Below are 202,976 nucleotides of genomic sequence, written 5' to 3'. Positions count from 1 at the left end.
GTCAATGGGCCTCCTCTCTACCAATGATTTTCACAGCCCGTGGTTCTCCTCATGGGCCCCGTGAACCACTACACGTATTTAGTTCTTTATACATAGCATTTTAAATAATTCATACCATATTAGCGCCAGGTCAGGCTGCAAAATGAACAGTTTTAAGAGATTTATCTAGTGCAAATATCAATAAAAACTCCAGTCTGTTGGAGTTTGAATTCATCAAATAGACCTTCAGGGCTTAAAAAATGAGCGCCCGGTGGGCAGCTTACACTATAATTGAAATCTAGAAGCAGCAGCAGCCATAGGAAAGACTTCATTTTAAGAGTATGTAGTCATGAATGTAGCTTGTCCCAGCCTTTCATTGGAGAGACTCTAAGATGAGAGCTGCTAGCTAGAAAAGCAGGCAGTGACCAAACCATAGCTGCCTGCTAAATCAGGCTGCAGTCACTTGAGATTGAGCTGGAAACTTCCAGATAGGCCATCATCATAAAGTTATGCAAAGCCAGTGAAGTACATCCTGCTATGAAGGATCTTCATTGAGCAGCTGTTGTGGTTTAACCCTGGCAGTCATCCAAGCACCACGCAGCCACTTGCTTACTTCCCTGTAATGGGGTGGGGAAGAGAATTGGAAAGGTAAAAGTTTGAGAACTAACAAGTTGACATAAAATGTCCAAAAGACATTTTGACAGGTAAAGCAAAAAGTGTGTACAGAAGCAAAGTAAGATTACTTCATTTACTATTTCCTATTGGCAGGCACATGCTCAGATGTTTCCAGGAAAGCAAGGCTTCATCACACAAAAGAGTTACTTTGTGAAGAAAATACCATAACTCCACTACCACAACCCCACCACCTTCTTCTTCTTTTACCCATTTTTTACTGCTATGATGTCATATGGTATGGAATATCCCTTTGGTCAGTTGGTTCAGCTGTCTGGCTGTGTCTCCTCCTAGTCTCTTCTTGTCCACTTCCAGCCTGCTCATTGATGGGGCAGTATAAGAAACAGAGAAGTCCTTGATGTTGTCTAAGCATTGTTCAGCAACAGCTGAAACTTCAGTGTGTTATCAACACTGTTTTGTTCACAAATCCAAAACGTAGCACTATAGAAGCTATGAGGAAGAAAATTCACTCTATCCCAGACAAAACCAGTACAAGAGAAAGCCAAAAAACAAACAAACAAACAAAAAACAGGTGGATTTAAAATGATGAGCTTCTCATATACTGAGGGAGTGTCATGCAGGACAAGTACAGATTCTGGCTGAGTTTACTTCACCTCTCAGTGCATAGGTAGAAAAGATTATTTTTCTGAGTTAAAAAGTAGAGCAGCATCCAGTGAATTGCTATGGGTATTTCACTACAATGAACATGATGCTTCAGGAATGAAGTGATTTTCCAGAAGTAGGGACATCTTTTTCCAGGTGTGATATTCATGTTGACATGGTTCAACAGCCATAATGATTGTGGGGATGTATCCTGTCTATGTGGCCTTGCTTTGTTAATCTGTACACAGGTAGAAGTAAGGGAAGATTACCACCTTAGCTGTTGCAGAATGCAATTTTTTCCTTGAAAAGATGCTGTCAATTAGTTTATGTCTAAAATATATACCTTTTCTAGGTATACAGACCTTTTCTAGGTTAACCATGTACAAGTGCAGCCCAGCATAATGACATCAAAATCAGAGTCAAACAGCTGAAACACAGTGAGACAGAGCCAGGAAATGAGATAACATCAAGAACAGAGAGGCTGCCAGCACCAGCACAGTTTCTCAAGTATGACACGAACAGCTGAATGGGGCTGCTGCCTGTTTTAATGACTAAACTTTGCTTCTCAACCTGTTTCCCTTACAGTGTGTGTACTAGAGGTTTTCTGTGCTAAGTGTGCATATCATGTCTGCACTGAACTCCATTGTGGTGGTTTTACCTTGCTAGGCACCTGAACTCTACCACAACCACTCTCTCACTCCTCCTCCTCAGAAGAGGAGGGAAAGAAGAAAAGGAAAGAAACAACTCACAGGTTGAGATAAGAATAATTTAATTAAAGGAAAAATAATTATGAAGGGAAAAATATTAATAATTAAGTAATTTAACTAAAGGGAAAAGGAAAGAGGAAAAGGAAAAGCAAAACAACATAGCCGTTGTTCTGGAGGACAGACATTTCATGAGAGCCCACCCCTCCCCTCTTCTTCCTTTTCCACCTTTTATTGCTGGTATTCCATACCATACTTCATATGGTATGGAATATCCCTTTGGTTGGTTTAGGTCAGCTGCCCTGGTGATGTACTTCCACACCTCTTGCCAGCCCCAGCCTGCTGGCTCTGGGGGCTTAGAGGAAGTCCTGAGCTTGTGCCAGTATTGCTCAGCAGTAGACACAACACTGGTAAAATTACCAGTGTTGTTCTAGTACAAGTGCAGAGCACCAGCACTGTATGGGGCCCCTGCCGGGGGAAGTTAACTCCATCCCAGACAGACCCAATACATCCATCAACCTAAGATTTCAATACAACGGTTAGTTTCCATATATAGGGGGAACGAGGCCTTTCCTACAGTGTGGTGCACTAACTGTTCATGGCAGTACCCTAGAAAAAGGATACGGTAATTACTAGCAACCTTGTTCAATGACCTGTCCAGCTCAACTCTTAGTGTTCTGGTAGGAAGAGCATCTGGCAGCTTCTCTGTCTCTGCTCACAATGCTGAGCAAAGATTTTTCTAGGAGAAAAATCTTTTGTGTTTCAATTAGACTGGCAGCAGAAGCAACTGTCAATAGTTTCTTCCCAGCCGGGAATTGAAGTAAATGAGACGAGATGACCAGAGAAATTATACACTACAAACTGTGGGAGTGGGAGCCTGTGTTCTGGGAAGTCGGGAAAGGAGCTCCATAGGAAGAAGTAAAATTACATCCCATGTCTACGTATGTCCTCATGGAATCTCTTTCCTCCAGCACTCAAGTGACATAGAAGGGTGTACTGGGCCTGGCTGAGATGGAGTTAGTTTCTTTGTAGCAGCTTGATAAGGTGCTGTGTTTTGTGGTTTTGTTTGTTTGTTTGTTTGTTGTTTTGTGTTTTGTTGTGTTTTTTTGACTAAAATAGTGTTGATAACACACCAGCATTTTGGCTGTTGTCTCAGCAGTCCTTGGACAGTGGTCGAAGCTTTCTCTTTTTCCTGCTCACCCCCTGCAATAATAGGTTGAAGAAGTTGAGAGGGAACGCAAGCAGAACACCTGACTTGAACATTACCATATGAATATTATATGCCATATAAAGTCATCCTCAGCAACAAAACTAAGGGGAAGGGGACTTTGGGGAAGGTAGCTCAGACTGTCTGGTAGTTGGTCTGTTTGTGGGAAGTGGTGAGTGATGCATTTACCTTATTTATTTGTTGCTTTCTTTTCCCCTTTCTCTTTCCTTTGCTTATTCAACCATCTTTATCACACCACGAGTTTTCTTCACTTTGCTTTCCTGTGGTTTTGTTTTTTTGTTTTTTTTTTTCTTTCACCTTTGCTTTCCTGGGTGGGGGTAAAGCTTTACCCTGGGGCCAGGGTCAGGGACGTTGCCAGGAAGCCTTCCTAACCTGGTACGCCCCTCTGACTACTACCCCCTTTTGATAGTCCAGGCGGCAGTGATTAACATTCGAAGAGAGAAGCTTCAAGGCTATCAAAAGGGACTTTAGGGGAATGGGTCGGTTAGTGGATGGAGCGGGAGTGCAGGTGGTGTTTTCGTCCATCCCTATGGTGGCAGGAGGGGTTCAGAGAGGACACGGAAAGCCCACCCTTAAACACGTGGCTCCGGGGCTGGTGCCAACGCAGAAATCTTGGGTTTTTGATCCATGGGGCACTTTACTCAGCACCTGGCTGATGGCCGCAGACGGGTCCCTATCTTTTAGGGGAAAAAGGGATCCTGGGCCAGGACTGGCAGGGCTCATTGAGAGGCTTTAAACTAGGTAGGAAGGGGATGGGGCTGAGGCTAGGATTGTTGGGGCTGTGCCAGGGGGAACAATGGCAAGGCCGGAGGATAAGGCAATGGCCCAGCTGAAGTGCTCTACACCAATGCACGCAGCATGGGTAACAAACAGGAGGAGCTGGAAGCCATCGTGCGGCAGGCAGGCTACGACTTGGTTGCCATCACGGAGACGTGGTGGGACCAGTCTCATGAATGGAGTGCTGCACATGCCTGGCTATAAGCTCTATAGAAGGGACAGGCAGCATAGAAGGGGTGGTGGTGTGGCTCTCTATATTAGAGAGTCTTTCGAGGTTGTAGAACTCGAGGTTGGGAATGACAAGGTCAGATTCCCTTTGGGTTAGGATCGGCAGGGACAAACAGGCTAGTGTCCTGGTCGGGTCTGCTATAGACCACCAAACCAGGATGAGGAGACGGATGAGGAATTCTACAGGCAGCTGACAGAGGTTGCAAAATCATCAGCTCTTGTACTCGTGGGGGACTTCAACTTCCCTGAAATATCCTGAAGCACAACACAGCCCTGAGAAAGCAGTCTAGGAGGTTTCTGGAGAGCGTGGAAATAGCTTCCTGACACAGCTGGTTAGTGAGCCTACCAGGGGAGGTGCCCCGCTAGACCTTCTCTTCACAAACCAGAGAAGGACTGGTGGAGGACGTGATCGTCGGAGCTGTCTTGGGCAGGAGTGACCACGCAATGGTGGAGTTCACTATTCTTGGCGAGGCCAGGAAGGGGACCAGTAAAACCGCGGTATTGGACTTTCGGAGGGTCTGACTTTGAACTGCTCAGGACACTGGTGGTGGAGTCCCTTGGAGGCGGTTCTTGAAGGGCAGAGGGGTCCCAGGAAGGCTGGGCGATCTTCAAGAGGGAAGTCTTTCATGGGCAGGGAACGGTCTGTACCCACGTGCCCAAAGACGAGCTGGCGGGGTAAGAAGACCGGCCTGGCTCAACAGAGAATTGTGGCTTGATCTTAGGAGGAAAAAGAGGGTTTATAAGCTTTGGAAAAGTGGGCAGGCCACTAAGGAGGACTTTAAAGAAGTACGAGGCTGTGCAGGGACAAAATTAGGTAAGGCCAAAGCTCATCTGGAGCTCAATCTGGCTACTGCCGTTAAAGATAACAAAAAATGTTTCTATAAATACATCAACACAAAAAAGGAGGACTAAGGAGAATCTCCATCCTTTACTGGATGCGGGGGGAAACTTAGTTACAAGAGATGAGGAAAAGGCGGAGGTGCTCAATGCCTTCTTTGCCTCAGTCTTTCGCGCAATACCGGATGTTCTCTGGATACCCAGTACCCTGAGCTGGTGAAGGGGATGGCGAACAGGATGTGGCCCTCATTATCCATGAAGAACTGGTTGGGTGACCTGCTACGGCACTTAGATGTGCACAAAGTCGATGGGCCGGATGGGATCCACCCAAGGGTACTGAGGGAACTGGCAGAGGAGCTGGCCAAGCCACTGTCCATCATTTATCAACAGTCCTGGCTATCGGGGGAGGTCCCAATCGACTGGCGGCTAGCAAACGTGACGCCCATCTACAAGAAGGGCCGGAGGGCAGACCCGGGGAAACTACAGGCCTGTCAGTTTGACCTCAGTGCCAGGAAAGCTCATGGAGCAGATCCTCCTGAGAGTCATCATGCAGCACTTGAAGGGGAAGCAGGCGATCAGGCCCAGTCAGCATGGCTTTATGAAAGGCAGGTCATGCCTGACGAACCTGATCTCCTTCTATGACAGAGTGACGCGCTGGGTGGCTGAGGGAAAGGCTGTGGATGTTGGTCTACCTTGACTTCAGCAAGGCTTTTGACACTGTTTCCCACAGCATTCTTCTCTCAAGAAACTGGCTGCTCTTCGCCTTGGACTGGCGCACGCTTCGTTGGGTAGAAACTGGCTGGATAGCCGGGCCCAAAGAGTCGTGGTGAATGGAGCCAAGTCCAGTTGGAGGCCAGTCACTAGTGGCGTCCCCCAGGGCTCGGTGCTTGGGGCCGGTCCTCTTTAATATCTTCATCGATGATCTGGACGAGGGCATCGATGTGCACCCTCAGTAAGTTCGCAGATGACACCAAGTTAGGTGCGTGTGTCGATCTGCTTGAGGGTAGGAAAGCTCTGCAGGAGGATCTGGATAGGCCTGCACCGATGGGCTGAGGTCAACTGCATGAGTTTAACAAGGCCAAGTGCCGGGTCCTGCACCTGGGGCGCAATAACCCCAAGCAGAGCTACAGACTGGGAGAGGAATGGTTGGAAAGCTGCCAGGCAGAGAAGGACCTGGGAGTGATGGTGATAGTCGGCTGAATATGAGCCAGCAGTGGTGCTCAGGTGGCCAAGAAGGCCAACGGCATCCTGGCTTGTATTAGGAAACAGTGTGACCAGCAGGGCTAGGGAGGTGGATCGTCCCCCTGTACTCAGCTCTGTTGAGGCCGCACCTCGAGTACTGTGTTCAGTTTGGGGCACCCTCGCTACAAGAAGGACATCGAGGTGCTTGAGCGGGTGCAGAGAAGGGCGACGAAGCTGGTGAGGGGCCTGGAGAACAAGTCCTACGAGGAGCGGCTGAGGGAGCTGGGCTTGTTCAGCCTGGAGAAGAGGAGGCTCAGGGGTGACCTATCGCTCTTTTAGGTACCTCAAGGGAGGCTGTAGCAAGGTGGGGTTGGCCTGTTCTCCCACGTGCTGGTGACAGGACGAGGGGGAATGGGTTTCAGTTGAGCCAGGGGAGTTTTAGGTTAGATGTTAGGAAGAACTTCTTCACTGAAAGGGTTGTGAGGCACTGGAACAGGCTGCCCAGGGAAGTGGTGGAGTCACCATCCGTGGAAGTCTTCAAAAGACGTTTAGATTGTAGAGCTTAGGGATATGGTTTAGTGAGGGGCTGTTAGCATTAGGTTGGAGGTTGGACTCGATGACCTTGAGGTCTCTTCCAACCTAGGAAATTCTGTGATTCTGGGTAAGTAAGTGACTGTGGTGCTTAGATTCCAGCTGGGGTCAACCCACCACAAAGTGAGAAAGAAAAAATCTCCAAAGTCCCTCTGCTGTTTCACAGAGTCAGGCTTTCAACAGCTCTTACACGTTCCAGTACTGCAAGTGTTTGTATGTACAGATTGCATAGACTCCTGTCAGCTATGGAGGATTCATGTCTTTGAAACTGCAGTGTGACTATCATTCCTTACTGTTCCCTGCCAATCTACCACTGTCATATTTCACACTCTTTACCTACCTTGCTCCATCCCCAACATGATTTGTCCATTACTCTGTCAAATATCTGCCTGTATTATGTGCTGCTGATGCCACAGGTAGCTTCCCTCCCTGGAAGGCTCTTTTATCACAGTACCCCCACTCCTCATGGTAGTTCCAGCCTTCTTAAACTAACAGACAGAAACATCAGAATGGGAGAATACATAACTCTCAACTAACCTTTCCCCCGAGAGTGACTTCTTATTTTCCATGTATTGGTACAAGTTACCTGGGGTGAAGGAAACCAATGCAGCATCCAGAGGTTTATTAACTAGAAGTAGTAAGGCAACATAACAAGAAGCCACGTGACTCAGCTACATGTTTTCAGTACACTGTGGCAAGGTACACTGTGAGTCAGGTAGATAAAGTGATGATCATAACCTCCCATGCAAACAGGACCCTACGTCCACAGCACAATCTTGATAGGGGAAAGTCTTTCTCTGGAAGCTCAAGGGCAGCCTTGGCTGCAGTGACTATGAAATGATGGAGGTCAAGATCCTTAAGACAGCAAGCTCACTATTCTAGGTTTCACAGGAGCAGGCTTTGGCCTCTTCGGGGATCTGCTTGGTAGAGTGCTGTGGGACAAAGCCCTGGAAGGAAGACGGGCCCGAGGAAAGCTGGTTAATATTCACGGATAGCATCCTCCAAGTGCAGGCACAAGTGCATCCCAACAAGGATGAAGCCAAGAAAAAACACCAGGTGGTCTGTCTGGATGAACAGGAGCTTCTGGACAAACTCCAAAACACAAGAAAGGAAGCACACAGAGAAAGGAAGCAAGGACAGGTTGCCTGGGAAGAATACAGAGAAATTGCCAAACAGCCAGGGATGAGGTTAGGGAAGTGGCATTCCTTAGGGATCAACACTGGGACTGGTGATGTTTGACATCTTTGTCAGGACATGGACAGTGAGATTGTGGGTATCCTCAGCAAGCTTGCAGTTGACAGCAAGCTGTGTGGGGCAAGCTGACATGCTGGAGGAAAGGGATGCCATCCACAGAGACACTGACAGGGTTGAGAGGTGGTTCCATGCAAACTTTTGGCAGTTCAGTGGGTGTACATGTATTACAATGGCAAGACTTTGGTAGCAAGGGGGCTGCAGGGGTGGCCTCTGTGAGAAGAGTTTGGAAGCATCCCACATTAGATAAGAGCCAGATTCTTCTGTCTCCAGAAGGGACCTGCTGCTGGCCAGAGCTGAGCCAGTAAGTGATGTTGGTTGTGCATCTGTGACAGCATATCTAAGTAAGGGAAAAAAAAATGTTGCACAGTAGCAGCTGGAAGAGAGGAGTGAGAAACTGCCCTGCAGTCATCATGGTGAGTGAAGGAGACTGAAGAGGTGCTCCACGTGCTACAGCAGAAGTTCCCCTGCAGCCTGTGGAGAGAGAATCATGGTGGAGCAGGCTGTCCCCCTGCAGCCCATGGTGTACCATGGCAGAGCAGACCTCCATGCTGAAGCCCGTGGAGGAGCCACAGTAGAGCAGGTGGATGTGGCCTGGAGGAGGCCACAGCCTAGGAGAGTCCTCTCTGGAGTAGACTCCAGGATGGACCTGTAGCCTGTGGAGAGGTTGCCCATGAAGGAGCGGATGATCTGGGGAAGCTGCCACCCATTGGGGGCCATATTGGAGCAGTTTGATCCTGACAGATGGACCCTATGGTATGGACTCACACTGGAGCAGTTCTTGAAGAACTGCAGTTTGTTGGGAAGTCCAGGTAAGATCAGTTTGGGAAGGACTATATCCCATGGGAAGGACCTGACATTGGAATAGAGGCAGAGAGTGACCATGGAAGAATGGAAAAGACAAAGTGACAGTAACCCTTATTCCCTGTTCCCCTACACCACTTCGGGGTGAGGAGGTAGAAGGAGTGGATGGGACAGGAAGATGTTTTTAGTTTGCTTTTATTTCTCATTGCTCTAGTCTGCTATTTATAGATAATAAATTGCATTCATCTCCTTTATGCTGAATCTGTTTTGCCTGCCCATAGCAATTGGTGAGTGATCTCCCTGTCCTTATCTCAACCCTTGAGTCCTTTCCATCATATTTTCTCCTCTTTTTCCTTTGAGGAGGGAAGTGAGAGAGTGGTTGTGGTGGAGTTTAGTTGCCCAGCAGGGTAAAACTACCACAGTGAGGCGAAGTGCAACATCTGCACTTGAGTCAGGACAATCCCAAGCACAAATAGAGCCTGGGTTGGAGAATGGAATGAGAGCAGCTCTGAGGAGAAGGACCTGGGGGTGGTGCTTGATGAGAAGTTCAATATGAGCTGACAATGTGCATTTGTAGTCCAGAAAGCCAACTGTATTCTGGGCTGTATCAAAAGAAGAGTAGTCAGAAAGTCGAGGGAGGTGATTCTTGCCTCTACTCTGCTGTTGTGAGATCCCACCTAGAGTACTGTGTTCAGCTCTGGAGACCCAACATAAGAAGGGTGTGGACCTGTTGAAGTGAGTCGAGACGAGGGCCATGAAGATTATCAGAAGGCTAGAGCACTTCTCCGATGAAGACAGGCTGAGAGAGTTGGGGTTGTTCAGCCTAGAGAAGAGAAGGCTCTGGGGAGAATTACAGCAGCTGTCCAATACCTAAAGGGGTCCTACAAGAAAGCTGGAGAGGGTTTTTTTGCAAGGGTTTTTGGTGATAGGACAAGGGGTAATGCCTTTAAACTAAAAGAGGGTAGATTTAGATCAGATATAAGGAAGAAATTCTTTTTGATGAGTTTGGTGAGGCACTGGAACAAGTTGCCCATAGAAGTTGTGGGTGCCCTATCCCTGCAAGTGTTTAAGGCCAGGCTGGATGGAGCTTTGAGCCACCTGATCTAGTAGAAGGTGTCCCTTCCCCAGAAAGGGCTTGGAAGTAGGATCTTTAAGGTCCTTTTCACCCCAAACCATTCTATAATTGTCTTGTCTTTTCCTTCTTTCCACTCCAGGAAATTATTAATTTAATTGCCTGCTCTTGCTTCTTTTCTTTGTCTTCCTAGTTTGTAAATCTTCCATCTCTTTCTCCCATCTTCATGTTTTCACACACTCTATTCTTTCCTTCTCTCTTCTGTCTTCTCCCCTCCATAGACTTCCTCACTTCTTATTAGGACTTCTTATATGACTTCGTTATTAGGACTTCCTTAGACTTCTGTTATCCACTCCCTTATTCCAACTTTTTAAATACCTTTCTTCTATGCCCTCTCACACCCATTTCCTGCCTGTTACCTATCTTTTTCTCTCATCTTTTTCTGTCCCTAAACACCTCTAGCCTATTACAGTAATCAGGTTTCTCTGGAGAAATTGAACAGGATTTAGGATGGTTTACACAGACCCTTCCCTCAACTTACAGGTTTTATTTCCACCCACTCTGCAGCTGATCCTTTTTGAAACAGCAAAGAGACATAGCATAGTTCTTCCCCCAAATAAGGTTCCATTCTCAGACTTTCTTTACTGCCTGCACTAAGAACAAGATAAAGGCAACAGTGTGGCTCCTTCCTGGGCTGAACACAGAGATTCAGTTCTAGGCCTTAACCTGAAGCAGAAGTGTCTCTAACCTATGTTTCTTAGAGCTATACATCTCATCAGTGAATTCTGGCATACAAGGACTCCTCTTTCTGTGCTGACCACGCAACTGGCTCTGATCAAGATATTCTCAATGAAGAAAATAAATCAAGCTCACACTGATTTCAGAATCTTTGGTGTTTTCAGCATTTTCTGTATTATTTATTATTTTTTATTGATTATTATGCATTTCTTATTATATGCATTTTTATTTATTGCAGTTCAAATTACTGCAATATCACCTGTAAGCTGTGAAGAGTTCGCAGGCCCTGGGAAAAGACTGTTCTCCAAGGGGTGAGCCCATGCTTTAACCCCAGTGTTCCTCAAAACAGGAGGAGCACATGTCAAAGTCTCTCTGGGAATACCTTGGAAGAAGTACCTTTCCTACTGCCAGATACAAAGGGTCTCTCTGAAAGCCTTTGCCAGTGAATATTTGAACAAACTGTGCCTATATTGCACGGGACCTGCTAGGATGCAACCTCAAATACTGAGGGAAGCATCTATGTCATTGCAACGTTACTCTCAGGTGTTTTGGAAAGTCATAGAAATCACAGGTTCCTGAGGGCTGAAGAAAGCATATCTCACACCTATTGTCAAGAAGGGCAAGAAAGAGGATCCAAGGAACAGCTGACCAATCTGCCTTACATTGATCTTGGGAAAGGTGATGGAACAAACCCTCCCATGAACCATAGATACTTCTAAGATATTAAGGTGATTGGTAGTTGTCCACATGGATTTGCAAGGGTGCAGCATACTTGACCAGCCTTCTGCAGTGAGATAATTTGCTTGATAAATGAAGGAGGAGCAGTAGATATTATCTTGACTTTAGTAGGCTTCCGACACTGTCTCCCATAACATCCTCAAGCTAATGAAATGCTAGCTAGATAGCAGTGAGGTGGACTGAAAACTGACTGAACTGCTGAGCTCAAGGTTTGTGACCGGTGGCACAAGGGTCATGCATCTGATTAAGGGATTAGAGCATCTGACATGTAAAGAGAAGGGATAAGAGCATCTGACATGTAAAGAGAGGCTGAGAAAGCTGGGATTGTTTAGCTGTAAGAACAGAAAGTTTGCAAGGGTAAAAGACACCAATTTGTATAAATACCTGATGGTGGGGACAGATTAAAGAAGACAGAAGTAGACTCTTAGTAGCATCTATTGAAAGTACAAGAGATGATGGGCACAAACGAAAATACAGGAAATTCCAATTAAACATAAGAAAAACTTAACATTACCCTTGCCTTACATATGATCAAGAACTGGAACAGATTGCCCAGGGAGATGTGCAGTCTTCATCCTTGGAACTATTCAAAATCTTACTGGACAAGGCTTCTGCTTTGAGAAATGAAGTTGGACAAGACGATTTCCAGAGATCTCTTCTAACCTCAGTAATTCTGTGAAAACTGCTCAGTGCATCCTTGAAACTACCCCCGAATTCTTCCCTTTCTTTTGCTGTCCCTGTCCTTTACATGAGTACTAAGGAGTCGGTGTTCCAGAGTTGGTATTATCACATCCTGCAGCCCAACTTTCTCTTTGGTATTTCCACATAATAAGGACTGCAGCCTCTCCACTGTTTGCCAGCTTCCCTTGTTGTAGCAGGCTTTAGTGCCTTTGCTCTTGGTTCCATTTGTGCAGTGGGATGTGCTCAAGGTACCTTAGAGTGTCACCTAGTGATTCCTCTTCCAAGGGTCTTGTCAGAACCTCTGGCACAAATCAGTGCACATAAAGCACTTATTTACACACCCCTTCACTGTCCCTACTCAACGGACTCATTTAGAAACACCTTTCTCCTGACGAGACCACTCTAAGCTACACCACAAGTCCACCTCCCCCAAGATCCTGTTTTGTAGCTCTGAGTCTTGCAGGGAGAAACAGAAGCCATTTTATTTTATGTCCACTTGAGGAAACCAGAGAAAACTGGAGCAGCTGGTGGAGCTGGCTTCAACTGATACACCTAGTTGTCAGATGTGAGGGTTTAATCCACCATGGCTTGGAATATTATTGCTCAGCACTGTTTGGCCACACCAGTGAATATCTGGGCATACTCACTGTTGTCAGTTTCTTCACTTTCCTCATAAGAAATGGTTCAACCTGAGGTTAGCCATAATCATGGACAGTGTCCTGGGCATATGGTTATTGTTAATCCATGTTATTTCTTCCCCTCCTATCCTGGGGGTTCTGCAAGCCCTCAGGTTCAGTGTGAATGTCAGCACCATTGAATCCAGACTAGTGGTAACCGTGTGTGACACACCAGTAGAGGGGTGTCCAGGAATTCTTTTTTATTCTGGGACTAATCAAGCAATTGTTCACAGGAAATGCCAATCAAGGAAAAACAGGGAGGAGAAAAAAAAAAAAAAAAAGTTAAAAAGAAAAGAGAAAAAATGTTCTTTACTGCAGCTAGATAGTAGTTACAATCTGTTGACTCAATAAGGCCTTTCTCCAAATAATACAGATGCATGAACTACTGCTCTCACCTATGTCCTATGAGCCACCCCTCCATTATCAGTTTTCCCAAAAATGCCCTCAGTGCTCTTGAGCTGCATGGGGTTGAATCATACCTTCCCTGGCAGTTAGCATCAGGGGCATTCCTGATGATTCATAGATTGTTGTTATTCAATACTTGCATTCTTTTTTCCCTTTATCTCTGTCTCTGTGAGCCTGTGTGTCACTGGAGAACCATGGGAAAGGGGAAGACCACCATGGTCATGGTCAAACTTTGGTCAACCTGCACAATGCAGTTATTCAAGCTGTGACATACCCTTTGAGGGCACCCCAGCTCACTCTTGCTGGGCTATGCCATCATGAATCCTGCCCTTGCCTATTCAGCACCTGTCTTCAAATACAATCTCCTCAAAGAACAAGCAGGATCCATTGTGGTATGTAGGAAGCCTACTAGGCCTGGCAGAAGCAGAGAACTGTCTGAGATTGATAGCACAAAGGAAGTGCACAGAAGGCAGAACTGGGCTACTCTGGAGGAATAGAACCATTGTCTGAGTATGGTGGGGTGGAATCAGGAAAGACCAAAGTCCAGCTGGAGTGAAGTTAGTGAGGAATGTAGAAAGCAATATTATCCTGGTTTTTGTTGGAATAGAGTTAATTTTCTTCATAGTAGTTGACATGGTGGTGTGTTTTTTGATTTAGGAGAAAAATAATGTTGATAACACACCAATGTTCTAGCTGTTGCTGAGCAGTGTTTACAGAGAGTCAAGGACTCTTCTGCTTCTCATGCTGCCCTGTCTGCAAGGAGGCCAGGGGTGCACAACAAACTGGGAGGGGATTGAACCAGGATAGCTGACCCAAACTAACCAAAGGGTATTCCATACCATATGATATCATGCTTAACAATAAAACTGAAGGGAGCTGGCTGGGGGAGTGCCATTGCTTTCCTTATCTCTGTCTGTGTGAGTCTGTGTGTCAGACTTTCTGGGCATCAGTTGGCTGGTGGTAAGTAATTAAATTGTGCATCACTTCATTATTGTTGTTGTTGCTGTTGTTATCTTTATTTATTTTCTTTCTTACTAAGCCATCCTTATCTCAAACTGTGAGTTCTTGCACTTTTACTTTTTATTATTATTATTATTATTATCTCCCCTGTCCCACTGTGGGGAGGAGAAAGGGATGTGCAAGTGAGTAAACAGCTTTATGATGCTTAGCTACATGCTGGGTTAAACTACAACGTTAAGGCTTTCTGTGAATACATAGCGGTACAAGGGAGACTAAGAAAAAGTGGACCTCTCCTAAATGGGGTAGGGGCCTAGTGACAAAGGACACGGAGGACTTTCTGTAATAGGCAGTGCCTTCCTTGCCTTGGTATTTACTTCTGTAAGGTCTGTCCTTAAGCCTTAGAAGCTGTCCTTAAGCTTGTCCCTGAATTTAGTCACAAAATCTGGCAATGTGGAGGATTACCCACAGTAGAGCAAGACTACACTGGAGACCAAAAGGCAAGCTAGATATGCACAAGTTCATGGGCTCACCTAGGTTATGTCCAAAGGTGCTGAGGGAGCTGATCAAAGTTATTGTGAAACTTCGGTCATCCTTGAGTAGTCATACTGCTCAGGGGAGGTTCCTTATGATTTGAAGAGCCATATAGTACATCCTCCAGCTCCCCAGAAACTAAGAAAGAATATCCAGATAACTATCAGCCTAATCTCACCCCCTTGGAATAATATAGAGCAAATGCTCGTGGAAGCTACTTCCAGCTATATGAAAGACAAAAAAAAAAAAAAAAAAACACATGTAACCAGTACGATAGCTTGATAGCTTTCTACAGCGAGCTGTTTCACTGGATGAGTGGAGAGCAGCGAGTGTCCTGGACTTGAGCATTTTTACCACAGTGTCCCATAGTAACCTTGTAGACAAACAGTTGAGCTAAAGTTTGGCTAAGCGAAGGATGAGGTGGGTGAAGAACCAGCTAGACTTGATATGGGGACAATACTATTTAACTCCTTTTTATTTATTTATTGACAGCAATTCAAGAGACAGGCACTTTATTTGGTACTGCACCTGGACTAATGTGTTTGGTTTTGGGCTCCTCAGTGGAAGAAAGACATGGGCATCCCAAATTAAGTTCAGGAGAGATCCACTAGGATCATTTGGGGAAGTGGAATGTGTGATAGGCAAGGAGAATTTGAGAGAACTGGACTAATTATTCAGAGAAAGAGAGTTTAAGAGGGTGTGTGACCTGGTCTCATTGCTGTCATCAGGTACTTCATGGGTGGCTGATTGTTAGTGGCCCCCTTTGGACGTAGGTACTGGTGCCACCACTGTTTATTGTTATTAACACCCTGGACAGTGGGATGGAGTGCCCCACAGGAAGTTCATGGATGATATCAGATGGGTGGGGAAGGTGATCCATACACTGGAGTGAAGGGCTGCCATGTAGAGAGGCCTCAACAGACTGGAGAAATGGGCTGACGGGAATTTTCTGAGGTTCAGTAAGGACAAATGAAAGAAATACTGTAGGTAGGATGGAGTAAGCCCATTCAACAGTACAGACTGGGAGCCAATTTGAAAGAAACCATCTCTGCAGAAAAGAATGTGAGAAATCTCATAAACAAGTTGAACATGACTCAACAGTAAACCCTTGCGATGAAGAAGCCAGAGCGTGTATCAGGTGGTATTAACAAAACTGTAGCGAGTGAGTCAAGGAAGATAAACTATTCTACTCTATTAGGTGTTTGTGAGACTGCATCTGGAAGTGGACTACTGTTCCCAGTTTTGGGCTTCCCAGAAGAAGAAAGAAAATGACATACATACCAGTGCAAGTCCAATGGCATGCCCTCAAGATAATTTGGGGGCTGCAACATTTGTGAGAGCTGAATTTGGTCTTAGGAAGAAAAGGGGGAAATCTCACTTGGAGTCTTCAGTTAACTAAGAAGATAGTATAGATAAGTCAAAACTAGGCTTCTATCACATGTGTACAGTGAAAGGATGAGAGGCATTGGACTAAGTCAGAGCATGGAAATTTCCAGTTAGCTATAAGGAAATAAATGTTTAGTAATTAATGTTTTCAAAGGCTAGAACAGGTTGCCCAAAGAGGTTGTAGACTCTCTGTGATATTAGTCTTAGCTTGACTGGCTAAGGCCCTGAGCAGCCTGATATAAGTTGGAAAGTTTTACTAAGGTGATTTCCAGAGGTCCCTTCCACCTCAAAATTATTGTTATTATTACTATTGTCATATGCAATTGTGCACCAGTGCCTTCCTGACTTCATTGAGTTGTAGACTTGGTCTCTGATAACCATCTCTATCCTTCTTGAGGGGTCTAGGAAGTACCTTAATCTATGGTATATATCAAGAGTGAAGACACATAAATTGATGTACTTGAACAAGTATCGGAAGACAAAGACCTGAAGGCACATTTATTTTTGATCCTCTAAAGATAAGAAGAGCATATTGTCTTGTAAGAAAAAACATTGCTCCAATGCCTATAAACATAAGGAGCCAGAACACTTCTGTTTCCCAGACTGGCAGAGATGTATCACACTGCCCTTGCAGCACTGCAGAGACATAATCCCTGAGCCATCTGCTTGAGGCTATCTGCTTGTTTCTTCACTGCCCTAAGTGTACTCTGCATTCAGCAGCATACTTCTACTCTGTCTCCTATACTCTTTGTCCTCCAATGATACTGTATGTTCTCCCAGGGTTCTTTTAACACCTATGCTTTTTTTCTTGGTCTCTTCTTTGAGTCTACTCTCTGCTCTGCATTCTTTCTGTTTTTTTTTTTTTTGGGGGGTTGTTTTTTTTTTTGTTTGTTTGTTTGTTTTTTTTGTTTTTTTTTGTTTTGTTTTGTTCTGTTTTGTTTTTGTTTTGCTTTTGTTTTGTTTTGTTTTGTTTTTGTTTGTTTGTTTGTTTTTTCATCTCTCCAAGGACACTGTATGCTGTGTCTCTTCCTTGGCTACTTTTATCCACCTTTCTGAATCTACTCTCTGTTGTCCTTCACATTTACAGACTTTATGCCATTTTCTTACCTTTTCTGAGACTTCACTGAAGTTCTTTCAGGCTCTCTTTTAGACTCTCAGCCTCTGCAAGGCTATTCTGTGTTCTCTGGGACTCTTTCAACCTTTCCATTTCTTCCCTGGCTTTTCAAACTTGCTATGGCTCCTTTTCAGGCTTTTGGTCTGTTCCTTCCTCTCTGTAAAATGACTGGAGCACTTTCAGTCTTCCTGCAGTTTTTTTTTTTTTTTTTTTTTTTTTTTTCACTTTCCTGAGGTTAATCTGGGTTTTCTGGGGCTGTTTCAGGCTGTCTTCAAGGTTCTTGGAATCTCTGCAACTACCCTTCTTTCTCCAGGAAGAAAGCCAGCTTCTTTCTTCTCTACTCCAAGGCTATTATTCTCTGTCATTCTTTTAGCCTCTGTTCTTTCTTAGCAGCTGCAGGGGTACTATGTGTTCCCCTAGTGCACTTTCATAATCTCTGCTGCTTTCTTGTTATATCTGAGGTCTGTGGTATATTCCCCATAGTTCTTTCAAGCGTTCAACTATTTTTTTCTGCTTCTTTGAGGCTACTCTGTACTCCCTGAGACTTTTACAGAACTTGACTCATTTTATTCTTCTTTGATGCTACTCTTTTGGGTCACTGTCAAACTTTCTGCCTTTTTACTTTTTGTGTGTGTGTGTCTTCTGTGAGGTCACCTTTGGCACTGCAGGGTGCTTTGAGGATCCTTTAATCTCACTGAAACTATACTATCTCTGAGGCTCGTCTTTATTCTCAGGGATGGGAGGTGAGGGGAGGTGTCCTTTGGCTTGTTGATTTCTTTCTTGCCCTCTCTGACACTGCAACAATTTATTCCTTCTGGCACTGGCAGCCTTTCTTCCCTTCCTTTAGGCTACTTCATTTTCTCTGAATTTCTTTCACACTCTTTGTTCCTTTGTTGTCTTCTGCTTGGTTCCACTGTTTTGTCCGGGGATCTTCAACACCATCTTCTACTTTGTAGTAGACATTTGGAGGACTATCCTGTACTCTTCATCTGTCCTAGTATTTCATCAGTTTTCATGGTTCCTTTGAGACTTCTCAGTGTCTTTCAAATGCCTTTAAATCTTTCTACTACTTTGTCCTCTTGTAGGCTACTCTGTATCCTCTGGGACACTTACACATTCTTTTCTATATTGCAAGGCTCTCAGAAACAATTCTCTGATATTTGTGGATCTTTCAGACCTATTTTTCTTTTATTAGAACATTCTACTGAAGGAAGATGAGAGAGGACAAGAGAGAGAGACATTATATTCTCAGAGGTGTAACAGCTTGAAGAACTCTGGACCTCAGTAGAGATGTAGGCAGAGTCTGTCCCTAATAGAATGGTAACTGCAACCTCTGTAGAAGACAAAGAATGGAAGCAGGTGACCTCTGGTACCAAGAGGAAGGCTCCTGCTCCACCTAAAGGCTTACTACTATAAAATAGGTTCACTGGCCTCAAAATTGAGGAGGAGCTGGTTGTGCTTTCAAGTAAAGCATCTGGGCCAGCTCACTCTGAACCACTAGGAAGAAGTGGCAAGTAGTAGCAGTGGCAATTCCTTTCTGCAAGGGACAGATACCCACCTGCTGACCTGGCCTTTCATCTAGAGAAGTTTACTGATTGCTTGGAGCCTGGATCTGGGACACTATTGCGAGAATTTGTCCAACTCTGTGGCTATTACACCCTGCTATTCTTCCATGTGGGCACCAACGATATTGTCAGGGGCAATGTGAACTGTACTAAAAGTGACTACAGAGTGCTGGGGGCACTAGTCAATGGCATGAGGGGCCCAGGCATTGTTCTCCTCAAACCTGCTCTTGATGGGAAAAAGAATGTAAGGAAGAAGGCACTGATACTGTATGTCAACAGTTGTTTGGGGAGCTGGTGTCAGCAGCAAGATTTTGATTTCTGTGACCACTGGACTCTGTTGGGGAATCAGTGAGTGCTTAGGAGAGATGGGATCCACCTCACTAAGGGGAACAAAGGTGTCTTTGCCAGTAGGATGACTGACCTGGTAAGAAAAGCTTTAAACTAGGAATGATGATGGAGGGAGAGAGTCTCCAGCAGCCAGCCCTATGAGGGAATGGTGGACAGGGCTGATGAGCAAAGGGCACGGGGTGATGTGAATATAAGGGAATACAAAATCAACAAATCGAGGCTTAAGCAGGGTCACCTCAAGTATCTGCATGTAAGCAAGGAAGTGGTTAGAGGGCAACATTATGGGAAAACAAATATGCAAACAAAACGAACAAACAAAAAACCACAGACTTGTTCTGGCAAGTCAACACACCAATGTACCTTTCTGAAGTGCCTGCACACTAAAGCATGCCGTATAGAAAATAAAAATGAGGCATTAGAAGTGTGTGTGCAGTTGTAAGTCTACAATTAACACAGGGTTCACAGAGAGCTGGTGGGATAGCTCATATGACTGGACCATTGCAATGAAAGGATACAGGCTCTTTAGGAAGGACAGGACAGGACAGGAAGACCAGGAGTTGCCTGGGTGAGACAGCAGCTGGAGTGCATGGAGCTCTGCCCAAATGATAGAGGAACCAATGAGGAGATGGGCTCTACTGAGCTTCATATTCACCAACAAGGAAGGGGATTTTAAGATCAAAGTCTGTAATGATCATGAGATGGAGGGCTCCAGGATCCTGAGATCCTGCAAGGCAAAAACCAAAATCATAACCCTGGACTTCAGGAGAGTAAATTTTTACCTGTTCAGGGATATCTTTGGAGGAATCTCATGGGATATTGACCTGAAGAGTTGTCCAGTAAAGGTGGTCAATATTCAGATATCACCTTCTCCAGGCTCAAGGGTGGTACATTCCAATGAGCAGGAAATGAAACCTCTTGACTCCAACTAGTGGACTGACTTCCTGACTTGACCTTATCCCTGTCTTACCACTATGAACAAACTTGGCAATCGCTGGACTTCATACTAACCCTGACCTATTGATTGACTGAGGCCTAGTTTAGCCTCAGTCTTGCATCATTATCATGAACTTTTATCATGGAACATCTAGTTCCAACCCCTTTGCCATGGGCAGGGACACCTCCCACTAAATCAGATTGCTCAAAGACCCATCCAACCTGGTCCTCGACCTGTGGGTCAGCATGGGGTTTGGGCTATGATTGAGTTATCTACATGTACAGCATTGAAATTGCAGTAACCTGCCAAAGGAAAGTCAGGGGTGCAAAGGAAATCCTTTCTGATGATTATGGAATCCATGGAGTTAGGTTAGAATTGAAAGTCAGACAAAGAAGACTGCAATAGTGACTCAAACAGGACTGCCAAAAGAAAAGCAATAGCTACAAATAAAAATACTCTGAGGGAAACCAAGTTTCTGGCACAATTGAGATCTTACTAGAGCTTACAGGTTAGTGTTGACAGAAAGAGGAAAGCACAAAGCTATAGTTAGGGCGGGACTGAAAAAGGTCTGCTAATGAAGAAAGACAGGATCTGCAGAGAGGGGTTCCTGGCCCCTAGGACACCTAAGGTTTAAGAGAATATGGAGTGCTACATGTGCAGTGAGGCTAGCAAGGGACTGTACAAGATGATACAGACTATAATTAGAACTCATCTATGAACAGCTCTTGAGTCTATTCAAGGTATGGGGTCTTTGGACTGTGGGCCAGTTTGGATTCTGGTTAGGGCTGACAGAAAGAGAAAGCAAAGGACAGATGGAGTGGCATTGGGAAGGGGCTGCTAAAACCAAGAGAAAGCTACAAAGAGAGTCTTTCTCTGAAGATTGTTGTCTCTAAAGGGATAGAGCTGCCCTCAACACAGATATGCTCTTGCTTTATTAGTCTTCTTCCTCTTACCTTACACTATTTTGTACCTTTTGTCTCTCTTTCTCTCTAAGCATATACCCTCCAATGCCAGTCTTGTCTCTATCCTAGGCAAACGCCCCCTTTCTCCTGGTCTCACCCTCTCCACATACAGAGCCTTTTATTCTTGAAAGTCTATTTCTCCTCCTCTCAGCACACATGGATTCCATACCAATTCCTCTTTCTCTCTCCATCCAGTTTTAATCTTCTCATTCTGACTGCATATACTTTCCAGCTCCAGGGTTCTCAACTCTCCCTTTCACCTCACATATTTTCCCCAGATCTAGCCAACTACAAAGTCTAGTATGTAAGTTGAGTGGAAGAAGGCTAGAGCTGGAAGCTTTGACTCCCTTCCAATCCTTGAATTGCAAGACACAATCATTTTTTCTCTCAAAGCTTCCATTCTACTAGCTTCTACTCTACTATCTTCCATTCACTTAACACACAGATGCTCTAAACCATTCACTCTCTCTTTGTTCCTATGTGGCTTCAAAATCTAGCCCTCTCCTGACCCCCTACATCTCCACCTCAGTGCACAGCTCCAGCCCTTTATCTCAGCCACTATCCATCCAGTCACCCAAACTTCTACCTGTCCTTTCTTTCTTCCTTCTAAGCCCCTGCCTGATTGTCTCACTGTTAACCCACCCATTCAAGCACCTACTATAGAATCACAGAAAAATTTATGTTGGGATGGATCTTTGTGAGTCATCTTTTGGATTTTTTTTTTTTTGGTACCCTTTTAATTTTAGTGGTTGTTGGGAGTGGGAGAGAAATGAGCTTCAAGAGGCACCTTTTAAAATATCCTTTATTTCGATATCATCCTAGTAAAAATCTTTCATATAAAGGCAAAAGTAGGTATTGCATAGAAGAAATACAGGTGCAAACATTACCTGAGGGGAATGGCATGTTGTTTCTTAGTGTCTGCTATCTACTGCACAACAGATGGCTAGCCTTTAGGCAAATATCTCCAGGTTTCCCACATGAGATACAGGATGAAGCTGCTTAACTCTATGGAAGGAAGTTACATCAGAATTATGTGTGTCCTATTCTATGCCGCTCCCAAGAACCATCTGCTGGGAAAACACACTCCTTTCTTGCTTTTTCTATGCCTGACCAACACATTGCCCAAGAAAGACCATGAAGATCAGCTCTGTTTTCCTCTGCTTGCACCCTTCCTGTGTGTGAGTTTGTAGTTCATATATTAATGGAAGTGTGGGGGAAGGACACAGGGGGACACAGGATAAGAGAGCTGGCCTAACTTGACCACAGTCCAAGAACTCAATGAATCACATACACAAGTCATCTCCTGTAATCTCTGAGATATTTATACCATTGTTTTTATCATCTCACATGTTACTTCACTATGGGCAGGGAGTGAGATTTTTTGAATGTCTTCCACCTGGGCTTCCCATAACTAAAAGCCTTGGTACCATCAAGAGGGAACAGAATTCACTTCCACAGCTTTCAAGTAGAGGTTCTTTAAGCAGTTCTCCCAATATGTCTCCGCTTAAGTGCAGCTTCCAATCATGAAGAACAGTGAGACAGCAGGTACACTAAAATCTGAAGAAACACTCAGAGAATCAGTACTTTCACACATGAACTGTGCTTTCATGAATTATAGATACAGAGAGGTATGCACTTATACAAATCAATATTTGTGTATACTAAAGATATTTTTGCCCAGTATCAGTTTTTATTTAAAAACATGCGAAAAACTTGTAGCTAAATAACCAGAATGATGTTTGGGGAAAACACATAGCCACCCACCAGCACAAGCATAAAAAAGTGCATACATACATGAGACAAAGCTCCCTTTGACCAGTTACAGGAAAGTCAGTGCCTTCTCTGATGAACTAACGGATACAGCCTCACACTTTCCAAGGCTGTTTTTGTTGCCTGGAAAGGGGCATTACTTTTCTTCTCCTTTCAGGATATCTGTCATCTCCTCCCACATCAGTGAGTCAGCTAGAGACACAAATCAGCCCTGCTCTTGACTACCTTCCTGTAGGGTGGCTTCATGGAAATGAATACATGAAGCTTGTGTAACTACCTCAATTAATACTGTGCCTAGAATGCCAAAAGTAGTCATTAAAAAAAAAAGATTTCAGGATCTATGCCACTATCAGATCATGAAATGGAATGAAGCATTCTACAAAAATAAGTTTGGATGAAAGGCAAAATAGCTGAGTTTGCAACTACACATTTCTTCTCAAGAGTTACTCATAAACATTTTTTTACTTTCCTACTAATTTAACTAATATATTTTACTTTTTTTTTTTTTTTTTTTTTTTTTTTTTTTTTTTGGTACAAAAACTGAATGCAGATTGAAATTTAAGTTGTGGTAGGTACCACTGTGTGACCAAAAAGGACAGATGTGATGTACACTGCTCTTTCTGAACCCCAGATAAAACTAGAGAAAGAAAAGCACCTTTTTTGCTAGAGAAAGCAAAGTACCTCTGCTCAAAAGGAGAGTGCAGTAGAGCCATCAGATGGAAATTGTCCTGTCTTTTCTTGAAAAAATGGGAACACATTTTATCAACTTTGCATACAGTCTTATATGTAGCAGCAATACACTGGGAATCAGAGCCCCTTCTTCCATGTGAAACATCCATCTCCAGCGGGGCTCAGATGCTCCTGGTCCCAATTTTCATTAGAAATGGAAATAAAACTGGATTCTGTTTCTGTGCTTTTCCTCTGCTCCTTCCAGGACTTTTGAAGGCAATCCAAGTTAAATAGCTGAGCCCATGTGGTATTGTCTGCTTTAGGGGGAAACAAGAGCCCTGAGAAACTTTGGGCGTAATGCTCATGTGGGCAAGAACCAGGCTCTAAGAACAGTAACCTCCTTCATCACTGCAACACCCAAATTTGTCTCCATATCCCACACATTCACACTCCTTCCTGTCATACCAATCTCATATGAAGTCTAAAAAGTGTCACATAGTCCACAAAAAATGCTATTGCTGCTATACTTGTACTTACAGATGTAAGCAGGACCTACTGGGAAGATAAACAGGGGACTAATACCTCCCAGACAGGAAGTGGCCCAACAGTTATTTCAGCCCACCATGAGAAGACTGGCTGATTAATACAATGACACTAATATATTTTAAGAGTTTAAAGTATAAATATTCAGACTGGACATCAGGAGAAATGTATTTACCAGAGTTTGATAAAGCATGGCTCTGAAAGGGGTACCAGAAGGGCACAAAAACTCCATCCTCAACAGCTTCTGAGACTCAGTCCAATAAAGTCATAGTCATACACACCTCACATAGGTCACAGTCCCCTTTTGAGAGTGACATTGGATAAAGTAACCTATTAAGGTCCCTTCTAACTGCTGCTAATATAAGAATCAATATTCCTTTCAGACCTGAGTTGAGCCCTGACTGGAGTTAAATAACAGCATCTTCCAATAGCTGATCCTTTCCTTCTTCCTTCACAAAACTGCAAAACTGAGGAAAGACATCTGCAGAAAACTGGAACAAAGTGTAAATGGGATTGGCCTGCAATGAAGCAGAGCTCAAACTAGAAAAATATGTTTGATTTTTCTAGCCAGAAAATGTTGGTAAAAATATGCATTCCAGTGAACTCCAAACCACACCCTGTTGGATGGAATTGGTAATGTTCCAGCATGAACCAGTTCTGGGCTGAAGGTGTGACAATGTGACAATGCATACTGTCTCTGGGTGCTGCTTTGGAAACCACCCCTTTCCTGTATCATTTGATGATCTTTAACAAAACTCATGTTCCTTGCTGTCCTGAGACACCCTTTCCAGCTCAGGGAGACAGCTGTACCCAAGGGAACTCCTTCAATGAAGGACATGACATGACAATATTGCAATCAAATTGCCATCCCCCTTTCTAATATCCAGTAAAACGCTATGCCTTGGGCAAACTTTTTGAAACAGACAGTTTCAATACGCAATACAGTTTGTGAAGGCTGCCGACAACTGGCCAGCTGGTCAGACTGCAATCTTTCTCCTTCATGCCAGGGAGCATTCACTTGCTTAGTCAGTATTTTTAGCTTTCAAAGTAGCGTGACTTCAAAGCAAGCTAATGAGGGCCATCAGTTACAGAGCCAAAGATTGCTTTGGGTGGATAAAGACATTGAAATTTGGGCTCACAGGACTAGCGAGCTCCCCACAGACTTGAGAAAAGTTATGTCTTTATTTGCCTCCACCAACTGCCAACTTTGAAAAACGTGTCCTCTGGAGATTGCACAGTGGTTCCTAAACTAATGTACAATAAATGTGTAAAAACAAAAACAGTAAGAAGCTATAAATCAGGCAACTAAATTCTAAGCTATATTCATCGTAATAGTCATCATCATCATTATCATAATAAAAAACTATACACCATCTGGTACAAGAAGCTGCAAAGCAAAGCAGCTCCAATTCTTAGGACTCTCTGTTAGAGTGGCTTTTCCGAGTCTTACAGTGAATTGGACATGAGGGTTAAAAACTTAATGGAAGACTTTGAAGATTTCTCCCTTAGAGTTGAACACACATCATTTTTGCACATATAGCACGGATTAGTAGAGTGAAACATTTTCTTAAATTAAGGAAACATTCTTAGAACAGATCTATGATTTTGTGTAGAAAATCCATTTGTTTGGGGATCTTTCCCCTCTCTTTGGCAAATAAATGGCAAATGTGAAACAGACAGAAACATGAGTCAAATAACAAGCTGTGATAATAACTGTACAAGTAACAACAAAGTAGATCGGTCAGTGGGACGGATTCTCTTAGTGGGGCTCGGCTGATACTCTTTGTGGTCATTCCTTTTGTTCCTTTTTATGATCAGACAGAAGGGTTGATGTGATAATGTCTCAGAGGCTTTAGGCATCATATTTTTTGCCAGTCCTGTGAATCTGCTGGAAGAGTGTCATGGAGAAGGCCATGCCAAGAATCTGAAGGAAAGCAAACAATGAAGTCTTCAGTACAGGAAGGTTACCAAAACTGAACTACCTGTGTTCATGGTCCAAATGTAGTTTTTAAAGACATTCTACACTAGTCAGCTTTCTCAAGCTTCAACACTGATCAGTAAACCAGGATGTATATTGTTCAGGCACACAGCTATGTCTGAAGACATGTCAAAGCACAGATGAAGGCAAAAAGTTCTCAGGGCTCCTTGTCACATACAAAAATGTTTCTGAAACAACGAATGCAGGTCACTCTTCCTTTTTGCCCAAAAGTTTGTTCTTGATTAGCCAGATACCTGTGACTTATACATCAGATTCTGACATTCTGTCCCAAAAGTATAGCTGTTATGCAGGAGCCCCAAAACTATAGCAGATTATTATGATACTTCTGCATTTCTTTTTTTAAGCACATGTTAACTTACTCACTTCAGCAGCCATGATTTAACTTGTTTTGGCAATTTCCAGACAGAACTTCCTCATAAAATTTAAAACATAACAGTACCTTAAGAAACAAGGTAATAAACATCTAAACCTGGTAACTCCAAAGCAGTGGTCTGAAGTGAAAATGCAGATAAGTGAAACTTCACTGTAGCATGTCTTCTTTGAGGAACTGACTACTGACCTGCTTTCTTTCCAAGGAGATGGCCTCAAATGAGCTCATTAAACAAATCTGATATTTTTGAAAATATAGCCAAACCCAAACTCAAAGAACTGCTTTTCACATAGCAGAAACAAGAATGCTGACAGCAAATCAAAGCTATGTTGACATACATCATACTGGCATTACCTGCATTATAAGGATGCACATCCCAATCGAACCAAGGACATGCTTATTCTCATCAAACCAAGTCATAACTCTCTCGTAACATCCCTGAAAGATGAAAATTGAATTCCCAAGGTTACATTTCTTTCACGTGCATTTCCTCTATTTTCTACCTTCCACCCCTCCCTACGACTTGACCCGAGCAAAGTAAGCCTTACCGTTTTCCACACTAATTCAGTAGAATTCCGTCCACAGTCTTGGGAGTTTTCTGTACAACATCTGTCTGGGACAGTGTTTTCCCCCAGCACTGGGTACCAATCCGTAAAGTCATTTACACCACAGCATTTCATCTATGGGAAAAGTAAAGGATTAATAAATGAACTTTACTACGCAATTTGTGAATTGTACAAACTTTACTTAGAATCACAGAACCATAGAATGGTTTGGGTTGGAAAGAATCCTTAAAGATCACCTAATTCCAACTTCCCTGCCTTAGGTAGGGACATCTTTCACTAGATCATGTTGCTCAAAGCCCCATCTAACCTGACTTTGAACACTTCCAATGACTGGTCATCCACTACTTCTCTGGTCAACATCTTCCAGTTTCTCACTACCCTGGTAGTAAAGAATTTCTTCCTTATATCCAGCCTAAATCTACCTTGTTTTGGTTTAAAACTACTACCTTTTGTCCTGCCACTACACACCCTAGTTAAAAGTCTTTTTCAGTCATTCCAATAAGCTGGCTTTATTTATTAGAAGGCCACAATAAGGTCTCCTCAATGTTTCTCTTCTCCAGGCCAACCCCCCTCCTCCCAACTCTCTCAAGCTTTCTTCATAGGAGAGGTGCTCTAGCCCACTGATCATTTTCATGGCCTTCCTTGGGACCTGCTCTAACAGGTCAATGTCTTTCCTGTACTGGGGACCCCAGAACTGGGTGCAGTAGTCCTGGTAGGATCTCATGAAAGCAGAGAAAGAACCACATCACTCAACCTTCTGGCCACACCTCTTTTGATGCAGCACAGCATACTATTGACTTTCTGGGCTGCAAGGGCATATTGATGGCTCATGTCCAATTTTTCCACCCCAGTACCCCAAGTCCTTCTCTGTTGGGCTGCTCTCTAATCACCCAGTCTGTGATTAATTAACCACTCAGTCTGTGATGATATTGGGGATTGTACTTGGCCCCATTGAACTTCAAAGGCTTCCCATGGGACCACTCCTCAAGCCTGCCAAGATCCTTCTGGATAACATCCCTTCCCTCTACTGTATTAACTGCACTAGTCAGCTTGGTGTTATCCATGAACTTGCTGAGGGTGCACTCAATCCAAATCCCTATGTCACTGAGGAAGACATTTAATAGTATCGCTTCCAGCACAGACCCTTGAGGGACATCGTTCATTACTAGTTTCCACTTGGACACTGAGTCATTGACTATAACTCTCTGGATGCAGCATTCCAGCTAATTCTTCATCCATCTAACTGCCCATTCCTCAAACCCATAGCCCTCCAATTCAGTGGCAAGAATAGTGGGGGACTGTATCAAAGGCCTTAGAGAAGTCCAGATAGATGATATTAGTAGTTCTTCCCTTGTCCGCTGATGCAGTCACTCCACAAGAGAAATCCACTAGATGGCACGATTTGCCCTTGGTGAAGCCACATTGGCTGTCTCTAGTCACATCCCTGTCTTCCATGTGTTTTGACATAGCTTCCAGGAGGATCTGTTTCATGATCTTACTCACTGAGGTGAGGCTTCTTTACTTCTTTACTTCCACTAAACTACTGTATGCTTTCAAAAAGGATGCTACAGAAATTCTGTGTTTTTAAAGTTCTCTGTGCCCAGTGATCTCTAAAAGCAAATGCTTAATGACGTTCAAAAAAAAGGGGGGGGGAGAAAAAGCAGTCCTATATTCATATTCAAGGTGTCTTAGTTTTTTAAGTCCTGAATTGTGAAATGCTAGCTGTCAGAGCTGCAGTTCAATCTATGGAGTTTTTGCTGCTTTTCCATGTTTCAGATTGTATTTCTAAGTGACAGGAATAGAGAATCTCAGACAGCGAGCATCTTTCACCTTACAAAGTACACTTTGATTTTGCATTTCACAATACTCCCTTGATATTCAAGAGTGCAAAACCAGAAAACAGCCTGCATTAGCCACCTTTTAGACTGGGCATGGATGCTACATTTAACAGACTGTGGCAGCCTTTGTGGTCCAACTGCGATTATTTTTTTCTAATGAGAAAAAGTGTTACCTCTGCTTGAATGATATTCCACGCATTTTTCAGTCCAACATTATTTTCTGAATTGTACAGCTTCATACCTTCCTTTAAATCCTTCTTTGCGCTCTCACTGACCTACATCATATAAATACAAAAAGTCAATGCACTGCTATTTATAGGACAGAACCAAATGGTACAGACTTGAATACAGAACACATCTCTCTTACATTTTCTCACCACAAACTTAACATGGATAAAAAAGATCTCTCTTAGCTTCAAGACTCTCACAAGGTCTCTTTCAGCAAAGACTTTCAGCACCTCCAAGGCCTAGTCTATCCCTCAGATTGCAAAATCTTGGGTTAATTTTCATGAGAATGAAGACCAAACAGCTTTCCCTCTAGTTAGAATCCATCATATAATTACCTGAACCAAAATAACTGAAGAGTGATCAGCAGAAATATGCTGAGCTTATGTTAATTCTTAACATACAGATGTTGGCAATATTCCACAGCAGCCTCTCCTGCCTCTAACCTGTGGTCTACTTTAATTTGCTAATATCATAAAACAAGAGTCCCAGTCTCCCAAACTTAACTTAGTTGTCCTTTGCACAGGTTCAGGCAGTCTGTAATCAATGGCCAATATAGAATCAATTGCAAAAGGGCATTATCATCGTTCTGCTTGTGGGCACAGGCTTGCAGGATTTAAATTTTTCAAAAGTGTTCTTCTTGCTTCAGAGGAGGAAGTTGGAATCACCGAATCATAGAACCATAAAATGGTTTGGGTTGGAAGGGACCTTTGACTAGTGCCAACCTCCCTACCACAGGCAGGGTCACCTTCCACTAGAGCGAGTTGCTCAAAGCCCCATCCAGCTTGGCCTTAAATAGTTCCAGAGATGGGGCATCCACAACTTCTCTGGGCAATCTGTTCCAGTACCTCACTACCCTCAGGAAGTTCACCCCAACTCTCTGGAAGTGGCAGATATCATAATGACAACATGGGAAGAGATAAATCTGATAAGAGCTCAGTTTTAAAATGAGTCTGGATAAGCTCATAGCATAAGGCTCCGTCCTGTGTTCAGTAGAGCCCTCTGACTCCCCAAGGTTTTTCCATTCTTATCTATCTGCCAAGCCAGTGAGCTGTACCTGCTCCTCTTAATCTTCACTAGATAGCAGGCTAACTTCTTACAAATGGGCTTTATGAAAAGCTGTCTATTGATCCTCTCCCTAACCTTGTCAAACTCTCTGAGGCAGCCCAGTCAAGTCATTCAGCTGGTGGGATCTGGAATCCCCTGAGAATACCCCAGGCCTTGCTCCCTGCTCCGCTGTTGCTGTTGAAGGGTTGGCCCTAAGAGGGTAACAACATCCAAACCAAGACCTCCGACAACCCGGCTCCACAAGATTATCAGCTTTTTGCAGAGACATAAACAAGCTATATTGATAGGTATCTTAGCTTCCAGAGAGGACTAAAAAGCAGGCTCTGGACAATGGTTTTATTTCAGGGAGGGAACTGCATTCTCAGTATATTCTTCTCTCCTGTTTGCCCTTCTCATTACTTCCTTCCTCCCCCAGAAGCAGCTTATAGAAAATAGCCAAAGTCTCAAGGTTAAACCTTCACCAAAGTGAAGAGCAAGGAAAACCCACATACATTCACCTAACAAAAGCAAACTCAACCTGGTTTACCTGTTAGTACAGATGATTAATCTGTGGCATATTTGCTTACCTTGTCCATATAAACAAAGAACAAAATCAGTAATATCAGCTCTGCCAGGAGAATTATCAGCAAAACGATGAAAAACTAGAATAAAGAAAAAGAGACTGTGTATACACACTTGCCAAATAGAGACCTGAAAACTGAAGATTGTTGGCCTTGTCCTCCAAACCTTCCCTCTTTTGCAAAAAATATGCGTTTGATTTCAAACAGGTCAGACATCTTAATACTATATTGTCACTAAAGCTTCTGTCAATATCAATGATGAAGCTCACTGTGTAGTGGTCTCTAATTCTTTTTCCCCCTACTATCAGTTTTCTTGTTTCAGCAATGCACTTAGCCCAGCCTCTTTCCTTCATACTATCTACAAAACAGATGCTAAGCTCACTGTCATAGAGATCAATGTGATATGGCATGGCAGTGGCTCCCTATTAGGTGGGAACAGATCTGACTACCTATTTGTATACACATTACTCAGCACTTCTATTTCCAACTGTCCGTAGTTCAGATCTCTCTCTGCAGGGGGCAGAGAGAGATGCACTTCAGAAGTTTCTAATTAATTTTCATGCCCAGTAGCATTCTTCTAGGTACTAGTGGTATAACATAACCACAGCATTCCCATTTAGGCACTGGGGAAGATGGAGTATGAGATGCAGCAAGCTCTCCAATCAGTAACTCATGGTAATCTGTACCAAAAGACTTCTGCAGAGCCTTGTAAGAATATAAACACACTCTTAAAGAGAAGAACAAAAAGTTTCTGTTGGTGTTGTAGCTCATGTGCATGAACAACATAGATACCGTTATTATTATTCTCTATTTCCTTTCCTAACTGTATGATAAAAACAAGCAGCAGATAGGGAACAAGTGCACATTTCTTCTCCAGTTTAATTTTCTGAAGTGGTCTAGGGAACACTGCTCAGCTATTCCCCAATACCATATAAAGAAGATATTTACACAAGAAAAACTCACATGCTCCTTAATGTCACAGCACCTCTGATTGAAAACTGCAACTGAGTTGGAACCTGTCTGCTTTGGAAGCACTCCCCTCACCTTTTCCTCAGGGTGGAAAGGATCATGATGAAACCCCCTGGACTTATGCAAGAGAAGTGACCCACAGTGTATTTTCTGAGAGGGGTTCCCAAATCTGTGCTGGACAATGGCTGGGCTGCTAAGGATTTATTTGTCTGTCTGTTTATTTATTTATTTATTTATTTATTTATTTATTTATTTATTTATTTATACTGCTGATACCAAGCAGAGATGCTGACTTCAGGTCATATGCTTTCCACCAGCCTCTGACACAGGCCTTATCTAAAGTAAGGCAAAGTAGAAAATAGCCATGAGCAACTGTGAGTGGCATCCAAAAACAGCTGTGCTTAAGATTTTCCAGTCAATCCTTCTAAAAGACACTTCCAGAAAGGCTATCCAGTTGAACCCACAGTTCACGTTTAACCATTCAGAGGTAACTGATAGTAATTTGCTTTGTTATCTAATACCTTAGTTTACACAGTAACAAGGCTACATTTGCTAATGCACCAGTATCTCTGTAACCAAACCTGTGGAATGTCATATTGTAATCATACAGAAGACTGAAGGTTAAGGAATACGTTACAGTGATCCACAGGACTATTTTGCACTGGTGAAAATGTTTTTAAATAAAATAATCGCAAAGCAACAGTAACTGGTCTTAGTGAAAAGAAATATTGATGTCTTACACTCAGAAGTAGGCACTTGTTTTCCTTGATAGCACCCAGGCAGCCCAGAAAGCCGGTCACCATGATGACTGTGCCAAAGGCAATGACTAGGTTGGCAGCTGAAAGAGATGGAAAGCTAGGAGAAAATGTGGCGAAGTTTCCTTGTGACACTGACAGCCAGATGCCCACGCCCAGGAGCCCACAGCCACATAACTGCAAAGAGATAAACAAAAGAAAGATTTCACCATTAAAATAAATGGCACTGCCTCCTTCACCCACTCTACAAAAGGAAGGAATTTCTCAAGTAATTTCCCAGGTAACTGCTCTGCAGTAATGCTCTCACTGGCTTGGTACTGAAACAACATGAAACTAAAAGTTTTTACCTAGACTTGGTCATGTAACTTATACTGATAAATCTGTTCTAAAGCCACTGGATGGCAGAACCCTATTTTTAAAGACTCAGCACATGAAACCAGGGTTAACAATTTATCTTCCAGCAACACTGCCCAATACAATTTTTCTGTAGGAAGGAAAAAACATTACTTGAAAGAATGCCTCATCACACATATTTGTACAGTCATCCACAATCTCTCAGAGTGCCAGCCCCATAGTTCCTCACCCTAGGGCAAGCAAGGGTTATGTTATGATCAACATAATTTCAATAAATATTTGTCATAACTTTCCATTGGCCAGTCCCAGTAGCCTGGTTGTGGTTTAGGATTAGTTCTTAGAGCTTTCCTGTTGTTTGACACTGTTCTTCCTCCTGCAATTCTAAAGTTCTGCTGAAGACAACCATGGAATAACTCCTTTCAAATTGCTGTAGTTATTGGGTCAACATGCCAATCTACATAATGTGATTACAGTTCCCTTTTGAGATGTTTCGCTATGAATGGTAGTGCATTGTTCAGTTGTACCCGTGTCTGCACTGACTACATTCTCACTATGGCTGATTTCACAAGACCACTGGGCAAGTTCTCCATTTCACAGACTTTAATCTTCCCTAAATAAGATTTGTCCATACCAAAATTACATTGAAAGTTCAGATTACATAATAAAATCAGTTGATGGTGGTAATATTAAACACCAAGGCTCATCTATGCAAACAGGATGATCTACAATGACAGAAGAGAGTAAGTAGTCAGGAAGATTTGCGAGTTGATGAAAGATCCTAAAAACTTCCACAAGGAGGCATCCCTTTCCAAACAGTGCTAACATACTCCTAGCGTACATCACATTTTATTTTCCTTCTCTCCAGAGGAACTCCTCAGTTTTTGTGCTTTCTTCTGTTTGTACCTCCTTTATCAACCTACTGAGTAGCTGTACTCTTGATGCTAAAATTTATCCTTTGACCTTAGGTCCCAGACCAAATTATCATTCATGCTCTTTAAAAATATCCCAAATAATTCCACTGTCTTGGGACTGAATTGCATACAGCCATACCATCCCAAGCTTGCAAAAATTCTAGCAGTAAAATAGCTTTCTCTGACCCTTTATTCTCTACCAATCTCATTTCTGATATAAGGTGATCACTGTGAAAATGGTCTCACAGCTATTTATTCTCACTGGATCCACCTCTTTCCCTGGTACAAATGAATCCTGGAAAATTAAAAAAGCAAAAATATTTTAAGTCATTTTATTAAGTCCTTTTCACTTTTTCTATCTCACCAGACACAGCAGTCCCTAATCTTGTTTCAGTGCACACTAACTGAAGTGTTGTAAGATATTAACTTGATTGTCCAGAAAGATTATCAAGACACATAAAGGGATTTTTCAAAATATTACAATGCATTAACTGCTCTGTTGAGACCACAACATACTCTATTAAGCAAATGAGTTAAAGGAGGAAGGGGAAGATTCAGAGCTCAGCAATTCCATTCATTTACTCAGAGGGGCTCAGATTTTGCCTTTGCAGTTTTCTTATATAAGTTACAGAAAGAAAAAGAAAATAAAGGAAGGACAAAAGTGAAAAAGAGATAAAAAAGTAAAGAAAAAATAGAAAAAAGAAATATACCTAATATTTTGTAATATACAGAGAATAGTTGGACTAACACCTTGTGTTGCTATTGGTACGGGCTTGGGAATGTGATGCTCCTATGTCTGAAGAATAACCTGTCGCTCCTGGAGCTGTTGATCCAGTCTTTCCTATAGAAAAGTAATATCTGCACAGCTTCTGATGGCCTGATAACGGCCATTTCTGAAATTGCTCTGAATGCCTTAAGGGGAACATTCCATTAACACCTCACCACATACACATACTGAAAAAGGGCCCTATGTTGATTAAAAGCCTGAGTAGCAAAAATACGTCCTTCAAAAGAAAGAAGTGTCTGGTGAAGCAAACAAGTAGGTTTATTAGTTTTCCAAGTTTTGTTCTTCTACTTATCACAGGGTTTTTGGTAAAGCAGTGATGGCATATATGTGGAGAAAATGTATCTGGTGCCTGCAGATAAGCTTGAAGGGTGCTACCATCGTCCCAGGAAAACAAGAGGGCTGAAGAGGGCTGACACCATCCTTCACCCTGTGAAGTTTACTGTTAAAAAGAAAATATCCATAAAATCTTAAACCTTTGCTGTCTATGGTGTCCATTTAAAGAAATATGTTGGAATGGGGTGGGGTTAAAGAACACACATATCCTTGTGGTTGGGTTGTAAGTTTTATTTAAAGCATGTATTTATGAAAAAAGTTTCAAAAGATGTAGGTCTGGGTGTTCTGAAACATATTTTCTGTTGTATGGAAAGCTTTATATTCGTATTTTACAAAAAAAAATACTATCTGGTCATTTTGTAGTATATCACTAGCATACAGTTTAAAAAGCTGTTCAAAGGTTATGTACAAAAAGACACAATGGTATCCATAAGCTGTGGAGAGGGCATGCTGCAGTTGCTCCATCTGGAAGGCAATGCCTGAAGTGTTGTGCTTTAACAACATGATATTTTCAGGAAAGAGAGTGCTGTTTGGAGAGTAGCCATACAGGTAAAAAGAAAAACTGCATGGTTCTGATCGGCCATGAAAATTGGCAGTCAGTGCTCTCCAAGCAGCTTCCATGCACCTAGTGGAAGGGCCCTGAGGGTCTGATGTACTTGTAGATAAACCTGTAAGGGAGGCTGGCCCTGCCCACCTATCAGAATAGACCTCGTGACTGGAAGAGGGGAGTGGCTGCCATGGTAAATGGCTGCTGAGGAAGCTGGGAGAGGGCACAGGGACTTTGCCAGAAGCTGGGGCAGCTGCCACTGGCTAACTTGTGAATCAGCGGTACCTATACTACTCAGTCTCTGAAGAGATGGAAGTCTTCAGTCCTGTTTGTGGTCCTGCTTTTTGCCCTGCTCCCTCATCACGGGATCCTGAACTCCACAAGGCTATCCCCAACCAGTTCTTCCTTGTTTATAAGCAAAATGTCCAAAAGAGTACCTTTGCTTGTTGACTGCTCAATCACCCATGTCTCTTTTCAGAAATCTCTTAGATTGCTTGTGCCCTGCTGTGTTGTCCTTCTCCTTTGAGAGACACCCACAGAAGTATGCTGATTCCTCATAAAGAGCAAAAGAGCTTTCCCCATAAGGCTACTAAAGCTAATAGATTTGTTGTGCTCATTATAAATGGTATGGTTGATGGATTTTTCACAAATTGATTTTTCACAAGATGTTGCTTAAAAGTTGTTGAAGTCATACTGAAGTGGTATATCCTGCGTTATCAGTGGTAGCTGTACTACTGATCTGCTTGTAAGACTCCAATGGGATACAGCCCTGAAGGGAAGAGAGTTCCAAGAGAACTGCCGATATACAAGGATCACCTTCTTCATGCTTAAGAATGCTCCAGCACAACAAGCAGGGAATTGAGCAAAGGCTACAGAAAGCCCCCACAAATGATCAATAAACTCCGGACTAAATCATAAAAGGTAAGTGTACAAGAGGTCGAAAGAGGGACAGGTGAGACAGAAGGTATAAAGAGACACTGTCCAGTCATGCAGGAAAGAGACTAGAAAAGCCAAAGCCTATCTAGAGTTGCATCTGGCAAGGGATGTCAAGGACAACAAGAAGGGATTCTCCAATAACATGAAGAACAAAAAGGAGGCTTAAGGAAAATGTGGGTCCACCTGTAAATGTGACAGGGGTACTGATGCCAAAGGACACTAAAAATGCCAGGGTGCTTGATGGTTTCTTTGCCTCAGTCTTCACTGTTAAAAGCAGGCTCCTGAGGACAGAGTGAAAGTCTGGAGAAGGATCAGGCGAGGGAGCAGTTTTAACAAATTGGACATATGTAACTCCACAGGGCCTGACAGGAAGCACCCGGAAGTGCTAAGTGACATAGCTGATGTCATTGCAAGGCCACTCTTGATTACTTTTAATATGTCACAGCAGTTGGGAGAGGTTACTGAAAAGACTATGAAAAAAACAAACCTCTCTCCTATCCAAATGGAAGAACCAGGGAACACACTGACCAGTCACATCTCAACCCTGGGAAGGTGATGGAGCAACTAAGCCTGGAACCCCTTTCAAAACACATGAAGAAGGTGCTTGTAATTAGTCCACATGCATTTACTAAGGGGAAATCATGCCCAAGTAGAACATGTCATTATTAAACGTGTCCTTGATAACAGATATGACAACAATAGTTCTTTAAGGACACAATAACAAAGTCTTTATATATTCCTTGTATTAAACCTTTTTTTTTTTTTTTTTTTTTTTTTTTTTTCTCAATAGTAAGCAAAGGGTTAGTAGCAGAACAAGACTCTAAGCAGTTCATCATAGTGAATGAAAATCCATCAGCCTAACAATGTAGTCCTCAGCATTAAGCCCTATTTCCTAAAACCATGCAACTGTAAAGATACCTTTCTGTAATGCAGAGTTTGGGGATTAGGCTCAGTCTCTCTAAATCATGCAAATGAGCCTATCTATGCAGACTTGAAATTGAAACAAGGAAGCAAATTGCAATGTTCTCTTTTACTGCAGAACTTTTTGAAGATACTTGTTAAAAGATGCAAGTTTAGAGTTTTTCCCTATATAATAACATTACTTCAAAAATGGAAATTGAACATCATTTTAAGATGTTTTTATTGTCCCAATTATTTCCATAAAATTAATTTTGCCTGAAATGAGAATCCAATATGAAAACCAGCTGGACAGGAAGATCTGCTGAATTCACCTGCTCCACAGAAACATTCAGAGCCAAGTTTTATAGCAAGAGCAAATAGGCAATGCTGCTTAATTAAGCCCTTAGAGCTGTAGAATAGAAAAATAACTGAATTTTGTCTCTCCTGGTCTTTGAATGATTAGCAGAATATTCTACTGCAATCCTTAATCACTATCCCAGCATAAAAAAATACAAGGTTTGTAGATGGATTTGGCTAATAAAGATATTTTGATTAATCTCTTCAATAAAGCCTCTTTCCAAGAACATTTAATATACGGATTGAAAAACAGAACTCAAGTGTTTGGACATGTTAAGTAGATTTCTCAACTCCTTATTTAGATATCATCAGAAAGAGATATTTTTACTAATGTGGTTTCCAGAATAAAAATGTATCTATGAGGGCAAACAGCACATGTAAATAACACTCCAAATTCCAATATATGAAAGCCCAAAGAGAAATGTATCAAACAAGACAAAAAATCCTTCTTTATTCCAATGGCAGAAAAGCAAAGGGAGCCATGATCTATTGAGTTCCCCCAGTGTTGTAGCTTTTGAGCAGCTGCATTAAAGCCTTCTGAAAACTTAACTGTATGGTTGTTTAAAACTATAGGCCAAATTCATATACTGTATATTTGCACAAATGCAAGGGAATGTGTCTGTGGTACTTTCTTCTGAGTTGGATGTCCCCACCTATTTATTCATGGGCACTTTCTGTGCCACAACCTTGTGGTGAGTTCACTGTCAATCATACATGTATATGTTCAGCATTCACTGGCATGACTTCAAGAAATCTGGTTAGCTGTATTCATTATTGGTTATTAATGTGCCTATTTCTTCCCAAGCCAATCTTCCTGAAGCCTGTTTATCCTCTCGTGTGCTTTAATACCAAAACAAAAGTAGTAGTTACAAAAGAGAAACAAAACAAAGCAAACCACCCAAAACCCAAACCAAGCAAACAAAGAGATGTTTCAAGGACTTGTTGGAACAACAGTCAGTAACTCTCATCCAAATTTGTCTAGAAAATACTGAGAAACTTTTGAGCCCCAAAGAAGTTAACATGATTTAAGATGCTCTCTTGAAGACGTACCACAGGGCACAAGAGAGTGTTCAAGCACTGAGAGATCTCCATCAGCATAAAAGATGCCAAAAGGTGCTTAAACTACATTTTGCAAAGCCACTTTGCTTTCAGCAGTTGGAGGTACTTCTGAGACGAGATGTAAAGAATCAGTGTGAAGAAATGCCTAAAGGAGTGGTTTGTGAAGCAGTCACAGTATCTGTGTAAGTCATGTACTAAGTTGGACCACTATGAGCATTTTTCTCTTGGTCAGTTAGCATGCTAAAAGAACACAAAACTACAGGAAATTCACTCTCCCTTCTGATTCATGACATTTTCTGGCACCACTGATAACTGACTAAGGAGTAAAAAATAAGTAAAACTGGAAGTCAGCATGTCTTCTGGTCCCCAATGAACTTGTATTTTTTAAGCTTTTAGTAAAATCAGCAGGTCAATACTAAAATATAAGAGGCAATGGGAATGAAGGTGGGGAAAAAAAAAAAAAGAAAAAAAAGAGTTGTTTACCCTGACCATTATCTGTTTTTCTTGGTATTAAACTACAATTCTATGTTAAAAAAGTGATGATAATAAAAGGTGAATAGCTTTGCTCAACATTCATTGGGAACAAGATAAGCAGGAACTATATTAGATATACAAAAGAAGAAATTGTATTACAACTGGCTAGTTCAGTGCAGATTTAATTTTTCTTTATCAGTATTCAAAGCTTACCCTCTCTCTCTTCAGTAGTATGTTCTATTTTGAATCTTCTGCCTGGCAAACAACATCACCCAAATGAACTGGGAACACCTCTGAAATATTCTTAAGTACTTTGGCAAGAGATCTTCAATTAAAAAGATGTTACATGTTATCCATCCATTGCTTGGATCATCTCTATCTTATTATTTTCACAGACTTAAAAAAGCACAGGCAAATTAAACCTTCCACCTCTAGCCTGCTGGCAATATTACAAGGCTGAACCAAATTTCCCTTCAGAGAGCCTGCTAACAAGAACTGACATTAGAAAGGGGGCAAATAAATAAGAGGGGGGTAGGAGGGCAGCCATATGCTACAGTGAGAAAAGTTATATCCATCAAAGTAGACAGATGACTTGTCAGTGAACTGAATCTCACTCTTCTGTCCACAGATCTGTGTCAGGAAAATGAAAGACAGGCAATCACACCAGCTCAGGAAGAAACATGAAAATTCAGTACAAAGAATCAGCCAATTCCAGGTAGATAAATACCTTTGCTATCTCAAAACAAATAAATGACAGTGGCATTAGACCGCTCAAATACAGATTCATGCTACAAATTGTCTTCCAGTCCTTCATTCCTTCCAAGAAAAAACAGCAGAAAAACCTTTCACTGTCTTGTCTGAAAGGAGGCTGAAGATGACTTGTTATGGAATTAAGAAGAAAAGGAAATGTTTCAATTTTATGTAGAAAGCTCTAAAAATATGTGCTTGCAAAACCCACTACAACAACAAGGAACCAGCAGAGAAACAGATGCCAGTATGGTTTAGTTAAGGCACTACTGAGGCCAGGTCTGATCTGCTCAGTATTGAGCAACTTCCATGATCCAGCTACCATCAGAGCAAGTCAAAAAGCACATTCCTATTGCATCTGGTTCTACATGATATGTATTCCTGGAACTTTCATTCATAGAGCCTTTGTAAGAAACAAAGAATCAGCAAACATCAACATTAAAACATTTCGCAAATAGCTCATACAAGAACTGTATTATTGGACTTTTTCAAATACCAAGGTCCCCTCACATTGACATAGACAGAACTGAAGTAAAGAAGAGTATAACAAAAAGGATGAGAAAGACATTGGGCTGCTTCATCACCATTACACAACTTTTTTTCATATACCATGACAAAATAATCTTTGTATCAGAAAAGCTATCACTGTTCCCAGATAAGAGATGCAATGTTATTTTGGAATCTGAAACGCTGGAAGAAGAAACTGGGACAAGAGAATGCCTAGCCACCTAACTCTAAATCTCAGCAAAGATTAACAGGTCTTGCAATTACTTTACACTAACATGCAAGTATTCATGACGTGTATATATTTAGTATTCAGACATGCACTGCCAATAAATCAGAGACAGCAGAGTTTGTGATGAGGTAATTTCAGAAGAACAGAAAGAGGTGAACCTAAAAGGGGCAGCCCCAGAAAAGGTGAAAGAAAGCTAATAGAACAGGAAGACAAACAAGGACATATGGCAAGTGGAAGCTCATGTATCTCTCTTTTCCACATGCCAGACTAAAGAGGAATTGAGATAGCAAAGAAAAATCCAGGACCTTAAGGATTCATAACTGAAAAATAACTTTGAATACTATCACAAGTGGAGAGGGACTGTTTATCAGGGAGTGCAGTGACAGAACAAGGGGTAATGGATTCAAACAAAAAGAAGTTAGATTTAGATTAAATATAAGGAAGAAATTTACTATAAGGAACAGGTTGCCTACAGAACCTGTGGGTGCCCCATCCCTGGAAGCATTCAAAGCCTGACCAGATGGAGCTTTGGGCAACCTGGTGAGGTCTAGTGGAAGGTGTCCCTGCCTGCTGCAACAGTGTTGGAATTAGATGATCTTTAAGGTCCCTTCCAACCCAAACTATTTTATGGTTCTATAGAAAATGTTATACGATTCTATAAAGAATATTTTATGATTCTATAAACACAATTTTATGATTCTATTCAACTGCCTCCTAGGCTGCATCAAAAAAGGTGTGACCAGCAGGTCGAGGGAGGTGATTGTCCCCCTCTGCTCTGCCCTCATGAGATCCCACCTGGAGAACTGCGTCCAGGCTTGGGGTCCCCAGCACAAGAAAGATGTGGACCTGTTACAGTGAGTCCAGAGGAGGTCTACAAAGATAATCAGAGGGCTGAAACACCTCTCCTATGAAGAAAGAGAGATGGGGATGTTCAGCCTGGAGAAGAGAAGGCTCCAGGGAGACATCATTGCAACCTTTCAATACTTAAAAAGGTTCTTATAAAAAAGATGGAGAGGGACTCTTTACTTGGGTAGATAATGACAGGACAAGGGTGAATGGTCTGAAACTAAAACAGGATAGATTTACACTAGACATTAGGAGGAAATTCTTCACTGTAAGGGTAGTGAGACACTGGAAGAGCTTGCCAAGAGAAGTTGTGGATGCCCCATCCCTGGAGGTGTTCAGGGCCAGGCTGGATGAGGCCTTGGCCAACCTGATCTAGTGGGTGGCATCCCTGCCCATGGCAGGGGGGGTTGGAAGGCAGGGGTTTGGAACTAGATAATCTTTAAGGTCCCTTCCAACCCAAGACATTCTATAATTCTACGATTCTAAAGGGACTTTGCAAGCAGAACATAACACCTGATGTCCCTGACACCTAGGGAAAAGTGACAGGAATGGCTGGCTGATCAGTGGTTTAGACACTGTCTTTTTTCTAGTACGTTTCAGTCTCTTAACATGACCAATGGATAAAATACTTCAGGTGGTAGGCATGCTGGGTTTTCTGTACCTTTAATAATCTGACCAAATCTAGTGTGAAGGAGATAAAAGTGCTTCCCAATGGAGTTCAATGACACTTTTGTTTTTCCAAAGAGAAATGCAACAGATATGTATGCATAAGGAAATACTAGACTCCAACAGGAATTTACATTCTCAGAAAACCTTAAATGAAAATACCTTGCCAGGCAATCTGCAGGTAAAGGTGCTGGTCTTGATTCTCACTGTAACACAAAGAATCGTTGGCTTCCTGCAAGTTCTCTGTGGATTTCCCATGTATTTCCAATTTTGCAGCTTTGGCTGCAATGTCTGGCAAATGCAAAATATTTGCCAAAATGTTCCTGTATTGACAACATTACATTTGGACGTAGTGGCAAATATATCAAAACTGCAATAGTTACAGCTGGGAAGTACTGTGACTACAGAAGACAGTTCCATCCCAATGTAAATTCCCTGACAGAATTCTTTGTATCCACTTCTGCAGAGATTACAACAGTTACAGAGCTTTTACACCAGTCATACTGATCTTTTATTTTTTAAGTGTCTTTTGTTGTGGAATTCAAATAAAATTCAGCCATCAACTGGGAACGCGGTTGCTGAATGAGTGGCAGTAACATAAAACAATTTGCTATAACTCTTCTACTGACAAGATTTTAAAAGCCTTCTGAGTGTTTTCTTGTTACCAGAAAGGGCAACAAATAAACTAAATAGTGGCAACTATGTTGAGTGAAATATACCCTCAACAACTCATACTCTCTTGACCTTGACCTTGCTTTTGTACTCAAATTGATTATGCATTACTTTGCGCTTTTACCTAAAAACAGTTTCATAATACAACGGCAATTAAGATGTCCTTCAATTAGTCAGTGAAGATAACAAGGGCACACTTCATTATAACATATTCTGGACATCTGGGTTGGGGCAATCCTAAACACAAATATAGGTTGGGCAGAGAATGGATTGACAGCAGCACTGAGAAGGACTTGTGGATGTTGGTTGATGAGAAGCTCAACATGAGGCAGCAATGTATGCTTGTAGTCCTGAAAGCCAATAGTATCTTGGGCTGCATCAAAAGAAATGTGACCAGAAGGTCAAGGAAGGTGATTCTCCCCCTCTTCTCCATTCTTGTGAGACCCTACCTGGAGTACTGCATTCAGCTCTGGGGCCACCAACATCAGGACATGGACCTGTTAAAGAGAGGGTAGAGGAAGGCCACAAGGATGATCAGAGGGCAGGAGTAGCTCTCCTCTGAAAAGAGATGGTGTTTTTAAGCCTGGAAAAGAGGAAGCTCTCAGGAGACCTTATAGAAGAAAAAGTTCCTCCTTAAAGAGGAACTCCAGGGAAGATGTGAGAGACTCTTTATTAAGGGAGTGTAGTGATAGGACAAAGGATAATGGCTTTAAACTAAAAGAGGGTGTAGATTTAGATCAGATATTAGAAAGAAATTCTTTTCTGTGAGGGTGGTAAGACACTGGAACAGGTTTCCTGGAGACACTGTAGGTGCGTCATCCCTGGAAGTTTCCAGGCCAGGTAAATGGGACCTTGGGCAACCTGATCTAGTGGAAGGTATGAGGGGTTGGAACTAAATGATTACTAAGGTCCTTTCCAACCCAAGCCATTCTGTGATTCCATGATGCTGTGATTTCCTGATCTCTTATTTCTGCTCTGACACTGTCCATGTGAAAGCCAAAATCTACCAAATACCTGAAACCAAAGGTAAAATACAAAGCCCTACAAGAACTCCAACCTCAGTTATGCTTGTTATCTTTATAGCTGTTAACTTTTTCCTCAGCCTGATCTGACAAAAAGCAAGTACATTCTGCAGCAGTAACTAACATTTTCACCTCTCAGATTAGCAGCTCATATTCTTGCATAGTAACTACCCTGCATTTAAAAGGAAGTACAACCTTCTGCAAGAAGCACAGCTCTCCTTTGCCCACCTGCTTTAGAAACATGGTGTATGGGGAATGGAGTGATTAACAATTTGAGTGAGTTTATAAATTAAAGATCAAATAAAAAGAAGAGCAGTGAACAAAATATGTTAAAAAGACTCACAGATCTGCAATCTGAACACAATATCTAGTTTTGCTTACTCTGAATATGAAACTATGAACAGTACACAGATTGCAATGGTGAAGGTTGGACAGAGATCTCACCACTGTCCCCAGGTGTGGTAAAGAAGCACCCTGCTGTTTTTATTGGGATCCCTTTGAAGCCACCTTGGTTCTCAAAAACAGCTTTTCTAATGGGGCAAGGTCGATGCAAACTGATTTAAGTCACAGCTATTTAAACCACCAACTTCATGATTTTCACCAACCATCAACTTCATAATTTAAATCAAAAGCAAGAAACTGAATAAATCATGGATTTAAACTGTAATTTTTGTATTCTTCAGTCAGCATTCTTCAGTAGTTATTTAATGAATCTTTTTGTCAACAAGAGAATCTTTGTATTCTTAGTCAAATTCTTTTTATTGTTACTATGTTACAAAGCAGTGAATGATATGTATTTTATTTCACCATATACATATATTTTTCCTTCATGGTAACTGAATAAACTAATATGTCATTGTCTTCACATGTTCAAAGAGAAAGAGTTTGTCTGCTTTTTCAGCTTCCAGTTTTTCAGAACTGAATGAACTTGACATTGAAAAGAACTAAACGAAGAATCTGAAATAAAAGCTATTGATGTCAAAAACTGGTTTTGGCTTTCAATCAGCTTTGCTTCCAGCTGTTAAGACTTCTACCTCTTTTTGGTTGGTTGGTTTGCTTGCCTTCTTTGCAGAAATTGACAGCAAGTATGCACTTCTTGAAAATTTTTATTTAAATTTAATTTTCAGATATTATAGTTATAAAATGGGCTGTCAAGATTTCAAAAAGGCTGAATTTTTCAAAAGAAAATTTGAGTTAAATTAAAAGGTACAATGTAAATCTCTTTTTTTCTTCCTCCAGCTTAAAAACACGGACTGTTACCAATTAGCAAAAATTGGAAGGACTCTCCTGCCAAAGCATGAACGAATTCTAATAATCAACAAGTTCTTCCTTTTTTTTTTTTTTTTTCCTGTTGCTATTCACAGCTCAGAAATACATGTAGTATCACAATGGCTCAAAACTAGCATACTTTAACCTTAAACTCAGAGCTTAGTGAGTTGTTTGTTTGTCTTCTCAAGTAGCATACTTAGCATCACAAAGAAATTTGCTAAATCAAACTTTCCTGGCCTTTGAGCTATTACTGTACTTTTTCCTTATTTCAGTTGCAGGCTAATTCCAGCCATTTCATTCTTGTCTTTCTCCTCACATTTCTGCAGAAGATTCTGTCTTAGTGATTCTCTCCTTTCTGACAAACAGCAGCTCTTTCTCTCTCTCCTTTTCCTCTTCAGTTTTACTGATTAAACATCATCCTAGATCATTCTTCTTTCCTACATAATGTTGTCTCGTACTTTTCTGTAGTATATATACGTGTATATATATATATATATATAAGCTGACTGTATATATATATTAGATGACTATGTATGTATAGTCTTCTGTACTGCATTATTTATATATAAAAATGTATATATATAAGGCTTGTTGTATCTCTGGCTGCATTAGGCAAAGTATTGCCTGCAGGTCGAGGGGGGTGATCCTTCCTCTCTGCTCAGTACTGGTGAGGCCACAGCTGGAGCACTGTGTCCAGTTTTGGACTCCAGTAGAAGATAGACATGAATTTACCAGAGAGAGTCCAACGAAGAGCCAGAAAGATATTATGAGACTGTGGCACCTCACCCATGAGGGAAGACTGAGAGACCGAGGTCTTAGCCTAGAAAGAGATGGCTCTGAAGGGGAGATCTCTTCAATGTATATAAACACCTGAAAGGAGGCTGCAAAGAAGAGCCTGGCTTTTTCAGTGGAGCCCAGTGACAGCACAAGAGGCAATGGGCACACACTGAAACACATGAGGTTTTGTCTGAACTTCAGGAAACACTTTACTGTGCAGGTAACTGAGCAATGGAACAGATTGCCCAGAGAGGCTGTGAAGTCTCCCTCCTTGGAAATACTAGAGAGCCATCTCAACATGGTCCTGGGCCACTGGCTCTATCAATTTGGCCCTGCTTGAGCAGGGAAGTTAGACCTTGGACCAGACCTCCAGTGGTCCCTTCCAACCTCAACCATTTTGTGATTCTGAGATATCCCTTGCCATCTCTTTTTTCTGTTACCCACTCTTATTCGATTGCTTTAATTTGCATAGCACCTTGCCTTGAGAAGCCACAAAGAAGGCATGAAGGGTGTTAGTCACTGGAGACTCCTCTCTGAGAGGCACTGAGCCTCCCATTTTCCATCCAGACAACATCTCCAGAGAGGTTTGCTGCCTGCTAGGGCCTGTATTCCTGATATTACAAAGAGGCTACCAAGTCTGGTGGGTCCCCAAAACTAGCACCCCTTCCTACTTTTTCAAGTAGGATCAATTGACAGGTAAACTCTGAAATATCAGAAAGGATTTTATGTTCCTTGGAAAGATGTTGAAGGGATAGGGAGCACAAGTAATGTTCTCCTCTGTCCTCCCAGTTGTGACTAGGACCCAGGAAGAAGGATAAGAATGGGCTGAGTGAATGATTGGATGCAAGGCTGATTTCATGCCAAAGGTTTTGGGTTCTATGACCTTGGATGCAGTTTTGAGGGACCAGGCATGCTGATGCCAGATGGGGCACATCTGACCAGGTGGGGCAAGAGTGTTCTGGACAGTAAGCTGGCAGGGCTTGTCAGGAGGGCTTTAAACTGGATGCAGTAGGGGAAGGGGATGAACCTCCGCGTGAAGAAAGCATACCTGAGAACTCTATCACTCTAAGTACCAGCAGGGAAATACTTGTGAACTGTCCCAATGCAGTCAGGAAGGGTTCTGGAAATGTGATACAACCGATTGCCCAGCTGGAGTGCCTCCACACCAACACCCGCAGCATGGGAAACAAGCAAGAGGAATTGGAAACCATGGTGCAATTAGACAAATATGACCTGATTGCTATCACGGAAATGTGGGATGGATCACATAACTGGAGCATTGGATTAGAGTGCTACAAACTCTTCAGAAGGGATAGACAGGGAAGAAAGGGGGGGGGGGGGGGTTGTTGCCCTCTACATTAGGGAAGGGATTACTTGTGAAGAGTTGCCTCTGAGAAACAGCCATGGACAGGTTGAGAGCTTGTGGGAGAGAGTTAAAGACAATACCAATAAAGGACACGTTGTAGTTAGGGCCTACTATAGGCCGCCCGATCAAGGGGAGCCAGTTGATGAGGCATTCAGGTTTCAACTACAAGAAGCGTGGTGTTCACACGCATTCATCCTGACGGCGGACTTCAACCTGCCAGATGTCTTCTGGAAAACTAGACAGCAGGCTGTAAGCAATCCAGAGGATTCCTAAAGTATGCTGAGGACAACTTCCTGGTCCAGGTGTTAGACAAACCAACAAGAGGAGAAGCATTACTTGGCCCATTGCTCACCAGTGCGGAAGAGTACATTAAAAAGGTCAAGATTGGAGGCAGTCTGGGCTGCAGTGAACATGCCCCGGTTGAGTTTGTGATCTCGAGGAATTAGGGCCTGGCAAAGAGCAAAGTCAGGACCAGGAACTTCTGAAGAGCAAACTTCAAAGTATTTAAAGACCTAGTAGATGAGATCCCCTGGAACACTGTCCTTAGGGACAAAGGAGCTGAGCAGATCTGGCAACTCTTTAAGGATGTTTTCCTTAGAGAGCAAGAATTCTCCAAACCCTTGCATAAAAAAGTGGGCGGGGGGGAAGACAATGGGAATGGCTGAGCAAGGACCTGCTGGTCAAACTGAGGCACAAGAAGGAAATGCAAAGGCAGTGGAAGCAGGGACACATGGCCTGGGAAGAGAACAGGGATGCAGTCCGGATGTGCAGGGATGTTCCAGCGTGACCTCATTGCAACTTTTCAGTACTTAAAGGGGACTTATAAAAAGATGGAGAGTGACTCTACTCCATCAGATAATGGCAGGAAAAGGTGGAATGGTTTTAAGCTAAAAGAGTGGAGATTTTGATTACAGGTTAGGAGGAAATTCTTCACTCAGAGGGTGGTGAGGCACTGGAATAAGTTGCTCAGAGAGGTTGTGGATGCCCCATCCCTGGAGGTGTTCGAGACCATGTTAGATGAGGCTCTGAGCAACCTGATCTAGTGGTGGCATCTCTGCCTATGGCAGGGACATTGGAACTAGATGATCTCTGAGGTCCCTTCCAACCCAAGCCATTCTACAATGATTCTATGTTTTTCCTCCATTAGAATGCTACTTGTATTTTTTAGTCTACTTCCCTCACTCTAGCCTTTGCATATTTATGTTTAAAATCACTGAATCAACCATGAAGTTTGCAGTTTTTGTGTAAGCCTTCCTCTCCCCAACATCCTCCAGTCCTTAATTCACCTTCTCCATATGCTCAGTTTTCTCCCTTATAGCAGTTTCACTTTCCTATACAAAAGACTTCCAGATTCTGTCTCTGTCTTTGTTTGGAAACACTTTTCTAATGTTGCATTTCTTGTGTTGTCTATATTCTTTCAAGGTCTTCTCCTTTTCAAAGAATAAGAATTGTTTCTTTTTCTTTTAAAACCTATCTCCAGTAATAGTTGTACTAGAAAAGCAGGAAGGTAACAGATCAGATGTTACAAGGATTCATAGAATTGTAGAATATCCCGAGTTGGAAGGGATCCACAAGGATTATCAAGTCCAACTCCTGACTCCACACAGGTCTACCCTAAAATTCAGACGATATGACTAAGAGCACAGTCCAAATGATCTTAAACTCCGACAGGCTTGGTGCAGTGTCTATGACCCTGGGAAGCCTGTTCCAGTGTGCAACCACCCTCTCAATGTAGAACCTTTTCCCAATATCCAACTTGAGCTTCCCCTGTCACAGCTTGACTCCATTTCCTCAGGTCCTATCGCTGATCCCCAGAGAGGAGAGATCAATGCCTAGCCCTCTGCTTCCCCTTGTGAGGAAGCTGTAGACCTTGTATGAGATTTTATAAGGTACAATACAAAGCTTGTACTTCATAATGAGGACAAAAATAATGGGATGAATATTTTTTTGCCCTTGTAGAATTCTTATATTTGGGCACAAGTTACCATTATTATTCATATCATTTTATTAGCTATGGTATATCAGTAGCTTCATCTACATGTCTGGCCATAGGAAGCAGTAAAAAAGCTGTGATTACTGGTATGGTTGGGAACAATATGGGAAGAAACTGCAAAACTCCTATTGATTCTATTATGCTACTACTAACCAAGAGAATACTGCAGATTGCACCGGCTCAGCATGTGTGAGAAGGAAAAAGAGGGACACATAGATGATAGACCTTGTTTTGTTGTTCTTGTTTGTTTCAAAAGTTTCTGTGGAATATTTCCTGATGGTGCACATGATTTTATCCTGATATGCACCACTCCTTTCCCCACAGTAAAGACCATCAAAATCACTCTGGCATATGTCTGTTACAATTCAGACACTAAATTAAACCTCTGTGATGACCTCTAATACTTTTTTTCCCCTTGCCTATTTCTCTAAAAGTAGGTAAGGTGAGGCTTGCACCATCCTCAGCACTGAGAGAATGAGAGCAATTTCCCTTTTCACAGTTTAAAATAGAAATAGAAACCTTGCCAGAATGATTTGAAAGTATTGGCAGATGGATGAAATATTTCTGGATCTGCATCGTGTAACATTTGGCAGCTAGCATGACTACCGAACAGCTGACTTTTACTGCAGTGACATTATTAATTACATCTTCCCTGCCAAACAAGCACCATAACTGAGCCTTTGCAATATTCCTTTCATTAAGGAGTTCACCTCTGTCTGCTAAACTGATCATACAGCCAGTAATGTAACTGTTCTGTTCCATGCCTACAAAAAAGACCAATTTGATCCAGCCAAGCGACAATCTGACTGCAAACAGCTACTATATATGGGCCAAAGACTGTGCAGTTATCGGAGGGTGACACCCATCTCATCAGACATGGGACAGCAGCCATTCTCAACAACATTAAGATGACTGGCTTGAACCTGATGTTTTCCCTTCACTTCCATGCTCATTCCATCCTCAGTCATCAAAAAGCAGGTGGGAGGCAGCAGCACAGACTCAATTTCCCTTCAGGAAGCAGAAGCTCCTAGCCAGCCATTGACTTTGAGATTCTTTGAGCAACACATAACCAGGGTGGGATTTTTGCTGTCCTCCAGTGGACCTCCTGATTTGACATGATCCAGCATATTCAATTACATGTCAAATTCTGTGAGCACCTCCACAACTCCATAAACTTGTCTACTTCTAACAGCAGCTTACTGAAACAGGCAAGTTAATAGAAATGGATTGATACAATCTTCACAGGGCAATGATGTCAGCAAAAAGGCCCTGTACCGATTCTATTGGCTTTTGATTAGGCCATGAACAAGCTTACTTACATGAATGATAATGTCCTGCTATGAGGAAGGCCACAAAGCATAATAATTGCCATCCTTTTTGTACATGAACATTGATAATATGCAGAACTGTTCTCACTTTCCAAAGCTACAGATGGAACCTGCTTTGAAAACCAGCAAAAAATGGACTGCTACTATGGGATCACTCATCTTACTCTTACTCTGAAAAATTATCCAGCTCTATCAATAGATTTTTTTCTTTAACTTAGAATTATATTTAATTATACGACAGTGTATTTGAGTTCACATGCTCTCTATTCCATGTGGGACTCTTCAGACGGGAGAAGAGAAGGCTCTAGGGGGATCTCTTAAGTGTGTATCACACCCAAAGGGAGTTTGTAAAGAAGAGGGAGCCAGGTTCTTCTCGGTGGTGCCCAGTGACAGCACAAGAGGCAACAGGCACACAGTGAAGCACAGGAAGTTTTGTCTGAACTTCAGGAAACACTTCTTTACTCATCAAGAAATGGAACAGGTTGCCCAGAGAGGTTGTAGAGCCTCCCTCCTTGGAAATACTAGAAAGCCATCTCAACACGGTCCTGGACCACTGGCTCATTAAAAATTAAAGCTGCATTGAGAATCAAAATTAAGAAGAAAACTATCATGCACAACAGGAGGGCACAGCAGACAGATTTCTGCCACTGATAAACCAGTTATTATTGCCCTCGTACTTTCACAAACTACTTATACATCACAAAGAAGTGTCTATCTTCCATTTCCAGAGGAGAAGGGATTACAGTAAGATTCAACTATATAACTACAGATTCAACTATAGGATGAGAGCTCTTTGCCAAAACATTGATATTGACCAAAATGCCTAGACTATGCTGTGATCAAAACTCCAGAGGCACTCCACACAGATAAGGTCTGTGTGCCTCTCTGGTTAAAACAAACATCCATATTCCACATGCAAAAGCATCAGAAAAAGTGTGGAAAGAATATACACTGACTTCCATTGAAGTCATTACTACTTACTTTTTTTTTTTTATGAAAAAGGTGGGAAGTTTTTTGAGCTGAAAACTTTGTGATACACCAAAGTGAAAATTCATGAGAAGGCAATGAGCAGAATGATAATGGAGCATGTACTTTATGGAGTCTGTCTGATAGCCTCTCCATTTTGAAACTGAAATTTCCCTACAGATATGTCAAAGACAAGAACAGATCACATAGAAGCCAGTAAACTTCATTTCCAGGACGCCTCTGTGAAATCAGTAACACTTTCAGAGGCTGAACTGAGAGCACTAACGCTGAATTAAGACACATAGTTCAGCATGGTCTTGACTTCCCAGGTTCAAAGGAATACCAATTTCCACAGTAAAGTCAGAGTGTTGTAGCCATTGAAAGTGTGTCCTTTATTATCATGATGAGAAAGTTTATCATTTCCAGGGCTGGAACATCCATAGCTTCTCTGGGCAACCTGTTCCTGTGCCTTACCACCCTCACAGTTAAGAATTTCCTCCTAGTTTCTGATCTAAATCTACCCCCTTTTAGTTTAAAGACATTATCCCTTGTCCTATCACTACATGCCCTTATAAAAAGTCCCTTTCCAGCTTTCTTGTAGGCCCCCTTCAGTCACTGTAAGGCTGCTGTATGGTCTCCCTATAGCCTTCTCTTCACTAGGCCAAAAAAATACATGTCTTTCAGGCTGTCTTCAGAGGAGAGGTGATCCAACTCTCTGATCATCTTTGTGGTCAGAATAATACCAGAATGATTTCAGCTTTGAAAATACCATGTTGCTGTTAACTCTCTTTCCCAGCAAAAATATTGCAAAGAAGCCACCACTTAGCCTTCACTCAATCTTTTTTTTTTTTTTTTTATTTCCCTCTGGGATTATTTTAGAAACCAAACCTAGAAGAATGCTGATTCCAGCTGCCTGAAGAAAAAGCATTTTTGTACAACGTGAAATAGTCCTAAAATAGGAAGTTTGTACCTGAGTTCCCTCAGAACCCTGGGATACATGTCACTGGGCCCCATGGACTTGTACCTGTTCAGTTTCATTACGTAGCCTCAAACTTGGTCTTTACTTACAGTGATAGCAGTTGCTCCCCCAGTCCCAGCCTAGAGGTTCAGGGACTCGAGAGACATGGGAATACTGACTGTCAGTGAAGACTGAGGCAAAGAATTTGTTGAGTACCTCAGCCTATTCCAAGGAACCTTTCTTTCACCAGGAACTTCCTTCCTACTCCCTGTGCCTTCCTTTCTCTTCAGGCTTTGGTCAACATGCTCTGATGAACCTAGGCTGAAGCCCTCCTAGCTACACTGTAAAGCCTCTTCGCAAAGATGCTCCTCCCCAGTGCCTGCATGATATCGTAAGCCTTCTCAGCAATCCTCATTCCTCAAAGACGGAGGCCATGGTCATAAAAGCCAAAGCTCTGCCTGTAACACTGGCTGTGCAAGGCAGTTGGTTGGATGCCCTCCAACCCAAGCCTTTTGTTTCCATTGGCTGGACCAAGGAGAACAGCACCTGGGCTCCCGATCCCTGTAGTCACTCTCGGTTTTCTATAGTCCCACTTAACAGTATCATCAATGTACACATGGATGAGCAGCCAGGGGTAACATGCCTTAGAGTCTGGAGTTACTGCCACAGATCATGAGGTAACAATTAAGGTCAATAAATGTACAAGGCCTCTGTACCCTGTAGAAGGAAGTCTCCATCCCGTGTTGCACTACACTTGCTCTCGGTGCTGTTTCAGATGTAGTTCAGATTCAACTGGCTATGATACATCTCTTGAAGTTGTATTCAGCAACTGGTCATTCAAATGGAGGCTCTGAGCTGTCCCTCCTTTCTTGCATTGCAGGTCTCAGGCTCTGTCCTCTGCAGGATCTCAGAAAAGATCCCATCAGTCTCCTACTTGTCTTCCCATATGTCAGTCTATGCATCATCCCTCACAGCCCCTTTTCTGGTGACTCAGCTGTGACTCTATTGCCAGCATGCAACATCACTGTTACATCCAGCCTCATAGACAGGTGCCAGGTACATTCTGTTGTCCAAAGCCTGGATTTTATCCTCTTTCAGAGGCTTTGTCTGGTCTAAAGACTGCAATATGCCAGGGTAGTTTTTCCAGGCAACATCACTGAATATGTCCTACAGCACAAGGTACATTTCTGCACAATTCTAGGGAGTCTCGAGATGTCTTGACCACAGTTGTTAGCCCTCTTTGCATCATCATCTGTGCAAACTGCCACTTGAACTACTGAGGCCTCTGTTAGTCATGCTGTCATTCTTGCTCTGACTACTTTTAAGCAACACAAAAAAGACAACATAATTGCTGCAAAGAAATTCAACCCAAATGTCATGGTAGAGGCTATATAGCAACTATGTCAGGCACATGGCATTCTTAGGCTCAACTCATAATCTGTCTCCTGACATATCATGTGACCTCAGACTAGTCAGTTCACAATTTGAGCTAGATGTATTGCCTTCTTTGACCTGTAATGCTAGAAGATCTTTCAACTGGGAAGGCATCTTTGTTATCACTCTATAAGCATATTTACTTCCTCAAACACTTAATCTATTGCTCAAAGGTTGTAAAAAAAAAAAAAAAAAAAAAAAGCACAGATGTGGATACACACATATCTGTAGATGTTGTTTACTTGGACTTTAGCAAGGCATTTGATGCTGTTTCCCACAGCCTTCTCCTAGAGAAACTGACTGTTCATGGCTTGGACAGATTGTTCAATACATAAAAAATTGACTGGATGGCCAGGCCCAAAGTGTTGTGAATGGACCTAAATCCAGTTGACAGCTGGTCACAAATGCTGTTCTCAAGGGTCAGTACTGGAGCCAGTTTTAATATATTTATCAATTATATTGATGAGGGGATTGAGTGCACCCTCAGTAAGTTTGCAGACAACACCAAGTTGGGTGGGAGTATTGATCTGCTTCAGGGTAGGAAGGCTTTGCAGAAGGATCTGAATAGGTTAGCTCGATGTGACACATCCAATTGTATGGAAATTCAACAAGGCTAAATGCCAGGTGCTGCACTTGGATCATAACAACACCATGCAATAGTATAGGCTCTGGGAAGGGTGTTTGGAAAGTTGCCTGGAAGAAAAAAACCTAGAGGTGCTGGTTGACAGCTGGTTGAGCATGAGCCAGCAGTGTGCTCAGGTGGCCAAGAAGAACAATGACATCCTGGTCTGCATTAGAAACAGGTGGCCAGCAGGGCTAGGGAAGTGATTGTCCCTCTCTACTTAGCACTGGTGACACCACACCTTGAATACCTTCAGGTCCCTCACTACATGAAGGATATGCAGTTGTTCAAGTACGTGCAGAGAAGAGCAACGAAGGGACTAGAAAACAAGACATATGAAGAATAACTGAGGGAATTGGGGTTCTTCAGTCTGGAGAAAAGGAGGCTGATGGGAGACCTTATTGCTCCCTATAACTATCTGAAAGGAGGCTGCAGTAAGGAGGGTGTTGGTCTCCCTTCTCAGGTGACAGGTGATAGGATGTGAGGCAATGGCATCAAGTTGCACCAGGAGAAGTTTAGACTGGCTATCATGAAGAATGTCTTCACAGAAAGGATGGTTGGGCATTGGAATGGGATGCTCTTAAAGGTGGTTTCCAACCTAAATAATTCTGTGATTCTATGATTCCATGTGTGGCAGACCATCCAGTCAAGTACAACCGACTTCAGTTTATTCCTTATTCCTCTCTCCTTAGTCCTGTTCAAGAAGAAAATTCAAGATACTTTTTAGTATACTGGTTGTACAATGATAGCACAGTCTAGGCAAGCCAACTTTGGAACTGGGCATGTGGGTCACCTATCTATGTCCTAGATTCAAAAGAGGTAGTGGAAAAGCTAGAATGACTCCAGACAAGAGCCAGGAGGACTGTCCTATGTTACAAGTAGGCTTAATGGCTCAGGCCAACACCAGTTCAGAAATGTTTTGATTCTGTTTTATTAACCAGAATAGTAAACCTGCTGCTGGAAAATCCTTAAGAAGGATAACTTGATGAACAGAGAATATATATATATATATATATTTGGTGCAGTAATTTTATGCCTTACTCTTCTCAACCAAACATTTTCTATGCTATTTCTGAAATCCATTTTATATTTCTTCATTCATTTTCAGCACAGTATTGTGCATATAATAAATCACTTGCCAGAAGATCACAACCAAGCTTAAACTGAACCACCAGCATCTCTCACTTTTTCTGTAACCTCTGCAAAAAGGCAGAAACTAAAACTGACCACTGAATTCAAAATGAACAGCTTATACTATAATGAGAAATCAAGTTGAGTTTTTGAAGTAGAAAATTCCACTAACCTTGCATATTCAAAAGTGATTGTGCAAGCATAACAGTAGCATAACAGTGGGGAGTATGTTAAACAGATAGGGGAAAGATCCCACTATCCCAAAATAAGAAGGATAGCTAAGGAAAACAAGACAAGCAGTGCAAAATTAGTAAAAGCAAAAACTCATGGGTCCTCTAGTCATGAGAAAAAGAAGGGAAAAATAAAGGAGAGATTAAAGGTTGGTTAAATAAAATTATACATACCTCATATAGTAATAAGCATCAAGTAGTTTGTGAACCTGTATTACTCAGCCAATGAGGAAACAAGAGGAACCAAATGTCGGGTAATAGGAAATACAAGGTTATGATACACTTTTGCTTTTTTTACATTCTGCTTGCAGGATGCCTGCCACTGCAATTGTGAATAAAAACACTACTTCACTGAGATCCTCGCCTGAGCCTGTGTTATTGGCTACAGACTTTCTCACTAGCTGGGGGCTTGTCTGGGATCCGGTCACCTTTTGGGGAGCCCTGTTACCACTGCAGCAGGAAGGCATGCCCTGCTGATTTCAGCAGTCCTGTCCCTTGGTGACGATGGTTCTACAGAGAGCTGACAAAGGAACAGAGACTGGTTAAGGCAGGATTGGTGAAGAATTAGGGAAGAAAGGAAGGTAGGCACTCTGGTTTCAAGAATTGACCCAGTAACTCTGTGCACAGACCAAGGTAAGAAATATTAAGTATTGCCTTGGGGGTCAGGTAAGATTCTTTTGTGAAGTGTGATTGAGACATACTTTTCTAAGAAGTGAGTGTGGAGTCCCATCTGCAGTCCCGTAGCTCCACAAGGGGTGCAGCCAGAGACAGACGAAGCGAGAGTTACAAGGAAAAAAGGAAGAATCTTGGGGAAATCTGGTGTATGATATCCACTTGCACAGTAAAGTACATGGCAGTATGCCAGGGAATCTGGTAAACCCATAAGTGTACGGTACCCCATGCACAGTAAGGTGCTCAGCAGTACACCCTAATTTTCTAGAACTGGAATGTTAGTGTGTGGTAACCTACAGGAGGAAAAATTTCTGATGGCGAGTGTTCCAGAGAACAGGGAAATATCCCTGAGGATATTTATGTTGGCCTACCAACAGTCCTTGAGGAAGAATGATAAGAAATTGGAAAAATAATCCCAAAATTAGAGGAAATGATAAAAAGGAAATGATTAAATACTGTATCTTTCTGGCCAAAATACAGGTCTGATGAAAATTCAGGCTTTAAATTTATATGTAAATAGTAAGACTCCTTTTATGGAAGAGGAGTCAAGTTATGATAGGTGCAGGGGGTAAGTCAGTTTTTATTGAAAAAGGGTCAGGACCAGGAGAAAGAGAAGTCAGAGAGAAGGACAGGAAATATTGGATTATTCACCCCCTCCCTATAATCCTAATATTGCACCAGTAGCAGCAGCAGCTGCTCCAGGAAGGAAGCCAAGGATTGCAATTAACCCTGTCCCTAGAGAAGGAGTGCACTCTAGGCTCTGTCAAGACTTAGAACAATGTAGAAGAGATATTGAGAATTTCCCCTTCCCTGATATTAACCGTACTAACATTCCTATGTATCTTCTTAGGGAGGTCTCAGTGAGGCAAGGACAAATAGGTTATGTGAACCCCTCCCCCCCCCCCCCGCTCCTTACCAGCAGAGAGGTTAGGAGTTTTAAAAAGAAAATGAAGTCTTTAACTGAGGACCCCATAGGACTAGCAGAACAGTTGGATCAGTTTCTAAGGCCTAATTTATATTCTGGGGGGGTAGGAGAAGTGGGGGGGAATGTCAATCTTGAGTATGGTATTCACTGGAGAAGAATGTTTAGGAGAGGAATGATTAGGCAGGCAGCTATGAAAGAATGAAAAAGAACCAAGCTCTCCCTCTCCCTCTTCCCCCTTCCCCTCCCCCCCCAGGATTGGGAGTAATTCCAATAGAGCAGAAATATCTGCTTATCCAACTGGGATAATAACAACCCACAACACGGAAATCATATGAGAGACTTAGGTACAGAATGAGAAAGTACTCGGGGATGAATCCTGAGAGCCCAGTAGCGCAAGGGTTCTTGAAAGTTCATTTTGTGACTAAAGCCTGGCCAGGTATACAGAAAAAGCTCCAAAAGGTAGAAGGATGGAGCAAACAGTCACTGGAGGCCCTCCTGCAGGAGGCCCAGAAGGTGTTCGTCAGGAGAGAAGATGAGAAGGAAAAGCAGAGAGCGAAGCTAATGGTCTTTACAGTGGACCAGGTAGTCCTCACCTGAGCCTGTGTTGTTACGGATTTTTTCTCACACTACATAAAACATTGAAGAAACATGGAGGTCAGAAATGAAGCAGTTTGCATAAGTGAAATGTGTTGGGATCATTTATTTATACATCAGTTGCTTTGTGTCTGACAAGAATTGGTTCTGTCCAAGTACATTTCTCAAGATTAATTTCTGCTAAATGAATTCTTTCTTAGTGACAAGAAAGCTGTATATGATGATTCCTCTGCTGCAGCAAAAATTTTCAAAGGCTATTTCCTCCATAAATTCTAGAGAAGTCTCTAGGGCGTGATGGCTTCTTACTTCATTTCCTAACAGTATTTGTAAGAAGACAAAATATTTGAAGAACCTTAAATACTCCCTTGACAAAGGTGTTAGTGGCTCCCACTTATTGGCAATACAGTCATTTCATTGATTTTGAGAAAGGCTAAAATCCTTGAGGAATATTATTCTTAAGACTACTGTCCTTAATGAATACAGACGGTAAATCACTTTACAAACAGTTAGGTTAAGTTTTCAGATTAAATTAAGCTTTGACTCACCTAATCCACAGATCAGATGGGTTTTGTGCAGAGAAAGCTGGCAGTTCATTTTAAGAAGGTATTCCATTATAATCTATTACTCAAAACTTATTTCAGAACCAGTATTTTTGATCTCATTGTCATATATGCATGTACGTGAAAACAATAGCTGTCATATGCATCTGAAATATCTAGCCCTGGAGAATAAGATATACAGAAGACAAAGACTTCAAAATATTACGTTCATATTCATCTTTATTTCCTCATAAAGAACAAGATAGTGACAGGGTCCTACACCTGGGGAGGTACAACCCCAGGCACCAGTACAGGTTGGGGGCTGACCTGCTGGAGAGCAGCTCTGCAGAGAGGGACCTGGGGGTCGTGGTGGACAACAAGTTAACCGTGAGCCAGCAGTATGCCCTTGTGGCCAAGAAGGCCTATGAGATCCTAGCCTGCATCAAGAGGACTGTGGACAGCATGCTGAGAGAGGTGATCCTCTCCCTCTACTCAACACTGGTGAGGCCACACCCAGAATGCTGTGTCCAGTTCTGGGCTCCCCAGTACAAGAGGGATGTAGAACACCTAGAGAGGGTCCAGCATAGAGCCACAAAGATGATTAAGGGACTGGAGCATCTGTCCTATGAGGAAAGACTAAGCGAGCTGGGATTAGCCTAGAGAAGAGGAGATTAGGAGGGGATCTTATCAACCTCTACAAGTACCTGAGGGAACAATGTAAAGTCGATGGGGCCAAACTTTTCTCAGTGGTGGCCAGTGATATGACAAGGGGTAATGGGTATAAATTGAACCACAGGAGGTTTCATCTCCATGTGAGGAAGAACTTCTTTACAGCTTGGGTGACAAAGCACTGGAACAGACTGCCCAGAGAGGTTGTGGAGTCTCCTTCTTTGGAGATATTCAAAACTCGCCTGGATGTGATATGGTGCGATGTGCTCTAGGCGACCCTGCTTGACGGGGGGTTGGACTAGATGATCTCTGGAGGTCCCTTCCAACCTCAACCATTCTGGAATTCTGTGATTTAGATCTAAGTTTCTCTGGTTATCTTACCTATTCCCAACCAAATGAAAGTGGATAATGAAAAAGTTCATTTAGTAACTTGAAGATACTGCCTCTGTGAGTCATTCTAATGTAAACAATCTTAGCTCCATTCAAAGACTGAATACTGTGACAATGGCAACAATTTTTTCAAACTTGGATCATTCTGTACATCTCAGGTGTTGAAATATAGCTTGATGAATGACTAAAAACATATGTGAAATTCCAGTTCTCACCACATTAGCTGAACTGCTGTTTTTCAAAAAACTAGATTAATAGCTGCGCAGCTTCTCACCCTTTGGGGAAAACACTTTTGGGGAACCTTAAAGACACAGGAAATCACTCTTATGCACCCATGCTTCAAAAATACAGCTAACTATATTCTTTCATATTTTATGCATGGTGAGCTGAATGACCTTGTCTTTTGGATGTTTTGCTGTTGTTGTTGTTTGTTTGTTTGTTTTTGATAAGTAAGACTAAGTTGTAAATAGAATAATGGGTCCTAAGTTCCTGGTCTTCTCTTTTCCTTAGGGTTTTCACTATCTTTTCAGTCCAACAATCAAAAGCTCCCCAAAACTAAAATCATCTAACAGAAGGCATTTTGAAAACATAGCCCAAAGAAAAGACCTGTTGATCGACATACCTCTGGCTTGCAGTGATACAGGTGCTTGATAACACTCAGAGAATTTCAATACTTTTGAAGTGTCAAGCATTGCCAAATACTAGCCCAGGTGTGTTAAATATATAAATAGGAAAGAATACCGACATATTCCTACAGCACATAGCAGTGCAACAAGAATGTAACAAGAATGAACTTTATGCTACACTGCTGACAGTTAGAGGAGGGTACCAGCTGTTCCACTTAGCTGAAAGCTGAAAGCACAGAAATGCCTATTTGATCTCAGTTTGTTCCTTTTAGAACTTGCAGTAGCATTAAAGGCTACTGTAAGCAATGCAGAAACCTATTCTGTTATACGCAAGGACGTTGAAAAAGTGCTCGGCCCTTACTAATGACATTGGGATTCCCAGTGACAGAATTTTGTTGGTAGAGATGTAAGTTAGCTGGTTTTGCAGGTGCAGAGTTGTTTTACCATGCTTAGTGCAGGCAAAGAAAATAATGGAGAAAATAATTCTAGTGGGAATGAACCTTAGTTTCCCAAAAGTCAATCTAAATAAGATGTTTGCTTTCTGGCTAAGAAAGAAAATATTTAAATGTGTTATTGCCCAGAACTGTATGAGAACACTTAAGACCCTGGAAGTCACTGACGTGCAGATTAAGAAAAAGAACAAGAAAACAATCAAACTCAGGTAGATCAGTAATATACCTTCCTGAGAAGTTATTTATTATCTCATTATTGTAGGTAGCAACTGTACTGGGTCTGGCTGGAATGTTAACTTTCCCGGCAGCAGCCCATTCAGTGCCGTACTCTGTACTTGTAGCTGGAACAGCAGTGTTATCACACCAGTGTTGTGTCTACTGCTGAGCAGCAGTGGCACAGCATTGGGCCTTTCTCTAACCCTCCTAGGGGGTGGGCAAAAAAGTGAGGAGAGAAACATCACTACGGCAGCTGACCTAAACCAATCAAAGGGATATTCCATACCATGTGGTGTCACACTCAGCAATAAAAGGTGGAAACAGGAAGAAGAGGGGAGGGGTGGGCTCTCGTTGAGAAGACGTCGGTCCTCCTCTCGAACACCGGCTGCGTGCGTTGAGGCCTTGCTTCAAGGACGTGGTCAATCATCGCTCATTTGTGGGAAGTAGAGAGTAATTTCTTTCCTCTGCACTTCCATATAGCTTTCATTTATTTTGTTTGTTTGTTTTCCTCCCTTTTTCCCCTTTCCCTTTTATTTTCCCCTTAGTTAAGTTGTTTAGTTCATGGTAGTCTTTATTTAATTATTATAATTATTTCCCTTTAATTAAATTATCCTTATCTCAACCCGTGAGTTGTTCTTTGCTTTACTTCTCCCCCTCCTTATCTAAAGGAGGGGGAGTGAGAGAGCGGTTGTGGGGTTTAGCTGCCCAGCACGGTAAAACCACCACAGCAACAAACTGGGGAACCATGCACACCACAACTTTTGCATCTCAGCATGCTAACAACCCATGAAAAATATTAAAGAAATAGCCGATTAAAATGACGGGAAGCTGGGAATTCTCATGTACTGATTTATGAAGGAGAGCTGTCTGACCTAAACCTGAGTTAGTGGAATCTTACCTGCACCAGACATTCATCAACAGACTGGTGTTTCTAGGCGTCAAGGCATTAATGGCTTTCAATGAGCCTTTTAAGAAGGAGGAAAAGAGACTGTTTCCCTATTACAGGAACAAAGACATCCCCAAGAATCAAATGTTTTTACAGTTTTTATTTATATTCCCCATTGTTGTCGTGTGTTTGTTTTGTTTTGTTTTGTTTGTTTTTTCAAAAAGAGATAACACACAGTGTTCTATCCTCAAGTACTCTGGTGTACTTTTCATAAACTCCACTGGGGTCAAAAGTATTCAGAATATCAGAATTCTGTCAGAAAAAATAACTGTCCTGAGTTACACAACTGTTTAAGACTAACCAAGGAACAAAGAGCAAAAAGGAGTTTCAGTCTGTTCTCAACTGCTGCGTGTATGTCTTACTTAATTTCATCATGCTCAAAAGAAAAAAAGGCATTTTTGCTTGCATGACTTCTTCCTCACAGGGCAGCTAATACCTCCCATTCCTAGTGTGGTTGTTTGGAATATGCAGGATATCAAATTAAAATAGGTACGCACATTTATAATTTGGATTTCCTATCCCCAAATGCTAGCCCCTGCCTAGAGGTGCTAAGATTGGTACAAGATTTGAGAGGACCTTATTTGCCATTTCCTAAGTTTAGATCTTCCCAGCGAACTGTACAAGCATCCAAGAACTGAGAGAGAAGCAGACTTTCTTTGGCCATGCCCTATGTGGGCTGAATTTCTAAGTGACTCAAACCAGTGACTCTTTCACATGGACAAAATTGTGCAAAGCAGACCCTGAAAAAACAGAAAAGCAATTTTTTATTTTATTTTTTTTTCCTGCCAGCTAGCTATGGAAATTAATACATTCTCCACAGCTATTAAGAAAAACTTCCAATGTTATTTCCATGTCCAAATGAATTTTTAATTGCAACCTAATATCTACATGAAGAATCCATCAATGATGAGAACCCAGAATGAACAGCCTCTTGTTCATGTAGCAAGCATTACAGATTCAGGCAAATTACATCAACTTTCTTCTCGCTTAAAAGTTGAAGAATGACTTACTTATACAAGAAGAAAAATGAGGGAGTATACCATCTGAGATTTCCATGTTATCAACACCTATAAACCACAACTTAAAAAAAATGCTACTACCATATCTTATAATATTCAATTTTCCAGTATGGAATCTTCACTTCTTACTTTCCTATTCCTAACAATAGGAGTTACAGTATTTGCATGCAAATTCCTTTCATCACTACTGTGAACACTTTTAACATTTTAAAGAAAAAAACCACAATAGCTTCATAAGGGCAATACAGCCTTCCATGTCAAACTACAGATTGCTGCAGGCATTTTTGCTAAGCTGGGCTTCATTTTTTGAGATATCGAGCATTCAGAATTTGGGTTGAAGTCATAAGAAACTGAAAGTAAATCACCACAGTAAATCAGGCCTGAAATGTTAGCCATGCTATTCTCTTGGTCATACATTTTACAATGAAATACATTCTGAAATGTATGACCAAGAGAATAGCATGACTCTCAAGACCTAGTTTCTCTCCTCAACATGACTCTGGCCTCCTGGAGAGTCTTCAAGGAGTGAAGTGAAATATAAGGAGTGAACGAAATATAAGGAGGGCAAGTGTAGAGTCCTGCATCTAGGCAAGAACAACCCCAGACATCAGTCTAAGTTGGGGACTTCTCTGCTGGAAAGCAGTGAAGAGGAGAGGGAACTGGGGGTCCTGGTGGACAGCCAGATGACTATGAGTCAGCACTGTGCCTTTGTGGCCAAGAAGACCAATGGCATCCTGGTGTATCAGAAGGGGTATAAGAGAGGTTCTCCTCCGCCTCTACTCTGCTCTAATGAGACCACATCTAGAATATTGCGTCCAGTTCTGGGCCCCTCAGTTCAAGAAGGACGGGAAACTGCTTGAGAGACCAGCACAGAGCCATGAGGATGATTGAGCAAGTGGAGCATCTCCCTTACAAGAAAAGGCTGAGGGAGCTGGGGCTCTTTAGCTTGGAGAAGAGGAGACTGGGGGGTGACCTTATTAATGTTTATAAATATGTAAAAGGCGAGTGTCAGGAGGACAGAGCCAGGCTCTTCTCGGTGACACCCAATGACAGGACAAGGGGCAATGGGTGCAAGCTGAAACATAGGAGGTTTCGCTTAAATATGAGACAAAACTTTTTTTACAGTAAGGGTGACAGAACACTGGAACAGGCTGCCCAGGGGGGTTGTGGAGTCTCGGTGCTGGGGCCGGTCCTCTTTAATATCTTCATCGATGATCTGGACGAGGGCATCGAGTGCACCCTCAGTAAGTTTGCAGATGACACCAAGTTAGGTGCGTGTGTCGATCTGCTTGAGGGTAGGAAAGCTCTGCAGGAGGATCTGGATAGGCTGCACCGATGGGCTGAGGTCAACTGCATGAAGTTCAACAAGGCCAAGTGCCGGGTCCTGCACCTGGGGCGCAATAACCCCAAGCAGAGCTACAGGCTGGGAGAGGAATGGTTGGAGAGCTGCCAGGCAGAGAAGGACCTGGGAGTGATGGTGGATAGTCGGCTGAATATGAGCCAGCAGTGTGCTCAGGTGGCCAAGAAGGCCAATGGCATCCTGGCTTGTATAAGGAACGGTGTGACCAGCAGGGCTAGGGAGGTGATCGTCCCCCTGTACTCAGCTCTGGTGAGGCCGCACCTCGAGTACTGTGTTCAGTTTTGGGCCCCTCGCTACAAGAAGGACATCGAGGTGCTTGAGCGGGTGCAGAGAAGGGCGACGAAGCTGGTGAGGGGCCTGGAGAACAAGTCCTATGAGGAGCGGCTGAGGGAGCTGGGCTTGTTCAGCCTGGAGAAGAGGAGGTTCAGGGGCGACCTTATCACTCTTTATAGGTACCTCAAGGGAGGCTGTAGCGAGGTGGGGGTTGGCCTGTTCTCCCACGTGCCTGGTGACAGGACGAGGGGGAATGGGCTTAAGTTGAGCCAGGGGAGTTTTAGGTTAGATGTTAGGAAGAACTTCTTTACTGAAAGGGTTGTGAGGCACTGGAACAGGCTGCCCAGGGAAGTGGTGGAGTCACCATCCCTGGAGGTCTTTAAAAGACGTTTAGATGTAGAGCTTAGGGAAATGGTTTAGTGGGGACTGTTAGCGTTAGGTCAGAGGTTGGACTCGATGACCTTGAGGTCTCTTCCAACCTAGAAAATTCTGTGATTCTGTGATTCCTTCTCTGGAGACTTTCAAAACCCACCTGGACACATTTCTGTCTGACATGATCTATGTGTTCCTGCTCTGGCAGGGGGATTGGACTAGATGATCTTTCAAGGTCCCTTCCAATCCCTAATATTCTGTGATTCTGTGAGTGATTTCATTGACTATGATTTGGTTTCTCCATTAATAAAATGGGCCTAAGGGGTATTCAGCTGTTTTTAAAAACATTTTTCTATGTACTGTTGGAAACCATTACAAAAGTCAATCGTGCACACTTCCTGATTCTGTGTTTGTATAATAAGGATCTAACTAGGACTCAAAGGTTCTATAGCAATGAAAAATGAGTATGATGACAGTATCACCAGGAAGAGATTTCATCAGTACAGTCATTGTTAATTGATCATCAAAAACATGACATAAAAGAAAACCACAAAAATCAGAAATCTAGTAGTCCATAAAAGTGAAAAATCTCTTTACAGAATTGATACGTCTTCTCCTTATAGTAGCAACGATCTTTTAGGTGGTCTGTCATCCTGTCCAACCAAACCTGCTTAGCTGCTCCATATTGTTCAAAAATCCTGTTTTTCAATGGCCATTGGGCTGACTCCTTATCAGTTCTTTAGAATCACAAGACTTGTGTTCCAGACATAAGGCAGATAAAAATTTGATAGCAACAAGTCTGTTGCTAAATAACCTGGGCTGGATTTGAAACTGTGACCTGCTGTACAATATTTTATATCTCAGTCAGATTATCAATTCACCTAATCCTGTGTCTCAGATGTAAAAGTGGTATTCCTTGTAGCAGTTTCCTTCATCTTTGTATTTTTTTTTCTTGAATCTGATCTCATTATATACCCACTGCCACCATATCCTCTGCAAGATGGACGTCTCTAGAAAAGTGCTGTGGAGATGGCATCTAGCCAAGACACATATCAATAATGGATTATTTGTATGTGTATAATCACGAGAAGATGAAAGGGAAACACCTACAACTAAGCAGTATGTGGTTAACTTTAAGTCTCTAAGTACTAGCAGAGGACTAACAAGTTGCCATACCTCCTTATTACTGGTCTGCGTTTTGCTTTACTGGATAAAAAGCCCTTAAAGCACACTGTTGCAGATGCTGCATCCCCTTAATCAAGTATATTTACTGTACTCTGTATAACAGCAGTTATCTTAAGAATCTCTGCAGATCCACAAATTAGTTTTTGTTGTAGTAGAAGACCCCTGAAAATTCATGCATGCTATACAACCAATATACAAGGAAATTATAAATTAAACCCTACCCCTTAGGAGACTACAAACCAAAAATTAATACAGTCAAAGTCCATACCCACAACACACCAGAGCACAGATCCCTTCAGGACAATATGGGATATCGCCTAGAAAATGCAAGAAGGTTCTGGAGAATCTTTGGGAATTATAAATGAAAATTCAGGGCCAAATCTCTCAATTTCCAATTAAGCTTAGTGTTAATATAGACCTGAAAAATGTTGTATACAGACAGACCAAGGAAGATTTTTCAGTATAGACTTGGACTAAATAACATGAACCAGATTCAATAATGTAATTTACTAACTATAGTGATTTCTCAATTCTAAACCAGGCCAAGTACAGCATGTCACAGAAGCTGATAATCAGTCGTAATTTTAAGCTTCCTTATTTCATTCACAAGATATTCCTGTACAATAATTAGCATAGTATTTTTTCAGTCTTTTTGCAGTGGCAGGTGATTGAAGTGTACACCCTCAATCTTCTCCGTAAGATTTAGGAAAGTGCAGAAATGTCTGTGAGAACAGAAATGTTATTGCAACAGGATAGCACAAACTGGGTCAGGAAAAAATAACCAGCTGGTGTCTTTTTTATCCTCTGTTTTCACCCCTCTGTCCACACAGGCACATGTATATGTAAAGAGTGAGCCATATGCTTTTCCCCAAATAAATAAATAAGTAAATAAAACAAACAAAAAAATCTCTTTGCATCTGTTTTGCATGTGCAAGAGCAGTGTGTGTGAATGTAAATAAAAAGTGAAGTTTACATTTTCTATTTCAGTAGATTCATAGGGATGACAGGAGACTGCTATTACAAAGGTCAACAAAATTCTTAGCTGCAGAGAAGGAATAAGAACATTTCAAAGACTAAGCATTAGTATGTTGTTAGTTCTGTTTCTCAAATGTTTAAGTTGGGCTAGTCCTGCCACTAAAGCTAAACCAACGTTACCCTCAAAGGATGTATTACAATTTTTATACTGTCTTGACCCCACCCATGGATATAGCTGTCCGTGCCCATGGCCAGCTTTGACATTGTACAGTTGTGTGGCCTTGAATGAAACTGCTGTGAAAAGACCTGTTTCAGAAAAGCCTGTCAGAAGCTGTTCCGCCTTCCCTCAATAACTGCATTTGAGTTAAGACTCTTCACCATTGTCCTTGCCTGGACTACACTGAAACTTGTCTGGCCATATATCCTGCTGATCTGAACCCTGACCATGACTTGTTTTCCTGGCTTGACCTTGGACCTACTTCATCATTACAGATGTGTCAGGTGATCACTTGACTGCTGTCTGAACTTGAATACTGCCACCAGACCCTTTTCACTATCCCTGTTCAGCACTGCCATACTGCATCCCCTGCCAATGACATCACTGTCCCTGCCTATTTTGCTGTCATCCTCAGCTTCTAGATCACCTCCCTGTGTGGAACAAATCATTCTTATTGTTCCCTGTAATGTGTAAATCCCACAAGAGTGTCCTATGAAAGAGATGAAGGCTCCAAATCATTTGCAGTGAGAATGGGGGGCCCAAATTCTGTTAACTATCCACTCCTGCAATGTTGAAAGATATTTTTGATATTATTTGCAATATCTTTGGGTCCCTGTGTAGCTAGGAACATTCAGATCTGAGTGAAGTGACTACATAAGAACCTATGAAATCTAGAGAGGATGAAGGACAAACATATGAGTAAGTCCTTCTTTTTTTATTATTTAATAAAGAAAAGGTGGCAGATAAAAATGTCAAAAGAAATGAAGGGCAAGAAAAAAAAAGATTACTGAGACTGTATTCTCTGCTTTTCAATAGGAAGATCAAGAGGGATCCTCAAAAAAACTATACTTTATTCAGTATTATTTTTCTTTGTACTTTAGTGGTAAAAACCTCTGGGCCATGCTCTCTCACAAAGGTATTCCAATTATATTTATTCCCTCATGTTCTACTAAGGTCCCTCGTAATGAGTGTTATCTTAAAATGTAAACACAGGGCTAATTTGTAACTGCAAGAAGACATCATGAGGCAAGGGCATGGTAACCATGCATTGCTTCATAGCTGGTAGGAGAATTCTGCTCCCAATTTCACCTTCTCCTTTCTTTAAAGAAAAGCAATGTTGTGGCATGAGATTACTTTAATCAATTGGGAAATTATTCCTGTGTTAGATAATTCTATGCCACTGAAGCTGCACTACCACCACTTGTAAGAAGGTTAATGGAAACAGGTTTAGTCTAGATTGCTCCCAACAGCAATTGCTTGTGCCTAAAAAATAAATAACCTTTCCATTATTGATACTATCAGCACAAGAATTGGGCCTGATAAATGACTGAAATATTTTGAAACTATCCGACAGAGAGTGGGCACTTCCAGGTAGGATCAGAAGGTACATCAGGACACGAAGTGATGCCATACACATACTGTGCATGGACACATTGAGGCAAGGGGTAAGGTGTCAATCCTATTTCTTATTCCAAATTCAGTATAATAAGTAGAATATATTCTAGGATTGTACTACAGAAGAACTGTCACACATGATCAAATGTTAACTCCCCACCACTTCAGTAGCTTGCCTTTGACAACCAGCCAAAACCAGATGTACCCAAAGATAGCCCCAAAACCTAAACACCCCCATGAAAGTTAATTAAAGAATGTCAAGTGACTGCCTGGAGACAAAGATCAGATTAAATCACATAGAAAGTGAGACTTTCTTTTCTCTGATATTTGACCAGTGTGTAGTCTTATTACACAGAAGCCCAAATTCTCTTAGAACCTCTTTAGTTTTGATATCACCTCATATCAGTGAAATCCACTGCCAAAGTGTGAACCACGATAATAGCATTTTGAAAACTTTTGGGGTCACAATTGTGTTTGCAGATTGATTTGCCACACACTGTGAAACACGATGAAGAGAAACTACAGATTTGCTTCTCTCTATCATTTCATTATTTGCACTCAGTTAGTCTTATTTGTTCAACTCAATTTAATTGCTTTACTCATTCCTAGAAAAAACAGTATCAGTCTCCTCAGGTTCTTCATACTTGTTCTACCTCTGAAGCACAGAATCGAGCAGACTTTCCCATTCAGTGCCAAAAGTAGAAGCAGGATTCTCCCTTTGTCTGTGAAGTATGATTCTTTTATCCACCATGCTCCCAGCACAGATAAAGCTCAAGCATTAAGACAGCACAGCACAAACATCAACATATCCCCTCGCTGTGACACATTCTCTGTCAACCATGAGCGGTTACAACTGCAACAGCATCAGCCTCTGCAATTTACCACTCCAAAAGAGTCAAAGCTAATACATTTGTTTTGAGCATAAAAAAGTCATCATCATCAAATTTTAAATGTATTTTTAAAAATTTTAAGCAGCTTAAAAAACAAAACTAAAAATCCGACTGTTAGGTTAATCTACACCAAAATGGTATCACAGAGAATTCCCTGCTCTTCTCATGCAGTAAAGCTGTTAGGTTTCATTTGCTGACATACTCTACAGCTGACACTCACTGAAACTACATAGAAGTTCCACAAAAAAAAAAAAAAAAAAAAAAAAAAAAAAAAAAAAAAAGACTGTTTTATATCAAGGTCATGTGACCACTTCCCTGACGAAGCCTATATTTCAAAGCAGGCAGCCGCTAGCCTGAGAGCAGAGTACAGCATCTATTTTCACACAGGACTTAACTGTGTCTCTTGGCAGAATTCTGTTCTATATTAAGTGGGTGACATAAATTAAAGCAATGAAACCCTGCAAGCTGAATCTCTCTCTCCTTTCACTGCCCCCACCTTCTCCTCCCCCTCCCTCCCTTCTCCCTCCCTCCCTTCACCCAGAGGCAAAATGCCAGGAAAATGAAATCTGTCCTTTGTCAGAGAAGCATATGCTGAACAAGCATTCTCTCTGTCTTTCTTGGTCCTTTGCTCCAATAAGAAAAGGCTAAGCTCAAGCTTTATTATTAACTGAAATTAAATGCTCATAAATTTTATTCACAGAAACCATGGAGAGGCTAAACAAATCAAAGAAGAAATAAGCCTCTGCAGCAACACATATTATAAAATATACATATAAAATGACATACTCAAAAATACTACTCTGTGCTAACATACTACTTACTGATCAAGAATTCTACCTGTCTGAGCTATGAACTTTTAGAAAGACTTAAAAAAAAAAAATCCTTCTCAATACTAAACCGGCATGAACAAGAGGAAAAATAAATAAATATGCTGCAGGAAGAATAATACATGTACAAAGCTTTCCAGAGACAGCAGTGTACACTCAAAGCAGGAGTGTTTTTTTTTCAAATAAAAGTGTTTTTGGTCCTTATCATTTATTTATAAAATTAGAATCATCTCATAAAAATACAGTTTTAAAATTGGGATAGTGCAAAGGAGCTTAGACTTAACATTCAATCTAGTAATAAAACTGACAGATTGAAGGAGAGAACAGAAATGTATTAAACTAAAATTCAATAAAGACAAATAGGAAGTGATTCACAGTGATTATTCCTTTCTAATGCACAAGAACAAAACAATGGTTAACTGTTTTGGCAGCTGTTCTACATGGACAGATCTCATTGACAGATTGGTCAGACTGGGCAGTAAATTGAATACTTAATTTGGATGTCAAGATGATAATCTCCCTAAAATGGAAAGTGGCATATGGCACAGCAATCTCAGCTGATGACATTCATTGAAAGTTTGTTTATTTACTTATTTATTTTAACATAACCAAATCCATTAGTGTAAAAAAAGTCTTTAAAGCTTAAGGCAAATGTGTGGCTAATGTTTTTTCATTCCCTCTTAGCCACCAAAAGGTAGGTGGCTTCTGTTTCTGAGGTACTGCTCACTAACATAAGCTGGGGCTGCAGGCTGGCAGTTTGGTTTCCCAAATGCCATGGTCTGGAAACATTAGCCAACATTTTTTACTTCAAAAATTCCTAGATGTGAAAATCAATGTAGCAGTACAACTAAACTTATACATAGTTACTGCACGAGTCTATATTGCTTTCTCCCTGACCTTTATTAGTTATTCATATATTATTTATACTCTAGTCTTGACATTTTTCTTTTCTTAATGAAAGGTGGCAAAACCTCTGGCATTATGAAAATTATAGTTTTTGTGGTTTTGTTTGTTTGTTTGTTTGTTTGTTTTTTCTTTAAGCAAGCTTCTTGTTCTTTAAATTAAACTGTATACTTTGTGTTGAGTAATGCCAATGAATGTGGGGCCACAATAACACAACAAATTTAGACAGGAGATATGACATGCACAGCTGAGAGGTCTAGTCAGAACATGGAAGGCTTACTAAAAAAGGGAAAGGAAAATCTCATTTACCCATTAGTCAATATGAACAAAATCAGAAACCAGTTTGATAAAATGCAAGGAAGTTAGATTTAAGGCATCTTTTGTTTAATGGAAGTGATAAAAATGGAAGTAACTGCACTTTCTATTATAGAAGTGGTAAAAAATGAATGCCAGAAAACTGCAGAGAGAGGTGTGACCTTGGTGACCTGAGGGTGAAGGAATCCCATCGTTCCCATCCATATCTCATAAAATGGAGGGAGATACTGTAGATAATCAGTTAACAATTAAGCCTGGATGCTGGGTATGTTTTGAGTTTTCTGTTTCTTCTTAGAATGACAGCAGTATTTTTTCATAGATAATAGATTTAAAAAAAAAAAAAGGCAAAGAAAAAAAAAAACTAAGATGAGAATCGACGATGGAAAAAAGAAAAACACACAACCCAACATACTGGAAAAGGACTGGGAACACAGGGTCTTTTGATTTTATGTTCCTTGCACCCCCTGTGTCTCATGGCACACAGTTACATCTTAGCCAAAATTCACATCCTCTTTCTGTGCATCTTCCCAAGCAAGCAGACAAATTCTTCATTACTCCCACTGCCTGTTCTGATCATCAGGGTGGAAAGAGAGGAGAAAGACACGGTGGCAGATATTACTGTATCAGACTGTATTTTATCTCCTCGCTCTACTGGTGCCTCACCATCATCTCATCATGGTAGACACTGCTAATTCATAGGGGTGTGGGGGGAGGAAGGAGAGAGAAAGGGGGCAGGGAAAAGCAGCTTTCACCCTTTCTATAAACAGCCTATGCGAGCCATTCCTTTCAACTTTGTCACAGGATTGTCTTTCACTTACCAAAGTCCATGTATGATGGTCTTGAGATTAGTGTTGACGTTTTACTGGGTTTGTGGCTGCACTGTCTCACATGTGAAATGCTACAGGATGAATCTAAAATTTCAGCTCTTTTCTCTCAGCTGTTGGAACAAGGCCACCTGCACGACTGCCCCATTTAACAATTACAGTTGGGGCTTGGCAGGGTAAGCTAGAAAACACTCTACTGAAGCACTTCTTCACCTGAAGTTTCCTATTTGGGTTATAATGCTGCCCAACAACCAGAGACCACACTTCATCTGATTCTTTGTTCATCCGCAAGTGTGTACACACAAGCTAAGAAAACACACAAATCCATTGCAGACAGTGTTTCTTCCATGAAGTATGATGGACACAGTTTAATAAAGAAGGCTTTCCCAGAGAAACTCCTGCTCTTCTCAGATATGTAGGTACATTAGATTACACACGCAGATTGTCACCAAGAAATGGAGAATCACTCCTGTAGAGAAATGGATTTACAGCACTGTCCAGCCAACAAGAAAACGTAGACCAATACAACTGCTGCTCTCCTCTCCTGAAATATTCACATGTTCAGACTTTGCATGAAATATAGAATATAGTTTGTGCATAAAACAGAATTTATAAATACATTTATATTCATAATTCACTTAAAATGATATTAGACATATGAATGCATACTCCCAGTGCACAAAGCCCTTTCTTTTATGCAAGCATTTCTGCTTTCTTTACAAAAAAAAAAAAAAAAAAAAAAAAGGAAGAAAAGAAGGATTATACTTTTGATTTGCTACCTGTTCATTTTTCCATTCATTTTGAATAAGATATAGTACTAACAATTTGATAAGCAATAAACTTATGCACAACTTTGAAAGAGAAGAAAATGTTAAGTGCACTGACTCTCCATCTGTGTGCCTGACTTGGACTATGGCAGAAATGCTGTCTTCCTCTTCATATATATATATATATATATATATATATATATATATATCAACAGCATTGGCATTAACAGTGGTCAGAACTTATATCATGGCTGACTGGACTATCTGTGAAAGGAAACAGGATGTCCACTTTTCAAAATTGAAAAAAGAAGGAGGGAGAGAACAACCAAAGGAAAGACTGGAATGGACAAGGCTCTTCTCTGAAGATGCAATGGTCTTATCACATAAAAAAACAACAAGCAAATGCGGTCGCTTCATGGCAGTAAATGTACTAAGTTGTGAACAAAGTGGTTAAGTACAGACGACAGCATGCAGATAGATGTACAGGGAAACAGGATCAGTGGAAAACACACAGAGCTCAGCAGCTGAAAGGGAGAACCAACTGATAAAATGGTGAAAGAGTCTGGGGTCTTGTAGCAGAGCTATGAGAGACCAGAATTGTGAAGCTAAGCTCAGTCACAACCCAGCAATTGCCCTTCCTCTTCCAAATATTCAAATCAAAAGACAACCAGAGGATGAAATGAAAATAGTCAGTGTATTTAATCCATCAAACCAATGAAACTAGTACTACTTAGGCTATTGATTCAGCACCCAGGTCTTTAGCTAGGCCTACAGTGTATGGCAGGATTTGTTTATTTTCAAACTTTATGACAGGGGAAAAATTGATGTGCTATTTGATGTTTCCAGGTAGAAAATGTAATCTAAGGGCATATCAAATACAAGCTAAAGGCCTGACATCTGAATCATTTCTTGGAGAAGCAACCCCCAGGAAGCAATGGGAAATGGGTATTTGTTGGCTCCTTCCCTTCTTCCATGTTCTCAACCTCTTCCCAATCCTCTTCTTCAAAATATTCTTCTTCCTCTTTTATTTTAAGCCACACAAATCTTCTGTTTCCACTCACAGGCTTTCTACTACCCTATTTCTCTGCTTTTTACTGTTCTGTAGCGATCAACTTTTTCCATTTCCCTTCTACTACATTACACTACAAGTATATTACTTTTGCCTCATTCTTTTGTCCCCTCACATTATATGACTGGTCTGCATAATGGAGAATGAAACTGCCTGTCTTTTAATAAAGTTACTATCTAGCATACAGAAACATGAGTTGTCAACAATTCTCACACAAGGAAGAGGAGATCCCAAGTGTCTGGACGAGGCAAGGGAAGGGAGTTCAAGGAACTTCTGCTAGAACTTTACACTTGACATAAGGGTAGTCTGTGGCAAGATAATCCTTCTACAGTACAAGGAACAGTGAAAGATTCCCCTCATCTCAGGCCTGAAATTCCTTTTGGCAGCTACTGAATACACAAGTCTTCTTGCCAGTTACAGTGAATGCTCATTAACTGCAGTTATGCAGTGGAGTTAGGCAAATGTATCACAACATCTGCACTTGTAGAATAAACAGATCATAAATATTGTCACTATTTAGGCAAGACTGAAATTAAACTATCTTGGACTCTACCAGAGCCATAGAGTTGTACACACACACACACAAACACTGACTCATGAAAACTATTTACTTATGAAGTGTTGCATAGCACAGGAGGGTACTTTTATCTTATATTTTACATTCTCTATAGGACAAAGCAGCAATGACTTTTCTCCAAAATAGTTTCTGTGTTTTGTTTTTGTTTTTGTTTTTCAAAAGCAGCCAAATCGGACTGAAAAAGCCTGTGCTCCCCAGCTGTTCCCACACCCTCCATTGTCTTCCCTCTAAGCAGAATCCTATCCTCATCCTGGAAAGAACTAAATGATTCTTCATGTTTTCTTTCATGGGAACATTTTGAGATACTGAAGTCAAAACATACCGCAATAATGAGGTGTAGAAATAACTACTGTAAGGAAAAGCAGTGTGTTACTTCCTGTAGTTGCTAGAGGCAAAATTAAAATGTTTAATTACACTCCACAAATTCTTAAGTAATATTATTTTAAAGGTATCATTAAGTCGGACTCTAAAACTTAGAACCTTTTTAAAATATATAAGATGAACGTGTTTCTACTGTAAAGAAAAGGATTAACAACCCTAAGGCAGCTATATCTATTTGCATTACCCACTTCAGCTACTATGGATTCACTGGAAATCAACTGGAACTAGCATTAGGAATTCACTAGTCTATGACAAGCTTATTATATAATTGTAATTACACAAATGTGTGAAATGGAAAGTCCTATCTAACTTGCTCAGTTTCATTTCGTTTATCTACTTTTTCCGTATATCTACTTTTGCCAAAATTATTCTCTATTTTCACTATGTAAATACTCAGTAGAAACCACTTCTGTAGAGGCAGAATTTTTAGGTTGTTTTTCTATATTGAAGTTTCATTGGAATAGGTAAATTATCTAGCAAAAAGCCTCAGATCCATAAAAACAGTCTGAAACCTTACCTCTGTGAACAGTCTTTTACACATAGATGATGTTAAAACATGCTTCCATACCAATAGGAGGAAAGGGCTGAAATATCCAAAAAGCTATTGCATATTGTCATGAATCACTTAACATCTGCCACAAACATCAAAACTTAACTAAGTACATTTCTGATGCTATATAAATATATTTGATATGCTTCTCTCTTGTCAGTCTTTTCTATCACCAATCTATTGCACCAAAAGCTGAAAAAAAAAAGCTGTGGAAAACAAAACAAAACCAAACCAAAAAGACCAAAACAAACAAAAACGATCTAGTGAAAGCTATCAAAAAAGAATAAAAGGTTGACATGGAACCTGTAATTTCTATACAGCAAATTCCTTTCTCAGCTTTGGAATTTTGACCTGCAAAGAACACATTTACAATTCATAAACACAATTTAAAAGATTTTTATAAGAGTCATAGATGCCACAGATGGAAATGATTATACCTTTCAGCACAACTGCAACAGCTGGCTGTGTGAACTAAAGGCAACTAGATGGAATTTGCTAGATGGAATTTACTTTCAAGCAAGCATTAAAATCTACAGAGAACTGTACTACCTACTGTTAGTAGAACTGTACTACTACTGCTTTCAAATCTGTGAATCAAAAAGAATGTGGAGAAAAACATGTATCTGAACGTAACAAAACTGAACTAATTCAACAGCTACTATCTAAAGAGCTTTAGTCTACCATCTGAAAAATTTACCATGCAGGAGTATTTATAGAGAGGAGACAAACATGCTTGTGCTGTACATACAGCACTAGTGTATTCAGTTATGTATCTGGGAGGAAGATCAGTCAGAATAAAGTTTATCTTGGTCCATCACACTCAGCAAGAGGAGCAGAGCTTTCCAAGATTTAATCTTACTTTAAAAAGACATATATGTTACAGTTCATTATATTATTTTAATGTATTTGGCTCCTGTCCAAACATCTAAGAATATAGACATTAACATCAGTTTAGTCTGGGCATTAATACTAGAACCACACAACAGAAGCACATTCATCAAGTTATTAGTTTGTCACACATCTCATATGACCACATCCTCTGCAAGTACTGCAATCATAAGGTAAGAAGACAGATGAATGGGTATTTATCATGTACCTTCTTGACACTCAGATTTTCTGTACTGTTTCCTACACACTTCATTTAAATAATAAATAAATCACTTAAAACGCAATGGACCTTGTTTTGTGCACTGAAATGTGTGTGTATACATTCCTCACATGCCTCTACTTCCATTTTATGCAGGATTGATTGTAAATTACCAGAGTATTAGGCCATCCAATTCACAGAATCATAGAATATCCTGAGTTGAAAGGTACTCAAAGGATGATCAAGTCCAACTCCTAGCCCCACACAGGACCACCCTAAAATCAAACCACATGTCTGAGTGCATTTTCCAAATGCTTCTTGAACTTTGACAAACTTGCTACTGCGACCACTTCTTTAGTGAGCCTGTTCCAATGCCTGACTTCCAAAAGTTCTCTCATTGAAGAACTTTTTCCTAATATCCAGCCTGAACTTCCCCTAATGCAGCTTCATGACACTCCCTCAGGACCTATCACTGGTCACCAGAGAGAGATCAGCAACTGGACTTGCCCCTCTGCTCCCCTTCGTGAGGAAGCTGTAGGCTACCATGAGGCATGTCTCCCCTACGTCTCCTCTTCTCCAGGCTGAACAAATGTATTAGCTTCAGCTGTTTCTCATACATCTTGCACTTTAGACCCTTCACCATCTATATAGCCCTCCTTTGGATCTCCTCTAATAGTTCCATGTCTTTCTGATATTGTGGATCCCAAACCCGCAAACTGTAGACATGGTGAGGCTTCACCAACGCAGAATACAGCAGGACAATCATTTCCCTCAGCCAGCTAGCAATGCTGTGCCTGATAAACCACAGAATACAGTTGGCCTTTTGGCTACCAGGGCACACTGCTGACTCACATTCAACTTGCTGTGGACCAAAACTTCCACATCCCTTTCCATGGGACTGCTGTCCAGCCTCTCGTCCAGTCAGTCTGTATAGCCAGTGTTGCCCTGTCCCAGGTGCAGAATCCAACACTTACTCTTTTTGAATTTCATATTGTTGGTGACTTCTCAGCCCTTTAATTTGTCAAGATCTCTCTGCAAGACTTCTCTGACCTTGAGGGAGTCAACAGTTCCTTCAGTTTTAGCGTCATCCACAAACATACTTACTATACCTTCAAGTCCAGCATACAAGTCATTTATGAAAATATTAATGAGGAATAGCTCTAAAATGGAGCCCTGTGGAACCCCGCCAGTGACTGGCCACCAGCCTGATGTAACCCCATTTACTAGAACCCTTTGAGCTCGATCCATCAGCCAGTTTTTCACCCCTTGTGTTTATCTAACTCTATACTGGACATTTTGTCCAGAAGGATACTGTGAGAAACAGTATCAAAAGCTGTGCTCTAATCCAACAAGATTACATTAACTGACTTCCCTTGGTCAACTACCTAGGTGACCTTGTCATAAAAGGAAATTAAGTTTGTTAAACAGGACCTTCCCCTCATGAATGACTGCATTGTCTTTCAGATGTTTTTTGGTAACTCCTAGAATAATCTTCTCCATAATTTTACCAGGCACTGAAATGAGACTGACAGGCCTGTAAGTACCACAGTCTTTCTTCTTGCCCTTCTTGAAAATTGGAAAGAAGTCTTCCAGCTTCCAGTCAACTGGGACCTCTCCAGATTCCCAAGACCATTTAAAAACAATTAAGAGAGGTCTTGTGATGACATCAGCCACCTCTCTGAGTCCCCTGGGATGAATTCTATCAGGCCCCATAGAAGTACGTGATAAGGAAAGTAAGATGTAATTACAATGAGGAAAGCCTTTACTGGGGAAAAACAGCCCCAGCTGAAAGCAGAGTATTTAGAAAACATATATTTAACAAGACAACACTGAACTCCTTTAACTTTGAAGGATGTTCATTAATAAATTTCATAAGATGATTGCTTTTATCAAAGAAAGATAGTGTCTGGTATGTCTGAGCCAAAAGAAGAAATCTCATCCTGTACATCCTTATTCATGGTAAATAAAGCCTTTGATTTCAGTGGTACCACATCTGCAAATAAAGACTCCTTAGGTAAATACTAGAATAATCCTCCATGTCAGAACTCTTCATTTTCTTACATACTCATGAGTGAACTTCACAAGAAAGTAAAAAGCAAAGAAACAAACAACCAAACCAAACAAATAAACAAAACAAAACAAACAAACAAACAAAAACAGAAAAACCCACCTCACTATGTCTGCAGATAGGTGGATTGCCAGAATGCCAGGATCACAACAGCTATCAACTCTGGACAACATTACTGTAGTGCAAACTATTAGGTGGTGCCTACTTCCTGTATTAAAAAGAGGCAATAGTTACTCTATTTGTCTCCCTTGCAACGCAGGCTGCTTTCATAATTGTTAGATCCCAGAATTCTTTGCCTGAAATGGATTTCTATTGTACTTGCCTACCTCTGTATGTTGAACCTCAGCAAGATGGACTGCAATGTGCCTAAACAATGCTTGTCATTTCATACGTAACAGTGAGAAGGCATATTTGCAGATAGAAATAAACAGTAAAATACACATAGTGCAAGCACCTAAGCTCTTTGCATTCTGATGATAGAATAAATGACGATGATACATGATGATATAACCACATACCACTCTTTGAAAACTTCCATAAGCCATTAAAATTTTATTTAGCTTCAGTTTGAAACTTATATGCCTGTTGGAATAATTGTAATTTCTTTTTAACCTGCAGCAGAAATAAATTTATAAAAGACAATTTCATATTCTGTCAATCATCAGCCAGCCAACTGTACAGGTAAGGAACAAAATAAATAAACCCAGTGAAGTAACTGTCATTTGGAAACAAAGGAGTGGTGTATTAAGCGTGAGCCTCCTGCTCAGCAACCACAAACGTGAGGATCATTTTGATCTGTATCTCCTCTACTTTGCCCTTGTAAGGCCCCACTTGCAGTACTGCATACAGGTCTGGGGCCCCCAGCACAAGAAGGATGTGGATCTGTTAAAATAAATTCAGAGGGGGGCTACGAAGATGATCAATTTTTCAACCATCACCCAGCATACCAGAGAAGCTTTTGCTGCTTGACATGCTTGACTGCAGTGCATGTTTGAAATCATGGATAACCTGTGCAATGGTGTCTGTGGTCACGTCCACCCCTCGATTATGAGCCCATCTGTAGGTTGCAACTCTGCCTTGATGGCCTGGGGTGTCATGGGTACAGCAAGCAATAAATGCAACCCTTTTGTTGTCAGTCCAAGTCCACCTGAGACACTTCAATCTTAACAGCCTGATTCACCTGCTGGTTGTTTTGATGTTCTTCAGTAGCCTGACTCGGATATGTGAGCATCTACTTGATGTACCTTTACAGCCAGGTTCTCTCCCCAGACAGCAATACCTTGCCCCAATGCGGCAACCCAGACAGGTTTGCCTCTGTGCTGCCAATTGCTCTGCTACCATTGCTGTAACCACCACCCCCAGAACAATTGCTACCACCCATGAGTTAGTCTAGAGTTAGAGCACTGGCCACTTTTCCCACTCAGCAATATCTAAATCCAGCTGGCTGGCCTTCACTTCTGCAATTTGGCTTGGTTCACCTCCTTCAGTAGTTTCTGCAAATTGTTTTATAGTGCTCCATACAGCAGTTTTCCACTTCCAAAGTTTTCCTACAAGACCCATCAGGGAAGAAGGCATATTTCTTCTTGTTTTTTTGGTAGCTTATTACAGATCAGACCTCCTCAGCACGCACTACCTCCTCCTCTGGTGATATTCTGCATTCTTTGCCTTCTGGAAAGTCCATGATAACTTCCAAGATTCCTGGATGACTGGGATTTCCTATTTGAGCTTGTTGTTTGATCAGTGTAACCCACTTACCCCATGAAGCATCAGTTGCATGATCATAATGATTCTCTGATTCTAGGGTTGGAAAAGATCTCCAAGATCATCTGGTCCAGCCATCCCCCTACCACCAATATCACCCACTAAACCATGTCCACCATGTCCAACCTTTCCTTGAACACCCCCAGGGACAGTAACTCCATCAACTCCCTGGGCAACCCATTTCAATGCCTATCTACTCTTTCTGAGAACAAATATCTTGTAATTTCCAAACTAAACCTCCCCTGGTGCAACTTGAGGCCTTTCCCTCTTGTCCACCACAGGGCCTCAATGTCTTTCTGGTAGAGAAGGGCTCAAAACTGAACACAGTACTCGAGGTGCGGCCTCACCTGAGCAGAGGACACGGGGAGGATCACCTCCCTGGTCCTGCTGGCTACACTATTCTTGATACAGACCAGGATGCCATTGGCCTTCTTGGCCACCTGGACACACTGACAGCTCATGTTCAGATGAGTATCAACCAACTCCCCCAGGTAATTTTCCTCTGCACAGCTTTCCAGCCACTCTGCCCCAAGCCTGTAGTGTTGCATGGGGTTGTTATGACCAAAGTTCAGGATCCGGCACTTGGCCATGTTGAACTTATCTCATTGGCCTCTGACCATTGACCCATCCTGTCCAGGTCCCTCTGCAGGGCCCTCCTATCCTCCGGCAGATCAACACTTCCCCCCAACTTGGTGTCATCTACAAACTTATTGAAGGTGCACTCAACTTCCTCATCCAAATCATCAATAAAGATATGAAAGAGGATGGATCCCAACACCAAACCCTGGGGACCAACACCGGTGACCAGTCACCAGCTGGATTTCACTCCATTCACCACTGGGCCCCGCCATCCAGATAGTTTTTAAACCGAGCATAGAATGTACCTGTCCAAGCCATGGGCTTCCAGCTTCTCCAAGAGAATACTGTAGGAGACTGTGTCAAAGGCCTTGCTGAAGTCTAGGTAGACTACATCAACAGCCTTTCCCTCATCCACCAGGCAGCTCACCCAGTCATAGAAAGAAATGAGGTTGGTCAGGCAGGACTTGCCTTTCATGAATCCATGCTGGCTGAGTCTGATCCCCTGGTTGTCTTGCACATACTCTGTGATTTCATTCAAGATGATCTGTTCCACCACCTTTCCTAGCATTGAGGTGAAGGTGACAGGTCTGTGGTTCCCTGGCTCCTCCTTATAACCCTTCTAATAGATGGGTGTCACATTAGCAAGGCTCCAGTCACATGGGACCTCCCCAGATGACCATGACCACTGATAGATGATGGCAAGCAGCACAGCAATCACATCCACCAGCTCCCTCAGCACCATCTGGCCCCATGGATTTGTGATGGTCCAGGTGGAGTAGCAGGTCTCTAACTGCTTCCACCTGAACTGCTATGGGTTTATTCTCTTTCCCATCCCAGACTTCTAGGTCAGGAGGCTGAGTATCCCAAGGATAAGTGGTCTGACTAGTAAAGAGAGATGTAAAGAAAGTATTAAGAACTTCAGCCTTTTCCTTGTCCTAATTAGTCACGTTCCCCACTGCGTCCAGTAAAGGATGGAGATTCTCCTTGGCCCTCCTCTTGCTGTTAATATATTTGTAAAAATGTTTTTTGTTATCCTTAACCATAGTGGCCATGTTGAGCTCAAGCTGAGCTTTAGCCTTTCTGTTTTTTTCTCTGCATATGCTAGCAACTTCCTTGTACTCTCCTCAAATTGTCTGCCTCTTCTTCCACTGAACACAGACTCGCTCTTTCCCCTGGAGACTCAGGAAAGGTTCCTTGTTCAGCCATGCTGGTCTTCTCCCCCACCTGCTCATTTTATGGCACACAGGGACAGCCTGCTCCTGCACCTTTAAGACTTCCTTCTTGAGAAGCATCCAGCCTTCCTGGACTCCTCTATCCTTCAGGACTGACTCCCAAGGGACCATCCCTGCCAGTGTCCTGAACAGCTCAAAGTATGCCCTCAGTAAACCCATCTGTCCCTTTCCTCTACCTGGCCACAGGCAGGGTCTCTAGTTCTCATCAAAGTATCAATCACTTAAAACTTGTAGATGCAAACCAGAAGTCCCTTTGTTAGGGTTAGAATGCAGATCAGGTCCTCTACTCTGGGAGACTGCCCAATTACTACAGCAGTAATTTTCCTGAAAGAACCCCTTTTGGCTGCTGTTTTTTCTTGCAACTCACAATCTAGGTTTGAGGTACATTTACCATTCCACTTCCTCATGTTCTCCCTGTGGTCACACCGAGAAAACCATACAGTGGCATAGAGAAACACTGACTCCTAATAACTGATCTTGGTTGGTATGGATGGGGAGGAACACATTGTCTCTTTGAACTGACGGAATTCTCTAGACAGGTTCATCACAGGCAAGACACAGGCCCATAGGTAGAAATAGATATTTGCTTTGTATTGCCACAGTTGGTTGGCCAACCCATTCACTGTTGTTGCCTCTGTGTCTTTCCAATTCATTATTGCCTGGGTGCTGGAGTATGACTATGGTGTGGTCCATACAAACTTCTGCTACATGGCCCATGTGCACTGGATTTCATCCAGGTCTTTCAATGCCCGGTTGTTGTCCAGGTTGCTATAGATCACATTCAGCACAGCTAATTCCCTCAGGTACTGGACACCCCCCTCCATGGTGATCCGCTTGCTTCAGTAATTTATAATATCTTTTGTTCATAATCAACAGGAGTTGGCTTACAGAATCATAGAATCATCATAGAATATCCTGAGTTGGAAGGGACCCTTAAGGATCATCAAGTCCAACTCTTGACACCGCACAGGTCTACCCAAAAGTTCAGACCATGTGACTAAGTGCACAGTCCAATCTCTTCTTAAATTCAGACAGACTCGGTGCAGTGACCACTTCCCTGGGGAGCCTGTTCCAGTGTGCAACCACCCTCTCTGTGAAGAACCCCCTCCTGACGTCAAGCCTAAATTTCCCCTGCCTCAGCTTAACCCCGTTCCCACGGGTCCTGTCACTGGTGTTAATGGAGAAAAGGTCTCCTGCCTCTCGACACCCCCTTACGAGGAAGTTGTAGACTGTGATGAGGTCTCCCCTCAGCCTCCTCTTCTCCAGGCTGAACAGGCCCAGTGACCTCAGCCGTTCTTCGTACGTCTTCCCCTCCAGGCCTTTCACCATCTTCGTAGCCCTCCTCTGGACACTTTCCAACTGTTTCATGTCCTTTTTATACTGTGGTGCCCAGAACTGCACACAGTACTCGAGGTGAGGCCGCACCAGCGCAGAGTAGAGCGGGACAATCACCTCCCTTGACCTACTAGCGATGCCGTGCTTGATGCACCCCAGGACACGGTTGGCCCTCCTGGCTGCCAGGGCACACTGCTGGCTCATATTCAACTTGCTGTCTACCACGACCCCCAGATCCCTCTCTTCTAGGCTGCTCTTCAGCGTCTCATTGCCCAGTCTGTACGTGCAGCCAGGGTTTCCCCGTCCCAGGTGCAGGACCCGGCACTTGCTCTTATTGAACTTCATGTGGTTGGTGATTGCCCAGCTCTCCAACCTATCCAGATCCCTCTGCAAGGCCTTTACACCTTCATTTGAGTCCACAACTCCTCCAAGTTTGGTGTCATCAGCAAACTTGCTCAAAATACCTTCTATAAGAAGGTGTGACACTTTTCCTATTGGATATTGGTTTTTTTCTAGGGATAAAGTCAATGGCCCTATCCCTAGAAAGGAATCCCAGCTGCTGGGTTTCCTTGACTTCTAATTCCTAGCCCCAGTACTCCAGTGTTGGAGCAACCAGGTGATAGATCATGGGCTGAACAATGGTAATCTTCTGAACAATGGCTGAAATCTTTTCATGCATCTTGCAGCTCACTCAGGGACAGGAATCAGGTGGTTTCTGACTTGTTTATGATTTCTTTGTCTTCCCCCTACTGTTCTTGTGACTGTACTGCTGCAGAACAGACTGCCTCTTCTGAATGTTCCTCCTGCTCCCTCTTAGGAGCTTCTTCTTCTCTTACTAAAGAAGTTGATTTTCCACTTCCATTGTTTCTTCTTGACTATTAGGGAGACTGATATCTTCAAAATCTGTCTCTCTGATTTAGCCACAGAATCTTTTATTCTGTCATCTCTTCTCCTTGAGAGTGCAGAATAGTGTTAACTATTGCTTAATAGGCATAGACCAGACCTCCAGCACAGTGTGATGAGCTCTGTCTCTTTGGACATACATATTTTCACACCATCCTTACCTTGCTTTCAAGATTTTTTTAATATCCCTGAGCGACTTGACATTTTTAAGCGAGTTTTCTGTTTGTCACTGTTCATTATCAGTTCACATTTTCCACTGAAGCAATGTTTACACTGATAATTTAACAGATCAAGGGGTGACCTCACTGCTGAATACAACTTGCTCATGACAGGGAGTGGAGAGGGATGTGCTGATCTCTTCTCTCTGGTGATAGGTTAGAAGTGTTTAGACAATGCTTATAGACATAATGGATTAACTCCTAGGTTGTCCTGTATGGAGTCATGAGTGATGATTGTCATAGGTCCTTTCTAACTCAGGATGTTCTGTGATCATATAATTCTAACAAGCACATGCAATATATCAAGGGAACGTCATAGTTTATAGCATAAGAGCAATATTGCAACTGCTAATCTGGGATGCAAAATCTGCTTTCTAATAAGTTTTTAAAAAAGAAAAAAAAAACAACATCACAGAATGTTTTGGGTTGGAAGGGACCTTAAAGATGATCCAGTCCCAATGAATTGAAAAAACTACCTGCACACCTGCATTCCTTACGAAGCTCCATACCTAAAAAGATAAAGTACCTTTGGGTTTAGAAGGACAGATTTTTATTTATTTATTTATTTTTTAAATAACCATAGTCTTTCAATTTTACAGGCCTGTTTGGCTGGCAGAATGCCACCAGAGAATGCAATTTAATACAGTCATAGCTGTCACAAGACATGCTAGATTGCTCTATGCATGGACTCTCTTCTATATATAACTGATAAGAGCTTGCATAATTAAGGTTTCATTTAGAAGTCTCAGCTATGTAACTAATGGCTTTTTTGCAGTGAGCTTTCATTCTACATGACACATGAGCTTTCTTCATAACAGTAATTCTTCTCCAAAAATGCATAAGAGAACATCAAGTGTTTTGATGTACTCACATTAATCTCCAATGCTAACAATGTCTGTAATTTTTAGAATCTGGTGAAAATTCTCTGAAATGTTAATATTAATCTGCAGTCTTTTTCTTCTTATAGAGTAGGAGCTGAATTTATTATGAGTGTTAAATAAGAAAAAGTAGGTTTATTAATAATAAACATACACTGGGTTTTGAAACAACTGGAAATTCCTTTTCCTGAAACTCAACAACGAGTTCAGCCTTACTTTGCCCACAGCACAGAAAAGACACTGTTAAAACTAGGAATACCTGGAAAGCTATCTGTAGAAAGTAAATTCCGTGCAGACTTGCAGTACTGTTACTTCCAAAGGAAAACAAATACATCTAAAGGTGACACGAGACTTTTCCTTCCCTGGCATTAAACAAGATGTTACAAGAACAAAATTTGAGATGACAAATATAGGAGGTAGTACATATTTCAAAACAGTACACAGGACTACTTACTATTGCATCTTTTGCTTATAATTCAGAAGGCTTTCTCCAACGACAGAAAATCTAATTTGTGTGCATCAGTTATGCACTTGGATACTAATGCACAGAATACATAGAAATATATTTTGATCAATGGAAGCCAGACAGACTACATTAATGTGTAACAGTAACTTGACTTTTTTTTCTCATTTGGCGCAGGACAATGAAAATGAGTTAATTGTCAAACACAATACTGCTTTCACAATCAGTGGAAGCTTCATACTTTTGCACAGGAAATAGGTTACTTATGTTTATGTCATAATTGTTCCACCAATCTCTACTGCTGCTAGTAGTAGCTGTGTCAGAGTTGAATGACAATATCTACTTTCCTCATGCAGAAATAACTCTGCAGCAGCTCATGGTATGTTTACATCATTCAGGAACAAAACCAACATCAAACTAATATTAAGGATTTTTTCAGAATTCTTGTCCTGAATTACCAATCATCACTAAATTTAACTCCTAGATGGGTGTGTGTCAAACCTAGCTGCTTCCTAATAAAACTGATGGAGATGATTTAGATTTACAGCAGCACATGGATGAGACAGGTTCAAATCTAACAAAAAGCTTGTATGCCTGAAATCATACTTCTTTTTTTGTATCAGTTGGTATGATAAAAACAATAGGAAGCTGACTGATACAACTTGATTATGAAAGCAAAGTAAAGAAGCTCAGAGTTTCCCTGAAGCAGGAATTCTAAGACCCACAGGGATAGCTCACTTACTTTCTGTGATATTGTCTGCTCCCAAGGACCATATGGTCACTTCTGACCAAAGATAATGTCCATACTACTGAACATACATGGGACTCTAGTGCTTTCCCGCAGCTTGTGACAGCTTTTTTATGCCTTTCATCTTTTATACAACAGAAATTTGTTCGCTTCAATCTACCAGAGTGTTCTGTGACTTAGATGTATGGAGGGCAGGGCACTGGATGAGAATTTTCTGCACCAAGCAAATATCAAGTGCTGCCTGTTTGACCAAGCGTGGGTGCTTTTCTGTCCTGAGTTCCTATCCCATCAGCCTGAGAATGTGCCTGAAGTAGGCTTACCCTGTCCATACCACATGTGTCATCAAAGGACTGCAGAAACAGCACCAAGCAAACTGCCTAATATAAATTGGAAGATGAAGAGATCAGAATGTGATTTAAAAATCTGAAAGCTTTTGGCTTCATACAGAAATGCTAGCTGTAAGCAGTACTTCCTCAATGCATCATTTCTCTCAGGGTAGTTTATTAATGATCAGAAGCACATTTAATGAGGTTGAAGCAGCATAAGGGTTAGGAATGATTTAGTTCAGGCTACCCCAAGGAAGACACAACCAATCAGTAGCTAAATGTCTCTCCCTTTTCCCCATCAGACAGACCATCTTGCTAAAAATACTAATGCCTAATGTCAGAAAGCCATCAGGACAGCCATTTCATATCAAACAAAAATCAGCATATGCAGAAGCTACATCATAGCAGAATCAACATGAGAACCTTTCATACCCTTGACAGTAACATAACCAGCCAGTAAGTCAGACAGACAACCCTTCCTAATACATTATAAATCAGCATCACATTTAAATATCTATGGTCGAGAAAACTGGTGACAACTGGGAGAGCTGAGATTAGAACCTGGTATTATTCTTTGAGTCTTCTGTGTGCCAGAGAGGGCTTAAAGGCTATGAACATACACAAATCATACACAAATCCCCTGAGAGAAAGCAACACAGATTAAAAAAAATAATAATAATAAAAAAAAGAAATAAAAATGTGGAGATGACAGTAAAGATTTAGCTTGAAAATATGGCAGCTGTACACAAAACCAACACATTATTCCAGCAAACCTTTCAGCAGAATCTTGTACCTTTTTGAAGTACAGCAAATTTATCCATTTCTGAATGAAAACCCAGAGCACCATCTGCTGATTGCCAGCATCATATCCTGCAGCAGTCTCCCTGTAGGATCACCAAGTCTAGTCCTTGAAACACCCAGCTCCAGCACAGATTGCAAGATCAGCTCAGCCTACCATGGTGTGATATGAGACTGTCAGATTCCACCACCTAGTATGACAAGAAGTTATTTTTCACAGATTTTTTTTTTGAAATTTATGCACTGAAGCAAATGCCCTCAATATTTTCCCCCACAAAATCTCTGGATTGTTAGTCTCCCAAGGGTCCCCAGGTTATTCATTCCAACTGTAGCAACTATTCACCTTTGCCTTCCCTTTTTTTAAGCATCTAGAACTGACACGAGTCATAAAGGATCTCCAATTTTTCTCTCCAATTTTTCTACATAAAGCATTTAATCCACATATCCCTGTAGTCAAGGTCAAAGCATATGTCTGCATGCAATTCTTTAATTCTTCTCTCAGTCTATAAAATGTCTTTACAATCCAAGCTGTACAAGCCTTCCTGCCATATCTTAAATGGCAACAGAGTTAGGATGAAATGAGTTTTCACCAATATTTGCATCCTTTTTCTGCCTATTTTCTCATACATGAACTCACCTAAATGATAAAAGCACTTTCTTTTCCCTATGTGCATCTTTTAACTAAAGAATGTGCATAATCCTTTAATTTCTCATGGAACTCCACACATCTTCTTTGATGCATAGGTGGATCGCTACTACCACTTTACTGACACTCCCCAGCAAACCTTGAAAGGCTGCAAAACAGAAAAATATCATACTTGTGGTGTAGGTAGAGTGCTATAATTCCTTCCTTCACAAAGGTGACTGCCTGCACTCACCGCATACTCACATGAACTTGATATATCCTCCATCTTCCCCTTCTACAGTGACAGACTCATTGTGTTTCCTTATATAAGTACTTGGAATTTACTTTATCAAAAGTATGATAACTTCATCAAAATTATATAAAACTTACAGCAAGTTAGCTTCAATTTGGTATTTATATTCTCAGCTTCTGGATTTAGTTCTTATGTCTACCACTAACTGCCAACACTAGCACCCATCTCTGGTGTTGATATTTGATGGTCATCAACTTGCTGTGTGACCCTGGCCACATCATTTCAATTCTGCACCCTATCTTTCTTATTTCTAAAGAGTTTGTAATCCTCAGACAGAAGCCACTCATTCTAAATCCCAAATATTCTTAAAGTAAGCATGCTGAAATTCTGTGATTAAAGGCTCTACAGAACTGCAAAATTATAGTAAAATATCATTATTAATGTGCATCTGAATTGAAGATATTGTCAACCTGAATTTCTGAGCAGCTTTTCACCCCTGGAGAGAACATCAGAGCCAAGAAACGGTGCTGCAAGAAAAGTGGCAATTACTTGAAGTGTAAAATAGCAATAATGGATCTTTTTTCTCAGATCAAGACAGAATCTTTTTTTTTTTTTTTTTCCCCTCCCTTTCAAGCATTAATACACAACACTAATGACATTTTTACACTTTCTGGCACCAGTAAATTCTAATATAGGAAAAACAAAAGGAAAAAGTAGTAAAATGGTGACATCCTGACCTAGCTCTATCCCTATACATTTCACATTCATATTCTTAACTTTCTATTCATCTACAGAGAATATTCCTTTATCTTTATAGCAAAACAATATACGCTTGTGCACATAACTTCAATCTAATATTAAAGTCATCATACACATATATGCATACACTTCTGTACAGCCAAACTGAGAAATTAATTCATAAAGTAAATTCAGTTTTTAGCATTTCAGCAAAGCAGAGGAGTGTAGTTGGGCAATTTGATTTTGGAATCAGGCCAAACCTAAAATTAAATGCTCTGTGACAGCTGTCACTATTTGTCTGTCATGCATCAGAGAATGTCAGGCCATTATATGACATCAGCTATGAACATGGATCTTTTTGTCTAAGCTGTGGTCTACTTAATGCTTTCATGACTAGTCTCAAACACATCCCTTACACCTTTAATTAATATCTGGTGGGAGATTACAAGTGGAATTCCACTTGCACCACTCCTCTGTTCTTTCCTATCAGAAATATGACAAGAAATACAAATTTTCTTAGGGACGTAGTCAACTTTAAGCCTTGCTAGGTAAATGCAACAATACAATTCAGATGCAATCTCCAACCACTCAGCACCTTCAACTGTCTCTGTGGAATAGTAATTACCATTACTTACTATTCTTCTCTACCTGCAGAAGATCCATAAGTATCTTAAGAAAAAAAGAAAATAGAACATTCTCATTGCTTGTTACTTCACACTTTCTCAAATATGTAAATTATGCAATCAAAAAGCCCTTTAGCGGAAAATACTTGAAGTACATATACCAAATCAATTTACCGATCATTGCTGAGAATCACAAAAAACAAACTGCAATTACTTACTTTGTTTATTACAGGAGGAGCATACACTCTCTGTTAGACTGAGAAACTTGCTATGTTAGTAACCAACATGCCAATTCTCAGGAGACTTTGTGAATATGTTAATGTAGATGTACAAAATACATGTCCGTAATATTATTGTAAAAGTGGCTGATATCAGAAAGACAGGGATAAACAGTAAAGTCACCACAAAATACAAATACAGAATAAAAAAACATAATGTACCAAGAAGTTTTACCATGACAGTTTGATACTTTCAAGAAAATGAAACATGAGATACTTGGGACAGGCATCTGAAAAACTTCATCCAGAGGACAGATAAGCAGCATACCCATTCCAAACAGAATGCTGATGCAACATATTATTGAAGATAGTTGTCTGATTTTTTTCATTCCTTTTTTTTTTTCCCATAGTAAACAGCTTTAAAAGTCTAAGGACCTATACTGTAAAAATATGCTTTAATTAGCTTGAAAAAGACATAGAATTTAGCTGTAATTGCTTCTTTGTACCAAGTACTACTACTATACATTTCTCTTGATAATATCTTTAAACTATGAGCATACTGGAACTACTCTGCATTGATTTTAAAAGCAGACTTAGCCTAACAACATCTCCAATTTGCAAGCAACACAGCAGCATTATAAAACTAACAGTTAAAGTCACTACTTAAGCCAAACATGAAAATTAATAGAGAATAAGTATGAAGATCTGTCTTCAGATTTCTGTGTGTTATAGGTGCAGACTTTAGTGCCCATTACACTGTGTATCATGCCAGTCACATAGGAAGAAAATAGCTGAGTGATAGTAGCTTTATTGCCTAGTTCCTCACTGTTAATCAATACACACAGAACTGAAGATGACTTTAATGTTCTTCCTTCTGCAACATTAAGAAGTACAAACACAGGAAAGACATTTGCTTGACATTACAAGGTTTTCACATATGGCTTTACAGTGGAAACGGTATTAAAACTTCCCAACACTGTGCCATGAAAATGACATAAGAGCAGAATGTTGAAGGAGCAAGTGATAAATACATGAAAGCAGATTTGATAAGATGAATCTCTATAAAATGTAATGAAACATTTTAACAGCACAGATTAAGTCTCTGGTGCACTGTCAAACTAATGAAATGAGAGAAATGCATTATATTTGATAGTTTCTTGCTCAGAAGACTGGAGAGATTTTATGGCTAAATGTGTGATGCTTACATACAAGTGAGAAATATGCAACAAAGTCAAAAAAGACAGGTTAAAATCACACTCTGTCGCATTTTATCTATACCAGAGCAAACATGTCCAGCACACAAATGAAAGGCTTATTTTTAGACCTGCCAACTTCCACAATCATAGAATGTTAAGGGTTGGAAGGGACATCGAAGACCATCTAGTTCCAAACCCCCTGCCATAGGCAGGGATGCCACCACTAGATCAGGTTTCTCAGGGCCTCATCTAAGCAGGTCTTGAACACCTCCAAGGATGGGGCATCCACAACCTCTCTGGGCAACCTGTTCTAGTACCTCACCACCCTCTGAGTGAAGAATTTCCTCCTAACCTCTAATTGAAATCTCCACTCTTTTAGTTTAAAATCATTCTCCCTCATCCTGACATTATCTGATTGGTAAAAAAGTTGCTCTCTTTTTTCTTTATAAGCCCCCTTTAAGTACTGAAAGCTGCAAAGGTCACCCCAGAGCGTTCTCTTCTTTAGACTGAGTTTCTTCCTAGTATCTAATCTAAACCTAACCTCTTTCAGTTTAAAACCATACTCTTTCTCCTATCACTACATTCCCTGATAAAGAGTCTCTCCCCATCTTTTGTGTAGGCTCCCTTTAAGTACCGGAAGGCTGCTGTAAAGTTTCCCAAGATGCCCTCTCTTCTCTAGACTAAACAACCCTAAGCTGTCTCATCTGTTCTTCAGAGGAGAGGTGCTCCAGTCCTCTAATCATCCTTGTGGGCCTCCTCTGGACTTGCTCCAACAGGTCCATGTCTTTCTTGTGCTAGTGGTCCCAGAGCTGAATGCAGTACTCTAGTTGGGCTCTCACAAGAGCAGAGTAGAGGGGAAAGTCACCTCCCTGATGATAGCTCTAAGAGACTGTATTGGGTTTATGTGTCAAGGTTTAGGAAGCAGGGAGCTGCAGGGGTGGTCTTTTTGAGAAGAATCCAGAAGCTGCCCCATGTTAGATGAGGGCCAGTTTCAGCCGACTCCGGAAGGGACCCACCCCTGGCCAGAGCCAAGGCAATGAGCAATGTTGGTTGTGCCTCTGAGAGAGCAGATTTAAGAAAGAAGAAATAAATCTGCTACGCAACAGCAGCTGTGAGAGCAAAAAGTGAGAACCAGCCCTGCAGACACCAAGGTCAGTGCAGAAGGAGGACAGGAGGTGCTCCAGGCAGGCAGCAGCAGTTCTTCTGCAGCCTGTGGAGAGGCCCCTGGTGGAGCAGGCTGTCCCCCTGCAGCCCATGGGTCCCACATGGAGAAGATCTCCACGCTGCAGCCCCCCCATGGGTGGAGGAGCCCCCGGTGGAGCAGGTGGATGTGGCCTGGAGGAGGCTGCGGCCCATGGAGAGCCCCTGCAGGAGCAGGCCCTGGGCTGGAGCTGCAGCCCGTGGAGAGGAGCCCACGCAGGAGCAGGGGGTATGGGGGAATATATACCAGAATAAGGAGTTGCTGCTTCTGCACTCTAACCACACAATGACTGCAAGATACTTAATTTTCCCATTAATTAAAACTTAATTCTCAGTGTAGAAGTAACTGGTGTGTCAACATGGGCAAATAAAACAACTCTAAATACAAAAGCAAGAGAGTTACTTCTGCCCCTCACTATCAGATGATGGTTACAATTTTTTGTAAAGAATTGCTTCTGGAAGAAGCAATACCACCGCAGCTCAGCAGCCATTAGGTGACACATTTCTTAAAAAAGGTGCCTCCCGTCTTTCCACACTCACCTGCAACGCATCCCTATCAAATACAACATCGCACTGCTTCAGCTATAAAAACTCCTTTGCCAAGTTTTAAATATGTATGGTTCACCTAAGAATTCATTGACAGCTTTATCTCCCAAACATAGTTTTCTTCTTTGCCAGCCAAACTACCATGGGATCAACTTAACACTTAAAATGTAAAGATAGATGCTCAGTCCTCTTTTGAAAGCTCTCACAAAAGTGGCAGCCAACTTCATCGAGGTAGATTGACTGTCACCAACCAAGACTTGGAGCACTGAGAACCTAACACATATCAGTGAACTTGCTACTCAATACTACTTATCCTTAATTTTACTTTTTAGCTGGGTATCAATGATTGCACTAAAAAAATTCTTCACTACAGTCTTCACGGGGCAAGGGCTGTCTTTATTGCTAGTGACTAATACAATGGGAAACTTTCTGGGATCTGTTGAGCTTTACTTAAGTAATAAACCTGTAAGAGAGTGTTAAGTTTTCCAGGTAGCACCTGCCTTATGTAACTTCAGAGCCCTTCTTCCCTGTCTTCTTTCTTCCAAAAATATCACTCACATACAAATGTGTGTACATGCACACACACACAGAGTTAGCAAGCACTATCAAAAATTGTTGTAAGCATTTTTGTAGGTCATTTTTGCCCTAATTTTTTCATCTATCTATTCCTAGCTCTCAGTAGGAAACTTTGACTGGTCTTTTAATATGTTGTCTGGAAAGTTGCAAACTCACTAGCAACTGAGGCATTGCAAATGAAACTACTCACAAACTCTTCACTTGAGCAATACAGCTATCAAAAGACAGTCAATAGACTGTATAATGCATGTGTCTGTAAAACCAAGGCACTATCCATTCTTTCAGGATTTAAACTATCAATCCAAACACGTAGGACCAGAAAGAACCAGATGGATCCAGGGATCACAGGCTGGTCAAGAGATAATTCCATCTTTTACTTTATCTAGGTCAACAATCTGAAACAGACTGAAAAAATTACTAGCAGAAAGGAAAGGATCTACATGCCCATCCTACTTTTCATGTTATTTACAGCAACCGACAGCTTTTTCAACATCTCCTGGCAGTGTTGATTATATGAACAGACACAGAGGCCAACTCAACCAGTCCTCACTGTCAGAGTGTAGAGTTGGATAGATAAGTGCAGGAGGCTTGCTTTAAAGAACCCTAACTCCTCTGTTCTGCAGCCACAATCTGCCAACCCTAAGGCTAGCAGACAGTTAACTTTTCATTGATGCTGAAGGCTTAAATACAGAAGAACAGAAGGGAATTGGCATTTCTTTCCCCAGCAACATCTTGTTACTCAAGTTTTCCAAACTGTAGTGCACAAGCACGTGAGATAGATGAATAGACTGACTCAAGTCAGTTCTTATTTTGACTGAAAGATAAGAAACTGACATTGTCTAAAAGCCTTTCCTTCTCTGAAGTTGTCTAAACACCAGGAAACATTACTTTTAGCCATGCGAAATGTTAGCTGAGGGACCAATCAAACATCTGAATTCCAACACATACATGGGTTTGACTCTTCTCTGTGCATACATCACATGCAGCAGGGGGGGTTACACAATAGTTGTTATAAAACCATATGATTAAAAAAGCTTTCTCTGGTCTTATATCATAGCTCTCATAAATGAGCATAAACAAAAGCAAATTCTACTTGTATAGGAATAAATTCCTAAAACACTTAGGGAAAAGTTCATTCCTTCCCTAGTTCACTATTAGCTTTGAATCAACATCCCTTGCTGCAGAAAAGCCACTGACCAAGTCTTGCAGCCCTACTACCAGCAAAATAAAATTACATCTTCTGACCTTATTGGAACACAGAAGACTTACAAAAGTCTTCTGGGGGAGGGGGGAGATGAGGGCATGAAACAGAGACTGAGACCCATCACACAGGTAGAAGAGCACTAAACAAAATAACAGCAGCTGTCCGGAGCCCACTGCTCTAATGCACAATACGTGTGGCTTTGTGTGTAGCAGTATCCTGTAACTTCCAGATGTTAGATTCAGCAGTCCCCCAAATGTGTTGGCTTGCTCCCTTCTGCAGCTGGTGGCTGGATTACCCAGCAGCCTCCTTCTAGCCACATGATTAAACCCCCAAGTACTGGATAACCTTCAAGTATTCAGAACGACAAAATAGCTATCCTAAAGTATAAGACTTAGATACTGGGCAATTGGCCTCTTTCCTTATGACAGAGTTTTCCAGAGAGAGCAGTAACAGGTACATCTTATTTAGGAAAGTATACAATGAGCAGCTGTGGCTTGCAACAAATTTTATCTCCCTGTCAATTCAGCTGTATTCAAAGGTGAATACAGAGACAGCTATTCAAAAAGCTTATGATACAGCTGAACATAAATCCCCACAAAAATATTCAGGAAGTATTTAAAATTCAATCTGGAGACTTAAAGAAGCTAACATGTACATAACAGATAAGCACTACTTCTCCAATAGCATGGGAGGTGCCAACTATGCATTTGCTCTTTTTGTGAAACAAATCTCAAAAGTAAAACAGCAAAGTAGATGTTTTGTTTTAAAATCAAAACTAGTCTATGCTGCTTTTCTCCAAGACATTTTGTTGTATAGGGCAGAGGAGAAAATCAATTCTACTTTAATGGCATTACTGTTTATTCACGACCAGTAGTACATGTGATAAGCAAAATGCTGTTCTAATGCATAAGAAGGCAAAATTTTTCCTTCCAAAAGCTCCAAATGAAACCAGCACTGGAATTTCAACTCACAGAACTAATAAGAATTATAATCATAGAATCAAACCTAATCTCTTTAGGTTGGAAATGACCTCTGAGAGAGCAGGTTTAAGAAAGGGAAAATAAATCTGCTGCGCAACAGGAGCTGGGAGAGCAAAAAGTGAGAACCATCCCTGCAGACACCAAGGTCAGTGAAGAAGGAGGAGAAGGAGATGCTCCAGGCATCAGAGCTAAAGTTCCCCTGGAGACTGTGGAGAGGCCCCTGGTGGAGCAGGCTGTCCCCCGGCAGCCCATGGTGCATCACTGTGGAGCAGATCTCCATGCCGCAGCCCGTGGAGGAGCAGTTAGATGTGGCCTGGAGGAGGTTGCAGCTTGTGGGGAGGAGACCACGCAGGAGCAGGTGACCTGGCAAGAGCTGACACCCGTGGGGGACCCACGTTGGAGCAGTTTGCTCCTGATGGATGGACCCCATGGTATAGACCCATATTGGAGCAGTTCTTGAAGAGCTGCTGCCTGTGGACAGCCCCCGCAGGCTAAGTTCTTTCTCTTCTCTTTCTCATGCTTTCTCTTCACATACCTAACCTGGGCCCCAGGGAGGCAACAGGCCTCCCTATGAAGTGGGTCTGGTCTACATATTGGGCTTTTTGTCCCCTTCAGTAGGGAGTCTCTTAGGAAGTTTTTCAGGAGACTGCTATAGTACCTTGACAAAATTTGCTTTAGAAAATATTGCTTTGCTAACTACTCCACATCTAAAACTCACTCCTCACCATTACAGCCAGGAACAACTGTTCTCTAGAGTTCTTAACTTGCGTTATTGAATTAACTCCCTCATTCTGAACATCCCTTTCAGCTCCCTCAATAAACGGGTCCATTCGAGCATAAGACAGCAAGGTGCTGAGTCATCACTCAACTCCCACTGAAAATACAAAGAGCTGAGCATAAGAGAAATTCCTTTCATTGACTGGTTATCTCTTTTTTCACTTCCAACTAACTTCATTCCAATTCCTTCTATTACAACTGCTTGACTACTTGCTTTCCAGATGCACCCTTGCCCTTTCTTTTCCTCATTTCCTTTGTTGACGGAACAATTAACAAGTCTGGTTCCTCAAAACCCATGTTTAAGAGCTTTTTTTTTTTTTTTCCAATTAAAAAGACAGGTATTTTTTTGTCAGTAATATATTCTAGATTATTTTTCTTTCTTTTTCCGCTTATGCCTTCTGACTCATGTTTTAGAGCTTTTCTCACAAACTGTCAGAGCTTATGCTTTGCCTAGTTTTCTGCATTTTTTTCTTTTCAGCTAGTATTTTGAATAATCACACAGCTCTGTGATCAAGAGTTTAAGATAATTCTTGAATTATTGGAGATACAAAAATCATGATATTTGACAATACTGAAATCTTTCCAATACTAATTGCTACATTGTTATCATCATTTGCTGTTAAAGTCTTCCCATTCACCTATACTGGTTTCAAATGAAACTTTAATTCAGTCAAGGAAGGTATCACCGTTAGGTGTCCTGTATCTATCTATCCATTCAGTGCTTGCACACTCACTTCATAATTAAAGAAATAAAAATAAAAATAAAAAGGTACTATAGAAAGAGAAGGAATTTAGTTTGGATCAAGAAGGCATCATAGCAAAACCAAATCTGGCCAATGTTGATGAAACAAGCATCTCAAAAGGATTACGCAACACTGCAAGGGTTTAATAGAGCTGGATAATTCTTTCATAAGTTTAAGAGACTCTTCATTGCTTAATTTAGTCAAAACATAGTGAAAAGGAACAAAAAAAACAACAACAACCACATCCCAAAACCCACATTTGTAAGAACCCATCTCTCTTTTCCATTCTCTGCATTCCTGCTCACTACGCCAAGACACACCACAAGCATTACACCCCTGGGTGGTCATGTTCAGCTGCTAAGAAGCAGTGATAACTCCTCAAGGAGAATATAGATGAAAAAAAAAATAATAATAATAAAAACTTACTTCCACTAAGCAGGCAAAAAATACCTGTGCATTCTGTCAGGGGATTGGTTTTCAACAACAAAAAGAACACTAAGAAGAATGTTTTGAGCTCTCCCAGTCTAGCACAAGTAGTGCAATGTAAAGAATTATTCTGTTCCTCAGGCTGGGCTATTTCTAAAATCACTTGTGCTCAGAAGTGCCATTCAAAAGAATGCAGCAGAGGTGAGGGGGTGCAGGGGGAAGTGTCAGGGCCATGACAAGCCAGTAGGGAAGAGATCTTACACTTACCTCACTGCTGGGACACTTGCAGCTTGGTTGCTGTGGTTTACACAAACTGACTTGCCAAACCACTTTTTATATTTGGTTCCTTAAAGGCAAACGAAGAGCAAGTTCTTCAGGGAATGACTGAATGAAAACTCCGCTTTTCCAGGGCTAATTTTTACGTAAACTAGGATAATAAAAAGTAACTATACTCTTGGGCACTAACATAAAGAGCAGATGTGTTTATGGTGTTCCTCAAATCATATGCAAATAGCAAGATTTTGACAGTAGCTCTAAGAGAGCCATTTTGCAAGTAGGTGATTTGAAGAACAGTCCAGACCTCCTCAAGATTTTTCTGATCAGAGAATACTCTTCTTAAAGCAGCAACATTAATCTGACACTAAGTGTCCTTTTCTCCTTGCTATCAAAGACAGAGGACAAAGCTGGACCACCTAAGCTGCTTAAAAAGCAGGCAACATTTTCATTAGTGGCAAAGTATAGAATGGCTTGGGTTGGAAGGGGCTAAAGATCATCTAGTTTCAACCCTCCTGCCATGGACAGGGACACCTTCCACTACAGCAAGTTCCCAAATCCCCATCCAACCTGACCTTGAGTACTAACGGGAATGGGGCATCAACAGCTTTCCTGGACAACCTGTTTCAGTGCCTCACCTCCCTCACAGTAAAGTATTTCTTCCTACTGTCTAATCTAAAACTACCCTATTTCAGTTTAAAACTATTAACCCTTGTTCTATCACTACACACCCTTTTAAAAAGTCTCTTTCTATCTTACTTATAAGCCCCCTAGTAGCTGCACTAACCGCGGTAATCACCAGTTATGTGAGATTCTTTTTCCTAGCACAAACCTCCCTAAGAGTACATGAAACATTCAGTGGAAAATGAACGAAAAGTATGAGCCGGGACCACCTGTATTCCTCACAGCATCTTAAATGTAGGCTCTGGAACAAAGTACTACTCCCTTTTTGTTCATTATCATTTGCACAACAGAAAAAGGATAACAGAGAGAAATCAATTTTTTCAAGAGTCATTTAACTCCTGCAGAGTCTACAAACATTCTGTACATTCAGGATTCAGCATCGCTTCAAAACTGTCCACAGAATTACTGAATTCAAAAATCTCTAACACCCTGCAAAGACCATCAACATCTAGAGGTCCTAAGAGAAGTAAGAACAATATTGCAGTTGAGAACTTTAATCATACCTCAGGAGACATGGGTTCAATTCTCAGCTGTTCTACAAATCATTCATTAACTGTATTATATATTTATATATTCCAACTCACCATCTGTAAAATATATGGAGAAGTATTTCCTGTGTTTGCCTAACCCATTTCAGGTCCATCCCTCAACTGTTGGGAGCATCTCTTACTGTCTCTTCATTCAGAATCTCATCACACACAACCTCTCTTGCTGAAAATTATCCTGATACAGCACTTTAGGCAAGTATCAACATAAGCATATGTCCACACTGTGCTCCACTCCAGGTTACCTGCAGGGTCCCAGAAGGAATGGTAGACTTGCATATGCAGATAAGATAATCAAAGTTAAAGCCTCCTCCCAGGACTAAATTCTGTGCTAGCAGGTACATACCATGTACCAGGGCATGTCATTTTTAGGCCTCTCTTTGGAGCTCACCTATCAACTCTTTACTTCCTTCAATCTTCCCATAAGCCTAGCAAAACCTGACTGCAACAGCCTGTCAGATCATTCTGAAATTATATGTGATCAATAAGCAAATCAGTAAAAAACAACTCTTTTCTACTTCCAGCTCCGACTCTTTGAGACAAAGATTATACTTATTAGGACAATATTATTTTATGTGACAATGATGACACACAATCCCTCTCGCAAGGAGCTGTTTTTTCCATTCTAGAAAAAAAATATATTTTCTGCCCTGAGCAACAAAAATTTAAACCTTACTACCCTGTGTTTGGTATCAGGCATGACTATCTCACTGTAACCGGTGTTATATATTTTTTTTTCTCCATCAGTCATGTTTGTTTTCATACCGACTTTTTTTTCTACTGACTCTGAAATTGGAAATATCCACCTTCCCATTTAGAGACAAATTGAGCTATTTTCTCCTGCCACATTTTGACTCATAGCTAAGCTTCTGCAAGGCAAGTTCTGCTGTTTGAGCAGTTGTTACGACGCTCTTGTACACAAGGTATCACAGATTCAATGAAGCAACTATTTCTGTCAATCATGTAGATACACTCCTGGGCTTGGTAGTGCTAAAAGGAGGAGGAGTGGAAAGAGCTCCAGGTTATCTCAGACACAAAAATCAACAGCCAATCACAACTGGCCAATTGGTGGTTGCAACTACAGAAATAAATAAATAAATAAATAAAAGGGGGGAAAAAAAGAAAGAAAGATTGTCTCTAGAAAGACCCCTAGCAGACAGGAGACATGACTAAATGTGAAGTATACTTCCCTACATACGTTTTATACTGAATGACTCTGGTCAGGACAGGTATTTACTTTGTATCTCAGATGTCCACCTTGTAACCCAACAGAAAGTGAAGCGAAGTCCTTCGTGAAGTACTTTGAAATTTGAAGAAAGGTGTATTAACTTTCCTTGTCCCTTCAAGATCTTCATGTTAATTTTTTGTTAGTTTTCATTTCAGTGGGATTAGCACAAGAAAAGTATAAGGCTCCTCCCGAGCCCTAAGTTTCTTTATTGATTTATTTTATTTATGCTCATTAAAGGTGGCAGTAAAAAACAATGTGCGTACAACTCCAAAGCAAACCTGGATTCTCCCAAGTCCCTGTGCTCTTCTGATTTTTCACCTCTAGTTTTTGCTTAGCAGATGGAAAAAATAGAAGATCTGTCATATACAACACGAGTAACCTCAATATAAAACACCCTTATATCTCCCTCTGCCAATGTCTCCTAAATCAATTTGGAAACACCACAAGGCATCTTTTTGTGATCAAATGTATTAAAAGAAACGTCTGTAAAGAAATTGTACAGAGGTTGCAGCTCAGTAGCAGCTATGGCAGTGCCATCAGCTTGTACTCCCTATGCTGTGGGAAGTCCCCATGAAGTCATAAATGGAGCTCTTTATGCTCTTGCCATAGGCTCACATGGGTACACATTAGTCCAGAACGAGCAGGATTCTCTTTTATGAAACCACATTATTCTAAATTAGAAGAATGGGTTCATTTAAGCAGGTCTTCCCAATTCACTACCTTTGAATAAAAAATGTTAAATAAAAGCTCATGTCATTTGTCAGCTGAAATGTATTTTTTATCTCTATTGCTATATTTGTATGACTAGGCTCTGAAAACAATTTTAAAAGGTCCCTTCCTAAATAGTACCTTACACAGCAACTAAATCACAATGAGTTTTTGCTTCATGCCAAAAACAGGGAGAGAGGAAGAGGACCAACAACAGCAAAACCATTAAAAAAAAAAAAAAATAGAACCACAGTACAAGACTTGATTTTCCAACTATTTGCACAACTGCTGTGTTACAACTTCACTGAAAGCCATACAGTCTATTTAAAAGGTATATTAAAATGGGCTCAACTATTGCCAAGTACTCAAAAAATATGTTAGGAATATTCATGATCTAGTGTATCCAGTCTTTCTCCAGTGTCCACTGTTTCACCTGGGAGAACCAAATATGTTTGTACCCTTTTCTTTCTCCTCCTTTTTCCTAGGCAAAAGGCTGCCCCTGCTGAGTCTCAAAGAGCTGAGCCACGCCATACCATCAGAACAATTTCAAACTCCATTATGTATAATGTCATGCCCTCCAGCTCAGTTTCTTAAACCACTTTTAAATTAAACTAAGGAACTTAGCTTACTTAGTTAAACTTAACCAAAATAAGCACCACAAATACTACTTAATCTTTCAGAGGAAAAATAACTCAGGGTCCATCCAGAACAGTGATGACATGTCATGTCTTTGTGGAAAGCTCTATGGTCCCAAGGTTTTTCCTTTCAGGCATGGCTTCCTGATTCTGTACACTGCCTTTTGTTTCCTCACTGCTGTGCTCATTACAGCACTAAGACAGGTCTTAAATCTATATAATCCTAAGCAGCTGTAATTCAGTAATCCTTTTTTTCCCCTTCATGCTATTGGGTTTGAAAATTTCCTTTGCTAGGCCTGCCCAGAACACTGCCTATAACACAGATAACCTTAAGCTGACTAGTCAGAAAATACATTGCATCAACGACAAGCCATACATCTGCACTCATACTGAGGCAAAAAGAGCCACTGCTGAAACGAATGTCACATCTGATTGCAGCCTCATAAGAAGAGAGGTAGGAGACACCACAGGGCAGCAGCAATGAAGGAAGAAGCCTTCCTCTCCCCTAAGCTGCAATGAAGCAAGAAATTATTCTGGAGGTCATTATTGAGATGGTACTGTAATTACCATTTCTAGAAACCTTTAGCAATAAGTTGAAATCAGAAACAAGGCTCTTTATAAAGTGCTGAGCTCTTCTTTAAAACCTAAGAGAAAAAAAAATCTACCTATTATCCACTCAATAGTTTGAAGTCATGTCAGACAAACTGCATACGTGCTAGCATGCTGCTATCTGATTTATAAAAGCAATGTCTCACACAAGTGCAAATGAACCCTCTCTCAGCTTTCTCTGATGGGGGTTGGGAAAGAAAGCAAATAAGTAAGCAGCTGTTATTCCTCAGAAACCTGATCATAACCTGATCAGGATTTTTGCTTCCCCTACTCAGTTACCAAGTTTTGAATGATAGCAGGGCAGGTACGATATTAATATGAACAAATCTAAGAGTGGACTAGAGATAGGTAGGTGTATAGCTAGGCTTGGGACACCAGCAAACTGCATGACATGGATCCTGACAAAAGGAAAGAAGAAGAGACTAGGGGCCAACAGAGAGGAAAAAATGGAGGAAGCTTTTATCCTCTCCATTATCTTTCATATTTCTTTATGATGCAGATAGCACAGCTCTAAAAGCTGAGTATGGATTCCCACATATAAAAATAAATAGTGTTGTTTTCCTCCTTTCATATTCATTTTTATGCACATCCTCCTTGAATGAGGTTGTTGAAGAACTCTTTATAGATCCAGAATCAGGATCTCATAACTGGGATTGTAAAACTTGTTGAATAATAGGCAAACACAATTTCTGTTTGTATCTGGATGGCTTATTTCTCCTTTCTGTTGTTTTGGCACAGTACTACCCTCCTGATATAGATTATTTCGCTCTCCTGGGAATTTCCCAAGACACAGGTATTGAGATAGGCAACACCTATGGACGAGTTATAAACACAACCACAAAACAACATGGGACATCACCAGAAAATATCAACATCAGGGACACAGGAGATAAAAACAACCTTGAGGAATAACAAATCTTTTCCCACTTTTTGCGAGTCACCTTTTGAGATAAGAAATAGGAAATGCTGCAGAGAAATACGTTTCAGGAGAAACACATTCCAGGGTAAGAAGCACAGTGAGAAATAAAAGCAGTGGACAGCAAAATTAGGATTAAGTGACAACTGTAATACCAATGAAGTTTCTGATGTCTGTTTCTAGGACAAAGAAGGAAATTCATGCTTGTGTTTCTAATTTGAATTTATGGGAGAAGTGTATAATTCAGTGGATTTTCAGCATGTAAAATACAGCAAGTATTTAAGCTTTCCAAAAGCATGCCTTGCTCCAATCAGGATAAGCCATTTAGAATAAGCTGGGGAGGGGTTCATTAAATCACTTGTTTGTTATTCAGACCACAGGAATGTGAATTATATTGGAAAAATGAATCAATCATACAGCAAAAGCTCCAGATATTCTCTGGAGTCTACATTAATCAGCCTGACAAGATGTCACTAAGGATTGGGTCAGGCTCATAACACCGCATCCAAGCAGTTGGGAAAAAAATCCCCGAGACTGCTGAAATAGGCAACAGTTCAGTCATTTAAAGTTGTCCCCAAAGGCTTGTGTCAACCATTTATTACTGCTCACACACAGTTGTAGAAGCTTTTAAGCAAGAAACCTGCATTCCTGGACCTTCTAGAAATATGTGTGTTGTGGAAACAAGCCTGATTCCAGCAATTTTCTGTGAGGACAAGCAAGATGAAGTATCCTGTAAAAAGTATGTTTGGGGTCCAACACAGTCCTCTGAAGAAAACATATTTAAGAACATGAAAAAGTGGCTAAAACTAGGATACACCAAAACAGATACACCTCTGGGAAACACACAGAGTTGTCAGAGTCACTTCAATAAAACACTTTAAAAAACAAAACAAAACAAAAACAACCAACAACTATATTTCTACAGATGATTTTTCACACACTTTTTTTTTTTTTTTTTAAGACGTTTCCTGTCTTAGCCCAAGGTAAGTTTAAAATATAAAGCAACGTTTAAAAACACTTGAGCAAACACACTAAAAATTAAGTTTTTATTCAAAAAAAAAAAAAAGCACTCACACTCCCCTAGCCCCAGTAAAAAACATGAAATCATGAACTCCTGAAATCTCTTGATTCTGATATAAAAGAATCTCACTTCGTTAATGAGACTAAATGTAACAGACAAAACAAGCACTTTGTGGACAGCAGGAGCTCAGCTCAGGCTAGAAATACAACTGCTGTAGAAGCAAAAAAAATTAGTAAGCAGTTCAGATAAATACTGTGAAGCAGTATAACACATACAGCAATGCATAAAATCAATATACTATACCAAAGAACACAGTCACACATTGATGCTGCTTGGATGCAGGAGGGAAAAGATCAGTATCTTTGTTCTTGTCAGCACTTGTGCCATCTGTACATTCAAGCTGGATGGAGTTTAAATGTGACTTAGTGACACAGTTGCAGGATAGACTACAAAAAGTGCTGAATGGCTCAAAGAAGCAGAAGTATTTATCTGAAGTGTTCTTCAGGAGAGACTGCAAGGGAAAGCAGTCAGATCCATTCTTTCAGGGAATAAATAATAAAAGAAGGAAAGTGTTAAATTGCAGCAATATAGTAGGAATGTAAATGCTCAAAAGTGAGGATGAAAAGTTTTCTGTCATTGGAGTAAAACTTCATCTAACTGAACTCACATGGAGTGCTGTGCATGCCAATGTTTTAAATTGTATGTTAAAAGCTACACCACAGTGCACCACAACAGCATAAATATTAGTGTAAGCATCTAAATCATGTCCCAGGCTGCACTGGCAAGATTATATTCAGCACATCAAGGGATACAATTATTATTACAAGTATATTTTACTCTTCTCAGTACTTGATACACCACACTTGGAATGCTGTGTCCAGGTTTGGTCTTCCCAGAAGACATTCAAAACTTGGAGACCATCCAGCAGAGTGCCACTAAGACAAGCAATAGGCACAAGTTGCTGAGGGAATTTTTGTGTGCACATGAGAAAAACTGAAAACAATTGGAATGAATTGATAAATAGTGAAATAAATTACCAAAAGAAATGATGGAATCTCTCTTTCAGTAAACACTCAAGGCTGAGCTGACAAGACCCGGGGTATTATAACCTAAGGCCTTGCTTTCCATAGAAGGTTGGACAAGATGGTCTACAGAGATCCCTATCAAACTAAACTTTTTTCTATGACCCTATAATCTAAACATACACTATGATCTAAACATCTGCTATATACTGTAACCTCATTTTTATATTAGAATTTCTCTGACTTCCTTCACATTCCACTAATGAAATAAAATAAATAAAAACAATAATGACAAGCAGAAAGGACAGTTCACTGTTTTTCAGAAAGACTGTCAGCATCTCTTGAAATTATCAAGCAGTAAGCTTAAAAGCAAGTTCTCTTTCACACAATGCATAATTAGGCTACTGAACTTACTGCCACACCATTTCAGAAGGCCAAAAGGATAAATTACTTGAAAGGCATTACATGATTTTGTTCAATTCCTTTAGTGCCTTTTAAGCAGGAAGGATAGGCCTGTCACCTCCAGTTTAAGAAATCCCTAGCATCCTCTGGAAGCTGGGAAAGTAAGTCAAGGAAATATTATTTACACCATTTTATAACTGTTTATAGAGTTGCAATCTTCTTCATCTACACTCAGAATATGTGAACTTCTGGTTTGATCCAATATATCCATTTTTTTGTTCAAGCCTCATTACAAGAAGATAAATCAAACCAATATAAATCAAACACAGTAGTCTCAGCGTGTAACCATACTACTATGGTTTATTTGGATCATCAGTTTAGATGCTCAAAGAAGAATGATAGAAGCCTTAGCACTACGATTTAATAAATCATGAAACACAATAACACTTTATTCTAACCGAGATATAAAAGGGAGAACAGGCTGAGGAAAAAAAAAAAAAAAAAAAAAAAAAAAAAAAACCAGGGCTAAATCCAATAATAGTGACTGTTTCCATATTTACCAAAAGGCAGACAGTGAAAATTCCCAAGAAAATAGCTTCAAACCTGCCAGAATAACAGATAGCTCTTTCACACCAAGGTCATATATCACAGTTACCTCCACAGGTCTATGAACAAAGTAGATAACACCTAAAAACCAAACAAACACAACAACAAAGTACACCCCATAAGACACAAAACCAATGTAGCACTGAAAGACATAAACACATCATCCTGGCTGTGGAATAAAAAGATCCTACCAGAGAGTTCTTTCTACATTTTACCCACTGAAAAGGCCATTATAGCAAAAGTTTGACAATTGAAGACACACTTACGGATGGCTTCAAAGGCTCGGAAAAGCAGAAAAAATCATTATTGCCAGATATGCAACAGGAAGCTTTTTCATCTTAATTCCTCTACCTTTTTTTAAGTGTTTATTTTGGTTTATTTATTTACCATTCATGAAATTATTGTATTAGCTAGTTTGGAGTCATAAAATAACTTATTTTAATGGACACAGCAAAGAGAGATATCCCCTAGCAAAGTCTTCACCTTGACTCAAGTCCATTGGTTGACAGTCTCAAGAAGACAGCTTTAATTTTCTTAGGGACACTTTACAGGTAGTGGGCAGTTTTAGGATTTTTGTTACATGACATGAGAAAACTTCCACTCTTCTAGGTAATTCTGGAAGCCAGTGACATGCTAGAGTTCTGGAGAGTACAGCCTGGATGGTCTTAAGGTCCTGAACATGAAAGGAGTCTTATGCCTGGGGACCATGCTATATAAGCACGCAGAGTTCAGAGGTGTCTTGCCTGCACCAAGTCTCCCACAAGGCACTGGGCATAACAGATGGCCTGTTGCTTAAGACACTTATGAAAGACTTGAGAGGTCCAGATACAATTTAACTTTGTACAAAACATTTAGTAGGACACATCTACACCATGGATATAGACAGATTTAAGCTCTCTGCCCAAACTAATCTGGAAATGAAAGTGCAGGGAAGACTGCAGCAAAAGACACCCAAGCTTATGGTATGTGACAAGCAGGATTTCTAAGCTCATGTACAATGCCATGCACACACAGCCAAACAGAATTCCATACAAGCATATCTGTACTACATGTGGACTTGCTAGTTCTGGTCTTCAATAGCTTTCAGCCCTCTAGCCTGTGCTCCACTGTAGGTATTCTCTTTGTTTTGGTAGCTTTCCATCTGTATTATGAGGATAAAAGCACTGCCCATACTTACAAGGTGTCAAGAGGATAAATACATCGAATGGTCTTAAGGGACTAAGTCTTATAGCAACAGATGTAATGTCAGTTCCTTAAAACAGCAGAAGTGGAGATGACAGGGCAATCAGAACTCTGAGGAAAGAGCAGTTAAGATCAGAAAATTGTCTTTTCTTTTTTCACCCCCTGAACTGGCTTTGTCTGCAACCAAAGGACACTGCAGAAAAAGCACTCTTTGGGAACATGGTGATAGCTAGAATAACTGGAATGGATGGTGAACAAGCATATAGGACAGCAAGATTCTTAACCAGTAATTTAGTTTAAAACTGCTTTGAAATGATGTGAAATGAGTTTACATTTCTGAACTACAATCTATTGACAGGCAGCTCTTCTACCTGCTTAAGAACATAATTGGTTGGAAGTTCTCCAAGACAACACAGAAGAAAAAATAAGAATTGTGAAGAATGCAAGCTACCCAGCAATGACACAGATACTAACAAAATGTAACATCCAGCAACATTATTTAAAGATGTGCTTAATAAATCAATCAAGAACCCTAAAAGAAGAACAAACCTCTGATTCAGAAGTAGCCTTCGTGGTAACTCAAAGTTACTTAAAGTTACCAGCAGAATAACTTTCAGTTACTATGTATCTATATAAGTCAAACCATTTAAAAGGAAAAATCAGAGGACCTGCTACATGCTCAGGTGCAAAAATCTAATGAATCAGAAGCGATCAGTTGCAAAACTGTTCATTTTAGATTTGCAAATCTTATGTGGATTTTAGTTCTCTGAGCTACCAAATGAAGTGAATCTTATTGTGCAGTGCCAATTTTTACCCCTCTTTCATTTTTGCACCATTTCAGAATGTACACCGTTACAGTGATCGTACATTACGGCATACAGAGATTATTACATATGACAGAATTAGTCTGAGTTAACTGCTTCCATTGTTAACTATTACACACAGTATTTGCAGAGTAAGCTGTTTGGTTTAACTTAACATGCTTTTCATTGCATGTACAGCATAGCAGAAACGTACGCACAAGCAACTAATACATCTCTGCTAACTACTAGTAATTTGTTAAGCTGATGAAACCCTACAGCTTACAGTTGTCTGTTCATAACCATATTTTCATTGAAAGCTTATCATATTCTTGCTTCAGTCCTCTTAACCATACAGAAATTAAAAAAAAAAAAAAAATGCTTAATTTAGTTTAAAAAACTGTAAACCACAGCTCCTTACAATTTGGAAATTAATAGTTCTGTAAGTAGCAAGAGATTAGCACACCAATTTCTATTGATTTTAAATCCTTGCAATGACTCTCAATGCATGATATATACTTCCCAATCACACAGGGATGTTTCAAGATGTTGCTTTTAAGAATCAACAGTCATGCAGTGACTTCCTACAGTTTGTACCTACAGCCCTTGAAATTGTACCTGAATGCACTTGAGAAAGAAATATGAAGAAGTACACAAAAGAAATCAAAAAGATACAAATTCAGTCTCTGACATTCCACGACAAGTATTATATGAAAGAAAGACATATAGACACTTAGTAGTTCAATGTATTTTCAAATGTATGCCTCTCAGGTGCACAAGGGTTTACATTTAGGAGAGTCAGAAGATGGGCAAAAAGACAGGAGTAGCAAATTCAGCTTGCAGTGAGGACCAAGCAGACTCAACAAGAATCCATGGGTGCACAATTCCTTCCCGAGTAAAACAAAAGCAACAATTTTCTTTTAAATTATTAGTTCTTTTGACTCTGAAAAACTAATTCTCATATACTTCATTTAACAACGAACATAAACAACTCAAGGAAACAGAATCAAAGATATTGCTAGCTAGACATGCTGTGCTTCAGCTTCCATTCCCTTCCAAGGGATGCAAGGACAACCAACAGCTAGAGCATATAGAGGCACTGGGTGAGAAACTAGATGAAAGCCTACGTGGCAACTGTGACACTAAACATTTAGTTGGGTTCAGACTGGTTACTAATGCTCTAGGGACTTGACTGTGACTTGTTAAAGGACAACCACAAACATGAGCTAGACGAATAGTAATGCTGTGGCATACCTAGCACCACCTGCACTACCTCAGCAGTGATAAACCTATTTGCCATGGTGCCAAGTTTTGACAGACACTAATAAAGATAAATGACAGATGACTTTTGAACTTCAAACCAGCAGCAAGCTCCAAAAATATTCAATATCCCTGCTAAGCTAGATGGAGTGGTTCAATGAAAGAGGCTTGGACAGCAACGTGAACTTTTGCCTGGTTCAGGAAATGATGGATGAAAGAACAATCACTCCAAATTTCCAAACACTTGGAAGTTTGGCTATGTCTGCTGAATACATGCAGCAATTTAAGTTACTTCTAAGCAGCAAGGGACTGAGCTGAATAGATCTGAATAGAATTAGGTCTAATTTGTTCCAGAAAGTTCTGAAATTGCTTTGGGTTCACTGTCTGCAGCCTTTTCTCTAAATTGATATTAAAATGATTAAATTTTTTGTTATCACCCCAAAAAGCTCAGCAAATATTCACTGCTCAACATACCTCCAGCCATATCAGGTCCCTTTACTTTTCTTGGAAGGTGTAATTTATTTATACATTCAAGGTATTTAAAACAGAGTCCAAAATATTCATCAGAATTCCTCCATTAATTCCAAGTTCCAGTGAGATGCTGAAAGGTTGGGTAACCTTACCAGTGATGTAGTATGAACACAGAGGAACTACTAAGTATACTATAGCAAATTATCTGCAACAACTTGGCTGCCCCCTTGGAATGTCTTAACTTTATGTACAGCAAAACCCCAATTAAGTGAACATTACTTTCCAAAAACTGAACTACATTCCCTCATCTTTTCTACTCAGGTTCTGTTCTTCATCAGCACATTTAAATAAGCAAATCAGATGCCCTCTCAGACAGCCAGACAATGGAGTTACAAGCTTATCCTATTCTACATGCGTGAGGAAGATTATACCCCTTTGGATCAGCTTTTTGCAGACATACTTACCAGGAAGGCAGCACAAAGAGACATAGAGGGAGCATGCTAACAAAGGCCAAATCAAGCAGCTTACTGATACGTTCTACAGGAGCCTGTGAGTCCAGAGGTAAGTAAGATACATTGCAGTTATTAAGCTAAAATAACAAAGCTAACAATAATTCTACACCATGATTACAACCATAGCCTTATAAAAGTTGGTATTTTGATTATTTTTAAAAACTGGGGACTTGAGACATAGAGCTGAAGAGATTTGCTTACGGTCACACAGCCAGAGGATATAAGGAATAGAACTTGAATATTCTTCAAGAGGTTTAACCCTCAGGAAGGCTGGGGGTTGTCCCATGCTTTCTAGTTTCAAATTCTTATTCTGCTTCTCACTTTCAATGACTGTCTGCATATACAAATGAGGAAACTATATACAGCAGGCTACATTATAACTGATGTATAAAACATCTGCTTTTTGAGTTATGAATCAACTTATCATTTATCCAAAATAACAGATACAAATGGCCCTCACACCTAACTATATCTGGAGTAAACACCTCTGCACTGAAGGAAAACAAAATTAATTATTAAAAAAAAAAAAAAAAAAAAAAAAACACCAACTGATTAAATATGGTGTTAGTAAAGAGCAGTAAGTGAGAGGAACACCATGAAAAGTGCCATATCGGATGTCTCCCTTGTCAAGTTTCAACTGCTTAGACTCACTCCCCTAAAAACAGTTATGGGGCCCCCACCACCTGGATTAACCAGTCTAAATCAGCTCTGAAGCAATCCTTGCTATTTTAAAATAAAAATAGTCTCAGGCCTCAAATCAAGTTTAATTATTAAGCTATAATGTCACATTACAGTTTTTTTTAACGGAGTTTATTTACACCATATTCATTAGGACACCACAGCATTTGAACTACATACTGCATTTTCTTCTCTCAGCCAAAATGCTGACATGCAAAAACATTTGTCTAATTGTACTCCAACACTGATGTGCATGTTTACATAGGCAAACTAAAGAGTGGTATACCATCTGGAGGGGAAACAAACTAAAGGCTGGACTCTTTTCACAGCTTCTCAAATCCCTATTAAAAACTGAGTTCTTCCTGCTAATGTGACTGAACATATTAGCCTTTAGAAAATTAAGACCATTGCTTATCCAGATTTCACTGTATTGCCCTCAATAACTTTTTAAATTATTATTTTTATTTTTAGTAGCCTTACTCTCATGGAATTGTACAATTTTCACCTCACTGCTGTTCTGTGTCATCACAGTAGAAATATGGCAGAAGTAAATATTGTTATTATGTCAAGAGAAAAAGCATCTTGGGGTCACTCACTGTCTCTCCTTGTCATTATTCCCTGTGTCAAAAAATGGGTGCTATCAGATAATGCATTCAGGGCAGGACAACAAATGAGAGAATTTCAAAATGCTTTGCATTCTAAGCAGTCTGTAATGTACAATTTTGTTCTCATTTCAGGAACAAACCCTCTGCCGTGCCTCTCTTAAACCTCAGAGATTAACTTTCGGTTATGCATAGGAACAAAGTCTGCTCACAAGATTTATCTGTTTGACCAGCAGGCTCAGATGAGCATTAAAGCTTTGTACTTCAGACTAGTATGCTATAGTAGTTATTCCAGATAGGGACAGATACACATTTAAGAATGGATTACCCCATATAAGCCATTCTAAAATTTTTAGCTGCTCAACAGTATCAATACTTCTGATACCAGCCTCACCCAGAGAAGGGACACGCTCCATTTGTTTTAATTTGGTCTGATACTTAATAAAAAGTGACTTTCATGGCTGCTGTGCTACTTTATGCTCACTGATAATCATACAACATTATTTTTCATCTATAAGAAAATATATGAATCACTCCTGCTATAAGATTAAATAAGGCAAATTATCAATGCAGTATAATTTTCATAACACCATCAATGAAAAATTTGCTATATTTGACTTTTCACTGATATTTCTGGACCAGCAACTTTCCAAAGCACATTTTTCTCTTCTAGCCATGTTTTAGCAAAAAGAAAATGTTCACAAACAACTAAAAAATTTATTTCAAAACTGTATGATAAATATCTGGATTTGGAAATTTGACTCCATTTAACTTAGATAAATGTTAACTTCTGCTCATAATTACACTATTAATTAACAGGTACTATTCCTATGAGAATTTATAGTAGTTTAGGTATAAACAACTTATAGAAGAAGCCACATTAAGAATCTTCCTTCCTGACTATACTTAGCCTTCCTACCCATTGAAATACAGAAGATGAGAAATTTAATCATCTTGCTAGATGTTACCCCTAATAAAATGCGTTTTATATTAAAATGAAAGCAATGCTGAAATCTAACAAGATGTGTATTATGAATGTTTCACTGTATGTGGAGTCATAACCTTAATTTAATAGAACAAATTATACTTTGGAAGACTGTCTACTTGTAAAGTTCTCTACTGAAGTTTTAGTAATTTATTCCTGTCACTGTAAACTTTACCTTTTAATTCTCATTTCATGAATAAAATTTCTTTTCAAAATTTTTGGATTATAAAATTTACATTTTACGGCAATAAGATTTTCTGGTATAGTCTGTGAAAAAAAAAAATCTTGTAAATCTTTTTTCTAATTAAAAAAAATAATAATGAAGCGAAATGTACCCATTAAATACTTGTACCCTAATCTTTACATTTGGTGATTACCTTTCTTGAAAACTAAGCTGCAATCTGTAGAAGCAAAAATCAATATTTGATTTCTTCTGCAGTGCTATATTGGCTGCTTTGCAATCTCCATGTGTTTGCACATAAATATTCTGAAGGCAAATTAAATCAACCAACATTTCTAGTTGCCCCGTCCATCATATGCAAAACATATTATGCACTTAGGATAAATTCGGTGTAAATCATCATCCTAGCCACACATTTAAATACTATAAGCTTCCTTAACCCTCAGCTCAGACTTCCCTAATCTCTAAAAGAAAGCAATGCCAGATGGCCATGAACAACTGCTAAGAATCAGAGGGCCACAGAGAAACACCTGAAGACCTCAGTGATACGGTGGAGAAACACCTTCTGTTTCGACTTACTGCTGGGCCACACTTAGATCAAATTGCCTTGTGGAACTCACATGCAGTCCTTCCACATTAACTCATACATCTGCTAGGAGTTTTCAAAACCTGTATTTTATTGTCATGAATCTAATTTACCAACACTTAATTCCTGTCTGGCAGAAACAATGCACCACCTCTTTGTCATACTTATCACAGTGGCAGTATGTTTGTTATATGAAGATAAAGACAATCCACTAACCACTGTGCTTCTCCATCACCTTCAGGCATATACATACATATACATATATAGGTACATTAAAAAAAAATAACATATACAAAATAGTATATATATAAAACAATGTGCATACTGTATATGTATATATACACATATATAATTGGTCTTCAAATATGCATGAGCTGGTTGCCAGACTGAAGGTGTAGCACAGCTCAGTGCTGCACGAGGGACAGGTTATGTCCTTTTCTCTGTGCCAAGAAGCAAATAATGAACAAAGATTCCTCTTCTTCAACAGAAGAGCATCCTTCTTTGAGCCAACACTGAGAATTGTTCAAGCTAATAGTGACCAGCATTCTGGGACCCTACAAGTATTGAAGTATATAAGTATTGAAGAACCACCTTTTTACTGGAGAAAAACATCACTTCCCACAGCCCAGCCTTCTGCTACTACAGATTCAGAACAACATAGCTTTGTGACAAGCAGACTGGATGGCCCATTAACTGCTTCATTCACCACACAGCTGCTAGACTGTGTCTATAAAAATTCCTTGAAACACAGTTTTTCCACCTATGTTTCCAGTTGCCTAAATCAGTTCCTGTATGAAAAATACAATTCTTGACTTTGTCAGAAGATAAACGTGTGGAAATGGTCTCTTCACCTCTAAGAACAGGAGTCTCACTTGGTTTTAAATATGAAGTTCAGACAGATTTCATGCTCAAACAGGACTCTTCTTTTATATATACATATAATATATAAAAAAAACACCTTGCATCAGAAAAGATGAAAGCCACTGCTCAAGAGCAGACACAAATTCATGGTTTTGGACTTGAATTTCTTAACAGAAATTCAGAAGGAAGCAAGGTTCAAACTGCAGCAGGGTGCTACAGTCTCAAACACGGCCCTGACAGTGATGCTTGGAGACACATTCTGTACTTAATAGCCCAGTGTGCTGAAAGCCAGGACAGACGAGAACAAGCAAACCTGTCAATAGGGGAAAAAAAAGTTGAGAGGAAAGACAGGACTAAAATAACATGGAGTGTTCCAGTACAGGGAGTTGGGGGCAGTGGCAGAGCTGTGAGGGAAGGACAGGGCTGGTCTAGCAGGAGGCACTGACAATTTCAGTGTCAGCAAGGAGTGCATGTAGAGCCAAACAACCAAGACAGCCATAGTAGGACAAGCATAGGTTCCAGGTGCAAAGCCAGGGATGTCAAACTACAAGAACATCTGCCAATAGCATGATTCATTCTAGCTCACATTGCCATGAATAAAAAGAGAAGAATTTTATTTATTCAAATGGCTCAAGACACAGGACAATAGCATAGCCTGGTTATAGAGAACAAGAATCTAGCAAGACTGTAGTCCTCTGGAAGAATGCACAGAATTGTCAAGACTGGCTAGCAAAACTGAATTTAAGTCAGATAGAGTCAAGAACGGGGGACTTCTGAATCGGGACAATGGATCACATTTCTGTTGTAAACTACCTGACATCTTGCATTTTAGCATTTTTCTGTATTTGTCATTAAAGCACCATATTCATTCTGTTTAGCCTGCCTCATAAATATATATATATATTAGATCAGACAGAGATGTGACTAAGTTTAATAACTGAAATAAAAGCAGTATAAGCCTAATTAGAAAAGACATATAAGGGAAGGGGCAAAGGGGATTCAGAGGTAAGAGTTAAGCAAGTACAGGGTTCTAGACTATTTCAGATAGTAGGTTAGACTTAGTCAAGAAGCAATGTATTTGTACAAAGTCCAGCAGAAGCTAAATAGTCATAGATGAGCACACAGAAGAGGTCTAAAATATTGTTTGCAAGGTCAAGAAATTGAAAAATGTGCACAGAGGGTCTTATACCCAGCCAATGTTGCTGCTTGGGAAGAAGATAAAAGAAAAAAAAAAAAAAGGTGACGGTTAAGAGGACATGAACAATGGTATCAGAAGAGCTATAAAAAATAATGGCAACATACAGTACATGAAAATAAGTATATACATATATATATACACATACTTCTAAGGTGTCAAAGTAATAAAACCTTTGAGTCAAATAGAAATGATTTATTCCAGGAATAGTTAAGGCAACATTCTGGTAGGGTTTGTATACATAAAATAAAAAATAAAAACAATTACTAGTGAATTTTGATCAAATGTTCTTCATCTACCACTCCTATCTTTCTGTTTAAGTAAGATTCCCACAACTTCAGTGACTGAAACATCTTAATCTATTACTCCTAAAAGATCACTGTTGTTTGGGTGGTTCAACACTATACCAAATCTCCCATTAATACTTTCTCTCAATGTTATTTCAGTAACTGGGTCAAGAGAAACAGAGAAACTCCTAGTAAGACATCCATTTGTACACTGATGAGCCCTACATCAGAGATAGGTATCTGGACTGTTAGTGGTCATTCTTCCAAAATAAATCCAGAAAGAGGTGTATTCGTTTATGTATGAGGCATATTGTATATTTCTGGATCACAGCCATGAATGATTTTGTTCATTTGTCCAGAAGTTGCAACCATCAGGAAAGCAGTGTGCTTTGATTTTAAACAAAGCAAACTACTTCATATTGAGCTCTGTTCATGCATACACAGTATTTCAATTAGCCTGTGATTTCCTCAAAAGTACTGTTCACTTAAGGATGCCTAGCTGGCAGTTGACTTGAACTTTTCCTCCCTCCCTTGTACGTGACACTGTTTTGCTCAAAGTAGGCACTATGCTTTTAATTTGCTTGCTGAGGCATTGTTACAACTCTTCATGAGTCTTGGCCAAGGGAAGAATTTAGACCCCTGAGAAGCAAATGCAAGTCTCCAACTTCACACATCAACATGGACAAATGTATCTGAAACTGAATCCAGACTAATTCATCATTCCAGTAATTTCGCATTTATGCTGATACCATAATAGGTTAGAACATATGTAATTTACTGTTTTTAATTGGACAAATGGAACAGAACTTCATTCAAATGAAAAAGCCATTTGTCAAATGAAGTTTACATAAAATAAATGAGATTTATGGCAGCAATGAGAATGCGCTTCTAAATTAAACTAACCTACAGCTTAATAAAATATGAGGTATTACAAAAGAATGCAAAAATCCTTCTAACCACAGGACTTTAATGCTACAATAATTCTGCTCTTCCTAAAGGACAACAATTTTGCCCTTTCTTAAATAATACAGTTCAAAACATATATTAGAACACTGAGTTTCAAGAATTAGTAGTTAAACCACAGTAATCAGGTGATAGTAAAGATATAGAAAGCTTGTGCATTTTCCCATTAGGCACAGGTTTAACATGGAAAATATTCTATGCAGGTGGAGGGGGAGGGGAGGGAAACATGGGGGGGTGACTTACTGTAGTACTTCACAGATGCACTATACACATAATGCAGCAGTACAGGATACACTAATAAATGAAGGCAACTGAAAAGGCAGTACTCACCCAAAATATCAAATTGAAAAGGAACATCATATATTTCAAACAACACAGGCAGCCTCTTGCCATGTTGCACTTCTTAAATTCTAAAAGGAAAACAAAGGACAGATCCAGATAAAAGACCACATATTTGCTGCCTTTGGGTGCACTGTATTTGTCACTTTTTATGCCAGTCCCAGTTCCAACACCGGTCCCGGTTCCAACCCCGGCGTGGTTCTGTGTGCGTGATCCAGCTGTACCATAGAAAGCTCCAGCAGTAAAACCTCGACCAAATTGCCTCCCTGAGGCGGAAGGCTTAGCAAAATCTGAATCTTTGCTATCCAAAGATGGACTCCGGTGAATTGAAGAATCCTCGCTACTTGACTTCTCCATGATCTCTCTTTCCACAGTTGTCAGATTTAATGTATAGCATCTCTCACCATTAAACGCAGTGCCTTGCAAACGCACAGTACAATAAGGGCTGTCTGTATTTTGCTTCTTTTTTTCTTCATACGTAAATCAGATAATCACTGCAGAATTTATTCACTGCATTGTTGTTGTTTTTATCTATTTTTTATAGCAATGCAGACTGTACTCTATCTGTACCATGGATTTATATATTAACATCCCATGCAGGAGCATACTCATGATTTATCTTGATGAATCAGTTATGCAGAACTTCAATTTTTATTCAGAAAAGCCATAAGCTCCTTCTCTCTGCCCTTAGTCTACAGCCCTCTAATCTATAGGCAGCAGATGGTCCTTGCATCCATTTCCAAAAAGCTTCTGCAGTACACCTGGGCGACTTTCCTGTAGCCTGATCACTTTTCTTGCTCTCAGCTTCCTTCTCTGTGTCTCTCTGACCGTTTCACACACGCTGTCTTTTTTTTTTTTTTTTTTTTTTTGCCACCCGTTTGCAGTATCTCATTCAGTAATCAGCTGTAACAGCACGCTCTGTGTTTCACTGCTGTTGATGTGAAATCATCAGCAGCTGCAACCACTGGGCATTTCCCACAGAAATCCCTGACCTAACTATCAAGTAATAAATCCACCCTCTTGCTTGCCCCTCCTCTCTGCTTCCCATCTGACCAGTTAGAAGAAGCCTTCTCCCCTAGGGCACACCTCCATGACACAGTACCTTTAAGAGGATTTAGAATTACTCTTGACTATACAAGTGCACAACAGAAAATCTCTTTAAATGTCAAGTACTGTTTAGCTGTTTATGAGCTTGAACTGTGAGGTAATGATACTCATTTTATGCAATAAAATTCTGCTAAAAGTATGGATTAGATAGACGAGACCTAGCCTCTCCCTGCTCGCAAAATTAACAGTGACTGCACGTACTTACATTTTTTTCTGGCTTAAATGTCACGGGACAAGGAACTGGTACAGACTAGCAGCTGACATACACTGAATAGGCACATATCTATACATGCACATAGCACAACGCCATCACCTATGATATAATTAACCATAATAAGAAAAGCAGAGCTGCTGTCTCTTAAAGGATGATCAATCAATTCTTAAGACTTGAAATGCAAGGATATCTGAACCTGCAGCTATTTACAGTCTGTTTAACTAGTAAGTCAGAGATTATTCTTGTGTATGCTAATAAATCATCCTACATTGCACGTAGACTGTGAACTAGAAACTCTGACCCAAATGCCACATTACTTTTCTGGATAGTAACACAGATAGTATCTGGTAGAACTCTGAAACAAAGTGGGCAGGAGTGTGCAAATGTGGTGGTGCCTATGTGTGCAAGTGCTTGGAGTGGAGGGAGAGAAAAACTTCAGGTCACAGCTGGAACTTACAAATTTGTCATTTTGTCACAACCATAAAAAGAGCACATCGATGGTGCAAAGTGGGAAAACATTTAAATTGCTTGTTATTTTTTATTTTTTATTTTTTTTAAGAAAGAAATCATCTCAGGAGGCCACTACAAAAGAAATACAGCTACCAGTAAAAACAAAAGTTATTCCCAATTTTAACTGACCCTCTCACATTTCTTCAGTCTTTTATGCCCAACAGCACCTTAAAATTCTATTATTTTTATATTGCAACATTAGAATCAACATTCTAAAGCAATGCAGTACCTCTCCTGATAAGCCTTTTCTGTGAAGAGATCTTTCTACCATGAAGTACTTCATACCATGAAATACATAGTATTTGTAAATGTAATAACCTTCTCTCACTTCTTCTGCTTCTTGTTAGAACAGGATTTTAACAGGCAGGCCCAAGCCTGTGTCAAACAAATTTATTCACTTTGCTTTTTAAAAGCAATTTCAGAACTACTTGCATAAAACTTCTCCATCAGAAATATGACTACAAGATAATGACTAAGTAGTCCACATCATACAGTGCAGCAGAGAAGGTTACACACAAAACACCCTAGGAAAAAAAAAAAAAAAAAAAAAAAGATAAATTACAGTGATCAAAGCGGGGCATTTCTGCATTTCTGTACATGTCTATGATGTGAATAACAACTGCTCCCTTGGAAGTTTGTAAGGACCACCAGTCTCAGAAAAAAACATGGGAGAAACTTGCAGGCCATGACCAGGTATCTACCCGAGACACTGGAACTTGCAGTATAAGTATCAGTCAAAGCACAAGGCAAATGCCTGAGCATGGTTTTAGAAGTCTGAAAAGGCTCTTCAGTTTGAAAAATCATTTACTGGTTGTGAAGTACTTTTAGAATTTACAAAACTGAGCTCTCAGTCAAAAATAATATGAGAATGCACAAGTAGTCTAAAACATTTTTTTAATATTTACTCTTTGGTTTGTTATAAATTTTACACTTACATAAAATAGAAAGAAAGGAATTAGATCTTCAGGAAAAAAAAAAAAAGTGCATTTGTGAAAACTAATGCATAAAAAAAAGCACCACAATTCTTCCTCATGCTTTTTTTCAATTTTTTATTAGTAGACCACCTTTAAGTTTTCAATTTTTCTATTTTTGCCTTCAAATACTACAAAAGATTTGCTTTTTCTAAAATTACTTGTAAAGCACCTTTCATTCAGAGCTAACCATGACCGGTCTACATCACCATTTATACTTTAGAATGCACAGCCAAAGAAATAAGTGTAGCCAATACCCACTTTCAAAATCCAAGTTTGAGTAACTAGCACTGGAGCAAAATGAACCAGCGTAGCTTCCCCTTCATTGGTGTACAAAGCAAACGCATGACTCTCCTACGGCTATGCTGCTAGGGAGACTCTACAAGCTTCAGTAACCTTCTGACACTTGAATCTAAGGCCCCAGAGCAGCTTTACAGATTAGATGCCACTTCCTCCTGCTAGAAACACTAACTCAGTGCTTATGTAGCTCAGTTAATAAATCACACAGAACTACTTATTTGCTGAAAAAATAACCAATGAAAAATCTGTACCCAGTTCCTCCAACTGTGTTTTGACTAGCCATAACACGTAACTTTCTCTGATCGAGACTTTATTGGCAGGTGTTGCTGCAAGGCCATTCAACGTTACAGTTGTCCCACTTGACATGGGACCTCAGCACAGGAAAGAGCATATTTGGCTTCACTGCAGCTCTCATCTCTGATGAGTAATTAGGGCATGAAAAACATTCAAAAGCTCGCTCTGCACTTCATTATTCTTCAATTACTGAATCAGAGAATTTTGATGCCAAAAAAAGCCTCCACATCAAAAATATAATCTCAGTCTCCAACACAAATGCCTGGGACAAAGAAAAAATATCAGCCTCTGACATCTGAATAGCTCAGTCCAGTTTCAGTGGTAAGAATTTAGGCCACTTTCAGATATAATGTGAATGTCACAACTGGTGTAGCAGAAAGAATGGAAAGGAAGGTTATTAGTAACAACGCCCAGACAACATAGGCTGGGTCTCCTATTGATACCAACTTGCCTAGGTCTCTTCTGGGAACAGCACACCATTGTCCTGAGAACAAAGATCCCAACAACTTCATTTTTTATTTGTACTTTCCCTAAGCCTTTAGTTTTATCTCACCAGAACTTTGGTGCCAATTACACACAGCTACAGTGCTCCTGAACACTTTTGTTTGTTTCTACCCTCTTCAGCTGTTTCTACACAACTGCCTTGTGGAACCATGATGCAAAGCAGAACAAAAGCTGACCAAGTTTAGACACATATTTATAACCATGTATTTATAAAGACATAATACAGATACAAGTGTATTTAAGCAGCATATGAAGAAAAAAAATCTTACTTTTTCCTTTGTAAAAGATCCCAATTTATTTTACAAAACAGCCCCCTAGATGACCTTGCTCACACAGTGAAGGGGACAGGGACTATAGCAGGCAAGAACAGGAATAAATGTCAAAGGCTGAGTAAAAATTTCTTAAGCTTCTCTTATGATCTCCCATGATTCCAGACTTGAAAATATGAAACATTAGTTGTTTTTGAAGAGGGGAAATAAAAACTCCAGTCACCATGATATGCAATCCATCATGTAGGCTAATGTAGTGGTACTGTAGCCATTTTAAACATGGGGAATTTGATGATCAAGTAGTTTGCTGAGGATAAATAGGAAATCACTGGCAAAGGACCAGACTGAATCTAGGCCTCACACAGTCCCAGGTTAGTACACTAACCGTTGCACCATTCTGGAATTAAATATTTTTAGAAATCATGAGCTTTAGTAATCTTGTTGCATGACTTCAGAAAAATGTGGAGCCTTGTAGAGAGATGCACAAACATATACGCTATCAAATGTTCCAGGAAAACAGTTGTTAAATTCACACTTTTATTTTGAATGATATTGACCAAAGCCTCAGTTATACACTCCTTCCTCAGGCAGGAAGATTAGGTACCACTACCTAGATTACAGTAGGTAGACAAAAGAGCTAGATTGCTCCGCATAAGCTGAAGGACTATAGCTTCCCAATCAGCAGTTCAAGTCACTGCTCCAAATCCTAGAAGACCATGAGAGGGAGACATGTAACAAGATTTGGAAAGAGTAGTTTGTGACTCTGGCATAAGAAGTCATATACAGATGAAAGCTCAGCTTAGAAAAAATACACAGTTCATTTTGGAATAATCTTAAAGAGAAGAGAGTGTTCAAATAATCATAGCTGAAATAAATATCATCTGAAAAACAAAAACATGGAGTTCTCTGGACTCCCATGCCCCTGGCTTCACAACAAAGAGCTTATAAACTCCAGCAAGTCAAAATACCAGCCTTATCAGCAACACAGTAACTCTCCTTGCCTACCCAAGTCAAAGAGGTAAACTCTCTTTGAGTTGTCTAAACTAATACTTATCTTGTTTATATACCTATAAGAACAGTTTATCCTTCTAACATGGTGTCCCCACTGGATGGACAATCAATAAAATAAGACCTTGTTATAAGACTTCCCACTGCATCAAATATTCTGTGGCACAGTCCATGATGTTTCCATTAAAAACCATGACCGTATGACATTGTCTCAAAACTGTACAAAGGAATTAGTTGTAGACCATGTCAGGGACCTTAACCCACTACGATCAGCTGCAGATGATAACATGACATGCTGATGCAGAGGAGACATGGGAGATGAGGGTCAAAGTGCAATGTGGGGTCCCAAAGCTAAGAAATTGTGATTATGTCACACCTTCATACCAGCAGTCCCTCAGACTGAGCAGAAAGAATGCCTGAGTTTTCAAAGTTACAGGAAAAACATAACTTTATTAAAAACAGAAATACAGCTACCTACATTTAAGCTTCTAAATCAAAATGTGAGCACAAGGGTCTTCTAGAGTTTTGTCTTCACTTTATAAACATCATGAACTATGCTAAACTAAAGATTTAGTCCTCTAAAGACTATGTTAGTATGCAATTCACCATTGCTATTTTCACCTTTAAGAACTGAAACCTGGAAAGGCTATTTACTGCTTGTTTCTGAGAAGCCCTAGTAGTTTGAACTTTCTGGGGCTTTGCAGTGCATGTACCAAGATCAAGTCAACCCATACAACATAGAACCTACAATCCAGACAGAAAGCAAGACATTAATAGCTGACTTTGAATATAGCAACTATATTGGACATTTAAAGAAAGAGTCTCGAAACTACCTTACCAATACTTCCACTAGCAGGTGGGAGAACACAGAAGATTTGCGAGGCAAAAAAATAGCACACACCCAAGCAGATGAGCCTATTCTGCCAGGCAGCAGAGAGTACCAGATCTTTGAAACATTCTGATTATGCCCTTTAACCCCTTAATATAAGAATCTGTATCCCTTCTAATTATGGGGGTTTTAGCTCATCTTCTACTGGGGCAAATACATCGTTCCATCTCCATTAACAGCTAATCCTTCTTGAATTCTACTGAGACTTTAACCTCAATATCTTCCAGCATCGAGTTCCATAGGTAGGCATTATGTTAAAAAAAATCTTCCTATCATTTGCTGTCAGCCTTCCAGCTTAATTATTTGTCCCATTCTGGCATTTGCCCTTATCACACAATTCATTATTTTGTAATCCTCTGTTACACCCCATGTCATTTGTCCTACATTAATCAAAGCACATATAATCTTTTCAGTGCCTCCTGTTATTGAAAGCTCTCTGACTCCCTAATAACTTCAGGCAGCCATCTTATGCTTTCTTGCTATTTGAGTTGTGTTTATACCATAATCTTGTCAGATCAGTTGATGACAAGATCTTTTTATTTTTAAAGGACAAAAGTTGACATTTAAATGCAAAGTTTAATTGATCAATTCTGTCTCTATCAACAACTTACCTTCATGAAAGGTGAAGTCATTTAGGTTCAAAACACTTTTATTTTTCACTACTATTTTGCTTTTTTATTTCAGATTATAAATTTGGTCTCTGAGAAGTCCAACACCTCAGAGACAAACAAGAAAACCCTTATAATTTAAATTCTGTATTTTACCTGTAGGAAGAAAGGAGGTTCTCACTATAACAGCGATAGTTTAATACTTGATACTTATAAAATCATCAGAATGTCCATCTGCAAGTCAGGGACTCCTTGCAAAGAATCTAACATAAACTGAACCAAGCTTTGGCCAGCAATGATGAAAATAAATGTGTGACATCAACTGATGCCTCCTCCCAGAACACCAAAAAGCATATGGAGATAAGTGTTTTTTATCATGCACACACAGAAAACAAAGATCAAGGTAGTAGAAAATTGTCAGCCACATGCTGGAAAGCAACAACATTATTTCCCTGACATCCCCATGGTATGAAACACCAGAAGTCAGATCTCCAAAATCATGCTTTAAAAAATATGCTCCATCACCATCTCCACAGAAGGGAAATGAAAGGGGAGGGAAAGAAGAAGGGTTCTTCTTATGTGTTATCTATTTTGTGCAGAAAGCACAAAATCCAAGCACTTCTCTTCCACTCACAATTTCAATGACAGTTTAGTTTTGTCATGATCCCAATTGCACTACAGATTAAAGAAAGCTATCAAATAGCAGAAGACTTTTGCCTATCATAAGAGATGATATCTCTTCTTACCCTTGGTCAGTGTAGGAGCACTTTGTTAATACAGGAACTTCTCTAACCCTGTCCAATGTGTAGATATTCCTTGAACAAAATCAGATTGTTATTCTTTATCCTCTATTCTAAAGAGACTGTCTTTCACCAGCAGCCTGCTGTTCTGAATTGGTAGACAGCTGGCATCTGGTATCAACATAACTATTAAACTTAAAGATGAACAAAAACCATAAAAAATAAAGGAAGGAAAATTCAAACAAATGGTTCCACATAAAGAAATGAAAATGACATCATTCACTTTAAAAGGCAACACACATTTCCCAACCCTGCTCAACAGTGCCATGAAAGAACTTTTTTAGACATATTCCTTTCATAATTAAGTGAATTCCTTCATCGTTAAAATATTCATATTTTGGCATTTCATAGAATCATAAACTATCCTGAGTTGGAAGGGACCCACAAGGATCCTTAAGTCCAACTCTTGGCACTACACAGGACCACACAAAAATCAGACCCTATGTCTGAGAGTGTTGTCCCAACACTTCTTGAACTCTGGCAGGCTTGGTGCTGTGACTATTTCCCTGGGGAACCAGTTCCAGTGCCCCTCTCAGTGAAGAACGTTTTCCTAATATCCATCTGCATCACACTTGTGATTCCATGAATGAGGATATTTAAAACCACTGCATCAGGGCTGGCAGAGCCCCAGATGTCTACAATTGTCAAAAACTTACATCATTATTTTAGGTTCCTTCTCCCATTAACTCATCAGCAGCCCCAGCCTCCACTTTAAGACATCCCTGAAAGTGACTGACTGACTGCCTAACTGGAGAGCAGTCACCTCAGAGATGTGTGAGTCATCAAAAGAGTGTTTACCAGCAGCACTTCCAAGCAAAACCTGATCCCAGGTTCAATGTTCAGGTCAAAGAGGCACAGGCCTACAGCTTTCATAAGGGAGTCAAAATGCCAGATGAATTACCTATCTGCTAAGGGCCCAGAGCCAGTAGTAACCTCAGAGCTAAAAGTTGTCAGCGGAATAGGCTGAGTTCAAGCCACAGTACAAAGTTCCCCTCTGCTGGGCCCTCAATGTGACCCAGAGCAGAAATGCCTGGAAACAAGAGTGCAATCTAGCCTCTACAGACATTAAATCCTTAGCCTGCTCCTTGCCCTCCCTAAGGTTTACCACCTGTAGTAACAAGCTACATTGCCTAACAATTCCTCTCACACTTCCTTTTGTCATTCAAGAGAAACATTATTGAAATCATGTGAAATGGTTTGGTTTTTTGAATAATTCAATATAATTTGCAAATATCTGAAGTGGCGTTAACAGCACCTTCCGAGTTATGGTCAAACTACTGGATAACAGTTTTATTTCATCCTGCAAGTTTGGGTTGGACTCTCCTATGGCTTCCAGAAAGCTTCTGCAAAAATATAGTCAGAGCGAAGTCCACAGACTCCTTCCTGACTCGAAGCCTTTTAGATTTATAGAAGTCATCTTATTTGAGCAACTGCATTTACCCTCACAATAAAGCTTCTTGCATGTTTTGTGGTAACACTATGGAAAATTGTCAACTTTGACATAAAAAATAGGATGCGCCTGTAATGTAACAGTCATGCAATTAATGTTTTTGCTTTGCCAGCAACAGTAAAGTCAGATTTAAATGCCAAGAGGAGAGAGATACTTTATCCGCTTTACTCATGTCACAAAAATGAGGCTACATGGTTCTCATCTATTCTGCATGAGATACAAGAAAGGGTGTAAAAATGAAACCAAGGTAAATCTCTTGCTGTAATCCAGCAGGTTTAGGTACAGCTGTTCATGAGCTTTACGATCAATGTCAACTCTTATTACAAGGATGTGAGGGTTTTAGGAAAGGGGAAAGGAGAAAGAGAAAAGGGGAAAGGGAAAAAAAAAAGGGGAATAGGGACGAGGAAAAAGGGGAAATAACAGGGTACAATTTGACATGACCCTATCTGTCAAGACACAATCATGCAGCAGTTCAATTACCTGATTTACAGTATGAGTTATTTAACTTCTTACAGTAAATTAATGATCCATTTTAAAGGCAGAACTATTACTGCTGAATATGATCTATAGTTTTATTTACAGTTGGTGAGAATGCCTTGTGCTAGCTGCAATACCAAGTATGCAAAGCCTAATATGAGGTGTAAAGAATGGATGCAAAGATGTTTGACTCCTTCCCAAAAGCCAAGCCCACATTCCCTTAAGTTTTGAGAATTTTATTTATACCATCAGTTTACCAAAGATGAGAAAACCAAAACACCCCTTATCAGCAGCCAGCAACTAACAACATTGCAAAAGTTCATCACAGTGACATCGAAAAGACAAAAAAAAAAAAAAAAAAAAAAAAAAAAGTATACTGGTAAGTATACTGGTAAGTATACTGGTATACTGTGGAAGGGAAAACTACTTGTGCAATTCATCCTACTCTGATCTACCTAAGTGAGCATACTATGTTAATTCAGCACAGGCAGGTTTATTTATTTATTTACAAATAAATTGGGATATAGGCATGACACTTAATAGAATCATAGAATCATTAAGGTTGGAAAAGACCTCCAAGATCACCCGGTCCAACCATCCCCCTACCACCAATATCACCCACTAAACCATGTCCCTAAGCACCACCTCCAACCTTTCCTTAAACACCCCCAGGGATGGTGACTCCACCACCTCCCTAGGCAACCCATTTCAATGCCTGACTGATCTTTCTGAGAACAACTGTCGCCTAATTTCCAATCTAAACCTCCCCTGGTGCAACTTGAGGCCATTCTCTCTTTTCCTATTACTAGTTACCTGTGAGAAGAGGCTGACCCCCAGCTCCCCACACCTTCCTTTCAGGTAGCTGTAGAGAGCAATGTGGTCTCCCTTGAGCCTCCTCTTCTCCAGGCTGAGCAAGCCCAGCTCCCTCGGCCATTCCTCACAGGACTTGTATTCCAGGCCCTTCACCAGCTTCATAGCCCTTCTCTGGACACGCTCCAGGGCCTCGATGTTCTTCTTGTAGTGAGGGGCCCAAACCTGAACACAGTACTTGAGCTGCGGCCTCACCAGAGCAGAGTACAGGTGGACGATCACTTCCCTGGTCCTGCTGGCTATACTATTCCTGATACAGGCCAGGATGCCATTGGCCTTCTTGGCCTCCTGGGCACACTGCTGGCTTATGTTAAGGTGAGCATCTACCAGCACCCCCAGATCCCTTTCCTTTGCACAGCTTTCCAGCCACTCTGCCCCAAGCCTGTAGCATTGCATGGGGTTGTTATGACCAAAATGCAGGACCTGGCACTTAGCCATGTTAAACATTATCCCACTGGCCTCTGCCCATCGATCCAACCTGTCCAGGTCCCTCTGCATATGCTCTGCACATTGGTTCACAGGAATCTATCAAATAAATGGCTGCAAATGCTTATGTGTGTAAGTAGTGTGTATCAGCACAGATCTTTAAAGAACATGAATTATAATAAAAGCTTCCAAACTGTAATACCAGATAAGGGTAGACAGTGCTAAGTTTGGTACAAGTATGCCTTTCAGGACCCAAATTTCATGCTCATAATGTCAATATGTATATAACCTTTCTCTCTTCTCTCCTCAGTGTCCAAGTCTAGCTAGTTTTCTATGTTACTTTCAAGCCTAACCTGATTTACTGGAAAGACTTTCCAGACCTCTTCCCTTCAGAGGAACAAGTTAATAGTAATCTGTAATAGTAAATCTGCAATGATGTAATCCACATGATAATGTTATGCTTGCTTTTGTTGTTTTAACCCTCTAATCTCAATGTCTATAAAACAGATCTATGTAGGTTTGGACATGAATGTTAACATAAGAGATGCTTTGCTCCCTGAATTTAATCCAGACTGTGGGATCCTTCTGTGTTATTTTTCTCATATTCTCAGGTCCTTTTCCTGCCAAGCATCTGGCCAGAAGAAACATAAAATTATTGTTGACCACCCAGACATTTTTCATACGAGTTTTAAGAACTCATCATTCTATCTCATTTCTGAAATCCACCTATTATAAATTGCCCATATCTTGATCTTCTCCTCTCCCACCTCCTTCTGTGCCATTGATTTATTATAGGACACTTTTATAGTACTTAGTGTTTCTATTCCAATAGCATGGAAACTACCATATTAGATATTTATCAGTAAGGAGTCTACTCCCTCCTACTGAAATCTCAGCAAGATAATTTGGCAGATACAATTAGGGAAAGATTCTCTATATCTATCTCTTTTTTGAAGAAATATTATACTCAAATACATAGCTTTAAACATGATTCTAACCAAAACCTGATTGTATAAATTGCACTCTGAGAACTCAAGTGTCTTGTATTCCAAGAACAGCTAAATCAAGTCAGATCAGTTCCCTATATATAAATATTTTTTCTTTTAAATCAACTTGAATGCTTTCTACCCTGTACACAGAAAAGAAAGATTCAGAAATTGTAACTATAATTGTAATCTGGCCTAAATCTAAAATAAAAACCTTCTCACTCACTGACAGATGTACCACTGAAGCTCTGAAGTTTAAAAGAAAACAAAAAACAGTATAAGTTTAATCAATAGATTGGTATCTATGGATCTATGGACATACGAAGAGAACAGAAATGATGCATTGGAAGGTGTAATTTCTTTTTCTGCACAGAATACTTTTCCAAACAGAATGATGCTTTGCACCTGTCATCTAATTCAATGCCAGTTTTTTGTATTATGCTGTAAAAAAGACTAAGAAAGTATCTCGATCATTTCAAAATATATATATATATTTATTCCAGTTCAGTGCCTCCCAAAGAGTATCTATTGCAATTTTGCAATAGAGCTTTTAGCTTCATTTTTACTGATTTCTCAGTTTTGTCCCTACCTAATACATCTGCTGTACAGTACAGATGTAATACTTCTCTACATAGAGAGTCTATATGGCTCTCTCAAATATCAATGATCTCTGAGTCTGGAAGATTATGTCAAAGCTGTGGGTGGATGGGTGTGTAGGAGGAAGGGTTTAATGAATTCTTCACTATGAATCGCTCTTTAATTAATTGTTCATAGGCACCAAAGCCTTCTAAATGTCTATCACAGAACTATCTTCATACATTTTCAACTATCTTCATATTTAACATCCAGTTATTTTTTCTTTTAATATAAAGAAGAAATACTTAAAATTCAAAGAAGCCAAAACAGATTGCTCCATAGTCTCCTGTATTCTCAAGCATTGGAAAAAAAAACAAAAAAAAAACAAAAAAAAAAAAAAAAAACCCCAACCAAAAAAAAAAAAAAAAAAAAAAAAAAACAAAGAAGAAAAAAAACAGGGCATGGTGCACTACTACACTATTACTGCAAAGTTCTGTCAACCAGACATTCTCCCACAGACTAGTCACTGGCGGATATTACATACATTCTGTAAACCACATTTTGAAAGTAACCAAGGACCATTCAAAAAGAAAAGCCAGATATACGTTATCGACACACACATCTCAATACTGAGAAATGTTAAACTCTTGACCTCTATTCTAGAAGAGGATAGATGCATGCTTAGGGGAGAATGCCAAAGGAAGATGCCCTCAAGAGGTGATATACATTATTTTGAAACAAAACTTTCAGATCACAGAACGTTAATATTAGGGCTTTAGGTAGGCACTAAGGTCATGATCAGATGTTCTGCATAATACCTAAAATATTTTCACTTTCCAAAAGGATAATCAGTGTCTTCCAATAAGCAGTTACAGAAAATGACATTACTTTGTTCACAAGGATGCAAGGTGACAAGACAAGCAAGAGAAACAAGTTGCTTCAGGGGAAAATTTGTTCTGGATATAAGGAAAAAATAATCTTCAATGTTAGAACAATTAACCATTGGAACAGATTGTGTGGACAAATGGTGGAATCTCCCTTACTGGAAATATTCAAGACTGCTTGTCAGGGCCCTTGGATAACCTAAACTAAGGCTCTGCTTTCAACAGAAGGTTGGACTACACAGTCTCCAGTTTGTCCCTTCAACCCAAATTTTCTATGACTTTAACATTTTGCCCTAATATTAAAAACTTGAGTTAGTCCCTGTGTGATTCCCTACCACAGGTAATCTCCCCAGGACGTAAAATACTGAGACTGAATTTCATGGTTCAGAGCTTTTTAAGGACAGAGTAGTATTCACTGACTTACAATGTAAATAAAATCAGATGCACTGAAAAACTGGCAAACTGAAATTACTATCATTCTGATGAGGAGAAACATCTTATAAGTATCTAGATTTGACAAAATAGTAACATCCTTATCCTATCAACTGGGTATTTGCAGAGCATAATTCCTCTCCAATTTGTGTGAATTAATTTGGTAATTATCCTTTCTAATCTGGTAACTATCATGTTGTTGAAATCTACATTTAACAGAAGATATGACACAACAGATCCCAGTCCTTCCTATCACCACATTCTGCATGTTTTCCACCCCACTAGAGTGTGAAGCCCATACAAGAGTTTATTTGATAGAATCCAGAAACTTCCCCAAAGAGAGTAATGTAACATCTGCAAAAACAGAGATTAGTAATTATTTAAAGCTTCAGTCATGGAAATATAACTGCCCTTAGAGATGTACCAGCTGCACAGATGAAGTGCTGTTTTATTGTCCTCAATTATAATTTTCTGAAAAACTCCAAATAAAAGCTATTTTTACAGAAGAAACCTTGATGTTTGAGCACAGAGATGCTGAAATTTCTTTCAGTGTTGCCACTATGTCATGACAGTGGAAAGCTATTTAAAGACTTTGATTTGAGAAGCCGATACAGTTTTAGGTTCACCCAAATCCTTAAATGGGTATTACCAACATAAACAAATGCCAGTTTTTGCAAACAGCCTTGAAAGTTTCTTCAGATATGCCTTCTATTCCAAATCCCCCCTGTAGCTGTAGCTTTCCTATCATACTGTTCTCTTCTTGCAAGCATTTTTCTTTCTTGGAAAAATTCTTTCTTTTCTTTCTGCCTTGGAAGGCATTGGGGTCCATCAGTGCTAGTCCATCAGCTGGGACTGCACCTCCAATTCTAGTTTATTCTGGTGACCTCAGAATAAAAATAAATAAATAAATAAATACATAGATAGAAATAAAAACATAAATTAAAAAAAAAAAAAGAAAAAGCAAGCAAACACAAAACCTATGCCTTTCTTACAAAGTATGCAGCAGGGCATTAGCGACAGATTCTAACCACTGTGTCTTGCTCAAACCACATGACTTATTTTCACTCTGGCTAGGGAAATAAGATTTATGCAACAGGACTATCTATCATGAACTTTCAGGAATTTTTAAATGTTTTAACATCTTTAATCAAATCTGAAAGAAGGGAGAAAGCAGAATGTAATAGAATTCCTGGAAACCCAACACAACACACAGCACCATGTGTCTGGCATATCATCAGCAGCAAGGCAGAATAGCCTGCAAGGCTCATCCAGAGTCTGCACAACAAAGGAGCATGCACGTGACTCCAGACTAGTACCCTGTACACTGTGGCATTAGCCTGAAGAGCTGAATTAGAAGTAAATAGGGGATGTCAAGATGGCTGGAGAGCTTAAGTCTGGGTGGCTGGAAGGTGAGGAAGAAAGGGATAAGACTGTAATGATGTCAACCATAAGTCTAAAATCAGGACTTGTTCATTCTGCTTCATCAGAATTTTGAAAGGTACAAGACAAAATTGCAGTTGTGCAGTCACACTCTGAACTGACAGTGTGTGTAGTATTCTTATGTAGAGAATAACAGAATACCATTAGCCCTCTTAGCAGCAAGGGCACATTGCTGAATGGAATCATAACACGGAGCAGGAGCTAAAAGAAATGGGAGGCCTTATATGAGAGTCAGACCTCTGAAGCTGAAGCAGCGTGTGTCACTAGTGACAGTAGAGGGAGTTTGATTGAAGTTATCAGCTGAGCAGCTGTCAACATGAATGCAATAATCAAATCAGTGTAGCTAGAAGATTAGGCAGAAGATCACTTTAAAGGCTGTCCTCACGTAATCATTGAAAAAAGATTCCAAAATACTCAAACATTTCAGACGTTTCATGAAGGGCTCTTGCAGTTCTCAGGCAATGCTCAAATAGACCAGTACCAACAACATTCCAACATTCACAGTCCTTCTTTTTTTTAATGGTGGTTTGTTGCCATAGTTTTTAAGCACAACAGTCATCATCTACAATAGGCATAAAACAAGTAAGAAATCTAAACAACATAGACCACCCTAATGTCACTGAAGGCCTGAGAAAAATGTTTTGAAGTCATCCAGAACACGAGATAAATGCTAAGATGAAACTGAAGACGAAAATACTAGTAACAGTTTGAGCTATTAAGTTTATGAAGAAAAACAATCGTATTAATATCCACCCACATAAACTTACTTCTCTATTTCAACTAGACGATAAGCCTTCAAGAACATACCACAGATTTGCAACTAGAATCCAGTACTCATGCAATACATTCATACAAGCATCTCTCCATAGACTTATGTTCTGATTGAAACTTACCTCCCTGAAAACCCTGTGATTGCTAATTTAACCAGAACATTAGCCCCAAAATTTCTCCTCCAAGTGTAAAAATCACTCTTACCTAAATTATAACTTACTCCCTGACCACCTCCCCTCCCTGCCCCCCCCCCCCCCCCCAAAAAAAAAAAAGGCTATGTATTGTTCTGATCCTTAACTATCTCTAAATAAATAAGACATTTTGAGTTAAATGAGTTTTTCAGATTAGGAACGTAAGGTTTGCTTACTATCACATATCTCCCCCCCCCCCCCCCCCCCCCATTCAGATAGTGCAGTGAGATCAAATGTACAGGTTACATCCTTTCGTGGAAACAAGAATAATTCACAGAGTTCATTATCAGCTCTCAGCTTGCATCTAGCATGGTAGAACTGAATCACGCTTCATCCTAGAGGGCTAAGGAAAGTTGTGAATAGTGATAAAGAATTTGAGGGGTACCATAACAGTTATACTAAACTTTGAGCCAGGGATCCTCATCTGCTTTGGTTTACAGCTCTTAAGTTTAACCCATCAAAGTAGTTTCTAAGCCAAGGCTGAAATACCAAAAACAATCAATTAAACTGGTATTGTCCAAACATATTCATAGCAGGTGCACACGATTCATACTGAAAAAAAAAAAACGAGCCTTGCATCTGGTACTTCTACATTACTCTTACACCATTGCTCATAAAAGTGAAGTTGAAGTAACAACGGCAAAAAAAAAAAAAAAAGTTATCTAGTCCCTTGTTAGTTATGTGGATTCAGAGGACTGCAGAGATCAAATAGAGCTTTCTGAAAAAAGCACAATGCATCATACAAAATACACATGCCAAGAACACTACTTTAGAAGTGGAGTTCAGAAGACCTATCACCAAAACAGTCAGTTGTGTATCCTTTTTCTAGCATACCTTCCATAATAAAGTATGATATTAAGCCCCATAGTCTCCGAACTATGTAGAAAAGTTCTTCTAGTCTATGATCTGAACAGTTCTGGGTGCAACCATTTTCCATCAGTCATTCTCAAGTCCATCTCATTCTAAGCAACACAGGCACTTCCAAACAACAAATTTTACCAACAGTTCATCTTTGTACCTCCAAAATGCTTGTAGAGGGTATACTAACTCATGCAGATTGGATTAATTTTATTCTAATCTATTTCTAAGAACAGTATACTCTATTGTCCTAGCCCAATGGCATAGGAAACTATTTTAAAATGGCCCTGCCCAGTGGCATTAGCAAGACCAAGTCCGCTGCTCAGAAAGGGTTCTAGGAGACTAGCCACCATTTTCAGCACCACGAATTTGTATGCCTCTTCTGAACACCCCTCTCCTCGCTTCTCTTTAGCATATGTGCTCCTTATTTAACAGTTCTACAAATTAAATTTAATTTTATTTTCTCCTCATGTATCTAACTTCATTCCCTCCCTTTGTGTTATTTTCTGCTCTGAGGCTCATAATTCCCACTTCATCTTCAAAGCTTGTTAAGAGTACTTTCCTCTAATTCTGCTACATCATTAATGATGTTACATAACACCCAACACATATAACTGATGCACTGCTGTTGATATAACAAAATCACAACCCATATAACTAATGCATTGCTGTTGATAATGAATTTTTAATATCTTTCACCAAATTTTCAGTCCACCTGATAATCTTCCTACCTAAACCAATTTCAATTAATCTTTGTGTTAGAAAACTAACATATATACCTACTTCTCTCTTCACTCCTTAAAACAATTAATTTTATAATCCTGTCAAAAAAACAATCATATTGCCTGGTCAGATTTATTTTATGTTATTTTTATGTTACTGCTTACAATTCTTTCACCCTGCAGACTTATTTTGCATCCCTTTTAATATCAGGTCCATTATTTTACTAGCAATTATACTTTTAGAACAGTAATTCATAAGAAAACCTTGCCTTCCTTTCAGAGGTGAACACTACACTTGCTACTTTTCATTCACACTGACACTTCATTTTAGCTACCATCTCATAAAAGCAATAGTCATGCAATAGCAGCACTAAAAAGGCTTGCTAAAACTAAACTGAAAAGTTTGTGGTGGAGTTGAGAAAAAAAAAAATCTTGTTTCTCATATCTGCCTTAATCACTAATATTAAAAGAAATTTTAAGTCAAGCTTTTTCTACAAGAAAACGGTTAGTAATACTACTTAGACTCACAGAATACCTCAGGTTGGAGGGGACCTTGAGAGATCACCTTTTCCAACCCTATGCTCAAAGCAGGACTAACTTCAAAGCTGTATCATGTTACTTAAGACCTTGTCCAACTGCATTTGGAATATTTCCAAGGCTGGTGATTCTACTGCTTCTTACTATAATCTCTTCCCACAGCAGCATTCTCAGGCAAGAATTTTTCCTTTGTCTCCATTTGGGACTTTGCAACACACTGTGACCACTGCCTCTTGTCTTTTCTGTGCATCTCTGAGAAGAACCTGTGTGTCTTCTCTACGGTGTCCTCTAGGCAGATAAAGATTATGTAAATTAGCCTTTTTTTCAGGAATGGAATCCAGCTACCTAGGACTTCTAACTATCATGTTCTCCTTAAAAATTTCCTTGTGACCCTTAACTGGATTTGCTTGTCAGCATCTCTCTAGCTCTCTTGTACTGGGAGATGTAACACTGGATGTAACATTCCAGATGTGCCCTCAAGAACTGAGCAGCAGGAAACAGAAATAATCACTTGCCTTGAATTTCTGGCTACATATTTGTCATTAAAGTGTAGTATGAATTTATCCTTAATTGCTGCAAAGACATTTATTTACCCTGGTCATCAAGAGCACACTGGCATACTTTATACCCTTTTCACTCCTTTTCCATGTCCTCTCACCAGGGAACAAGGATGGGCACCTCAAAGTTCAACAAGGGGAAGTGCAAAGTCCTGTACCTGGGGAGGAACAATTCCAGGCACGAATACATGCTAGAGGCCACCCAGCTGGACAGCACTTTTGCAGGAAAGGAACAAGGAGTACTAGTGGACACCAAGTTGAACATAAGTCAGCAATGTGCCCTTGCAGTAAACAAGGCTAACAGCATCCTGGGTTGCATTAGGCAAAGTATTGCCAGCAGGTCAAGGGAAGTGATTCTTCTCCTCTACTCAGAATTGGTGAGGCTACACCTGGAGTATTTTGACCAGTTCTGGGCCCCCCAGTACAAGAGAGACCTAGACATACCGGAAGGAGTCCAAATGAGGGCCACCAAGAGGGGACTGGAGCAGCTCTCCTGTGAGGAGAGGTAGAGGGAGCTGGGACTGTTCATCCTGGAGAAGAGAAGCCTAAGAGCGGATCTCATCAATGTGTGTAAATACCTGATGGAAGGGTGCAATGAAGATGGAGCCATGCTCTTTCCAGTGGTACCCAGTGCCAAGTCAAGAGAGAATGAGCACAAACTGGAACACAGGAGGTTCCATCTAAACATCAGGGAACACTTCCTTACTGTGCAGGTGACAGAGCACTAGCACAGGCTGCCCAGAGAGGTTGTGGAGTCTCCCTCCTCCAAGATCTTTAAAAGCCACCTGGACATGCTGCTGGGCACTGTGCTCTATGTGTTCCTGCTTGAGCAGTGGGGTTGGACCAGATGGCTTCCAGAGGTCCTTCTCAACCTCAACGACTCTGTGACTTCTAATCACTCTGAAAATTCAGATTTTTAACTGATACATTCAGCAAAAGCTGATGTTAACACACCAGATCATGATATTTGCACTAGATCTGTTTAAACCTCTTTTAACCATGCTTTTAACCAGTTTCCCTTGGTCAATAAGCAGCAACAAAACAGAGGGAAAAGAAGAAAAAGTGAGAGAGTAGGGTACAAACACTGTTGCTATGCCTGAGGGAAAGCAGCAGAGAAAAGAAGAAAGGGCAATAGCAGGCAAGATCAAGGAGTTGTAACACTTCAGTCAGTTCAAAAGATTTAGATTTTAGTAAGTCAGAAAGGGGTATGTAAATACACGCAAAAATGAAGACCTTCTCATATGTATGCATAAAGCCTAGTAAGATAAAACCCTACCTTGCCTGAGCTTTTAAACACTGTGTTACTATTTATATTTCATTGGGAGAGAGATTTCTCAGTAATGGCCATACTGCAAGCAAAATGGAGAGTGGAGAAGACGGTCTGTTTTTCCACATGCACACACTATCACAAACCAAGAAAAAGCGAGGCTAAATTATGTCAAGGATTTTAAGGAGCATGTATTAGTTAACTACAGGTTTGCATGCACTGAAAGATAGAACAGAAAATTTACTCAGTGAAAGCATGAAGAACAAGAGAGAAGAAAGGTAGGACCAAGGCAGATAACAGGAGGTCAGACAAAGTGCCAAAAATAGTTAAGAACAAACAGCACAGTACATGTCACATCAAATCTATAAAAATTAACAATTGAACTGGTAGCAGTAATGATTTAAGCAGTGGAACTACAGACAGAAAAGGTTTAAAGCACAAACTTGGCAGCAGCTAATAAAACAGATGAACAGCAGACCTCACGGAGCACAAGAAAAGCAGTTTGGGGGACATTTCAAAAATCATGCTTTTTTGGTACACAGCACAAGCCAATGACTCCCGTAGCAACAGAAAATAATAAATAAAAGAGCAGTGTTGGCCTCCAGGCCATAAAGAGAGGAAGGAAGCATGCATTGAACAATAGCTTTTGTTCTGAATTTCAGTTCACAGATTGGTGTTAGGATGCATACATCAGTCCCTACTTTCCTATCTGCATTAGTACCAATGGCCTGACAGACCCAGAATAGTCCTCTTTTTGTTTAGGAGTAACAAAGACTAATTTTACTCTCGGGACATTTATAGCAGTCGTGTATTGGCCTAATTTATCAGGGATGTTGAAAAAGGAAAACAAACAGTAAGGAAACAGAATGACTTCAAAAAAAAAAAAGTTTATTTGCAAATATCTGAGGGCTGTTACGAGGCAAAGGCCTGTCTGCTACACAAGCCATGAGTATAACGAAGTTTCCTCTCACAGGAGGCCATCTGTTTAGGAAAGTTGTTTGGGGAACCAGGCAGAATACAAAGTTTTAGCTCCAGAAGAAACAGAAATACATGGTCTGACTACTGAGAGGGGAGCTCTTTGAGATCAAAAAGTAAATAGAGTGGTATCAAGCCTTGTAACTACCTCTCAAAAAATTACAGCATAATGAAAGTCTCTCTTCTTCCCTTCAGGCCTGCATCTTGGGTATAGAGAAACTTTCTCAAGAGGTCCACCAACTTAAAGAGAAGGTATCTTCTTCCTCACCTGTACAAACCAGTATCTAAGTGATCAGGAACAAGCATCCCTCTGCTCAAGAAAGGGGATATAGTGGATACACACTACATGCCACCTTGTGGTTTGACCTGCCTGACCATGGAAAGGACATGCAAAAATGGGATGGAAAATCTACCTTGACCCTAGAAGCACTGGTACATGAGTTGCAAGGAAAAGCAATCACAAAACGGGGTGCTTAGAAAGTTGCTGCTCCAGTTTCCAGCAGGCAGAGCCCCAGGCAGAGTAAGGAGCACTGACCAGAACTAGAAGGACCCTGCCTCTAGCCAGTGGGAGGAAAGGGACAACTCTGTTAATTGGACTGTATAGATCCAATGGCTAGGAACATCACACAGAAGCATAAAGTTCTAGTGAACACTGGTGCAGATTGTATTGCAATGCCATCAAGCTACAAAGGGGCAAAACCCATTTATATTTCTGGATCCCAACAGTTAACTGTATTGGAGGTTGAGGTGAGTCTAACTGGGAATGAGTGTCAAAAGCACCCCATTGTGACTGACCCTGAAGCTCTCTGCATCTTTGGCATAGACTACCTCAGGAGAGGGTACTTCAAAGATACTTTGGTACTTCAAAGTACCAAAAAGGAAGGTACTGGTGGGCTTTGAACAAAGCCTTTGAACAAATTCAGTGGGAGATAGTTCATGCACTACCCCTTGGGCCATCTGAGCAGCACAAGATGTAAAAAAACATGCTTTACACCACATCTGGGGAGAATGGCCCCACCTGGAGCCTCTGGCAGAAAGAGCTAGGGGAGACTCAAGGTCAGCCCCTGGAGTTTTACAGTTGGGAATGCAGAGGATCCAAAGCCCGCTACACTCCAGCTGAAAAGGAGATGTTGCAGTGTGTGAAGGGGTTTGAGCTGCTTCAGAAGTGTTTGATACTGAAACACAGCTCCTCCTGGCATCCTGACTAATGGTGCTGGGCTGGATGTTCAAAGGGAGGGTCCCCTCTACACATCATGCAACTGATGTTACATGGAGTAAGTGGGTTGCACAGCAGGCTCAAATAGGAAACCCCAGCCACCCAGGAATCTTGGAAGTGATTATGGACTGTCCAGAAGGCAAAGATTTTTTAATATTACCAGAGGAGGAGGAGGTGACACGTGCTGAAGAAGCACCAATGCATTATAATATACCAGAAAATGAGAATATGCCTTCTTCACCAATGGGTCCTGTTGTATCAAGAGAAAGGACTAGGAGTGGAAAACTGCTGTATGGAGCACTATAAAACAATTTGCAGAAACTGATGAAGGGGAAGGTGAACCAAGCCAATTTGCAGAAGTGAAGGCCATCCGGTTGGCTTTAGATACTGCTGAATGGGAAAAGTGGCCAGTGCTCTAACTCTAGACTAACTCATGGGTGGTAGCAAATGCCCTGGGGGTGGTGGTTACAGCAATGGAAGCAGAGCGACTGGCAGCACAGAGGCAAACCCATCTGGGGTGCCACACTGGGGCAAGATATTGCTGTCTGGGGAGAGAACCTGGCTGTAAAATTACATTATGTAGATGCTCACACACCCAAGAGTCGGGCCACTGAAGAACATCAAAACAACCAGCAGGTGAATCAGGCTGCTAAGATTGAAGTGGCTCAGGTGGATCTGGACTGGCAACATAAAAGTTATTTTTTTATAGCTCAATGGGACCTTGAGACCTAAGGCCATCAAGGCAAAGATGCTCACAATCAGGGGGTGGGCCTGACCATGGACACTACTGCACAGGTTATTCGTGATTGTGAAACATGTGCTGCAATCAAGCAAGCCAAGCAGTTAAAGCCTCTCTGGTACAGAAGACAATTGCTGAAATATAAATATGGGGAAGCCTGGCAGATTGATTATATCACACTCCCTCAAACACGCAGTGGCAAGTGTCATGTACTTACAGTAGTGGAAGCAATCACCGCATGGTTGGAAACACAGCCTGTGCCCCATGACACCACCTGGAACACTATCCTGGGCCTTGAAAAGCAAGTCCTATGGAGACATGGCACCCCAGAAAGAACTAAGTCAGGCAATGGGACTCATTTCCAAAACAACCTCACAGACACTTGGGCCAAAGAGCATGGTATTGAGTGTGTATTTCACATCCCCTATCATGCACCAGCCTCTGGAAAAATCAATCACTACAATGGCCTGTTAAAATACTACACTGAAGGCAGGTAAACAGCTGGGTATGATCCCACTAAAAAGTTACATCACCGTGCATCCACATAAGGCAATTGAACAAAAGTCATGCAGATTACCCTAAACCCATTAGTGACCTAACTTGCACAGAATCGGACTCAAGGAAAAGGGCTCAAGAATTCATGTAGTATGAATTCTGTCCAAAAGCAGTATCAACAGATAGAGACAGCTGCTCAGCAGGAATCTGCATATCAGTTCCAACCCTGACAGATGTTGCATGCCACATTTACAGCTGGGAAACAGGAGAGATGCCGTGTAAATACTCCCCAGCAGACCAGCAGAAGTAATACACTATTTCTCACAGCACTGTGAATAGTATTTTATGTCTGCCAAGCCTCACAAAAATTACAGAAAAATCTACTTACTATCCAGGGCTATACTCTCCATCTGAGTAGCTTGCAAAATACATATTCTAAAAGCCTCCAAGGCTGGAAATTCTGCACCTTCTTCAGTCAATCAGGTAGATGTCTGTCCTTTCCTCAGTGTTAAGAACACTTACCATGAGCCTCCTTTGCTTCTTACTTCTTGTCAGTGCTTAACTTCTGCAACCTCAGTAGTGCTTTTTGTTTCCTCATTAGTATATAAAACCAGCGTAGTGGATTCCTATTACTGGTTTTATTTTTTTATTGGTTCTAATACCATGTTAAGTGAAAACAATATTGTGTTTGTACAGAGTCTGTTTGTAGCCTGTCTCTTCCCTACAGTCTGTCCTGCAACACAAGCAGTTATTTTCTCTGCACCAAGACAAAATGATCATGGCAACATAAATCCAAAGGAATTCATTCCCTTGGGACTTTCCTGCCTCAGCATCTGTGCTGACACTGCAAAGAGGGAGTAAGCAGCAAAACTGCTTTTCTGTACCAGATACACCTACCCACTAAAGACTGGACAGAAGTTCATTTCTCACCGCTTCACAGAAAACTATCTGTTGGCAACCGATTTCACACCTTACCAACCTGGGCTGGGTGTAAACCAGTAATACAGATATACAGAGACTATTACAGATCATTACATACATGTAGTCTGTCTTCCTTGACTTTTTTTCCTTTAAAAAAGTAGAAGGATGGATTTAAGGGAAAAGGCCAAAAGCAGCACAGCTAGCAAGACAGAGCAAGCTGCAACGCTCTACTACTTGAAAGGTTTAAGAGCAATTCAGAGAACTATCTTCAAAATTCCATATATAGAAACTCATCTTGTGCAGAAGTGACCCACAAAGGCTCTTTCATTCATTAAGATTTATGGTTACTCTTAGTCAGCATTATTTCTCCATCTATTTTAGCACAAGTGTTTCTTACTTCATTACATAGACACTACAACCACTTAGGAAATAAATGGATTAAGTTTTAAACAAAATGAATGCATCACAATATATATTAAAATGGAAGGTCTTCTTATACCTTAGGGCCTTACCTAAATGTTCATCAGCCTTCTCACATCAGCAAAGCATATTTTAGAAAGCAGCAAACAGTCCATGATGGAGATACCACCCATCAGGTATTCCCTCTCACAGCTGCTCTTGTGCAGAGATCCCTGAGGTTTATTTCATTATAACATTTCATTATAACATTTCATTTTATTTCATTATAACATTTTTTTAATTTCCATTTTTCCAGAAGACAGATAGGAGCCATATATACTTTTAGCTATAGCTCCTCACAAAATGAGGTAATAAAAATCTCCCTAACCACCATTTTTTAACATATAACAATGAAAATTAAGTTCCACATTTAGCAGCTGTACCACCTGTTGGTGAAAAATTCCGCACTGACTCTGAGGATGGGATCTCATGGCTACTGGAACTGAGACAGATCAAAGCTGCTTGTTTTTTATGGTCTACATTTGAAAGGATTGAATATAACTGGATTAGTGGTAAAACAGTACAGTTCAGAGTAAAAGGACGTTAATTTTCCTTGCTTGGAAAAGGCTCTTTTTCTTGTAATTACAATAAAATGCAAGCCAGCTTTAGGGCTATGAGGGAGCAACCACGAGGAGAAACACAGCAGCAAACCTTCAGTGGGACATGAACTTGGACGAATAATCCTGGTATGTTCAGAATGAACAACACCACTTTCACCTCCTCTGATGAAAGTTCACACAGCTTATAGCTCTACTAAAGCATTTGAAACAGGAGGGAGGGAAGGGAATCACAGCACGATTGAGAAGGAATGTATGTTGCATCTGATGAATGGCCCAATGCCCAGGCAGCTGCTGTAAGAATGCCAAAAGAGGGACCTTCATTGCTTCAGCTGGACCCCTCTTGAAGTTTTGAATTACAGATACTTCACTTCATGGGATTCTGCTGCAACATGGCAATGCAGTGACTGCTTGCTCCATGTGTCTTTTTCATTCTGAAACTGAAACCCTGATGGGAAAGTAGCCTCTCCAAAAGCCTTGCATAGCAGCTAAAAATATAGTTCAGCATTTTCACAACCGATCTTGCAGAAATTAACACTATCCCAAATCTTTGTTCATCTTTCAAATGCAAAAACCTACATCAGTATGATAATAATTGACTTTATATAGCCATTTTTTCAAATTTAAAAATTAAAAAGCTAAGGTGTGCAAAGAAACTGAAAGAAAATGAATTCTTAAAATAGGATGAACAACTTGGAGGGTGATTGCTTCATTTTAAATACAAGCTATGCCATTTTCCACACAGTAAACAAGGTGAGTAAAAATAATAATAATAATATATACCTGCTAGTATAAGACATATTTTTTATATAAAAGTAAATTACTAAAAATTCAAATTACAACAAGTTCTAACATCTAAAAAAATCCAAGCTATTAAAATATCTTGAATTATATAAACATATTTAAGCATTCCAGTTTTGCTGTTAAACAAAATGGGATGTCTAACTGAGGGATGTCATTTTTGACAGCAGCAATATTTTTCAGAGGCTACTGCTTTGGTCGGCATCTTCTCACAGATAACTAGTGACAGGACGGGAGGGAATGGCCTCGAGTTGTGCCAGCAGAGGTTTAGGTTGGAAATTAAGAGACATTCCTTTTCAGAAAGCATAGTTAGTAGGATGCAGTTGAGCAGTCTTGGGTTCAAATGCAAGGTGTAGATGGGTACTGACACTGAAGCACTAACCATCAGGCATACTACTTATGGTACTATGTATATACACAAGATCTAATGCTTTGGTAGTTCTGAGTGCCACTGCACTATGATTTTTTCTTTTTTTTGATGATTTCTTTTCCCCAAATAAAGAATACATTGACATTGAGTACAAATAATTATAGTAATCTCTTCACAGTCTGTCAGTTCAGATTAAACTACTGCCCATAGCCTTAGATAGTCAATATGAAAAGCCAACAGCAACAGAGATCTCACCAAATATCAGCATTTGTATGGACCTCTCCCATCATGTACGAACACGTTAATAAAAGCTGGCTAAAACAATAGAATTTTCCCACATATGGCCACTCCCATTTCCAGTGTTATGATCTGTGACTTGACAGCATTTCAACCACTTGTACGAGGTTTTGTCTTTTATTTTTTAATATAGTAGCACAGTTTCACTTCAAACAATAGACTTAAGTAACATTCAGTCATTCATTTTATTAAACGGTGCTACATCATCCGCAACCTATAATCATTTTAGTGTGCAAATGTGGTAGTCAGAATAAAAGTCTTAAATTTATGCAATATTCCAACACCTTTGGCATAATTCATATGCTCTTAGATATTTTGCATGATAATGCAGCTTGTACAAAACCTGACAGCTCTAGAAAATGTATTGAATTATAAAGTACCCAGCATAAGATTTATTACATTTATAACATTTTTATCACCCAGCACTATCCAATCAAATTCAATATAAATTATCACAATAAAAAAAAAAAATCCAATTAAGTCCAAACTGCCAGCCAATCAGAGCAAAAGGATCTTGCATTAAACAGCTACCACTCATAGCTCTTAATATTGTGTCATATTTCTTGAATATGCCTGCCTATATGTTAGTCTCATTTACAATAAGTTTACAATTACAATACATTCATCTTTACATATAAAGCATCTAACCCTCAAGGTTGATATTGAGACTAGAAAACCTAAAAATCCTGAAATTCCCAGGGTGGTACTTATAAGGACATCATAAACTTCCAGACATAGGACTTCCAATCAGCTACAGATATCCCACCCTTTCAGTGAACAAAAGCATGCACAAATGCTTTCATCCAATTCAGGCACTTAACTGTGTATAAAGACAAGAACCCTAATATCCTTAGAGTACAAATAATGTTACTCTTTCTACACCCAAACTCCAGCTACACTCCTAAGACAATTTAGTATGCAGCTACAACATAGCTAAAAGCTGACACATCAAGAGCACTTTGTCAAACCAAGACATAATCCCATTTTGTTCTTGCCAGAGCCCGGTGCTAGCAGGTCCTTACTGATTCGCTAAGCGACTCAAACAGCAATCCTTACATGCACTGTACTAACTAGGGAAATAGTTACTTGGAAACCTGCAACACGAGAGGTTCTATCTAAATATCAGGGAGAATTTCTTAACTGGGCAAGTGACTCAGCACTAGAACGGGTTGGCCAGAGAGATCTTCAGAAGCCACCCAGACACATTCCTGGGTAACTGCTTGAGCAGGGGGGTTGTACCAGATAACCCTCTGAGGTCCCTTCCAACCTCAACCATTCTGTGACTGTGATCTTGTGAATGAGAGCAATAACCTTCACAGGGCCCAAATTTCACCTTAGCTTTTTGTTGATGGGATTCTTGTAAAATCTACAGGGCTAACCATTAAGAGGAAGCAGGTAACAGTCAATGTAGCAGAGGACAAAACTTCCAGGAACCATTTTGAGGTCATCTACTTACAGAGAAAAGTCTGAACAGTAAATTAGCTGCTTGGTTTCAGAACTCTGAGATCACCAAAAAAGAAAAAGAAAAAAGAAAACAAGACATCAGAGATTCAAAATAATATCTGTGGTGAAAGTGAACTATCTGGCATTTCTGAGGTGTTCTATCAAGTTATCAAAACTGAATAACAAACAGATTATTTGGGTGATTTTTTTGAAAGAAATCAACCAGTAAGAATGTCAAACAGGAACTCTTCAGATAAACACAGAAACCTCACACCCCAAACATAATGAGGATTGGATTAATTCTTACCAGTCCAAGCTATGAATACTAACTTTTGAAATTTGTTTGCTTAAAGTTCTGCAATACAAATTTAAGCTCAATTTGTAAAGCTGACAATTATCCACAATCTTGTTAAAAAAAATCTTTTAATAAAAGAAGATGGAAACATATTCAAGTCTGTATTTTAAAAGCACAAAAGTTTGAAAACGCTGGCCTAAACATAGCTATATTGAAAGTGGCCCTTATCTCATCTGTTTTGCATCAAAATAAACTATGAGAATTAACTTTTGGAATAAATAAAAAAAAAAAAAGTAGACTAAACAGATAAGTATATAGTAGACTAAAGTTTACAACTAGCTTAAATACTTATAAACAGTTTTGCATGTTTTTCCTACTTAAGCTGAACTTTTTTTATCAAAGTACACTAAATGTAACACAATTTTTGACACCAACTTTAACGGATGAAAACACTAGGAATGAGGAAAAAATCTTGTGTGTAAGATTCAAGCACTAAACCTTTATAGAACTAATGACTCCTGCATAAAAAAAAAAAAAAAAAAAAAAAAAAAGGAAGCTAGGGCTAGGGCTGCAATAATGCTGTCTTAAAATTAAAAACTAGAAATAAATATTTCCTGAACACAAAATGAGGTAGGAAAGGCATACATCAACATATGTTCCTTCAACCAAATGGCAATGATCCATCATCATACCCTGAGTTGGTTATTCTTAGAGTTACACTAACATTCAAAATAAAGAAGGCACTAAAGTTCCTGAGGGTGACAGGAAACCCAGCAGAGTAAGAAATTTTAGACAGTTATTTACAGATATTTTCCTGTGAGAAAAGAATGGTAGGAATGCAGCTTGAACATTGACAAATCCACTAGAATATCGGTCTGCCTGTTATAGTCAGCAGATTTGGAAGGGTATACAGTGGGGCTGGAAATTCAAACTTTAGCTTGTAATCAGAAAAATCCTACTTCAGAAATGTGAGCCAGCAGCTAGGAACATGTAATATAATACAGCCCTCTCCTAAAAAGATACCCAGCTAGAGGGATCTTATACTTGTGTGAAGTCTATGACTACATGGCAAGGGAAAAAAAAAAAAAAAAGCCAGCAACACTGAAGCCCTTTATTATTCTGCAGAAACCTATTCATAAGTGAGTGACATGGAAAAGATCTGCATTTCCTTCCTTTTTCTTCTTTGGGAATGGTGCTGCTGATTGTGTGTGCAATTCTACCATTAGGATGTTGACAGAGCAGAAGTTAAAGACACATGCATGGTAAACATATGAGAACAAGTGAATTTTAAAACAAAACTATTCAAAATGTTTATTCAGTTTGTTTATGAAGCAATTATTCAGAATGTTTAGACAAGTCTAAATGTTGAACTTACTACTAGTTACTAATGCCAACTAGGAAGGTACATGCAAAGGGGTTCTACAGAAGATCCATTTCATATCCTGCAAATAACCAAGAGTTTAACTGTTCAATATAAGAATGAAAAGTACAGTAAAGTCCAGAATTAACTTACTCCCTTGGTGCATAGTAAAGACATGCTATTTTATTTTATTCTCTTAAGATACCTATGCACCCTTCAGGAACATCACTATTCAGTGTTGATTTTCCAGAGTACCAGTGATTATTCAAGGAACACTGCCAAATACAGCACACTATACAGAAGCTGCAATGAGCTTCTGCCAGGAAGCAGCTCATGTGTAAGTCAGTCTAGGCTTCCCGGAGGAAAAATAAATAAATATATATTTATAAATAATAAAACCGAAGGAACAGATTTGGAAATTACTGGTCAGCCAGAAAAAGCAGACAGGATTTGATGAGACTTGTAAAAGTCCATAAAAACTGTTAAGAGAACAAATCAGGTAAGCATTCCATATCCCCGGCACAAGTTGGCAATCAGTTTTCAACACTTGTTTTCAGAAGATCAGTACTTGCAGAGTTTAAATGCATTATTGAAAGTGCATTTAAAAAATCACGGCCTCTGTGAAAAGCAACACAAGGTAAAAACACACTTTTGGCATTGCTTTCTGTGAATGTCAACCATACCAGATGCAGCTTTCAACCACTGGCATTCAACACCAAGTAGAAGAAGGCTGAGCATTCTCTCCTGAATGGAGCAAATTAAAATCATGAAGCCAATAAGTCACAGGCAGCTTAAGAAAGCAAATCTCTCCTGCCTAGTAAAAGTTAGAAACAGAAAGATACATCCACGATGGTCACAAAGTCATTGCATTCCCCTTAACTCAAAATGTGCTGAGTATTACTCCTGTACTAGGAGACACCACCTGAAGTCCTCAGGACTTCTTATAGTCTCATGAGGATTTCCATTTAGGATGTCTTTGACTTAGAGAACCAAAGGTAAGCATCACAGTTATTCACTTCTGTCTTCGTATCACCGAACACTCTGTAGTGCAGTGCATCCTTTTTGAAGCACTAATACACAGAACAAACACATACACTCCTTGTCATTGGGGAATTCCAAGCTCCCTGTAGTAGAGGAGCACTTGCTTAAGCTTCATGCAATGGAGCCATACTGCATTCAACAAACAATCATCCTGCTTAAGTCACCCAGCAAGATACTGCTTTTACTCTGAGCTACCAAAGTAATTAAGAATTTCATGAAGCTGTATTTGCCATCATGACTTCCTCTCCTTCAGCATCTCACACTAGATATTACTACTAGACAGGATGAGACATGAATGTGTACCAGCTTTGCTGGCAAAGAACTCACAGTTAGGGGACATGCATTCATGGCAACACCTGCTAACATTATCTACGGACTTCACAACCAATGACCAGCAGCTGTTAACCAACACAGGTAACTAAACCTATAGACTGAGTGACACCACAATACATTCACTTCATTAACATCTTTTTTTCAGAAAGATGTGCAACAGAGGTGATTGTTGTGCTTCTTGCAGACTATCTCTGTGGAACCCCCAAAGGTTCAAATCTCTCCACATATATTGCTCAACTTCTAATTTTTGCCTTCATTAATATATGGGTGTTGGTCTCCTTGCGTCTTCAAAGCAAAAGGCAGGAGTACCTTAGTTATCTATAGTAGGATAGTAGCAAGGAGAAAACTAGCACCTGCAAGCAGAACAGTGGCAAGATACAAAGAAGAAAATTATTTCAGTGATGCTGAGAAGTTTCTGAATAAATGCCTATCCACAACTGAGAATCAACAGTTATCCAGTACTGAAGTTATCACATTAGTGAAGACTGAACAGTCATTCACAGAAAAAATCCTTTTATCCTAATACTAAACAGGATCTCCTCTTTCCAAAGACTTTAGTTACATCATTTCAAACAGTCATTGCCTACCCCTTCTCCAATCTGCCCATCATAATGCGTTAACCCTAGAGACAACCAAATGTTCACATGATTTGATCTACTCAACTGATTAAGTAATACAGGTTTCAATGCTTCACTGCAGTATTCCTCTGACTGTGCTGGATTCTGTACAACTCATAGTACTGCTCTTCTTTGTTTATAACAGCACTGCTGGCATTGTGCTCATTGTCTTTGTTTTCTCAAGGCACCAAAACATGCTAGGCCCTTGCTTTGTCAGAGAATACTATATCAAGGATACACAGCAAGAATAAATACTACTAAGAATATGCCAGTAGGAGTGTGACAATCAACATTAATAAAACATAGCAGCAGCAAAAAGACAACTAGGGAAAATGTGAGCCCACTACTGATTAGTGCTGGGGACCTGGTAACAAGGGACACAGAAAAACCCAAGGTATTCAGGGCTTTCTTCACCTTGGTCTTTACTGGTAAAACTCATTTCATGGAATCTCAGGTCCCTGTGACCACTGAGAAAATACAGAGCAAGTGTGACTTTGGTAAAGGAGGATCCAGAACTATCCAAGAGTTGTGCAAATACTATTTCTACTTTCTGAGAGAGGAAAATAAAAGATAACAAGTCCACTGAGAAGTAGTTTACTTCAAACTATCTTAGATTGCACAAAGTAAGGTCATGTTTGCACAACAGAACTCATAATGTGCATCCATCCCTGAAATGAGCCAGCAAACAATGGCATGTAACACTGAGCATACATTTGCAATGATCAGGCATGTGAAGAGCATAGAAGTTCTGCATCAGGGATCACATATGTTCCATCACTTTATTTTATACATCCAAGGCCACATCATTTTTTTTGGCACATACATACACACCTAATAGGTGCTTGTTCTAGACTTGACACCTGTGCTCCCACAGAGAGACAATGAAAGGCACCTAAGCACCTGCTACAGGATGGGAAATGGGAATACATGCAGAGGAGCTGAACAAGTAATGAGAAAAATGTAGAATGCAAAGTACAGAACCATATAAAAGAACCATATGAAGGCAAGTACATCAGGGACAAGGCAGAAAAGAAGACATCGGGCAGAAGGAACTTCACAAAAGCAGTTGCTTCAACACACACACTTACACTAACCTAAAAATCAGCTGAGGGGAGGGAGAGATGAGTAAGAACATTAAAATGGGCAGGGGTTGAATTCCTGAAAACCATTTTTTTAGGATAAAACATCCAATATCTGATACACCTATGGCAGTTAATGAGTGACATCATGCTAAAACTGCCAAATGGAATACGTATGCTGACATCCAGTGTTAAATCAAATATTGATCAGGCTAACTACAGTGCAAAGGCATTTGATCAGTAGATCACAGCAACAAAAAACTTAGCAACTTTCTGCCAGCTAGTCTGCAAGTCATTCAACATTTCCACGTGTTTTATGTGCCTCTTACCAAGGAATCCAGCTTTCCAACATTCAAAGGTATAAGGATCATTTTGGATACAGATCATCTAACAATAATACATATGCAAGGCACATGACTGTCATTCCCTTTAGTACAGAAGGGGCTGTGACACTAATGTAAAATGTGGTATTTGGAGACAGTGATGAAATTCCAACAGCTGCAGCACACTATAGGGTGGGAAAAAATAAGAGAGAAAAGAGACAGGAGTGGTGATACTGGAGGGCTGGAGCCAAGCTAACAGCTGGATCACAGCAGCTCAAGATGAGAGATATCTTGGGAACTCCCACACCATTTCCATACCTATTATATTTTACCAGCTATAGGAAAGAAAGTAGTAGTGCATAAATGACCTACACTTGTTCTCATCAACCTTGTCAGGTCATCATGCATCACATCACGAATTTCCGTCACATAAACACTTAAACACACTGATGATGAACAGTACAGAAAACTTCTTAATAAAAAAAATAAATGCAAAGATGACCAGAAACAAAGCCAAGCATCGATCACTACTACGTCCTACACAAAGAAGTTCAGCAGCCATCCAATATTTGAAAATTCTTGAATAAGAGAATAAGAGTCATACAAAAATAGAAACGATTAAAAAAAAAAAAAAAAAAAAAAAAAAAGTCATCAATCCTTTAGGGGAATAATTGGTACCAAAGGTTGAGGTCTACTTATTCAGGTTCCTGTAGATGGTGACTGTGACTCTAACACACAGCGCACAGAAAGACAAGGACAGGTGGAGGAACACCAGTAACACATTGAAAAGTTACTCCCAGGGCCATGAAAGATCAATCAGCCCCTCAAAGGCTTTTATCTACATGCATGTACACGCATGCAAATATATGCACAGAGCACAACAGCAGGCAGGGGTACCCCATCAATCATCAGAAAGTAGAGTGTCTCTCTCCCCACCCAAGGCTGTCCCACCAGCACCATTGCCCAGGTGTGACGCCCATCAGATGAGTCAACTGAAGAGGCTCTCAGGGTCACCTTACAGAAGTTACTGCCCAGGAGTATGTGACACATTGTGGGATGCAGAGGAATAGCATACAGAAAGCAGCGAGAAGAAGCTCAAATACATGCACATGCACTGACTGTTATGGGTTCAGAAAACTCCTACAGTTCTGACATGGACATTACAAAATCACAGGCAAGTGGCAAGTTTCTATTTTTCCTGCCTTGTCAAAACAAAAACCACAAAACAGCTCCTGCTTTGACAAGGAGACAATTCAAATGCACACATCAGCTGCAAATTCCGAAGTGTTTCTAGCATGCCAATTTGACAATGTATTTAAGTACAAATAGAGGAAGCCACTATCTATTGGCAGGAAATTAGGAAAGGTTAGAAGATGAAAGAATTAACTGCATGGCTATTACTACAAAGTCAAGCGTGTAACACTAGGTAGTGGCAAGGAATGAATGCAATTCCTTAGATACACCAGTACATATGTCCAGAGTTATTTCCTTTACAATTGTACTGTATGTTTTGGAATTACAGATATTTTGTTAAATTCCAGTGTATACTTGTGAAGCCGGGGATGGGGGGGAGGGGGGAGGAGCGTGTCTGGGAAGACATTTTCTGGTCTATAGGCCTGTGAAAAATAAGCTTGAAAAAGTTTAATGGCAATAACAGAAACACAAAACAGCTTTAAAATAAAATGAGTGTCACAGAGATGGGACAAAGCCTTAATATGCCCCTTTACCCCTTATGTCCCATCTCTAGTTCCCTCACTTCAAACTAACACCAATCTTGCTTCCATCATACTGTTGGTGCATCTGAATTTCTAGTGTACAAGAATGAACCAAAGTAAACAATATATGCAAAAGAAACAAACGTTTAAAAACATTCTTCACATGGTACAAGAGAAATATATAATTTTTTTTTTGTTCTTTTTCTTCATCCCTTATTTGCACATTAGGTTTATGACATGACCTTTACACTGCATCAAGAAAGAGCAAAGAAAGCAAGCTTAAAGAAGGCCATCCTTAAACACATTACATTTATTTATTGAATTGATTCTTCTCATACATGCTTTTAGACTAAGAAAAAAATGCACCTACTGGAGTAGCAGTGTAACCAAACCACACTAGCAGCCACACTTTGTTCTGAAAGGAACATTATCTGAGTAAAGCATGCATGTCTTTTATTGTTTGTTTCTATCACCACTTTTTTTTTTAATTATATTTTCATACTATGCTCTCTTGTCATGTATATTTTTATGCTACATGAACAGACACAACATCCCTTTATGTTGCTATACATCTCAGACACTTGCATGGTCCTGATCAAACAATGAGTTGGAGGAAAAGAGAGCTGAGCTTAACTCACTGGAATGAGTTCAGTGAGACATGAAGATGCACAGTGTGATTTTGTTTTCCCAGTCTAAGAATCTCAAAATAAGGTTTTTAATGAGACATTTGCTCACACAATACAGTTTTGTTCAGTGCTTGTTTGGTTGTGTTTTTTCTGGTGGTGGTGGTGGTTGGTGGTGGTTTTTTTTTGTGGGACAGCTTTTGTTTTCTTTTTAATGCAAACTGTACATCAAAATGCTTTATGTCATTAGATAAAAGAAGACAACAGCAAGAGGCATGAGGGAATGGCTGAGCCTGGATATGAGAGGGGAATTCACTCAAATAGACAGATACAGAGAAGTAATTGAAGATTTCTGCAGTGCAGAAGCTACAGCTGTTGCACAGACAGTTATTAGACTGGGCTGAGGAGCTGAGGAAGGCAAATTACAGAATCATTAAGATTGGAAAAGACCTCCCAGATCATCTGGTCCAACCATACCCCCACCACAAATACTATCCACTAAGCCATGTCCCTAAGCACCAGGTCAAACCTTTCCTTTAACACCCCCAGGGACCGTGATTCCACCACCTCCCTGGGCAACCTGTTCCAATCAATGCCTGCTGGGACCTGGCAGCCCACATGAGGGCAGCTGATGAGGCATGGGCAGAGCCAGAAGCCCCTCCTGTGCCATAAAATGGCAGACCCTGGGGAGCACAAGCGACCACAAGGACAGTGAACAGAACAGGCAAACAGGGTGTGGGACATCAGTAAGGGTGTGGCACGGCAGGTTGCACAGCAGTTTGCGCAGGCAAGGCGAGCAGGGAGAGCACTGAAGGTTGGCCAACTCATCCTGGGAGCGATGGTGACCACAGAGCCAAAATCTGTGGCCTCATGGAGCTTGGCACCCACCACAGTTGATGCAGCCTCCCAGACAAGAGTTCTGGTGAAAACATGCTGCCACCCAGCTGTCAGGTTGTCGGGTGTGCCCTACTCTTAAACCAGTACAAGATGGCAGTAGCAAGCACAGCTGTGGGAGGTGTGTGACGGTTGAAGAAGTGCTTTAGCAAGTAGCAGAGCTTCAGGAGGAGGTGGGCAGGCTGAGGAGCATTAGGGAATCAGAGAAGATTAGCTGGTGGGGTATAGCTCAGCCATCCCTGAGGCAGGCTCCTCAGCCAGCCACAGCCACTACACAAGAAATGAAGGTTCCCCTACCCCCCTGAAACCAAGCAGAGGGAGAGGAACTAAGAGACAGGGGGGAGTAGAAGCAGGTTTCTGTTTGGCACAGCAGGTGAACCCCCTACTGCATACATCACCTTCCCAGGTGCCCCTACACAACAGGTATGAGGCTCTGGAACTGGATGGGCAAGCAAATGACGATGTAGACAAAGGTCCATCCACACTGGGGAAGTTGCCCAGGGTAAGTTGACCTAAGCCTTGCATCACAACAAGCCCCACCAAGAAAAAAAGAAGGGTTATAGTCATAGGGGACTCCCTTCTGAAGCGAACTGAGGGCCTGATTTGTCATCTAGACCCAGCCCCTAGGGAAGTCTTCTGTCTCCCTGGGGCACAGGTAAGAGATGTCGCTCAGAGAAAGTCACTCATCTGGTACTCCCCCCTCTGATTATTACCCTTTATTGGTTTTCCAAGTTGGCAGTGATGAGGTGGCAAAGAGAAGCCCCAGAGCAATCAAAAGGGACTTTAGGGCTTTGGGGTGATTGGCTGAAGGATCAGGTGCACAGGGAGTGCTTTCCTCCATCCTTCTAGTAGTGGGGATTAATATTGAAAGGAACAGGCGAACCCAGCTGATTAATATGTGGCTCCAAGGCTGGTGCCACCAACACAGTTTCAAGTTTCTTGATCGTGGGAAGGTCTACATGACACCAAACCTACTGACTGCTGAGGGGGAGCACCTTTCTATTAGGGTAAAAATGATTTTTGCCCAGGAATTAGCAGGGCTGATCAACAAGGCTTTAAACTAGATTTCAAGGGGGAAAGGGACGAAACCAGGTCCACCAGTGGTAAGCTATGGGACTGCAGGCCAATTATTGAGGAATTGCATGCTGGTGAGGCCCTTCAGTCTGCCCCATGAAGGGCTGAGTTGAATGAAAGGCATCTGAAGTGTTTCTATACATACACACACATCATGAGAAATAAGCCTTTCAGCTCCCTGTAATGCTTGTATATACTAATGCACGTAGTATGGGAAAAAAAAAAAACAGGAAGAACTGGAGATCTGCGTGCAATCACAAAGCTACGATCTCACTGATTCAATGGGGGAAGTAGATACCATCAGGGATACTGACAATAAGGTATAGGATGATACGTCATCCCACTCACACCAGCTGAACACCAGATCCAGCAAAGGATGCCCAGAGCCTAGAGAGGGAGCAGAGCTTAACAGGAGAGCTACCATAGGCCCACATGGATGAGTTATAGTTGCCCCATCCAGAAAAGCAGACACAATGGGAGCCCAACTCCAATACCTCTATGTAAATGCACACAGTATGGGGAATAAACAAGGGGAACTGGAGATGTTTATGCAATTGTAGGGTTATGATCTCATTGCAATTACTGAGACATAGTGGGACAGCTCTTGCAGTCCCAAAGCTGGGAGAAAACGAGGAAAACTTGAAGAAAACAGGGAGGTCTATAACTAGTGTAGTTTTTCTATAGCCTGTGTAGTCTTTTAGCTGAGAAAGTAAGGAAAGAGAGAGACAGGTAGCCTTGAGCTAGCAGAAGCAAGGAAGATAAGGGATAAAAGGTAAAAAAAAATAAGGAGAAAAACAGCTCCAGACTGACCTATAGTAACCTTCTGCTCATTAAGGGTCATTAACATATTAAAAATCACACCCAACAAAATGCTAATGTATGCTAATGTGGTATTTGGTCCCATCGTGTTGTGTCGCTCCCCCCCCCCCCCCCCCCCCGCTGTTCCTCTGTCGTGTAAACTCAGCAGAGATAAATTAGGTGAGCTGTAACAGCCAATCAGAAGTAGACAAACAGATAGTTTTCACAAGTTTGTGTGTATAAATGACGGTGATTCGAGTCAGAGGTGTGCTTGCTTTGCAAAAGCACCTAATTCTGCAGAGTTATATAATTAAATATTTAATTAAAAGACCCTCATGTGGATTCCGACTCTGTGTGCTTATTGGTGCGGCTCATCAGGCATGAACCTACAGACAACACTCTCATGACTGGAATGTGGCCATGGACAGCTCTTTGCTTCTTAGGAAGGACACAACAGGAAGGCGAGGTGTTAGAGTTGTTCCTTACGTGAGTGAGCAACTGGAACATATGCAGCTCTGCCTAGGGTGGGACAAAGTGTGAGTCGAGAGCCTATGGGTGAGGATTAAAGGGCAAGCCAAGAGGGGTGACATTGTGGTGGGTGATTACTACAGGCCACTGGACCAGGAAGTGGATGAGGCCTTCTACAGGCAGCTGCAAGTTGCTTCCCATTCACAGGCCCTGGTTCTTATGGGGGACTATAACCATCCTGATATTTGCTGGGAAGACAACACAGCTCAGAACAAACAGTCCAGGAGCTTACTGCAGAACACTGCAGGTAACTTCGTGATGCAGGTGGTAGGAGAGCCAACAAGGAGAGGGGTCCAGCAGCAGCTGGACCTGGTACTAACAAAGAGATGGTCTAGTGAAGGCTGAGGGCAGTCTCGGCTGCAGTGATCATGAGATGTTGGAGTTCAAGATCCTGCGAGGAGGAAACAGGGCAAAAAGTAGGACTGCAACCCTGGGTTTCAAGAGAGTTAACTTTGACCTCTTCAGGAACCTAATTGGAGGAATCCCCTGGGCCAGGACCCTAGAGAGAAAGGGAACCCTGGAGAGTTGGCTAATATTCAAGCACCACGTCCTCCAAGCTCAGGATCAGTGCATCCCTATGAGAAAGAAGTCAAGCAAGGGGGGCAAGAGACCTGCGTAGATGGGCAAGGAGCTCTTGGGAAACCTTAAACAGAAGAAGAAAGCATACTTATTGGCTGCATGAGAGAGAATGTCAGTTTGTCGAGTTCATTATAAGCAGCATTGCATTGGGCAGATGGAAATACTGAAGCAGAAACTGATAAAACTACTGGACCAGCATCAAGAAGCAGGTCAAAGAATCAGGAATAGAATTTCCCATTCCATTGGTTACATCCTTTTGCACTGGATCACAGATGCTTTATATAGCCAAGACACTCCTCATCAGCCCAGACTGCTACTAAAATGCTCTTTGAAGGCTGCTGACCATTACTCTTCCTGTTTCTTCACTCCCAGTTCCTGGAGTGTTCTGACGTCAGAAGTGCTTTTAAGACACCAAAGTGAGAGTCAGTTGACCACCATTTGGAAGGCAATCAGAAACACGTTCTAGCACATGAGTATGAATCAAAATCAGAACGTGAATCCCACTCCTGTTCTGCAGCGGGATAGGAATGCGCAGCTGTTACTAAATCTCATTTCAAAGAGGCATCAGAAACTTGACCTTCATGACCACCACAAGCACATATTGAAATCCTCACTGGCAATTGGCCAGGTTCTTGGTGGTTAGGGCCACTATGCATAAAATGTATCAGATAGCATACTGCCTTTTGTCATTTCTGGGAATTGGATTAAATAAGAGGACTGCAATACTTTTTCTCGACCCCACTGCCTTCCTACCTGAAATGGAGATGCAGCATTACTCTGTGGTCTTATGGAGCTGTAGCAAACAGATAAAATATCCCAGCATGCACTGCTTTGCTCTGATTCTAGTGACATTGAGTTATGGAATATGTGATGACACTCCACAGCAGACAAATGAATGCAGTACAGCACATTCAATAAAAGGAAATATCCATCAACAATAATTCCTCGTCTTTCAAATATTTAGTACTTATGTGTTAGAAAAATTCTTGGTAGAAGCTGCAATAGCCTAGGCCTTGCACATACTTTATTAATAAAAAAACAAAAAATAAAAAAAAAAAATAAACCAAGCAGTAGGTAGGTGAATAGTGAATAAGCTTTTATGTAAAAGCTATACCTTCAAATGAAGGCACACAGTTTAATGGCTCAAGCAAAAAAGCACAGCATATTGCCTGCTGGAGATTTGCAGGTTCTCCTCTCAGCTGCCACATAGTTGGCTATGCCAGGTCACTTAGTGCTACCAATGCTTCAGGATACCATATGTGGAAGGGGGATAGTAATAAACACCCATCTTTATAACACACTTTGGGACCTTCAGTTCATTAAAGCTTCTATCCTTCAGCTGTCTAGGGCTTACATGGAAGAGTAAGCAAAGAGTTGAAAATGGGGAGGAAAAAAATTGAGGGTTTAAGCTCATTATCCTTCTCAGCTGTTTGACCACCATATTTTCATTGCCTTTATTCTTTTTTCCTTCAAGAACATTTTGGCAATTCTACATTCCAGCTGTAGCTTTAGCTGAAGCTAAAGCAACATCTTTGTTGCTGACAAACAGTTGGAAATTTTGAGCCAATGAAAACAGAGATGTACAAGTTCACTATACGTAGGAGAACCAGTCACATAGTGATTATGAAAATTGGAGCCTTTTGTCCAGAGGACAGGATTTGCAGAAACATGAGAAACAGTGTAGTTTAAAATTAATATGCTTTAACAGCGTCCCCAGTTGATTGCTGGAGAGTATTTATTTTCACTTTCTCCACTTTTATGTATCCTGCAGCTACTCTTTTGTGTTACTTCATCTCCATCGAGCCTGAGTCCCGTTCTGGTTTCAATTCAAAAGAAAACTCATTTATAAAGCCTGTCTTGAACCCCTTGGTATCAACACTTTTTTTTTTTTTTTTTTTTTTTTTTTAATGAGGGAAGTCTCACACTGTGTGCGCAAAGATGTCTCATGCAGCTCTGTGTATTTTAACACAGGCTCGAGATGCTGTGTGAGCTATAGCTGATATGTGCCAAAGGGACTTAACCAAGCCACATCCCATAACAGTCTGAACAGCTACAATCTCTGTTATCACCTCAAGGATCACCACTTAGAGCTGTATTCTGCATAGCAGATCCAGCCTACTGCATGTGAACAGTCTTCAAGCCACACAGCCTTTGCCAACAATACCCGTTAACAATGCTTACCAAAACAAGGAAATTAAAGAAGCTTAAAGTAAGGCTTAGAGCTCTAAGAACCACAATTGACTGAATGGGCAGAGTACAACACTGACCACAAGTACTTTAGCAAGTACTGCCACCAGAAGGCCAGTGAAGGCTTGGAGTCATTTCTCTACACTTCAATTTCACCAGCATAGCTGTGCTATTCACCTCAATCCCATCCTTAAATTTGCTTAGACTGGACATTTATACTGTGTCATTACATCAGCAAAATTTTACTTGCCACTGTATCATCTTTCCATTTAAAGAATTGATTTAAACTGCAACTCCAGCAGGAAGCTTACTGCTGTACATCTATGTTACCATAAAAGCTGGTCAAAGAAACTCTCTTTGTGCCAGATGCACAGGGGATTACTCCACCTAGTGTTCATGCTGAATTGTCCAGGCTACAGGGGTTATATACAATCAAAACACATATATTCATTCTATTTCAAAAAAGAAAAAAGAAAAAAGAAAAAAGAAAAACAACATATCCACATCATTTCCTGGAACTCATTAAAGTATGTGCATTTGTTTCTACTGGTTGCCTTTCCTGTTCTTCCTATGCTTGTCGTGTTCCTCAATAGGTTAATTTCATCAATTATAGTCAAATTTAGTCAAAATAGTCAATTTAGGCATGCATACAAAGCTAAGCTAAGTCATTTACATGTCTAAGGATATATGCATAACATGAGTTCCTCACCTTATCTTTTCAGACACATCCTTCAGGCCTGGGTCATCATTTACACATACAAACTTTCTAAACTTCCTTCTACCTAACTGAACAGTAAAGGTTTGGCCTATCTGTTCATAAAACATTTCAGATTTGGCTCTATTGTTGTATCACAAAATATGCTCTTACAGACTTTGATTTCAACAAATACAACTTTGCTGTTAAAAAGAAAAATAAATCTTTTATTCATGTGGACATTCTGACTATCTCACCTGACCACTTAAGTAACTGAGAGCACAGGCTTTCTCCTAGTAGTTCCTCCCTGACAATCATAGAATAGTTTGAGTGGGAAAGGACCTTTAAAGATCATCTAGTCCAACTTCTCTGCCATGGGCACTGACACATTCTGTAAGACCAGGCTGCTCAAAGCCCCATCCAGGACAACTTTGAACACTTCCAATGATGAGACATCTGCTTCTTCTCTGGGCAACCTCTTCCAGCACCTAACCACCCTTACACTAAATAATTCCTTCCTTATATCTAATCTAAATCTACCCTCTTTCAGTTTAAAAACACTGCCCCATCTCCTGTCACTACACACCCTGATAAAGCATCTCTCACCATCTTTCTTGTAGGCCCACTTCATGTATTAGAAGGCCACAATAAGGTCTCCCCAGAGCCTTCTCTTCTCCAGGCTACAAAAAAAAACACAACTCTCTCAACCTTTCTTCATAGGAGAAGTGCTCTATCCCACTGATCATTTTCATGGCCCTCCTCTGGACCTGCTGTACCAGGCCAATGACTTTCCCGTACTGGGGACCCCAGAACTGGATGTAGTACTCCTAGTGGGGTCTCATGAGAATACTGGGGGAGAATCGCCTCCCTCAGACTGCTGGTTAAACTTCTTTTGAGGTAGTCAAGGATACAATTGACTTTCTGGGCTGCAGGTGCATGTTACTGGCTCATGTCCGATTTTACATTCACCAGTACCCCCAAGTCCTTCTCTGCAGGGCTGCTCTCAATTAACTCATCACCTGGTCTGTGTTGATATTGGGGATTGTCTCAACTCAGGTGCTGGACCTTGTACTTGGCCTTGCTGAACTTCCTAAGGTTCACAGAGGACCACTCCTCAAGCCTGCCAAGGTCATTCTGGATGGCATCCCTTCCCTTTGAAGATTCAACTTCACCATTCAGCTTGGTGTCATCCACAAACTTGCTAAGGGTTCTATCAATCCCACTCCCTGTGTCACTGATGAAGATATTTAATAGCATTGTTCCCAGCACAGACCCTTGAAGGACATCGCTCGCTACTGGTTTCCACTGGACACTAACTGTCCACTTGAGCCATTAACTGTAACTCTTTGGACACAGGTATCCAGCCAATTCTTTAGCCATTTAACAGCCAGATCATCCTTCAAACTCACAGCCCTCCAATTTTGTGGCAAGAATGTTGTGAGGGACTGTATCAAAGGCCTTACAGAAGATCCAGGTAGATTATATCTGTAGCTCTTCCCTTGTCCACTACTGTAATTGCCCCATCATGGAAGGCAACTTGATGAGTCAGGCATGATACAGCTTCCAGGAGGATCTGTTCCATGATCTTACCAGGCACTGAGGTGTGGCTGACTGGTCAGTAGTTCCCTGGGTCCTCCTCCTTTCTCTTTTTAAAAGTTTTTACAATATTCCTTTTTCTCCAGTCAAATATATCATACACTACACATCCCAATAATCACAAAACTGTTTACACATCTGTTGGTTTATACATAAAAACATGATGTCACCTTTCAACATAAAATATAACTTACATATCCTGTTAAAAAAGAGAGGTGCCACTACCAATCCTGTTTTGTTTCCTCTAAAAACATGTAATTAAAGTGCATTATCAAAGTGCAATCACCTACCTCTTGAAATATCTTCAAAAGCTTCTACACTCAAAGCTTCTAAAAACATCTATTTAAAAACCATTGAAAACAACTTTCTGTATTAAAAAAAAAATAAATTATTTTATTCTAATTCAAAATATTAGCTACCGTGACCTTCTGGTTTTATAACATGAAAGTAAAAAATATCCCATACATTTCTAAAAGTCAAATTTATTTCCTAAAAATAAGACATGCAGATAGATTTTAAGCAAACGAGAACATAAAAGTGGCCTTATTCAGAAGGAAGGAGACATAGGATTTTTTTTTTAGGATCAGAACCTCATAGTGCAGAAGTGGTAATCCAGTGTTCTGTGTCACCAAGAAGCAAGTAGTATCTGAGTGGTTTAGATACCAACAATGTTACTATTGATTCCCACACTGTTAGATCAGGAAGTATACTAAGCAACCACAACTGAGTTCATCTGTAAGAAATTCAAGCACTGTATGACTCATCTCAAAAAGAAGTCTTTCTGCAGATTTCTTTTTGTTAGTGTTGTGCTTTTGCTTTTGTTTTTACTGTGTGTTACAATCATTGTATCTGACCCACCATAAAAAAATATTATGACAGGATTGGTTGTGGGAAGCAGTAACTAACTACAATTCAAAGCTGCTTGAAAATAAAATGATTGTAGTTCTACTTCAGTTTTAGAGAATAACTTTAATTTGCAAATGAACCTATTGTGCATTGCTCTCTTCTTACCCAAAAATCTTCTATAAAAATGAAATGTAATATAATGCCACTTCACAATGTATCAGGATTTCCTGTCTGTAAAAGGAAGACTAAAGGCTGTACTAGATGCATCTTTATCAGAAAGCTGTAAGAAACTGGAGCAAGATAGGAGGCTTTTGTTATTTATAATGCTTCCGTGCTCATACTCAGGCATTTAACACTCCTAGGGAGGAAGACACCATTATGCTAGTTTTTCACAGATTTAACCAATGTACAAGACAAATTTAATCTGTTCTGATCACCAGTCAAACCAATGGAGCAGTGCTGTTACAGGTGACGGTTCAATGCATTCTATACAGAAAGAGGAACAGGGGTAAACAAGCAGTACCTTTTTGCTGCTGCAAAACTCTTCCAGCAAGAGCTGTTTCTCAACTGCTGATCTGACAGAGATAGCGGGATTATGGAGGAAAATCTACATATTCCACTTTTATGACTCCCTCATACATAACCATGCCACTCTGCACTATGCAGTAGAAAATGGCTATCGCTCAGCTTTTCCCTACACCACACAGACAAACTGAAGTGGACTGCAGAAGATATCCAGTATCTACCTCATAATGAACAGAGAAGAGATGTGAGGTGGATAAGAACGAACTCATGGCCACCTCAGGACTTTTTCATCAGCTTGACATGTTTCGTTCCTTCTAACTGTTCTGGTCTAGTCTGCTTTCTGCCATGTGACATAAGGGCCTTCTGTGAGCAGAGCTCAAACAAGATCAAAATAAAAGCCCATAGTGTAAGTAATGAATGTTAACACAGTTTTCTATGTCAAAAATATCAAAACTTTATTATTTGAAAAGCACCGTTTCCTTTAAATTCCTGCACACTAGAGGAAGCTGTAATGGAATATCAAAATCTAAAATTTCTGTAAGAACTATTCTCCTGATAGCACAACAGAACTGCTGCCAGGACACTGCATAACCCAGCAGAAAACGAGGCAAGCTACTAAAAGAAGTAAGTTTTCCAGTCACTCATGTTATAAATAGAAAAGATGAGCAAGGGGAAAACAACCAAAGGAACCAAACCTTATTTATCTATCAGGGTCTCTAAATATGAAACTTTAATATTAAAATAGAGTGTGCTTACTACAAAGGGATTTATTTTACAAGAGTCATATTCAAAGAGAGATGGCCTAATAAGCAGTCAAGCTCAAATGCACTCTGTTTGAAAATGTCACAGAACATTTCTCTAGGTATATTCCTCACTTACAGCCAGTTTCAACTATTAAGGATAGATAAAAATAACAATGAAAGTTTATCTCTCCTCTTTATCCCATGGAGACAACGCAGTTCAGAGAGAGAAAGCAGAAGTTTACCATTGACTGTAAGCAAAAAAGCACTTAATAAATTTCTGCTGGTTTCATTTCCTTCCAAATAGGAACAATGAGATCACACAGTGACAATTCAGGCCATAGTCACAACCCAACACTTAAGCATCACTTGAAGAAAATTTGGACCCCAGCAATGTCTCTTGTAATGAGTATAAATAAAGCCTACTACAATCAATCAGCTTGCAAGGATGGCAGTTAGGAACAAAATAGGACAAAAGTCCTATTGCTTTACTCATTTTTAATTGGTTGCCTTTTGTAATCCAGAACTGGTAAGAGAATAAAAAAAAAGTGCTCTAATACTGCTTTTTTTTTTTTTTTTTTTTTTTTTTTCTAAAAGCCAAGCAGCCCTGGATGTCATAGAACCACATATGAAAAAAATTAAGCCAGAATCAGCCACTTTAAAAATCTGTCTATCAATCAGCACGGGCTGGTGAGAATGATTATGTTATGTCCAACTGACTAAATGCCTGACTGACTAAAACCAGGTGGCACAGTAGGCCACTGTTCTACCTACTGATAATGCAGATTCTGCACTGCTAAACTTATCAGCGTGCAGCGTAGTGTCTACACAGCTGCACAACAGAGCCACTAGCTGAAAGATTGTGAATAACACTGGAGAGGGGGAAAAGTTGCGTAAGTCTCTTTCCTGGGTGTCTCCCTGGGCCTAACCAAATGAAAGAACAGTAGATTATCACTTCAGTCAAAATCTTGGCTCCAATGAAAAAAAGTTCAGAACATGTAGCCATTCCTCCTCTTCTCTATGTCACTTAGCCTGTTCAGTTCCCATGGGAGTGGCTTTTTACTTCAACCTTAGTCTGACGTAAATTATCTTCCTGTTCTGCAATAGTAAACATATCACCTTGCTACAAGGGCTTGTTGTCACATCTCTTAGAAGTCTTAACAAATTACACCTGAATGATGCCCAGCAACTACCCAGGTGCATGGTAAACCTTTTTATTAGGATTCACTTACTTGCATTTCAGAAACTTACTATTTTACACCAGCCTCACCATTTGAGTGTGTACTGACAGGTATTCTCTGCAATATAAAAAGGAAATTATAGGAGAAAACAACGAAGGACACAAAACCCACATCAATTTAAAGATATCACAGCAATAAGAAATACAGCCATTCCATCCTCAATGATTACTACAGTCCAAGCCAATCTAAAACCCTGCAAAACTGCAATCTATAGTTTTTCATCAGTCTCAGCATCCCTAGCAAAACCATGCAGTCTGCTATCTGAAACCAGGCTTAGGTTTTTTGATGTTGTTTTTGTTTGTTTTGTTGCTGTTTGTTTTTAATAATACAATTTATTTTTCTTTTGCTGCTTGTGTCTATAGCTTAGGTATTTTCTCGAAACTAAAGAGAAGCTTTTGATAAAAATAGAGAAAGCCAATAATTCCTTATATTATACAATTCCAGAAGCTTAGCTGGAAAGAGAAAATACTATGCCCTGATTGTCACTAAAAATTTGCTAAGGTACAGTACGTCCCTAAAACAGGCATAGATTACTTTTCAGAATACATTATTTGTAGAGATATAAATAAATCATCTGACATCAATACAAGGAAAAAGGAGATCATTCTCTTAAACTAATCATTAGAGACAAAGAGTTCCTTACCTTAAGTCTTACTGATAATATTTTGTTGTTGTTGCAAATACCATTCAAAGTTCAAGTGCAAATAAATATTCAGTCATTCAAATATTGTTCAACATTTCAGTAAGTCTAATGGATTCAAAAGAAGAGACAAGGTAAAAGCCAAACATATACACGAGCAACCAACTCACTTGTAAATTATAACAGGTCTTTACTTGACAGTCAGAACAGATGAGTATCACACCTCTGACAATACACCATTGAAGCAATTTGGAAAGAGTACCATGCTTTTCACCACACATTCGTAATATGAATATGTAATGGTTCCAATATTAAGACAGGAAGAGATCTTGTGACAATTTTCATGCAAACTTTGAAAATAATCAAGTTTAACTTGGATTTTAATAACTCAAGTTTATTTGGAACTTTCTTTTCTAAAGCCTTCATATTGGATTATGTTTTCTGATTGCTGAAAGAATAACATAGTATCTGGAAGTGTGAGTTGCAATTTTGAAGCTCAACTGGGAAAAAATAACCTTGAAGCAATGAACAAAATAAGGAAAGATCAACTCAAGTGTTTTAGTGTTTTCGAATTAAATTTAGAATTACATACAAAAAAAAAAAAAAAAAAAAAGAATCAGAAGTGCTTTTGCCTGCTTGAGGAAAAAAATAGCAGTATAGGCCTTTAATACATTCCAATCTCTGACACCTCTCCTTGTTTCTTAAACAAGAGTGTTCCATCATCCAGGTAATCATACAGGAAATACAAGCTGTATGTTTTCATATCTACTAAAATGAAAAACTATTCTCCCTCCTTAACTGCTAAACAAACTGCATGATAGTGCTATAAAAACATACATAAGTGCTGTTACAAGCTAGATGTTTAAGTTTTTAAAGGAATGAAAGAAAACAAGGAAATTATTTGCTAAAAATAAGCATTATATAGCAGGCAGTTAACAAACCTCCATTCTTCTGGTAATGAAAAATGAAGGCTGCCCTCCTAAAGTGCGCTTTCTGGTAGGACTGAAGTGTTTCAACCGCCATCTAGTGTTAAAATTAATGTAAAGACTAGCCAAGATGAAGACTGAAATGAGACATGAATTAGGAAATTATTTTTTATTGTGTATTATTAACCACTTTAAGGTTAAAAAAAAAATGAAATTCAATTTTTAAACAAGTGTTGGGCCAATTTTGTCTTTAAAATGAAGGTTTTCAACCACATCTCTGTAAGGTATGATTCTGTGCTGCAGCAGCTGACTAAATGAAGTCATGATGGATAGTTTTCTGTGTGTGTTTTTTTTTTTTTTTCTCAACTTCAGCCCTATTTTTCTATGAAAACTGAAAGGGTGCCAAATGAAAAGCTCTGCTTGATGCTGAAGAAGGAAATTATTTAAATTTTAAAAGAGAAAAGAATTAATCATGTATTTCCATAGCACAAGCCGTAAAATAAACAAACATTAAAACTAAAGAACTATTGATATTTTATAGCTTTTAAAATTCACTATATTTAAAATAATCTATTTATATAAAAACATTGCTGAAAAAACCTTATTTTCCTCCTCAAGCCCTACATATGAATTTTAACTTGAGTTTAACTACCATGCTGGCATGCAGAACCAGAAAAGCTCAGAGGGAAACATGCGCTGAAGGGGATAAAGTCCTTTGTCAGCAAATTAAATGAATTCCTGAGCACCAATAACAAAATAAAGAACAAAGCTACTGTACCAAAAAGTGAGACACCTAAGAATATTAGATGCTGACGGAAAAAAGAGAAATATTTTTAACAGGTAAGCAATCAAGATAAGCTATCTAGTGGGCTAAAAAAGGAAAATAAAAGTCAGGTTTTAGTTAGTAGGGAAAAAAATCACCACCACATCTGGATTGCTACATGAAACTCATCTAGCATTATGACTGAGGAGTCAGGGCCCAGTCTGAAGTTGGATATAATGCACTATGTTTCCTGGAAATCATTATTCACAGGTATGTTTGTAGCATGAAATATAGATCTATGAACAAGTACTAACCAGGTTTGCCGTAAAACCAATGGAAATGTAATTGCATCAGGACAGTGCTGTTCCTGAACTGATTAACCCGGCTGACAGATAAGACTGATTAGGTCAGTTGTAACATTACAAACACAGCCACTCTGCTTCCCAGGCTTAGTTAACATCTGCACATGATACCATAGGTATACTTCAGTGAGCAATAGCTGAGGATTTTCTTATTACAAATCAGAAATCATAAATAAGAAAGCACAAGAACAGTCTGTTCTACCACTCAGGAAAAGTTGTATATACAAGAGAATGGCTTGGCTAAACAAGGAACTTAGGACTGAGTTCTAATGCAAAGAGGACATTCACAAGAAATAGAAATGAGGACAGAGTAGAAAGGAGGAAGATTGAAACCCCATCTGGTACGTTGAGTGTTGCTAGTAAAGCCAAAACTCAACTAAATTTGAAACTGGCAAGAGACATCACAGGTGAAAACAAAAGCTACCTCAACAGGAAAAGAATAAACATGGGCCTGCTGGGTAGCAAATGGTGTAATGTCACCAGATACAGATAAAGGTGAGGTTCTTAATGTCTTTACCTCAGTCTTTGTGAGGAAGACCTCAGGCACTATGTACAGAGACAGAGCTCAAGGTGCGTAAGAAACATCAGTAGCACAAGCAGATTGAGTCAGGGATCTCTTAAAAAAACTCAACCTACAGAAGTATCTGAGACCAGAGACGATGCATTCTAGGGTGCTGAAAGAATAGGCTGACATAATAGCAAGACTGCTCACTGTCATGTTTGAAAGCTTGTAGAGATCACATGGTAGGTCTGTTGTGACTGGAGAATGGCAAATGTTTCATATGTCTTCAAAAAGGGAAAAAGGAAAATAAAGGCTAATATAAGCTGGACTACTTCACTTTGGTTCCTGGAAAAAAAATAATGAAATCACAGAATCATAGCGTTTGGAAGCAGCCTCTTGAGATCATCTAGTCCAGTCACCCTAATCATGCAGGGTCAGCTGCAGCAGGTTGCAAAGGACTGTGTCCAGTTGGGTTTTGTACATCTCCCACTTCTGTAAGTAACCTACTCCAGTGTTTGACAACCCTCACGGTAAAAAAAAAGAGGCACACTGCCCTCTTGTTATCAATTTATTATCAATTTTGTTATCAATCTATTATAGTCAATGTGCCAACTATTAGCTGGAGATACCATTATCTACATCGTTGACAAAGATATTAAACAGTACCAGTCCCAAGACGAACCCCTGAGGGACACCACCTGTCACCAGCCTCCACCTGGACACAGAGCCACTGACCACTACTCTCTGGGTGTGGCCTTCAATCCCTTATCGACTGAATGGTCCACCCTTCGAATCCAACTCTCACTGATTTGGAGATCAGGATGTCACGTGGGACCGTGTCAAAGGCCTTACAGAAGTCCAGGTAGATGACATTGGTCGATCTTCCTTTGTCGACTGATGCAGTCACTCCATCATAGGAGGCCACCGGATTGGTCAGGCACAATTTGCCCTCTTGTTATCTATTTATTATCAAATTTGTTATCAATCTGATGTAGTCAGTGTGCCAACTATTAGCTGTAGATTTCGTCTCACCCAATAACCCTAACCACAAGGGAGTCAATACCCTTTCTGATAGTAACATTATGAACATCAGTAGTTATTTATTTTTGGGTGCTATCACCTTGAAGCAACAGCATGCGTAAATGCTGTTAAGACTGTATTTGAAAAGGCATTACAGCTGACACATGCCTATACCAGGGCTTCCTGTTCTGCATTTACAAGGAGTGCTGTCACATGTTTTTAGTACTGAGGCATGTTTGGGCTGCTCAACCACAGCTTTTGCACTTTACTTAGCAGCATTTGTTCCAGGAAAATTTAATTCAGTTTCCCCACTCTCTCCTTATGCTTCTTTCAATGCAAACGCACTGATATGGGTACAAAGATACATAAGGTCATATAGACACAAGCTGTTAATCAGTCTGGGAAGCAAATATTTTGAAAGGTTCCTTGAACCTTTGTATCCCCTCTATAGTACCATTATCCTTCCATATCTGCTCCATAAGAGCCATCATTAGCATGAAGGCTACCAGTTGAATAGTGTCAAGCGTCTGCCAACACCAGTCAATGAAAGGGCCCACCTTTAATGCCATTATCTTGATGAAGACTTCGTGTCAATCATGAATAGAGCTGCTGACACAAACTCTGAGAAAAGCAGTAACCCAGCAGGGCCAACACAAATCACTGCCTGGAACACAGTCTGACGTAATACTTGGCTTTGATTTGAACCCATGACTCTGAGTTACACATACTGAAACAGTCACCCACATTACATAGCCAGTATTGTTCAGAATTTCTGTGAAATCTGTCAAAAAATTCAGTATTATTCACACCATTATCAGCAGTACGCATTGCATCACAGTAAGCAGTCTGGCTCTCTGAAGCAGAGTTAAATATTTAGGAGGAGAAAAGATAAATACGGTTTAGAACAGGTAACAACAAAAGTTACTGCAACAGGAAGAAAATGCCTCCATTTCTGTTGAATAGGAAGCATGCATCCAATCTCATGCAACAACCTTCCCTTCACATGGTGCAGTACACGTGCTGTGTTCTTACAACACCAGAAGTTCACTGGTCCATCAAGAGGAATTGTTCTGGCATCTTGGTCAGACCAGAACTAACACACTGTGATGCACAGCCTGCCTCTTCACATAAAAGGTGGGATTGTGTGCAGTCTTGAAATGGTGAGTGCTGTATTCTCACAGGAACTGACAAGAATTTAATAGAAGTTAGTTGTCTAATAGTGACTCTCCTGCAAGTTGTTCCCACTTGAAAATCTTTAATTACACATAGTTAATAGGGTATAGATTGAAAAGCTAAACCCAAACATTTGAAATCCCTCTCCAAGTAAGATTTCTGGAGTATAATACTTGGTATTCATTATGTAACTATACTTCCAGAACTCTTTTAAATGCATTGATCTCAAAGCCCCACCATAAACCCTGATGATGAATTCTACAATCTATAATGATGATATGCTCTATGAAAAGTAATACATACAGTCTTTTTTTATTGTTTTTCCCACCTTTTCAGGTGAACCTCCTCTTCCTGTACCATGGCAGAAAGAAACCAAAACCTTTCTTTTAAGAATCTTGGAAGACTAGTAAATTGTAAGATAAAAGAACATATATAATCATATAGCCATAGTATATATTTTGAATTTTAAGTACTTACTTCACATTTCTTCTGATTGGGTGTCCATGAAATTATGCAAATAAAAATGCATAAGGTAAATTAACATACATTGTTTTGAAACAAGGGTACAGAAATTTATCTGCAACTTGCTGTAAACTGAAAGCAGAGAACGAAAAATGGACAAAGTCACTGAACAATTTCAGTATCTAAACCTATGAAAATGTTGAAGGTGACTTTTTTGTTTCTCTCTTTACATACCCTACCTTTAAAAGAAAGAATTCCCATGTCCATTCTACTCTTTACTTCCACATTGTGCTATTATCCCCTCATTCACCTAAGCTTCATCAGCCTCATTTGATACATTTCAAATTGGGTAGCTCTGGATGTTTTAACAAACAAGAATTTGTCTGAGCTTGGCTGGATTCTCTCAACTGCACCCTCATCCATTACTTGTAGATGGCTGGTACTAGTCTACTGTAATCCATTGTTCCTGAACAAGTAACAACTGTTTAAAAAATAAAACACAAAACAACACCACACACACACACACACACAAACAACAACAACAAAAACAAACTTAGAGTTCAGTCTATGCGTTATTATATTCTGCTATCAAAGGAAGCACTTGCATGAAAATACAAAGGCAGGAAACACTAAAAATGTACATCCCTTGGCACCAGCTCTTTCCCTGCTGAGAACTCCATTGCATACGGCATTATGCCAATAAATAAAGACACCGTACACAGCCTTAAAGAAATAAAAAAAAAAAAAAAGCAAACTGTAGACTAAAGCAGACAACACTTTTGACTTGTAAGGAATCTTAACAATAAACTTAACACTGCTCCTAAGATTTTTATTTCAGTCATTAGCTTTTAAAACCAAATACACATCAACGCATACCAAAGGTAATAAATAGCATGCTTATATTTGAATACAGCCATGCTCATTAGCTTTCCACAAACTCTTTTTTTTTTTTTTAATTAATTAAGTAACAAGTTTATAGTAATAAAATACAGGGAAGGATACCAACTTTACAAGTCTACTGATGTTCTTATTCAAGACTGCAAAATATCAATATCAGTTCAATCCTGGCATCTTCTTCCCATCTTGCATGTCTCTGGATTGACTCTAACAGCAGCAAGTATCAAAGGTGTGGCTGGACAAAAAGCATGTTTGACAGGTTTTCTGCGAAGCCTCCCTACAAAAATCAGCTCTTAGCACAACTTTTACTTTTTAGTACATGAACAGGAGTTAGAACCATGGGAGGAGGGGAGAAAAAAAAAAAAAACAGGTTTAGCATGGCATATTTTAAGTAACACTGCTCATCGTGCTTTATGTTTGAATTCTGTTGCACCCATTAAAAAATTAACATCAAGAGTGAACGAAATGTACACATCACAACAAGCAGTCTTCATTAAATTCTTCCTTACCAGTTTTTAAACTTTGCAATATATATGAGGCATGTAAGAAAAAAAGCAGAAAATGGTGTCAGAGAAATATGTATCACTGAACTATACTTTAGGTAAACATGACACAAGCTAAAAATAAATCCCTGGAGACAATATAAATTAATTGTTGTATGCTGCCACTTGAAAAGTATGGTTTTTTTGTTTGTTTGTTTGTTTGTTTATAAAAACAAATACATTCTAAAATATAAGCCACTTGAAAAAACTGCATCTGTAACTACCAGTAACTGGTATTAACTTATTTTCATTCAGCAGCACTGTGATTAGTCCATTATAGATTACTTGATCTGGAAACAATTGCAAAATAACTACTGTCAACACTGTGCATTCCCATGACAGAGGCAGAGCCCCTGCAAAGTCTGGTTCTGCTTCAAGTTCACTTTCTGCCACAATTCAAACTAACCTTCCTGTAAGGGTGAGATGTCCTGCTTTTTCAACTGTTTCCCACAAATCTGTGTCATCTGTCCTGCCTACAGTCACAGGTACCGAATTCCATTTCTGTTCTTAGCCTTGCAAAATTCATTCTCCATGCACACAGTGCCTCCCATCATTCTTACCACTGCTAGCAACGTATAGGCAAACCTGACTTTTAATGCTCATTCCTGAAAGAGAAGGAAAAAATAAACACATGTCCACATGGAGACACAGCTATATGACCTAATTTCTCTCCTGTACTGAATGAAAATGTTCAGGAATAATAAGAGCTAATTTTACACAAAATAAAATAAAATAAATAAATAAAATAAAATAAAATAAAATAAAATAAAATAAAATAAAATAAAATAAAATAAAATAAAATAAAATAAAATAAAATAAAATAAAATAAAATAAAATAAAATAAAATAAAATAAAATAAAATAAAATAAAATAAAATAAAAGAATCCACTGACCATGAAAGTTTTGGTACTCTAATAAATTCTTTTTATTAGTTCCTAAAAATAAATAGGTACAGCCATACAGAGTTTCTCTGGAGCTGAGCAGCATGAGAGTGATGTGCAAGTAGACATGAGTAGCTGGGACAGGAACTTTAATACAGCAGCTCAAAATCAGAGTTCAAAGTGTGTTTGAATTGACCATATAGAGAGCTTCCAGCAGAATATGTTTATTATCTGAAAACAGAAAGACTGAAACTACTGCTTTAACAAATCATATTTAGTTCACAGCTGTCCAATAAGCTAGCAGATGAACACCAATACACACCACAGCTAAAAATGAGGCTTTCCCATTTCATCTCACAAATGTGAACAGTATTTAACTTCATTTTTTTCCTCTATCCTATTTTAAATTATAACTTTTTTTAAAGAAAACAATAAGTATATATTCACATATCTAAAACTAAAACATTTGGAATAAGAACATTCTCCTGAACTGATGATGAGCTCACTTGGGTTAAGTAATTAAAACTAGAAGATTTGAGTAGCTTAGTGTAGTTTCTTGAATCCTTTGTGATGTCTGTTTTGAAAACATGAGACATTTACAGAAACTCACATTGAAGTAAAAAGTCCTTCTTGAATACTTAACATTTTTGTAACTCTAAGTGTTTATTTCAGTCTCTCATTATAGACTTAAAATTGTAAGTTCAGGTTCCAATTTTTGTATCCCAGTTCATTTCTGTTATCTCAGTGGTCTTCTGAGTGTTCATGTTCCCTTTCATCTCAGCTTAGTGTTATCTGTGAGTTTACAAATGTGTTATGATCCTTCTGAAAGAGTTAATTAGCAAAATACCTACATAGAAGAGACAAGCTCAAACCAGAGAGAAGCACCCAATTGTTTTCAAAGATAGACGTGCTTTAGAACTGCTGTATGGAAGGCAGCCAAGAACCACAGCTCTCTGCAGGAGCTATGTGACAAGGAACAAGGAAAACAAGCTAAGGAAGACCAGACAATAATGCTACATCAGTAATCACTTTCCTCTGTGCCTTACTCAAAGAGCAAGAGAGTCTCACTTAGTTTTTCATAAGCAGATTTGGTTTTGTATGTCACTAAAGACTTATGTGAAAATGTTTCTCCACATCAAAAAGCTTAAAAAAAATCTACCTGTAGCAGAAAGCCACAAATCTGATATTCTAATGGATCAGAAGTAATAAAAATAAAAAAAAAAATAATAAAAAAAAAGTTTTCTTGGTGAAACAGTTTTCTTTGGTGATACCAGAGAGCACCTCCTAAGTTAATTAATGATGGGAGTAAAAATCCGAGGTTCAAGCAACCTGAGAACCAGTGATTAACAATACCTCTGGGACAAACCATTTTCCTTTCCCCATAACTAATTTATCTTTTGCCAGTGGGGTGCTCTTACATGGAGATTCAAGATTATGGCATACTATAGCTTAACTGTATTGTATTACTTAGCAACTTACATGATGGGATCATTTACAATTCTGCCTCGAGGCTTTAGAATGCATTTTGAAACAGACCCCTGTAAGTGAAATTACCATCACCTTGCAAAAAGCCAATCCCAAGGCTGTAGCCAAATGGAATTTTCTTTTCCTCAAACTACCTTAACAGGACTTTTAATAACGTGCCTGAAGACCTGATATTCCATTATCCATTTAATTGAACAAGCTATTTATATGACAAAGAACACAGACCTATGTCAAAAACTCACTTAAATCAGAGATGAACAAAATGTTAGCTGTAGAACACCCAGGTGCTTTACATGCATTTTAATAAATACACACCTCTTATACAACCAGGTAATCAAGTTATTTCTGTAACAGTCAAATAAGTTAACAAATCTGCTCTCATACTTCTGCCACCTTCCTTGTTTGATCTCATTGGATTAAACTCCACAGCCTGTAATTGTAGAGTATTTCTCAGGCCCTCCTCCCGGTACCTCACTCTGATGCAGAACAAAGAATTTTGGGGCAATAACCCTAGACAAATGAAAAACAGGCCTGCCCTGAAGAGTTACCCAAGATTACCCTAGGAGAACCCACAGTCCACACTGGTCAGGCATAGTGCCACCTTACCTCCTTACAACAGCAACTCAAACAATTAAAACCCATTATTCAATACATCCTACATGTTAAAATGTCCATCTCATTTGAAATAGCTGCTTGCCAAAAACATACCATCACAAAGCATCTCTTATACCCTTTTGGATTTCATTCCACAAGTGAGAACAATCAGGGTGCTCAGTGCTTTACAGGCATTAAAAAAAATCAGAACCCAAGAATTGGGTTCACCCCAGTGAACCTATTGGGTTCACGAGGTCACCCCAGAGCCTACTCTTCTTCAGGCTAAACCTCCACAACTCTCTCAATCTTTCTTCATAGCAGAGGTGCTCCAGCCCCTTGATCATCTGTGTAGCCCTCCTCATTCTAATAGATCAACATCTTCCTTGTGCTGGAGGCCTCAAATCTGGATACAGTACTCCAGGTGGGGCCTCAAAAGGTCAGAACAGAGAGGGACAATCACCTCTCTAGACCTGCTGGCCACCCCTCTGCTGATGCAGACCAGGATGCTGTTGACCTTCTGGACTGCAAGTGAACACTGCCAGTTCATGTCGAGCTTTTCATCCACCAGCACCCCCAAGTCCTTCTCTGCAGGGCTGCTCTCAATGAGTTCTTCTACCAGTCTGTCCTCGTGTCTGGGATTGCTCCAACCCAGGTGCAGCACCTTGCACTTGGACTTGTTGAACCCCTTTAGGTTCATGTAGGCCCACTTCTCAAGCTTGTCTAGGTCCCTTCTGTGGTACTGACTGCACCACTCAGCTTGGTGTCATCTGTGAACTTGCTGAGGGTGTACTCAATCCCACTGTCTGTATCATCAATAAAGATATTAAACAGACACACCAGGACAGACCCTTGAGGGACACCACTTGTCACCAGTCTCCACTAGGACATACATGTAGAGCCATTGACTACCACTCTCTGGGTGTGACCTTCAAGCCAACTCCTTATCCACTGAATGGCCCACCCTTCAAATCCATCTCTCTCCAATTTGGCGATCAGGATGTCATATGGGACTGTGTCAAAGGCCTTGCAGAAATCCAGGTAGATGACATTTGTCAGTCCTTCTTTGTCAACTGATGCAGTCACTTTGTCATAGAAAGCCACCAGATTCATCAGGCACGATTTACCCTTACTGAAAGCCATGCTGGCTATCTTAGATCACCTCTTTGTCTTGAATGTGCCTTGACATTGCTTCCAGGAGGAGCTTTTCCATGATCTTGCCAGGCACAGAGGTGAGACTCACCAGTCTGTAGTTCCCTGGGTCCTCCTTTCTACTCTTTTTCAAAATGGGAGTGATGTTTCCCTTTTTCCAGTCGACAGGGACCTCACCCGACTGCCAGGACTTTTCAGATATGATGGAGAGAGGCTTGGCAACTACGTCAGCCAGTTTCCTCAGGACCCTGGGATGCATGACATCAGGCCCCATAGACTTGTACTTGTTTAGTTTCATCAGGTGGTCTCAAACCTGCTCTTCACTTACAGTCAGAAGAACTTTGCTCCCCCAGCCTCCATCTGTGGGTTCAGGGAAATGAAAGACTGGGGAAGTGTGACTGGCAGCAAAGACTGAGGCAAAGAAGTTGCTGAGTACCTCAGCCTTCTCCACGTCTTCTGGTACCAGTCCACCCTTCTCGTTTATCAGAGGGGCACAACCTCCTTGGCCTTTCTTTTCTGAGCAATGTACCTATAGAATCCTTGCCTTGTTCAACCATCCCTGTTGTCTCCCCTCCCTGCCCACTTTTTTACACAAGGGGATGGAGAGTTCTTGTGCTCTAAGGAAAACATCCTTGAAGTGTTGCCAGATCTGCCCAGCTCCTTTGTCCCTAAGGATGGTGTTCCAGGGGATCTCATCTACTCAGTCTTTAAATACTTTGAAGTTTGCTCTTCAGAAGTTCCTGGTCCTGACTTTGCTCTTTGCCAGGCCATAATTCCTCGAGTTCACAAACTCAACCAGGGCGTGTTCACTGCAGCCCAGACTGCCTCCAATCTTGACCTTTTTAATGAACTCTTCCACATTGGTAAGCACGAGGTCAAGTAACGCTTCTCCTCTGGTTGGTTTGTCTAATATCTGGACCAGGAAGTTGTCCTCAGCATACTCTAGGAACCTTCTGGATTGCTTACAGCCTGCTGTCTAGTTTTCCAGAAGACATCCCGCTGGTTGAAGTCCCCCATCAGGATGAGAGCGTGCGAGCACCACACTTCTTGTAGCTGGAGCCTGAACGCCTCATCCACAGGCTCGCCTTGATCAGGTGGCCTGCAGTAGGCCCCAACTACAACCTGTCCTTTATTGGTATTGTCTTTAGCTCTCTCCCACAAGCTCTCAACCTGTCCATGGCTGTTTCTCAGAGGCAACTCTTCACAAGTAATCCCTTCCCTAATGTAGAGGGCAACAACCCCCCACCCCTTTCTTCCCTGTCTATCCCTTCTACCCCCCCCTTTCTTCCCTGTCTATCCCTTCTGAAGAGTTTGTAGCACTCTAATCCAATGCTCCGGTTATGTGATCCATCCCACATTTCCGTGATAGCAATCAGGTCATATTTGTCTAATTGCACCATGGTTTCCAATTCCTCTTGCTTGTTTCCCATGCTGCGGGTGTTGGTGTGGAGGCACTCCAGCTGGGCAATCGGTTGTATCACATTTCCAGAACCCTTCCTGACTGCATTGGGACAGTTCACAAGTATTTCCCTGCTGGTACTTAGAGTGATAGTGTTCTCAGGTATGCTTCCTTCACGCGGAGGTGCATCCCCTTTCCCCACTGCAAGTAGTTTAAAGCCCTCCTGATAAGCCCAGCCAGCTTACTGCCCAGAATACTCTTGCCCCACCTGGTCAGATGTGCCTCATCTGGCACGAGCATGCCCGGTCCCTCAAAAGTGCATCCAAGGTCATAGAACCCAAAACCTTTGGCATGAAACCAGCCTTGCAGCCAATCATTCACTCAGCACATTCGTCTCTTTCTTCCTGGGTCCCAGTCACCAACTGGGAGGACAGAGGAGAACACTACTTGTGCTCCCCCTCCTTTTTGACATAATATATGGCATAAAATCCTTTGATATTTCGGAGTTTCCTTATTACAGCATCACTTGATCCTACTTGAAAAAGTAGGAAGGGGCGGTAGTCTTTGGAACACACCAGACTTGGTAGCCTCTTTGTAACAAAAAAAACAACCTGAGTCTGACTTCTTTATTGAACAGTTCCCTACCACAGCTTTTGCTATACACTGCATTTAATTTCAAATGAGAAGTATTTCATTCAATGTTAACACCACACACTAGTAAGAAATTCAATTATGTTATCAATAACTTTATTGATCAGTTACTAGAAATTCAACTTTTTAATATGTATAAATATAAGCATCTTTCATAAAAAGTAAAAATCACATTTCCCATTCTGACAAAATCCTATCTTCTTAACAGAAATGGACATCTTTGAAAATAAAATCCTTGAATTACAGTAAGGGAGTATTTGAAATTCTGTAGCTAACACAGCTAACACTGATTATCAAAATAATGAAATTGATGTAATTTAAAGGCCTGCTTTAGACAAGGGATACTAAATATTCAATACGCAGAGAAAATAATTTCAGTAACATAATGGAAAGGGTAGAAAACTACATATTCCTGTGCACGCAAGAAAAATGTTTCAATAACTTTATCTGTCTTCTCTTTCTCTTGATGAGTGTGCATTCTTTTGCACTCCTTGATGATATGACTCACAGATTAGCATCCTGGGAATCAAGTCTATACTGATTTACCAGTGTAATACAATCATTTAGCATAATTAGCGTTTTGACACTGTTACGGACTTGGAACAGATTTGCAATGGAAATATTTGCCACATATAATATATATCCTAGTGCCCGCTGCTACATAATTGTGTAACTTAGGACACTCACTTGGTGTGCTTTCTTTTCTCGGGTCAGAGTTAAGGCGGCCACGGGAATTCTTATTTTCATAATATAAACTAGTTTAAGCAAAATAGTTAATGGTACATTAATTTCCATAGTATCAAAATTTAAAGGGGTGGAAACAGGGCCAAAAAAAAAGATCACAAAACTGCAATCATGTCAAGTGGCACAAGGAGAAACAAAATGAAAACTCGTGAGCCAAGAATCAAGCATTTCAGTCTTCCCCAGCTAGGTTTTCACTGGTGTGCTCCACCACCCAAGAGTAGAGCCCTACAAGGGAATTAACAGAACACCATTCAGAGCATGACACACATACAAAAAGTAAACCAAAGAATCATTACAAGGTGTAAACACACAGTAGTCTTACAGGAAATATATTTTATGCCTAAATCAATGCTTTTTACAAATGGCTTAAATGCTATAGCATAAAGTTTCATAGGTTCTTTATCTGATGTACTGTAATATTCTCTTATCTACTACAAACACAGATGTTACCTATATTAACATCTAACACTGCCCAATCATTGTTTAGCTCTTTGTCTTGCAACAGAAAGATCCTGAAGCTATTCCTGCCCAATACAAGTACATATTTTAAACTACTTGTGCACTTCATTAATACACTAATTATTTTTTCTCAAAAACTTACAGAACCCACAAGTGAGATTTTCCATGCAGTTAAACAGAACTATTGCTTTGATACAGAAAAATCCCACAGATTATCCTTCTTAGTTCTCCCTTATATAAACAGTTTTCCAAGGTCAATGCATCTGTGCAATATCCTCAAAAAACGACACTAGCCATTGTGTGGTATCACCTGTAATGATGATTTACACAAGAGTAAGGAAAGCTTCAGCACTTCTTTTTCTTAGCCTCACCTAACATATTATTTGCATTTTCCAATTGCAGGAAGGAGATGTTTTTCCTTCACAGACCATAATCTCCAATCACTCATCCCAAAAGGTACAACACATGTTCTTTGCCTACAGTTGTCTTCACAAGTTTTATACAAGCGTCTATACTGGGTTTACGTGGCATGGGTTAGGTAGCAGGTGGGCTGTCAGGGTGGCCTCTGTGAAAAGAGTCCAGAAGCTGCCCCTTGTTAAATAAGAGCCAGTTCCATCTGGCTCCAAAGGGACCCACCACTGGCTAGAGCCAAGTCAGTGAGAGACACTGCTTGTGCCTGTGGGACAGCACACTGAATAAAGGCAAAAAAAAAAAAATGCAGACACTAAAGTCAATGAGGAGCAGGAGGACTTGCTCCAGGCACCAGAGCAGAAGCTTCCCTGCAACTCACGGAGAGGGCCATGGTGGAGCAGGCTGTCCCCCTGCAGCCCATGGGTCCCACATGGAGCAGATCTCCACGCTGCAGCCCCCCCATGGGTGGAGGAGCCCCCGGTGGAGCAGGTGGATGTGGCCTGGAGGAGGCTGCAGCTCATGGAGAGCCCCCGCAGGAGCAGGCCCCGGGCCGGAGCTGCAGCCCGTGGAAAGGAGCCCACGCAGGAGCAGGGGGCCTGGGGGGAGCTGCTGTTCCCTGGGTGACCCATGCTGAAGCAGTCCATTCCTTAAGAACGGACCCCTGTGGTACAGACCCATATTGGGCAGCTCACGAAGAACTGCATTTTGTGGGAAGCTGTGGAGCAGCACAAAGGTATGCAACAGTTCATAGCAGGCCAAGTGTATAAGCGAAGTATTATCTTTCTGCTGGTCCCATTGCTAGGTCTGCACTCCTTGGAGCGTTCGGTGGATCCCATGACCATTTGACAAAGAAAGTGTCTGTCTGCCTGCCTTCCTTTCACTGAGCTCACTATGTCAGAAATGCAATGAAAGGCAGGCAGTACTACATTGTCCACTCACTTGTTAGCCAAGGCTAAATCCCTGAAGAAGAAAGTACAAAAACACAAAGCAATAGCTCTGCAGCTCATCCTACAGCTGCCATAGGACAGCTAACATAAGGGTAACAGTAGGTCCTTTAAAGATAAGATTATTTTTCCAAGTCTGTTTATAAATGTACACTTGTACAAAAGGACAAAGCTTATATGGATTAATGAAAGTGGACCATAGACTTTGTATCAGTAGCAATCCAGCATCTTCCCTGCTTCCTTTCCCTCCAAATGGCAGAAACAGGTAAGAAAAGTTATGGAAAAACAATGTTTGCAGATAATTAGTAGAATTACTGACCTCCTCCGCTACACTTGATTTGGTATCTAAAGTAGCACTCGGAGGCAACTGCACCAGCAATCACTTTACTCTGAATTCACTCAGAATTTGTGGCAAGAACAGGTTACAACAAGGTTTCATAAGGGCTTAATGTTGGCCCAACGTATGTCCCTTCAATATTAACTTAAACTTCACTAAAGATTGCTTTGTCTGATTCTGAGTATCCATCACCAGAGATCTTTCTTACTTGAGGCAATTGGATGTATGCCAATGGAAAGGTCCCCAAGCAAACCTGGAGAGATGAAGAAAACCAAAGTGAATCTTGTTGCCTTGTGGACTCACTTCATATCACAAACATAATTTCCTCAAGAGGACAGAAAAGACTTGAGGAAAAAACAGAAAACAAACAAACAAAACAACTTTACATCAAATCCCATCTGCTTCTGAACAAAAGGAGTAAGTCTAAACATTGGTATCTAGATTATAACACACTAATTTCGTCCAGGAATTAATTTAAATATTGGCAATAGAAAAATATTAAGAAAACTCACAGAAACCAAAGGGAAAGCAGAAATTAAGGGAAAAAGCAAACCCTTGTGTGCCAAGTTAAATCAGAACTACTGGTCCCCTTTGTAGTTAGGTCCCTTATCACCACCAAGACACCCGATGACATACATGTTTACAACAGCAAGAACTGATTAAACAAGACTTCTGCTGAGGTTTCCTGTACTAGTCCCACTTTCTGACTGGTCCCACCTCTGCTTGTAGTACGATAGACCACTGCTGTAATGAAAAATTACAAAAAAAACAAACAACACAAAGTACCTCGCTTTCTACAATTCATACTGGTACTATCATGGCTGTAACAGCACCACAACAATGGTAGAAGAGTGCTGCAGAAATAGCAAACTGGCCAGCCTGAGTCCAGGACTTCCATTAGTAACATGAAGAGAAGTTACAGAACAGTACCGTCTCCAATGTTTAAAACCTCATAAAAATTATTGCAACTGCATACAAGAAGTATAGACTGATTATTTATAAATCTCCGTAAAACCTGGTCAACAGAAACTTTTCCATTGTAACATAGCTGCTGTTGTTTTTAAATGAATGTTTTCCCTCAACCTGCATTACTTTATCATGTATGATTCTGAAGTATTATTTCCAAAGACTAGATGTCACAAAAAGTATTCAAGCATATCTATAAGAAAATAGTTGATTTCTAAATGTTTTTAGATTTCTAATATAAGGCATTTTTGAAAGTAAAAAAAAAATCTGATTTTGTGAATAGTGTTTTCAAAACTGACTACTGCCCTTTTCAGAATAGTGAACATGGACATGATTAGTTGCCTTCACCTTCATATATTTGTACATTCAAGTTTAAGAATTAATTTATCTCACATTAACCATTGCACCCAATGTCTTGTTGATTTCACAGTTCACACAGTCTATTTACTATAGCTTCTCTAGCACATGGGCACCTCTTATCATACACATCAGTTATACATACCTTCCATAAAGTAAAGTAATACTATATGAAAATAAAGCTCACCCCAACATTATGATTGTATGTCAAGCACATGCAGTTAATTCTCTAGAGACAAAATAGACTTTAGCAACTGAATTAATCCTGTTGAATTCAAATCTGGCTTAGCAAAAATTAAAATTAATTTTAAAAAGAATGAAATAATCCACAATTCCCACAGTTCCACTACATAGACATTAGCTGATTAGTCAAACTCATGCCACATGCAGTAGTAGACTATCATCTACATCTTAAAGGACAAACTTTATTCACTACTGAATCAAGCCTGCTATGAATGCAGCATGATCTGCAGCAAAGTCAGAGATGGTCTGAAGGGAGTCCTTTGAGCCATGTAATCCAGCGCCAGGTAGCAGTCCTAGCCACATCAGAGGTACACTGCTTGGTTTGATGTAAGCCAGGTCTCTACAGTAAAATTAAGAAAGAAAAATAAAATTTTTCCAATAAAAATATTAGAGGAAAGAGCTCTTGGTGTGGATCAAAGTAAATGTTGGTAACAAACACAAAGAAACATGAATCTTCTGACAAAGCAGAACTGGTGAGAAGACAATTCACAGGCACATGCAACAGAAAAGTTCATTCATGCCCTCCAATAGTTACTACAGGACTCACGTAGGTACAGGTTATTACAACAAATGATGACGAAAGGAATGGATAAACTCTGGGTCCCTCAAAAACTTGCATCTTTCATCTGGTTGCATATACATGTGGGGAACTCTACTCAACAGCCAGGCAACCTGTACAACCCATTGTTCCCAGCAGGAGGCCAAGAGACAGGGCTGCATAACTAACCCTCATGTCCTCAAACATGAGGGTTAGCAAAACACAAAAGAAAACACAGAACTTCCTCTTCTAGAAAGCTCACTGATTGGTAGGTATTTATCTCCTCATAACCATTGGTATATCACAACACTCAGTCCTCTGAAATAAAGCGTATGTGCCTTTCAGTTCCTCAAATCATGTACCACAGGCAAGCAAAGTCTGTTTGCTTTTTTAATGAATGCCTTGGACTATTGCCATTAGGTAAGTACCAACTTTGGCTGTCACTGGCAGTTTCAAGTTCGCTGTAGCAATATTTTGTACCTGAAGCACTGGATGAGTTCCTTTAATTAATTGGAATAAAGGCTACATTACTAACCACTTGAAGATCTTTGAAACAGTAACAGGGCTGTGTAGTAATTCAAGCAGAAAGCCTGACAGCTATCTTCTACTGACTTCAGAGAAACACGGATCAAAGAATTTAACCAGTCAGTGCATCTTAAGAGTCAAGGAGAGGGATATCTTAGCAACTCCAAAGAGGACAAGTGCCTGAAGAAAAATCTATAAAACAGAGGAAAGAAATACTATTTACTAAAGCAGGAAGAAAGGTGAAGATTCCCACATGTAGCAACATTTCCCTTTAGTTGAAGTTCTTAAAAAAAGCAGTTTAGAAAAAACATCCGGATATCTAAATGACTTGAACTAGTTTTGTTTCCCCTGGTATGGTTTAATGTAAAAATAAGAGGGAGGAACAAACAGATTACACACACCAAAACGGAATACATAGTTCTTACACAGAATGAACTTCTTCAGCTCTTCAAAGAGGAATTGATGAATAAAAGAACACGAAGAAGTGGAGACGAAAACTACATAGAGAAAACTAGGAAACTAGCTGGGAGAACCATGTTACAATGAGGCTGTAATAGGACTTTTGCTTACAAAAGAGAAAGCAAGGCATAATAAATATTGCCTGGAGATACCTGGCAACTGGTAGAGTAAGAAAAGGAAAGCCTAAGAGCAAGAAAGTGAAAGAAGCTAGTGAAGGTGATAAGGGAAAACTTACTGCCTTAAAAAACAATGTCCTGAGATATTATTTTTTTTAAAGAAAAAATAAAGACTTAAAAGGGGACAATTTCTATAAGAACTCTCAGGAGATATTCTGTGGTGACCATCCCATCAAGAAAGGGTGGAACAATAAGGAACGTGGAAAACTGAAAGCCACACAGATGAAGTGCCGTTGGTGGGGAAACTTAAGAATCTGTTCTTATTTCCTCCTCCTGGTTCTCCTCAGAAGATCCCTTCTCCTTCAGAGTCCTTTTCACTTTGCCTTCTATATTTGGAATAAGAAAATTCTCCCAAACAACTCCTATTCACAATGAAGTCTCTTCCTCTCTTTCACATCTCTGTGGAACACTGGTCCTAGCAATTATTTTTACCATGTCTTTCTTATCCTAATCTATGACCACAATCACCTAAATTCTGAGAGGGTTGTCACATACTGGAACAGGCTCCCCAAGGACGTAGTCACTTGCCTGTCGGAGTTTAAGATGCGTCTGGACTGCGTACTTAGCCATATGCTCAGAATTTTTGGGTAGACCTGTGTGGAGCCAGGAGTTGGACTTGATGACCCTTATGGATCCCTTGAAACTCAGGATATTCTACGATTCTATGATTCTAAATACTGTCCTTTTCCTTCCCCGTTACCCATCTAAAACAGGAAGAGCTTCACAGTATAAGATCCAGCCTTTCTTTCAACTCAAGTGGTTCTGAGGGGAATAAGTGGCAAATTTTTCCAGAACTGCAATTCTTCCCCTTTGCCTTTCATCTTTTACAATACCAAATAGCTAGGCAATAGGTATCTATGCAATTTATATGCTCCCTCTAGCTGCCTCTGTTGCTATCAAGCATCACAAGTGCTATGAAATGCAGGATTGTCACCTATTCTGTCACATTCTGCACTGCTGGGAAACAGATCAGCAAGAGACTTTTTAGGACTCAGAGACACCATTACCTGCCAAAACTTTGTACAGCAGCTCTGCACAGAATACCAAGTATTCTGCTGTAAGAAAGAGAATCACTTTAAGCTATTTATATTTGGAAAATTTCTTTTACAGGCATTTAAGCCAACCATTTAGTTTTACTTTACAAGAAGACAAGCTCTGGACAGCTTATTAGTACAGGTCTTTTCTATTATCAGTGCCATTATTCCATTTCAGTGACAGTATTTTCCCCATGTGTGTATAAATATATATAAACAATAGTCTGTATACTATCCTCAAATTAATGAGGAAACTATGCTATACATTCTTAGGATGTTGCCTTTGATCCTTCATAATCTCAGATGCACTTTCTTCAAACAAAGCAAGGCAACAACCTTCATTCACATAAGGCTGGATTCTTAACATGCAATCCAAAGCTGATTTGGGGATAAGTACACATCTGAGAAATCATAGTATGATGATTCAAAACAAAGCTGAACACTGTGTGAAGAACCACCTCCCACTGAACTGCAACTGGATAAAAAAATGGATTAAAAAAAACAATAGACATAGAGAAAAGAAAACAAGCTTTCAGAAACATTTGTGCATTATTAAACCTATAGTAATGAGAAAACCCAAACAGAAAGTCTCCTTGCCTATGCTCAACATGCATTCTGAGTACAGCTGCTATCGCCATAGAAAACACTGCTCATCATCATACTGCCATAAGCCCCATTCACTACCAAATTGCAAAAGACTAGGAACTTGGATTAGTAATAGTAGAGTATACAAGGCTGTCCCTCAGTCTTTGTCCCTCTGTAGATATATTCATTTAGAAATTCATGATGATTATGTAGAAGTTATACAGAGCAGTACAATCCCTGAAAACAGATAAAAGCAAAGGGGGCAGGAGACCTGCATGGACGAGCAAGCAGTTCCTGGCAAAACTCAAACAGAAGAAGGAAGTATATGGAATGTGGAAAAAGGGACAGGTCACATGGGAGGAATATAGGAATGTCATCAGAACATGCAGGGATGCAATAAGGAAGGCTACTGCCCAATTTGATTTAAATCTAGGAAGGTATATCAAGGACAACATGAAGGGCTTCTTCAAACTCATCAGTAGCAAAAGGAAGACTAGGGAAAATGTGTGTCCACTGCTGAATGGGGTAGGTGCCCTTGTGACAAAGGATACAGAGAAGGAAGAGTTACCGAATGCCTTCTTTGCTTCAGTCTTCACTGCTAAGACCAGCCCTCACGAATCCCAGACCCTAGAGGAAAGAGAGAAAACCTGGAGAAAGGAAACCTTTCCCTCGGTCAAGGAGGATCAGGTTAGAGATCATTTAGGCAAATTTGAAACCCACAAATCCATGGGCCCAGATGGGATGCACCATGAGTGCTGAGAGAGATGGAGGACATTACTGCTAGGACACTCTATGTCATCTTTGAAAGGTCATGGAGAACAGGAGAGGTGCCTGAGGACTGGAAGGAAGACAAGCGTCACTCCAGTCTTCAAAAATGTCAAGAAGGAGATCCCAGGAAACTGTAGGCCAGTCAGCCTCACCTCCACCTCTAGAAAGGTGATGGAACAACTCATTCTGGAGGTCATCTCCAAGCACGTGGAGGAGAAGAAGGTTATCAGACTTAGCCAGCATGGATTCACCAAGGCAAAATCAAGCTTAACCAATCTGATAGCCTTCTGTGATGGAATGACTGGTTGGGTAGATGGGGGGAGAGCAATGGATGTTGTCAACCTTGAGTTCAGCAAGGCTTCTGACACTGTCTCCCACAACATCCTCACAGGTGAGCTCAGGAAGCATGGGATAGAGGAGTGAACAGTGAGATTGAGAACTGGCTGGATGGCAGAGCTCAGAGGGTTGTGATCAGTGGCATGGAGTCTAGTTGGAGGCCTGTGGCTAGCAGCGTCCCCCAGGGGTCAGTACTGGGTCCAGTACTATTCAACTTACTCGTTTATGACCTGGATGAAGGGACAGCCTGCATCTGAATATGAGGCAATATCTAGTAAAATATATTTTTTACTGTGGGTGTGACAGAGCACTGGAACAGGTTGCCCAGAGATGTTGTGGAGTCTCCTTCTCTGAAGATATTCAAAATTCACCTGCTCGTAATCCTGTGCAATGTGCTCTATGTGATCCTGCTTAAGCAAGGGGGCTGGACTAGATGATCTCCAGAGGTCCCTCCTAGCCTCAACCATTCTGTGATTCTATGAAGAGTCTACCAATCAGAAAATACTTACCTAGCTTTGTCACATTATTTTTACCAAATCCTTCCCACCAGTCTCCTAAATTCAGGATTCCTTCAGTTTCAAGCACTTCCTCCCTCAGTCCTTCAGTTCAAATGACTTTAATTAGGAGTGAACCTGAATGACACCACAAGGTCCACAAAGACCTACACTTTCTATGATTTGAGTCGATCAGCAGCTTTCTAGCACAGAGTTACAAGCTCTAAAGCCCTTTCAAACCCGCTGGGTGTGGTATTTCAGCTTTTCTTCCGTTCCTCTCTTTTCAGCACCACCTCATCCTTCCTTTTCAGTCCTTCCTCCCCATGGACAGCTGCAGACATCCTCTCCCTTAGCCTACTGACTTCTTACTTAGTACCCCTTGGGTTTCTTCTCCAGTCTAGTTCTGTCTTCTCCTCAGACACACCACATAAGGATAACACCACTCTCAAGGTCCTATGACTGCATGAGGTTCACGGAAGCCATCATATCCTTTTCATGAGAATATACAGAACAGTCCAAGCAATCACAAATCAGTAAAGACTGTCCACGGCAAAGACAATTCAATTTTAACACCAGTATAGAAACTAAAGCTCAGTTCACAGCTGATTCTAGAGACACGCAGTAACTTGGCCTCAGAAATACAATCAGCTTTTCACTAGTTAATGTGATGTGCTTCCTTTTTTTACAACAGGGATCATGGAAATAAACGCTCCAGCTATTAGTCACTTCCACCTTCAGAAATATCAGGCATTAGAGTAGCACAACGGCGTTTGTATTGTAATGGAGAACTCTGGCAGCAAAAGGAAAAACCTTCAAAAGAACTTAAAAACTTTCCTGTTGTACATTTTGAAATAAAGATCAATGCAAACTTAGGGCTACAAAGATGGTGAAGGGCCTAGACAGGAAGACATATGGGGAGCAGCTGACATCACTGGGCCTGTTCAGCCTGGAAAAGAGGAGGCTGAGGGGGGACCTCATCGCAGCCTACAGCTTCCTCACAATGGGGAGTGAAGGGGCAGGCGCTGATCTATTCTCTTTAGTGACCAGTGATAGGACCCACAGGAATGGTGTCAAGCTGCTGTAGGGGAGGTTCAGGCTGGATATTATGAAGATGTTCTTCACTGAGAGGGTTGTCGTGCACTGAAACAGGCTCCCCAGGGACATAGTCACGGCACCAAGACTGTCGGAGTGTAAGAAGCATTTGGACTGTGCTCTTAGTCATATGGTCTGAATTTTTGAGTAGACCTGTGTGGTGCCAAAAGTTGGACTCGATGATCCTTATGGGTCCCTTCCAACTCGGGATATTCTATGATTCAAACTTCAAATCTTTTAAAATGATGTTATCACTTCAGTGCTATCACAAAATCATATTCATATCACTGCAAAGAAACACTACGCTCAATGAATACCTTTGTCCATTTAAGTATTTATTGGAGCATATGCTTACAATTTAATCTGCCTCATCTCCTTGGAGCTATCCCTAGAATATGCTTACCTGTTTTATATTCTCAATCTTAAAAGCTCTTCAACAATACGATTTTTTACCCCACCTCAACAGGCAGTTTAACAGCCATGAAAATGCAGTTCTTTGCCTCCTGGGGATGCCATATTTCCTAACTATCCTTTCTTCTGTATGAAGCATAGAGGTTAGATGCATCCTGGTTAACTCTGCAGTCAGGGTCTGCCCGATGACCATGCCCTATGCTGCCAACTCTATCCCTCAAGGTTTATTTTGGACAGCAAGGACTGGAGGAGCTTGGAATAATGGAAGAAGCAGTTTAATAGAGCATGAAGAAGTGTTTTTGAAAGCAGGCTGAGATGAAAAGTGAGAAAGGGGTTAAAAGCCACTTTAAGAACAATGCCTTCAAATGTAGCAATAGATAACTAATAGACAACTCAAGAAATACATCGTGACTTTCTCACAAACACCTGTGCAGTGAGGAAAGCATCTAACTTCTTTAACAGAGAACAGTCTCCTGCCTCATTACAAACACAGGACAGAAAGCATGTTGTTGAATCACAGGAAGTAAGCCATGCAAATGAGGTGATGATTTTTGTGGTTTTTTGTTTGTTTGTTTGTTTGTTTGTTTTTCCCAGGAAACATAGCATTTATATCCAGCACTGAAAGATTCACCTGAGATAGACTACAAAAAGCAGCAGAAACAGTTTCTGAAAGACAGTTTTAAGAAACTTGGAGAGATGGAGAGGTAGGACAGAATGGATGAGTGACAGTTCTTTCATCTCCAATAGAGCATCTTGTTACACATGAGCAAAAGTACGGAGAATTTTACAACTTCCCAGTGAGTATTTGTATTCACAATGAAATTCTAGCATGCATTATGGTAAGGAAAGACAAGGCAGTCCATCGGCACTTCCCTACTTTATCACAATTGCACCGCTACACAGAGTGGAAATGGCAAAGACCCATCTCTGATGTACTCACATTCTCTGGGTATCAAGAAGCTGGCCCTGCCAGGACTGATTCTGCCCTAATATCCGTAACAACCACACCACTAACGGGAAAGTTCTCTCCTGATCCTGACATATTTATTCCATTTTCTAGAGTCAAAGAAGGCAGCCCTCAGACAAAAAATTTTCCCTGATCATACACTGTCTTTTCCCAATCTTGGCAGCATGATGTACTGTCATCACACTTCCTACATGAACTCTGAAAGAACAGGACTTAACCATCTCCCAAAGGTATCTTTAAGTGATGGCAAGCTAAGAAGCCATTTTGTACATTGGGAATCACCAAAGGAAAGCGAATTTTCAAAAAGAAAGATTCTTTAACCCCATTACACATACACCTTTCCAGCATAAGCCTTCAGCATAGTGAGGAAAATGTTTAACTTTTTTAAATTCCCTTATTAAGTTTCTTAGCAACATATCATCATCCTAAAACCTTTTTCTGTTTCTCCTCATGGAGAAGCCAATGAGGAGAGTGGCTATTCTGGACCTCATTCTTACCAACAAGGAGGGGCTGGTGAGGAATGTGAAACTCAAGGGCAGCCTTGGCTGCAGTGACCAAGAAATGGTGTGGTTTAGGATCATGAGAGCAGCAAGGAGGGAGTACAGCAAACTTGCTACCCTGGACTTTGGGAGAGCAGACTTTGGTCTCTTCAGTGATCTGCTTGGTAGAGTACCATGGGACAAAGCCCTGGAGGGAAGACGGACTCAGAAATCTGGTTAATATTCAAGAATCACTGTTTGTCATATTTGAGAAGTCTGCAGATGACACCAAGCTGCATGGTGTGGTCTACATGCTGGAGAGAATGGATATCAACCTGAGGGACCTGGACAGGCTTGAGGGGTGGGCCTGTAAGAACCTCATGAGGTTCAACAAGACCAACTGCAAGGTCCTGCACCAAGGTCAGGGCTATCCAAAGCACAAAAACAGGCTGGGAGGAGAATGGATTGAAAGCAGCACTGATAAGAAGGACTGGGGGGTGTTGGTTGACGACAAGCTCAACATGAGCCAGCAACGTATGCTTACAGCCCAGGAAGCCAACTGTATCCTGAGCTGCATCAAAAGAAGCATGGCCAGCAGGTTGAGGAAGGTGAATCTCCCCCTCTAGTCTGCTCTCAGGAGACCCTACCTGGAGTAATGCATTCAGCTCTGGGGACCCCAGCACAAGAAGGATGTGGATCTATTAGAGTGAGTCCAGAGGAGGGACACGAGGATGATCAAAGGGCTGCAATACCTCTCCTGTGAAGACAGGCTGAGGGAGCTGGAGTTGTTCAATGTGGAGAAAAGGCTCTGGGAAGACCTTATAGCAGCCTTCCAATACCTAAAGGGGGCCTACAAGAAGGCAGGAGAGGGATTTTATCAGGGAGTATTTTGATAGAACATGGAGGCTTTGAAGACAAGGCTTTGAACTAAAAGCAGATAGATTTTGATTAGATCTAAGGAAGAAATTCTTTACTGTGAGGCTGATGAGGCACTGGAACAGGTTGCCAAGAGAAGCTGTGGATGTCCCATCCCTGGAAGTGTCCAAGACCAGGTTGGATAAGGCTTTGAGCAACCTGGTCTGGTGGGAGGTGTGGCATGGGGGGGCGGGTGTCAATTTAGATGATCTTTAATGTCCTTTCCAACCCAAAGCATTCTATGATTCTTTATCTTTGGTACTTACAAATATTGCCATAGTTTCACATACAAATACCACCTTCCTTCCCAGACCTAACAGCTGCTTAATATTAAAATCAGAAACTCATGTTGGAGCAAACCTGAGGAGGTCATCTAGTCCAAATGATGCTCAGCACATGGTCAGCTATAAGTCAGAACAGGGCTTTATCCACTCAGGTCTTAAGAGCCTGTGAGGACAGACATTGCATAACTTGTTCTAACACTTGACTGTCTTCACACTGGAAAAGTTTTTTGTTATATCTGGCTTGTACGACTTGTTTCAACGTGTTTGTTGTCTCATCATACCATCATGCACCACTGAGAAGAGTGTAGTTCTGTCTTCTTGTTAAATACTCTCTCTTAAGTACTAGAAGGATACTATTAGGTCTCATCAAAGCCTTCTCTTCTCAAGGCTGAACAAGCCTATTTCTCAGTCTCAGGCCCTCATACTGTATTAGGGCCCTGAGCGCATGAAAGGCCTTTAAATACCTTAATCAGCCTTACCTAGTGCCTCCACAACCGCTATGCCAAACGGCCTATAGGATCCATTTCAGCTCAGCCCTGGGTCTTCAGTACCGGCCTGAGCTATGTTGTAGGTGTGTCTGTATCCAGCTTTGTCACAGCTGTGCCTTTGTCTGGCCACTCACTTGAGCCACACTCTGACACACAGACTGACTTCCTAGCTTGACCTCAGACCTGCTGCATCACTTTGGACCTGACCCATGATAACTGGACTGTGTCTGACCCTGGTTACCATCAATTAGCCTTAACCTGACCTGCAAATTCACTTCCCAAGTTGACCTTGGACCTACCTCATTACCACAGTCATGCCTGGTAATCTAGACTCTTGCTTGGCAGTGTCTGCCATCCCATCCCCAACGTCTGTCTCACTAAGTACCATGGACTGGAAATATGCATCTCTAATTGATATTTTCTGGTGAAATAATCATGGTATCTAAGATAACACTGACATTCACAATTAACCCTCCACCCTCCTCAAGAAATATTAATAGGATTGCTTGCACCTCTGAGCTTTGTCTGAATAATGCAAGTGATGCCACCTTAGTTATATTCTGACCCCAAAGTCTTCTCATGCAATTTTATTAATTAGAATTATTCAGTTTTAAAGAAAATACAGGTGCCCCAAACCAAATTTGCGACAAGTTCTCCAGCCCCTTTTTTTAGAAAAAAGGCCTTGTCTGCAGGATTTGCAACATGAACAGCACAGGTCTAAAAATAAAGAAGGAAAGGAAAAGATCTGGAGGCAGAAGCTATATTAGCTTCATCAGTTTTCATTTCAGAAGCTCAGTAAAATGTAAAATGGAAACGAATGGCACAGAAGCATAAAAAGTGATTTCCTTGATGTTATCAGCCACACACATACCACACTGATAAATTATCTTTTGAAATAATTTTAAATATTTTAAGTTCTAAGTTTGGCTCATATTCTATGCTGATATAAGTCATATTAATTCATTTCTTCAGTAATTATTATCCTTTAAAACTACCTGTAGCACCTGCTACTAAAAATAGTAGAACTGGCTACAGTAATATGCCAAATGTTTGCATCTACACGGTGAAGGTAAAGTTTAAGTCCATCTGGGAATTACAGCAAAAACAAGCTGCACAATTTGACTTCCATGGTTCTTCTGGAGAATACCTAACTTTTTCCAGTCAAATCCCAAGTGACCCACCAAAAGTCTTAAAATAAGTTCAGTGCAGTCAGGCAAGAAATTCGGATGTTCACATTCCCAGCCCTGTTGTTCAAACCATAAAAACTATACAGTGTAAAAGCAGAACAAGACTTGATAGTAGCACTAAGTAAGGAAATACAGCTTTATTTACCCTTGCACTCTAGTTTTTCCCCAACACAGCATCTCCACACCACAGGTCCTCCTCCCTGCCCATCTGAAATCTCCTGATCTGAAGGCCTTTTCAAGAGAGGCAGAGGTCACGGAGCTCCCACCCCACACCAGAAGCAGGGTGACAGGTAAACACCCAAAGATTCATCGAGAAAAGTTTCCAAAAGCTTGAACAGGAAAAGACAAAGCCCAGAGCCAAGTTCTGCGTACAAAGGGGGGAGGCAGGAAGCACCTCAGTGGCAGCTTCTGAGAGCTGTCAGCTCCTCCAGCAGCCACCGCTTTCTCCCTGAACTGCCTTGGGGCTTCCCTCCGGCGCTACCTCACCTCTGGGGCAATCTCACCTCTGCTCTGCCTCCTGCGGGGACTTCTCCCCGCTCCCACCCACCCAAGGCTCAGCTCGGGTCGGCATCTTCACATCGTGCTGCAGCCCTAGGGGCTGTACAAGGGGAGAAGGAAGGCAGGCTCCCCTCCTCGTTCAGGGCAGCACTGCCGTAGGCATATTTCCCCTGGTGGCAGGGAGCACTCTCTGGCTGAAGGCATCTGCTCCGCTGGAAGATGGGCACTACAAGTTGCCTGGCTCGGATCAGGAGCGCGTACACAGGAGCCACTGGGCTCGCCTTGTCCCTCTCCATTAACTTTCCAGCTTCCGCAGAAGAAATCACACAGGCGCCGGGCGGTGGGACGGTGTCGCTGCTTTCAGCTCCCATCTCCCTGCCCCTGCCACCCACCCTCACCCTCCCGCGGGGTCCCTGCCGCTCCCCAGCGCCTCTACCCGCCAGGCCGCAACTCCGGCACCACGCAGCACCCCCCGCCACCGGCTTCTCCCCCTCCGCCCCGCTGCTTCCCCTCCCCGAGGCCGGGAAGCGCCCGCAACTTTTCCCTCGGGCTCCCTGCACCCCGCGCCGCCGGGGCTCACCCGCACGTCCCCGGACCGCGCTGGGCTGGGCCGGGCCGGGCCGGATAGGGCCGAGTCCTAAGGGAGCTGCAGAGGCACGGCAGGACACGGCTCCAGCTCCTGCCAGCGGAAACGGGAGGAGGGGCTGGGACCGGCCCTACAGAGCGGGGAGGAGCTGGGGGCGCTGCCCAGGGGCCGGCTCCAGCCCCGCCGAGGGGAGGGAGCTGCACCGGCCCCGGCCCCCAGCGGGGCTCGCGCCAGCAGCGCCGCGCATCCGGAGCCGACCCGGCTGAATTCGGAGCGGGGCTGCGGCCATCCCGCACCGCGTCCCCTTTTGGGGAGCTCTGCCTGGAACCTGCTCACCCGTGGCCCGAGGTGTCCGCCACGGGACCCCTGGGGCATCCCCAAAATGGGTGCCAGGGGCTTCTGGACCCTCACAGACTTAGGGGACTGCAATCGAAGGCTGCGGGGAGCACCTTCCGTCTCCCGGCCTCAGCTGCCTCTGCTGTCCTGCGGGGCCTGCAGTTGAGCATCTACTGCGCTCTGCAGGGCAGGGGTAGTAACCATGCTAAGCTGTGAACAGTTCAGCTGCTAGCTGCTCCAAGCCTGTGTCAGGCAGTATTGCTGCGACTTCCAGCACAGAGGATAAGCTGTTGAAAGGTACTATATTTTGTAGTGTCTGTATCACAGAATCACAGAATTTCTAGGTTGGAAGAGACCTCAAGATCATCGAGTCCAACCTCTGACCTAACGCTAGCAGTCCCCACTAAACCATATCCCTAAGCTCTACATCTAAACGTCTTTTAAAGACTTCCAGGGATGGTGACTCCACCACTTCCCTGGGCAGCCTGTTCCAATGCCTAACAACCCTTTCAGTAAAGAAGTTCTTCCTAACATCCAACCTAAAACTCCCATGGCACAACTTTAGCCCATTCTCCCTTGTCCTGTCACCAGATACGTGGGAGAACAGACCAACCCCCACCTCGCTACAGCCTCCTTTAAGGTACCTGTAGAGAGCGATAAGGTCGCCCCTGAGCCTCCTCTTCTCCAGGCTGAACAAGCCCAGCTCCCTCAGCCGTTCCTCGTAGGACTTGTTCTTCAGGCCCCTCACCAGCTTCGTCGCCCTTCTCTGGACTCGCTCGAGCACCTCGATGTCCTTCTTGTAGTGAGGGGCCCAAAACTGAACACAGTACTCGAGGTGCGGCCTCACCAGAGCCAAGTACAGGGGGACAATCACTTTCCTATACCTGCTGGCCACACTGTTTCTTATACAAGCCAGGATGCTGTTGGCCTTCTTGGCCACCTGAGCACACTGCTGGCTCATATTCAGCCGACTATCAACCAAAAGTGTAGAGCAACTCAAAGCTCATCTATAAGTGTTACCACAGAAGAAAGCTGTTTCACATTCCTAAATGCCTTGTGTACTCTCATTTTCTTCCCTGATGGCACTATTGTTGTCATGTTTCTCAATTCAAGGGTCTGTTCACTTTGATATATTCTCTCGTACTTTTCATTCTGTCCTTTGCATATTCTTACACACTGCTTGATGCAGCAGTCCCTGAGCGTCCTGGTCATCATATTGCCAACAATACAACTACCACGTTTGCTCCTGTATCCAGGAGAGAGACATGTGCAGCAGTGTTCTGTTCTTCATTTATTTGTGTACAAATGTACACAAATGTTTCTATGCGTTTGCCTTACAGCAAGCAATGAAGGATATCTGTCTTGCAATGCAGCATGTGATAGAGAGCCGTGAAGGGAATTTGATTTGGCTCTTTATTTCTAGGCTCCAGAAAAGCTCCATCTCCTTTATGCTGTAGCTCTAATGCAGTAACTCCCAATGTACCTGAGAAGTGAAGGATCTTCATTCCAGAATTGTGCTCAATCTTTAAATAACTCAGGCTTAAATAAGGGTGTACCTTGGAGATAAAGAACCACTTCCTCAAAAATGAGCAATACAAGAAGCCAATACTGGCAAGGGAGGACAAGTCTGAGTTTGGTTTTGTTTGCTCTTTGTTGTTGTTGTTTTGTTTATTTTTTTGCTTTTGCAGAGACAGCTAGCACAAGCAGCTTTATACTCAAAGGTACTGGATATCTGTAGTTCTAGTTAGAGTGAAAAAGAAATACGTGAGAACAAGTCATCATTCAAAACTCTATCATGGAAAGAAGGTAAAAAATGATGCTATTTTGGAACTTTGAATGAACTTGAGGATCACTGAAACTGGGGACTGGAGTGACTGATACTGCAGAATCACATTCTACCAAGGATACTGCACTAGGCTGCAGACCTCTTCTTGATATGCTAGTAAATTTAGGAAAAATAATCTCTTTATACTTTTGTTTCATTTTCATATAGCTGTCTTTCCAATGTGAACAAATCTAACATTGGGGCTCTCTAGTTGTGTTCACACCTTTTACACACAATGAGGAACAGAAAGAATTGCACTTCATCAGCAGTATGCTTGAATCTATGACATCTGACCAAGGAATCTAAAGGTTGTACACAGCTTTTGAAAGCAGCTTTGAGTAGCTGTATTTGAGGCATCTAGAAATGGATATACAGCTTCCCGGCATGATTCACAGGGTATATCCCCTTTGGCATGGCAACAGTACTGAATACTTTGGGGAAATTAGGGAGGACAAAAATAAAAATCTGTCTTGTCTTTCGCAGAAAGAGATGATCCATCTCTACCCTCTAGCACTGCTATATTCAGAGCAGGTTCTTCCCTCATTATTGCTATATTGCCCATTTGAAGGATGTGATGAGGCACTGTTTGTTTTCCTCAGAATGAACACCAGTACTTTGTGACTCATTTCAGTGGCCCAAACTGGCTTGAATCATGGATCTAGAATCTTGATTACTTGCTGAATCATTATGCCAGATTATGGAAATGCAGGCAAAATGTCTGTAATACAACACTACAGGGACAGGCTGTTTTTTTTAGGGATCCTTGGTAGAATGAGGACTCACCACAGGGTTGTGGTTATAATTAGAGCTTTATTACTGCATAAAAATACTAACAATCAGCATAGCTTGTTGTTTGTTTGTTTGTTTGTTTGTTTAATAAATAATGCAGGTTATTTGTACACAGAAATCTTAATAATTAGCATGGTTTTATTATTATCTGTAGTTTTTATTCATCTAGAATTGTTAATCACCTGGACCCTCTGCATAACAGGTCATATTCTGAATAATCACTGCACAATACTATAACCATAATCTAGACTTGGAATTCAACTAGAAAAACACAAGTCAATCTCTCAGTCCTCAGAGGAAGAAGACAATTGTGGAGGCATTCCTGAGGATCAGGGAGTTTGCCATCCAGCAGCAATCCCAGTCTAAAGTCCCACTGAGGACTTGCACCTGCTTGATTTGACATGCAGTATTTCAAATGTGGTTAAGCTTCCCTGTTCCACAATGGGTTTCATTCACTACTTCCTGGCAACCCAGCACCTGGGCTTTGGCAATATTGATGAGCAAATGTGCTTACCATAGTGCTGAGAAGTGAGGGAAATGGGGTGGTACGTGATCAGCCTGGTTATCTTGGTATTGATGCTGCCATTGGTATTGCTGCAGACTGGAGATGCAGGACTGATGAAGCAGCATTACTCCTTAGCAGCACTGGACATGTTCCTTTGCCTCTACTATATCTTTCACACAAGTTTGAGGGCATTCTCCTCTGTCTGAATCAGTTCTTATTCTTTGCTGTCACTACTCAAGTTCTTCACCTCCTTTATCTCGTCCAAGAACCAATGAAAAATGAGCTGAATAATAGAGAAGAAAAAGTCAATGGGAAACCATTTGCCAAAGGCTAAAGCAGGTATGTAATACTCAAGGAACAAATTTGATCATTGGGTCTAGATACAGAAGTAGAAAGAGATTTAATTCAATCCCTACCTCTGTCTCTAAGCCGACTTACATGTTTTCTTTATTGACAATGTCCACTTAAGAAGTTCCCACCCCCTCATCACAGATAAATGAAAGAATTCAAATGAACTCATCTTACCTGAAATGTTTCTTTTTGCTTTGAAGTGAGGTTGAAGGGAGGGGCTCCTATCTTGCCTAGTTCTGTGTTGCTGAGACCCATGGTTTATTTTATCTTATCTCAGAAGGCTATCTCTAAGTGGAATCAGTTCAGTAATTGAGTTTGACATGACTCCACAAGCAGTTGTAGCTGCAAAAATGAAGGCTGGTAAATGGAAGCATATGGGGTTAGAAAAGAAAGGAGACATAGATGAAAGAAAAATACTGAGCTGCTTTGCACCATGGACATTTAGATCCCCATTTTGTCACTTAATCATCTAATGCCCTAGTGTTGCGGCTGTACAGTGATCAGTGGGATCAGCTTTTGCTGCCTTGCCCTTTGATTTTACAGCAAGTTCTTACAGGTTTAGGTGGTGTTTTCTAATATTTCTGCCCCGAAAGAAATTACACTCATAAGGCACTGATATCCTCATTTATTTTTGGTTGGTTAGAGTTCAGGTTAGACTTTCCTTTTCAAAATTAGGCTAGTTCATTTTTAACATGTGCTGCTTTTTGGTGTTTATATTCTGAGAAACAATCCACAGCCAATAAATAACACAGGCAAAGATCTCAGTGAAGTAGCATTTTTATTCACAATTGCAATGGTGGGAGTCCTGCAAGCAGGAACACAGCAGAAGTGTATCTTAAACTTATATCCCCTATTACCTGACGCTTGGTTCCTCCTGTTTCCTCATTGGCTTTGTACAAGAGGTTCACAACCTACTCGATGCTTGTTACTATACCATATATACACAACCAACCTTTAATATCTCCTTTTCCCCTTTTTTCTTCTTCTCTCTTGGCTGGAGGAGCCCGTGGTATTTTCTTTTTGCTGATTCCACAACCGCTTGTCTTGTTTTTCTTAGCCATCTTCCACTGTCCCTTGATCTGCTTAACATACTCCCCACTGTTACGCCACTGTTATGCCTGCACTTCTGAATATGTAGGGTTAGTGGAATTTTCCACTGCAAAAACACAACTTTAATTCTCACAACTTTCCATTGTTTTCAGCAAAATTGCAGCTGGCTTTTAGCCTGATACACTATTTGGTTTCTTCTGGTGAGTTTCCAAGAAAGGGAGCCTTGGATGTGGGAATCATAGAATCATAGAATTATTAAGGTTAGAAATGACCTCCAAGATCATCTGGTCCAACCATCACCCTACTACCAATGTCACCCACTAAACCATGTCCCTAAGCATCAAGTCCAGCCTTTCCTTGAACACCCCCAGGGACGGTGACTCCACCGTCTCCCTGTGCAACCCATTCCAATGCCTGACTGCTCTTTCTGAGAAGAAATGTCTCCTAATTTCTAACCTAAATCTCCCCTGGCACAACTTGAGGCCGTTCCTTCTTCTCCTATCACTAGTTACCTGTGAAAAGAGGCCAGTCCCCAGCTTCCCACAACTTCCTTTCAGGTAGGTGTAGAGAGCACTAAGGTCTCCCCTGAGCCTCCTCTTCTCCAGACTGAACAATCCCAGTTCCCTCAGTTGCTCCTCACAGGACTTGTGTTATAGGCTCTTCACCAGCTTCATAGCACTTCTCTGGACATGCTCCAAGGCCCCAATGTCCTCCTTGTACTGAGGGGCCCAAAAGTGAACACAGTACTCGAGATCTGCTTTGGCAGGGGGGTTGGACCTGATGATCTCCTGAGGTCCCTTCCAACACCTAAAATTCTGTGATCCTGTGTGATCCTGTGTGGCCTCACCAGAGCAGAGTAGAGAGGGACGATCACCTCCCTGGTCCTGCTGGCTACACTATTCCTGATACAAGCTAGGATGCTGTTGACCTTCTTGGCCACCTGGGCACAGTGACGGCTCATGTTCAGATGAGCATCAACCAACACCCCCCAGATCCTCTGCACAGCTTTCCAGCCACTCTGCCCCAAGCCTGTATCATTTGCATGGGGTTGTTTGTGGCCAAAGTGCTGGATCCATCACTTAGCCATTTTGAACCTCATCCAATTGGCCTCTGAACATTGACCCAACCTGTCCAGGTCCCTCTACAGGGCCTTCCTATCCTCCAGCAGATCAACACTTCCCCCCAGGTTGGTGTCATCTGCAGACTTACTGAGGGTGCACTCAATTCCTTTGTCCAAATCATCAATAAAGATTTGGCTCTAAGAGGAGACAAAAATGGGCCCTAACACCAACCCCCGGGGGACACCACTCATGACTGGTCGCCAACTGGACTTCACTCTGTTCACCACTCCTCTCTGAGCCCAGCTGTCCAACCATTTTTTAACCCAGCAAAGTAAGCTACTTTGCTGGGCCACTCTAAGCCACTGGCTTCCAGCTTCTCCAAGAGAATACTGTGGGAGACCATGTCAAAGGCTTTGCTGAAGCCTAGGTAGACTACATCAACAGCCTTTCTCTCATCCACTAGGCAGCTCACCCAGTCATAGAAAGAGATGAGGTTGTTCAGGCAGGACTTGCCTTTCATGAACCCATGATGGCTAGGTCTGATCCCCTGGTTGTCTTGCACTGTGTGATTGCATTCAAAATGACCTGTTCAAAACACTCCTTAATATGCCACCTCCGTTCCTTAGTTGCCCGTCCCTTCTGAAGAGCTTACAGCCACCCATTGCAGCACTTCAGTCATGGGAGTGGTCCCACCACCTTTTCAGTGATGGCAACTAGGTCGCAGTTTGCCTGCCGCACAATGGCTTTCAGCTCCTCCTCTTTGTTGCCCATGATGTGTGCATTAGTGTAGATGCACTTCAGTTGTATTCATTGCTTTGATAACATCTTATACATGTAGATGTTCTGACTTGATTTTATTCATGATCAAATGAGGGACTAAGCAGAGTCCTCATCTCCTTTAGGGAATCCTTCATGGCATCTGTTGTGCTGGTATAAAACTGCAGTGAATGCATGCAAGACACTTGGCTCATATTTGCAGAAGAGCTGTAATACACACAAACAATTTTCCTTTGCTTCAAACTAAGCAATGCCCTTTCTCTGTACAGGTTTCAATTTCAAAACATATTTATTGTCTATGTTTGCCAAAAGTACAAAAGTACTGACACCAGAGTCAGTCATTTTATCATTAGAGAGGTTGGTTTGATTTTTTTTCTGCCTCACACCTGGTTCAAAAATCAGGAAGGAAAGATGGAGCTGGCATACGCAGGTGCATGTGTCAGTAGTGAGCTATTGTCAGTTGGTGCCATTCATATGTATTTGGCCAAATGTAGGAACTTGTTGGGTTGCAGAAAAGTAATTAATTCGGTCCTGGCTGATTTCCCACCATTCTGTGGTTAGAAATGACACTTGATGAAAATGAGCAGAACTGCGCCTGCATGAATTTCTTCTGTACAGCAGAGAACAGCAAGCATTTTGAGATGCTCTGTTTTCTAGATCTTTAAAGGACTTGGCTTGACATTATCCAGGCTTGACTGACTCTGATTACCAGCCACACCAGACCTTATGAAAAGGTATTGGCAGCGTCCAATGGAGAATACTGTTATTTTGGCAACTGCAGCTAGACCCAAAAAATAGTCTGCTTGCTCTGTTGCAGTTTGGAAGTCACATATTGGAGGCATTATTTCTGTTAGAGACAGTAGCCACAGCAGGACATTCATGCACAGAAAAAAAGGTACAGATGTTGCTTAATTGGTGTAAAAAGTGATGTTGTCCTTTACTAGCCACTTGCATAGAGAAGACTAACAGCACTAGCCCACACAGTACTTAACAACAGTCTCTTCTGGGTACCGGGTCTGCAAGATTAGGAGGGAAAATCTTCATTATATTAATAAATAAATAAAATGGACCCCTCTTCCCAAAATGAGAACAAACCCATCTTTCCCCAGCTGTGACTTCATGGCATCATCTTTGCTATTCTCTTTACAGAATCACAGAATTCCTAGGTTGGAAGAGACCTCAAGATCATTGAGTCCAACCTCTGACCTAACACTAGCAGTCCCCACTAAACCATATCCCTAAGCTCTACATCTAAACATCTTTTGAAGACCTCCACGGATGGTGACTCCACCACTTCCCTGGGCAGCCTGTTCCACTGCCTCACAACCCTTTCGGTAAAGAAGTTCTTCCTAACATCTAACCTAAAACTCCCCTGGCTCAACTAAAGCCCATTCCCCCTCATCCTGTCACCAGGCACGTGGGAGAACAAACCAACCCCCACCTCACTACAGCCTCCCTTGAGGTACCTATAGAGAGCGATAAGGTCGCCCCTGAGCCTCCTCTTCTCCAGGCTGAACAAGCCCAGCTCCCTCAGCCGCTCCTCGTAGGACTTGTTCTCCAGGCCCCTCACCAGC

At 40.7% G+C, this 202,976-nt stretch overlaps 1 protein-coding gene across 3 annotated transcripts; it reads right to left on the bottom strand.

Moving 5' to 3' along the window:
- Window positions 1-23,258: 23,258 nt before the first annotated feature.
- Window positions 23,259-194,775, bottom strand: TSPAN9 (tetraspanin 9). 3 transcript variants are annotated; one of them, XM_032186031.1, is made up of 8 exons: window positions 194,703-194,775; window positions 117,692-117,771; window positions 32,285-32,476; window positions 30,582-30,656; window positions 28,896-28,997; window positions 26,867-26,998; window positions 26,673-26,756; window positions 23,259-25,873 (listed from the first exon to the last, which is right to left on the bottom strand). In XM_032186031.1, the coding sequence occupies exons 2-8, from the start codon at window positions 117,752-117,754 to the stop codon at window positions 25,802-25,804; spliced, it is 720 nt and encodes a 239-aa protein (XP_032041922.1). In that variant the 5' UTR covers window positions 117,755-117,771; window positions 194,703-194,775; the 3' UTR covers window positions 23,259-25,801. The 3 variants fall into 3 exon arrangements, with proteins under 3 accessions (XP_032041922.1, XP_032041932.1, XP_032041915.1); XM_032186041.1 differs by lacking the exon at window positions 194,703-194,775 and adding an exon at window positions 127,880-127,884; XM_032186024.1 differs by lacking the exon at window positions 194,703-194,775 and having other exon boundaries at window positions 117,692-118,758.
- Window positions 194,776-202,976: the final 8,201 nt, after the last annotated feature.

This window comes from Aythya fuligula, chromosome 1 (assembly GCF_009819795.1).
Source record: "Aythya fuligula isolate bAytFul2 chromosome 1, bAytFul2.pri, whole genome shotgun sequence".
Lineage (NCBI taxonomy): Eukaryota > Metazoa > Chordata > Aves > Anseriformes > Anatidae > Aythya > Aythya fuligula.
Note: the sequence above shows the minus strand (reverse complement) of the source record. Positions and strands in the feature narration are given on the sequence as shown.

Excerpts from the sequence above, each read along its gene's own strand:
- TSPAN9 (XM_032186024.1), bottom strand. The coding sequence starts at position 118,057 with ATGGAGAAGTCAAGTAGCGAGGATTCTTCAATTCACCGGAGTCCATCT. Across the intron at positions 30,657-32,284 it reads ACAAGTGCCTACTTCTGAGT|TTTTTCATCGTTTTGCTGAT; the intron begins GTAAGACATCAA and ends TCTTTATTCTAG. Across the intron at positions 26,999-28,895 it reads GGAATATCATTCAAGCAGAG|ATGAAATGCTGTGGTGTAAA; the intron begins GTAACACTTTTT and ends CTTTTCCCATAG.